Below are 288,358 nucleotides of genomic sequence, written 5' to 3'. Positions count from 1 at the left end.
ACTAGGTATTAGTCAAGATCATAGGCTGTTAGCAGAATCCTATTATCTTACGATATCTTGTATCCTGGTATTAGTGTATCATTTCTTATCATGGAATATTTCTTTGACAGAAATATCATAGCCTGTACTTCAGTCTGCCTTCTGCTATCATAAGCATTCATACGATCACATATTTAATCAAGCAGGAAAATAAAATTCATTCTAGAAAGTCATTCTGAAAGTTAGTCTGTTGAGACATATACCGGTTTAATTTTAATTTGAGTCTGTTGCGCCTTTGGTTTTCCACACAGACACATGAATGTATGAACACCATATTTTAGTTAGTGGCATTAGAGGCCTCAGATACATCTGATTTCATTTAGCCTACTGGAAATTATGTATTAGGTCTCCTGGCATGACCTTTTCTCCTGCATAATGACAGGATTAAAAGCACTTTAAGAAAAAAAGCTGTCTAAGTAGACTTCTCCAAAATATTTGGAAAAAAGAAAAAGGAAATGTGGATACCCAATGGCAACTGACTCAACTGTTAGTGGTTTTCTGGGGAGTCATCCCAGTTTTCAATAAAAGTACAATATGCATATCCTAAAAGGTACGGTTCTGAAGGATTAAGTTATTCTTCAACATGTTCATAAAACAGCATAATAATGTATATAGATTATTCATCCTTCAGTAATCAATAATATTAAATTTATTTTACTTTATTCATTTCATCCTTTCATATCTAAGAAATTGGAACATAGGAGAAATTCTAGGAATAACTAGTTACACTTTTATCTATCTTTGATTAATCATCTACAGAAAACAGAGGTAAATAATAGTCAGACTTTAATTATTTGTGCTAAAATTGTTGAGAAGTTTTAATAATATTTTCCTGCTCTACAGTATAATACAATATAATAACTTTTCAATATATATATCTTATTTAAAGATCTGGAACAAGGGGATTAATTATAACCCAACCACTCAGGCAATATCTCTTTCACAGTCCCTGTAACATATTCTTAACATACTGCATTCATCTTAACTACTAGACACATGGCAGAGCCTATGTTTACATTTGCTATTGCACATTATTTTGCCTGAAACATGATGTCACATTTTAGAAGCATCAGGTATCAGTTACAGTTGCCTGTAACTCCACTGACATGTATGCAGCAGGAACAACTCTCCTTCTTATTTCATTATATCACTGTGAGAAGTTGCTTAGGAAAAAAATGTCTATTGTGCTTATGCTAGAGACCTGATTTAAAAAAACAAAAAAAAACCCCAAAAACCCCCATAAAATCGTATGAAAAATATTTTTAAATATACTTTTATTTATTTATCCTTAAAGTATTTAATTTTTGAAACTTTTGAAATGTGTTGTGAGAGAAAAATTGTACTATCTACTTTTAAATAGCTTAGTCATTTCATAGGAAAAATAAAATGTCATGAACTGCTAGTCATTTTAGTTTACAGAACCAATATTTTTCAAGCAGCTTCCCAGTTCCATGTAATAATAATGTATTTCATTGTATCCTACCACCTGAAAGTCCCATCTCTATATCATCTGTGAAAAGATGAAAACGCCTCCAGTTAATACTGCAGTCACCATACTGTTGAATTATGAATTTTGCTTTCAAACACACAAACTGCTAACTTTGCTTATGTGAGTAATATCAACCAAAAACTACATAAGGATTCAAGTTTCAATGGGGTTCACTAATAAAAGAACAAATAGTAGGAAGGAATAAAGGAGACTAATGGGAGAACCCTGGGTCAGGAATGGGCACTGTTGAGAGATCTCAAATCACTTACTGGTAATTTATAAAATGGCACAACTTTGGGAATGTACAGAAAGTCCTTGTCAGATTTTTCAATTGCCAGTGTAACTGGGGGAATAATATTATACATAAACACTTCTGAATCAGCAATGCAGCCTAGAGATAGAGCTTCAAATTTTAGTTCAAAAATGTGGCTGCCACTGCTTAATCACGTGGAGCTATTCTTGAAATATCTGTAAGAAGCTATGAACTAAGTTCCTAAAAATAATCTGAAAAATATTTTGTGGTTTTGTTTTTTTTTTTAAAGATGCAAATCAGCAAGCAAAATTAAGTGATTCTTCAGTTACAGTATATTTTGTAGGTCACCGTGCAGGGGTTCCACTGAAATACATTTGTTTCTTACACTGATGGAGGTCTTTACATAAATTAAAACCACATCCATAATTATAATTATGGAGTATGTAGTACCACTTCTGGGTTTTATGCAATGTCTGTCTAAGGTAAATTATACAAATAAAGGATTAAGTTTTGAATCTAATACCTCCCATGTATTGGCCAGAAAAAAAAGATGCTGAATCTCATATTTTTTCTCTGTCTTGGTTAAAGGAACTTGCTTTCTTTCAGCAGAGCAAAGCTATGCTATTTAATCCCTTCCTGCTTTCTTCATCTCCATCCTTGGCTACAACTTGATGATTACAACACGCTTTTGGGAAGTGGAAGACGTGGGTTCAAATCCTGGCAGACTGAAGTGAGAATAAAATCAAGTCTTCCACCTCCTGGAAAAGTGCACTAACCACTATGTTATTATGAAAATAAGTTGGTGGTAGTAGCAGCATTTGAAAAGAAAGCAGTAGCTACTACAGTATTGAGTGAAGTGCCTGATCTTGTTACTATGTGTTAGGGATTCTCTGAAAAATACTGCGAAGTCAAGCCCCGAGGGGACTCGCACACAAAAGTGTTAGTTTCTGAATTCCAGTCAGGCACAGACATTTATATGGCAACACATATCTCAGCAATCTCAAGTTTGAGCGACCTATGAGCATATTCAGGACAAAAAGTTTTGAGTACTTAAGGAGTGCTTAAAATTAATATAAAAAATAGATGTAAATGAGTTATTATGAAAAATAGATGTCACCAAACTTAGGTGGATATTAGAGTTTTCAAGATCACAGCTTTTGACATAGAATACTGTCCTCTATTTAGCTAATTCAGGGTCTATATACATAGCAGGATGAGAAAGGGAGCAGGTGGGGTTAAATCTGTGGCATTGTTTTATTCTGGAAACAGATTTAGACTGTTTGCAAAAGCGTTTCCTGAATTTAGCTAAAGTCACAGATTTCATGACCCAGCTTACAACTTGATGGAATAAACCATTTCTGTGTATTTTATTAATTTGATTAAAGTGGCTAATCAAGCAAATATTCACCTAAACAAGCATATTAGTACAATTAATTAAAGTAATTATAGAGAGAAAAATTTTAATTGAGGTCACAGTAAAGATTGAGCCAATAAAGGACTATTTTCAAACATCTAAATCTTCAAATAGAACAGGTAATCACTGAATTACGGGTTTGACATGAGATGAGGTTATTTTATACTAAGCCTGCTTTAGGAAATAGAATTCAGGGTCTTTAAAACTGAGGAACAAGCAATTCCATTCACTGTGGTTACAATTTCCAACTACAGAAAAGGCAAAGAAATATGTAAGATATATGTGTTCTTCATTTAGTGTCTGTTTTGAGCTAAGCTACTTGACAAAGGTTTTAGATTCTTAATCAAAAGAATTGTCTACTCTTTCTAGCCATGCTAGTTAGTCATTAAAAAATATTATTTCCTTCTTAAAAAAAAATTATTTTAAGTAATACCATTTTTTAACTCCTGTGTCTATTGATTTATTTATCGGCAGATGCATTTATTTTAGAAAACTACAAATGGTGTTTTTCTCCTACATACCTGCATTTGTGCATAGCTATGCAAAAAAGAAAACCTGATTAATGTAAAGTTCAAGCTTCTTCGGCTTTGTTTCTATAAAAAACTTGAACTCAGCTTGCTGATGTTGAAAATCTGTGGATGGAGGTTTGATTGGAATTCCTAGAAAAGGTTTTCACTAACAGCTGGATTATTGATACCAAGAAGTTTTTTATCTGTTTCTGCTCTGGACCTTATGCCAAAAGAGGGAAGAGGTACACAGCCATTGTCACGGAGAGCCTGGGTGGGGTTGTTACCAGAAGAGGATCACACCACGCAGCAAAACGTCAGCTCAAGTTTACTGACTTGGCAGGACAGGGGAATAACCATTCCTGTTCCCTAATGCACAAGCACACATGCAAATCAGAACTCAAGCTTGTCTGGGGAAGTTTAGCCCAGCACAACTCAGCTCAGGGGAGCAGGACACTCTGCGGCCGACAGTTCAGCCCCTGTACATAGCAGTTTGTCCTCCGGCTTTGGCTTCCGCAGATATCCCTGAATTCTGCCTCCCTCTTTTGGACTATTTATTAGCTCTTTCTCACTATCTACTGATTTCTGTAGTAGTTTGTCAGCATAAGCTACCGATTACTTTGTAGTTCTACACCCCCAGGTCAATCTGCAGTTGCTACGGTGGTATTTATCACCCTCTGGCTTCCACCAAAAACATCATTAAAAAAAAAAAAAAAGTTACCTTTGTTATTCAGCTCATTTGAGATTAATCTGGTTGGTTTGAGCTCGGCAGCTGCAGTCCTTCATCTGTGTAGCAGCCCCAGGTAGGCTGCCCAGAGAGATCCCTTCTCCTGTTATTCTGATAAGAAATCCAGGTTTAACCTTTCAAGGTTTAGAAAGACCAGGCTGCAGCCTGTCTGTCTGTTGAAAGACAGTTTTATTTAACAGAACTTACATGTGATCTGGGCAAACAGTATCATATATAGCAAAATGATGACTTCTTTCACCAGCAGTCCCTTAAGCCAGATGGCAGACAATCCCTGAATGAACAGGGGGTGCATTAATTCTTTTCATGCAGGCTACTTCTTACTATGTGTTAGGACAATCCAAAATCATAGCTTATCCTTTCTACTTCACAGAAAAACTAATTATTCAACACTTGATAGCACCTACTCTGAGAGAAAAAAGATCCATTTTACATATGTATTATTTTTTCTTCAATTATTTTCATAATCAGACTCAGTAAATGCAGAAGACATTTATGTCAGTAACGGTCTGGACCTACTTTTTTTATCCTTGATCAGAGTTAGAAATCTATTTCAAAAAGAATTAAGAAATAAAATTATTCTGAAATATTTCAATTTAGACGTCACAAAGGTACTGGATCTATTTCTTACCATTGTATTAAAAATTCCCTTTAATCGTCTTCTATTTATTAAGAAGTTATTAAATATTTTCCAAATCATTTAATTAAATAATTTCTATTATTTTAAATTAATTATTATTAATATTTTGATGGTTTCTTACCTTAGAACTGATTAAACCATCAAAGGACCTTAGTATATTGGTGTACTAAGCATTTTTCTAGTCAATTATCAATGAAATAAAAGGCCTGCATGTAAATTTACTTCTTCTCAACTAAAGGATAGGCTTCTTTAACCATTTAAAGAACCAATCAGTTTTTCTTAGGGAAGTAGAAACATTATTTTAATCTCCAAATGACACCATGGAGGGGTAAAGTGATAACTGTTGTGAAATTTAATAAGACAATATCTGGAATAATAAGAAATTTTATCTTTCTATGCAAAACATCATTTAAATGTAGTCTATCCTCAAAAACGTTGGTTAAAAGACAGTCAACTAAAAACTATGCAGGCTTTGTAGTAATAGTAGTAGTGACAGCAGTTTGTATTAGTTCTCAACATTCATTTGAATGTGAGAAAGGAAGTACAGATTTTAGAGGCCTTTGACAAGTACAAAGCACAATTAAGAATACTAACAAACACATGGTGATATCGGGTTTTGTTTATAGAAATAAAAATAAGCAGTATGTCATTTTAGAGCTCTTGAAAAATATTTGTTTCCAATATCTTTAAAACATGGTAACAGAGGTCTCAGAAGGGTGACCATTAACTACCAGTAAGAATATGATTCAGTGATTCTGATCATCCTCATCTCCTAGGGTAAGATATTTCTTTTGTCATGGAGGAGGAACAGACAGAGAATCTGAAGGTGCCCACGAGATATTTCTGATGTCAAGAAAAACATTGTAGTGACTTAGTGGAGCCATTGAAAGCTGTTGCAAGGAGCAAAATGGGACCAAAGAAAGAAGGCTGAATATGTCTGCAGAAGGGGAAACCTGGCAAACACCAATGTACTTCATGCAATGTCCTTGTCTGTCTAACCTTTCCACTTGGAGAATTATGAATCTGCCACATGGAATAAGTTTTAATCATCAATTAGGCTCATTTTGGAAAGGCAATGCAGTTCTTTTTATTGAAAAATTTCCACTGACATACACACTTAATAGTAACTTACATAGTTCTGTATCTGTAATATAATGGATGTTGCCATCCATTGCCATATACAATAAATATCAAGAGCAGGCCCTGCCTCTGCGGAACCTCAGATAAAATTCTGACCTAAGCCTGAAGTATAACTGCCTGCATATTTATGTGTCCCAAAGGAACTTGGACTTCAGTGACATACTCTTATTTTCCTGTAAACATGCAGTGATTTTTCTATTTTTACTCCCCTATACAAAAAGTTTATTGCTCCTTACACTCACAATTTAATTTCAGAATAATGAACAAAAAAAGTTAGCAATTTCCTCATCATGACCAAAGTGAAAAATGTTAACTGATCTTTAACTTTTTTGCCATTTTTCTGTCCCTCCCCTGTAACATATATAAAGTGTCATAAGCCTGATTCTTGCCCTGAAGTAAAGCTGACACTTTTAGCTCTCTGCCCAGTAATAGAAAAGAATAGGGCAGCAGTAGTCTTTTCAATACAACTGTTTTAGTGATTTAAGTAATGACAAAGCTGTTTTGCAAGTGTGGGCAACCAAAGGGGTATGTTCAAACTCAGAGCACTGAATTCTTGGGGTGTGCCTTAACCAACAAGCCCCTGGTGAAGATGGGCTGGCATTTGTTCCCCTACCTCTAACAGAAAATATGCCATTGTGAAAAGAATACAAGATCTGAAAGACCACAGAGTGAATAAGTGATTTAGTAATCTAGTGAGGCTGCTGAGGGCATTGCTCACTTCCTCATTCTTTTTTCATCATCCTAACATGCACTTAAAAATACTGCCCCTACTCTCCTCTACCTGCTCCCAATTAAAAGAAAATGATGACTCTGATACAATGATGTTGTAAATGTCACAGTACTGTGGGATTTCAGCAGTTCTGAATTTTTTAGCAGCTTAGAAGCTCTGCAGAACAATTTCCGATTTGCATTTCATCACTACCTTAATGGAGTAACAGCAGTAAGCTTGCGAATTAAAGCTTGCTAGATTAGGGAGTTTGTGCACAAGATTTCAAATCTCTGGTGAATGGCTTGCTGCAGCTCTACAAATCATTCTGTCAAAGCAAATTGTGCTGTTAAAATACACATTTAAAACAATGCTCCCCAAATAGGTAATATGGAAGTAATTGAAAAACCCAAAGTGCATAAAAATAATTGGAAAAAGTGAGCAGTGAGGGAATAAGGAACTAAATAAAAAAAAAATCCAAAACCAAGAGAAATGTAAATAAACATTACTGTAGAAAGAAGAAATATCATTTACTTTATCACCAGCTGCAAATAAACCACATACTTTGGGGCTTAACTTCTCACCTATTCTGCACACAGTGCTATCTACTGAGTTGTGATGGGGAATCGTGGGGAAAAATAAAGAAAAAACTTTATGCCTCATAAGTCTCATATTGAAATGCGATGAGAAACGTGTAATCTTCTACAAATGCCCAGAAAACATCCAGCTAGGAACTCTTCATTTCATTAAACGGCATCATTGATTTCCATAGGAAGGTACAACTAAAAGAGAAAACAGAGGCCAATGACAAATGCTAATCCTGTAACATTTTTTTTTTTAATCAAGGAGTTAAATAATAAAAAAAACTTCAGCAGAAGTTAGAAACTTAAACCAAATGAGATTGTAACTTTTATGAACGTGCTATAGGCTTTGCAATATCAGTATTGTAAAAAGACTTATCTGTTCAAGTATTTATCAAAATGGGCTGCATAAGTTAGTATGTGTGCATACCTCTGGCACTCATCATAAATGTTAAGAAAAATAAACTTGAATTAGTTTTCTCTTTTCCCCATCCCCTCAGTATAAATCTATGTATTAATAAGCAGGGGACATAATTACTAAAATCAGCTTCAGAGGTTTATAGGTTCATATTTTTAAGATTACAAAATATATACTAAATATCCAGCTCAACTCTATACAATTGAGAGCACAAGATTTTAGGTGAGATAAAGATGCTAATTAAGGGTTCTGTTGAGTAGATCTGTTTCCATTAGACACCTGGGCCAACATATGCATGGAAAGTAAAAGAGAAAACCTTTATAGAACAGCATGAGCAGTGGGTTTTTATGGATTCAATTGAAATTGGGAAAAAAAAAAACAAAAAACCCAACAACCTAAAAAAAAAACCCACCCCAAACTCACCTTTCTTCATTGCAAGGAAAATCAGTTATATATACATACCAATTAACTTTTACTGAAATTCCCTTCTGTCCCACATGTATGTTTGACACCTCATTTAAAATTAAATAAATACATTGAATTAATTTAATCCTTTGTGACCTTTTATCCCCAGAGTTCTTAATCAAATGTCTCAATTGATTAATAGATCTTTATATGACCCTAAATTATATTGCTCAAATCTTGTCCTTTTCCTTGCCCTCTTTAAGTATCAATTAATTCTAAAGCAATAAGGAATATCTCCAAATGTTTGCCCATCCTCTAAGAAAAGCCTCATCCCTTAAAACAAGCTTTGTGGAATACAGACAACATATTTTCTGAAATTTTCATTACAGTCACTTCAGCAAAATTATAGGATGACTTTTGCTAAAAATAAAGCACCTGCATTGCTCTTGCTATCCTCAGTGGTACATATTTCATATATCATATTTTACATAATTTGGTCCTCAAGATTTAAAACCAAAGATGGGTTTGGTTGGTTGGTTTGGTTGGTTTTGTGTGTATTGACAGACTTGGCACACTAACATTTCTTTTTGAAGAAAATGATATGATTAGAAGATATAACAAGAATTCCAGCTTCTACATCTGGAAGTACTTCCACTTCAATCACTCTGTGGAAGTCCCAGTCCCACACTATAATTTAGAATTGATTGTCTTTTATGCACATAGAAAATAATGCCCTAAAATTTTTGGAACTTTTTCCATCTGTTTTCACACTGACAAATAAGGTGTAAAACATCAAAGAAACATGTCCTGTTTGCTTTTTCATATCAACCAGAGCTTCATATTTGTTAAAATCACAGAACAAAACTTGTATGAAATTATTTTTACAAAACCTATATGCAAACCTATGAATCTTATAATGACCCAAAATTTTAACACCTTTAATTGATCACTTCCAGATTAAGTTATAGACAGGAATATATTATTGACAGCTATGCTATTGCTTTTTTTCTTCAGTACAGTAACGCCATCTGTTTAACCATCATATATGCACAATATATGCACACTGCACAATATATGAATACTGCACAAGAAGGCAGAGCATTTGCATAACGCTTGTAGGCCCTCATACCATTCAGATATGACAGTTAAGCATATTTTAGTCATGGCAATATAATTTTAACTCACAGTTTTCTCTACTCCTCTTTCTTCCTTCTTCTACAGAGCATAACGATGATCATATTTTTTTATTTATTTGTTTATTCATGTAAATTCACATTCCCATTTACTGTAGAGGCAAAAAGTATTTTAAATGTAGCATGAGGAAGAATTCAAATGTGGAAAGAATTTGAATGGAAAGTGAGGGGAAAAAGAAGTACTTCTATGAATAGTTAATTAATTAATTGATGCATTTCCAGATAGGAAAGGAAGCATAATGAATATTAATGACTGTGGGCTATGAATTGAATCCATTTTTCTCTTTCCCAGAGGAGAAAAAGTATTTGAACCAATCTTGGCAATGTTTGCCGAGGGTTTTGGGTTTGTGTTTTGGGGTTTTTTTACCTGCCTTTCTATGCAATGTACATTTGCTTTATCCCTTCAGATCATTTGTTCTCCAAATTTTGTTCTAAATGAAGGAGAAAACAACACTAAAACACCGTGAACTGGCAAATAGAACAATCCAGTCATAAAGCAATGAAGGAAAGTAAATACTTTCTTTGAGAACCATAAATTGTGTCTCTTGATCATCATACAGAATCTTGGATCTCAAGATAGCAGCCTTAGAAGTGATATGTGGGTTTCAGTAATGATTTGGGGTATTGGGACACACTAGGAAGCTTAATGTAGTCCCTGCTGTAACAGGTAAGTGAGGAATTTAGATCATCAAAGATACTTTGTTTCATATAATACTGATTGGATTTAGGTAAACTATGGCATATTAGCAGTACTGGGGAAAACTGTCCCCATTCAGAGTGAAATCATATTTTAAGATTTGTTTTGGGGTATTTTTCTTATTCAATTTTGGTTTTGTTCTTGTTGTAATGATCAAATTATTTAATGGTTAATAAAACTGAATAGGAAAGGAATCTTTGACATAATTACAAGCTTTTTAATAGTTTCAAATGAAATTTATGAGTATTTTGAATGCAAAAACTTTTTTTAAAAAATTGCTGTAGTTTTAAATTGTCTATTTTTATTTTTTATTTTTCTTTAATTTGTACACCTTCTAGAAGCTAAAAAGTTAAATGAGTATATACTTGCCAAAAATATTTCATTGTGATTCTCACACTTTAAAGCAACATCCTTCAAAAATGAGCGGGAGGGGAAAATATTTCTTAAGACTAAGATTTTCTGAATGTCACGAAGAATCAATAGATAAATACCTACATCAGTTTGACTGATATGTGGGCTGTCTCACAGTGAGTAGTTTTGCTGTCAGCTTTAACATGTTTTGAGGGAAAAGTATCACCTACTTATATTGAAACACATTAAAATACACGTAGTCTTGTATGTCAGTTTATCTCAAGATAAAAGTTTTCTGAAGTTTTGCTTAATTAATTGTTATCTTTGCTGTCTCCAACTGTAAAACTGACATTTTCCTACATGCTAGGTGAACTTAACTTCTGGACAGTTGAAGCTGAATTGAACTTCTGGACTTTATTTCAGTTGAAGAACAGTGTGGAAAACTTCCATCCTCAGGACAGCTGATCACCAAGCTGGGCAACACTTGAAGTGAAGCTATTCTCTTCTTTCTCTATCAGAGAGCTTTTTTGACTGTAATATAGACATTTATGTAGTTATTCTTCATTCTTCCTTCAAAATGTTAATTGAGACAGATGATAGATAGTAATGATTTTCAATTTTATGGGTGCATCATCAAATATCAAAGTCCATAAAATAAAGACTACCATCAGACTCAAAATTTGAAAGGCACTTTGAAGATAAAAAGTCCTCCAGAAGTGTTTGGTGTTAAAAATACTTTGTTGGATGTAGAGCATATACAAATAATTGAATAAGCCATAGGACCAAGCTAGAAACTAGGCAAATAATTGTCATTTGATGTATACCTACTTTATCCCTGTTATCTGGAATATATTACAGCCATGTCTCTGAAATTTATTCAGTTTTTAGTAATTTCACAAGTTTCATAGGCACCAGAAAGTTCATCCCTGTTCATATTCTAATGTATCTGACAGGTGAACTGGCAGGCAGGTTAAGTCTAAGCATGTCTAAGCCCAAGTAAAGCCTACAAATTAAACTGTCTTTTGACCTCAGCCCAGTTACAGTGTGAATGGGGACACGCTGACAACAGTGAAGTTTTCCCCAATACACAGCTGCGTCCAAGGCTGACAGCAGGCTCATGCCTTCCTCCTGATTAGCCAGTAACTCTGGGAAAAGTACACAGGGAAACAGAGGGAGAACTGGACTGAGTGTTCTTCTCTGACCACACTTTCTGCAATTTTTTAGAATTGCCTGGTCTGAACATTTACATTTTAAAACTCCTGCTGTCTGTATAAAATCCTCAAAGTCTTGAAATAGAAAGAATTTTTTTTACTTCTAGGGAGGTGCATTAACACTGGGATATTGCCTGCTGTGAATTTAACATTACTTTGACAATGTCAACACCGATAAAACATCTAGTTTATTGTTTGGCTGTAACAAGTGCATGCTTAGTCATCTGGCTACAACAAAATCTCCCTCATTTTTCTGTCATGAGTAAGATGAGCCTGACCTGTGCATGTAAGTTCAGGACAAATGCTCACCAAATGGTCACTAAGATTTTGAGAAAAAGTAGATATTCAGCTGTCTGTTGTGACAGGGCAAAAGGCTTGGCCTTCTGTATGGGCAATCTTGAATAAACTGTGTAGACTGTTCTTTGGTAAAGTTTCCAATTTTGTAGCACCTAATAATCAACACTTTATTTACTGGGTGTCTTGTGTTCCCCAGGAGGGATAGTGTCTTCGGTAACATTGAAGTCCCAGTGTGGATTTAGCTTATTGCATTTTTATAATCATTAATTTCAAAATGACTAAATGGGATTATGGAAACTGTCAACCTCACTCTATTAACAGTGATAAGGATGTCCATAAAGAGACTATTCTGAAGATGGAATGTCTGTTAATAATGATTTTCAGTGAACTTTATGTTTTGAGAATATCCCACAAATATGTTTCATTCAGTACAGCTACCATGAACCTAAAATGCAGTTGTGTTCACCATTCTGTGATCAGAATTTGTTATTTTTCTATAACAGAAGACTAGAAATTTGAACTTTATACTTCAAGTTTCTCCTACTCAGGAAAGCTACATATTGCATCCTTCCTGGGATCACAGTGTCAAAGGAAGTGATCCTTAGAAATACTTTAGTGATTGGCATTAGCAAGGCTTTGATACATACTGTTTATACAAAAAACTATTATGCTTCACTTAGTTCCTTTGATGTCCTTGAAAGAGATGGCACATAATTTCCTGTGTAGAAAATGCGCACAGTGCCTTATAGTGAATAGGAACATTTTCCTTTACGCATTGTGGAGTGTTTCATGTGCAGTCACTAAGGTTTATGCTGGAGTTTGAGACACTGCAACATGATGGCAACCTTGCAGTTAGGAATGAGAGTAAACTCCTGGTGAGATTATGGGCTTGGACTTCAGATCTCCTGACTGTGCATACTCCTATTTATGGCAAGTATAGTAATGGATGATTAAATATTGGACAAGCATGATGATGAAGTATGGTATTTAATCTGTGTTGGATGGTGTTTAATCTGTATTGGTTAATGCACACTTGTTTCGTTGTCTGTTATAAAATACTTAACCAACATTTATAATTTCAAAAGTATCTCTCAAAATTCCCTTTGACCTTTGATCACAAATAGGTGCTAACTTCACGGAATGACCAGTTTTGCTTGTTTTCAGTATCTGTCATCTGTGCACATGCGACCAAAGAAGAACAAGTGGCACAGAAAGTTTTCTCTCTTGCCACTAGCAAATGTTAGCAGCTATCCCCCATATCCTTTTATTCTGTTGTCATTTATAAACATTTGCTAATGATTCACTGAACTGTATTCCATACAAAGTAATAGAGGTGACACATGTGACTTTAAATATTATGTTGTGTTATTAGCATTTGAAAAGCTGGTGACCAGTTAGCTGTGCAGAAAACAGCTGTCTTTTAGAGTAAAATTAGTGTTTCAAATTCCAGCAAATTCCCAACTGCCTTTTTTTTTCAAAGACTCTTGAGAACAGAGGATATCAATAGTTAAATGGAGAAACAATAGACTAGAGACTGGGGATTACTTAGGAGGCTTGCCTGGGAAGAAAAAAAAAAAAAAAAAAGCAGAAAAAAGAATTATGCTGCATGCGTGTGTGATGGAAGTACAGAGGAATGATGAAAAGCTGCAAAATATGTAAACTGAAAAACATGTCATAAAGAAGTTTCTCAGTAAGTACTAGAGAATTTCACCATAACTGGAAGTTAGTATTTGTTATCTTCCAGTCTATTTTGTGAAAGCTGTACAAAGCATTTTGCTTAGGTTCTATTTTGGTTTTGCTTTAATAACCCAAATGGTGCTGACTTCACAAGATATTTCCTCAAGAGATTTTCCACTGTATATGCTTGAGATATTACTATGATGAATTGTGATTTATGGTACACTAAGTGGGGCCTCCCAAGTGCTGCTGTATTCTCATAGAGGTTAAATGGTAATCAGTATGGAATACTGTAAAAATTAAGTATGGAATATTTGTCAAAAATAAAGGAGCACCCACCCATCAACACTCACTGTGGCCAGTCTGTTTTTGCTGTCAGGTTGGAGTAAGCCTCAAAGGATGGAGACAGCAGTTTGGGAGTGTGTTCTCTGATGCTGGATAACAATGTACTGGTGTGACTTCAAATTTTTAACACATTTCTTGATTCTGCTGCACAAAAATGACTGTTGAAGTTAAAAAAAAAAAAAATTCTGTGAAGCTATTAATTCTATCATTTCTTAACTCACTATATTTAGGCTGCTCCTAATTATCAGTAGAGCACTTCATTTTTAGCTTAATTTCAGAAGAATCCTGAAAAAAGAAACATTAATTCTCCTATATCTATTCCATATTTCAAGAGAATGCTTTAGAAGTTTACTTTAACTTATTTCATTTCCAAATAAATATTTATATATTCATATTATTTATTCATATTATTTATTTATATAATAGACTTATGTGGTGGGTTGACCCTGGCTGAGGTCCAGGTGCCCACCAAAGCCGCTCTATCACTCCCCTCTTTCATTAGACAGGGGAGAAAAGGTACAATGAAAGAAAACTTACGGGTCAAGATAAGGACAGGGAGAGATCATTCTCTAATCATCATCATGAGCAAAACAGACGGAACTTAGACAGGGAATTCATCTAATTTATTACTAAGCAAAACAGAGTAGAGGAATGAGAAATAAAACCAAATCTTAAAAACACCTCCCCCCACCCCTCCCATCTTCCCAGGCTCAACTTCACTCCCGGCTTCAACCTCCGCTCCCCCCAGCGGCACAGGGGGACGGGGAGTGGGGGTTACGGTCAGTTCATCACGCGGTGTTTCTGCCGCTTCTTCATCCTCAGGGGGGGGACTCCTCTCATCGTTCCCCTGCTCCAGCGTGGGGTCCCTCTCACGGGAGACAGTCCTTCACGAACTTCTCCAACGTGAGTCTCCTCCACGGGGTGCAGACCTTCAGGAGCAAACTGCTCCAGCGTGGGTCCCCCACGGGGTCACAAGTCCTGTCAGCAAACCTGCTCTGGCGTGGGCTCCTCTCTCCACGGATCCACAGGTCCTGCCAGGAGCTTGCTCCAGCGCGGGCTTCCCACGGGGCCACAGCCTCTTTCAGGTGCCTCCACCTGCTCCGGCGTGGGGTCCTCCACGGGCTGCAGGTGGAATCGCTACACCCCCTCATCCTTCCTCCATGGGCTGCAGGGGGACAGCCTGCTTCACCATGGTCTTCACCACGGGCTGCAGGGGCATCTCTGCTCTGGCGCCTGGAGCACCTCCTCCCCCTCCTTCTGCACTGACCTTGGTGTCTGCAGATGTTCTTACATCTTCTCACTCCTCTCTCTGGCTGCAAAAGCTCTCTCTAACTGTTTTTTTCTTTCTTAAATATGTTATCACAGAGGCGCTGGTTGGCTTGGCCTTGGCCAGCGGCGGGTCCGTCTTGGAGCCGGCTGGCATTGGCTCTGTCAGACACAGGGGAAGCTTCTAGCAGCTTCTCGCAGAAGCCACCCCTGTAGCCCCCCCGCTACCAAAACCTTGCCATGCAAAACCAACACAACTTATTTTCTTAAGAATAAATATTTATTTATTTTATTGTTGCAAGAGTCAAAAAATCAAATGCAGTACAAAACAAAGACAGATAGACTGAAAAATAAAAGTCATTCAAATTATTTTCCAAACAAAACTTTGACAGTATCTAGAGAAAAAAGTTACTAGCACAATTGTCACAACAACTTGAACCTGAGTGGCTTTTGCTTTACTCATGTCATCAAGTGATTCACTTGTGTATTATTTTTTTAAAATCCTGACTGACACTGTTGACATATCATGTCCTTTGAGTTTCTCCCTCTTATTCAGAAACAAGGCAAAAAGTTTTCTTCATAAAATATTAATAGGTGCAAGTATTGTCTCTGACCTTACTTGATCAAAGTGGTTAGTGTCAAAGTGTAATTGCATTTCATGTGTTTTGGTGACATCTCTAAATCTTTCATGGATTCAATAAATTATTAGCATCACAAGAAAATCTCACACAGCCATAATAAAAAGTGGGAAAATTCTGTAAACTAATACTTGCGACTTTAATGAAAATTTATTTAATCTTAGTCTTTTCCTCCAGCTTCTAGTAAAGAAGATCAAAGCCTGAATAGCTCTATGAGACATGGAATATTAGGAGTGTTTTTATAGTCCGACTTAGAAAAAGAGTCTACCTTAATTTGAATAGATACTGTGATAATCTTGAGATCTCAAAAATTGTTTACTCTTTTGGATTTTATTTTTTTTTTTTGCAAAACTGTTGCAGACATTGTCATTTACAGTCAGAAGTTGGTTTCTGTCCTTTGTACTCAGCAGACAAGCTGACATTCAGTGAAAAGAATTCAGTTATTTCCATATTTATGTAGTTGGTTTCCTTCTCCAATAATTTTATTAGCAATTTTACTAGTATTGTACTCTCCCTTCTAATACCCTTCTGGATCTTTGGTCAACCATGCTAGTCTTCCTCAGGCAGTGGTTTAAGTTGTTACAATGAGCCATCAATGTCCCAAGGTTTTTGTCAGGAAGAATATAACACATGTGACAGAGTCCTTTTCTCCTCAATCTTGGATATGTTTGAGTTTATTTTTATATGTTTCCTCAGCCCAATCTTCTGCTTTCTGGCTGCTCCCAGCTGAGCATGAGCATGTCCCCACAGCCTCCCCAGAAATATAATAATAATAATAATAATTCAGCCACCCAGGGTCTCTTGTTTGCGGAGCAGCGACCCCCTGGGTTTGCCAGACCCTTCCCACGGAGGCACTGGCAGAGCTCAAGCTCAGGCAGGGGAGGCAACAGGCACTTGGCCCCGAGGCAGGAGCTGAAACCAGCTCAGCCCAGCTCTGGCCAAGGTGAGCCCAGGCCAGCCCTGAGACCTGCGCTCTCAGCTCAGGGCAGAGCCCATGGCTCTGCTAGGATTGCAAAATGTCATATTCATTGCCCTACAGCGCTACAGGTGGAATTCATGAAATGCTTACCTTTTTATATTTCTAAGACAATTTTTTTCACTGGAGCTTTCAAGGATCAGCTTTACACTGTGGATACACAAATGATCATGCCAGTGCAACTGAGGGAGCAGTGAAACATGGTAGATGGGCAGGGATGAGAAGCCACAGCAAGAAGATCACCATAGTATGAAGCTTTGAACTTTGACTGGCCTTGTTTCTGGACAGGCTCTTTATGCCATTGTACACTATTGGGTTTTTGAGTGGGTTTCATGGAGCTGAAGCAACTACCATTAATGAATGTAACTCTTTCCCTGGCAGTTACATGAAAACCATATAATTCATGAAAGAGGCTGAGTTATCCTGCGTGCCACATAAATTGTGACATGTAGGAACAGGGAATGATCTAGAGTTTCTCCAGTCTATCAGAAAACAATGTCTAATGCAATCAGCAAGACATCTTAGGTCATCATTTGTGCCACACAAAACTATTATCTCCCTTGTACATGTACTGTGCTCCTCTCCCCTTTTGATGATTTAATCATTCATGCGTTATGGGCAACCTTAACCATACAAAAGGCTCACAATATTTCTAAGATACACGTATTTGGAAACTGCATCAGAGAGCACTCCTGCAAGAACAGTGCAATCAGTTACCCAGAGAAATAAATAGTCCAACAAAAGTAAACTTCAATTTATTTTCAATGGATGGGCCACACGGTGGATAAGGAATTGGCTGGATGGTCGCACTCAAAGAGTTGTGGTCAACGACTCAATGTCCAAGTGGAGAACAGTGACAAGTGGTGTTTCTCAGGGGTCGGTACTGGGACCGGCACTGTTCAACATCTTTGTTGGTGACATGGACAGTGGGATCGAATGCACCCTCAGCAAGTTTGCTGACAACACCAAGCTGTGTGGTGTGGTCGACATGCTGGGGGGAAGGGATGCCATCCAGAGGGACCTCAACAGGCTGGAGAGGTGGGCCCGTGCAAACTGCATGAAGTTCAACAAGGCCAAGGGCAAGGTCCTGCACGTGGGTCCGCGCAATCCCAAGCACGACTATAGGCTGGGAGAGGAAGGGATTGAGAGCAGCCCTGAGGAGAAGGACTTGGCGGTATTGATTGATGAGAAGCTCAACATGAGCCAGCAGTGTGCTCTTGGAGCCCAGAAAGCCAGCCGTGTCCTGGGCTGCATCAAAAGAGGCGTGACCAGCAGGTCGAGGGAGGTGATCCTGCCCCTCTACTCCGCTCTGGTGAGACCCCACCTGGAGTCCTGTGTCCAGCTCTGGGGGCCCCAGTACAGGAGAGACATGGAGCTGTTGGAGCGAGTCCAGAGGAGGCCACGAAGCTGATCAGAGGGATGGAGCACCTCTTCTATGAGGACAGGCTGAGAGAGTTGGGGTTGTTCAGCCTGGAGAAAAGGTGGCTCCGGGGAGATCTAATTGCAGCTTACCAGTACCTGAAGGGGGCCTACAGGAAAGATAGTGAGGGACTGTTTATGAGGGATGTAGTGACAGGACAAGGGGTGATGGCTTTAAACTGAAGGAGGGGAGATTTACATTAGATATTAGGAAGAAATTCTTCACTGTGAGGGTGGTGAGACACTGGAACAGGTTGCCCAGAGAAAATGTGGATGCCCTGTCCCTGGAAGCATTCAAGGCCAGGTTGGATGGGGCTTTGGGCAATGTGGTCTAGTGGAGGGTGTCCCTGCCTGCAGCAGGGGGGTTGGAACTAGATGATCTTTGAGGTCCCTTCCAACCCAAACCATTCTATGATTCTATGATTCTTGTTGAGAGCAGCTAATCAAAGCAGAAGGAAGAAAGATGCAGAATTCAGAGAGACACATGCACAGCCACACACCCAAACTTCCATGGGTATTGGCTACTCTGCAGGCTGAGCCAAAGGTCCATGGAGAATTGAGATTGCTGCAGCAGATGCATCCCACAGCTCCAATTCAGTGTGTGCAACAGGACGAATGTCCCCAGCACCTCCTGAATTCTGTCCTTTATTAAGCTTCTAGGCCACCAGATCATGTCCCCACTAACCTTCTGGGCCATCAGGAGGATTTCTCCTTAGGTCTGGCTGCACTTGCATACCCTAGCCAGGCTCAGCCAATACATTTCAGGATTAGGTCCTTATTGGGGCCAAGCTTGGTCTCACCAATTCTTCCTCATTCATGCTAGAGAGCCACAAATTTACCTCAAGCTATATGGGAAGATGTGGACATCTTTATACTGAATTCTCAGTATAAAGTAATAGACCAGTAATAGCAAGTGCCAGAAACACTGTATCTGCAGTCTTCCTCAGAGTAACACTTCTCTAAAAGGAGTAACTCTCAGCTTATTTGTATGATAGGACACAATTTACTCTGTAGAAGTCCGGACCTTCTTGAGACAGGACAAGTAACCCTGATAATTTCTAAAGGACATAATTTAGATCCAGCTTCAGGACATCTGGAAAATATAATACTTCCTGCTTAAAAAAATAGTAATGCACATATACATACATATAGATTCATGTATATGTACATGTGTGTGTGTGTGTGTATACATATATTAAAAAAACCCCCACCAAACACACACACTTATACACACAGCAAAACTGAGACAACTCAGTTTTGTCTTGAGATATCACGATATGAGAAGTGAGCAGGGCTGCCTCTAGTAATGGACAAGGAGGGACAGTGGTTTTTTTTCATCACCATCCGTACAGTTGATTATTTGCTTAGAGATTTTATGGCAGAAACTTGAATTAAGTTACTTCTTCTGAAGTCCTTCAACTAATCAGAGATGAAGGGTGTTCTATTACTGAATATGCCAGTATCTGCTGACATATGAGTTGTGAATGGATGGCAAAGTGCATAAAGTGTCACATTAGATATTTGTGATGAGAATGAATCATCCTGGGCCATTTTAAACAGAAATCTAGTGCAATCATAAGTTCTGGGAAGAGTCTTGAGAACAAGAGACTTGGAAAACAATACATTAATTTACCACTGTCTTCACAAATGTGTTGATTCATTAGCAATGCTTTCATGGGAACAAAGCTCTGATATGCTTCAGAAAGATTACTCATGGGTCTAGACTCCTCAATCAGGAAGAATAATACTATTTCCCCACAAGAAGAATCTTTTGTCACAGTCTGCTCATGCTGAAGAATGAAAAGATATCACTCCAGCAACCAGTTTCTCTTCTGGCCGTCTCTTCAGATTGAATTGTGTCTTTATTGGATCACTGACAATCATTTCTGACCTGAAAAGGCCAATCAGGGAATGATTCCTGTATCAGCTTTTCGGATGGAGGTGAAACTACTGTGACATTTACATCAGCAGCTAGCTCATCATGTCAATTTTTCTGGCTTGCAAACAGCTATGCAATCAAAAGGACCATCTCTGCAGTCATCGGGATGTGACTGGCAATGTCAGCTTGTCTTTCTCTGGAACATACTTGCGATCTGTGTGAACATCCACCTTATAACTATAGACATCATTTAGAATTTCAATAGCAGGCACTCGTCTCGTGCATAGCTTCATTCAGTTGGTGTCAAAGTTCTTGAATAGTAAATGATAAGCACTTCATTCCCATCTGGTTGTGGGCAACAGAGATTGACTCCAATGCCATAGACTGGAACATCACAAATGATAATCAATAGTGTCTGTTTGTCATAGTGGATGAGTGGAATTGGATGTCAGTCACTTGCTCATGTTTTTGAAATGCACTTTGTGCTCGAAAGTCCATTTCCATGGAACTGTCTTGTCAAAGAAGCAGAGAAGAGTTTTGGTGATCATTGCTTTTCGTGGCGGGGAGCTGTAGAAGTTCCAAGGAATATCTAGAGACCTTGTTTGTGTTTTGACTGAGATAAATTAAAAAATGTCTTCACTTTGTGCTGTGAAATATATGTGTATCTATTTAGCCTCTTTCTATAACTTCAGTACCTAAGAAGGTGATAATCCCTTAGTCTGTCCTCTGCTTTCACTGTTGGCGGGGCCCTCCATGGGCTGCAGAGGAACAAGCTGCATCACCACGGTCTTCTCCATGGGCTGCATGGGAATCTCTGCTCCAGTACCTGGACCACCTCCTCCCACTCCTTCTCCATTCTGGACTGTTTCACTTTTTCCTCACTCCTCTTCCTCACCACTCTAGTGCAGTGTGTTTTACCCTTTCTGAAATATGCTGTCACAGAGACACCACCAGCGTTGCTGATGGGCTCGGCTTTGGCTGGTGGTGGGTCCATTTGCAGCTGGCTGGAACTGACTCTGACATGGGGGCAGCCCCTGGTGTCTTCTCACAAAAGCCAACTCTGCATAGCCTCCACTACCAAAACCTTGCCACATAAACCCAATACACATATCTAGTTGTGTTTTTGTGAAACTTTTGTTCTAGTTCAGCAGCTGTTTTATTGGCATAAAAGTAATTCCAACACATTTTGCCACTTTCTCATTCAAACACCCTAAAGACTGCCCTTCCCAACCTTCCCTGATACCAAGGCCCACACCTGCAATGAGCAAAAGTGCTTGCAGCTATAATATTTTTATATAATTGAATCTATCATCTTTAAAGTAACCCAGATTTTATTTTTTTCTAAGCATTTGTTAGTTTTAAGTACACTTGAGATATATTTGTATAAGTTTGCGCTCATGCAACTTAAAGACAGTTAGGTAGATATAGGAAAGGGAAGTTAACACTAGAATGGTGTTTGTCAGCTGGCATAAAGTACAATGAGATCTAATACACAGTGCTTCATCTTAGACCTCATTGCTTAAAACATATTTGGGTAGACTTCAGTGTTCATCCTGAACCTAGATATATAGAATTTTAAGACTATATTATGCTACATGTTGATGGAGCAATACCTATTTTCAGTTTTATCTCCAACTGCATACAGTATTTCATCTTGTGAATGTAGAGATTGAACTTCTACTCTCACTTCCAATAGAGGGAGGGTATGCCAGCTATGGAAACAATTATTTTTCCTGAGTATACAGAAGTACCATAAGAACAGTGAAAGGAGTCAGCATAAGTACCAAAAAGATGCATTCAATGAAAACAAGACAAATTAAAAAGGGAGAGAGAGAGAAAGAGAGAGAGAGGAAGGAAGGAAGGAAGGAAGGAAGGAAGGAAGGAAGGAAGGAAGGAAGGAAGGAAGGAAGGAAGGAAGGAAGGAAGGAAGGAAGGAAGGAAGGAAGGAAGGAAGGAAGGAAGGAAGGAAGGAAAAACATGCAATGTGTTCGCATATTCAGTAGTGGTAAGAAAAACATGCAATAAAGACTGCTTGAAAAGGTTATTAGAAAAAACTGTCCAAGCACACACTCTTTTAAAAATTGAATCGATAATTAAGAATGCTTGGGTATACCTATGTTCTAAGATATGTGTTTTGTAAGTCTGGTGTGTAAGAAGGAAGAAAACACAGCAATGAAGGGAAAGTAGAACTGATTAAAATAACTTGTTAGTTCTGTTGGTTGACAACTGGCAATTTGGAGACAAAATAATTCCCATTTGAATAACAGACTAATGAATTTTAAAAGTATTTTAAGCTCTGCAAAACATTTTATTCGATATAACTATTTTGAAATGGGATAGAACTCTTTAAAGCAAATCAAATTGATTTTTTCTTTTGAAAATGTAATATATTGTGTTGGGTTTGTGTGGCAAGGTTTTGGTAGTGGGTGGGGGCATGGGCTATAGGGGTGGCTCCTGTGAGGAGCTTCTAGAAGCTTCCACAGTGTCTGACAGAGCCAATGCCAGCCAGCCCCAAGTTGGGCCCGCCCCTGGCCAAGGCCAAGCCAATCAGCGCCTCTGTGATAACATATTTAAGAAGGTGGGAAGTTTTTTTACATCCGGAGGGGGAAGTGTGGAGATGTAACATCAAGGTCAGTGCAGGAGGAGGAGGAGGGGGGAGGAGGAGGCGCTCCAGACACCGGAGCAGAGATCCCCCTGCAGCCCGTGGTGAAAACCATGGTGAAGCAGGCTGTTCCCCTGCAGCCCATGGAGGACCGATGAGGGGGTGTAGAGATTCCACCTGCAGCCCGTGGAGGACCCTACGCTGGAGCAGGTGGAGGTACCCGAGGGAGGCTGTGGCCTGTGGGAAGCCTGGGCTGAAGCAAGTCCCTGGCCGGACCGGTAGACCCGTGAAGAGGGGAGCCCACGCCAGGGCAGGTTTTGGTGGCAGGACTTGTGACCCCGTGGGAGACCCACGCTGGAGCAGTTTTCTCCTAAAGGTCTGCACCCCATGGAAGAGACCACGCCGGAGCAGTTCGGGAAGGACTGTAGCCCGTGGGAGAGACTCCATTTTGGAGCAGGGGAAGGATGAGAGGAGTCCTCCCCCCGAGGACAACGAAGCGGCAGAAACAACGTGCGCTGCACTGACCGCAACCCCCATCCCCCTCCCCCCATTCCCTCCCCCCCCCCCCCCCCCCGCCACTGAGGGGGGGGAGGAGGTTGAAGCCGGGAGTGAAGTTGAGCCCGGGAAGGGGGGAGGGGTGGGGGAGGTGTTTTAAGGCTTGATGTTACTTGTTTTTTTTCATTGCTCTATTCTGTTTAGTAATAAATTAGATGAATCCCTCTTTCTAAGTTCAGTTTTGTTTTGCTCGTGATGATAATGAGCTCTCCCTGTCCTTATCTCGACCCGAGCCTTTTGTTAACTTCTCCTCCCCATCATGCTGGGGAAGGAGTGAGTGAGCGGCCGCGTGGCGCTCAGCTGCTGGCTGGGCCTAAACCACGACATATATGTATGCTTTACTATATCATAATTACAAAATATATGAGAATCATATGAGAGGTTTCAATGTGGCCAAGTCTCTATACATAGTAACGACAATGCAGAAACATTCACCTATCATGTACAGTAAATTTGCACGCACACCCCCCCCCCGCCCCAACTAATAAGCATGTATGAAATAGGGAGGGGAAGAGAACTGCAGAGAAACTACTGATGACTGACACACAATGGTGTTTATTCAGTCAAAGACTAGCAAGTGTTCAGTGAAGGCATCTACATCAAATCAGGGTCAAAGGAAAGAGCCATGGTCTGGCTGAAGGAAACATTTTGGTGAAGCCAGAAGCTTCCTATTTTCAAGGACACGTATTCCTGAGCTCAAAACCATGTCTCCCACTGTCTTCATTTCTGTATAATGCAATGTTGTGAAGTCTTTCTATTCCAGACAAGTCTCTTTCAGCTGCACCCACTTAGAGGCAGACAGAAATGGAAGTCTGTTTAGCAACATCAGTTAGCTGAGCTGTTCTGCTCCCTAAACTCCTGCTCATGTCTCTTGACACTCTGGCAGATGCATTTTTAATTGGTATTCAGTAACAACAGACATTAAGTCACAGTTTTATATTTGTCAAAAGGCTTTTTTAAATTTTACAATACCTTGTCTCCCCAACTAGTTAAAACTGTGTCAATCAGTGAAATTAGAGAACAAGTTAATCTACATTTCAGCAAATGTATTAAGCCTTTTGCAAAAATATATTTGTAACTCAACCTTAATTTTGTCCAAACTGTTCCACAGTGGAATGTCATCAGTCAGCAGATGCTGTAAAACTAGTTGACACATTGTTGAAATGCAAAAAAGGAAATACATTCTCTGTGCCGTATGGGAGATGAAGTATGTACGTGTACAAAGAGAGACTGCAAAAATAATGTCAGGATTGAAGTCAGAACTAGACAAAAACAGGTGTTGTGAATGGGGGGGAGTACAGAACTCAAAGTAAAGAGGTGCCCAGAGAGGATACACATGCTAGAAATTATTTCTGCCACTGACTCCTAAATCACTTACAGCTGGATTGGGTGTCTGTGTTTCTGTCTGTCTCTATATATCCAGCAGCTGCCTAGATGGTAAAAAACTGTAAAATAGAATTGGAGGAAAAGGCAAGTACCCATACTTAAGCCAACAAGATAAAAGCATGTAAAAAGAGGCATGCAAATAAAGAGAAAATTGATATGAGAAAAAGTGAGTTATTAAAAATCAATGAAAAAATATAAAAGGACAGTTACATGGTTACGATGTCAAATATAAATTTTAAATTAGTGTTTAACAAGAAAAAATAAGGAAAGCATTTTGCAAGTCATGAAAAGCTCAGGAAAAAGAGGGGTTTTCAAAGCAGAGTCATGGAAATGATTAAAGGGATGAATGGACATACTTATTAGAAAAGATTAAAAGGATAAATACAAATAGTTTAGTGAAGTAATTAGGTTAGGGAAGAGAGGAGGACATAATAAAGAACTACAAACTTCTGAAGGCGGTTAACACCAAGGAAAAAGAGGAATAATTTAGCCTGATACAAGAGAGTATAATTAGAAGTAAAGGAATTAAAGTTAAAAAGGAAAAAAAAAATACACTGAGCAGCAGAAAATAATCCCTTGCCTATAAGATGAAAAAAGGTGGAAGTGGTGGGAGTCCATATCTAAGAGTAAATAGATAAAAGGACTGGAAAATATAACAAAACAACAAAAAGGTAAAAAATTAGTTCTAAAGCACTGCATGTAAATGACTACTAAATTTGCATTCCATAGATACTGTTTACCTTCTAAAAACAATATTTTTTAAAAAATAACCAGAAAGATTCTTTCAAAGATAATTTTCTCTACTTCTGTGTAAGTCTTTATCAGTCCCTGTCATCTCATTGAAGTTTTATGGACTGTTTGCTGTGGAAAGTCCTCTGGGAGAATGAAGAAATCTTCCTGTACAATCGCAGTGAAAATCACAGAGGAAGCAATAAGCAGCAGGAGGTATGAGAGGCTCAAAGCTTCATCTTCATCTTGCTTAGTAGTAAAAGTTAAGGCTTTATGGAGGGGCAGTGTCAGCCTTTCAGATTTAGATTCTGCTGTTCCCTGACCAGATGTACTCCACAGTTCTTTCTGTGACTCTTTCCTTTATACCTTATCCTCTCTCTGTGCATTTCTTATGAAGGTAAGTCTCTATCGTAATCCCTGTTGTTTTCTTTCCCAGTTCTCCTCCTGTTCCTGTCTTCTTGCTTCTCCTCACAAATAATTTCCTGCAAGTTTCCCTTTTCTTTTCTTTCAAACACACTAACCTCTCTGTCTCCTTTCCACCATTACCTCCCACTGTAGTGCTTGCTCCTGCCTTCGTTCTCTGCTCCATCTCCCTTAGCATCCTTACTGCTGTTCCAACAGCGACATGGATCTCAGTCCTGCACTCCCTCCCCGAGCCTCCTTCTCCTTATTCACCTTCCAAATTTCCTCATTCAAAGACAAACTCTTGTGGTAGGAGGAAAAGAGAGGCCAGTGTATTTTTTTCTATGTTATATGTAGGAAAACTGTACTAACCTATATAATTTCTAATACAATATAAAAAGTTTAAAAAAAAAAAGATTCAAAAGGCAAGCCACAGGTCCAATTTTAAACAGCAATTTTTTCAAGCTCCTTTTCTGATTTTCACAAGAATAAGGTGTGTCCTGAGACACTTTCTAGGACTTCATTTTTGGGGGGGCAAAGAGGAAGGCAGGATTATAAAGTGAATAACTTCATATTACCATGAAGAACAAATAGAGTAGCTCAGTTATTAGAGGACAATCATGCACTGGCATGGGGCTGAGCTCTAATATGTCTTTCTGACTTTAGCTTTTGTTCCCAAGACATTTGATCCAATGGTAAAGGCAGCCAAATACATTCCTACTGTGTGTTACGGTTCCCCAATGCCCTCCATCAATCGTGATGCTCCTTTTCTTAATTAATGGAGGTTGTTATACTGTCTGTCACTATTCAGACTTGCATTTATATTTTAAAAGCATCCTAGGTTGTAGTGCTTTTAAAAATTTAATGCACACATTTAATGTTTATCTTCCTATTGAAAGATTTAAGGTATAAAATACAAATAGATACACAAAAGGAAAATTAATCATCAACATAGACAATTTTTTCACCGCTCAGTACAGAAGGGTGTTTTTTTCAGGTGTACTGTAATACTTACAACAGATTTCAGAATTATGTACGGTAACTTTTTAGGAAATTATATACATTGTTAAGATTTATTTGTTAGTTTTCATAAGATCAATTTTTAAACAAACTTTAAAATAAGAACATCTTCAAGACTCCCCGACTAGCTTGACTGTCAAAGAGGCCACACTGGGCTTGATATGCCACATAAAAGAGCTAGAGTGCCTTATGAAAGGACCCTAAAAGATTCTGGCTCTTCCCTTAGTTTGAGCAGCTGGAAAATATCTGTAAGAATCCTCACACAATAATTAAGAACAAAGTCTCTCAAATTTGTTTCAAGTACCATAGCTATACAGTTCCTTCCTTGAAACTCTGCTTTGTGTACTGTAGCTTTAGAAGATCCTTACTCTACGCTTCACTGAAACCCCCAAGGAAAAAGACACTTTAAAAGTAGCCCCCGAAGTCACTTGCTTTTGAAAATGGTACTCAAAGTACATAATCCAGATGATCACATTATTTTTTCACTTTGTCTCCAATTGCAAATCCAAATTAAAACTGGTCTTGTGAATTTCCTGATTCAAGTGCTGTTACTCAGTTATTACTCTAAAGATCCTACACTTATAGCTCAGAAATGGCTAGCCTTAGCCTAAGAAAAGCAAAGTGTGCTCATGTGCTCTTTTGAGGGAGTGACTTTGTTTGTGGAATTATATCAATATATATATGCATAAGTGTATATGCAAGTGATTTTTCATATGATGGAAATAATTTAAAAAATAGTTTTACTTTGCATTTTCATTTTTTAATTAGCATTCTTGATTGGTGAGAAACTATGAACAGAAACAGCATTAAGAATCCCCCTAACCCTAAAATCCTCATATTCTGTTGAAGATTTTAATAAGTGTTTTCCTTTCAGTTTTCCAGTCTGTCATTTTCTGGTGGCTCAAGTAACCTTTTTTTTTCATCTTGCTTTTGATTAGATGACTAATAGATGACTCACAATGTGTGTTGGAATGAAAATGAATTTGCAAACTGTGGGCTATTTATACAATTTGAATTTCTCTTGACTTGATCAGTGCAGGTCCATTTGGGAACATTAAGTTGTTTTTAGTGGTATAAGGCACAGTTACAAGCCTCACATTTGTTAAAATTCTATTTACTAAGATGTGTCTTTATATTCTCTTCTGACTGGGCACATTAGCAGATCACAGGTCATGTGCTGAAGGAAATATTGCTATGAAGCGCCACACACCTGCTTGTTTTGATTTGACACTTTAAACGTAGTGAACTGTGCATAGAGTTATCACATCAGCCAGTCCAACTGGACTCGAATAACACTTGTAATCATCTAGGAATAAGCTGGATGTAGTACAATGAAGCATCAGACTGAATCTGCAAATAAAGCAAACAGAAAATTCCAGCAAAGTGGTATGAAGGAAGCAGAAGTTATAACAACAGATTTCTAGTTTTGTTTCTGGTGTGAATGCACTTAAACATTAGTCAGTTCCTTACAACTTCCTTCTCATTAAGAGTTATACATCCTTATGCTATCCAGAATATCAGTGAAATGTATGCTGTATAACTGAATCCATGCTCTACGTTATCAGGCAGTTCCATGTCATTCTTTCTCCAAAAGCCAAGTCACAAAAGGAGTGCTAATAAAAGTGTTTTTTCACTGAACCACAAGATTCATGTCTAGTACATTTTAGACATTTATGTTTCCGTCAGTATGACTCTGATTTGCTCAGGGTCACACCCACTTGTGTCATATGGATCAGAGCACATTCTGGGGACACAAATTATATCTTAAAAGCCTCTTCACCATCTCAAAGATTTTTTCCATCTTTGGTCTAAGCCTTCCACAAGTCTACTCTGGTTCAGGCAATACATGTAATTAGAAAAACAAAAACCTTTTCTCTGCCCTGATAGTTCTCAGCAGTTGCAACGACCCCCTTGAAAGACTTCTTAGAACAACAACTTTATGTCTGATAGACATAAGAGTAGTTGAAAAATCCAGAGAACAGAATGTCAGTTTAAAGCCGCTTTTAGTTAAATACCTCTCAGATCTCCTGCCAAGCACTTCTTTGTGGGACCAGCAGATATCAGGAGCTACATGTATATTTTTGAGGTAGTAGCAGAAAGGCTAGAACATGTCAGAATCTATTTATGAGTGGCTGCCACTACCTGACCTTTTTTATCCAGAGTGTTTTCTAATAAGTAAAGAATTAGCACCCAAAGAGTAACAGTTTGTAATTTCCTGTCTTAACTGTGATATGAGTATTACCCTTTTGAACTCTATCATTACCCTTTTAGTCATCTGAAAATGATACATAAAATTAAAATCAGTAGCTGAGAATATAATTTGCTCCATTCAAGTCACAGGGGGGAAAAAAAAAAAATCCAGCAAGAGAGCTTGCATTTTCAGACAGCAAATTTCAAGAGCATACTGCATTCAGGTAAATCTAGATCCACCTAAGTAATAGCTTTGGCTGTCCAAAATCAGTGGTAAAGATTTGTGTGTGTGTGTGTGTGTGTGTATGAGATACGTGTGTTCTCTCAGATACTAGATCCCATCCCAGTGGTAATTTTGAAGCAAACTAATATAAAAAAGTCCATTTTTTTTTTCACACCATTATTAAATATTTATCCTTCATGCTTGTATTAACCAGTATGATTTGCTAATTGGTGTTTCTTTTCACTAAAAATGTTTAATATTTGGCTTTAGCATTGTTTAAGCATTCACTTTGTTCAAAGTATAAATCTTCTTAACCTAAAAAAATCTAATATAATCTTTAAAAGACTTTTCCATTTCCTTCCACCCCCGCCAAAAAAAAAAAATCATTCACCACATTTTGGTCCTCTCCTGCTATGCAGAGTTGGACAAATGTACAGCTGAGACGCATCTGAAGAATTCTGGTTATTGAGACTTTGTCCAGGAGTCAGGAACAAATACAGTTATATTATGCTGAGGAATCTGTACTTTCTAAAAAGATTCCCATACATATTGACAATACTTGCAGCTCAGCTCTCAGGTATCTTTCTTAGTCAGGAATCTCCTGCAAGACAACAGAATCACAGTGGCTTTCATGGACTGACTGGTTTATCTTGAGACTTCTCTTATAACCCTCCAAAAATCATAACGCTTTTTATTATTATTATTATTATTATTATTATTATTATTATTATTATTACTGGAAGGAAAGCTTCTTATTCTTCTGTATTCTGGCATTCAAGAATCCTTGAAAATAAATATATGAATAAATAAATGGCAAGTGAGAAAATTAAACTATGTAGTCTTTTGTTGTGGGTTGACTTGACTAGCCTCCAGGTACCCATCAAGTCTTTCTTTTACTCCCCCTCCACAACAGGACCAGGAGAAAAAAATATGACAAAAAGATCATGGGTCAAGATAAGGACAGGGAGATCACTCTGCAATGACCATTATGGGCAAAACAGAATCAGCTTGGAGAAAATAATTGCATTTATTGCAATTAAACAGAGTAAGATAATGAGAAATAAGAACAAATCTAAAAACATCTTCTCCCCATCCCTCCCTTCTTCACTAAGCTTCTAACTCTTCTACTTTCTCTTCCCTGAGTGGTGCAGGGGGATGGGGAGGGAATGAGGGTTAAGTCAGTTTCATTTCTGCTGAATCTTCCTCCTCACACTCTTCCCCTGCTCCAGCGCGGGGTCTCTCCCACAGGATACTGTCCTTCATGAACTTCTCCAAGGTGACTCCTTCCCACTGACTGCATTTCTTTAAGAACTGCTCGAGCATGGGTCTTTTCCATGGGATACAGTCCTTCAACAATGAACTGCTCCACCATGGGTTTCCCATGGGGTAACAGTTCCTGCCTGAAAACTTGCTCCTGTGTGGCTTCCTCTCCATGGGCCACAGTTTCTGCCGGGAACCTGCTCCAATAGCTCTCCACTTCTTTCAGCACATCTCCACCTGCTGCAGCAGTGACGACACAGGACCATACCTCCACAGGCTGCAGTCTGGATTAATCTGCTCCAGAATGGTCCTCCATGAGCTGTAGAGGGGCACCTGGCATCACCATGATCTTCTCCATAGGCTGCAGGGTAAACGCTGCTCTGGCACCTGAAGCACCTGCTACCCTTCCTTCTTCACTGATCTAGGTGTCTACAGGGCTGTTTCTCTCACATATTCTCACTCCTCTCCCTCAGCTGGTGTTGCACAGGATTTTTTACCCTTTCTTAAATATGTTATCACAGAGTTGCTACCAACATCACCGATGGGCTCAGCTTTGGCCAGCAGTGAGACCGCCTTGGAGCTGGCTGGACCTGTCTCTGTCCGACATGGGGGCAGCTTCTGCCACCCACACCCCGCCCGCTGCCAAAACCTTGCCATATAAACCCAATACATCTTTTAAATTAAAACAAAAAGAAAAAAATCATCAAACCAGATTCATAGCTGGTGCAAATCAGCAGTTTCATTAGCAGAAGCAAGAAGATCTGGTATATGAATAGAGTGTAAGTGTATATGCATGTATATGTAATGAGCTTCATACAGATTAACTACTGATAGTTTGATACAATATCAAGCCCTATATCAAATATCCTCAGGAGGCTATATTGTATTGAGCCCCAGAAATCAACACTATAACTTACCCCTCTGACCAATCATCACAATCCAAACTACCCATCAAGAGGGCCAGAAATAACGTGAGAAATAGTTTAAACTCCTGGTCACTCTCTTGGGAGAAAACTGAACTTTGTCAGCTCGGTAAGAAAGCACCCACAGAGGTCAGTGCTACAAAGAGGTGATAAAAACACAGCTTTGGTAAGCAGCTGTTGTAAAATGAGAGACTTCTTGGCAGGGTGGTTTAGTTTCAAAATTAAAGTGTAGCAGTCAAAAATGAATGATTAAGACAAGATTTAAAAGCAGAAAGAAGCAATGAAGAGACAAATACCACTCACATAAGCATGCCTAACTGGACAGTTTGGGATTCTTAGAAGAGGATGGGATTGTTACTTTCTAATTCTGGGATATATTTTGAAATCCATTTACCTCAGGAGTACATGATATATACACACCATTGGCATCTTTTGCAATACTATAAATACTTAGGATGCTTATATTACATATTTAAGGTATAGGTACAACTTCCACAAAATTGTTTCATCATTTCTGTATAATGATTATATCTACAGTAGTGTCTTTCATACAAATATTTTTATATTAATTTAAGATTTTAATTATTAAACAATTGAATTATTATTAGTAGTAGTAGTAGTAGCAGCAATAGCAGCAGCATAAAATTAAAGAAAATTCCACTCATAATAGCTTTGATTATAGTTTTGACAGGCCATGCGATAAGATGGAAAGAACCTAGGCCCTTTGTGCTAGTGTTAATCAATGTTATTAGAAGAATACTATGAAGGAAGAAGAAAGAAAAAGGAAAAAGAAAGGGAAACGGAAAAGGAAAAGGAAAAGGAAAAAAGGAAAAGGAAAAAGGAAAAGGAAAAAGGAAAAGAAAAGGAAAAGGAAAAAGCTTTGCTATTCTTAGAACTTCTGCTTTAACCATTAACAGATTGACATGTAAAAAAGTACACACAAACACTGAGAAAGCTGGAGAGGGACTGTTTATGAGGGAATGTAGTGACAGGACAAGGGGTAATGGCTTTAAACTGAAGGAGGGGAGATTTACATTAGATATTAGGAAGAATTTCTTCACTGTGAGGGTGGTGAGACACTGGAACAGGTTGCCCAGAGAAAATGTGGATGCCAAAGTGTTGAAGGCCAGGTTGGATGGGGCTTTGGGCAATGTGGTCTAGTGGAGGGTGTCCCTGCCCGCAGCAGGGGGGTTGGAACTAGATGATCTTTAAGGTCCCTTCCAACCCAAACCATTCTATGATTCTATGATTCTATGATCTGAAAATAGAGTAGTTATTGGCCTTTTTTAATTTAATCCACCACATTCACCTACTCCTAGACTCTTTATTTAAGACAATTTCTGAAACCCTCATAAATGTAAATGGTTCTTATATAGGCAATCTCACCAACTTCTTGGGCAGCTTGAAATACTCAACATTACTCATGGCTTCTTCAGCAACTTGCAGAGTTGAGCCCTTGCTAATTTTAATGTGTTATATCAGTAGGTTAGCACTAACTTGCTCTCCTCAGACCTTCTGACTCTGATTCTTCCTTTGAGTTTTGTAGTGTATTAGGAGAAGCTGTTACAATATTGATTTGATATAATTTCAGATCGGGCATACTGCAAACTACAGTTCTTCACAGGGGCAGGTAACTTCTTTAGTTTCATTCTAGGGTTTCAGTTTTATCATTACAGGCAGATGTTGTTATTGTTTCCAGAGTTATGAAGTAATGGAATAACGTCTGGGGATAATTATTAGAATTTTTCATGATAAGATATTAAACTACAAGGCAAAAATAATTTAAATTACATTTACTCTACCTTGTATGTGGAAGTTGAGTGTTTTCTGTCTCCAGAGGTCTTCTGTGATGTTTTGTATAACATCTCTTAAATTATCTTTAGCCATGTTCTCCAATTCTCAGTTAAGCTTTCCTTCTACAAGGACTTTTAATTTTCAACTGTGTTCCTATTACTGAGTTTATTGCAGCTAGAAGAAGAGTCATAGAAAGGATAAGAAAACTAGGAACACATGATTAAAATTCTCTGTAACTTACAAAATGCTAAAATAGCTTTGTTGCTAAGAGCAGCTGTATCTAGATCTCACACAGTGGATGGGATCATATATGCTCCATGAGAGATGTACACCACTGGTTGAAAAATAAAAGTCATAAACAAGGAGAATGCAGTGCTGGACTCAATTTTATTTCTACCCTTGTGAGAACAATTTGTGCATCATCATATATTTTTCACACAAAAGGAATTGTAGTAGCTAATGGATGGAAAATAATTTTATATCTAATGGACCTATGGAATAATCCATATCAGAAGACAGTTGGCATGAAAGTTACTAATATTTGGCCTCAGTTTTGCAGCCCAATGCCTTGATTGAGAAAGATTTAATTTTTATTTTTTCTTTCTTCCCCCTCCCCCGTCATTTCTCTGGAAAAACTAAACTGTCTGGATTTACATTGCTGTAATTGATTTAAAAACAGTGGTTTTCCTGCAGGGGGTGAATTTGGCCACAAATGCCTAAATAGCAAACTTTATTGGTTGCCCACAAAATGCCATGCTAAAAAAAGACCAGCACATTAGTAGTCTGTATGTGTTTCAAGTTAAAACAACCAACAGGCAGGGCACCAAACCCCAATGACCTGGAAATCATATAGAATTTATATAATATAATTAATGTCCTCATTGACTTACTTTCCTCTTCTATTTTGTTTTAGTTTGGAGAATTTACCTGCAAATAATCAAGCATTTGTCAAATGTACCTAATGTAGCAAAGTAAACACCAAGTTTCATCATTTCTTAGCTTAACAGTAGTTTTCATACAGAACAAAAAGTTACAGATTTTTGGACTAAGATCAATAAAGAAATGGCTTTATAACAAAAAGCTAAAGGTGTGTGTACTCATTCTTGTTAATTAAATAGAGCTAAAGAGCGATATATAGCTAGAACTTGTGCATGTGTGTGTGTGTTTGCATATATCTGCCTATGTGTTAGTACAGCTTTGAAGACTGTGAACACTAATATAGTTTCTTTATGATGAGAAAGAGGAACTCTTGGGCACCAAAAGCTTCTTCAGACAACTAGAGGAAGGCCCTCCTACCTGTAGGAGAATTCATCTACCTCAACATCTGCCATAAAGACAACATGGGACACAATTCAGGTGGGTTCTGGAGAGTTGAAAACAATCTCTAGACACAGTGAATTCATGACCTAAGTGAGGCACTTTATTGGACTGGATGAGGTCACAGGTTTTAGACCAGATGAAGGTCTTTCCAAACTTACTTGAGAAGCCTCACAACTGACAATGTGGAGAACTGAGTATTTTATATTATCTAATTAAAATAATGTATATGCATATGTTTATGTATACACATATGTTTATGTATATATACATTCCATTTTGCAAATATACTGCTTACCCACTCTGCTTTTTTTTTTTTCCCTTCAGTTTTTAATAGTTTTCATCATCGGTTTTATTGGGTTTGGTTGAACTTTGACAGACATGTATCTCCGTTTTTCAGCTCTTCATTTTTTCACCTCTAAAGCATCACAGAATCATAGAATGGCTAAGGTTGGCAGGGACCTCTAGAGATTGCCTAATCCAACTTGTCTGCTCAAAGCAAGTTCAATTAAAGCAAGTTGCCCAGAGCTGTGTCCAGTTAGGTGTTGAATATCTCCGCAGATGGAGACAACATAACATCTCTCGCCAATCTGTTCCTGTGTTTGACCACCTTCACAATAAAAAAGTATTTTCTTATGTTTAAACAAAATTTGTTGCATTTCTATTTGTGCTTATTGCACCTTGTCCTGTCACTGAATATCACTGGAAGACTCTAGATCTGCCTTCTTTATACCACCCTGTCAGATATTTATATAGTCATTTACATATTAAAGAATACTTGAATAATTTATTGTAAAGATATATGTTCTTTCTATTTTGAAGTTTTATATTGCAAAATTAAAAAGAGAGGATGAAGGAATCCAGGGTTGTTTGAGTTTTTTGGGGTTTTTTGTGTTTTTTTTAAAAACTCAAACTTCTTACTTTTTAGTTTAAATAAATGATCCTCACAGGAAACTGGTTCAGAAATTTAAATTAAATTAATTCAAATTCTTTTGGTTAATTTTACAGACTAAAATGCTTTGGAGGTGAATGGGGGGAAGTATTCTGCATATATTCTGTATGTATTTGTGCAGAACTTCCTGCAGAATTAGATAAATACTGTTTGATTTCAAATAACATATTCTAGACATTTGAAGAGATATTAAAAGTTTGTGTGCTTTGATAATGTACTGTTAAGTCTTGAGTTAGTGTACCAATGCAAATGTATTTCAGGATCAATGTTACTATTTTTAATCCTTTGGAATAGATAGGTAACACTTCGGTATAATTTTATAATCAAAGACTGCTATATTTTCTCCAAATGCAAAATCCTGGCTCTTCATAGGAAGCAATCTTTCCTCAGAACTACTAGAGTAACGTGTAGATAAGAAATCTAGGGCTTGATAGTCATTTATGTGCTGCTGAGAGAGAGTGAGTTTTTCACATCTGGTATTTGGGTTCTTTGACAACTTTTTCACAGGATATTATGTAGAAATGAAGAGCATCAAAATAATACACAGTATAGACCCACCTATTTTGTTCCCTAGATCCACCTGAAAAGCTGTCTCATAGTTCCTACATGGAGAGTGATTGCAAAGCCTCACCATTTCTCCAAGCTGTGAAGTCTCCTGACATAGCTTATATTCAATTTGGCTCTCCTTAAGCACTGAGATTGGTCATTTACTGCATTCAAGCCCCCCAAGCTTTTGTTGGACTCTAAATCTGGCAGTCTAGGAAAACACTGGCACCTTTATTGATCATCTGTTACCAGCTAAGCCAGCTATTAGGCAGGAGTCTGATTCTCCTGTCCCCTTAGGAACCTAAGACAAAAGATCAAGCAGAAACAAATCCAAGAAACCAAAGCAATATTTTTAAAGTGATACGTTCACAATGATATCTTGTCATCTAAGTGGCTTCTGTTAGAGCGAGGCATGCAAAAACTCTCTTGATTTGCATGGAATTTGGGTCTTCTAGTGTGACCGAAAATCAGCCTTGTTCATCTACATTTTATTTAAACAACTTCATATCCTAACACATGGAAATAATGGCTTAAGTCTTTGTAAGGAGTGTGGTCATTCTTTAAAATTCAAACATTAGTCTTGCTCCCTTTCAAGCTTAACAGACAGAATATGTACATCCTACTGACACTGTTGTTTTTAGCGTTAAAAATAATTTTATTTAATTATAATAAATGTTGCATGTATCCTTATAATAACCACCAAATTGCCATCACACTAACCACTTTTGTTTTATGAGCAGATACGTTTTACAAGTAGATACTTTAATCAGAGGAAAAAATCTGTCACCTGATAATTGCTAAAAGGATGAAAATAAGGCATATTGTTTATCTAAATCTTATGTTACAGACTTGTGGCTTAATTTAATCTATTCTGAATGCATAGTAAATGCAACACAGTCATTTTTAAATCATAAACCTCTCAAAAAAGCCAGGCAGAGGTCTGCTAATGCGTTGGATGATGGATCTCCTATTTACTATTGATCTCTGAATTTAGAACCAATCCATTCTGAACTAGCAAACATTTTTCATATATTTTTAGAAAATATTGAATGGCTTTTAATCAGTGACAAGACTGTTTTGTATGTTACTACTCAAAGGAGATTAGCAGTAACTGACTGCATTTCACTAGAAAAATGAATCTTGTAGAGGCTGAATCTTGTGTGGTATATCTCAAATGAACTGACTTCACATTAAACTACCCTTGAATTAAAGGAAAGCTCAGAGTAAGCAATCCAGATGAAGGGAGAAAAGTGGTGTAGGGGTTACTATGTATGGAGATATACATAGTCCTCTGTTGTATGAACATATGCATTATAGTTTGAATCACTGCTGGAGGAGGATTTGATTCAAGCAAACTGTCTATTTGATCATTATAGCAGTTTCTGTATTATCTATCTCAAGCAGCTTCTGTAACGTCCCACTCTCTACTGATGTTATTTTCTTTTCCTCAAACCATCCCATTCCGATGACGAGTTTCCTGCATCTCATGTTTCTCTCCCCACTATACTAACCTAATCTCACGTTTGTGCTCCTTGGCCATTGCTCCTGATCTGGCTGATATTAAAAGAATATCACAAAACTAGTCTAACTAAATATGGAATGCAAGTGGGTATGCACTAAGCAGTATTTAATGAATAAATATTGTAGGTTTTAGACTCTTAAAAAAGCTTTCCTTTCGGAAGCTTTGTCCCCCGCTTGAAGCCTATTTCTTCCTCCTTTACATCTCTTTAACAGTCCTTTCCTATTAAGACTGTGTCATTATACTCCCACAAGACTCAGAAGAGACTAACTATATAGGGCATGAATATAAGAATGTGATTCAGTTCACTGATTAAGGACTAATTTTAGGTATCTACAAGCAGATATCTAATTGGTAGCTGTTTATGGTCCTATTACAGTCAAAAGAAGTGAGGGTACGACTGAGTTGTGTAAAAGTAGGTATGTAGCACCACACAATTTTTCCTAAGATGTCAAAGACATCCACACAGGACTGGCAGGTAAGATGCATGATGTACAGGAAACCTCAACCCTTCTGAAGCAGCAGCAGAAGACCACACAATATATTCTAGGGCATTTCACATGCCACTCCACTCTTGTTTTTATTTCTCTTGTTCTCAGCACAGCCAGTTTATCCTAGAAAATATTTGGAGGCATTATCCTCTAGATAATGTCTACCTTAGAATAAACTAAATCCCCTTAATGCATTTGCAAAACAAACAGACAAACAATTAAACATGTAAGGCCAAAAAGCTATAAGCAATAATGATGGGACACTAGCCTCTTCTCCAGACTTATATAAAAGACACAAATATTTCTGTTATCCTCTTTGCAAGGGAGGGTTTTGTATCTGTGCTTGAAGAACGACAGACTCCTACTGAAGAACAATGAAACTACAGATGCTATGTAACAAAAGGAAACTCAGTAAAATGTTTCTGAACTTCTCTACCACATCATGTTCAATTGCATGAGAGTCAGGCTGTGTCTCAGAAGGTGTTTCACTCACACTTCTTACAGTGATATTGACATTCAATAAAAGTACTTACTTCTAACCCTAGTTTAGTGGGGAAATCACTTCTACTGCCAGCTCATAGTCACTTCATTACAAGTTATGGTACTTTGAGATAATTCAGTTTTCATAATGGCCATGCAGAAGGCCTATACACATTAACATCAAGTGCTTGCAGGCAGGCAACTAAGCATAGTGAATAGTCTGAGAGTGTGAAATGTTCAAGAAAGATGTTCTTTATCTTATACATTATTTTTAATTCAAATTTGTTTCTAAAACAAACAAAAAAGAATAATTTTGAAAATCCTGTAACTGACAAAAAACTTTTAAATATCAGAACCTAATTGTTATTCTTTTTACAAATTACAGGTATGCCAAATTGAGTTGATTTTTTTTTTTTCTTATAAATGTCATGCATATAATAAGTCACATGAAAGAAATAGTACTGTTGCTGGATTGAATATTCCTCTATATCAGTCTACAGAGTAATTGTTCTCTCTACTGTTAAATAGCTGGGGAAGAAATTTCATCCTCATGTCCCAGCTGTGTAACTATAACAAAAATAATGCCAGGTAATATTAGCACTTTCTTTTTTGAATCTTCCAATCAGTAAGCACTGAAATAAAGGTTTCAGCTTTAAAGGATGTATGTATCATAATAATTTGAGTTTTCATTTCTTAAGAAATTTCATTGTCATTTTTTTCCTATCCTGACAACACATTTTTTAAAATTTCCTCTGAAATATAACATTTGTGAAATAGAATTCACTCAAGTAGTTTTGTGGTCACAGAATGAAAACATTCTGAGTGTTTAAAAGTAATTTGTCAAACTATAATTAGGAATTTCATTTCAAAAGTTGTGTAGAAAGAAAAAAATGAAATCTTTTTCCTAGAATGAGAGAACAGGATGTTTCGATGCTAAAACATTGGGAAATTTTTGCTGCTTTCCCTTTAACATGTGGATTATCTCCTAACAGAAGACATTTTACAGTGCCAAACCAATTTAATAAAAAAAAGTTGCACCTAGACTTATTCAAAGTAAATGTGAAATCCTTTGAAGATTGCAATCTAAGCAGGCTGAAAAAAATAGTTCAGATAGGGATGTCCTGGATAACAAAGGACAGTTATTTCCGCTGATATAGCTGGATGTGTCAGAAGCTGTCGTCACAATTTCTCAATTACTTGTATGCAAGATAACATCAGGCTGGACTTGGCTGTCCCTGCTCATTCCCACCAGACAGTTCTCAGTAGTCAGCCGGTCACTCGTACCCTTTCCCTAAGACTGCTGATCTTCAGTTTCCTACAGGACTCTGAAATGTCTCTTTTGTGAAGGGCTTTTTAAGAAGTAAATAATTCCATGGATTAAAGTGAGACCATCATATACCAATTACAGAAATGATACCAGGCAGTGCAAGGCTCCTGGCTCAAACATAATAATGACAGTACCAACAGAGAGAGGCAAGTATGTTAAGAAACTTGAAAGACATTAATTAAACATTTCTCCTCATTATAAAGATAATAGACATTTAAAGGGTTATTGAGCTCATTGCTGGACCATGACAAATAAACGCACAACCTTTTTCTCCATTATATGTCCTCTGTTGTAAACACTTTTTTTTCACCCTTAGTTTAGTTATTAAAATGTTTTCTGATGGAGATAATGCAAAAGATAATTGGAAAGTCCAACTATATACATGTACCAATTCATCTTTAAAATGAGATGTAGAAGAAAACACTGTACCAAAGTTCTACCACTTTCTCCTGATTTCCTAGTTTATCCAGGGTTTTTAATCTGGATCCCCAAAAAAGTACAAGCTGGAGTGAGATTATGCTTTTGAAGAACCTACAGAAAGACTCACTATCAAACTTTGAATCATAATTCTTTGTAGGGCACTGCAGCAATTGTATATCTATACAAATCTCCTCCACCCCAATGAGTAATGTCACACTTTGAATAAATATAAAATACTAAATTGTTTGTGGGGTTGGGGGACGGGGGAAGAGAGAAATATTTTGTCCCTCTCCAACAGTAACAGCAGCTGCAGAAGACTCAATTTGGAGTATTTTACTGTCTGCTGCATCTAAAATATTCATACAGGGTAAATTATAATGTCATGTTCTTCAAAGCTGCTGTACTTGCATTCACATTATGATTCTCCTAGAGATGTCATACACAAGAAAGTGGGAAATGAAAATATTATCAATGCTATGAAGCCTATAAAACCATGAGCACCATCTATTAATAATTTTCTTGTAAACTATTTATGCATATAAAGATGTTTCTCATTATATGTTCTAGGTTTCATTTGATCTTTATTTTACCTCTGCTCCTCCTGTTCTGGATAATTATTTCTAGGTCAGAAGTAGGTCATGAGCTATGGCTTCTAGAACAATGGACCTAATCGAAAGACATTTTATTTGAAAGAATGGGATACCAGGTTAATGGGAATTGCACTTGCACACTGTTGCAAGAATAAACTTCTCAATTTGCTACCTGATTGTCCCTAGATCATAGATTATCAAACCAATATGGGTTGACATGGTCAAATGGTTTACTGTCTTGTAGCCAGTAAACAGAGTGGTATTTGTTATCAGAACTTTTTTCCTACAAGGAATGAGTCATTAAAGATAAAATAGTATGAGCAGAATGGGAGGACAGAGATGTGAAAGGTGATGAAAGAGAAAACAGAATACAGAGTTTAATTTAACCTCTTTGCCATCATAAAATAAGATATTTAGGTCAGACAACACATCCTGATATTCTCCAATGACAGCATTATCAAATGACAAAAGTGTGTTCCCTTCAATAATGCATAAGGTGGATTTGATCTGTTTAAAAAGAAGTGTTACTGGGATATTATGTCAGAAGACAGTTTCAATGAATTAAGACAAAAATCAATATAAAAATAGCTTTGATTTTCTTTTGTAAATAATTTGCAAATTCAGTGTAAACCCTTTCGTAGATTAGCTGGACATTTTCAAAATTCAGTCTGTTGAAAAAGTGCAACAAATAGCCATTATACCTGGAATACACTGCAGGTTAATGTGTAACAGCTTACAGGTTCTGAACTTTGCTCTTTAAGAGACGCAATGTTTTGCAACATTCAGAGAATTCACATATGTCAAATCATGAAAAAAGTTATTCTTATGTCATCCAAGTGGAAGCTGGGACTTTTTGCAGATTTTGCAGTAGATAAGTTTCTTTCTACTAGATAAGTAGATAAGCTTCTCTCACAAATACTAAAAAATCCATAAAATAATCATAATAATAAAGAAAGAAATCTATTCCTTATAATTTAGTTTTCCAAATATTACTATTGTAATGCTTCTTATATAACTTGATTTGACCATATCAACCCATATTGGTTTGATAATCTATGATCTAGGCACAAACAGTTAGCAGACTAAAGGCTTTATTCTTGCAATAGCATGGAAGTGCAGTACCCATTAACCTTAACAAATCCCGTGTCAATTGCTGAAAAGTCCCCCTGAAATCTTAACAATAAACAAAACAAACAAACCAAGAAACAATATGATTGCAGTTACAGTTGTTATTCTATGAATAAAAATTGCTAGTGCAAAACTAAATAATTGGAAAGCATAGACACACACAATCAGACCTCACAATCAAGTTTTCTTTCATTTTAGCGTTAGTATTACTGTCTCTGCATTTCATAATATAATTTAATTTTTATGTACCAAATTTCCTGAAGGGTATAAATGCATTTCAGCTCTATGCAGTGGTAATTCAGTTTTAAACCATGCATAAAACCTCAATAAACAGAAAAATGCTAATAGGTTGTATATGGGCTGTGACCTTTCCTAGTTATTTTTCCAATATTTTTTATCAGTTAAGAAACATTCACTGAAATAAGTTGAGAGAATCTTAGCCTACTATTTACTTTAGAAAAATGAAAGTTTATCAAATGGACTTGAATTGATAATAATATGATAGTTCATGCTTGAGAAGCCTCACAATTGCCAATGTGAAGAACTGGATATTGTCGCACTGGTGTAATCATGTGGAGAGTGGACTGCATTTACACTTTGCATGACCTTGAAAACAGTTTCCCAGACCAATGTCAGAAACTTTTTTGTTTTTAATATTGCTTCTGCTGCCAAGTATATAGACTAGACAAATAAAAATAAAAATTAAAAATAAACATAGTGACAGTAAATGAAACAGTTGTGCTCTTTTTTCAGTGTTTTAGGATGAAAAAAGCCCCACAATTATGATCTATAATTCAAAATGCAGATTTTGTGAAACATTTCACAAAGAGGATTTAGCACTACTGATTTCTTATGTATTGTAAAACAGACTATGAATAGCTAATGTTTTTAAATGTACATTTAAATATTCATTGAGATTCCAGATTCCTTGATTCCATGATCCTAACATACAAAGATGCTAGGTTTGATTCACAAACTGTGGTTGCATATTTGATGTTTTCAGTAGCTTTAACTTCTTTGTTGAACTATGCATTCCTAAATTTAGCTGAATCTATTTTTTCTTTATTTCATGGCATTTTTCTCTTGAATGTATTATATATCTGCAGATTTTTGTCATTCTCTTGATATTTTTCTATTACGTTGGATAGATACTAATACAATTATTGTGAATTATTAAAATTTTCTTTGCTTCTTAAAATTAGTATTTGCTATGCTATATTTATTGATCTGTTACTCAGCAGTTCTAGCGTCCTTTGAAGAAGACCCATGGACGTCTTTATTTCCCCTCTGTTCATACCTCAACCTTATTGTAATACTATCTAGAATTTTAAAATATTTATTGCAACTATAGCTAGAAGAAGGTTATGTGCTTCATACAAATAGAAGAGAAATCTTGCTTCCTGATGGAGTGAACAAGAAAGCTACATAGGCTTTTACCACGGAAGAAAATAACCTGAGTTTACATGCAGCTATAAAATTGCAAAGCCCTACCTAGTTATCTATTTCGTCTTTGGATTCCACCAGTCTATTTTCCTACCAAATTTTGGATTTCACCTGTTTACATTGTAGCCACAATAGGTCCCTTTATCTATATGTAATTACATCCATATGTAATCCATGTTTTTCAGGTATTTTTTGTGATATTATTCTTGTGTTTATTCAAACTCTCAACACTGTTCAGCTGTAGAAAAGCTCCAGTGTATTTAAAAATTGAATGGATTACCATATGATTATGATTTGCCGGTTTTGGACAAGACCTTAAAGCAGGTCAATGTTTCCCAATTCTGTCACCATTTAGTGGGAAACAAACTCTTTGAGAAAGAACAATCTACTTTTTAATCATGTTACAGCACAGTCTGCTATGGTTACAGTTTATAATGATTTATTAATGCAATCTGGTTTGGGTTGCTCAAGCATTTTAATTTTGCTTCATGTGAATGCTGTCGATTACAACATTCTGCATGATCATTTATGAAATTATGTAGGATAAGCTGGCACTGCTTTGAGTTGGTGTCAATCTTATTTATCAAAGACATGTCCATGTGTGTCACTACATACTAACTTTTTTCTGTACTACCTTGGCACATTGTCAGGTCCTTCAGTTTTTACACAAACTCATTTTTACTTAGTACATGGTACAGTATTTCTTTTAGGTATCTAAATTCATCATTTAGGTATTTCTTCCTTCATGTAAGGTAATAAAGGACATGGGATATCGGCTTCATACAGCTGTATAGAAAACCACAAAACACTAAGAAAAATATATTTGTTCTTTGAATGTGTATACACACAGAGAGAAAAATGTATGCGTATTCTGGGGCAGTGGTAAAAATGTTTCTCTTCTTTAGATGAAGTTAATCAGGAGAATATTATGAATCTGGAATATGTCACATCTGCAAAAAAGACTTTATCAGGGAAAATTATGAGAGTTTTCACAATTCTAAACCTATATTTATATAACTCTTCCGGATATTTTTCATTAAAAATGCAATCATTATTGATAATTAAGATAAACTTAATTGCTGTAGAAATGCACATGAGTGTACACAGCAATCATCAGGTTTCACTTACAATATCACGTTGTTTATTTATTTATAGAAAATTCTGGATGCATCCATTTTGTTCGGTTTACATCATTTTCAATTCAAGATGCGTGTGTACTTTAATAGTAATATTAGCAGTTGATGCCTGGCATATATCCTAGAGGTAACACATAATCTCTCTCGCCGTTCCTCTTAAGAAAATGTTTAGGACACTCCAGACATTTATTTTCACATGGCAGGTTTTTTCCTCTGTGAAACTGATATATGTTAATGGGAAAAAAATGCTTTTGTACTCAAGATGCAAGCTGTCACCTAGGAAATGCTTTTGCCTGGTTCCAGTTTAAGCGTTCTTCATGTTTCCAAATTGCAGTCGAACACTCAAACAAAACACTACACTGAGCCCAAGCGTGTACAATAACCAAGATAACTCCAAGTTGCTTTGTCACCATGGTAACTATGCCTTGGGTCAACCCTAGAAACTTTGCCTGGCACAATGTTGTCAGCTATAGCTATTTGGGAATTTTTTAATGATATTGCTTAGACCACCAAAGGCCCTAATGCGGACACAGCAATTCTGAACAAAAAAAATGTCCTTTTCTCATATAGCTTATTTTGTGTAAGAAGTTGGTATATACTACATCCAAAGAAATATATTGTTATCAGTAAAAGCTGCATCTACATTTAGAGCTTTTGCTGAGATAGATGTGTAAAGCAATCTCTCTCTAGTTTAGACTAGCCCTTAGCAATATAAAGCAATTAAAGATAATCCTGAGCATGCCTTGAAAGGATAATGTTTTCTGCAGCTCTTTTGTTCATGATTTTCAGGTGTGTGCTTTTCTCTACCACCCCTGCAGATCATGTAATATAGATTGCATACTGATAATGCAGGCTGTTGTCTGTAGGTGTTCCTAAATAATGAATAGTCCACTGTAACAGATTTCCTTACAAATAACTAGCAAAAGCCAGCTTCAGTCTGTTTTTTTGAACAAAATAACTTATAACATTTCTAAAATAGAAGCCTACCTCGAGGCTTTTAATTCCATTCATGGGCACCTAAGGGTGCCTTTCAAGTCCCATTCATTTCAACTTCTAAATTATATTTAGTCCAAAAATGGCCATCTTTCTTTAGGCTAAACTGTGCCTGGACAAGCATAAACGCTTGTCCTGAAGCTACAGGGACCCTTACCCAACATTTCAGTCCCTATGGAACCAAATCTAGGCACAACAATTTCTAAATGTCCCTATCTTACATATCCATATGTGAGAAGCAGAAAAAGGCTAGATTATAGGACATAAGAAAGCACATTTTACTCTCTTAAGAGTGTGTCTCCATCACATTGTAATAATAGTTATGTCTGATCACATCTTCCTCTGGGAATTACTACGAGAAACCTTTGCAATGCGCTGGGTTGGAAAGGGTTCTGGGTTTCTTCTCAACTTTAGTTGGCTTTAGCTACTTTTTGAGCAGAAACTCTCTTTCCGTTACAGACACCACTATGTACACAGTAAGAGAAATCTCTAACCAAGGGGGGACACACTGTGTTTAGTAACCCATTTTTTTCCCTAATTGCAATCCATTTTTTTCCCTAATTGCAATTTTCTTTGTTCCATCGGTGTGGCTCATGCGGTCTCTCTCAGCAAAGACTAATTGCTGGAAAAGCTGTACTCGTTGTTCTGCTCTGTCCTTCATGTTAAACTAGGTTATAATTTCTTGTAGTCCTTGGTGTTTAATTGAGCCACATCTAACAGAATATTATCCTTACGAAAGTCATGCTTGCATTGACTCAGATACTGTGAAGAATTCTAGAAAAGTGAGAGGAGTGGACTCTGATAGTTTGCACAATTCGCAACTGAAGAGCAGAATTACCGCCAGCTCTAAATTATCATCAGAGATAAAGCCACTGAGTATACCAATGATTATGGCATCACTATTTTCACTTGTTTGTCTGTCTTTCTAGAACCGTGATTCTGGGAAGATATCAGTAGGAACATAAAGAAGGACATAAAGTCCTTTTTTTTTTTTTTTTTGTCACAGTCTTGCCTCTGTCTACCAAGGGAATTATTTGAACATATCATTAGTCATCTTGGAATTAATTTAAAAGTTCTTCCTCGGTGATCTTAAGGGATTTCAGCATACTTAATTTATTGGTCCTTTTCTCTCCTATTCTCAGCTGACTCATTTAAAAACACAAGCCATATGAACAGTCCTTTCCACCACCCTTGCTTTTAAAAGAAAGTGTTGCAAATTATGGTGTGTCCGTCCCCCCCCCCCGAAAGAAAGCTTTAACATAAGCACAGGTGGCTTGGTTAGAATCCACTTACAGTATATATGCTAAAAGGAAAGGAAATGAAAGGATAAAAAGAAATAGATATAAAAAAGCCACAAGCTCATAAAATAACAACAAAATGAAATATCAGAGAAAGAAATCAAAATGTCAGCATTTTCATTATATTTCCTTATTTTTAGAGGTTTTATTACATGTTAGAAACTCCATAAAGATTAAAACCTGGCATATGAAGTATGACATTTCAGTCTAGAAACTAATTTTATCTCATATATATATTGGGAAAAGTTAATTTGTGGCATTTTGTTAATATTATATGGTTGAATGAAAGGCAGTGTTACAAGTTGGAATCATTTCAGTCTATCATTTCAAGGAGAAGTTAGATAAATGTTAGCATAAAAAGTATATGTAAAAAGAAAACCACATCTTCAAGATTCAGGCTTTCTTAATAAGTTTTAAGTTATACATGTTGGGAACTCTGGTATCACTTTTTACATTTGGTATTGATATTGTATGTTAGCTTTAGACTACTCTTACTGTGCTTTACCATCACGATTGTCCTCACAGTTAAATGATGTATGCATGTGTACACATGTGTGTATGCATGTGTATGAGTGTGTGCCCACATGTGTGTATATATGTATACTATATGTGTATAATTTTAAAATGATACTTGACACTGTAGCCTCACTTTAAATCCTTTTTCTTTGCCAATAATCTTGTATTCAACTCTGTATGGTTGAAGCTAACCCAGCATATTAGAAAATGTTATGAACAGAGCTGTCACGTCTCACACAACGAGCACGAGACTCAGACACATGGCATTCGGTTTGCACCTTCTCACAGCATCACTTCTGTACCATATGTTTTTACAGTGCAAAACCAGATCATTTGTCATACTTTGTGATCCCACATGCCAATCACAACTGCATGCCTTAGCTGTGATTTGTCAAACAGTTATGCCTGTCACATAGGGGGTCAGAAGAAGGAGCAATACTGTGCTACTATGGTTTAGCTAGAGGAAAGAGGGAAGGAAGTTTAATGTAGCAGATCAGCCTCAAAGAAACTCCACCACCAGGTAACATCACCCATCTGCAGGCTAAAGTTATTACACTGGTTTACCACTTGAATGTGTTGAAGACAAATTCTAGTGGCTACTGAAACAGAATGTATTTCCAGACAATCTCTTAAAACAAAACTACCAAGCAAAAGACTTGTGCAGGTACACTACAGGACATGGAATGGAGGTTCAAACTTTTGTTGTGGGAATGCCACAGAAGTTTCAATCTATTGATGCTTTGGCTGAAGCAGAATTCAGCTTTCTGCAGAATATTGAGAGTGCAATTTGCTGTGCACACTAGCACATAATTGCTAGCATAACTACATATTCTTTGTTCCCATTCCTTGAAGCATGGCAATCAAATATTTCTGCTAAATATGGCAGCCAGAATTCACAGAGAAGCAGAATTCACATAGGGAATTTCCTTATGCCCACCAAAAGAAACGATATACATAATCCTGAGATGTCTGACTATATTCCTGGTCTTATGCTTCACCAGTAAACATCTCCTGCCTTCACCTTCCCTCTCCAGCTGTATATGTAAAATAACACTGTTTCCTTTGTGATGACTGATGCTTCCCTGGCTCCAAAGATTTCATTTGAAAGGCTTGAAATACTCTTAACCTACTCGGTGATCAAAGTAAACTACTGTTTCCCATATATGAAACTATCAATTACTTCACATTTATTCTTTTCTTCCTTAATGTATACATATAGAAAAAAAGAAGAAAAGAAAAAAAAAAAAAGGAGAATCATAGAATCGTAGAATGGTTAGGGTTGGAAGGGACCTTAAAGATCATCTAGTTCCAACCCCCATGCTGCAGGCAGGGACACCCTCCACTAGACCACGTTGACCAAAGCCTCATCCAACTTGGCCTTGAACACTTCCAGGGATGGGGCCTCCATAACCTCTCTGGGCAACCTGTTCCAGTGCCTCACCACCCTCATATAGAAAAGAATTTCTTTCTAACATCTAATCTAAATCAACCCTCCTTCAGCTTAAACCCATTACCCCTTGTCCTGTCACTACACTCCCTGATAAACAGTCCCTCACCATCTTTCCTGTAGGCCCCTTCAGGTACTGGTAAGCCGCAATTAGATCTCCCCGGAGCCTTCTCTTCTCCAGGCTGAACAACCCCAACTCTCTCAGCCTGTCCTCATAGGAGAGGTGCCCCAGCCCTCTGATCAGCTTCGTGGCCCTCTTCTGGCCTTGCTCCAACAGCTCAATGTCTCTCCTGTACTGGGGCTCCCAGAGCTGGACGCAGTACTCCAGGTGGAGTCTCATGAGAGCAGAGTAGAGGGGCAGGATCACCTCCCTCAACCTGCTGGTCACACCTCTTTTGATGCAGCTCAGGACACGGTTGGCTTTCTGGGTGGCTGCAAGCGCACACTGCCAGCTCATGTGGAGCTTCCCATCAATCAATACCCCCAAGTCCTTCTCCTCGGGGCTGCTTTCAATCCATTCCTCGCCCAGCCTATAGCTCTGCCTGGGATTGCGCCAACCCACGTGCAGGACCTTGCACTTGGCCTTGTTGAAATTCATGCATCTCACACGGGCCCACCTCTCCAGCCTGTCCAGGTCCCTCTGGATGGCATCCCTTCCCCCCAGCATGTCGACCACACCACACAGCTTGGTGTTGTTGGCAAACTTGCTGAGGGTGCACTCGCTCCCACTGTCCATGTCGCTGACAAAGATGTTGAACAGTGGCGGTCCCAGTACTGACCCCTGAGGAATGCCACTCGTCACCGTTCTCCACTTGGACATTGAGCCATTGACCACAACTCTTTGAGTGTGACCATCCAGCCAATTCCTTATCCACCGGGTGGTCCATCCATCGAATCTGTGTCTCTCCAATTAAGAGACAAGGATGTCGTGCAGGACAGTGTCAAATGCCTTGCACAAGTCCAGGTAGATGACGTCAGTTGCCCTTCCCTTATCCACGGACGCTGTAACCCCATCATAGAAGGCCACCAAGTTTGTCAGACACGATTTGCCCCTAGTAAAGCCGTAGACATGTAGAAAAGTAGATATGTTTAAAAAACATGTAAATAAAGGATATATGGAACACATTTCTCAATGAATGGCAAACCACTGCCATACATGCCTCATTATAAGACAGTATAGTAAGACACAAATTCTTTGCTGAATGAATAGTGTTGTGCTCCAGACCATTCAGAAGACTTAGGTGAATTCTAAAGAATTCAAAATCTTATTAATATAAAAGGAAATAAAATTGATGATGTGCGACATCTTCCACAACATAATCCTTTGCAAGTAAGAAATGTGAAATTTTCTTGCAAGTCTTAACTACACCATGATGTCCACGTACCTCGAGTGAGAGACACCAGACCTTCACAAAGAACTCTCTTCTGTCTCTTTCAGATAAGAAAAAACACAGCATGAATTAATGTCCTCCATAGCATCACTCAAAGGTAATTATAACTTTTGTGGCATCAACAAAATTTGAGACTGAAACACCTGCATACTTACAGTTTGTGATGTATTAGCTTTTTAGGAGACAAGTATGAGATAGGTCACAATTAAGGTTTTGACTATATTGTTTCTTCTAACCTGTCTTACCCTTTGATTTTAGGATATAAATTGATTAATATGACTAGATATAAACAATTAACTTCTAAATTGTTTTTATTTAAAAGCATTGACATCCTACCTAGGATTAGTTTCAAGGATCTGAGGAACCCACAGTCAAACTTTGATATCATAATTTAGAGACCCTTCTAAAACAGGGAGAGAAATAGCTAATTTCTGCCTTATTTCAACAAGACTCAGGGGCCTAGAAATTCAGGGCAAAAATCTGAAATTTCCAATTAGTTTCCACAATTGGTTATACCATTAGAAATGTACATAACTGACATCACATGTTTAACAATAGACTTCATTTTAATGTAAAAACATATATAATGTTCCTGGAGGACTTGAAGGAAATGGCTGTTGATCTAATTTGAGCTGTTAACAGTCTACCTGCTCAAAGTCTCTGTTACATAATCAATTCCCACTCAAATTCAGTACCATATACACTGAAACCATACATGTAAACAATCATGTCTTTCATGAACAAACACTCATTAACCTCATCTTTCTTTTTTTAATATTATTTTCTTGTCAATCCTACATCTTATCTCAGATTTTCCTGTATTTTCCTACTTGTCACACATAGTCCTAACCTATACTTTCCCTGAGTTTTTCAGAGCTTTCTTTTGCCAACTAGTTCCCATATCTGCCATTATTTGCATTCACCATTGCATAGCCACATTTCCATCCCTTGCCTCACATGAACTTTTTTCCCCAGTATCTCTTTTGACATTTACCAGCACCAAGCCTCATTGCTTCTCTTGCTCACGTTCCACCCTAATGTCTTAGCACTTTAGTTTTATCTTCTCTCATTCCCAAACTCCATAGTTCTTTGCATGATTTTACTTATTCATTTTTGTTTTGACTACTAGCTATGTTCTATTCAGAAGAAGAACATAGTATAATCATGTACATTGACAGATTATTGTTAGTCCTTCCAAGACACGTGGGGAATATGGACTATTTACATTAATTTTCTTCCACCTGCAAAGACTATGTTACTTATGTCGTCCATGGATGTAGTGAAAGATTCATAGCATCATAAAAAGTATGGTGGGAATATATCTCAAAATGTTAGATAGTAGGTTTCCTCCCTGATAGCATTCTTGATTGAGAAACTTAAATGATCCAAATTCAGTGATGGAGAACTCTCTGGGAAACCGCTTAACAGTAATTGTCTTTCAAGATAACTGGAGTTTTACCATTATTAGTTTCAAAAGGAATGGGATCAAGCTAAGGTAATCCTAAGACTGTTTTTTACTATAGTCCAGAAAAATGGGGAAGATTCTTAAGCAGAAAAATATTACATACCTTTTTATATATTAAGATTGATGTCTTACATGCAACAGTCAAAGTGAATTGAATCAAAGAGAGGGAGTCTACAGTTTAAAAAATCTTGCCTGTTTAAAATTCTAGGATAACTTTTTAAAAATACAAGTGTTGTTCTTAATAAAAATATGGGATTTATAGCTCTGTTTTTCATATAAATTAAGCATTTTGTAAATCAAGGCATTCTTTTTACAAGAAAGATTTGTCACTTTTTAGTGCCTTCCTTTATTTTGCAACTTATCCTTCCATAAATTTCCTTATATCTTATAAGCACTTCCTGCCTCAAGACAGTAGGGAAAAATTGGGCCTTTCAGTTAGCTGAGACCATTTCAGATGGAAATTTCCAGAAAGATATGATTTCCCTTTGGAGGTGTTTAAAATTAATCCCTTTCAAACTATGGCACTGGATTTTAATTAAGCTAGCATTAGCACTCATGTCAAGAGGAAAAAACACTGTTAAGCTCTCTCTCGACCTTTGAAAGAATAGTTAACCTCAGCATAAGCAGACACTTTAAATAAGACTGGAATTAGGGGATTCAAATTGTGCTAAAAACAAGGAGATTGTATCTGACTTAAGCTTATTTGCCATAAAATTTGCTTTGTTGCTTGTCAATCCATCTAAATGAAGCTGTGTGACTAAGCTGACTCTTTATCAGACTGCCTCTCTTTCCCAGGTTCCAAATGACTGAGTTTGTCAGCTACTGATTTGCAGTGGGACTGGAAACAGCATGGGCAATGTAGTGTCAATCTCCTTTATTCTCTTAAATGTATAACAAGAAAGTTTGAAAAATGTTGAACATGTCTTGGTTTTACCTATTAGCTTTCACACTCACATGCAGAATTTGATTTCATGATATGACTGTTTCTATCTTCTCACGCCTTTCAGTAGTTACCAGTAAGAAAACCTCAGCTAACTCGTGGTATGACATTTTGCACACCAATGGCCCAGCCAGCTGCTGCTTTCAGGAAAGCTGGTGGCTTGCCTAAAATTATTATGAATTTCTAGAAAGGAAGGATTTAATGTCTGGAAATCACTACTGATTTTTTTTTTTTTCATTCTTTTAATTTGTGTTTAAAATTAATTACTGTAGCAACTTAATATCTGTTTTATTTTATCAAAAACTCATACTGTGGTTTGAACATATTTTTTCTAGATGTCATATTCAGATGTGCTTTTCTCCCCGTAAGATTTACAATCAGTGACAGAGATGGTATTTTCAGTTCTTCATCTGGAATCTCCAAAATATTTTCACAAATATGTTAAGGTTAGCAGATGCATCTTTGGATACACACATGCTTCCTTATTTATTGTAAAAGATAATTTACACATGTGCTGTTGCTTTATTATGTTGATGGCAAGCACAGTTGAAAGACAACAGTGAAGGACACAGATCTAGGTTTAATTCCCAATATACCACTTACTTTGCATCTTTTCTCCTTTTTCCTTCCGCTGCCATGTAGTATCTTATCTATTTAGAATGTTTGTTTTTTGGTTTTTTTTTTGTTTTTTTTTTTTTTTTTAAAAAGGCATCTGTTTCCTATCATATGCTATTAAAAGCCACAACTAGGTGATCTTTGATCTTGTTACATCTCTAGATTCCACTATAAATAAGTATTAACAAGTAGCACAACAAAGATATAAATGTAAATGGAAGAAGAAAAGACTGTTTTAAATGTAAAAACAAATTCTGTGTGTGAAGAAAACAATATGCAAAAGCAAATAATGTTCAAATATTTTTAAACTTTCATGTTATAGTTGTAAGAAAAAAAAAGATCATTTTTTTCCCTAATGTTTTCCCCAGTCTGAAGAACATAGTACTTCCCTTTGATCTCCAGGCTGGTCACATCAGTTCCACTGGAAGTGGAAAATTCAGACATATCAGGTGACAGAAAATGTTTGATACAAGAAGCCTGATGAGGATTGGACTTGGGCAGTGAAAAATGAGCTCAAAGACAAGTTCTGGGCTAAAAAATCAAATCAAAGGGTATCATATCTAAAAGGCAAAATAAATAAATAAATACATAAATAAATACATAAATAAATAAATAAATAAATAAATAAATCCTTGTGCATTTCTAAAACCTAATAGCAGCTTGAGAAATGGACTGAATAATAGAAAAAAAATCAAAGATAAAATCTCACTGGTTCTGAAGACTTTCTGTACTAGAACACAAAAAGATAATAACTTTGACAAGCATTTATACCCTCTGTTACATATCTATGTATGCATGAATTGAAGAAGCAGCTGAAAACGTTCCCTGAGGAAATAAGTCAATGGAGAACTGACAAGCAGTAACATCTAGATTCAATCACCTCCTATAAGGTACATTCCTCATATTCAAAAAACTTATGGGAGAGCCAGTTCACTCCTTGAAAATGATGTAATTCAGGACTGCTGAAAGGATCATCCAAAACAAAAAACAAGACTCCAAATACGAATCACTGCATAATGAATAGAGAAACTTGGAACAAATAAAAAAACCTTCATATTGAGGAAGAACCATTATCACAATAATACAATGGTCTGAATGAATCCATAAAAACCACCATCATCTTGCAGAAGATGCTACCATGACTCCTTGATGTCAGCGTGTTACATAAAATCCTTTATAAGCAACAGCGAAGGCTAATGCTGCTAGTGAAAATAATTTTTAATGAGTTTTGAAATGTTGGTTTAAGTCAGTTTCTCATGTTATTCACTAACTACAGTAAAACAGTCTGAAATTTAATTTGAATTCAGGTTTCATTAATGTTTCCTGTCGATATCATTCCTTTAACAAGCTGGAGACTTGCAGGGTACAATGAGGTTTTAAAAAATGCTACTATTGTGGGATAGTTCCATAACTGTATTAAAACTTTCTGTTCCTTAGTTCATTTCTTAGGTTACTGAATGTGTATCTTGATAGGAAAAATTCTTTAAGACCAACCAAACACAAAATCATATACTGTTGTCTGGCAAATAAAGCATTTTTGTTGCTTATAATAATTAAACAAAATTAATATATTAACTATGAGGATAATCATCTAACTTCTCTTTCTTCTGACTAGGATTTAAATTCAGATGGTTGTTTTATTTGCTTTTTAAAGTGCATATTAAATTAAAGTGTCCAAAAAAAGGAAAATGGATCCTACTAAAAAAAAACCCCACAAAAAACCCCCAAAAAACCCCAACAAACCAGAACAAACAAAAAGTTATATATATCAGAATATCTTGTATTCTTACCATCAGGCAAAGAATAAACTAGTAAGAATAAACTAGTAAGACCAAATGGTAAATTTCAATGAGGTATTTAAATCCAAAAAATGTTTATCGGAAGTAACAACTCTGATCCTACTGAAGATAGCAATTAAGAGCATTTAGAAAAAAAACACAATTAAGAATATTAAAGGAAATACAGTGGATTTCAATGATCCACTAGGAGGAAAAAAAAAAAAAAAAAAAGAGAAGCTTTTTTCTTCTTTTTTCCCCTGCCTCAGTATATCAGATGCTGAAGGTCTGCAAAAGAGTTCAAGGTACTGATGAATTAAGAGGCATTAAAAGGACAGTTAGCTGGGAGATAAACACATTTTCATGGACCTAATGGATTCCTTTTCTTTATTTTTTCCTCTCCTTTCTTTCTTTTTAATTAATCTCAGCAACTGATAATGTGGGGGAAATGGAGTCAATTCAGTTGCCTAAACATCAGTATCTGGTGCCTGAGGTTGCCTGGGACAGTCACAGAAGTCTGAAAGGTAGAAAGTCACTGTGACAGGTTTTAGTGCAAAACTTCAGATGGGCCTGGGGTTTACTGATCGTCTGTCATGAATCCCAACTCTATTTTTCCACTGTTTTACTCTGAGAATGTCAGGAAGACAATTTTAGGAAATCTTGCTTTGGACACAAGTAGATCAATGATTTATCATCAAAACTGGAATATTTTCCTATCATATCAAAAGATCAGGTAAACCAGACAGTCTGAAACAAAATAACTTGAAAATGGGGAATTAGTTATTGATCATCTTTGTACAAAATTTAAATATTTTCTTTCTTTTCTGTTAAGCAATGCAAAATGTGATTAAAAGCTAGAGCACAAACAAAAGACCAGAGAAAGGATTCCAATGTTGAAGACTACCTTGACTGAAATGTCTTTTCTATTTTGCATATTTTGGAATAAAATTACATTTGTTTAAAGTAATCTGACTTTTTGTTCAAATGGACTGCAGCATTAAGTAGAAACCTATTTCTTTCATCCTTATACATCCTTGCTCACTCATTCACTACAATTCTTTCTGAATAGCAAAATCCATAAATAAACTGTGTAGATATATACATATTTAAACTAACAGACTTATGTTGAGCGAAACCTACAACACGTATTAAATTATATTTTTAAAAATTTGGCATCACTGGCAAGTTTCAGAGCTCCTAAAATACAACAGCAAAACAATAAAAAGGTAGATAAGTCTGCTTGTGAAACTAAAATAAACTCTGAAAAGTCCTAATGCCATGAAATAAATACAATGGCTAAGTTACTTTAAAAGAAAAAACAACAAAAACAACAACAACAAAAACAACAAAAAAACCCTGAAGAATGTCTATAAGTTAATCACATTTGGTTAAAATACACAGGTGGTTACAGAGAAAATGAGAAAGGACAAATACTGGCAATCCCATTACCTTTTTTAATGTATTATAATGAAGCTGAGATTATAGCTTAGCCTCAAAGATGCAGTTGTGAGTGTTTAAAATATTTCATTCAGCGTTCATTAGGATTAATGTTATTTTTATTTTTTTTTAAGACAAGTTTTTTTGTTTGTTCATTTTTTTAATGGAATATTTCACTGGAAGATTGGGGAAAATATACATTGGCAATATTTTGTTCCTCTTCCCTGGCAATGCTGCTTTCCATTACAGAAGCATGAGAAAATAAGATGAGAAGACATTTTTAATGAGCTTTTGTCCCACAGTCACTTCCTCAGTTATAATCACTAAGTATTTGTTGTCAATTTTATTTCCATTTCATATTATATCAGTTTCTAAATATAATATAGAAAAAAAATTCCTAGACACTAATTCTTAGGTTAGTGACCACTTTAAAATAACATGATGTGTTGCTATTAAAATGTAATTCAGCCTTTCGATAGACCACTTGTGCCTGACAACTAATTTTTTTGTTGCTCCCTTGGGTAGTCGCTAGAAACAGTCCCCAAAGTAGATCCATCCTCTAACTGAAGCACAGAAAGAAAAAGCTGAAAAATGAGCAATGGGAACAGCTTGCTGATGAAGTTGAATGAAGAGCTAGTAATGATATTGATGACATTACTAATTACTTAGCAGGCAGAATTCAAAATGAGAATTCATTTGTCATCATGATATCATCAATCAGCTTTCTATTGCCTTGGGTAGTAGGTTTGTGCTTGCCTGGTGCAGTATAAACTTCGCTATATAACTCACTTTATTTTGTACATCTGTACTTAATTTCTACCTTCTAAAGTTTTACTCTTCTACATATTGCATTGTGGTTTCATGAGTGTCCTATTTCAAAGGTTTGATATTTTATGCTGAAATCAGATAATAAGTTTAAAGACCAATAATCTCTGCCCCTCAAAACAAGCAAATGTTCAGCAGATTATTTAGAAGGATCATAGCCTAAAACCACACCCATCCCTGATACAAAAGGAAACATTCAAATTTGATACTGAAAAAGATTCAGATAGATTTCTAGACAAATATTTTAATGAAAAAATTTACAGTAAGTAAAGTTCCTCTAATTTGGGGATGCAGGATCAAAAGTCATAGTTCCTGAGTGCTTGAGTAGAAACAGTCTCTTTGGCACTGATACAAGAAAATCAGTCTTTTCCAACAATCCAGTATTCCTAATCCTTCAGCCTGTGAACCGGTATCGCTGTCCCAAGAGCCTGGAGGCTCTACTATCTCTTCCGAACAGCTGAGATTCCTGGCTGAGTCATCCTGTCAGAGAGGGAGCTGGCCAGACTTCACCAGCTGTGCACTCCAAGATTTTCCTCTTTCCTGTCCAACTTGGCATCTCTGTCTTTTTCATCTCCTTTCTGGATTCTTGAATTGCTGCCGTGGCTTTCACAGGACCACTTCCTGTTTTTGTGGGCACACACTCTGATTGTTAGTGCTTTGCTCTGAAGTAAGAAAAGAGAATATCTGCTCAGTCATGAGGGAACTGCTAACTCTCCCCTTGGAAGTCATCAGAGCTGTCAACGACTCACCCTACCAGCCCTGTCATGGCAGTGGGGATTAACCCGAGAGTCATCCAAGGTCCTAAACAAAAATGTTGCCACCACAGGGGTCTGCTAACCAACTGTGTCAGCCTAGAAACTACCAACCTGAATCAGCAAGTACCTTGTCTTTTAATATGCTTACAGTATATAGTCTAGTAATATATGCAGCTTAGAGGTACCCTAAACTCATTAAACAACCTAATGGATCATCTGACAGTTGGAAAGGTTTTCTGTGTGAGCGAATGTTAAAGCAAATGTGTTAATTTGAGGCTATATTATTATGTCATCTCATTTGCACTGTTTTCTATCATTTTGATTAATGCCTAGATTGCGACTAACACACAGAAAGAATGAGGGACAATATGCATAAAACTATAGTCTGTGGATGTTCTTACCCTCCTTCTAGTTCGTTCATCTATCTAAAGAAAACATGTAAAAATAGAGAAGGAAAAAAGTGTTAGCACCGTTTTCAGCCTTACAAAATGTATAAGTTTATTGATTTTCTTTATATAACACTTCTTCTATGAGATGGGAATGCAGTAGGTTTTATGTAGTTAAATATCATAATCAAGAAAAAGAAATTTATATACCTCTTAGTCAAAACCAAAGGAAAGCCTTAGAAACATTTTTAATATCTAGAAACATTTCCTTACTAAGCAGATTCAGAAGAATTCAGGTGTTCCACTTCAGTGAGTTTATAATTATGTCTTGGATTACATGAAGATCATTAATTTCTCCAGGAACCTTTGAAGTACATATGTAGCTTGTCGGAAAATCTCCACAGAACTTTCATTTGCTTTAGCTGTGTTGTTTCTCATTAAGTGACATGTCACAGAAGCTGAAGACTTGTTTATTTCTTCTGTTTATAAATGTTGGATAGATTAAATAAATTAAAAAAATGTAAATATTACAATAATTAAATATGTTTTAAAAATTAATAGTTACTAAGGAAGTAATCCCCAGGATAGTTTTGCATGTATTCAATTGTATTACAAAGAGAATTCTTAAAGCACATCACACTTACACGGTCTCCAATTCTTGTGAAAATGGAAGAGACTTAGGAGGAATTTCTCTCTTTCTTCAACAGTCTTATTCTTTACTATAATTGCGCTGAGTAGAGTTCAGAGTAGATTACTTTATATCTCCTCTGAAAATCTGAGTTCAGGAAGCTCCTGCAGAGAAAAACAGAAGATGGCATGCTAACTCTCATCAGAATCGTACATGGAAATGTCTTTCACTGAACTCTCCTGAAAGAAAGAGGTACTTCTTAAAATGGCAAATATATGGTTGTAAATCTGAACTGCAGTTCTAGACAATTGTATTTGAGGGTATTTGCATATTGCGTTATCTGCACATTGCATTATTTTGTGTAATGGCAACAGAATACACATAAAAGTTTGACACACTACATCTGACTCTCCTGTAAGCCCGTTTCCAGACACTGCCATGATGTGCTCTTTCAGAGGAAAGTAAAAAACCACCATAGAATCATAGAATCATAGAATGATTTGGGTTGGAAGGGACCTTAAAGATCATCCAGTTCCAACTCCCCTGCCATGGGCAAGGACACCCTCCACTAGACCACGTTGCCCAAAGCCTCATCCAACCTGGTCTTAAACACTTCCAGGGATGGGGCCTCCACAACTTCTCCGGGCAACCTGTTCCAGTGCCTCACCACCCTCATAGAAAAGAATTTCTTTCTAACATCTAATCTAAATCGACCCTCCTTCAGCTTAAACCCATTACCCCTTGTCCTGTCACTACACTCCCTCATAAACAGTCCCTCACCATGTTTCCTGTAGGCCCCTTCAGGTACTGGTAAGCCGCAATTAGATCTCCTCGGAGCCTTCTTTTCTCCAGGCTGAACAATCCCAACTCTCTCAGCCTGTCCTCATAGGAGAGGTGCTCCAGCCCTCTGATCAGCTTCGTGGCCTCCTCTGGACTCGCTCCAACAGCTCCATGTCTCTCCTGTACTGGGGCCCCCAGAGCTGGACACAGTACTCCAGGTGGGGTCTCACAAGAGTGGAGTAGAGGGGCAGGATCACCTCCCTCAACCTGCTGGTCACGCCTCTTTTGATGCAGCCCAGGACATGGTTGGCTTTCTGGGCTGCAAGTGAACATCACCAGGTCATGTTGAGCTTCTTGACCATGAACACCCCCAAGTCCTCCTCAGGGCTGCTTTCAATCGATTTTCCACCCAGCCTGTACCCTGTATTTGTACTTGAGATTGCCCCAAACCATGTGCAGGACCTTGTGCTTGGCCTTGTTGAACTTCATGTATTCCTCACAGGCCCACCTCTCAAGCCTGTCAAGGTCCTCTGGATGGCTTTCCTCTCCTCTAGCATGTTGACCGCACCACACAGCTTGGTGTCGTTGGCAAAATTGCTGAAGGTGCACTCAATCCCACTGTCCATGTCACCAGCAAAGATGTTAAACAGTGGCGGTCCCAGTACTGACCCCTGAGGAACACCACTCGTCACTGTTCTCCACTTGGACATTGAGCCATTGACCACAACTCTTTGAGTGCGACCATCCAGCCCATTCCTTATCCACCACGTGGTCCATCCATCGAATCCATGTCTCTCCAATTTAGAGACAAGGATGTCATGCAGGACAGTGTCAAATGCTTTGCATAAGTCCAGGTAGATGACGTCAGCTACCCTTCCCTTACCCATCCGTGGTGTAACCCCATCACAGAAGGCCACCAAATTCATCAGGCATGATTTGCCCTTAGTGAAGCCATAGTGGCTGTCACCAATCCCGTCCTTATTTTCCATGTGCCTGAGCATAGTCTCCAGAAGGATTTGGTCCATGATCTTGCCAGGCACGGAGGTGAGACTGACTGGCCTGTAATTCTCTGGGTCTTCCTTTTTTCCCTTGATCCAATGTAGCTCAGGCTGCCAGTCTTGTCAGAGGCCCCTGTTGACAGAAGTCTACTAGGTAACAAAAATGGAGCAGAAAGCAAGCAATTATATGACTCTTTTTTGATTTCTTTTCAGTCTATCAGCAATGTTCAGTCATGGTATTGTGCTGGGAGTAGCTTATTATTGCTAAATTTGTTCCTATTTTTTAAACAGAGGTGACTGACTTTGCTCTTTGAAAGTACTCATTTGCTTTTCTCCCTGTCCTTATTATCTCTTTGTTTTTTTGCTGAACACAAGAACTGGTACTCTAAAAGAGCTGTTGATTAATCTAATGACATTTAATGAAATAAATAGGTAGAATGAAAAACAGAAGAAGGAGAGGCCTTTGATCTTTTTAAGTTATTAGACTAAATGATAGTGGAAATTTCTTTCTCAATATATGTAGGAAGGATGCTTTGGCCTTTTAAGTCTCTAATATTGTCAGTTATTCAAAGACACCTCCCAAGCTTTTAACCTCAACTTAATTAAAATATATATTATACCAATCGACTTCCATTATTTCAGCATCATAGAGTCTTATCATACTGTCATTATCTTAAGTAAATGGGTTTGGTTTACGTAATGTGCAGTAATTACAGTAGTGTCCATTAAAAACATCTCTTCAATATATCTTCAAATTATTTTAGCCATAGATAAAGAGGAAGGGTTTTTTACATATATTCCAATCAACCATTCCATAACTGAGGATTTTTCCAGTTGGAAAGCTTATTCATTCTATGTACTTTTTTTTTTTTTTTTTAAAGGAAAATACATGATAGTTATTAATGAATGAAATACTGTAATTTATTTCAATAGTATTCTTTTCTGGAAAGTAGGAACATTTCAAAATGTAGGTCAGTATGAAAAAACCTCTGAAATAAGTGTTTTGTCCCAAGAAATTCTTAATAGGTCTTCTTAATAAATTTTTATGTCATCTAATGAGCTAATGGTAGTGGACTATTTTTTCTTTTCTACGTTACAGATATTTATTTGGGTGTAGCCTTCTTTGAAAATAATCTACTTTTTTTTTTTTTCACTTGTACAAAGGTAGTGTTTAATTTCTTGACAGATTCAAGGCTTTGATTTTTTATTTCCTCCCATACAGCCCTGAGGAGAAGGACTTGGGGGTGTTGATTGATGAGAAGCTCAACATGAGCCGGCAGTGTGCGCTTGCAGCCCAGAAAGCCAACTGTGTCCTGGGCTGCATCAAAAGAAGCATGACCAGCAGGTCGAGGGAAGGGATTCTCCCCCTCTAATCCGCTCTGGTGAGACCCCACCTGGAGTACTGCGTCCAGCTCTGGGGGCCCCAGTACGGGAGAGACATTGAGCTGTTGGAGCAAGGCCAGAAGAGGGCCACGAAGCTGATCAGAGGGCTGGGGCACCTCTCCTATGAGGACAGGCTGAGACAGTTGGGGTTGTTCAGCCTGGAGAAGAGAAGGCTCCGAGGAGATCTAATTGCGGCTTACCAGTACCTGAGGGGCCTACAGGAAAGCTGGTGAGGGACTGTTTATCAGGGAGTGTAGTGACAGGACAAGGGGTAATGGGTTTAAGCTGAAGGAGGGTCGATTTAGATTAGATGTTAGAAAGAAATTCTTTTCTATGAGGGTGGTGAGGCACTGGAACAGGTTGCCCGGAGAAGTTGTGGAGGCCCCATCCCTGGAAGTGTTCAAGGCCAGGTTGGATGAGGCTTTGGGCAACGTGGTCTAGTGGAGGGTGTCACAGTCCACAGCAGGGGAATTGGAACTGGATGATCTTTGAGGTCCCTTCCAACCAAAACCATTCTATGACTATATGAGTCTATGTCTTGATTATACCTCCTTTTTTTCCCCATTTCTTTTCTTCACATTCAGAGCCTTCTAGCCTACCAAACATTTCTTATTCACTAATAAAAGAACAACTTACATCTCCAACAGGATCATGAGTCCAGCTGTCTTTACCCATTGGTTTATTTTTCAAAAAGCATCTCTGAGCTTCTGTACTGCTTCTCAGATTTGGGATGATTCTTTTGCAAAAATACTTCTTTTAAATCTTCTTCAGTTCCAGCTTTGCAATTATTTCCTCTGATTCCTATGGAAAATTTGACAGCAAGTTGGCCGACAATCTGTTCTTGCCATTGTCTATTGATAGAACTGTTGATCATTACAATCTCATCATTTCTTCAGGGATATACAGATATACTGAGGAATACTTCTCTTGGCTTCACCTTTTGCCTGGTTGTAAATTATTAGCCTAAGGGGCCATCTTTTTGTTCAGTGCTTTTACACTGCCTGGCATAATGGAGTCCTTATTTTCTCTAAGTGTTATTCTGTTCCTGCAATGGTAATGCAGGGTAACAGAATCACTATATTAATAAAAAAAAGAAGAAAAACTTTATACAGCTGGGCAGTAATATTAAAGATAGTATGAAAAGAAGATTTTTGCTTCTGGAGTTTTGCTTTCTTTTATTGATAATCATTTTCACTGCAGATTCAGAGGCTGTATCACGGTGGTACATATTCACAAGTAAATTATATTCATAATACAAAATGTCTACTACACACTATATTCTCCTGTAAATTAGTCTTGTGTAGGTAGTGCTTTTTTGACTGCATTGAACTGAACTGCATTATATTGACCAGAAAATAAATATATCCACTTCAATGTTCAAATTAGTGAAATTATTAAAAATAAAAGTGACATACTGAATATTTTTCAAAAGGCTTGCCACTCAGCCTATGTGTTGTATTTTCTTGTATTTTTCCAGTGGTACACCTAAACGTATGACCTTTTGTGTTGACGATTGTGACCAATGGTGTTCTTTGAAAAAAGAAAAAGAAAACTTAGTTACTCTTATGAATTTCACAGAATATTCTCAGTTCCCTCACTGTCACAATGAGTAGGGGCCTTCAGGAGCTGTTTCCTACAAATTTGATGGAAATCCTTGAAGTTCTAGCACTTCCTCACTGTCCTGTTTCAAGCCAAGGGTAATCCAATTGATGTTCATCACAAGAAAATATTTTAAAGAAACTAACTAGCTTTCAAGACAGAGGAGCAGCACCTTGATAATTCTTGAATATCCTTCCTGTTGCATGGGCCAATGCAAAACTGGAGACAGTGCCTTTATTTAATGTTGCTCTTGCCTTGGAAATGAAATAATTGCAGTTTGCCAGATTTTCTGAAAATCATTTAACACTAGACAAACATCAAGATAAAATCATGCATAACAATAAAATGATTAATAAAACAGTTTCTACATTTTGAGAAAGCTTTATGGAAATAAAACAAAGCTGGGCTTAAAATGACCTGCACTTCATTACACTCCACAATTTTTTAATCCTGTTTAAAGTGGCAGAATGGTGATACAAGCATTTACACATCTGGAATCCAATCCACAGGTCAAACTGAGTACTTTTAGGCACAAACCAGTCCTAAATACTACTTATTAGCACAATATGTTATCAGTACCTTTCAGTCAGTCATCTCATTTCTGAAATAAATTATGTCATTGTGCAGCTCTAAACAAACTCATATCCTGTCATATTGTTCAGTAAAGCCAGACCAGACAATAAATAAAACTCACTAATTACTAAATTAGTCAGGACTTGCATAGTATGCCAATCAATTGATTTACCAATTCACTTCATTAACCAATCAAATGGTTAATGAAGATGCTCTCTGAAGACTCATGAAGCAGATTTTCAGTCCCTGTACATAATTTCTTACACTCTGAAAATTATTTTTCACATAATTAAATAAGTACGTAAGCAGCTATACAAACAAATGAGAACACTGACTGAGCTAAAACTGAGGACAGCACCCAGTCTTTGGAGTGAATTACCCCTAAGATGAATTACATATCTGTTTTGTTTGTTCACCGTGCACTATGTGTAATGATCCTTTAAAAAGCCTGTGACTGTGCAGCAGGGATATAAAGGCTGCCTGCTTGCCTTGTCCTGACAGGGAGCCTCTGGAGGCAGGGGCAGGTTACTCTTCCATTGGAAGTGACCAAGAAAGCCAGGAAGAGGGCAAGGAAAGGAGGGACAGAACCTTCTAGAGCACGGTTTGGGACAGGGAGATGGAGCCAGACACACAGTGGGGGAAAGGCTGTAACAGAGACAGAAGTTTAAGAGACTTCTGAGAGTAGGAAGTGGACAGTCAGGTCTGATATGTAATGTAAGAGGAAGAAAAACACATTTTTAGTCAGCATCTACTGGGGATTATGTGGAACATGCCGCACATGTTTTGCAATCCCAAGCACTGCACGCCAGGACTACTTCTCAAACACTGCTGCTTTTTTGGGAATGAAGTAGCTGAAGTTTGCCAGACATCCTGGAAATCATTTAACATTAACCAAACATTAAGGTAGACAAACGTCTGGATTGCTGCAGCTCAGAAGGATACAGAAAGTTTCTTGTCTGGGTATAAAAGTAGTGGGAACTGTTTATTCTGCAATAACAGAGCTGCCAGGGCGTTGCTTACAAACTGATCCCAGTCCACTACATTTTACATAGCAGAACTTAGTTGTCTGGTTTTGTTCTTATGATAAGTATAATTTTTTAGAGAATAAAAGCACCTTTCTGTTCTTAAAAAGCCTATTTTAAGGAAAAAATGCAGGAAGATCTATGTCAAAGTTCTAGCCAAGGTTTCACTGCGACCTGTAAGGCCCCTGTTCAGGGATAGAAGGACCTTGGGTAGCCCCCCTTAGAAACCAGCCTATATCAGAAAATTCCACTTGTAACAGCCTCTATGTTTGCCAATTACTGGCACTCACAGACAATATCCAGTAGTCACATATTTATTTTTTTTATTTATTTATTATCTATTATCTCAGGACTTATTCTAAATATTGACTTTCCTAATGTTGACAACACTGATATTTATAGAATATTAAGAGATCTAAATGAGTACAGGGATATTTTGAAGCAGAGTTGACAATGTTGCTGTATGATTCTTATCAGTTCCAGGGGAAAATATTTCATGATTAAATCCACTGCTCTGCTATGAAAAAAGTATGTTTTAAAACCTGCCTTCTAATATTCCACACTCATTTTGCTGGAACAGGATATGCCCAAAGAAGTTTTCTCCCAGAGCTCTTTGGTGGGAGCAATCCACTTCCCATTAGTCTTAATAGCGTGTCCCCGTGCCACAGGCCCACACTGGTTTATCTCTTTCATGCCTTTCTGTCTCTCTGTAGGCATTAAAGTCATTCTAGCTTCCTTACATAGCCCTTATGACTCTTTACCAGCCTCACCTATGACAAGTATGTGATCCTGTGGTGAAATATCGTCTTTGATATGTGAGATAGGGCAAAGAGGGCAATAAAGAGTGCAAAGTGACAGCTTTTCTTGTCCTTTTCTCAGCTTTTATTTCAAAGGGAATATAAATCACTCTCTCACAGAGAGATCACAAGAAACATTGATTATTTCAGTAGCTTAGCCTGTCATCAAGAAGACATAGCTGCAATAACTTGGATCCCAGAGAATCATAAGAGTTTTGTCCATTCTTGAATTTTAAAATATACCACACCACATAGACAGGTCCTGTAACCACTTATTTCTGGAAATTATTGTGCTTCAGTCATTGATAAAAAGGTGCTTAACTACACAGTCGATTTAAACTCAAGACACTAATTAAAGATTTTTAATTTAGTTCATTTAGCCAAAAATACACTTCTACCAAACTAGTCAATGTGTTCAGCCTGTGAGGAACTTATAACAACCTCAGAACAGCTCACAGGTATGTTTCTCAAAGCATGCTTGTTTCACCACTGGCTGAGTACAATGCTGCCCTCTCTCTGCATGTTCAGAAGAACCTGTTCCATCCTTGTCATTTTCAACCTTCTTCCGTTTATGGACCCAAAACTGTTTCCAATCTAGATTAAGACCCTTGATTAGCAAACGTAAGCCTGATGAGAAGCTTGTTTTTCATCATTATCTTTCAACACTTCTTAACAGCAGTCAGCTACTATGCTACTAGGAAATTAATGAGGCCAGTGAAGGTTCCTTGATATTGGACCTCAGTCATCAACATTAAATGTTTCATATTTGTGCCAGAGAGCAGTTTTCCAAACAAAGCCCAGGCAGGATTTAGGAACCAGAATATCCCAGGAACTATCCTCAACCAGCAGTTTGCATGTCCTCTCCTTGTTCTGGAGATTAAGAGAGTTTATTAGCATAGACACATACCATTCTGTGCCAGTTGGTCTCAGTGCTCAGAAATGTTTCCAGACATATTCAAGCTACTTGCATAGGTTAAAAATTTGAAGGCCTTATAGTGCAATAATTTATTGTAGTATAGCTAGCTTGTTGGCTTATTTTTCCTTTCTTTCTTTTTCCTTCTCTTGGTTGTATGAGAAAAAAAGTTTTAGCTGTGTAACTCTTTGATTTCTTATTGTGGTAATCTTGATTTCTGTTTTCATCTCATTGTCATTACAATGAATTCAAACATTGAAAATATTGATCTATTCAGATCAATACATAATTTGTAATTATTATAACCTAATATGAGGAAATATGAGGGCCCTCTAAGCATATAATAAATAATTTTATCTTGAATATATGAATTGATAACTGTCTTGGTTCTGGCAAGGATAGAGTTAATTTCACAAGGAGCCAGGACAGGTGAGCCAAGCTGGCCGGGGGCTATTCCATACCATGTGACGTCATGCTCACCATAAAAGGGGACAAGTCAGGCAGGGGTGGGCTCGGCGTGGCTCTGGGACTGGCTGAGTGTCTGGTCGGTGGGTCGGTCATTGGTTTGGTAAATTGTTCTGTTATCACCCATTGTTAATATTTGTTATCAGCACTGTTGTTGATTGTTTTCCCTCTCCCTTGCTGTCCCAGTAACCTGCCCTTATCCCAACCCTCGAGGCTTTGCCGTTGTTATTCCGTTCTCCTCCCCATCCCGCCGGGGGAGGGGTGAGCAAGCGGCGCGTGGCACTTAGCTACCGGCTGGGGCTAAACCATGTCAGTAACTTAAAATATTTATTAAGTATCCAGCTTAAGAAACAGTCACAAATTATTTGCACATATTTCACTTTCAAAAAGCAAGAGGCCTTTAGAGAGAGCTGCATTCATTTTCCTTGGACTGCTTGAAAAGAAGTTTTCCCTTGTTATACAGTAGCAGCTACTAGGAATGCTCTAAATTGTGTTGGTTTGATTAAAGTAGGCATTTCTGAGCCTTTCTACCGCACCAATCATACTCATGACAAGAGCAGAACAAATGCCCAATTTCAAATTCAGTAAATCTATTCCAACTCTTCTTTGAATAGTAAAAAGTGGAATATATATTTCTACTTAATATTTGCTAGCTTAAATGTTCCCTGCGTGTGAAGCACAACTCAATTCACCCATAAGGAAAATGAACAGTAGTTCAATGGACAGTTCACATACCTGATAAAAGAATAGGAAAGGTTCCATATCTTTCTTGGGATTTTATTTTTTTTAGTATGTATGGAGCAGATCTATACTACATAAAGCCTACTAAAGTAGTTAAGATATCTGGTAAAATATCAGAATTCTAATTTAAGAATCTGTGCTGATATAAGTGATATGTTTATTTTGTTCTTTCACTAAGAGAACGCCATGACTATATTCTCCCGAATTACTTAAAGTATTACTTGTACCCTTTCCAAAGGTGTTTCTGAACCTGTTTGTTGTCTAGTTAAATCTAGAGTGCGTCAAAAGCAATCATCTTAACTGGTAACGCTTGCATATACATGGGTCAAAAAGACACAGGGCAAGAACAAAGGTATGTGCAAGTCAGATGATACCTTCCATTTATCTGCTGGATGATGACTTCATTGTATTAAATTGCATTTCCATGCATTCCTAACACATACACAATACTAGGAGAGCTTTCTTTTTCTGTGGAATTACTGTTGACTTATAGTACTCGATAAAAAAAAAAAGGCTCGTTCTACTAAGAACCACTAATTTATACTATTCAGGATAAATAGTAATGTATTATAACTCTATCACCCAGGACAAACAATATTTTTACAATTAAAGACTCTCTTCATAATTGCTATCACATTTCTGGACATAAGAATAAATTAAACAAGAATTTTTCAACATAATAGAACATCTTGCCTTTAAAATATTAAAATTCTCTAATGTTACAGGATGAAGGAATAGTTTTGTCCCTTAAAATAAAAGATTTCTGAAATGTAATTTCTGGTAAAGAAGGTTAGATATTTCCACCTCGAATAGCCAACTTTACAATTAGATTTTTGTTTATATGAGCACTATCTATGTGTCCATATTTAATTTCCTGTTCTGTGGGAAAATGATCACAACTTTGAGGTTCAGATTATTCCAAAGCAGGACTCTCTCAGTAAGTGTTGTGGCTCCATTTCACTTCAGCATCTCTTAGCAGGGACTCTGATTTGGAAATCTGTACATAGTGCTGTAAATAGCTTCTACACTATGGACTATAAATTTATACAGAGTAATGCAATTTTTGTGTAATGCACATATTATGCCACTCCTGGAATATTCTATTGCTTCCTAGTTAAATCATTAATTTAGAATAAAAGAAAAACAGAATTACAAGAGCTATGCTTTGATCTTGCTCCCTCACATCTAGATTGATTGCATTGCTTACCTAACTGTTGGTCCCTTTCTTATATATTGTTACCGAGTATGTTTTAATTTTAAAGACAATTTCATTTTACATATCCTTATGAACAACATCTAGAATTTATAGTGTAATTCTCAAAGAAAGGAAGAGAAGAAAGAGACAAGGCAAATAGATGAACAACATTCTGTTTCACTGTGAAAATCACTATGAAATATAAGGATTTTATATGTCTTGCATAGGAATTTTTGTTATCATAACATGACATGTTATCATGTTACCATAAAATATTGAGAGTTTTAACTACTGCTCAAAAAAAACATTCCACAATGAAGGTTAAGTGCACCAACAGTTCCTCTGCTGGAGAGGCAAAAAAACCCAAACCAACCAACTGAACAATCCTATAATAAAGAGAGAAAAAGAAAACAAAGAAGACAAAGAAGGAAGAGGAAGAGGAAAAGAGGAAAAAAGGAAAAAGAAATAAGGAAAAGGAAAGGAAAAGATGGAAAAGAAGGAAAAGGAGGAAGAAAAAGAAGAAATGGGGAAAAAGGAGAAAAAAAAGGAAAGGCTACAGAGAAGCAAAATAAGAAAAGAGAATGAGAAAAGGTTTTGTTTATTTAAGCACTTCCTTTGGGGCAACCATAGACTCTGCCAGAGTAGGATATTTTCTGATTGATGATATCTGTAAAATAGCTGTTTGAACCACTCTTTTTACATTTATGTCCCATTATCTATAAGGTATTTCTGGTCTATGCAGCAATTCTGTTTTGAAAGCATTCTGCAAAACATAATTAAGGTATCCTATCTCATCTTTGGCCAGCTCTGGCATTTTTACTAAATGGAGAAATAAAACATCAAATGTATCTCCGCAACGATCTTAAACTGATTGCTGTGGCCTGCATTCTACCCAGCAGCTGCAAAGAGAGGTAGGAGAGGGAGTTTCCCCCATGCCTTCAACTAGTCTGGAAAATGAGAAAAAAATGACAAAAAATGTCTTATTAGTTGAGATCCTGCTTCCCTGAACTTTGCAGTATGGGGAACTTTCCAATACTGTCTCAGAGACACAACAATGAAAGAGAACCTCTCTGTATCCCTTTTTCCATCTCCACACTGAGCAGCAGGGCAAGTCATGCCATGAAACAGGCAGGAACTTACAATTTTCCTGGAAGGACTGAACTGCACAGCCCTCTTCAAGACTCCAAAAGAAATTTTCACAAGACTGCCGCTGGTCTCCAGGTACAAATCCCTTTCTGTACCTGACAGCAAAGAAGTCACGCTCTTACATTTACTAAAATTATATCTTTTTATTGCTTTTTTTCTCCTTTCCAAATACCTAAATAAAGTAGATATTGATCCTATCTGTTTATAGCCTTTTCTGGAATATGAGTATGAATACGAAGAACATGAATATGCAGGAAATAATCACGAATATGAATAGAGAAGCAGACAGATAGATAGACGCAGGCCCAGGGTAGATAAAGAATCAAAAATTGAGACAACCTAGAGGTCAGGAAGTTTCAAGGAATTTGGGGAAGAGTTGAAGAGATGAAGAAAAATAGATGTTTACAATGAAAAGGAAAAGAAGGTGTTAATTCTGAAGACTTCTACTAGAGATCATAGCCCTAAGGACACCAGTAACTTTATTAACTATTTTTTCTTATTTTTATAGAAAAATATTTCCACATTTTCTTCTAGGTATAGCTTAGGGAACAGAATCTAATTAAATTTGTGTAGTTTATATAATACTTTAAATTATATACATATATACACATATATATGATTCAAAGTACAGATTTATGAAACCAGTGGAAGAAAATTGGTAAGAATGGTACATTCAAGAAAGCAACACATGCACACACAAGTTAAAATTGTGCATGCTGAAGTAATTTTTTAGTCTGAATTTACTCATTTAATTGTCCTGAGTGAGTTGATCCGGCTTAATTAAATCAGTTCAGTCTCTACAGTATATGAAAAGGCCATATAGAGGAATATGATTGATCTAGCCTTCACACTATGCTGAAATATCCATCTTTTGTGTAGATCTCCAAAATAAATATTTATCAGGGAAACAAGTAAGCTGGAAAGAACTAGGTTCTTTCATTTTGTCTAACACATACATCTGACCCTAGTATTATTACTTTTTTTTTAACTTTTCTTTTTTTTTCTTTTCTTCTTCTTCCCCCCCTCCCCACCCCCCCAAATGACAGCATTTAGCTTCAAGGGAAAGCAAGCGTCCTCTTTTGCTATACACAAAAGCAATAGCTCTTGTCAGTACTAGGTCATCTCCAAAGCTCTCTTTTTCTCCTGCTGTTGGTGCTAAATAAGTGCAAGGGCTCTCAGATGGATTGGTGATATTGCCGCTAGCAATTGCAACCAAATCCTCCTGGGTGCAAACTTATGGCAGCATCCCCTGGCCTTCCCGAGCAGATGCATTTGCAAATGTTTTCACCTTGACCAAACATGTCAAACTCATAATCTCATCATGTTTCTTGCTGGTGGAGTGCAGTGTGTAGCTACCAGGAGCGGGAATTGTCTCCATTTTAACATTGCCTCCATTTACGAGCTTTCACATCTGACACTTCTCTTGTATCACGTCCCAGGTATGATGCAAGAACTAGGGCAAAATCCTAGGATCACTGCCTCTAAGGAAGTTTCTTTCACTTTCTGATGCAAAAGAAAGTAGGCAAAGTCAACTTGCAAATTATATGTATTTTTTTACTATATAGATTTTAATGAGCAAGGTAGAAAGGGAAAGAACAACTCACAAGATGGAAGTTCAAAGCAAGTGTGTGGTGAAGGATAAAATTGACACCAGTGACAAAATTTGTAATGAACTACTGTATTTGATTCCAGTACTAGTTGGTTTTTATGCATAAAATTAGTCTCTAGAGTACATCCAGACTTCTGTTAAATATTAAATCTGACAAGGTATCAATTGAAAACTAAAAGAAAAGGTCCCTGCTCACAAAATCTTCAGAAAATACCTCCAACCAGAGGCCCGTGATCACAAAATTTGGTACTCTGTAAGCAACGTCAACCTTCATTTTAAAGGATGTGTAAAACAAAAGTACAGAAGATAGAAGTGAAGGAAAAAATTCTCAAACAAGAGCTACCAAACCAAGCAGTTATTTATTAAATTTGTATTTTGGTTCCTCAGTTCAGTCAGGGATGATTTTCCTCTCATGTTTGACTAGGAAAAAAATGACGATTATGTCTTATCTCAGTTATGCCCCATTTTTTTTCTTCAAAATACATTTAAGAATAGTTAAGAAAAGAAAGTTTAAATATTAATGTTTTATTTAGTGTGTAACATTCAGGTTGAGAAGACTAAAGCGTTACAGGAACATTCTTATTACATTCTACAACACTGTCACTGAAAATAACAACAAAACTAATAAATTTGGCGTACTGTAGGGTTTTCCTGGTTATTATGTGAGAAGACACCCACACTCTTGGTCTTCCAAATGGTCTAAACTTGAAGAAAAACAGATCAATTAGGGTAACGCTGAATCACATTTCAAAGCTATGGTGTATGTTTCTCTTACCCAGTACAGGGATGACTTAAGAACTCAGCAGTTTGTAGAATGGAGGTCCCTGTCTTCTCCTTTTGTGTGAGGGAGCGTGTACCACAAAACACCAAATTCAATGTTTCGCTGGGGTTGTAGGAAGGTCAGAAGCCAACTCACACTGACTTTCAGTGGAATCTGGGTGTGTAACTCCCACCGGGGCTTATGAAGTGTCATCCTTAATTGACATTGAAAAAAAGCTTACATTATTCTGCATTAAAATTGTAGTGATTTCATAGGATTGTCATAGAAAATTATTTGAATTACACAGTGATGCATGTTAATTTTTCCATATCAGCACTCAATAAATTCTGCAATTAACGCATATAATTGGTCTAATATCAGTACTTTGGGGAAATCTTTTCAATTAGAAACTTAACAGTAGGAGTGGAGAATTGGATAGGGTGCCTAAAATTGGATTTACTTTGCTCGTTTTCCCTTAAGGTTAAAATAGGGTTTTGAAAAATAGTGTTTTTCTTTATGTCTTTTCTTATTAGCTTTTTCTCATCCTTCCAATGGAATTAATGAATGATATAAAGTCAGAAACATGGGAATAAAAGTCAACGAAGATTTGTGCATTTATTAAAAGGAGAGATGTCATTTGGAATAGTCATAAATAAGTGGTAGCTGTTTTAACCATCATCAAAAAATGAACACAGTTTTTTTTCTAGCCCATTTAATTCTTGGCAAGGACCTCAAAGTGAATAATGTTCACTGGAAATTAAAAAAAAAATCAACGAAGACAACAACAACCAAACAGTATTTAATCTCTAAAAAATGTATGTTATTTACCATTTGAAAATAAACACAATTAAATACAAGGTGCTTATCATAACTAGGCTGTCTACTGAATTGTCTCTATTAAGAGAGAAACAGGTTATATTTTCCTTTCTAAAGAGGTCAGCAAGTGACATATTCATGGAGTTTTGCCAGAGGGGACAGGTTAGGTGTTTATAACTTTTGTTTGCTTTGGCATTCTTTTGTTGTTTGGTGTTTGGTTGTTTTTTTTTTTCTTTGTTGTTGTTTCTTTACCTATGTTTTGCTTTTATAGCTGTTTTTACAGTGTTGTTGGCACTGACCCAGAAACTATTGCTTAGAGTCCACATTTTGCATTAGTGTGTTTCCTGACCCTAGCCTGGGGTTGGTTTTATACAAAATCAGAATTAAGATTCTCAATATGCTTTTGTAATCTCTGTACATATTTTCCTTTCACATTCTATTTTCATGTTTTCACACGGAAGGATACAAGGAGATGTCATTGATTGCAAAGACTAAAACACATGCCCTAGGTTTGGAAACATGGCTCTAGAAATTTCATAAGCTAGCTCTAGAGTGATTGTGACAGCTTCATTCAGACACACTGTTTGAATAACAATCATTGTGAGCCTTTACAATTGTGCATCAATGCAAAGGACCCGTGAAGAAATTTATAATATTCCTTTGCAATGTTCTCATACGGTGACTGTTCTTGATGCAGGTAATTCCCAGGACACAATTCACCAGCAGTACAATAATCTTCATTACTCTTCGATACATATATAATTATGGCTATTATAGGTTTAATTAGACTTTATAGGAAACTATTCTACCCATTAAAATAATAAATGAATGCTGGCATTAAACAAACTTGGACAATAATCATTACTGTTCTGAAACAGAAAGATATGTCCTTTGCAAATGATATGAGAATCTCTCTTTGACAAAAGCCTCAAGATCCATTTAATCTTGAATGCAGGGTTTCTCATTAGTCAGAAAAATATGTCAAGTTTTCAGGGAAAGCTCCCAATTCACAAAAGACTTAGGGCCAAGTCCAGTTTCCTTACTCATTTGAGTAACTCTAGTATGGCAAAGTGAACTCCTTATAGAATTAGAATATCAAACTGAGGGATTTGTCTCTGAATAAGCCAGCAATCAATTTACAGTCATGTCAATCACCACATTTTGTATATGTAGGGGGTACATGACTGCTGAATTCCTTCTAGAGCCTGCATAAAGTCCCTCCTAGAACCTCCATAAAGTCATTAGTTACTTTGGTCAGTAAAGACCCTGTTTACAGTGAAAAATAGAGAAATATACTAAGACATTATTTCCAAGGATCAAGCATTGCTTAAGCAAAGTCATTTTTTTATAGCACTTTTCTTTTTTCATTCATGTCACTTAGATTGCATATAATATCAATCTCACATGATACTAGTAATTAAAGATTTAGACCCACAAAAGGACATCTGAGAGGTACCCAAAACACTTAAACACTTAAGCATTAAATTTAAATTCTCCAGAATGTCAATCACTACCCCCTTCGTAAAGGTCTTGGAATCTCTTCCCTTAAGGTTGGCTGGATTTGCCATATTTGCCATTTTTCCACTCAGATCAACAAGTTAGGCATCCCTCAGTCCTATGCAAACAATTCTGGGACATGCTTTCACAGTACTTTTCCCAGACATCCACTGATGAAATACAAAACCAAAAGAGGAAATTTCCTTCACTCCTGCTCAAAAGCTTATTTGTTAATTCATTTTCCTAGTATGTGTGATGCAGGAGTTAGAATCTATGACCTTCCCCCCAGTGCCTGAATTTCTGCCTTTTTCTTTATCAATTAGATGTGCTAAGAACTAGTTTCTGATAATTCAAAATCTAGCCTAGAGGTTCAAGTCCCATCATCCTCTCATGCACTTTCTGTTGTCTCAGACAACAGTTTTGTTGACTGTTAGAGATTCTACAAGACAAATTAAAACCCCTGCACTCATTGTTTCCAGAGCAAGGTGTCTAATTCAGCGCTGAATACGCCTTGATGACAAGAGATGTAAGACTTTCAAGTTATGAGCCTTGGAATACCAATGGCACAGGTATCTATAATGCATGACTATTGAGCCAGAGTTTAATTTATAGAAAAAAGTATTATCTTTTCTATAGAGGTCATCTTTGTGCTTGCATGCTAACTTGAATCATATGGATTTTCATTTCTCTGGCTCCAGAGATACTTCACAGAGAAAAAAAGCCAAAGGAAGAATATGTGATATTAAGTCTAGATTGGGAAACATTCTAACAATAGGAAGTCAAAGTCTTTCATGTGAGATGATACTGTTAACAGTTTTCAGTAGATCCTGAAGAGGCAAACTGCTACACAACGTCACCTCCATGTTACCCGGAATGCTGGATAGTAATTTTTAACAAAATTGTCACAGATTAAGAACCTGTTTAAATGGTTAAAATCAGCTAGGGATAATTTCCAGTTGTTTAACAAATATAAGAATAGCAAATAAAAAAATCTAAACTCTAGAAAATATTTTAAAACAGGTTTTACATTTATTGAAAATGTTGCAAATAATTACCTCTTCACTAATCCAATCCATAATGCCATTATCATTTTTGCTTCCTGGTAAATGAAAAATAGATGTCAATACTTGATTTTTGTTCAGTTCAGACTTTAATTGCTTTGACTTCTTACTATTTGCATTGCTATGAAAAATCCAATGACCTTTATGTTACATTAGAACATCAGAAAAAAATGGAGATACATTTCTATCTTGAGATGAATAACATTATTTGTTTTTCATGTTCCAGTCTATTGTTGGGACTTAAATCCCCTATTTTAAACTTAGACCCCAAAAGGAAATATGCTTATTTCTTCTCTCTCTAAAGAGATGCAAATAAGAGTCAGAAAAATCGGTATTCATAATCATGCATAAAAAGATCCTTTAGTTTTCTAGTCCTCCTTTCTTGCCCCTTGAAATTTTAGACAATCACATCCTAAGTCATTTTATTAACACTTTCTTAGGAACACACAAATATTTCAGGTTTAAATGACATTCTGTATCTGTTTCTCATTATTATTTTTATTTTTTTTTTTTAATTAAAGTGATGATCTATTCATTGGTATGCTAGCAGTAAGAAATAGGGGTTTTTTTCTTAATTAAAAAAAAAAAAATAAATTGATTATGGAGAGGAGCCTCTCTATAGCCCAAACCTTCCTTATTAATAAAAACTAAGCTGTTGTCTAGCCCAGTGTTGAATTTTGCAATATGGGATGCAGCATAGAAACTGCAGTGAGAAATCATTGAGGAGTTTGATGTTAAAATGTGTTACACCGTAAAAATCCTGATTTCTGATAAACATCAGGTGCATAAAAAGCCCTTTCAAGCTGAAGTTATTATCAGTGAGTTTAGCCTACATATCTGTTTTTTCGAGCCTTTCCCAGTGCACAGCTAGATTCTCCCCTGCAGTATGTAGGAGGCTATCTGAATTAATGCTTCTGCACTTAACAAAACCTCTTGTGCTACATAATTTTGCTGGATGGAAAAAGATGGAATTAGATCTCTTTTGGCAGACTCAGTGCAACCACTCACATATGAGCTGTCCTGCTGTTCCCTCTCTGAAAAGCCATTGTCTCTCTATCATTGTAGACTTACATCTTGGCAAAATTGCATTGCCACAGTGTGATTTCCATGGGCTTTATTTTAAACAGAATTATTTATGCTATTCTTACAAAATCTAAATCATAATGAGAGCCTCTAGAGTGAAGGTTAATTCTGTTGCCAGCAGCTGTAGCTTCGCCCTCCAAAGCTGAAGCTTGTGGTGGTAGCAATTACTGGCCATCCCTGTTCCGATAAATTTGTAAGTGTTTTTCCTTTGATCAAATATGTCAAGCTTTTAATTCTGTATAATCATTGATCGCATGAAGTGCCAGACCATCTTGTTTTAGCATCATTCACATCTGCTGCTATTTTCTAGTCACACAGGTAAAATGCATTGACCTAGAACATGCTACTTTAACCTTAGCACCCTTATGGGGCAAAATGCCAGCTGCTTCTGAAATACTATTCACAACCACTTGAAATCCCAAGAGATGGCAAGCTAGCTGAAATTATTTAAAAAAAACCCTCAAAACAAAACAAAAAAACCCACAAAAAACTAAGCAAAACAAACAAAAAGAAATCAACCACTATCCTTTCTGGCATCACATACTTGCTAAATTTGCAATGCTAAGTACTGCAGCACCTTTTAGTTTTATCACAAAACACTCTCCATTAGAGAACTGCCATTTACCTCAAGCTCAATGAGTGACTGTGGTCAGGAGGAAATAGTAGTGAAAAATCAATAACTAACAAACTGCAGCCTTTATGTAACACCTTTTTTCCACCAGACATTGAGGAAACATGCCAGAAACTAACATGAGGTGGAGGAATGGTATTACAAGAGTGATCATAAGGCCTTTGACCTTTAAGAATCCTGTGGGTCATGCAGAATACATGTTAATTTTATGTTACACACTAGAGACCTTCCGGAATAACTGGAGCATGCTACTCTAATGATGGGTAAAAAGTGGTATGTCCAGATGGAAAAAAAAAAAAAAAAAAAATATTATTTTTTTAATTTTATACCAAGTTGGGGCAGAAAGTCAAAATTTTGAAAATAATATGTGATAATAATTACTGTGTATTTTTAAAACATACAGTATCTCATTTGTCAGTTTCAGCTTTTTATGCTGCTTTGATTTCTAAATTATGTATTTTCAGCTCAAATTTCTAAACAGAAGACCACTTGGTGAGCAAACTGAACTTTTCATTTTGAAAAATGCATAAATGGCACTCTCTGGCTATTTCAGAATGGTTTATTCTTGCTCTTCTCTTCATAGTGAATAAATTCATGTAACAAGAACATTTTCTCCAAATTTGCTGTTTCAATAGAACTGCACTTTCTGATATTTCAAGAAATTTTATATTGCAGTAAACACAGTAGCCAGGTGGCATCACATAATGCTCTGATAAACCCAGTGGAACCATTTACTATCTGTTATCTCCCTATGTACATGAGTTTTAAACATATGCTAATTCAGAAAATGGAAAACTCCTAGAACATGAACATCCTTCCACCACTTAGATAAAACCTGTACTCTTACAGCTGTGAACATTTTGTATTCTTAGTATGCCATCATCTTCTTTCAACTCTTCAAGCCAAAAGTGCTAAGATAAGGTAGGTTTCTATGGGGGTTTTATGTTTGTTCTGAATTGTATCAATTCACCCTCAGAAGTTTGCACTTTGAAACTGTAACTTAGAAGCATAATTTTTAGACTTGAAGCAGGAAACTATTATGTGCAAGATGGGAGGGTCTACGTGTCACATTTCCCTATAAGAAAGGAAAATTGCTAGGGTCTAGACCTAGCAGGATGGTACGTATCTTTTGACCACATCCAATAATGCTGTCCTGATTGTCGATGAGGATAGACTTAATTTTCACAAGAAGCTGGGAGGGACAGCCAGGACAGTTGACCCAAAGTACCCAAAGGTATATTCGATACCATGACGTCACGGTCTGGATACGGGGAGGTGGGGGGTGGGGGGGAGGGTGCCAAAGCTGGGTGGGGAGGAGGGGCCACTGCTCCTGAAGGAATGGGCTGGACATCAGGCTCCAGAGGTGAGCAAATTTCATTGTGCATCACCTGCATTGTATATTCTGTTTTAAGTACTGTTATTTTCCTCTTTCTTTGCTGTCCCAGTAAACTGTCCTTATCCCAACCCACAGTTTTACCTTTTTCTTCCGATTCTCCTCCCTATCCTACCAGAGGGGGGGAGGGGTGATCGTGTGGTGCTCAGCTGCTGACTGGGGCTGAACCACAACAAATGCACACTCCATTTATAGTGCTTTCTAAGACTGTTGTATGAATTTAGCTGTAGATCTGCTCTTTAACAAGGATTATTTACTGCACATGACAAGTTTAGAAGTTCAGCCATTTTTCAACAGTCTGAATGATAAAACATGGTGATATTTTTGAGATGAAAGTTCATCACTGCAAAAGCTCTAACATGAAAAGATCTTATTTAAAAAAAAAAAAAAAAAAGACAAAAAAGAAATAATAGTAAAATGCATTTACAACTAGGTAGATATTAACAAATACAATTTCCAAACAGTTGTTAAGCATCAGAAAGTTTTAATTCATTTGAAAGTATTTGAAATCATTTGGTCATTTGGTTTGGTTTTTTGTTTTGTTTGAGAGGCTTTTTGCTGCTTTGGCCAACTCTTATTCACACTAGTTTTTATACATTCCAGTAGAACAAGTGGATTTGAATTCCCTCCCTGTTACCACGCTGCATAGAAGGAGTAACTAATTAAAGCAGCAGTGCAAGGCAGAAAAGATTTAACAATGACAATACACATGTGGATTAAGATCACTTAGATAAACATTTTTCATCTTTTTTAATAATGATCCTTCTTTTGGTCTGAATGGCTTTTGGGTAACCCCTACTTTTGAGAGTTTAATTCCTTGATAATTGAAGGAATGAGACACATGATATTTAGCCATTCCAAATGTCATCCTAGTTGAGGATCACCTAATTATTTTAATTTCTGGCAGGAGCTATCTAGTTTTTCACTGGCTGCTGTAAATACTTTCCAACTCATTTTGAACCCTCCCGTATCTCCCAGAAGGAGTCATAACTGCACTTTGAAAATACAGATATGTGCCATACTGTGACTATGAACTATTCAAAATATACCATATGTGAATCAAGGCATGGAGGTTTAAACCACAATGTACATTTTTATGAAGGATTGCTAACATAAAGCTTTGGTTTCCTCTGTGTGGATTGGGACATGCATAGAGTAAACGGTCGTATCGCAGGTGTCAGACAGAAGTTCTTTTTACATACAATGGAGATGAACAGACATGCATAGGCATCATTCAGTTCATCTTAAGGTAGACATTAGAAAAATGCCAGTGGAATCATATCCTAAGAGTACTCCATCTGCTTAAAAATTAGAGAGTAGCTCGGCTATAGGTGTCTAAATTTTAGACACCAGTATTAGCCAAGACAATTTCCACGATAAATGTCTTTCTCATTTTGATACACAGATGGAGGCATCCTGAGGCAGGCCAATCTTTCAAAGGTATTTTACTCTTTGAAAACAGGGGGAGTTCCCTGTCATTCCAGGTAAACTTGAATTATCAAAGAGATTAGAAATTAAGCCTCTATAAAGCTTAATATCAGATATTAAAAATGGTATGTGTTTGTTTGAAAGTCTTTAGAAGTTTATAAACAGAGTGTTCAAGGGTTTGGGGTTTTTTTGTTTGCTTGCTTGGTTTTCTGTTGTAAATGCACAAATTAACAGATACTTAACTTTTTTATTTCAAATAAAATAAATTTTTATCTGCATTGCTCAGGTTTATCAAGTAACTTTCATCACATCTCTAATGGAAGGTTTTGAAATACTTAATATCTAATTAATGCTTTCTCTGTCAAATTTAATTAAAAAAAAAAAAAAAAAAGACAGCCATGATACGTATGATTTTAAATCTAACAAACACCAACATTTCTGCTGCCTATGAGTTCTAGAACTAAAGCTGTAGTTTTATTTAAAAATGAGAGGATGCTACTTATTATGAAAAATACTAAAATGTAGTTTTTATAAGCACCCATTTTCCTTTATAAACACCTCTCCTTTTATATAAACAAACTTTCAGTGAAATAACTGTTCAGCACATTTTAGCTATACTGTTATTTGGGGAATTTAAACTATTAGTAAATTATGAATGATAACATTTACTTCAATGCACTAGTTACAGAACCACATATAAAACTGCAATAAGCTTCATTAAGAAGATGCCTACAGTTATTTGTACAAGCTTTCATTAGCTTTAACAGTACATGACAGTACATGCATATAAACATCTTGTGTACTTAGTTATTTGTTCAGCAGTAAGCTAAATCAAGGAGAAATACTACAATTATAACAATATCTTCTCGATTCATATATTAAAAAAAAATACAAACAGACAAGCCTTTCCCTTTCATTCTTAATTTCAAAGATCTCTTTAAACATAGGATGAAACATCAGCTATGGAAAAATAAGAGAGTGAAGCAAATGCTAGAGCCAGAGATGATCTAAGGTGTTATCCTACTGCCATTTCACTTCTTCTGGGGAGAGATTGCCACTACAAAATGAAGAGAGTATGCTTTAAGTTTACAGGGTTTTCCCACTGAATTCTTTCAAGAAATGGATCTGCATATCAGGAGATCACATACACTCTCATGTGCAGCCTGAGGGTTCAGCTGTGCTGCAGAGCTTGTCTACACGAGGCACATAGTGCAAAGCAAAGTAGGCTATGAGCTTTACAGTTAATTCCTCATGTGTACACAAAGACGACTTTCCTGAGGGGTAACTTTCTCACCTTCAAAGAAGGAAATTATTGCACTTCAAATGGCTGCACACAGACATGCTATCAGCGAGTTAGGATACCATAAATTCAGATCTAATCTAACTGTGCCTTACAGTGCGCTGATTCACAAGGAGTGAAAATTTTGTTTTGTCGTTATTACTCAAAAGATTAAAGATCTTCAAAAGGAGAAGAAACTATTTTTACAGCTGCTTCCTAGAACAAGTAGGTTGTAAACAGGGCCCAAGAGCCAATGTGCAGACTACACTAATTTGTCACCAGCAGAGGCCAGCAGCAGCAAACTACTGTCCTATACAAGCGCAAGGGATAAGTAGGAAAAGACCTCTGACTCCTGTAGATATCCCTTGGAGGAAGTTACTATCAAAAGCAGAGTTGCAGGGCAGTGAGGTAACCGTGGAGGGAGATTAGCAGTTTCCAAGGCACCACACAAGCCAAGGGACAATGCATACATACAAGATGAAGAGAACCCTTTAAAGTAAGATAACAAAAGCTCATAAGCACTTGGCCAATGCTTCTTTGGAAGAAGTACTAATGATTTAAAGGGTATGTGTATAGCAAAGAGCAGAAAAGGTTTTGACTACTTCAGCTGAAACCATTGCAGCTTCCCTGTCAGAACATTTACCAGTAACCCACAATGTACAACAGCATGAAATGCAATGCAACACTTGCTGACGATATTACTATTCACAAGAACTGATATTTCAGTGGTAATGGACACATAAATAAACTGCCAGCTACTACCCTAGTGAAAACTACAACTCAGAACACAAGAAGCTGGGAGAGCACAGCCAGGACAGCTGACCCAGACTGGCCAAAGGGATATTCCCTACCATGTAACATCATGCTCTGGATAAAGCTGGGGAGGCAAATTCACTGCTCGGAAACACACTGGGCGTTGGGTTTTGGGTTTTCTTCTGCATATGGTGACCAATTGCATTTCTGCATAATTATTATTGTCGTTGCTGGGTTTATTGTTGTTACTATTATGATAATTATTATTTTCCTTTGTTATCCTATCTCAACCCATGAGGTTGTTTGTTTTTTTTCCATTTTCCTCTCCATCCCCTTTTGGGGGAAGACGTGAGTGAGCAGTTGTGTGGTGCTCAATTACCAGTCGGGGTTAAACCACAACACATGTTAACTAGGCTACTCTTCCTAGTTAAAAACTTAATGAATGATAAATAAAGTTAAGGTTACCAGTGGGATTTTTCTGCCATGTCAGAATATTAAATAACAGTGGAGTCAAATTTTTGAAAAATGAAACAGAGAGTGGACAGGCTTCTACAACAGAGCACTTCTTCCTCTTTGTCAGAACTCCATATACTCAGAAAAGACATATGCTTGTTCTACTTTTAAAGGTTATTGACTACAGGCTACCATATGTGTCTGACTCCAATACTTTATTTTGTTACAAGAGCATCATATTTTCTTAATATTATTGTTGTTGAACCTAACACTGAGAAATAGGTAGAGTGGGACTTAAAAATAGTGAGCTCAACTAAAAGAGTGTATGTGTTCTTTTATCTTTCAGGTGGTCATACCAATTATACTTCTCATATAGATCTTTTTGACATGCAAGTAAGGATGACATTACTATTTTAATTGTGGGGAAATATTCTACTGTAAGATAAAGACAGCAACAGAGAAGCATTTATTCTGATTCCCTTGACTAGATTCCATGAGATCCATTACCAAAAGTGAACTTTCTTCTTCTACTCAATTTAAATAGAAATAAGCTAGAAAGAATTCAAGTTCTTGGGGGTGGGGGAGGGAAGGGGAAGTTTTTAAAGTTATTGTTAATGTTATTGTTATTTTTTTTCCTCTAGTTGCAAATAGAATCTTTAAACTTACATGTGTTTTATCCTAGCTCTGATTTTACACTGATGGATAACTCTAAACATCCCAGTTATAAGTGGATATTTGATCTTTCAAGCATTTAAATGTGATACTAGAGACATTCTTTCCCATTTGTGAAATCTAGTTACACCCTTCTTGCTGTATAGGTTTAGCTATAGACAGTTCCTTACTTCTTTATCCATGTTCAGTCAAGATGAAAACAAAACAAAACAAACAGTTTACACAACAGCTGAAAAGTTCCTGTTGGATGAAGAAAGAAGTCTGAGGACCCATCTAGATTTCCTTAGGGGTGACAAAAATATATCAAGTATGTTAGCTTTAGAAAGTCAATTTATAGAAAAATACCAAAGATATTGCATGAAAACGCACCTTAAAGGCAGGATAACACCTTGTGTGACAGCTGTTCTTCTTTCAACATACATATTGGAACCTAGCTTGTAATTGTAAAATTTTCCGCACCACACAACATAGTTTTATGGTTATCAGATGAAAACTTAAATGGATAAGTCTATTGTTTGTGTATGTTATACCTTTTTAAATGTAATCAGAAAGCCTTTGTTCTGTCAAAGAAGATAAAATGATAAAACTAACATCCCAGCAGTGAAAATTGACTAGTAAAACCACTGAGAGCTTATCTGATTGAAGAAAATTTCTCATTTTCAGTTCAGTAGAGAACTGACTCTAAACTGATGAACCTCAAATGTTCTTATGCCTCTTATATGCTGAACAACAGAAGATAATCCCATCTTTGGAGAGGAAAATGTTTAAATGATACCCTTTTCAATGACCATGGAGGTAGAGTTAGCTGTTCCCTATCAGCCAGTCATCAGAACAGCTCAGGACTTTATTTCACCCATTTCCTTGACGGCAAAGAGAAGCATCAAATGCCTAGCTTCTACTGCAGCTTGTTCAGCACCTGTCAATGTGCTCCAGATGCAGAAGTGGGGTTAAGAATCAAGACCCCCTAGGCACGGTCAGTTTCCAATTTTTTGGATGCGAGCTGAAGAATCATTTCCCCACAGCTAGATAAAAGTATTCCAAGGATTGTCTCCATGTAATTACTGTGTGAAAGATAGTAACTTACTCTAGAAACCATAAGGAAAACAGGCACCTATTTTGACCCCAAATATTTTAATATATAGTCTCAATGCTAATCCACTATCCCACTTCTAACAGTGCCTAATCTATTAATTGTTGGGACTGGAAAGTTGTATTACAGAGGGTTGAAAATTTCATGGAAGCAATATATATAAAAATATGTATATATTTATTATTTGGTGGAGTCACCATCCCTGGAGGTGTTCAAAAGGCGTGTAGACATGGCACTTCGGGACATGGTCTAGTAAACATGGTGGTGTTCGGTTGACGGTTGGACTTGATGATCCTAGAAGTCTTTTCCAACCTTAAAGATTCTATGATTCTATATATACCACAAAAATACATAACATAATTTTAGTGGAGTAGTAACAACACTTTTCTGCACTTGAACTACTCTAGGACTTCAAGGGACAAAGAAGTAATTTACTTCAGTAAAATTTGAATTATAGACAATGCAATTAAACTATTATTTAAAGATGGATATTACTCTTAATTACAAGATATGTTCACTGGCATGTAAAATATTTTTTTCCAGATAATTAAAACTGCTTCTTAAAATGTTCTGTAACGAATAGTGACACACTAACAGTGCACAGTTAACATAGATTATTTGAAAATTGAATCTAAATGTACTGTAATTCACATTCATTAAAAGAATAGACATTTTTCAAGTGAATGATACTGTTCTATAAAAATCAATTCACTGTACAACAGTAATATATTACAAACCTGCAGTTAAAATGCAGTCATTTAAATGGGAGGAACACTAATCCAGCAGTAATAATTCTATTAACCCAACACTTATTCATATTTTTAAAAAATAAAATACCCACCCTGCATTTGTGAGACAGTGTAGGGTATCTTTAGACTCAGTAATTGTTGGTTAGTCATGAAGAGACAGATTATTATACATAACAAGTTTAAAACATACATTTAGAACTGGAAAATGGAAGTGACTTGCAGAAACACTTTTATCTTCCATCTATAGCTCCTGGTCCCAGTATTGGATAATTGATCTAAAATTATTGGGTTTGTTTCAGTTTATTATCTTAATCCAAACTATCAGATGATTTATAAGATATGATGGCATGTAAGTCTATAATTAATGTTATACTTTTACTGAAAACATAAGCTGACATGCTACTTAAAGATTTTCAGTTTGGGAGATTTCTTCAGGTCTTTTCGATTTACTGAAGGGAGTTACAGAATTGACTTTTGTTTTGCTTTTTAATATTAAACATTAAGCATCAAAAGACAGAATTTAGAAAATTGGCAATTAATTATCTTAGTAGCTGAATTCTACCTTTTATTAAGAATAACACAGGCTCCCATTGTGGAGCCTACATTCAGCTTCATATAACTAGGTGAAACTTCAGACATTTCTCTTTCCAGATGTGATGATTATGATCATGATTTTTTAGTTTAAATGTCTTCTCTCTTCCTTCTCAAAAAGTCAAAATAGACTGTTTGGACCATATTAAACATTTCTAAGCATTTTATTGCAACAGGCTAATATTCCCCTTTTCAGCTTTCATGTATACAATATAGAAATTTGGCAGGGGAGTGACAGTTGTACAAGAGATATGTCTACCTCCACCCATGAACAAACCTATCTCATTTCAGCCCAGTTACAGGGTATTTAAATGTTGCAGTTTTCACAAGTAAGAACACTTGCCCTTTAAATCCATGCTGAAACCTGACAGGCCACAATCATTATATTAGAATCAGGTCAGCTAGAGGGGTGACTGAAAGCCACACACAGAAGCAGTTGTAGAAACCCACAATGTCAAGATATTTTCTACTTTTGGTTTACAAGACTGTGCATCAACAAGTTGTGCTGCATAAGGCAGCAGCAATGTCCCAATATTTGCTACAAGTGATGGATTTTTCTATTTTAAGTGTGTGCTATATAAATGTGCTTCAGCATCAAGTGCTTTTTGGACAAATTATGTCCATAATTCTCAATAACCATCCTCAAGTCCAGTTTCATCTGGATGTTACTGCACTTCAAAAGATTCCTGATGCATAGTCCATTCTGCAGCGCCACAACACTGAAAGACTGAAATTGAACTTTGTCAAATGTTACTTCATGCAGACAGCTGACTTTCTCAGGAGAAACTGAAATTTGTTACCATGGCCACATCCCACAGCAGATAATAATCATTACATTGTCTTAAATTTCTAGTGAAGTTATTGCCAACCTATGTTTTAATATGTTTAGCTGTCAAGATAATTATTTCAGAAAACCTCAACCTGCCTTTGGGTAGATAAGACGCAAACAAGCTTCCGTGTGATTCAAGACTTCACTGTAAAGAGACAAGCACTTACAGTTTGATTCCATGTTACCTACAATTATGGTAATGGGTGACAAGACAACAGAGATGGCTTCACATCTACTCAAACCCATGAAGACAAACCAAGAAGAACATTTATGTCAAGAACACTTAAGGAGAAGCAGCTCATAAAATGTGTCCCCCTTGTGAAAAAGAATCACTATATTGTTTATGGGCTTTGGGAAATTGAAGAAACTATCTTTGGGTATGTAGATTCAAACTGCATACAGATCATAGCTCTTTGATGACACTGTTAGCAATAAAAGGATTCAGATGAGCAGGAATGCAAATTGCCTGATGATCAGTGAGAATACTTCCGTTTATGTATGACATGGAATATGGACCAGAAACTGAAAATGTGATGGCTGACTGCTTATCTCATCTGCCCTTATCTCTACCAGATGCTGAGATAAATGATGATATAGAGTACTTGCACAGATTACAAGCATACTTACTACAGTGCGGAGAGCAATTTAGAACTACAATTTAACATATATCTCATTCATCAGAAAATTATGTGATTTCCTGACATCAAGGTGGCCTAACAATCCCAAAAATCCTGATTCATTTCTACAACAGCATGCTACACTTTGTAGCATGTAAGAAATTAACTTTTCTTACAAGAGATCCATGATCACTGCTTTGGGTTATTTTTTTGTTTTCACTTTTTTTTGTTCTTTTTTCTTCTTTCTTCCCCCCCCCCCCCCCCAATGAATACAGTTGTTTCATGACAAGCATCAACAACTGTCAGAACAAAACAGCAACCATGAGAACTCTGTCAGCAGCCACAATTGTATGTTCAAGTTAAAATTGGTTTAAACTCAAAGCCAGTCTTATGCTAAAAATGCATTAATTTATATGCTAACGTCTCAAACTATTCCTATGCTTTAGGCATCAGAAAATTTTTGATTGATACTTAAGGCCCATTTGATCACATATTGACATGCTATTCTGTTGCCTTGGTAGATTATCTGAAAAAATGTTCATAAACTGAATCTGAGTCACATCTACTGTTGAAATCAGCTACCCACCTCTTATTTTCAGCATACAACAAACAATCTTATTTTTTTTCAGAATATCTTCAAAATCTTTTTTTCTCAGAAGGAAAGATTTTATATACAGGCAATGAGGAACATGACACCTTCAAGACAACAGAGAGATTGAATGTCTCAATAAAACTTTGAAAAACATTGCTTACCTGGAAGGAAAAGCTTGAAAATTATTCACTCCAGACTTCCTACAAAGTTACAAGGTTACATGTCATCCAGCAATTCAAAGAACACCTGCTGATTTACTGCATGGATGGAGAATGCATACAAAGCAAAATGTTAAATGTTAATGGATTACTATTGTCTTAACCTGAAAGATCACAATCAGATACAAGGCAGAGCCCAAAAGAAACAGCAAAAGTTTGAAATATACACAGATTGGCAGCAAATACCTTGAAATATACATTTGTGAAAGTATGACAATCCAGAAGGACTCTGGAAATAAGATCTCACAGAGTGAGAGTGTTTCTCTACTGTCAGGTTGATTGCTCCTTGTTTCATTCCACTGTCACAGGAAATAAGGATGACACAACACTAAATCTTGCTCCCTCCTCTTGGTTCAGATCTCCAAAAGTATTCTTGCCGGCTTTCCACTCCCAAACACATTCCTGTCACAGCCCTCGTCATGCTCTTCATGCTATTCTATGACAGCCTTTGAGGCGGTCTTCTCTTTTATTTTGTCTGTGTTGTAAAGAGATATTAATTCTTAACAGAATTAATTAACACGTGGGGGTTTTTGTGTGTTGACATAGAAATATCATGTGCAGCCAGAAAGACTAGACATGGTTCTTAGCTTATGCATTTGGAAACCTTTTAGCATGTTTGCATTGGACTACAGGTGCATCTTATCTGAGAGCTCCTATTGCAGGGTGCTCCTTAACTACCACCTAAAATCACTTCAGTGCACTGTCAGCAGATTTTAGCAGCCAAAATCTCCTCAGATTCCAATTACACTTAACATGTTCCTATTTCCTGAGAAACACAGGAAGCTGTTCCTGTCATTCTAGCTGTTTCTTTCTATGTACTGTGCATTGACTATGATCAGGCTTTAGAGGGGGTAGCAAAGGACCGACCCTTTGTCTAATTGCACTGAAATGCCACAGTCATCCACCTACAATCCTTCTCAGCCAGAGGTGAAAGGAAAAGGATCTTTGTAGTTTGAATTCAAAATTATTGAGAGGGAAAAGAGGTCAGGGAACAGAATTTGAAAAGAAATTAATTGGGAAGATGGTCCAGAGCTGAAGTGCAAGGTGGGTTCATAGATTGTTAAAAAAATTTCAATGGGGAAACATGGCTATAAGAATATTGGACTTCATGATTAAAGAGATTTTTAACACAAAAATGCTGAAAAGCTTTAATGCTACAAATTTATGCCAAATCAACTCATTTTGCCAGTACAAGATGTTAGAAGTTACAAGTTATATGATGGTCAAGACAAATTTTACATTGAAGAGGGGAACAGATCATCATAGAATCATAGAATCATAGAATACAAAGTCTATGTATTCTATGAAGGGACCTCAAGGATCATCTGGTCCAAACTTCCTTGGCAAAAGCACAGTCTAGACAAGATGGCCCAGCACCCGGACCAGCTGAATATTAAAAGTGTCCAATATTGAGCAACCAACCACTTCCCTGGGCAGATTGTTCCAATGGCTGTTTGTTCTCATTGTGAAAAATTTTCCTCTTGTATCCAACTGAATCTCCCCAGGAGTAACTTCTGCCTATTACCCCTCATATTTTCCATGTGACTCCTTGTAAAACAGAAATCTCAGTCTTCATTGTAGCCACCCTTTAAATACAGGAACATCATGATAAGGTCTCCCTTAAGTCTTCTCTTCTCAAGGCTGAACAAATCCAGTTCTCTCAGCCTTTCCTTTTATGGCAGGCTTCCCAGTCCTTTGATCATTTTTGTGGCCTTTCTCTGGGCTCTCTCCAGCCTGTCCATATCTTTTTTGTATACTGGGGACCAAAACTGAACACAGTATTCCAGGTGTGGCTTGACAGACACTGAGTAGAGTGGGATAATGACTTCTTTATCTCTGATGGTGATGCCCTTGTTGATACAACCCAGCATCCTGTTGGCTTTCTTTGCCTCAGCAGCACGCTGTTCACTCATATTGAGCTTGTTGTCCATCAAGACTCCCAGGTCCCTTTCCAAAGAGCTGCTCCCCAGCTGAGTAGATCCCAGCCTGTGCTGCACTGATGGATTATGTTTTCCCAGGTGCAAGACCTTAGACTTGTCCTTGCTGAACTTCATAAGGTTCCTGTTAGGCCACTCTTCCAGCCTATGTAGGTCTTCCTGCAGGGTGGCTCTCCCTTCCGAAATGTCCGCTTCCCCACTCATTTTTTTGTCATCGGCAAATTTCATCAGGGTACACTTGATCCCATCATCCAGATGACTTACAAAGATATCGAACAGTGTTGGGACCAGTATCAGTCCCTGGGGGACCCCAGTTGTGACAGGTTGCCAGTTTGAAATGGAGCTATTTACGACCACCATCTGGGTGTAGCCTGCCAGCCAGTTCCCCACTCACCACACAGACCACTTGTCTAGATGATAACGCATCAGTTTCTCTGGAGGAGGTGTGGGAAGCCATGTTGAAAGCCTTGGAGAAATCCAAGTAGACAATGTCCACTGCTCTTCCCAAATCAACCAAGCAAGTAACTTTGTCATAGAAGACGATCAGGTTTGTCAAGTACAATTTGCCCTTGGTGAATGTATGCTGGCTTTTCCCAATCACATGTTTTGTTTTATTTGTGATTGATAGCCTCCAGGAGGATTTGTTCCATAACTTTCCCAGAGACTGAAGTAAGACTGGTGGGCCTATAATTTCCTGGATCCTTTAAGCCCTTCTTCTAGATAGGGGTGACATTAGCCTTCTTAATGTCTTCTGGGACATCGCTCGATCTCCATGACATCTCAAAGGTTATGGAGGTTGTCCTCAGAGCAATGTCAGCCAACTCTCTTAACACTCTTAGGTGGATATCAGGGTCCGTCGATTTTCAGGGGTCAAGCTCCTGTAATAGTTCACATATCAACTCTACCTGCACTGATGTTCGGTCTGTTTGAATCATAGAATGTAGAATCATAGAAGGCACCTTAAAGTTCATCTAGTTCCAACCCTCCTGCCATGGGCAGGGACACCCACCACTAGACCAAGTTGCCCAAAGCCCCATCCAGCCTGGCCTTGAACGGTTCCAGGGAGGGGGCATCTACAACCTCTGTGGGCAGCCTGTTCCAGTGTCTCACCACCCTCACAGTGAAGAATTGTTTTCCTTATATCTAACCTAAATCTATGTTCTTTTACTTTAAGGTCATTACCCCTTGTCCTATCACTATGCTCCCTGATAAAGAGTCTCTCTCCATCTTTCTTGTAGACCCCTTCAAGTACTGGAAGGCTGCAATAAGGTTTTCCCACAGCCTTCTCTTTTCCAGGCTGAACAACCCCCAGTGTCTCAGCCTATCTTCATAGGAGAGGTGCTCCAGCCCTCTGATCATCTTTGTGGTCCTCCTCTGGACACGCTCCAACAGGTCCGTGACTTTCTTGTACTGGGGACCCCTTTCTTGTATTTGGAGATGACCCCTCTGATTTTGACTCATTAGATGGTAGAGATTGGAAGGGACGTCCAGAGATGATCTAGTCCAACCCCCCTGCTAAAGCAGGATCACCTAGAGCAGGTGGCACAGGATCTCATCTGGTCGGGTTTTGAATATTTCCAGAGAAAGAGACTCCACAACCTCTCTGGGCAGCCTGTCCCAGTGCTCGGTCACCCTCAGAGTAAAGATGTTTTTCCTCATATTCAGATGGAACTTCCTGTGTTCCAGTGCCCATTGCCCCTTGTCCTGTCACTGGGCACCACTGAAAAGAGTCAGACCCCATCCTCTAGACATCCACCCTTTAGATATTTATAAGCATTGATAAGATTCCCTCTCAGTCTTCTCTTCTCCAGGCTAAACATCAACTTTGTAGCCCTCTGCTGGACTCTCTCCAGTAGTTCCCTGTCTTTCTTGAACTGGGGAGCCCAGAACTGGACACAATATTCCAGATCAGGGCAGAGTAGAGGGGGAGGATAACCTCCCTTGACCTGCTGGACACGGTCTTCTTAATGCACCCCAGGATACCATTGGCCTTCTTGGCCACGAGGGCACATTGCTGGCTCATGGATAACTTCTTGTCCACCAGGACTCCCAGGTCCTTCTCCGCAGTGCTGCTTCCCAGCAGGTCAACCCCTAACCTCTACTGCTGCATGAGATTATTCCTCCTGAGGTGCAGGACCCTCCACTTGCCCTTATTGAATTTCATATGGTTCCTCTCTGCCCAACTCTCCAGCCTGTCCACATCCCACTGAATGGCAGCGCAGCCTTCTGGTGTATTGGCCACTCCTCCCAGTTTAGTATTGTCAGCAAACTTGCTGAGGGCACACTCTGTCCCCTCATCCAGGTCATTGATGAATATGTTGAACAAGACTGGACCCAGTACTGACCCCTGGGGAACACCGCTGGCTACAGGCCTCCAACTAGACTCTGCACTGCTTATCACAACCCTCTGAGCCCTGCCATTCAGCCAGTTCTCAATTCACCTCACTGTCCACTTAACCAGCCCACACTTCTGTAACCGTAGGATAGGGGGGGCCGTAGTTTGTAACCAAGGTAATAGGTAATGAAGCTAACTAACCATGGCAAGTGGCAAGGTGACCGTGGCAAGATACAATGCTGCTATGTTCCTTGTACAGTCCCTACCCAACCGGACAATAGGCCCGGGAATATTAATCTTATAAAGTAAGTTGCTATGGACAGGTGCAGGTGCACCTCTATGGAGAGGTGCAGGTGCACCTGCAACAAGGATACTGTGCATGCCTGCATGAAGGGGGTCACCCAGCGGACACGGGTGCAAGACCACTGACGACCACCAGAGACCCCTGAGGACCACCGACTCAAATCACTGAGCATGCGTGACGGGGAGGAGAATATGGAAATGAATTCTAAGAAATGATTATCATAGGACTGCCTTTTCTGAGAAAAATGATGAATATGTATGTTTTGATCCTACATAACCTGTGTGTTGGCGATCACCTGGCATGCACGTTGGGTGGAGCTATCCCCCGTGCATCCAGCGCTGCAATAAAGAATGCCTGCCTTTTAACACTACATTGGTGTTACGAGGTTTATTCCCGGATTTCGGTGACACTTCCTAAGCTTACTTGTGAGGATGTTATGTGAGACAGTGTCAAAAGCCTTGCTGAAGTCAAGGTAGACAGCATCCACTGCTCTCCTCTCATCTATCCAGCCAATCCAGCTGTCACAGAAAGCTATCAGATTGGTCAGGCATGATTTCCCCTTGGTGAATCCATATTGACCATTCCGGATAACCTTCTTTTCCTCCACATGCTTAGAGATGACATCATCTTTCCAGGGATGGAGGTGAGGCTGACTGGGCTGTAGTTTCCTGGGTCCTTCTTGCCCTTTTTGAAGACCAGAGTGACATTGGCTTTCCTCCAGTCCTCAGGCATCTGTCCTGTTATCCATGACCTTTCAAAGATGATTGAGAGTGGCTTAGCACCACCTGAGATCTTACCTTTCCATTTTTTACAAACAACATATAAAATAGAGAGAAAAGAGTAATGACTAAATGGAAGAAGGAAATGAGTAATGGCTAAATGGAAAAGAACTAGAAATGTGTAGCCTTCCTTTTAGTCAGTGAGATCAAAATCATAATATCAACAAGATCTATAGTACTTCTGGTAGAAAGAAATACTCTAGCTGTGGTAATATGATCTTTTTAGGCTATTAAAGAACATTTTGTGAAGTATAATCAGAGTAATTGCAACCTAAAGCTTATTAGTCTACAGTGGTTTTCATCTTCAAAGCATTACAGACACAACAAATTCTTAAGTATTTCCCAAAGCATGGAGTGTGCCCCATGAGAGGCCTGATGAAGTAGTTAGAGGCAGCAGGCACAGAATGACCCCCAAATTGCTCTCTAGAGTCTCAGATTTCATTATTACCAACAGAATGTAGGTAACATTTTCAAAAATATCTACGTGATTTAGGAGCTGCCAGCCTGGTAGATGAGATCTGACAAAATTGCTTCAGCACCTGAAGATGGTAATACCCCACAGTGATCTGTTTTCTACCTCAGCTCAGAGTTAATTCCTCTAAAACAATTTCAGCTGTTTGCTTCTATACACATTAATCAAAAATCTGTATTTTCTAAAAGTTTTCAGGCACAGGAATATATAGGCATGTGTCCTCAAAGCACCTGTATACATTGTGTGACTAAGTCTTGTTACCTCCCATTCAGTCCCAAGTTCTCAAAGGTGTTTTGGGGCTGAACTGCCTACCTTCAGAAAAAGGGGAAAAAAAAATAAATTAAAAAATGGGTGAAAAAAGCCAAGGAAACATCCTACAGGAACTAGGACTTAAGCACCTGGGGGAAATGGCTGAATTTTGGAATTTCCCATTCAGCATTTTGAAACAGCTTGTGAAATAGAATGTCAGAAAAATATTTCAAAGGTTTCCCAAAATAAATATGCTTTCTAGGATACTAGCAGCTGATAAATAAAACTTTTTAGGATGAACAGAGCTCTTGGAATCTGTACCACAGGAAAGTCCAAAATTCTGAATTGTCCTAAAGCCTGCAAAGAACACCAGGATTTGCAAAATCTCTGGCTGGCTGATTCTTAGACACTGAGAAGAATGTACAAGGTCTCGTGCCTCTGTGCCTCTGCCTCTCCCAAAGAACTGGAATACTTCAGTGGTCACTTGATTAAAACCAGAGCAATTTTAGGAACAGAAACTAAAGTAATGCTTCCTTTGTGCTCCTTTTGATCCCTGCATTACACTTTCTTCCAAAGTCAAGGTCAAACTTGGAAGGAGGGAGCTATCAGTTCAAACCTCCCAAGCCTGAAGAAGAGAACACTTCTTTCCTGACACAGCCCTGTCATTGCTGAGAGTTCAATGAGAGAAGTAAATCATTCCTGACATGCCAGGCATGTTTAGGTTCCTCTCATGACTTAGGTGATGTTTAAGATACGGATTAAATACAGTATACTCCTATATCTGTGCTGTCTTATTTTGCACAGTGTATAATTTTAGATGCCTCTGAAACTCTCATGATACCAGAAGATTTGTGGAGTGTTATGTAGTGTTAGACTTCTGTGCCTATGTTTGTCTTAAGTTCCAACGTAACCCATCAACCTTTCCTAAAGATTTTAACAATACGGTCATTAAGAAGGCATTAGAAAAAGTTATCAGGTTGTTTTTTCTGTCTATGTTTGCAAATGTGAAACAACAGCGATATATTAACTCACCCTCTCCATTTAGGAGATGACAGGCCCATGACAGGATGAGGGCCAGGAGGTTTTCTGAATCGAATTGAGGGGACACCATTTTCATGATAGAAATTTAGCTTTCAAAAGTCTTTATATTAAAGTTTGAGCTCCTGACAGAGTTCTGACATTGATAGTGTGGCATTTTTGCAAAAAAAATGTGGAACATGAGTGAGAAACCTCTAAGGATACACCACAAATATGAACCCAATGATGAAGTCATTACACAAAGCTTTTGGTTCAGCTCCCTGTGTTACAAAAACATCATGGCAAAAAAGGGGATTTGGGAAAGTGTGCATAAATGATAATCTCAGCTGCTCAGAAATCAAAACAAGATACTATAAAAAGACTTGACTGGATTAAAATACCTGTATATTTATTATTTTTTTAAGCCATACTTACTACATGCTTCTTATTTGTTTTCTGGGTTTTGAACATTTAGTATATGCACATGCTTTTCTCTAAAACACAAGGCCAATAAACCTTTTTTATTTTTAAATTAAAGCTGAGAGTCTCATGAAATGTAATAATGTTAGAATCTACAGCTTCAGGAAAAAGACCAAATATCATGAGCATAACAATAAAATTGTTAGCATAGGCAACACCGCTCTTGTACAATGACTTTTGCTACTCTTATAAAGTTCATTATATAAAAGTAAATCATGTAATGTATCTTAAATTACAAAAGCAGTTAAACATTTTATAAACACTTGCTCTGTTCAAGTGCTTCACTGCAAATTTATCCTTTAGTGTGTTTCTCAGGGGTTTTTTTCCTATTATCTGAGACTGCATTTTGGGTTTGTTAAGTTTTGTTTATCTACCTTAAAAAGTTGGGGTTTTTCCTTTGCTTTTCAAAACTTAACCATCTTCTGCTATTTAAACTGCTTAGTAGTAGGAATGGACAGAAAATACATATGTGTGCAGGGATTTTTAACCCTATTCTAAGGATGAATATACTAATTCATTCCCGAAGCAAGTCATGAACTAAGACATTTTGCCTCCCTCTTACATTTTATGAATTAAGAGACTTTCTGTACTTGACACTGGACATTAATTCATGTGAAGAATGACTAAACATCCTCAAAACACTGAAAATAGCTGTCCTATCAAACCACATATGAAGAACTGGGACTTATGTACATGTAAATCCATATAATACTCTGCAGGAAGGGAGAAACAACTCAGCCTTCATTCTCAGGGTACCTACCTGTGTTTAATGTGCAGCTTCTCAGCATGGCTTAGTAGCTCAAGACCATGTTAACCGTGGCCACACAGCTTCTGGTTTGGAAATGATCTCAGTTTTCAAACTTAGAATATATCCAGAGCACACTCATTTCCACCTGTAATGGACTGTGAAGGTATACCTTACATCTGAGATATAAGATAGTGGGGCAGAATGGAGATACTGTATTCCCTGGTTTGTCAGCAGTAACTGTTTGGCTTACAGCAATTGCAAGAAGTCTAAAAGTTACTGTCAGTTGTCTCTCTGATTCTGTGTATCCTATGGGGTTTTGACTGCTCAGAAAAATAGGACTCCCTTTTGCCTTACTGCTCTTTGGTTCTACTACATTTGTAGCTCAATTTGAAAGGCTCCTTTATTCCTGGGGCTGTTGTGGCCATGGTATAGCCTGTCTGCATGTCTCCGATGCTGATGTTAATCCCTGAAATCTTTTAGCCAGTGTCAAAGCACCAGCCTGATGTATCAGGCTTGACTGAGTCAGGGGTTTTCAATTTACAGTGAAAAGAAGTGGAAAAAATGAATGGATTATGAAGTGAATTATATTTATCCTAAACAACAACCATAACAAACTCACAATTTAAAAATAAAATAAAATAAAATAAAATAAAATAAAATAAAATAATAATGAAGCTACAGTATAAGGATAGGACAATCACAAATTAATTATGTCTAAAAAATCCAGAATGTAAACTCTATTCCATGAAAAGAAAGCACTTTAAAATCTTGGCTAAAACTCTAATAATGTCCACTTGAAGTGAGGAGTACATGCAGAAAATCTTTTAGAAGGATAGATAATGAATGTGTCAGTGTGTTGAGTGCAACAGTAAACCTTAATGACTCTGTGAGCCTTACCCAGGGCCTCCGCCTGCACCCATGGGCCCAGGAGCTCTATTTAAGCTCAGTCCTAGGCATGTCTGCCTTCCTATGCCTAGCTATGCTAGGGGATTGCTGGTCTCTTGCTTGGCTGTGCCTGGCTATGGAGACCCTGGGTCTGGAGTTTGACCTTGGTTCTGTCTGGCAGGTCCAATGCACATGATCCCAACTGTGACCTATGGACTGACTTCATGGCTTGACCTCAGACTTGTCTCATCACTGGCAAAATGCCTTATGATCTGGGCTCTTGGCTGGACATGGCCACCACCTCAGGGTTTGTCCTGTTTGTCTTGCTTGGTACTGTGGGAGGAGGCTCTGGCTTGTGAGGCCCTGCTGGCCATGATATCCCCTTGGCTCCCCAGCCCTTGCGGAGCAGCTAGCCCTTGCTGCTCCTTAAGAGGATAGATGTCCAGGTACTGAATGGTATGTCACAAACTTAATTTTTCTGACTTTCTCTCTTATATTGGTGTATTTGTTTTATACCAGAATTAACTGCTGTAAGTTAAGTCAATAACATGTTCTAGCAAACTGGAAGGCTGAGTCCCTGAGATTTTTATCTCCAGTAGTACGGGTGAAAATTATGTTTGTAATGCACCATAGAGCCATGTCAGGGATTAACTTGGTCATACTTCTACTGTTACTCTGCAGGAAGAATTTCTGGTATGTAATATAAATATTTCATGTTACACTGCAAAACTCACTGCACTCTCTACTTCAGCCAAGTTGAGATGTTAAATTCGAAACCACGCAGGGTTTGAACAACTTCTTAGTTATTTGTCAACATTCTTGAAAGTGAAATGAAAACTAAAATGCCTAAATATATATGTCATATCAGTGATCCCAAAGGAAGGTGTTAGAAATGTCTGTAGGTATCACGAAACATGAAAACCAGTTATTCGGTTGGGGAACGCTCCCCAGATTACTTCTGTATCCACTAGAAAAGTCAGCAGATGCTTGAATTCCTGCTTCAAAGCATATAATTGCACAAGAAAGTCTTGATAACTCTCAAAGGCTTTTAATAGCTTGTATTTTTTTCCCTTTTTTTTTTTTTTTCTTGCAAGATCCCAGAGTAATCATGTTGTGAAGTAGGAGAATGATACTACTAGACCTCTATATGCAACCTGGTATCAAAGAAGGTAAGAATATGAACTTGTAACTATTCGCTCTACCTCAAAGAACTGGATTTAAGTTTTCCACTACATTCAGGGATGTTCTCTAACTTTTGAACATGAAGAAATCCCCTTTTTGTTGTTTTAACTTTATTCCCTGTTCATTCATATTGCAAAAGAAGGTCAAACTGTTTCAGGTTGGGGAGGTGAAGAACATTTGTTATTTTTGAGACTGGCTATGAAACTAGAGAAGAGTGATATACACTCTTTCTTGAAACTGATGCCTAACTTCTACTGAGTGTAGGAACTTATCCTTTCATAAGTATTTCCTAAGAACTAGCTTACACATATTCAAGATTAATACAAAAGACTTCAGGAATTTATTCTTTTGTCGCATCTTTCCATCTTTTACATAGGAAGCCTGGCTGTCTCAACCAAGGAGAACTGTAGGAAAAAAAAGCTGGTTTTTGAGCTCTGCAATGACTGAGAACCTAAAGATCTTTAATGAAAGCTGAAAAACAAATGAGAACTGAAAGATGTTTTTCAGAATTTTCTACTGCATTTAGGATTTGTAAGACCTAGCCCATTGTCCTAGTGGCCTTGATCGTGATTTTTGAAATCTAAGGGCTAGCAAAATTGTTATGGGCAAAATTCTTTGTGCTTTGGATTCTGTTGTTTGAAAATATGGATTTGAATATATATATAAAAAAATCAATGGCAAATGTACAAAGAAACTATTTCCCTAGGGCCATGTATAAGGGTCCTGCCACTTTAAAATGTAAAGGTAGAGGGATTAAACTCCCTTTGGAAGTTGATAACCACTTATAGATAATCACCAAAAGTTTAATCAATTTTTTGCTAAATATTTATACTTACAGCTTTGCAATATCTATAACTAATATAAAGCAATGGGAAAAAAGCTACTGAAATGATAGTTACATATGTTAATTTTAAGGCATGTTGTAAAGGAAAGAGCAGGGTCAGAGCGAAATGCTTCATGTTTTGCTAGTTACTACTTTCTTGTGTGATGTTTACCAGTTGTTTCCTCAAATTTAAGGTTCACAAACATAAACATATTTCACCCAATCAGTCTAATTAGAAATAAAGAGACTACTATTTTAATTCCTCTAACTGAAAAGTGAACTGTCCAAAATGATAGTGGCCTCTCTGAGGGAGAGAAAACATTAGATGACTAACTTTCATATACAGATGTGAGTTCAATTATTGCACATTTTGATAAACACTATATTTTGGAGGTTATGCAGGAAGCAGTGTGAAACAGCTCTTTGACTTGCAGAATTGACCAGGGAATAGTGCAGTCTGTTTACTCTTCTTGCTAGGTCTTACTAATTAGCTATTTCACTCATGATGTTACTAAGTTTGGACTGTAGCTGCTGTACATGGAACATACTAGGGGAACAAACCAATTTAGCTGCTTTTATTCTGTTGTTGACATGCTTTAGAATTTGCTGGGTTTATTGCACTGGACTCCAAAGTTGAGTTTTCATTCATTTGTTGTTTTTTTCATATGCTGGCTGCATCTGTACATTATTTTTACCCTATGGAAAATAGCTCATAAAAGCTCTAGCACAATACGGATCTCTACAGCTCAGTTATAAACCTACAAAGCCAGAGGTGTCATATTTCAAGAAAATACTGCCAGACCTGTAACTGAAGAGATGCAAGAAACAACTCCTCTAATATTCTGTTTGTTATTATGTTCCAGAAAATAAAGAATTTGTATTGACAAGAAAGAATGAACTTGAAGGCCAGTCAAGTGTATTAAATTGGGATTTTTTTCTTAAGGTATTTCATGTTTCCAATTACCCTGGCCTCATGAACCAGTACTGAATCAGTAACTGTAGCGTTGACAGGCATTTCTATGATTGCATGACAAGTCATGGTCTTTACTCAACACTCATTGTAATATCCATTGCCTCAATGGCTTATTTTAATGCAGTCCAGTGCAAGACATGCTAAGGCATAGTGATGTAATTTGTGAAATACTAAATCAAGAATGTAAACCAGGAGTAATTTAGCTATCACCTCAGATATTGTCATGGTTTAACCCAGCCAGCAGCTGAAACAACCACACAGCTGTTTGCTCACTCCCCATTCCCTTTCTCCACAGTGCGATTGGGGAGAGAATAAAAAAACAAAACAAAACCCCCACACATGTGGGTTGAGATAAAGACAGTTTAATAGAACAGAAAAGGAAGATAATAACAATAATAGAATACACAAAACAAGTGATGAACAGCACAATTTCTCACCACCTGAAGCCAATGCTCAGCTAGTTCCCGAGCTGGCCCACCTCCCAGTCAACCTCCACTTATGTATGGAGCGTGAAGTCATATGGTATGGAATATCCCTTTGGCCAGTTTGGGTCAGCTGCCCTGGCTGTGTCCCCTTCCAGCTTCTTGGGTGCCCGCCACCTTCTTGTTGGCAGGGCAGTATGAGAAGCTGAAAAGTCTTTGACTGCTTGACAACAACTAAAACATCAGTGTGTTATCAATGTTATTCTCATCCCAAATCCAAAACACAGCACTATACCAGCTGCTAGGAAGAAAATTAACACCATGTCTGTCAAAATCAGGACAGATATACACTGAAATCTCAATAGTTTCAGTGAATGACCTATCGGTGGATGATTAAGACTTTTCTTCTAAAAGTAAAATATCATTGCTATGCATCAGACTGCTATTTATTTTAATGTCCTTTTGCAGAAATTCGTAAACAATTTCTTTAAGAAAAGGATTTTTCCTCTCATCAGGAGTTTTACTTTTTTTTTTAATCTTTAATACCTACCAATACTGTAACATTAGTTGGAAATACATTCTCTCCTACTGCCAGAAAAAGGAAATCTCAAAATATGGTTTTAGTTCCAAATAGGGTATGAGGCAAAATATCAATTTCAAATAGTAGCCTGCAAAATATCTGTGGACATCTATACCACGATTTGATTCCCAGAAATGCTACCCTTCCTCTGCTGTGCTCACACTCTCTCCCCAAATGTTGATGGGGCCAGACTTCCTCCAACAGAAGTGAGGGGTGTCACAGCAAGCCCTAACTGTCCTGGGACCTGCACTGGGAGGAGTTCACCACTGGTGGGTGGATTCTCTTCCTCCTTACTCTTGGCATTGGCTTGAGATTATTTTTGTTTTCTTGCTCCAGGCTGCTGCTTTCTGTTTACTCCCAGATGAGGTGTGAGTGTGGCCCCACAGCCTTCCCCAGGGGCTCTTGTTTGCTGGGCAGCGACCCCCTGGGTTTGCCAGACCCTTCCCACGGAGGCACTGGCAGAGCTCAAGCTCAGGCAGGGGAGGCAACAGGCACTTGGCCCTGAGGCAGGAGCTGAAACCAGCTCAGCCCAGCTCCGGCCAAGGTGAGCCCAGGCCAGCCCTGAGACCTGCGCTCTCAGCTCAGGGCACAGCCTGAGGACTTTGTGCGGTGGGCTTACCCTGGCCAGCAGCTGGGCATCCACACAGCTGCTTGCTAAGTCTTTCCCACTGCCAGGAGGAAGGGGCAATAGGAAGAAGAAAATAAAAAGGGAGGGGGGGACAACAAACAAACAAACCCCAAACAATAAAAAAAGTTGTGGGTTGAAATAAAGACAGTTTAATAGGTGAAAGGTTGGGGGACAAGGGATTCAAAGGCTATCACAACCTTTCACAACTGGACTGATGACTGAGCAGTAGCCATTTGGAAAAACACACATACACACTTCTTCCTCTACCACAGTTTTTGTTGCTGATCACAACATTATATGATATGGAATATCTCTTTGGCCAATATGGTTCAGCTGTTGTGCCTGGGCTCCTCTCAATCTTTTGCCCACCCCTCGACTAATTCTGGGATGTCATGTTTAGGGGAAAATGAAAGCCTTGATGCTGTGCAAGCACTATTCAGTAACAGCCAAAGTATTGTTGGGTTATCAACACCATTTTAGCCACAAATCCAAAACACAACACCAGATGGGCTGCTATGAAGAAAGCTAGCTCCATCCCGCCAGACACAGTATGACTCGTAATGGTGAAAACCCCATTAACTGGGCTATAATTGTGATTGGCAGTTGAGGGAAAGACAGAAAAAATGTTTTATATTTGTTACACTACATTTTCACACAGTGCTACTCAGCTTTGTTAGAACTATTGAAATACATTCATTTTCATGTGTTTTTGGTTCCTACATTATTTCTGATTTCTCAGGAAGGTTTTATTTTTGGGATCATTTCATGAACATTGGGAAGCATTTGTTTTTATTATGTTATGTCTTTCCTATCTTTCAAAAAATTTGACTGAGAAACACTTTAGGAAGGAAAAAAATTAGTGAATCTCATAAAATGTTATTTTCATGTACTCAAACAAAACAAAGTATTTGGAGAATCAATTATATTGTAATACTTTGGCAGAGTTCCAGCACTAAAAATATGTATTATTTGCATCTCTATTTTCTGCAAGGGAAATTACTCTCAAGAACCTTTAACTAGGTTAGAATCAAAGAAATTAAAAATATGGATCTCAAGCTGCAGTACTAGCTAGTTCTTGAAAAAATGATGAAAAATGATTGCCAAGAGTTAAATACAAGAATGAGTTAATGCTGTACTTGACCTAAAAGCAGAGAAAGAAAAAGTAGCATTATAATGATCAGTTATTGTAAAGGGTCAGAAGGTCTGAAAATCACCTCACTTGAAATAAGATGGTTTTACTATTATAGGTTTTATGCATTCTCTAGGTCAGTACTTCAAAAAAAAAAAAAAAATGCATTAGTGTCTTTGACCTTTCATAGAATAAAAACATTCAATCTTCTAAATTGTTTTTCATAAAACACACGTGAGGTTTTAAGCAACACTTTCAAGAGCTAGATGTTTAAATAGGAATTCCTTAGCATCAATGCATGCAAAAAATTACTTTGTCAGAAGGTAAAAGAAAAATAAAAAGATTTTACAGAGTGTATTGTGACAATGATCACAATTATGACAGGTAAATCGTGTGATAGAGCTCAACTTGTGTCATATTTGGTAATTACAATGATATCAGGTAAGATTTTTATGTGTTTATATTGTAAAATGGGTTTTAACTGTGGCTTAAATTTAGATACACTAAGTTACAGAAAAGTAGAGAAAAGTCTTCGAGTCAATTAGTCCATAGATAAATAGACACACATTCATTTCTCATTCAAATTTATAATCTGTCATATTAGGCCACACATATAATAAATTCTTATTATTTTTACTGTATTGCTTTAAATTCATATTAACTTTCTGATCTGCAAAGCACTGGTAAGATGAAGAATCTGAGTTCAGCTTCCCAGCTGGAATTGTTAAGCTATAAGTTTTATTTCCTTGGTTTTCTGTCTGGCTTTTTGTTTCAAAACCCACAAGCTTAAAGGTTAGGCCTCCTCTGGCCTCAGTAGAGTTATATTATGTCATGCCAACCACTCAGAATTATTATTAAATAAGATTTTTTTTTTTTAAATATACAATTTATTTTTTTGTGTGGATATTTTCCAAGTTTTTCAAGATGTCCATGAAACTGACACCTGCTATCATTTCCAGTGGACAGATCTATTTATTGACAAGTGATGACACTTTTAGAACCATTATATAGCTCCCTAGCCCCTGAGGCATTTTCTTATGTATTTTGCTTGTCACTGATTCTCATTTCACCATTTTTTTCCCATTCCCCCTTTGTTATAAATAGTAAAATGACAAAGGTAAGTCAAACAAGAAGATAGAGAAGGTAAAAATCATTATAAATGTTTGCATTTCATTTAAATTATGGTTCTATACCTTTGAAAACAGTTTGTTTAAAGACATCAAAAAAGTCTTTTAACATAAATACATCACGGTTCTAACTAAACCACTTGGATTCTAAAAAGGCATTTGTGATCCAAATTGAAATTTTAGTGAGCAATTAGTTTGTGTTTTGAAGTAAATGTAAATCGCAATGACACAACTGAAGGTTCTTGCATTTGCTGGCATGTCTGAGATGCATACGATTATTTTTTCGTCTCACCAGATGCACACTGGCGTGTTCGCCTTTTGAACAAAGTGACATTGGTATTAATGAACAGCACCAAAATGCCCTTAAACAGAACAACGTCCCAATCCAATGATGTGGAGAAAAGGTCATTCACATAGCTCGATCTTTCCAACACTGCCATCTATAGTTTCAGTATTTTAATACGTTGGTGTGTTAATAATACATGTAATCCTAGTGACTGAGAAGTACTTAGGCAGTGGACTTGTTCTGAATGACACTGCAGAAGTTTTTTTGGGAAAAAAGATAATAAACTGCACAGCTGTCAACAGAGTGCTGTATAAGAAAACCATTGACAAATTTCATTCCTTTGGAGGCAAGGCCTTTAAGACACTGTTCCATTTCACCTATAATATTGTGGTTATTTTCTGGTGGCTTACATGCATTGACAACCATTGTGATTTACATGCCCCTACATGCACCATTGCGTGTATATATGTTGGGTTTGCATGGCAAGATTTTTGTAGCGGGGGGGCTACGGGGTTGGCTTCTATGAGAAGCTGCTAGAAGCTTCCCCTGTGTCTGATAGAGCCAATGCCAGCCGGCTCCAAGACGGACCCACTGCTGGCCAAGGCCAAGCCAATCAGCGCCTCTGTGATAACGTATTTAAGAAGGGACAAAAACAGTTAGAGAGAGCTTTTGCAGCTGGAGAGAGGAGTGAGAAGATGTAAGAAACTCTGCAGACACCAAGGTCAATGCAGAAGGAGGGGGAGGAGGTGCTCCAGGCGCCAGAGCAGAGATCCCCCTGCAGCCCGTGGTGAAGACCATGGTGAAGCAGGCTGTCCCCCTGCAGCCCATGGAGGGAGGATGAGGGGGTGTAGCGATTCCACCTGCAGCCCATGGAGGACCCCACGCCAGAGCAGGTGGAGGCACCTGAAGGAGGCTGTGACCCCGTGGGAAGCCCATGCTGGAGCAAGCTCCTGGCAGGACCTGTGGATCCGTGGAGAGAGGAGCCCACACCAGAGCAGGTTTGCTGACAGGACTTGTGACCCCATGGGGGACCCACGCTGGAGCAGTTTGCTCCTGAAGGTCTGCACCCCATGGGAGAGACTCACATTGGAGAAGTTCGTGAAGGACTGTCTCCCATGAGAGGGACTCCATGCTGGAGCAGGGGAACGATGAGAGGAGTCCTCCCCCTGAGGATGAAGAAGCGGCAGAAACACCGTGTGATGAACTGACCGTAACCCCCACTCCCCGTCCCCCTGTGCTGCTGAGGGGGGGTGGAGGTTGAAGCCGGGAGTGAAGTTGAGCCTGGGAAGATGGGAGGGGTGGGGGGAGGTGTTTTAAGATTTGATTTTATTTCTCATTCCTCTACTCTGTTTTGCTTAGTAATAAATTAGATGAATTCCCTCTCTAAGTTCAGTCTGTTTTGCTCATGACGATAATTAGTGAGTGATCTCTCCCTGTCGTTGTCTCGACCCATAAGCTTTTCGTTGTACTTTTTCTCCCCTTTCTGGTGAACGAGGGGAGTGACAGAGCAGCTCTGGTGGGCACGTGGCCCCCAGCCGGGGTCAACCAACCACAGTATACAACACTGGGAAAAATATAACTTTGCAGTGGATACAAGGATATATTAAAGTTATCATAATAATAGATTTACAAATTTGTCATTACCTTTCAACCAAACAAGTGACAGAATATCTTGCTACACTATTACTCATGTTGTACTTCCCCCCTCTTTTTTTTTTCTTTTACATGTCAGATTTCCTTGACATTTTCTGACACTGAATGTTTTTTCTGACTTTACCCTGAAGATATGAGTCTTTATCAAATATGTTTCTTTGTTTAATCCTTATCATTGAAATATTTTTCAATGTCCATGGTAAGTTTAACTGGCTAGTACAGAAGTTAGTGTATATTCCCCATTGTACTTATAATACTAATTTAGACCAGTGAAAGTATACCTAGTAAATTTGCTTTGTTCTTAAAACAGCAAAAATTAATTAAATTTTTTAGAGAGGAGTAGAATTATAGAATTGTTCAGGTTGGAAAAGACCTTTAAGATCATCAAGTCCAGCCACTAACCTAGCACTGCCAAGTCCACCACTAAACCATGTCCCTAAGCACCACACCTACACCTCTCTTGAATACCTCCAGGGATGGTGACTCCACCACTTCCCTGGGCAGCATGTTCCAGTGCTTGACAACCCTGTCGATGAAGAAATTTTTCCTAATATCCAATCTAAACCTCTCCTGGCACCACTTGAGGCCATTTCCTCTTGTCCTATCACTTGTTACTTGGGAGAAGAGACCAACTGCCACCTGGCTACAACCTCCTTTCAGGTAGTTGTAGAGAGCGATAAGGTCTCCCCTCAGCCTCCTTTTCTCCAGGATAAACAACCGCAGAGTAAATGCTGCTTTGGCATGGATTTCATTCCAATGTATCTAAGTCACATCTACTGCTGTTATATGTACTTAGAAGAAAAAAAAGTTATTATTTCCTATGTATATAAAATTTAAAGGATCATACTGAGTATAATGTAATCCTAGCCAAAACACATACATAAGAATTTCTTCTACATTTAAGTAATATGTATCTCCTTTTTCTAAAAAACCCCCCCTAATTCTGCTTTTAAAACTAGACATTCTTACAGACTGAAACCCTTATTTGCCAGTAAATCATTTATTTATGTTGCCAAAATGAACAGACAAGGCAAAAAATTATAGATTTTTTTACTGAATTCAAAGTGTGCTCTGAAAAGTAAATAATTCTATCAAAAAATTTGGGGGTTTTTACTTAATATATAGCCTAAAAACCATGAAGAAAACAATTTTATTTCTTTTTCCTTTTCATTGTGTATTGTAAGGCATTTCTTTGCTTTTATTGAAAAAAGCATCTAATTTCTCACAGAAGTGAAAGTAAAAAATACTGGAGCCTTAGGGTGCTTAACTGAAAAAAGATGAAACAGCTGTGGTATCTCCTTTTCCTTTTACATCCACCCATGGTCCACATACAATAGGCAGGAAAACAATGCTGAAAATAGTTACACTCACAGTGAATTAAGCTGCATTACTGAGAAAAAACTAAGGAGAGAAGATTCGGAGATGTTTTTAACATTAAGTAGATCACAGGTACTGTAAATCATACACATATGGAAAATTTTCCAAGTTCTTAAAAGTTCTTGCCTTGGTTAGTAACATTGTGCATATATGCATGTATATGTCTCTATACATATTTATATATAAATACATTTCCAAAAAAAGATGAAATTACAGTTTACGTAAAAATATAAATTTAAACTCTTAGAATAAAAATTCTTTCAGTGGGAATAAGGATTAAGTACTTAGAGATAGGCATTTTTCTAAAGTTGTAACAATCTTGTTAAATACTCAAAAAGAACACACCACTGGGAGAAGTGGGTGAAACGTTGTGCTGGTTTTGGTTGGGATAGAGTTAATTTTCTTCATTAGCTAGTATGGGGGTGTGTTTTGGATTTGTGCTGAAAACAGTGCTGATGACACAGGGATGGTTTCGTCACTGCTGAGCAGTGCTTACACAGAGCCAAGGCCTCTTCTGCCTCTCACACCTCCCCACCAGCGAGTAGGCGAAGATAGAAGATGTACCAAATTTTATCTGCAGTCTAATTTATAGACAAGTACTAGGCACCAGATAGAGAACAATTACATGGCCAGTTGGATGTGCTACTTTTTTCCTGTGTTACTGCTGCAGGAATTTCCATGTACATCAGCAAAACAGCTTGTATATTTGTGAAGGAATACCTTCCCGAGGGATGTTTAAAGTATACAGCACTGTACCAGGAACTGTTCTCTATTAGGTGAGAACCAGCAATATTGCTGTGACATGAATGGATGGGGTAGACTCTTTAGAAGATGAGAAAAAGATTAAATTTTGACATAAAGACCTAACTTTAAAGCTGAATATACCCTGGATCAGCCTTTGCTACTGTCTCTCTATGGACTTGATCTAAAATGTAGAAGGACTTGTTCTGTAAGACCATTCCACTGTGCCACATTAATATATCCATCATCTTTTAAACTTACATACATTCTTTATTTCTTGCAGGTTTCTTTTTTGGACAGTAGTGTTTCATAGGCTATTTCTTTTTACTTCATTGTCATTTTTCCCAAGTTAACATACGCATTGCAAAAAAGAAAAAAAAAAAAAAAAGACATCATGATAAGAAGGCATATATGTAGAAAGTATAACTTATAGATCTAGTTTGCTGTATTCTCCCTCATCAGTTTAGTGGCTTTACTAAGGGGATGTTAGGTCCTGGTTTTAGTTTTAACTAGCATTCTATGCCAGCTTGCTAAAACACCAAAACCTGGATACTGCAATGAACAGACAACTACCTGCTCAGCTATGCTTGTCTCTATGTAGCATAAAAAGGAGGGCAGGGCCACAGGCAATTTCATTATTGCATAGCTGGGGTTACAGCTGGCTCCATACTATTGCTCTTCCTACATTCATTTTGACTACTCTAGCTGTACATCATACTTCCTATTATTATCTTTTCTAGCACTGTGTTTTTGGAGAGGGTTTTTGCCTGTTACAGATATTTTCTTTCCTTTCTCTTTACAAGGCAAGAAAATGGCAATACTTTCTTTAAAGGAGAAACTAGGCACTGCACCATTGGGAAAAGACTTCCAGGTCAATGGCAAAGAACTATGACCCTCTGATGGTGGCTGCATGTACTTGAAACCTTTTGCTCAATCATAACTTTTTCACTGTGTAATGATTTTTCAGCTCCATGTAGCCGTGCAGATAGGCTGTAGTGAGTTCTCAGTCAGCTTTGAGAACAGTAGGCTAAATCTCACTACAGATGGAGTCTGGTGGAGAGCTATTAATCAAATAGCCAATTAGCCATCTCTCATGATAGCAGCCTTCAACACTGTGTGATGCAGCACATACCAGCTGTAATTATACAGGACTGATCATTTGGGAAAAGTTACACATAGCCACAGAAGTCTTATCACCCAGCCTTCCTCTTCACATGACGTCTTACCATCCATCCTTCTGATGCAATGAATTTAATAGAATCATTGTGTCTTAGAAAGAAGTAGCCATTTGAAATTAAAACCATAGTTAGCATAATATGCAGCAGATCTTGTTAAAGATCAAATAAAAAAGAAAGTTTTGATACTTTTAAAAAAAAAAACAAAACATAAACTGGAGCAAAAATTTCCATCAGTTTTAACAAAGTCTACTCAATAAGTTTTCTTAAAAACATTTGTTATTTTTGTTATCAATCAGTTGCCTAGTTAAAGGCACAAGGATAAAAAGAAACAAGAGCATCATATGGGCAGCAGTACAATGATATAAGAAGGAAAAAAGCAATAGAAGCCTTGGAGATATGCAGATTAAAAGAGGAGGGGAATGTGGGGAGAGTAAAGTAATAAGGATTTATCCCTACAAGTAAAGTAAGAAAATCTGAACTCACCTGCAGCCGAGGAAAGAACTGTACTTGCCTGTTTCACCTTTGGAGAATCAGCAGTAACAAGACCACGGAAGCAAACTATAAGGATTCTACTCAAGGGAAGCAGCTCTAAGTTTTGCCTTGGGCTTCATGAGATCTGGCTGCCAAAGGCAGCACAAGAGATGCTGTGAATCAGCAACCCTTCTCTGTGCACTGCCTTTGCCCAAATGTTATGTTTAGCTTCCTCCTTGTGTTTTCACCATGTGCATCCCACAGCTTGTTGGAAGACAGATACAAAGATGAAGAATCTCATTAACAAATTGTATCATACTATGTTAGGAAACAAAAAATCTGCTGCTCAAATCTGCTGCTCCTTCCTCCTCACACTCTTCCCCTTCTCCAGCATGAAGTGCCTCCCACAGGATACAGTCCTTCACAAACTTCTCCATCATGGATTCTTCTTCTCTTCAAGAACTGCTCCAGCATGCGTCCTTTCCACAGGATACAGTCCTTCAGGAACAGACTGCTCCAGCATGGGTCCCCCGCAGGGTCACATTTCCTGCCAGAAAACCCACCCCTGAGTGGGATCCTCTCCATGGGCTGCAGCTCCTGCCAGGAGCCACCTCTTATGTGGGATCTCCATAGTCTGCAGCTTCCTACAGAGCATATCAATCTGCTGCAGGGCATATTCTCCACGGGCTGCAGTGTGGATATGTGTTCCAGTATGGTCCTCCATGGGCTACAGGTTAACAACCTGCATCACCATGATCTTCTCCATGGGCTGTAGGGGAATCTCTGCTAAAGTGCCTGGAGCACCTCCTCTCCCTTCTTCTTCACTAACATGGGTGTCTGCATGGTTGTTTCTCTCACTTTTTTTACTCCTTTCTCTCACAGCTGCTGTGCAGTGTTTACTCTTTCTTAAATGTTATCACAGAGACACCACCACCCTAGCTGGTGAGCCCAGCTTTGACTAGCAAGCTTTGGAGCTGACTGAAACTGTCTCTATCTGACATGGGGGAGCTTCTCGTGTCTTCTCACAGAAACCACCCCTGCAGCTCCCCTGCTACCAAAACCTTGCCACGTAAACCCAATACTTTAACAAATTAAGACATAGTGTCAATTTAAGTGTAAAATTTTACAAGCTCTTCCAAAGAAAAGAGAGTAGTACAGAAGTCATGGATTCTATCACAATATGTGCTTGGTTTCAGTTTGGCCATGAGGACCCTGTAAGTAAATGTCCTGGTTTCAGCTGAGAGGGTTCATTTTCTTCACAGTAGCTAGTATGGGGCTGTGTTTTGGATTTGTGCTGGAAACAGCGTTGATAATATAGAGATGTTTTTGTTATGTGGACCTGTTGTTGAGCAGTGCTTACACAGCCAAGGCCTTTTCTGCTTCTCGCACCGCCTTGCCAGTGGGATGGCTGGGGGTGCACAAGGAGTTGGGAGGGGACATAGACAGTACAGGTGACCCAAACTAGCCAAAGGGGGTATTCCATACCATGTGACATCATGCTCATAAAAGGGGGGCTAACCAGGGAGGGGCAGTAGCAGCTCCAGGATGTGCGGCTCGGGGACAGTCCGGTTTTGGGACAGGTCTGAGCGTGCGGTCTGACTTGTACAGTCCTCAGGTGAGAAACTGCATTGTGTATCACCAGTTTTGTATACTCTGTTAAGTACTGTTTTGTTTTGTCTTTTCCTCTCTCTTTGCTATCCTAGTAAACTGTCCTTATACCAGCCCACCAGGTTTTGCCTTTTCCTTCCCATTCTCCTCCCCATCCCATGACAGTAAGAAACACAGGCCTGATCCAAAGCCAGATGAACCCATTAACTGTGCTTCTGGTGAATGCTAAAAACACTAATAGAAATCAGTTCATTAATTTTTCACTGCCTCAGGTAATATAAATTGTTTTTAACTTCAAAGACATGCACAAAGTTCCTGAAAAAATTCTGTTAGTAGGCACTACTGAAACTGTAAGCATGTAAAATAACTTAAAAACAGTACAAAGGATAATATACAAGTAAATTATTAGCTGTCACTTTCCCGGAGGGAACAATTGTTAGCCTTGAAACAACAGTCACCTAGTTATCAAAAGGATAATAGGAATCCCTAAACCATCCTAAAAGTAAAGTACTAACAGCAGTTTTCTCTTTTTACAATTAATATTAATTGCTCATTTGGCCCTAAAGTCTTGATTTCTTAAGCCTGTAATCCACTTACTTTCTATTCCCTCTGTTATAAAGAAAGAAGAAAAGTAATTTTTGTCAGAAATAGTAAACTCATATTAATCACAATTACAAGCAGTAATGTCTGATTACAATTTTTAATCAATCATGTTATTCCATGTTTAACTCACTAATGTTGGGACCACTAGAGTGGACAGCCATCTGTGCCTCTGCAAAATTAGAAATATGATGAATTATAGCTACTGGTAGTTTGAAGCTATATCATGAATATAAATCATTACAGCTTTGATAATTGTAACATACTGCCAAAAAAAAAATAAAAAAAAAATGTTATCATCAGCTGTGTTTCCTGTTCTTCTTCTTGTCATGGAAAAAAAAAGTACCTAGAGAAATATCTGCACTTCATTCAACCGCTTTTCAATATGATTTACAATGAATGAGAAGACAAAGTTCTCCTGACCCTGTTTACATAGCACAAGTCCTTTTTGTCAGTCAGTGCTACAGTCTAAAGATCACATTCTGCTCTTATCTCAGGTGATCACTATCTAGAGTAAGTCTATTAACTCTAAGATTCTCAAACAACATATCTCTCAAGTGTTTATTCGTATTCATTTTCATATTCATCACCAGTATAACTGAGAGCAGAATCAGATCACAGAATCACAGAATGGCAGGGATTGGAATGGACCTCTAGAGATCATCTAGTCCAACCCCCCTGGCTAGAGCAGGATCACTTAGAGCATGTTGCACAGGAGATCCTTTGGGAATAGCTGTATTCCCTGATTTGTCAAAATGATAAACGTTGGACAGTAAGAGAATAAAATGGCAACTCCTTTGAAACTACAATAAAATACAAATAATTCCTTATAGAAGTTGGTAACAACATAAAGTCATAACATGCCTTTTCTGAATATACTTAATTTATGGGCAGAACCAGTAATGCAGACTTTTAATTTTCATGCCAAATATCTTTTGTGACACAAAAAAAATCCACAAAAAAAACTCCAAAACCCACCAACAAGCAAACTGACTTTTTTCATGATTAAAATTAAAATGTTCATCATTATTTTTAGGACTAATTTAAGTGTCTGACATGTCTATGCTATTCCAGAGGATAAAAGAATAATTCAGGTTGGAAGGGACCTTAAGAGATCCCCAGTCCAAACTCCTACTGAAAGCATGATCGGGTATGTGGTCAGACATGGTTGATCAAGGCCTTATCCACTCCCAAGCATGGAGAGAGACTGCACAATCACTCTGGGCAGCCTGTGTGATGGCCTAAGTGTGCTCACAGGGAAAAGGTTTATCCTCACATCCAGTGAGAACTTCTCTTGGTCCAATGTATGCCCTTCGTCTCTATTCTACCATTTTGTGCCACTGTGCAGGGCCTGGGTCGATCTGCTCCACTACCTACATGTAGGTGTAGGGGAGCTGCTGTTTTGTGCCCCTAAAGCTGTCCTTGCTCCAGGATGAACAAAACCAGCTCCTTCAGCATCTCTTCACAGGAAAACTGCTCCAGACCCCCACCAATGCAGTGGCCCTATACTGCACTCGATCCAGTTTTTCCATGCCTCTCGTATTGGAAAATGAAAACTGGATGCAGTACGTGAGATGTATAGCACTAATAAACACTGAATGAAAGGAGATAAACAGTTTCCTCAAATTACCTCCCATAATAATACAGCTGAGGATGTAATTAGCATTCTTTATTACTAAATCAAATACCTATTTGCAATGTGTATAAATACCTGTCCAGTGGTTACAGTTTTCAAATCCATGCAGTCACGCAGAAACATATTGTAAAAAAGCAGCTGTTTTTATTTGTCAGTCTTAGTCTCAAAACCAAGATATTACCTTATTTCCTTCTAAACCACTGTAGCTTTTTTCTTTCTTTACATTTTCTAATCATGTGAATTGCTTAAGTAATTGCCCCACTTTAAATATGAATTTAAAACAGATATGGAAGGCAAAGACGCAATGAAGAGACTTTCTCCAGCTGTATTGTTTCAAATCATCCCCTTGAAAAAGATAGGCAATAATCACCTTGAACCATTTAGGATTTAACATTCTTTCTCCTTGGTGTACATTGATCATAACTCAAGATGATGTTTTACCTGAAATGTTAACTGTTTCTGTTATTATTAAAGGGTACCACAGCTAGTATTGCTTTTTTAGAACAAGATCCCTAAGTGTCTCAGCTCCTGATACAGCTGAAAGTTGTCTTTGAGGCTTTTAGAATGGCAGAGCTGGGAACAAGGGTAAATGTGTGACTTTGTGCCTTATGAGAAGAGATTGGGTTGGGACAAAAGTTAATAATCAAATAAGAAACTGGACTCCAATCTGAATTCTGTGAATAAACTTACTCTGCTAATAGTCATTTTTCATCTAAACATACCTGATGTTTGAAGCATTACAATCTAAATCCACATTTAGCTCCAAACTTTGTGGGATCAGCTCTATTTTTTCATTTAAAAAGAGCTTTGGATAGTTGGATAGTTCGACGTAAAGGTAAAGAAAAAGAGATAAAGGTGTTTACTTTGAAATAATTCTTTAGACATTCTTTTTCTTTCAAAATTTTAAGAAAGAAAACAATGGACACAAAATCTTAGTTCTTGGAATGACATGCATGTTATCTTGGCTTCATTTTCCTGAGGCATCTTGAGCAACTTCATGGTAAGTATAGTCACAATATACGAATTTTGCAAGAATACATGAAAGGAGCAATGAAACAATAAAAGAGAAATTCCAAACCTTTGTCATCAGTGTTTTCAGTGCTTGCCTGCTGTTATAAAGAAAGACGTTTTATTTTCAGGCTGTGTCATGTTCCACCATAATGAGCACTAAAAAAAAATGCAAATATGTATCGATTTTATACAGAGGTCAGTACAAGTGACAAGCAATCTGTGAAAAAGTTAGGAGTCCTAAGTAAGAAAAGTAATTAGAAAGATGACTATAACCTTTCTTTAATGAATAGCAATAATAAATTACTTCCTTGGTGTTCTTGTGACCCTGTCAAGTTAGCAAGGTGGTCCTTCCTGAGTCAATTCTGTGTTTCGATCCCTTTTGTAATCACAGTCTCACAGCTGTGGAAAATAGCACTGTTCATTAATTGATCACTGATTATTTGCATGTGTAGTGGACAAGAAGCACTCAGGTTCATCTTCTTCTATTCTGAATGGTTCTTGGGAGTAGTGAGGGGCATTTGTCATCCCTAGGTCTTGAATGTTGTTTTTATTTCTTCTTGGTATTGTTGCTTGAGTCATTCACTTGTCAGTGTCACAGTAGGCTAGTGAACAAAAAGAAATTATAGCTTTAGCAGCTACCTCTGATGCATGAAGCACATGAAAAATGTCCTCCGAAAGCTAGCACTGTTGCTTTGAGTTTCATTAGAGCTATTATCCAGTAAAAGATATACTTAAAAAAATCTACTTGTGTACACGAATTTGAGGTTTTGCCTGCTATCATGAACATCTTTTATAAAAGGCAGCCATTGGTTAGTAAACACTGTAATTAGCATCCAATATTTTGAGACTTTTTGATCTTAAAGAATCCCTGACAATACAGTGACTGGAACCTCTTTGCTGGGTATGGGACAGGAAGGTTCTTACTCCTGTGAGATAAGATGCAAGAGCTGTGTTAACATTTCATTGATAAGGAGGGGGAAAGGAGGAAAAAAGCCACTTTCAATTCTTTTTTAAGCAGGACAACCAATGAGGCAGTATCTGAGAGCAGCCTGTGTGTTAGCACATCTGATGAATTTAGCTGTCATGATTTTCAAAGCAATTCTGCCTATAGGCTAATATTTAGGAATTTTTATAAATAGACTTCTTGACTGTGTCTCCCAGGCATGATTAAAGTCAACCTCCCTCACAAGGTTTTAAGGCAGCCTCTTTTCTTGGTATTAGTATCTCTCCGTATGCCTATAACAGTATTACAGGAGCTACCAAACTAGAGATAAGATAATCATCCCCAGGACAAAAATAATAATTAAAAAAAAAAAAAAAAAACCAACAAAACCCCCCCAACAAACCTATCAGAGAAACTATAGACTGACAAAGGGGATTTTTGCTGCTGCAACTTTTTTTTTCAGAAATCTGAAACTGCATTTTTTACACAGAAAAAGCACTGAATAAGCATACTTATTCTGAGCTATGATATATGCAGCAAGAATATACAATTGCAAAAATGTGTCCGTTGGAGGAGAAAAGTGACACTACAGCTTCCAAATGGGGTTATATCTCTGTTTATATCTGAAGTTAATAAGTTCTGTGTTTTATATCTTCACACAACTTCTGAAACTACAATAATGATTGGACTATTTCCTCTGATAACTCAAATAATTATTAATGCATACTAGAAAAATCATCAGTTCTTCTATTCCTGCAATTACCATCAATGTATAGATTTAAAAAAAAAAAAAAAAAAAGAGAAAAAATCTTTACTTTCCTTTAAATAAAACTTAATCTTGATCACTAGGTACTGCAAATGAGGAGTTTGAATGCAAATACGCTTTCTGATATTATTCTGATATAGTTTGTAGCTGAAGCCAAAACTTACAGTATCTATTTTTCAGGTTTGATCTAGTCAGGTGAAGTCACACACAAAGGTTTTCTACTATTCGGAGACAAAAGTTCACGTGAACAACATCTGAGGTTTAATTTAATTTGGATCTGCACTCAAGTGCCATTCCTTTAGAGAAATTAATCCAGAAATTAATCTCCCTTCAGTGCATCTCAATTTTCAGGATGGGGCAGAAAAATCTAAATAAAATTCTAGCTTTCTGTAAGGAAGAAACTATGTAGACTTTAACTGTAAGACCTTCCCACCCTCAAAATTTTTTTTAAAAATATATATTGGAAGATGAACCAGAAGATTCATGGAGAACTTTCTCCCAAAACCACATCCTCAGTCATATATCTGACTTTAAAAATGCTAAGATACAAGCTAAATTTCTTCATATTTTATTGTAGGCTGTGAGAATGACCTGCAATAATGGCTTTTTGAAATGCAACTATTAAATCCTGTAAACATCAGGGGACTGAGAATCCTTCTAGTCTGCCACTCTTGTCATATGGGCAGAGTCCAAAAGCCCATCGAGGATGTAGTGTTTATGTTCGATGAGCTGCCAAAATGTAATTAAAATTTTTTGGAATACTCACATGTTACTACATTTGAAAGAAAAAAGCATCATAAAGGAAAAGGGAATGCAATTTATCACACTAAAATAAGTACGATGAAGAAATGTGGGCTGCATTTTAGAGACATTGCCAACAACCAGTCAGGCATGTCTATTCTTCTGCCAGGGTTAATCTTGTGCTTTGTACTTTCCTTTCTTTTGCTTTTTTAAAATTCTTTGTTCTATTTGAAAAATATGAGAGAACACAGGAGGTGTGGGTGGAAACAGGCAGAGAAGAAGTAGAAGAAAAAATGTAATGATATCACCTCATTTTTTACCACATATTCTGATACTGGGAATTTGGGAACATACCCAGTGATATTCCATCATCCAGACCATTTTGAAAATCTTAAACATATTACACTTTTCATTATCCACTGAGGGATACAACCATATAGCTGCAGTATGTCCCTATCTAAATAAAAAATATTTTCATTGTCTTAACTGTTGCATTTTTAAGGTGAAAATTAGCAAGTATTCATCTTATATTACATATCTCTGGTTTCAGTGAAAGAAGATTCAAGGAAATACTGACATGGTATTTTATACAGAGGTTTGTACAGAAGAGTAGGACTACTGACAGAAATCTGACCCTAATCTTGATGGAGGAATTATCACTTAGTGCCATTTCATTATGTTATTCATGCCATTTATCTTGGACTCAAGAAACAGAAGCCTAATTTAAGTCTAATATCCAGTGTCCTTTCATAATAGGGGGTAAGCACCTCTGCATACCACTTCATCTAAGCCACAGATAGGAAGGATATATATCTCTTGTAACGTATCTCTGCAGAGTGACTACAGGTCTTTGCAGAGGACGTTTGGAATCTCTGAAATAGGGAAAAAAAAAAAAAGTCGAAAAGGCCCAGCTTAAGTATTTAGGCCCAGAAAAAGTAAATGAGACAAGCATGAGAAATCCAGGCTTTTAAAATACAGTGCTTATCTGATTTCATAGAACTGAAAAATCTACCTCCTTGCACTTTGTTTTTTTCCAACTTTTTGTATAATGGAATATGTCTACACCCGCATCCTGGTACGTATACCAAGTATGGAGCTCACCAGATCTGATTTCATTATTTTCTTCCTGTGGGTTGAAAAAAAAAAAAAAAAAAAAGGCAACAGCCTTCCCTTCCCTTCTCTTATCAGGATTATTTTATGTGGATCAGTCTAGAGTTTGCGCTTTTTTTACTCCTAGAATCAGGGTCAAGACCATTGCTGTCCTTTATACAGAATAATGACCAAACTTAAAAAAATAAAAAATAGAAACTTCCCCAGAATCAGCCACAAAGACCAAGCTATTAGTTACATCTGTGGAACTTTCTCAACCAAGCTCAGTTAGCTAGTGTGGTGGGTTGACCCTGGCTGGGGGCCAGGTGACCACCAGAGCCGCTCTATCACTCCCCTCCTTCTCTAGACAGGGGAGAAAAGGTACAACGAAAAGCTTGTGGGTCGAGATAAGGACAGGGAGAGATCACTCACTAATTATTGTCACGAGCAAAACAGACCAAACTTAGAGAGGGAATTCATCTAATTTATTACTAAGCAAAACAGAGTAGAGGAATGAGAAATAAAATCAAATCTTAAAACACCTCCCCCCACCCCTCCCATCTTCCCAGGCTCAAATTCACTCCCAGCTTCAACCTCCTCCCCCCACAGCGGCACAGGGGGACGGGGAATGGGGGTTACAGTCAGTTCATCACACGGTGTTTCTGCCGCTTCTTCATCCTCAGGGGGAGGACTCCTCTCATCGTTCCCCTGCTCCAGCGTGGGGTCCCTCTCACGGGAGACAGTCCTTCACGAACTTCTCCAATGTGAGTCTTTCCCATGGGCTACAGTCCTTCAGGAACTGCTCCAGCGTGGGCCTCTCCCACAGGGTATGGACCTTCAGGAGCAAACTGCTCCAGCGTGGGTCCCCCACGGGGTCACAAGTCCTGCCAGCAAACCTGCTCTGGCGTGGGCTCCTCTCTCCACGGGTCCACAGGTCCTGCCAGGAGCTTGCTCCAGCGCGGGCTTCCCACGGGGCCACAGCCTCCTTCAGGTGCCTCCACCTGCTCTGGCGTGGGGTCCTCCACGGGCTGCAGGTGGAATCGCTACACCCCCTCATCCTCCCTCCATGGGCTGCAGGGGGACAGCCTGCTTCACCATGGTCTTCACCACGGGCTGCAGGGGGATCTCTGCTCCGGCGCCTGGAGCACCTCCTCCCCCCCTTCTGCACTGACCTTGGTGTCTGCAGAGTTTCTTACATCTTCTCACTCCTCTCTCCAGCTGCAAAAGCTCTCTCTAACTGTTTTTTTCTCTTTCTTAAATATGTTATCACAGAGGCGCTGATTGGCTTGGCCTTGGCCAGCGGCGGGTCCGTCTTGGAGCCGGCTGGCATTGGCTCTGTCAGACACAGGGGAAGCTTCTAGCAGCTTGTCACAGAAGCCACCCCCGTAACCCCCCCGCTACAAAAACCTTGCCACACAAACCCAACACAGCTAGCATTCCTATGTAAAGGCAAAACTTTGGAGTGCTGGATTGCTTTCTTTAGATTCTTCTCTTTCTTTTTTGCTTCTTTTTTTCCCTCCAAATTGCTTACATGAGTTCCTACTCTGATCTAGATATAGATCATTCAGCTCTTCTTCAGTAACCGAAATGATCAAATACCAAATATTTCCTACAGTGTATGCTCAGTTTACCCCCAAAAGAAAAAGAAATGTAAAAGTCTTTTGGTTGTATATAGCTTACTATTCAGGAGCCCAAGCTGACCTTTGCTGTGTTGGGTTTGCATGGCAACGTTTTGATAGCTGGGGGGGGGCTACAGGCCGAGCCCATCAGCAACGGTGGTAGCACCGCTAGGATAACATAGTTAAGAAGGGGAAAAAAAATGGCTGGGGAAGAGCAGCTACAGAAGAGAAGTGAGAATATGTGAGAGGAACACTCTGCAGACACCAAGGCCACTGAAGAAGGAGGGGCAAGAGGTGCTCCACGCACCAGAGCAGAGATTCCCCTGCAGGCTCTGGAGAAGACCATGGTGAGGCAGGCTGTCCCCCTACAGCCCATGGAGGTTGATGGTGGAGCAGATATCCACCAGCAGCCCATGGAGGACCCCACCCACCTTTCGTTATGTTTTCTCTCCCCTTTCCAGCTGAGGAGAGGAGTGATAGAGTGGCTTTGGTGGGCAGCTGGTGTCCAGCCAGGGTCAACCCACCACACTTGCAAAAGATCAAACATGAATCAATTGCTTTATATTTATATTGCTGAAGCGATAAAAAATGTCTAGGCATGCTCTTGTTCTGGCAATGGTTCCTCTCACAGTAACAATCCCTCTGTGATTAGCAACAGTGATTAAAAAATGGATGATGTGATAAAGCTATTGGATTTTATCAGAGGACCTATCATTATACTTTGACAATGTCAGTCCTTTTACCAGTGACAAGGATGATGATTTTTGAAGTTCCTGTCTTTAGCCAGCATATTTGCAGGTTATCCAATATGTTTAAGGAAAAGTCTCTTTTGAGGGCCAAGTTAGAAAGGCTTATTCATGGTTCTTCTTGGTAGCACTGTAGAGAGCAGAATAAGAGAGAAGAAAGACAGTAGAAGCTGATTATAGCAGCAGCAACAGTAATGACATTGTAAGCAATTATTCCACTAAGTTGTCAAAAGACAGGATGCATGACAGAATCTCTGCTAATCTTGGTACACTGAACGACAGCCACAACGTTCTGTCTCAGAAGATGGGAATTTGAGAGTTATCTAAGAAATGGAAAAGAGCAGTGATGATCTAGCACATGCAGCTTTCCAAGAAACATAAACATTTATGTACATAAATATGCATAAAATAAAGCTAAATCAGTCAATTGCCTAATGGGTTTTTCCTTTGTTAATGAAAAAATGATCACAATAAAATCTAACTTCTCATTTATAATCTCTTCTGTTTATAATCTCTAATCTGTTCTGGAGTGCTTTGATGCAAGAGAACTTAGATCATTAAAAAATTGAGACCAAATAGAAAATTAAAGATGTTGTTTCTTTTATGGCTGTTATGGGAAGCTTATTCTCTTTCTGTCAGTGAAAATTTCATACAGAAGGGATTTGCATAAAATCATACAGAAAATTTTAAAATCCACAATTATATCAGATTTAAATCTAATGTTCAGTGTCATTGTTTGGTTTTTTTTTGAGTGCCATATTAGGTCATAGGTGAAGCCGAGACCTTTAGTCCTACCTGAGAATGTGCAGAGTTATTGAACAGCTGTTGTTCAGCTGTAGCTGGACCCCGTATCACAGGGTCAAGTAGCTACAACAAGTCCTCCTAGAAACTATCACAAATCAAATAAAGCAGGTAATTGGGAAAAGCAAACACAGATTCACCAAAGGTAAATCATGACTGACTAACTTAATCACTTTCTATGACAAAACAGCATCATCTGTCAATATGGGGAGAGCACTGGATGCGGACAGAGGTCCAAAGGAGGGCCATTTTAACTGAATGCATAATCATGGTGATGGGAAGGGAACATGCTGAGCAGAACAGTATGGTGAAGGTTGGGTGATTGTGTTTCGTTTGATGTTGCTAACCAATTTGTGGCTGCTAATTATGTCCATTGTATAGTCCTAACCTGACGTGAACGATAGAATAAAGCGCGTAGTTGGCAATGGATGCAAGTGATATTTTATTTTCTGTCAAACTTATGTATGTCCTTTGACTGAACTTTGTTCATTATAATCTAATTATAATGCCAAAACACACCTCCATTCTAAAAGCTACCCACCTTCGAGGTATGACCACCACTCACTGGGCATGCTCTTTGAATTTCTCTAAGTATATAGCTTTAAATCAAAGTGAGAAAACATTTTACCTATCATCACAATAAGGTAACTATGTGATGTAAATGTAATTTTGTAGTGATATAAGTGTGATTTTGTAGCCTAAGGGTATAAATGTATAAGGGATTAAAGGCTAGGTGTGCATGTTAGGAGGAGAGATCCCCCATGCACCCCAGTGCTGAATAAACCAATGTTGGCTTTCTAAACTGCATTTCTGTTTGGAAAGTTTTTATTGCCGTTTGAGCGCTAAAACATGAAGATGATCAAAGGGTTAGAGAACCTGCCCTGGGAGGAAAGACTGAAGGAGTTAAGTCTTTTCTCCCCAGAAAAGTCGGGGAAACTTCACAGTATTCTAGAACTTAAAGGGCAGCTACTAAGAGGATAGAGGCTCTCTCTTCGCAAAAGTCACAGTGAGAAGACAAGGGGTAACATGCACAAGTTGCAGAGGGAGCAGGTTTCATCTTGATAAAATAAAGTTTTTACAGTGAGAACAGTAAATCATGGAACAACTTCCTCAGGGATGAGAGTCCCCATCACTGGAGGTTTTCAGGATGTGATTGGACAGAGTACTAGATAATCTCATCTAGGCTTCCTTTCCCACAAAAGGTTGGACCAGATGATCTTCCGAGATCTCTTCCAGCCTGGGTTGTTGTATGATGCTATGATTCTAACTTACTGTACACATTTTGTATGGTAGATCTGCACATACACAGAAAGTCACAGTCAGATCTGTTGCACATGAAAAGGTCCTATTAATTTTGTAGTTAAATCACTTCATGTTTATCCTGTCACTCAATGGAGGATATTTCTTCCATATACTTGATTTACCAAGCTACTAATAATTTTCTTTCATTTTGTAACTCCTACATATCTCATGTATAGCAGATAGATAGTCTTTAAATATTGCTCTGAATCCATGCTGAATACTCCTCAATCTATCCTGAGGGAAGAACTTTTCCAAAAGTTGTAAATACATTGCTTTTAATTTCACTGAATATCCTTGGGTTTTGTACTGTCAGAAGGAAAATGAGAATGCAATTCACTTTCCCTGTGGCTTTCAGTATTTGTTGTGGGTTTTTTCCAGCATATTCAGTCTTGTTTCATGTAAAGCAAACAGCCTCAATCTTTGCTTATACAGTGTCTTCAGCTTCCAGGAATGTATATATTTTATATATATTTATACAATATATAAGATATAATTTTATATATACATTTATTTATTTATAAATTAAACCATTCTATTTCATCAGAAAGTAATAGGCACTTGTAGGGCATAGCACATTTAGCTATAAGGTAGGCAGATGAAGTACATCATACGAAATGCTTTTTTCTCTCTGTTGACTAAGAAGGAGAATAAGTTGACTAGCTCAGAAATAGAGGCTCAGAAATTGAGTGGATTCATTCTGCCATTTCAGCAAAATAGAAGACAGTTCTACTTGTCTTTGGAAAGATTTTGTATTCCCAGTCAGTACTTCATGACTGTGTCATATAATACCTTGTGTATTGACATGTTAAAGGACACTAGTGCATTGGATGCCATTGCTTGTGTAGTGCCTGCTGGTTTTGTGCTACTTTTTGCCTCTTTAATGGGTCATCCAAGAATGACAGTGAGACATTGAAATAATATAGAAGAAACAATATAGAATTTGATCCGTATATGTAATAATTTATGTATGACAGCATGTAGATCTGATAGTATGTCTATAACTGAGATGGTTGGTTGAACGGTAAGAAGTAAATATGGAAATATGTGGTAATGACTGGTCAGGAGTCCATTTCAGAGAGATGGGATTTTTTTTTTTTCCCCTAAACAGCTCCACACATCATGAAATGACAGGAGAAGTGATTCTTCACTAAGATAAAGTGCACAGAAAAATCATACTCAATTACTGCAAGAATAAGTTCTCATGAGTGTGTAAGTTTTCTTTTCCTCTTTCTGGTAAGAATATACCAGAAAGGCTGCACCAATCCAATAGTGCTGTTCTTACCCTACTAAAGGCAGCAGATTAGACTAATTGAAGGATTTCAGTTCATAGAAAATGTCATCAGATATGTTGTAATTCCCATAATATGCATATTTTTAAGCAGGAAGTTCTTGATTTCAGGTTTTTGTGTTGTGGGGTTTTTTTTTTTTTTTTCTGTTTAGATATTTTTTAATAAAAGCATAAATCTAGATATATACTGCTTTCACCAAAGTACATATTCATCATCAGAAATTAATAAAAAGTATTTCAATAAGAGATATCCAAGATCATAGAATCTCTTCCCACATAATGCACAGGAGCAAGGGATAAAACAAATAAGACAATCATAGAATCATAAAATCCTTTAGGTTAGAAAAGATGTTTAAGATATTTTATTATAATGTCTAGAACAATATGTAAAATATGAAAAACCCAACACTGTGAGGTAGCAGAAAGGCAGAAGAAAACCTTCAATGTAAGCAATATAAGCAGACTGTAGCTTTTAAAAAATTATTCAGATATCAGACACATGAGCTCTCTAGATTGTAGTAACTTAATTGGAGACACACCACTAAATTTCCTACTCTCAGCCATGTCAGGTAAACACTACAAAAGGGAGAAAGCTATATGTCTCACTCTTTCCATCTTTTTTAGTTATTTAAAGTGTTAAGGATACACCCCTAAATTGATGGTTTTTCCTACCTCTTCTGAAGACATGTAATGTCAATATGAATTTTTGTATATTTTCCCCTCATTCCCGCATCTCTGTGCACTGCAGGTCCAGATACATTCCTGGTATCAGGTCCAAGACTGAATTTAATCAGACCTGGTAAAGTATGGAAAATGTGTGTGAAACAGAGAGAGAGACCTCTAAGGATCAACAACTGACAAGAAATGAGGTGATTTATTTACTTTCCTGCTGAGGAGGCAGCTATGGTGTTTTGATTAGCCTGAAAACTCATAATATATTTTTGTCATTTTTTAAAGTTTGAGGATGCTGATAAAGCAGCAATAAAGTAGTAGGAGAGTATAGCACTAAAACTGTAGTACTAGGGGTAGAGTAGAAAATACAACTGGGATTATTAAATATTCAACCTCCTCAGATCTCCCTGCAGCAAACTTGAAATCTCTCAAAGAGCACAAGGTACTGGAAGTGGAGTCCCATTCCATATTGATAAGCCCTTAATTTCATTTTTGCTTCGAAGAAAAAGCATGAGTCAACAAGAGAACTTTGAGCTACATAAAACTGTTATCTGTATTAATGGGGCAAGTCCAGCAAAATGATGACTGGAAGTGCTGATAAATAGAAGGTAGTTTAAATTATGCTGATGTGTCTATTCCATTTTCTCAGCAGACTATGAGCAGAATAATTAGATTGGTTTTTTGCTCTGCATCCAAAAGGCATTCATTCCTTGTGATCCTCTCCTTTTTACAGCAAGTATCTGGGAGTGATATCCTGTGATATTAACATTGTCACCAGAAAATGAACTCTTAGCATGCTTTCAGCTGGAGTACAACTTTCACCTAAAACCATGAAAGATACCTACATAGTCATGGTGATCTGAACTATGCAATCTGAGAAATAAAGGTACAGGTCTCAGTATACCTTCAACAGGTATAGGGACATACCTTAAATTTTAATTTCATTTCCTCTGCCTTACCAGTGTATTATAAGGTATAATTTAGAGGTTACCTAATTTTCACCTGTCATTGAACAGGAGAACATACAGAGCCCATTTAAAGCAAGTCTATGTGCTCTACCACTGTCAGTTGTGAAACTTCTATAGAAACAAAGAAAGGACTTAATCTTGGAAAATGACAGGATTCATTAAGATGTTTGAGGTCTACATTGAGGATAATTTAAGGTTTGTGTGTTCCATGTAGTCCCCAGCTGACACTCCAGAAGGGTGCAAGTTTCCCCCAGGTCCCAAGCTGAGCTCCAAGGATAGATTCAACTTGAGGTAAGGACATCTAAACTTCAGTGTGTTCTTGCAGGTTTCTGTACAAGAGCTAGTTAATAAACTCAAGCTAACCATAGGAGTCTGAAAAGCTCTATTTGACTACATCTAGTGCTGCTTGAAAGGTCCTAGACTACCTGAGATATGTACATGGCAGTTATAATATCGGACAATAGGGAGACTCACTCCCACCTTGAACAACACTGGGCAGCCAGGCAAGGCATGTTCTGACATCATGACTAATTTAGGTGGTACTGTTTACCCAATGAATGGTCTTCTGGAAGTCTGCTTTAGTGGCAGCTGATATGCTCCACTCACTGTATTAACTAGATGTCTAGAAACATGCCTGTAACCACCTACATGAAGACATGATAATACAGGTTTCTTAAGCTTGAACTGAATGAATTCTACTGAGATGTGCAACCACTTTGTAATTATGACACAAAATTTGAAAGGTACATGGCACTCCTGTACTATAAGCTTGATCACTATAAAATAGACTTAAGAACATAGAGAAATCTACTTAGCTTGTGAAACTTTACTTAAAAAATACTCAAGTTCATCTGTATTTCCCACTGAATAGGCAGATTAGAAGATGAGCAGGAAAAAATGTGGAATTAATTTTTCCATAACCAAGTCATTGGAATGCAAGTTGGATGTAAAATCTAAGGAATAATGGACTAAGATATTAATATTCCTTTCACATTTTACCACAACCAGTATGATCAGGTATGATCTATACTGATTAGGTCATTTGCCATTTCTCTTCAACAAGTCAGTTTCAGGAAATGAAATAATTATCATACTGGGGAATGATAATGTACAGTTGCTGAGGACTTGAATTTTGAATTCAAGGGCAATCCCATTTTATGATGATGTGGGTAAAAATGCTTGACTGGTACTCCTTTACAAATGTCATGTGCTGAGAACAGTGTTGTTTTCTGCACTCAAAGATAGAACTCAGCATATGAGAAGACTGTCAATTTTCAGAGACCTTATACATAAACAAAAGTTAAAAGTCATGTATGATATGCTACATGTGATCTATTATTTCCAGCCACCACTTTCTAACAACCCACATATTGCTTGCAAAACACCTGAAAAGATACACAGCATATTACTATTTTGACTACATTGCTAAGCAGCTCAGTCTGAGTATCAACATAAAGAAAAAGGAGTTGCGTTCTAGCCATGATCTGAAGGAAAATCTGTCAAGACCAGTATCAAATTTTGTCAGTAATGCACTAGTCTCTGCAGATAAATTCTGTTACTATGGCCACCTCTGTCTCAAAACTCTGTGACAGATCAGAAAGTCACACAGCATAAACACCAATGAAGCTTTTGAGGAGATTAAATTGTCTTATCCAAAAGAGGATCCAAATCAAAACAAAACTAATGTGTGTTATACAGTAGTGACTTCCATTTCTTTGTACAGCTAAGAAACTTGAACTATTTGTTGCTATGTTAAGCATCTCAATTAATTCCAAACGCTTTTTTTTTTCATGCACCTCTTGGCATAAAATGACAGGGTCTGATCCTAGACACTGAGACCTTAAACACTATTCCACACCATATAGTACTCCTGTAGGTCAGCTAACACAGCTTTGGCCATCTGCTATGTATTTTGATAAAAGATGGCCCAGAACTATTATTATGGCAAGTTGAAATATGGTGAAAGACTGAAAGGCAAGACGATGAAATGTTACAAACACCCACAGGACATATCTTTAGCTGTAGCCTTAGTTCTGCAACAGGGGAACTTGCAGCTAGAGATGATCTGCTGTAGCAAAGATGCATCAAAGCCTGGGATTAAAAGCTGTGAAGCTCAAAAGGCACTAGAGGAATACATGTGTGCCACCAAGACCCAAGACACCTGTGTCCACAGCAAAAAGCTAATTTCCCAGAGAAGCTATGAAAGTTGAGTGCTTTTAAACCAAGCTGATGAGAAGCTATCATGGTTTAAGAAGCATTCGCATCATCAACACAAAATTTAGAATTTAGGCCCCTGGCTTAATTTGCAAACTGATCTCCAGTCTGTCATAGAAGATTTATAGCACTGTGATATCATATTAAGGAAGAAATATGCAAGTGATGTGAGGTTTTGTTAAAGTTCATATAAAGACAGTGTAGCTTAATGTGCTTCAATTGAAGTAAATTTTTAATGGGAATGAAGCTATGAAGGGCAAAATCTGCTATAGAACTTGTAATTTGTATTGCAGATGTTATATGGAATATTCCTAATTAAATATTTTTTAAATGTTCTGTATTAACTTACAAATTTAAGATTTATACAGCTTTGTAAGATGTGTAATATGATGTAATTTTATAACATTGTCTATTGGTTTCTTTGTATGCAATATAGCACCGGTCTTCTGCTTCATGCCGACCACATCATAAGACTTTCTGAAAAATATCAGCATGTACATGTGAATTTTGGAAGTTTCAGGATAATAAGAGTAAAGCTGTATTCACTTTTGCTGAATCAGGTAGACCCCATTCCTTTAGAGCTACAGCATCTCAACACCTCATATTCAGACAAATAGAGATAGAATATTTTATGCCAACAGGTATTTTGAGAAAGATAAAAATATACTTTGAGAAACAAATCAGTTTCTGAATACTGGAGATATTAACTGCAAGTACTGAGTGAAGCAAGAGCTTTTTCGAAACGGTAGTGTATGTTCATGTAATTGAGGCATGTTAAGTAACACATAGAACATAAATTGATATAGCTAAGTTACAGTTGCCCAGGCAGACTTTTTTTTTTTGTTCTAGCTTCTAAGTGTTTGATTTCATAGTGTTAACATTTTTTATAAAGTATCTTCTGTGTGCAAATTTATGTAAATCAATTACATCTGATACTAGTGTTTTCTGTCTCTGTTCCAGTGCAGATGTTAACCATACAATATGCCAAAGTTCAGATGAAGGTGAGTTCCTGTCTGCTTCTATGCAAGACTTTCATAAGACTTCTCAAGAATCCAGTCCCATAAAAGAACTTAGCAACTCCCTGTACCAGTTATTTTATCTTTTTGCAATTAAAATTGATTACCATCTTCCTAGGAAGAGGAAATCCTTGATTCCACCTCTTATTTCCCAGGAGTCTGCAGTGCCTCCAACAGCAAAGAGTGTGTATACAGCTGGTTATAAGTGACAATGCTGAGAGACTAAGCGTAAGGAAATATGCTGAAGTAGCTTTTGTGCCTTATACAGAGAAATAAAAATGATGCTATTTATGCTGTAGTCTAATAGCTGAAAATGTCACCATGTCCAGTTAAAATATCTTGGAACTTTCTACAGCTGATGTGTTGGTTGTTCATAGATATCTATAATTTTTTCTACCTCAGGTACCTCAGCGCTTTCCCTAGAAATATAGCTCTGATTTTTGTCCTAGTGTTACAATGGATAAGCAGGGGGGAGATATGCTATGCCAGTTTGCTGAGAGCTACTTTGTTGAACTGTTTACATCAGTTACGCTTAATACAGAGTTGGAGCTGCAAGTAGACTTGGCTATGGCATCACTGAACACTGCAGCACCTGAGCACTGTTGCTTAGGGGATTCCCAGAGCCTGGAGTTACGTATCCAGGTTCTCTAGACAATGCCTGAGGAGAGACAGACGGCCTAAAGATAAATCTACGCTGCAGTTATTTGTATGACTGCAACTTATGTAAACAGACAGAAGATATCTTTAGAGTGGCTTTGGTACATATAAGAGCGTAACCATTGCTGCATTGGAGTCAGGGGTTGCTTCTGCATTTTGCATTAAAAAACTATTGGATAAAATGAATAAATAATATTATGACAACATATCACAGCCAAAACTTTCCTTTCCAAGAAGTGACCTTATTTCTGGGCCATGGAGCCATGATCTCTTTTGCTTATTCACTAACTCTCTGCCCCTTGAAATTTGCTTTCTGCTATACTAGCATATATGGTGAACAGAAGGGTAGTCACCTTTCCTCTATAGCTTGCCACCAGGCACTCTGCTGAGGGGCAAGAGAGCTGTAGGTCAGTTCCCTTCATGCAGAGACTTTTCACCTCCGTGACAAGCACTGTAACAACTAAGCAATTGAATCAATTACATATAAAAGGTGAATGCCCACTGGACTCTTCTAGCTGTTTTTTAGAAGAAAAAGATGAGCCTGATTTTGGATAACTTGCACAACAAAATGTCTGAAGTTGACAGTAAAGCACCAAGGTCCACATGAGAGCTAGTACTTTATTTCTGATATTTTTAAAGGTATAGTTATATTGTTGATTATATTATGATTTAAACCATTAAAGGAAAGTCCTGATATAAAATTGCAAAAAAATTGAGTTATTTCCTAATGTGAATGCTTTAGGAAAGTTAAAGTCTTCATTATAACAATCTCCTCATAATCTGTTATGAGTTAGCTTAATCTAACTCTGTTGAGTGTTCTGGATGTTATGAATTCCTCTCTCACATTGCCAAATTAAAATTATGAACTGCAATTATGAGAAAATGTTATAGACATAAAATTACTAAAAAGTAGGAATGGCAGATATCAATCTATATGCTTGCGTGGACAGGATCTGGTCCTATCTTCCTTCTCTGAATCTAGGCCTCTGGAAAGGAGTGCCTCAGGGCACTGCTTATGTTCTTTGTGCAAGGGTTCATGCCAGTGTGTGCAGGTTGTTGTAGAAGCATAATCTTGCAAAGGATGAAGTGGTTAGCCGGCTCGTCACAGGGTAACTTGCCCACAGAACAAATGGGAGCAGACAATGACAATTTACATCTTGCATTACGGAGCAATCTGCTGCCCCATGTCCAGGGCAAAGCTACAGTCAAGCCCAAGACAAACAGCAATTCCAAGTGAGGGATGTTCTTTACAGTTCTGACAGGCAAGATAGAAGAGGGTTGAGGTCATTGACAGATAGTCCAGTTAAGAAAGTAACTAATTTACAAGGTCTGTAAGAAACAGAAGGTCTTTCTTAAGGTCAGTTTGTAAAATCTGGCCAAGATATTCATCATTTATTCACTCAAGGGTACAAAAGTGATCATGAAGCAATGCTGTGGCTGTATTACCTGAACTACCTCCAACTACCTGCTGTATATCTGGACCTGCATTGGAAGAAAATATCAAACAGTATGATTTATAACAAAACCCATTTTGTTCCATTTTCTAATCTAAAAGATTATACTTCAGAATCACATGTGAAGTCATCATTTAATTATATGTCATATTTCATTTACTATCAGACAGACACATTGTCCTGGTTTTCAGCTAGGATAGAGTTAATTTCCTCAAAATGCTGGGAAGGGACATAGCCAAAACAGCTGACCCAAACTAGCCAAAGGGGTATTCCATACCATATGACATAATGCTCAGCATATATAGGGGGCTGGCCACAGAGGAGCAGTGGCTCAGGGTTAGGCTGGATGTCTGGTCAGGTGAGTAAATTGCATTGTGTATCACCTGCTTTGTACATTCTAAGTACTGTTGTTGTTATTTTCCTCTTCCTTTGCTGTCCCAGTAAACTGACGTTACCCCAACCCACAAGTTTTACCTTTCTCTTCCCATTCTCCTCCCCATGCCACTGGAGGAGGGGAGGAGTGAGCGAGCGGCTGTGTGGTGCTCAGCTGCTGGCTGGGGCTGAACCATGACACACATACAAGCTAACACAGTGTTTTGTCCATCTACTAGAGACATAGGTAGTTTCTGCAGCAATATCCATTGATTTTTCTCCTTCACAAAATTCCTTGGCAGTTTGTTTGACCTTCTTTCCAGGGATGATCAAGCAATCTTGTTTTTACTTTTATTCTAGTGTGTTGTAGTGAGAGAAAAAAATGTAACATAAAAGTTAACACCATTTAAAAAAAAAGAAAAAAGGTATGCAGTTTTCTCTGATAGTTGCAGGAAAGAGAAAGCAGCATTTTTGTTTCCATCTGACCAATTAGGTGTCTAGAAGAATAGAAACTGAAGAAATAATCTTTTAGCAAAATTGTCAGTAAAAATTTGCAAATATCATGTTACTGATTCAAGGAAAACATGTGTCCCTGATGGTATTAAGTAAAAGTTAAATAACATCCTTTGTTTACTACTAAAAAAAAAAAAAAGAATTGTGAATTTATTCAAGCAAATTGATATATTGACTAATGCAATGAATTAGTGTGCACTGAAGAGGCAATTATCAGCTGAAGAAGAAATAAAGGAAAGACATGCCCAATTAGTCAGTTATTCAGTGCAGGTGGCTATCATTGTTTAGATTAAGTAAGCAGTCTCCAGAGGTGATGACATTTCATGAACTGTGAAAGAAACCTTAACAAGGTGGTTTTTTTATAAAGCATAAATCCCTCATATAATTTGAAGTCTGAGATTCAATCTATGACTTGACAAAAAAAGTGGTTCAAGCTACAACTTTAAAATGGCAAACCAGACAGCTCCTTTTAAAAAATAATATTAAAAGAATAAACTCATGTTACTGTAATTTTGGGAGTTTTTGCCAAGATGGATTTTTCATACTGTCTGCAGTTTTAGTTGCTTCCTATTTCTCTTTCCTAAGAGTAGAAGTCATATGAGAACACGTGTAGGAATCTGCATGGGGGAATCTTTTGTGTTTGGTTTTTAATTAATTTGAATACATCTGGCTAGCAGTTTTATGCAGAGCAGGTAGAAGAAAGAATCATTCATTTAGAACTTTCTCTCTAAGTTCAAGCTGTTGAATAGTTTGCCACACCATGCTGACAATATTGAGTTTTCATTAGGTTTTACAGGAGACAACTCAGACAGAATTAAGTAAAGTAAAGATAGGTTGACCTCCTACTGCTCACACTGGCCTTCACTTTTGTTTCTGAACAGTAGGAGAAAATCCATTGTGAGCATCTGCTTTTGCAATGGTCGGTTATATTATTTCGGCTGTGCAACTGCTATAAGAACAGAGAACTCCTTTGCCAAAACTAGGATGAAAGCACTTAAAATTGTCTGTGGGAAGCCTTATGAAAATTTACAACAACCACAAGTTGGTCACATAGATTTGCATGTTTACACAACACAAAAGGTGCACTGAGCTCAAGCTTCTAAGTTTGTCAGACCAGGATGTATTCCCCGAAAAGACTTCTACATCTCCTGTGCAGTTAGGCAAACAAAAGGTTGTGTGCAAAAGTCTAAAGAAAAGAATGATGATAGCAGTCACACTAGTTCTTCATAGTTTATAATGCTATTCATCCAAGGGTCTTTACTTTGTTCTAGACATCTGTTACCCTTTAAAAGCTATCTTTTGGAAGAAAACTGAAGCTTCCTTTTGTTTAATTCCTTTATTAAAAAAGGCAAAAGTCTGAACTGATCTCCATAATTTAGACATTCAGATGTGATTTATTTTATTAAATCCTGTATCTCAGCTCACCTCACCTTTTCTGTCATGTCCACTTTGGAAACTCACTATGCATTTAAATTTAATAACCGTACAGAATTAGACCTGTAAAGGTCCTAGGCAATTTACCTTGTCTTCTCTCACAAAGGCTTAGAGATTGGTCCCCTGCCAATTGTTTCCCTATAGTCTCCCTAATCTTTTCAACCCTTGACTAGCCCTTATAAAGCCATAATATACCAAGCTAGAGTTATATTGCCCCAAGAAAACCCCTTGATGAGACAAGTATATAATGAAAGTTAAAAATAATTATTTATTTTTCTGGTAGTTCAATAGATTATATCAGACTACATATTATGAAGTATTAAATAAGGAAATGTTGACACATAAAGATTGAGTCCAGTGAGATCCTAGGTCAATAAGCAGACACAATCCATTCCTTTCCCCATGCTGTCCATACTGTAAACAACATGGGACTATTGAACTCAAATACTTTATGGTCAGAGTCCCCATCTACTTATTTTGGAAGTGCAGAGAATTTTATATGATCTACATGAAAGATCATGTAGATGTAGGGTCCTTAGTCCCTAGGTTGTTTCATTGAGCTTTGCCTACATAAAGTGGAGAACTCGCTACATAGTTGCAGCTCTTTTCTTCCACTTTACTTTCCATTTCTCCTTCGTCATTCCATCTTCCTTCATGCCAGAGAATTGTTTCAACAAATGCTGGCATAGCTCCTTTATTCCTCTAGCAGCGTCACTAAACTGAAGTGTCAGTGCTGTACTGGCAAGCGCTGAGACATATGTCTCCTTCAGTGTTGAACAGGACGGATAATGAGTTGCAGTGTATTAGATACCATTGCCTTGCTCTAGCCTTTCAGGAGATACTGAGTTCTTCTTTTACACACTCACGGGAGCTACTTCTTGTACATTCCCAGTAATCCTGTTGGTTTATGGCCCTTGTTCTCTTCTTGAGTTAGAGTCAGCAAAGTCAGCAAAACTAGGGTGAATACTGGTGCCTCCAAAGCCTTTTTTGGGGGTTTCTGACAAAAGGAGATCCAAGGTTCCTAAACCTTTTTGCATTGGAAATGCAAAGATTCTGACCATAGGACTTTAATGGAGTGGCATCACACTTAAAATGATGTGCATGTATCCAAGGCAGAGATACTAAAATTCTCTTAATAGATTTTAAATAGAAATGGAAAAAAACTACAGAGATTAACAGTGGATGATGGGAAAGGATTATGATGAGACATGTTCCAATAAGTCTTCTCCTGGGGCTGGCTGCAGGTACCAAGACTCTGGTACATATAACAGCATGTGTCTTTCCTTGAGATAGTTCATGGCCAAGATATACACAATATTAATAACTAAAGTTAACATCAAAGAGTACTTGTGTCCACGTGTGGATTTTGACTGAGGTAAAGTTAATTGTCTTCACAGTAGCTAGTATGAGGCTATGTTTTGGATTTGTGCTGAAAACAGTGTTGATGATAGTACAGGGATGTTTTTGTCACTGCTGAGCAGGGCTTACACAGAGCCAAGGCCTTTTCTGCCTCTCACACCACCCCACCAGTGAGGAGGCTGGGGGTGCACAAGGAGTTGGGAGGGGACACAGCCAGGACGGCTGACCCCAACTGACCAAAGGGATGTTCCATACCAAATGATGTCATGCTCAGCATATAAAGCTGGGGGAAGAAGATGGAAGGGCGGGGGGGGGGACGACACGGACATTTGGAGGGATGGCATTTGTCTTCCCAAGTCACCGTTGCATGTGATGGAGCCCTGCTTTCCTGGGGATGGCTGAACACCTGCCTGCCCATGGGAAGTGGTGAATGAATTCCTTGTTTTGCTTTGCTTGCGTGTGTGTGGCTTTTGCTTTACTTATTAAACTGTCTTTATCTCAACCCACGAGTTTTCTCACTTTTACTCTTCCAATTCACTCCCCCATCACACCGTGACGGGAGCAGCTGTGTGGTGCTTAGCTGCCGATTGGGGTTGAACACGACAGCCCATCAAGTAAACAACCAAAATGCTACACATGTTTTCCAGAATTTTATTTTTTTTATAACACCTCCTTTTTAAAAGACAAATTGTTGTAAATCTCTTTATAGCCCAGTTTCTTAATTTTTACCTCTTAATGTACATTTCAGGAAAGTTTATCTCTCTTTCTTTCCAAAATCTATCTTGGAAGTTATGAAGAACAAAGACATATGTCTATTCATAAAAATAGACATATTACATTAAACCAAATGTCCATCTAGCCTAACATTGTCTTTCCAACAGTGTCCATTAACTGCTGCATGTGAGAGAGTAAGAACAGAGGAATTATGCATGACCTAAGTCTCTTCTAACCTCCAACTGTTTGCAGCAAAGGTACTTCCTGCATTAGCTGTTCAATTTCCTCTTGAATCCACATACACAGCATCCTATAGATAGGAGTTCTACAGGACTGATACTGGGGACATTTTTGTTTTTAGCCTAACTCCTACTAGCTTTTCACATCACAAGACTACTAAATGTCAGCAGAAGAATATTAATAGCAAGATTCATGTCATAAAAAGGAATTCATAGTGAACATTTCAAATTTTTGTTTCTATAAAATGTCACCTATAATTCAGGAATTTATAATTTATGTAACTATAATACCAATAGATATTATTCAGTAACTAGTATTACTTTCTAAAAGTTTTATTAGTATAGACAAAATCAGATGTGGATTTTTTTTCTTGAAAATCTTTTTAACATTCCTCTTTCTAAGAAGAATAAAAGAAGGAGATCTTACATGTACTACCAGAGATCTGTAAGAATCTCATAGAACTAAACTATTGTATTACAGAAATCAAATGGATTAAAAGTTTCTTGTGATGGGCAATATAAGTCTGTTTTAACTCAACATATGAAGTTAAATATAAAAGTCATTCACATGCACAAGCACACAGCAATTGGTACTAATTGCTCAAGCACTGATCCTAATTTGTTCTTGGAATGATAATGAAGGAAACATGGTATGTTAAATACTGTGAGTGACATCTCTGAAATTACGTTTCTGTCAAAAGATTTACAAAGAAGTAGACATATGCTCCAGATCATCATGAACATGGAATAGAGCTGAATGCTTTTCAGATTTGATTACAAAGTCAGTGAGTACCGCAAATGCAGTAGATATTGTGTCAGTATAGAACTCCCACACAGAGATTACAAACACAAATTCCTGTTTTCAGTCTAAACTCCTGTTTTCAACCTAACCCTTTCTCATGCAATTACCTCTTATAATCTTGAGCAAAGAGACTATTTGCACAAATTTTCTTGTAAGAAAGGCATAGCTTAAGATACTGCTTAACATCTGCACGCACATCCCTCTCAAAACCCAAAAAGACCAAGGTAAATTTTTAAATTAAAAGATAACAGTGTTTCAAATTGGGAAAAATAGTTCAGTTACAGTCAAAAAGCACTGACTGTTGCTGTGTCTGCTTTTACTAAGTTCATTTCTTCATGATTTTGGAACAGAAGTAATCTGCACCATAACATATTAGCAGGTAGAACTAACCATTGAAATAGGCAGAAATAATAAAGGAATAGAAACAAGAATAAAAACTCTCTACAGTACATAAGATGTTTTAGTCTAACATATTCTGGAGGAAAGTATTCACAGAATGTGCTTACAAAGGAACAATCAAAAAAGATAAGGATAACTCCTAGCAAACCAGACATAAGTTTTAATGCAATAAGGTAGCAAAACAGTTCTTGCAGAGACTTGCATAATCACACATGCTATACTGAGATGATTCTATTGCTTTACAGACCACTGACTCTTTCTGGAAATAGCCCACAAAAAGTACAACATATATATATATATACACACACACACACACACATATACATATATAAACTAAGGGTCACATAAAAAGGAATTTGGATATGTAAAGCTGATATAAACTTTTCATACCTAGTATCCTTAGCATATCATGTCATCCTCAGAAGTATTCCAAAGGTCCTCACTCTTAGTCATACAACATACCCCATGCCTTCTGTCCCAGAAGACTTTACATTTTTACAGTGTTTCTAAGTCCTTCCTAGGCCTTGCCTACCTCACAGGAACCATAAATGCATCAATACCCAATAAAGCTATGGAAGGATTTCTGCCCTGCTCTCACCAACATCTATCATCACTTCTTAATCCACCTAAGGGACCAATCCTTGCTTTGCCCCTCAGCAATGATTTCACTGCTTCTATGTGCTGTAATATGCTGTCATAGGCTGAAGCTCCCGAGAGCTCTTAAGCAGTAGGAAAGCTGTCTCCAGCAACAGTGAGGTGCTGGATAATTTATCACAAGGACACACTAGTTACAGCACTTCACAAGCTTTTTCAAGAGCACATCTGAGTAACAGAAGCCACCAGCCTCAGGCAAGATAAAATGAGTACGTTACAAGTGCTTTTGTTGGGACCACATCTCACTCTAGATTCCAGCTAGCATGGGTCACTCATTTCTAGATGTGAAATAGCCTTCATAGCCCTTTATAATGACAGATTATTAGTTCTGGGCATGTCATTTCTGAGTTCCTGTCTTGATCATTTCAAGTCACAGGAAGCTTCCTGTTTTGCCTTCTAGATATCTGACACACAACTATCTGTGCATCAGCTACTTGTCAATCTGCCCTCACAGCTGTCTTTTTGTAAGGCCATATTACCATCATCTTGTCTACCTATCAGAAATTACCACCTGTGGCATACCTATATTCATTGCAAAACTCTGGTAAAGCAGCATGTTCAACTTTGCTGTGACCATCAGTGGCAGATATGTCCCCAACCAGTATGTCCCCAGTGGATCCCAGCAGACCATTAATGGCAGGCATATTTCTGCCCCAGAGGAGGCCAGTACTTACCAGTATTTTAGTATTTTAGGACTTACTTATCAGTTCAGAAGATTTAGACATGCCAGAAATCACCTACATTAAAATTATTCTTCATGCCTGAACATTTGACAGCTCCTGGTACAAATTAACATCTTATTTCAGCCTACAAAATCAATTTCTATGGCATGAAAACATCAGTCTGAATCTTAGCAATGGCAATTACCCCCACTGTCATGTTGGCACACAACTCTGTCTTTGGTGGTCAGGTAGTAAAGGAACTACCCTCAGCTCTGTCTCAATGACCTTCATATATGCCATTAAGTGATTCATTAGCTAAAGGAGATGTCTGTGATACCAAGTAGCTGTCAAAAATGAGAATATAATCAGAATCACTATGCACATACCAAAATCTGAGCAAGAAAATTCAGAAAGTCCTTCAAACTTGCTTGCAGGAAAACCCTGAATGCAGCCTCAATCTCCAGGCTTAGCAAAATATAACAGAATTTGACTTTACATCAGTAGAAATTCTACAAAGTGCAATGGTCATGAACCATTCTGCTTGACCCAGAGATATCCAGCTCCTTTTTTTTCCTCTTCCTTTCCCTCCTTTCCTTTTCAAACAATTTCTCCAATTTTCCTTACTGTTTCCAAACTTTCTGTGAAAAGCAGACTTTCACTTTTGTTGTTCTGATAACAGCAGAAGCCTGGCTATATTTACTATCCCATTCCACACTTCTCTGTACCTCTCATGGAAAACATTTTCAGATATATTAAAAAAAATAATTCCCTCTAATCTTATCATAGAAATGTAGAATCATAGAATGGTTTGGGTTGGAAGGGACCTTAAAGATCGTCTAGTTCCAACCCCCCTGCCATGGGCAGGGACCCCTCCACTAGATCAGGTTACCCAAAGCCCCATCCAATCTGGCCTTGTTTTGATTTGTCTTATTTTGGCTGCCTATCATCTGTCAATGAGTGGAAAATATTCTTTACATGGAATACCAGTAGTCCTACACACAAGATTTCTCCTAATCTTTAAACCCCACAAGACAGCTTTGCCAGAATGGACACATTTGAGCCTCTGTCTGTACTGGGTTGGCTAGGATGAAATTAAATTTCATTATAGCAGCCTGGAAGGTGTTCTGCTATGCATTTGTTGGGTAAAACAATGTTGGTACACACCAGTGTTTTGACCATATCGGAACAGTGCTTGCACAGTGTCAAGGCTTTCTCTTTTTCTCACTCTGCCTCTGCCTCCATACCCCCAAAAAGTAGGCTGGAAGTGAGCAAGAAAATGGGAGGGGTACAGTTGGGACAGCTGACTGGAATCAAAGAAAGAGATATTCCATAATATATGAATGATATCATTCTCAGCAATAAAAGCACAAGGGAAGGAGCTGGAAATGGGAATACTGGTGGTTATGATGTTTGTCTTTGCAAGTAACTGTTACCTGTGCTGAGGGCCTGCTTTCTAGGAAGTGGCTAAACATCTGCCTGTGGATAGGAAATTGTCAATAAATTCCTTATTTTGCTTTGTTTGTACACATAGCTTTGCTTCACTTATTAAACTGTTCTTATCTCAACCTACAAGTTTTCTCACTTTTGCTTTTCTGATTCTCTCCCCAATGCCAATGCGGGGGGACAGTCAGTGAGCAACTGTGTGGGTGCTTAGTTGCTAGCCAGGGTGAGCCCATGACATGATGATCAGAGGGCTGGAGCACCTCTCCTATAAGGACAGACTGAGAGAGTTTGGCTTGTTCAGCCTGGAGAAAAGAAGGGAGAGACCCGGGAGACCTTACAGCAGCCTTCCAGTACCTGAAGGGGGCCCAGAGGAAAGCTGGAGAGGGACTGTTTGCAAGGGCATGTAGTGATAGGACAAGGGGTAATGGCCTTAAGTTGAAGGAGGGTCGATTTAGATTACATATAAGGAAGAAATTATTCACTGTGCGGGTGGTGAGGCACTGGAACAGGTTACCCAGAGAGGTTGTGGATGCCCCATCCCTGGAAGCGTTCAAGGCCAGGTTGGATGGGGCTTTGGGCAACGTGGTCTAGTGGAGGGTGTCCCTGCCCATGGCAGGGGGGTTGGAACTAGATCTTTAAGGTCCCTTCCAATCCAAACCATTCTACAATTCTATGATTCTCTGATTGTCACATTCATATACCCACAGAGATATACACAAAAATATTCTCATTCTGCCTTGGTCTTTATTCATTCCTACTTAGCTTTCTTCCAGCTTTCATGTTTAAGCCATGACTTGTTGAAAGAACCATGTAGGTCCCACCCAATATCTACAGTAAAGCAAAGAGAGTAGTACTCTCCACGTTCCTGCTGAAGAGAAAAAAAGTAACACAGCTACCATCCATGCTTTCATCAGCCTCTTCTATAATGACATCTCCCTGCTTGACTCTATAGTCTGCTTTCAACCTGCTGTAGGCGTGTAACTTTGGATCAGGCAGACCTTGCATTTTATTGTGAGAGGATGATAAGAAGGTGGACTTCCTAGAGGGGAAACACTTAAGAGAACAGGACTCTATGACAAGAAAAAAAAAAAAAAATTATTGCTACCAAGTTGCCTTTTTCCTCTTCAAAAGTATAGCAAACTGCTGGTATCATACAAGGCTAGTAAAAAGAAATGAAATCTGAAAGCTGCAGCCACAATAATTCTCTATAAGGCCAGCGCACGGTACTCAAACTTTGGTACCAAAGTGCTCTCAGGTAACCTTGAAAAGTGTACCAAAGGCTAGGTGAGGAAGCTGGCTTTGGAAACTACAGAGCTTGTTTTCTTTTCACAGAAAGACCATGGGACTGGGACAGGTTAGAGAAGGAACTGTACCAACCCTATTATTAAATCACCTTGTTAGGGAACAGAAAAGGAATCTGCTGCAAGTCTATACCATTCAGGATCCATGATAGTATTTAATTTATGTTTAGATATGTGGGTCACCTGAACTTGACAAGAAATATAGCAGCTCACTTCTAAATCCCCACACTGGCCAGATTCAGGCATATGATTCCTGTCAGTCTAATCATTTTGCCTCATGGTACAAGGCAATCATCTTTTTACATCTTCTTCTAAAGCTGAATATTATTAAAGAATGAGTATGAAGCTAACTAACTCACAGACCTGTTTCAGAATAAGCATTTCATGTGTAAGTGCAATATGACTATTTTTAACTATTTGCAAGCAAGAAAAAAAAAAAAAAGGTATTTAGCACTCAAAGTCATTAGGATTAATAATAAAAAATAACTATTAAAAGAAAAGGAAAGCTGAATGTCATGGGGATAGTGTTGGTATAACCATATACATCAGACTGTGTATGTGAAGAGCTGGTGAAGTCCAATAATTTCCATCAGTTTAAAACCAACTAAAATAAGTACACAGGGATATGCTGTAGAGAACAATCCTATATCAGCTGAAGGAAATAGACAAATAAGTAAGTTTGAACTGTGATTTATATGATTTTCTTCAACAATCTAGCAAAATAAACAGCATATCTACTTCATGGCACTATAAATGCTTTGTCTTGGGGCTTAGAGTTAGAACTAGAAATTTCCACATTAAACAGTAAGAAAAAATTATTCACTGTGAGAGTGGGGAGGAACTGGAACAGGTTTGCTCAGAGAAGTTGTGGATGCCCCATCCCTGGACATGTTAAAGGCCAGGCTTTGGGCAACATGGTCTAGTGAAGGGTGTCCCTGCCCATGGCAGGGGGATTGGAACTAGATGATCTTTAAGGTCCCTTCCAACCCAAACCTTTCTATGATTCTATGAATCTATGAAATCTTACATATTCTATACTAAAAAAAAAAAAAGGAGGGGGAGAACATTTCTCAAAACAGTAAAAAAGTAATCCAGGTGGAGATTATTAGTAAGAGTTTCAGTCTCATGCCAGAATATGTTTCCAGCAATGAATAAATGAACAGGCTAGTCACATACTGGGTGAAATACTAAAAGCTGTGCAAGTTATTTTATGTAACCTTCTTCAAAGTATTGTTGATTGAGTTAAAATTGGATTTCTGTTCAGACTGATTATCTAATATGATAGAAAAATACACAGTCCAAGAACAAATTTAGATTTCTGTGGAAAATTAAACTTTAATGTGGGGCTATCCACTGAGGCATTAAATATAGCTATATAATTGTATCTACAGATGACAACTGTGATATGACTGAATTTCAACTGGTTTCCAGTAAGGACTTATAACAAACATGTACACAAAGGACAGATATTTCCTTTGAAATATTTGGAGGGGAATCAATTTCCACAGTACACTTTTAATAAAAAATCACTGTACTTGAAACTTCTGAAGAAGTAGTTCAAGTGTGAAAGTGTCTGCTACTGAATGACAAAGGTAAAGAGAGTTCTGTATATAGTCATTTTTACAACAGAGAGACACTGAAAATCTACAAGCAATTTAGGTAGTCATCATTCAACATCAGTCAGAATATTATTTTATTTTTCTTAAATGAAAGATTTAAAAAATATATTACTTTAAAACTATAAGCTTTGCTTTCAGTCCAGGTCAAGATACCTGTAAAAATGATATAGCTTTTTGAAATTAAAATATTCATAAGAAATAGGTACAAAAAATGTAGGATGATTTTTGATCAGCTCAATAATGTAGTTAAGAAATTAAACAAAAAGGTCTGACTAACAACATAGAATCATAGAATCATAGAATGGTTTGGATTGGAAGGAACCTTAAAGATCATCTAGTTCCAACACCCCTGCCATGGGCAGGGACACCCTCCACCAGACCACATTGCCCAAAGCCCCATCCAAGCTGGCCTTGAACACTTCCAGGGATGGGGCATCCACAACTTCTCTGAGAAAACCTGTTCCAGTGCCTCACCACCCTCACAGTGAATAATTTCTTCCTTATATCTAATCTAAATCTACCCTCTTTTAGTTTAAACCCATTACCCCTTGTCCTGTCACTACACTCCCTGATAAACAGTCCCTCTCCAGCTTTCCTGGAGGCCCCTTCAGGTACTGGTAAGCCGCAATTAGATCTCCCCGGAGCCTTCTCTTCTTCAGGCTGAACAACCCCAACACTCTCAGCCTGTCAACATCTACATATTTATTTAATTACTACTTATGAACAATTAAAAATCAATATTCTATTTATGATTAACAGATGTTTCCAAGAATGATTCTGACTATGGTTATGATTGAACAGAGGCATAAATCCACATGGACACTTCACTAGCTGTCTTTATTTGAATTATTATTCTTCTGTTTTTCTATTTTTACAATAGTCTCTTCCCTGTGTGTGATGATGGGCAGGAGTGAGCAGAAGTTTGGCCTTTTAAGTCATGACAAAAAATGCATGTAAAAAAGTGTAGCAGTCAAAAAGCAATAGCAGGTGAAAATCATGACCTTTCTTGCTCTCCTGAAATAGCCTTAACACGCAATGCAAAAAAGATGGCCAGAGCAGTAGGATGTTCCTTCTACCACCCAAAAGTTGCAAGGTCCCAGGGGATTTCTAAATATGAGGTCCAGCTGCCAAACAAGATCCTATGAAAATATACATGTTGTCCATACCAGGCAGGGATATAATACCTTTTAAAAGGTTTATAATTGTTACGCTTTTTCCAATGGCTAAAAAGGGAAATATTGGTCTTGTTCCACAGAGAGTGTCCCAAACATGTTTTAATGCTGTTAGAAGTTATAATGAGTCCCTACAGATACACGTGCAGAGGCTATCATAAACAAAGTTGCATTGCTCCTATACTCTTAGGAAGCCTGTCTGAAGAAAAAAATGATCAGGGTGCAATGCAGCATTATACAAATTAGAACTGTTTTAATTTGCAGCAATAACAAAATTGTCTCAAATGAGCTACACAGTGGCAAGAAAATAGGTGGTGGAAAAGGAATCATGTTCCAGATGCTTCCCAATTTTGCAGAACAATGTTTTGTTGCAGCTCAAGAACTAGAATTTAATGTCTAACATTAACATTTTGTATAGCTCTGAGTGATTACGTGAGGCAAGTACGTGACCCTTTCTTCTTGTCATCCAAAAGTCTGTATGTACTGCAAAAATAATGACTATGTTTTACAATATGTTGATGGTCATATTCACATTAAATATTTGTATGAACCTAAACTAATTTTTATGCCATCTTTATGCAGAAAAAAATTCTTTAAACTTCTCACAAGAAAAGATAAATAAATATGAACCTCAGATAAAGGTAGTAGTTTAGTACAGCAGCAAGTTTTCATGATTAGATACAGAAAAAGATAACATGTTTTCACCATTAATACCATAAACATATCTGATAAATCACATAAGTAAATGTTCTGGATGATGAAAATGGCAGGGAAGAATAAAGGTATGATCATGACCCCTATCAGGGGATCACACAAGGTGTACAGTAGGGCTACTATAAGATAGTGGTCAAAGGAGAACTATTGAATCTGTTAACATCAAAGGGTAGTGCTGTGAAAGTTAGATGCCTGGAGGAAGAAAGAAATCTCTAACTTGTAAGACACTTCAGCTGTATTTTGCTGTACCTGGAACATTCCTCTCAGAATTGCTACCAGGGTATAGAAAAGCCTTGACAAATAGAATACATAAAGCTAGTCATTTCAGGCTAAAATTTAATAGCCAGTGTAAATCATAGCTTATTCTCCTGCTATAAATAAGGCAAAGTAGATATGAAAAGGAACATAATGAACTACAATAGAGGCTGATGTAGTTTGAGGTAGCTCCTTTGGAATCGAACTGGATTTACATCTTATGTGGATTCTTTCTTACAAGCTGCTTTACAGACTTAAATAAAACAATAGACAAGGCAAGCCAGTGGTATAAAACATGTCAGGGGAGTGCATAACAGTAGATTGATATAAATAATGAAGTTATATATTAAGGCTTAAAAGGATGTGATTTGTTACAATTCAGTTTTGCTGACTCTCCTTTGTGTATGACTATGAAAGGATCTTAACTCCCATAGTTAAGAAACCAGAAATGGTTGAGTAAGCCTAGAGAGGGGGATCAAAAGAAGGACACTGAGTGAAGGAAGCACCTATGGCCAAATAAATCCACTTTTCAGTCATAAATAATTTTATTATGAAAGAAAAATTAATTAAGATTGGTGAGAAGGCAAGACATATGAAGATATGTACATACTAGTGTCAGTTTGTTGTGGTTTAACCCCAGCCAGTAAGTAAACACCATGCAGCTCTCAAGAGGACGGGGACAAGAATGGAAAAAAACCCTCATAGGTTGAGTTTCACCTCTCCTGTGAAGACAGGCTGAGAGCACTGGGGTTGTTCAACCTGGAGAAGGCTCCAGGGTGACCTCATCTGAAGGTGGCCTACAGAAAATCTGGAGAGGGACTGTTTACAAGGGCATGTAGTGACAGGACAAGGGGTAACAGCCTTAAACTGAAGGAGGGTAGATTTAGATTAGATACTAGGAAAAAAATCTTTACTGTGAGGGTGGTGAGGCACTGGAACAGGCTGGCCAGAGAAGATGTGGATGCCCCATCCCTGGACATGTTCAAGGCCAGGTTGGATGGATCTTTGGGCAACCTGGTCTAGTGGAGGCTGTCCCTGCCCATGGCAGGGGTGTTGGAACTAGATGATCTTTGAGGTTCCTTCCAACTCAAACCATTCTATGATTCTATGATTCTATATGACTTACATATTCTTTTTCGAGGGCTGGGGGAGAGGATGAAATAAGATTAACTCAGAAACTATTATTTTATTTCTGATGGAATAAATGGACATGGAGAATCAAGGGATGTCTTTAAAAAAAAAAATCGGTTAATTGAGGTTTGATACTTCTACTTTAGAGAGTTCAGTTTGTGGGGTGACCATTCCAAGCTTGGAAAGAAAGTCATGCTGTATTTTAGAAACATGTGACTGACACATGAAAGCATGTCAAAACAGGACACAGTATACTTCAAAAAATATAATAACATTAGTACAATAATTTAGAAAAAATCTTTTTCTTTGAAAAAGAAATTAAACAATTCCTCAAAATAAATTCAATGATAAATTTAAAGATTTGGGTTTTTTTCAGATAAGAAATATTTTTAAAAAAATTACGAGGCAGAGGAATTATTTCAGGGAGATAGTCTGTTCAGTTCAGAATGGAAGATAATGCTCACTGATAAAGCAGAAGGAGAAAGGGGTGTGGGGAAAGAGTCATAAAGAGGAGTGGAATAAGAATTTTTATTAATGTTTTCAGGATCCAAGGTGTCTCTCTGATCAAGTGAAGACCATAACTACTGATACAGTCATGTTCATATGTTTGCCAGCCTTTCTCAGATTAACCAGAGGTCCAGAAATTAGCAGTGAAGGTACTAACCCTTTGCTGATTTTCCTCCTAATGTTGAATCTTCTTCTGTGGGAGAGGCAGCTCATATCAGATGCTGGCTGAGGATGTCACTCCCAGGCCAAGAACTGTTGATGCATCAGCATACTCTTCTGCCTTCTGCCGTGTCACTTGGAACACGCTCTTAGTCCTTCCTGAAGTACTTAATATGCAGCTTCTAGGTACTGTCTACCTGAAGATTGACACAAATACCTCTTCTGCCTAGAGTTAGATCTCATGTGTTGCACACCAATTTTGCTCCAAAAATGTCTATCCTCACAACGTTCCTGAATATCAGACATGATCCCCATTTCAGCTCAAGACCTCTGTTTGTTTGTGACTCTCTGTAACCCTGTCCTCACTCTTCTTCCCACTCACCTGCCCCATCCCACCCCTAGTTCAGCTGTGCATGGTCCAGGTGCCAAGCTCTGACATGACTCAGCTGCACAACCTGTGAGGCAATTTTAAGTCATGCAAGAAAAGAAAGATAAGGTACAGACAAAACTATGACTACAGAGGCACTGATCGGTAGTTGTCCAAAGTTTCAAAAGGAAAAACATCAGTGTGGAAGACCATAAAATCATTATTTAAAAAAAAAATTAAAAATTGAAAGGCGACAACTAAGCAACATTCAAGATCTTTCCTGCAGGCAGCCAAAGCTCACACTTTCCCTGCTGACTGATGCCTGGCCAGCAAGCAAGGACTCTTCAGGTATCTTACAGAGGGTGGGAAGCACACTAATGTTTAACCTAGTAGCTCAGTAAATACTTGTTGTCTTTACTGTGTATTTGTAAGTAACTAGTTCATATGTATGTGTGTGTGTGTATATGTATGTACATGTCTCTCTCTCTCTGGAGAGTGTTTTTGCATACAGCTAAGAGTGGCTGAACAAAGTCACTCAGACTGAGTCAGGCAGTGTTATGTTTAGAGAGAGCTGAAGGTGATTCTAATTTTTGTGTGCCTTCTGCATGTATATATAAATATTCACTGCAAGAGATGAGAAGAAATTATGAATAAGCTTATTTTACTTTCATAACACTGAATTCCAGATGGATGGCTGTCTACTGGGACTCTGCTATTACAACTGATCAAGACATGGAAAAGAAGGAATGGCATTTAGGTAATCTCTTACACATATGAGAGAAAAAAACACAACAACAAAACAATTTAAATACAAATACCATGTTTTCTGCAAACAGTGTGAATGCTATAAAGTTCAAGAAGGAAGGAAAGAGAAACTCTCTTCTCAATTTCACTTCAAAATGGGATCTAAACCAGATATACATGAAAGCAAAATCTTCTCCATGAGCGTGAGCACATAGAAAAGTTACAGTAATAATATATTGAACTTCTATCTAAAATCATACTAAGCATTATGTGCAGTAATGCTACAAAGTCCTCACATAATTTCTCTGAGGCATACCGTATTTATTATCCCCTGCTTCCTTTTTGGTTCCCAAAACAGTATTTTGAGTACAAAACCATCCAGGTTTTCAAGATCTGTATTATTCTTTTTTTATTAATATTCTAAATTAAATTTAGGGAGGTTTTATGTGCAATTTGGGGCTATGGGTGATGGTATGGAAATTTATTCCTAATACATGAATTTTCAAGAAGAGATTTGAATTTAAAGACTGATGTTTAGGTAAATAAAGGTACTTCACATTTTGCAACATATTTTACTGTGTTATTTAATCTAAAAGTCATTTATCCATGTGATTGCATTTAACACTAAAATGCTTCACGTTTTGCTTCACACAGTAAATGTGCTTGCAGAGACAGATTTCAAGACACATATATTGGAAATTCATGTAAATCAAGGAATGTAATGTGAGCACAAATGAACAGAACGGCAACACAAAATTTCTTGCTAAGCATTCAGGCATGCTCAGTGAGAACTACACAATTATCTGCAGAAACAGGTTAGATTCTAGCTGAATGAAATAGTGCAGCTATTACAAAATGTTGTGATTCTTCCCATTGCCAAATATGATTTTATGCTAAAAGCTAAGTTCAGAGAAAGTGAAGTTGGTGAAGTTTAACTTTTACAGGTAATGCTCAGATGACTTTTCTTTCTTGCCATCTCACTGTGGAAAGTCTAAAGTTTTGTATCTACTTCAATTTTCAATACTAAAATTTCCTAGGTACCTGAGAATTAATTTTTTTATGTTCACACTACTTATTCTTGTGGGAATAAGTGGCTGTTTGTGCCTAAACTTTAGCTGATTCTGGTAATTAGGGATTTCTTAAAATAGGTATGTCGATTTAAATTTTTTTTCAGCCTAACAAATCAGGCCCCAAATAAACTACATGACCCACTACTTCTGCCAGTTAGTGAGACCATGCTGAGTTAATGCATTCAAGATAGGTGTTTGCTTCCTTCTCTGAGAAGACTTTTCCGAACTTTCTACAAAGAATGTCCTAACTACTACGGATTAAAGTCTCAAAGGAGATGGGATTTTAAACACTTCCTGTTGAAGCTAGATGAAATTTTAAATTTGTGAGTCAGAAAGAAGAACCTAGATGAAACTCTAAGATTTATGATTAGAGTATATGTGGTTTGCTGGGCAACAAAATTTCTAGTCCTTGCTTTAAAGACTATAGGTGTGTGGGGCTTTGTGTTGGGTGGGGGCTGGGGGTGTTGTTAAAAAATTAATATATAGTACCAAGACATGGGATCAGAACTTACATCTAATTGCATGTTCTCAGGTAAATGGATACTGCAGGTTTATGAAGCTAATGAGTTACAAGCTTTTTTGTTTTATCCTTAGCACATCATCTTCAACAGAAAGCATCAAAAATAATCCAACTTTAAGAGTATATTCTGATTATTAAGACATTCTTTTGGAGGTAAAAGGGAAGTGTGAATTAACATCACCTACCAAATCATTACATAAAAGGTAGAGGGAGTGAAATCTCTTTTAGAAGCTATTTTCTGAAAGAAAGCACTGACTTCAGTTTTCTGGGGTGAAGAAAAAGGTATGGACACATAACTTTCATTAGAAGGCTTCAGACTGAGACTCTTCATTAAAACAGGGAAACAGGATTTATGATGCACCTCTGTCATAAGCAGTGTTTGTTCGCTTGTTTGTTTCTTCCCCCGTTAGCCAGTTTAGACAAGGATGTGTTGGGGTTTTTTTTTCACATGGCTTTAGATTACTCCTTACTACTCAATGCGCAGGGCAAGTAGAATATATTCTGCAATTCTTGCCTTTCCTTGTGTACCGTACAGAAAGTCTGTCCTGAGACTGAGAAGTTCAAAGCTCTTCCTGGATTTTGGCATAACTGCTTGTGGTCTGGACCTTGAAAGCTATAACACAGAAAACTTTGAATGAATTCCCATAACATCTTGTAAGCTGCCTGATACCAAGAATAATTTTAAGAGGAACTTAGAATTAAACTAAATACTTTTCAGTATTTGGACCATAATGATTAATAAACTTACAGTTTTCCTTCCCCCCCCCCCCCCCATTGGTTTCCCTTTTCCTTAATGTTTTTATATGAATTAAGATAAAACCAATTATTTTAACTTAATTTTTCAGATCAGTCATAAATATGTGATCGTCTTTTACTTGTTTCTTTTTCTGAAAGATACCAATTTGTGTTCCTGAGGTAATAATTATTTATATTGAAAACTGTTCATAATCCATTTTTTCCATGAGACAGATTTTTAAGTAGACTGTAGCACAAAGGTTTCTAGAGCAAAATATGGTCTTATTAACAAAAATTCTGTTGCTCCACCACAATACTGTATAAATGGCAGTCCAGCTTCATCTTCTCTGACGTAAGGTGTCATCTTGAAAATTCTGCTTTTTAACTACAAGTACATTATATATATATATATTTTTATTTAAGTCTTGTGTCATTTTTGTAAGTGTCAGATAAGGGGGTTATTTTTGCCCCTTGAGATTTGTTGTAGGTTGCCCAAACATTATACTTCTTCATTCTCTGAAAGCCTTCAAGATTCTGGACACCCAACTAATATCGGATGACATGATTTCTTATTCTCTCATAAATACTGTGCAGTCCATGGAAGAAAAGTCAATTTAATGGTTTATTTCTTTTACTATTCTCTTTTATTCTGTATCTTATTCCATCTTGAAATTTTCAACTTCATCCTTCACTGATCTCTTATTTTGCAGTGTTCAAAATCTTTTTAGAAATGTGGTTAGCATCTCTTAATACACATATCTATTTCAATTTTCTCTTTCCTTTCTAATATCCCCTTTATCAGTTTTACTGTTTTTCATCATTCTTCTCAGATTTCTATTTCATATCTCTCTGCATTTTTAATATCCTTTTTGTCTTTTTTAGCATTCTTCTCAAGGTCTGCAGTTCACAATTTTCCTTTTCATTTGATAGCTCTTGAAGGAAGATTTATCTAGTAATTTTAGAGAATGTTTATTTCTGTTGACTTTATAATTATATGACATTAAGTTATTCAACAAAACCGTCTACTGTAAACTTTTTAAACCACTAAACATTTCTTGTTAATCGATTCCTTCCTAAATATTGTTACATTTATTTGTAAATCATCCCTTCAGATATGGCCTGCTTGAAATTAAACATTCATTCTGGTACTTACTTATGCCTGACTGAAAAAGGTTTGGACAAACACAAATCCAGTGACCACAGTACAATTTAGCATTTCAACTATTTTTGGTTTATATACTGCATTGACTATGAAAATGGCAACCTTTACTTGGGTCACTTTTTCTGGTTTCTAGGGCACAATGCTTCAGCCTCTCCTCTCCCTTCCAAAACTCCCAATTTTAATATATCCATCTTTCATGTTTTCATTTTATACTATGTCTATTCCAATAAATGTCTATGCTCCTAAAGTGAGTCATAACCTAAACTGTATTATCTCTATAAACCATCAGTACTTATCTGAAGATATCATAGTCTTTATATTTTATAGCATTCAATTCATAACTCATCTCCATTTGTGATTCATAAGTGTATTTGTTCTTTCTATGACACATTTCTTATAATTCTGCCCTGTCATTCAGTCCATGTAACAGTTCTACCTTTAATTCCTTAATGGACTATAGTATAACTCTTGAAATTCCTATTTCTATATGTTAGGAGTACCTTTTCTTGGATTTCCATAAGTAAAACAAGGCTCCTTTCACACTATAGCTGGCAGTGTCACCTACAATCTTGCTGCAAATCCTTGTGCCAGTTCATACCCTGAATGGTTATGCGGTTATGTTCATAAGTACTTTTATTTATAAAACTAGTGGAGTTTCCAGTTTTCCCTACTAAAGTATCCTTGAGGACTTGGATTTGACCTGTATCTTTCCAGTCCTGAAAAGACTTACACATGCATAATCGTACAGATATGCATACTCTCACTGAAACACGTGTATAAATTATGCATAAGGCTTTGCAGGATCAACAACATAATTCTTACATCTCCTGAAGGACCTTCATGTATACTCATATGCTATGTAAAACCTTGTTTACCTTTTTCTAGTGAGCTTATCTAAACACAAGCAAGCTTCCTAGCACAATTATTTTAACACATTCATAATTGTAAGCCCCAGGGAGGCAACCTAGAGACCTGGAAGTGTGAAGGCCAGTTTAATTTGCATGACCATCACTCATAGTTCCTTCTACTGAGTTGCATTGCTTTTTTTGAATATGTTCATTATCTGATGATATATATTAAACCAGACTATTCATGAACTGACATAAGCATTGTGGAGAATATGTGTCCTACAGTGTGTGAGTCAGTCTGCATTCCTGAAGGATAAGTTTTGAGTTTTAGCATAACAATTTCTATTAACATCTTGTTTCCTCATATTTGCTTATAAAGGGACAGGGAAGTGGGAAAAAAAATTGAAAGGAATACTTACAGCTAAAAGACAGCAGACATTGTAGAATCAACACTGGCCAGATAACAAATCATACGCAGGATTAGATATTTTGCAGTTACCTTCAAAAAATATAGATCCAAAATGCACTTCAAAGTAACTGAACTTCATGCAAAAATTTTGAGTACTGAAAATTCCATACAAAAGACTAATGTTACTATCACAACAGAGTATTCCACTTCTATTACCCAGCTATTATTATAGTAGCATCATTTGTATTTTAATGTGTCCACTTAATATTTGAAATCTGTAATTTTTAGAGTCTTTAACATTTGCCTTATAGATCCGAATGAAAATGATTGACTCTAACATAACATGCCTAATCTAACCATTATCTCAAGAAAGTTTGTTCAACTACATCCTAGTTCTGCTGTGTTTCCATTCCTTACACTCAAGACCCCAAGGCTTCTCAAATTGTTCTTCTTATTCTTATTCTAAGATTTTTGATGTAATTTACTAAATAACTTTAACATAAAATGTGTCAAGAACCTCAAAGCAGACCCTGGAATTCTGGGTACCCTCTTGTAAGGGCCTTAGTCACCAAGAATACATCTCTGAACTTACTTTAGTCAGTAGGATGTGTGTTGTGCTAAAAGTAACGATCTTACTCCATTACTGTAAACATTATCCACATGATCAGCTCAGACATAGGTATCTAGACCTGATCATAGGATCTTACGATAATTTGAAGGTCTTCAAGAAGTCTCCAGTTCAACTCCTCCTCGAAACTGGATCAGCTCTGCATAAGATTGATTTGCTTAGAGCTTTTACCAGTTGAATCTTGAAAGCGTCCAAGAACTGAGACTGCACAACCTCCCTTGTCACTCTGTTCCAATGCTAGCTTTGTTACATTAAGAACAGAACAGTGTCCTCTCAGTATTGAATAAGTCTGGATGCAAACGTTCTAGAAGCAATCCTAAGGGAACAGTAGCATACATCTGCCCCTCAGCGTGGGATTTTTAATTTATGTTGTTAACATGCCCTGGCTACTCTAGGTAAAAACCTGTTCCCTTGGGGAAGTTGTGTCCAAATTTGAGGTAATTTACTGTCTTCATTAATGTGTACGGAGAGCAGTAACTAATAACATGGCTTTGAATTCCACTTAGGGGGCAATTCCATAATTAACCATCAAAACACACTTTCTTTGTGACTGAGGTTATGTCTGCACTTTGTTATTAAACAGTGGTTATGAAACCCAGAACAAGTAAAATTGCAAAACCTCTAAGGTGGTGGTTTTTTTTGAGGTGGTTGTTGATGTGGAGTTTTGGGTGGCGGTTTTTCCTCCCCTGGGACAGGCATATGTGTTGGCGGTACAGTGCTATTCTGACTACATCAGGATAATTTCTGTTCAGAGACTGTTTATGCCCAGCAAGCTCACCTCCATGGGAAAACAGCTATATATACAACCTCCTTTATGTATCAGCTTTTACTCTGTTGAAAACTATCCAAACACATACAGTGAAACTATGAAAAGGCAAAGAGTGGCAGGAATACTTTTCAGCTAGTGGTAAATGTATAATTTTTTTTCCACTGAAAGACCACATAAAAAGTAAAAGCATCTGCAAAGACTGATATGTTGGGGTTTTTTCTCTTCCTATTTACTGTATCTCTGAGACTGCAGTAATCAGACTGTCTGGTCTGTTTATGTATTTATTTTTAAGTCTGCAGTTATGGATTTGCCTGTTATCACATAAAACACAAATAACAATATTGATACTTTCTTGATGTTTGAACTCTATTAGGGATGTGGCTTCAGTTTTTATATTTACAAGCAACCCTTAATTTATGTTCACACTGTGCATTTTAGTTTATGAAACAGTCAGAGAAAAAAATAGATATTCCAGAATCCATAATTAGAGCCTGGACCATTTAAATCACCTGAGTCCATGGCTGGTGATAGTTGTTTCATCCAGAAGGTATGTAGCACAAGAAGACACCCTACAGGAAAGTAAAAGTAGAGGAAAGTAAGAGATTCTAAGGAATACGCTACATATTGTAGTAGTGGGTGTTTACAATAGCTTCAAATCTGCTTTTAGCCAAATATCAATGCATCAATGAGTCAATTAAGTGACAACAGCATTTTGATTTCTCTAATAATGCTATAAATACTAGGAGACTGTGTTAAAAAGAGACATCTTAATTTTCTATTTATATCTCATCTCCTTTCAAAGAAACAAACCCACTATGTTTATTATTAACAAATATTTTTTTTCTAAGATGACAGTAAATGTTGAAAGAGGGTGTCTCATATGCCAAAAAAAAAAAAAAAAAAAAAAACAAACCCAAACCTAAACCCCAAAAGCAATGCAGAATGACATATCCAGTTATTGCTAGCTGGAAATATGCTTTTAAATCTTAACCAATGACTTAACTAATTAGCCTCATTAGCACGATCCTAATGCCTTTTGGCTTCTGAAGGCCAAGAACAAAGTTTGTACTTGGAACCAAATGTATTTTAATTATAAAGAATATTACATCAAGTGCCCTCTAGAAATGAAGCCTGTTCGATTAGAGTTAGCAAGCCCCAAGAGCACTTTATGAAAAATCTGCTTGCAAATCCTAATCCTTTTTTTGTGCAAATAGTTATTGAGGAATTCGGCATGGTCTAAAATCCTAAGGGGTTCTTGTTGTTCCTTCAAAAGCAAATACACTTGATGACTCAAGATGTCAGCCTTTCCAAAATTAAGCATTAAACATTTCAGGAAGACAGACTAATCATATGTTTATTAACCTCTGCTCTGAAACCATCAAGGCCAGGTACCTTTGTTGACTTAAAAGACTAGGTTTATTAACCTATTTTATAAAAAAAGATTAATTGCTGTTTTGTGCTGAATCCTTTTGGAAGGCAGTAATAAATGACTTAATTGGAAATATATCAATATTTTGTGAATGGTGTGTCCTTTCTATAGTAAGTCTACGTCAGGACAAGAAAAAGTGTCAGCAGTTCCTACCTGCATACACATGTATTTAACTAAATATTGTTTTAAATGGTGCAAAGCCATAAAAAACCTTAATAGGGTGTGGACTACTTGGTAGATATGGTTTTCCAAAATTAATTGAATTTGCCCCTGTGTTCTAAACTTTAAAAAGTACCATTATATGACTTAGATTAATTGAAATCATGGATTATGCACAATCTTATAGTGATCAGTAAAAGTATTTGAATATGCAATGTGTATGGCAACTGAAACTGAGTGTAACTAAAAAGGGAAGGTGATTACAGATTGGAAAAAAAAAAAAGTGGATACTGAAGGCATTTTGGGAGAGTGATGTCCTCAGTTGTAACAAGAAAAGAAAAAACATCTTCTCTATCAAAAACGTTTTCTGAGTATAATGCAGTTGTAAAAACAAAGCCAAAATAAACCAACAGCTTCCCCTCAGGGAAAAAAAAAAAACAAAACAAAAAAACAATTAAGAAAGAACTCAAATGAATAGTTTGGTGCAAAAGATACAAAATATAAAATAGTGATGGACATTACTATTACAGTATTGAAATCAGTTTATATACTAAACAGAAAGGTTACATTCATTTATAGACATACTATCACAAAAGAGATGATAGGCACAAGAAAAAGTTGATTGAAACGATTTTGTTTAAGAAAAGAGCTTTACATGATAATGACACTTAAAAGCTCTGAAGATGTGCCCCTTTCTTATTTACCATTTCCCTGAATAGTAGCAAATGAGCATGCAGCAAAAATGCAAAGCAAAATATTTAATACTGATCAAAGGACTGTATTTACATAGAAAGCATAAGTAGCCTACTATTATAGTAAGTTATCACTCAGATGAAAAAAATTATCAGGATTCAGGGGCAGTAAACTATAAAATGCGTGCCCCTTGAAGTGCATGATAAAACTACTTTCGGCTTCAGCAGTCCTAGAGTTTTACCTAGTGTTGGTAACTAGAATGTGTTATCAACAATCTTCCAAAGAAATTTCAAAACTATTGTAATACTTATTTGTATTCAAGTTTAAGTTAACTTCTGACCAACAGTGTTATACTGCGGGTAAAAGGGAACACACCATATATATGGACACAACAATTTATTTTTTTGTGTAATTAACATCTTAAAAATCTAATTAAAATACAATGAATAGTCACCATTTGTCCACTTAAGCACTAGCACTCTGAGTATAAATTAATATAGAAAAGCCTCATTAATACTCTTTAAATTGTTATACAGAAACTTACATAATATCTACCCCTTCTTCTGATGCTGTTCTCACCCTTGCAATGTCCCTCCAATGTCTATGGAGACACTCTCCAGCAGAAAAGTAAGGGATAACACAAAGAGCCTTCAGTATCCCAAGGCCTTCACTGGGAGGAGTATGATGTTCATGTAGAGGGTCTCCTCCTCCTCATTACTGGGGTCTACTTGGGCTTATTTTTGTGTTTCCTTGCCCTGGGCTGCTGCCTTCTGGCTGCTCCCAGCTGAGTGTGAGCGTGTCCCACAGCCTCCCCAGGCGCAGCCCCCCCAGGGGCTCTTGTTTGCTGGGCAGCGACCCCCTGGGTTTGCCAGACCCTTCCCACAGAGGCACTGGCAGAGCTCAAGCTCAGGCAGGGGAGGCAACAGGCACTTGGCCCCGAGGCAGGAGCTGAAACCAGCTCAGCCCAGCTCCGGCCAACATGAGTTCTGATCCCTGAGCTTGAAGTCTATAGTTGGCTTTTGATTAATACTGGCCAAAACAAAACAAAACATAACAAAACAAAAAAAGTATTTACTTGGCTACAGTGCAGTTAGAAACAAACTGATCCATCTCACTCATCGTATTTGTCCAGCAAAGTACCTGACTCAAACCTACGTACCTGAATCAAGCCACTGGTCTGACTCAGTGGCATATAACATTTAGTCCACATATAGAATCCCAATGACATTTATCATTAGTTCCAGGCACAGAGCACTTGATTCACCTCACCTTAGGCACTTGTCTGAGGATTGTAAGGCAGGAGCAGTTGCTGATGTGATTTTCTCTTTACTTTTTATTAAACATTTATACAATTCCTACCTGATGTAATTTCTCCTGATGTTAGCTTAAATAAACTTCAGACTGTAAGACTTATGAACTGCTGCGCTGATAGCAAAATACTCAACAATATTTGACACACAAATGAATGCTGTTAGACTTTCTGTAAAATGAAATAATCATAGATTATATATATCAATATCTTAATGAGATTTAGACAGCTCATACATGCAGCACAGAAAGAAAAAAAAAAGAAAGGTAGAAATTCAAAGTGCCAGAATGCACCGAAGAATTATGGAATATCAAAATAATCTTCCTTTTCCTTTTGCTACTTATGCTACGAGGCTATCTGGTATATCATGAGCAGCATATGACTCAACATATCAAGAAAAAGGGGGAAAAAAAAGAAAAAGAAAAAAACAAAAAGACTGAAAAGTGACAAATCAACTCATGAGCTTACTTTTTCTGGACTTGGTTTACCTAACTTCTCAGCTTCTAGTTCCTTAATTTCATTAGGGTCTGAACTGTATAATTAAAAATAAAGACATTCCTTGCAAAGCTTACCTATTCACCCAAACCTCCCTCTACTGCCAATGGAGACAGATAGCTTACATCTGTACTGTTAAATAAAACAGTGCCAGGAGGCAAAGTCAGCACTGGACTGCTGATCATCCATACTGCTTAACTGTTTGCATGCTCCCTGGCATATTTTGAGCCATTCCAATTAGCGCTTTCCAAGACATTGCCTGGACATGATTTAGGTGTTAACATATGCTAGGGTTCATTTGCCATAGACAGTAGGGAGAATAATGCACCATCTGTCTTTCTCTGCCCTACAAGGTCCTCCAACATTAGCCCAGTTGGCTTTGTATCTTCAAATACTCATTGCATCATTTCACCCCACACACCAGGGCTGGTTGTACAAGCCATCAGTTTATTACAGTGAAAACATCCTCGTAATGAACTGTAGCACATCTCTTCAATTTCTTGACTTACTTTGAACTGAACTTCCTCCTTCATGCACAGACACACAAGCGTACACACACAGAATTAGAATTATTTGTTTGGCTGTAGAGATACCATATGGGCCCAGAAGAAGCCTTGGGCCAAACACTGTACAGAGTGAATTTAGCAAGCCTGTGCCAGCTGGCCTCAGGGTCAGACAGTGGTCTCTGCTTGATTTTATTTAGCAATATGACATAATGCCCCCAAGGGTGATTTGGCCAATCTAAGTTCTGACTCACCATCTGATGATGTATATCATTCTGTTTTCATAGTGGATATGTTGTGACTGTACACAGACATACATATCTAGACATATAAACAGATCAAGAAACATTTAGGTATATATAATATAGAGTTAGGGAATTACAGCTCATTGTAATGGAAGTGTTTAGAAGACTGATAAATCAAGCCAGTTTAAAACTTTTTTTTAAAAAAAAAACACAACTTGCTAGACTGACATTCATTTACAATGCATTTTTACCCACTATTAACCATCACCACCAAATATTAGCTCTTGCACACCATCGGTGCCTGTTCAAAGCAGCCAGTTCTTAAGTATTGTATCATACATTGGCTGTGAGTATGCAATACCATGGATCTGCTGCTGTACAGGTTGCTTGGTGGATGTAGTCCTTCATGATCTCTGTCACCAGAACTGAAAATTTTTGAGTATGGAGCAGTAGTACAGAGACAGACATCTTTATCCTACCCTCTCTAATTTTCATATCTAATCCCTTTATAAGATGACTGAGTTTCTAGGCAATTCCCAGCCCCTGGCACTCATATCCAGACTGCATGCCTCAGAGATGCTACTTCCCCAGGCAGCTGCTTTATCCTGTTGCTCAGCTGTTTGTTTTGGTGAATTTTTGTTGGGGGTGAGCAGAGTCCCTTCACTTCTTTTCTTAAAGCAAAAGCAGACTTTTCCCTGCTCTCAAAGTTGTATTTTTTCAATGACCATAAATTGTCCATCAGTGAATTTTCATGGTTTTGATGTTCTTCTTTCAGCTTGTGCCCATGTTTTTGAGGCATTTGAAGTTACTCTTTGTTTAAACTGTACATGATAAGACACCTCTGGCACCAAGTTCTGGTTTACAGAACTAGTTCTCATAACAAATTGATAACAAACTTAACAGCTCAGACCTAGGTCCTTGCACAAATATCATAGAGCACAATTAGTGTGAGGTCCATTTCTAGCAACAGCAGTACTATTTTTTTATTGGGCCACTGGGTGCAAAACTGCAGCTTAAATAGTTATGCTACTTTAGTGTGCTTGAGTTTGGGTTCAAAACAAACTAATATTAATACCTGCTGAATGCACTTCTACTTTTCTGTGTACAACAGACATTCTCTTTTGTTACAGAAAAAATACCCTCCCTGTGGTATATTTTTTTTTCAGGCACATTAGTTACATGGGATATTAAGGTGGCTCCTTCAAGTCCAAAAACAACGAAAATGCATCAGTTAAAAATATGGAAATCAACCTGAAAGTTGTTCCATTTGAACAACCACATGTCCTTTTTTGTCCTGCAAACTTTCTTGATCCACCACTTACACTAAGCCTCCAAAAATCTAGCACCTGTATGTCTTGCCCTGTCTTTTCACTTGGTGTTTTGTATGACAAAGCAAATAATCTTTTTATTTATAATATTTTAATCAACATGGGAAAATATATAAAAACCTTCATTAACACAATATTTTGAAACCTTTCAATTTTACTTCCTTGCAGCATTGTTTTCTCATTATTCTACTTCACATATGGCACTGGAGAAAGTGAACAAAAAAACCTGACTGACAATTCTTCCTACATTTTTGAATACCTATTTTTGTTCCAAATTCAAGAATGGTCAAATGTGATGGAATATTATTTGTTTCTTTTAATATTTTTTTAGAATACTCCACTTGAAAGAATATAAATGATTCAGAGTTCTGAATTAATTAACTACCTCTCAGCTTCACCATTAATCATCACTTTATTTTAGAAGGAAAGAAGTAACAAGGACCTGTTAAGAAACAATAGAATCTTCTGTAGGTGTGGTGGGTTGACTGGCTGCCGAATGCCCACCCAGCTGCTGTTTCACTCCCCCTCCTGAACAAGACGGGGGGAAATAATGAGCTGGAAAAGCTCATGGGTTGAGATAAAGACAGGGAGATCACTTACCACTTACTGTCACTGTCAAAACAGACTTGATTTGGGGAAAATTAATTCAATTTATTGCAAGATAAAATAGATTTGGATAGTGAGATGCAAAGACAAAATTAAAACACCTCCCTATTGCCCTTTTTTCCAGGGTCAACTTCTTTCCTTCATTCCCAACTCTTTTACCACCCCTATTAAGTGCCACAGATGGTACGTGGAATGGAGGGTTGTGGTCAGTTCATAACGGTTCCTCTCTGCTGCTCCTTCCTCCTCGCATTTTTCCTGTGCTCCAACATGGGTCCTCCATGGGCTGCAGTTCCTTCAGGGCGTATCCACCTGCTCCATCATAGAATCCTCCATGGGATGCAGTCAGCTCCACTGTGATGTCCTCCACAGACTGCAGGGGAATCTTTGCTCTGGCACCTGGAGTGCCTCCTCACCCTCCTTCTTCTCTGACCTTGGTGTTCATGGGCATATATATAACATGTTTTTTTCCTCATTCCTCACTGACCGTGCAGTATTTTGACCTTTCTTAAATATGTTATCACAGAGACACCACCAGCTTGGCTGATGGACTCGGCTTTGCCCTGTTGTGGGTCCCTGAGAACCAGCTATGTCCAGCATAGGGCAGCCCCTGACGACTTCACAGACGCCACCCCTTGAGCACCCCCACTACCAACACCTGGCTATGGACACCCAGTACAGTATGAATAACAAAAGTCAAAAATTGCTTGCTTTCGTACTATCTAAATAATTATAGCAAAGAAATCACCTGTGTGATGGATGTCTGTAGAAAATGAGACATACATTGGTGTTTGTAACCTGATGTATATGGTGCCATATTTCTAGATCTATTAACTAGTGATTTCCCAAGGTAACACAGTCATTTCCTGGCACAGTTTCTACAAGCTTAAGATCCAGTCCTCTGCCTTCTAGGGTATGTAACTGCTATGAAAAGAAGCAAAAGAAAACCTTGTCGTGGCTTTGCCCCAGTTGGCAGCTAAGCAGTACACGGTCGCTCACTCACTCTCCCCTGGCAGGGTGGGGGAAGGAATCAGAAGAGTGAAAGTAAGAAAATGCGTGGGTTGAGATAAAGACAGTTTAATAGGTAAAGTAAAAGCCATGCACATGCAAAGCAAGAGAATGAATTCATTCCCCACTTCCCATGGGCAGGCAGGTGTTCAGCCATCTCCAGGAAAGCAGGGCTCCATCACATGCAACGGTTACCTGGGAAGACAAACATCATCACTCCAAATGCCTCCCCATCTTCATCTTCCCCCAGCCTCTTATATGCTGAGCAGACATCATATGGTATGGGATATCCCTGTGGTCAGTTGGGGTCAGCTGTCCCGGCTGTGTCCCCTCCCAACTCCTTGTGCACCTCCAGCCTCCTCGCTGGTGAGGCAGTGTGTCCGGCAGAAAAGGCCTTGGCTCTGTGTAAGCACTGCTCGGCAGTAACTAAAACATCCTTGTACTATATCAACACTGTTTTCAGCACAAATCCAAAACACAGCCCCATACTAACTGCTGTGAAGAAAATCAACTCTATTCCAGCCAAGACCGGCACAAACCTGGTTTGTACAGTAAGAAAAATTCCATATAACTCCACTAACTTTTATGGGAACATAATTTGCAAGAAAAATGGCAGTCAGCTCCTCTCACGTTTTAAGGAACATTACTTTTCGTTACTAAGTTGTGCAATACATATATATTTGTATTTTTTTTACATATATATTTGTATTTATTACTTTATTTCTATCTCACTGATATTAAAGACTGCACAGATTAAACTGTTATGAGATGTAGTTAGTAGCATTGAACCTGATCTGATGTACTAACTGGGTCAATTGCTGTTTCGTATCCCTTTGCTCCTTCTTTCCCCTTTAGTAATCTTCCTGTGTTTTCAGCATATTCCCATATGCTAAAGATTATTGTTTCACACATCTCTAAATAAATAGAACAGTCTACAAATGATAAGAATTCAATTTTGCTTGTACAATTAAATTTTAGTAAATATTCTAAAATGGTAACTTGTTTTCCCACCAAATTACTTCATAAAATATTTTGAGTCGAAATCAACCCAACAGAGCCTCAGAACGCAAATGTAAATATAACAAATATGTTTACTGTCTACCAAAAGCAAAACCTTCCTGCAGTGATTTATATCAAGAAGGGGTACAAAACTTTTTCCTACTTTCCACCCCCACCGCCCACCCCCCCACACACACTGGTTTGGAGGATTCAATAGAAATGTATTTGAGGATACTTTGTTGTCCTTGTAGTAGTGGCTTTTGTCTATTCATGATGACTGAAGAGTGTCATAGGGCTCAGTGATAACAATGATGTTTTCATTTCTACATTCTGTGACCATGTCCGTATGGATTCCTGGAGACAAATTGGCTCTCTCTGCTCATGCTTTGGACTGTCTGGATAAAATCCAGTCTTATAAATCCTGTCTTACATCCACAAAGCAGTATTAGCATGTCTTAGCCCACTAAGAATCAAGACTTTTTTTCGTAGACATCAATTTCATTGTCTCATTGTCCTGGCTGCCCTCAGAGAAGCAAATTCCTTTGAACAAATTATATTTAATGAAGATAAAGGCCATTGTATCCAGCACTACCTTGGCAAGACAGCTTTGGCAGAGATAGAAGGAGTTGGTGCTCATGGAAGCTGGCATGACTAGACAGCTTTTGTCAGACAAAGATGCAGAAAGGAAGAGGAAAGGGTGAGAAGCTAGCAATATTCCAGGAACCTTGGTCTTAGACAAAGAAGTTGAGTCTGTCTGAACCTAACAGACAGTTGATTCTTGGGGTTCATTGAAACTTTCTGAGTTTTTTTGAAGCATATTTTCTTCAATGCATAAAGACATTCCAATGTACCAAACCACAATATGAGAGGTAAATGAACTTACGCGAGATTTCTCCAAAGCTTGTACAGGTAGAAATCTGACAATACTAATACTTAAATTAATGAAAAGTGGTATTTTAGTGGTAGAAAAGAAGTACAAGAATGGAACATACTCAAAGAACATCACATATCACATTTTGAAAAGGAAAGTTAATTGCTATCTATTGACTGTAAATCCATTTAGATCACCTTATGTCATTAAGGATCACATGACATATTACTTGTGATTATGCTAAATTAAATGAGACAGCACTGCAATTTATAGCTTTATTCCCTGGTTGAGAACAAGGTACGCAAAATAATGTGTTTTCTCCCTCATGTACATATTGCAAGAATTAGAAAAAGTCGTAAGGGGTCTGTGGCTTAATATTTTATTTAGCTACTGAGTTGCCTACTGTAACTTGTTCATTGTTCTAGTCAGGACAGTTTAATCACCTATCGGTTAAGAATTTATTTTGTTTTGGAAACATCTTTCTTATTTTTTTCACTGAGATGGACGACAATGAAAAGCCAAGGCCCATTGGTAATCACTGAAAGGTTTGACAGTTGTGAGATCAATGCTTTGACTTAGTTGTCTATGAAACTGAATGCATCCTTTTACTAGGTCAGCGATTAGAAAAATAAAAAATGTCTCTGCTCCTAAGACTGCATTTATTTATGAACTGCCTTTTACCAGAATCATTTCTTCAACTTGAAAGTCCATCACATAGAGAAGTGATATTCCATATATTTCTTTGACCGTACTGGATTTGTAATTCTTCATATCTCAAATTCTTCATTAAGAATTCCTGCCATATAGAAATCCAACCATACCATGCTTCACAACAAATATTCAAAAACCTTGCATAACTTATTCTGCCTAATAAGGGACAGTCATCATAATTATTTTTGTAGGGTGAGCAGAGCAGCCTCAGAATGGGTTCAGTTCCACCCACACTAAAATATACTTTTAAAGTTTCTAAAGGAAAGTGTTTAGATCAGCATTTGGTAATGATGAGCCTTGTCACACAGAAACAGGTTCCTAAGACATGTGTCTACGTTCTTAAGTACTTTTACAGCCTTTATTTAGTCAGATTATATACAGGTGTCTGTCAGGAAGAAGACATTGTATTTTTAATAGTCAAGTAAAAAGATATATTGAAGTTTCTATTTCTGTATCTTCATCTTCCAAGGTCAATTTTGTTTTAATCAGTTACTGAAAGCTGGCAATTTCTTTCAGTTGTCAGCACCCAACTGATATTCATAATCCAAACAATCCTTTTCCTGTCAAGAAAATAAAAGAAACAACTCACCTTTGATTCCATGGTAAAAATGAGACTTGTCACTCAATACTGGAAAAGAAATTAAGCACTGCAAACTTCAACATCTAGTGATTTCTATTTATTTATTTATTTATTAAATAAGAGCAAAAGTACATTTCTTGCCTAATGAAATAAGCACTGGTTTTGATTCAAGATCATGTTACCATAATAATAATAAAAAAAATTGTTTTCACTGGAAAGAACATTTAAACTTGAGTTTGACAAAGATTGATCCATGTGCTGTATATTTCTTTCTGGGGTCAGTAGAGTTTTGTTCTTGTCTCTAGCTAGGCCATTCATAATTAATAAGACAGTGATCATCATCTCATAGTAGAATGTGCTATAATCGTTCTATGATCACTACTGTAAATATTTTACTCCCACTGTGAGCAGAACTAAATGTCTACCCAAATGTGCAGATCATAGAGATATCAAAATCTATAATATGAGATACAATGAGACTAATTCTTTTCTCTGATCTCCAGAAATCTGAACAAAATCAATGTAAATGGAGCTACTCTGCTTTGCCCAGGTATCAGAGAAAGCAAAATTTGACTTGATTAATCCAAATCACTTTTCGACTTGTGAAAGATGTTTTAAAGAAAAGCTCCATTTAACATTTAAAGACAGGATGCTGTAATCTGATACATCACGATTAAATCTCCCACTTACCAGAATATAAATGGAGGTTTTAGTAAATTTACTTCTAGAACTTTTCAAGTGGAGATAAACAGTTTGTTGTTAGGGTCAGTGATTTGAACAGAAGACTGAGAAGAGATAAGAATGATAATTTAGAGGTCTGTGAGTGATTTGGAAGTTGAATTCAATCAAAAGCTTTATGTGCCTGAGTGTCAATTTTCAAATTTTTTAAATAGGGTTAATGATATCAGAAGAATATTGGGAGGTGTAATAATTGGTTGTAATGCTTTTTTTTTTTTTTTTTTTTTTTTTTTTTAGAGTATCAGAACAACACATTATCTTTACTGTAATAATTTTCTGGAGTTCCAAGAGGACATTAAATATGACCCACATTCTCAAAAACAACTACTTTGACCTTGGAAATAGAGTATAGGACTGCAAGGTGGGAAATGCAATTCTCTTCCTTGTCCTTTATTGATCTGTTGAATAATATGAGGTTTTATTATTATCATTTTGCTTCTGCTCCTCCTGTAAAATGGAAGAAATTTCCCTAGTAAAATGTTCAGTCTACTGACACAGACAGGCAGTATACTTTAATATTTGTCAGTTGTTCATGGAAACACTTCTTAAATCGGATTTTTAAAAGTTAATTTCTACTGCTAGCTGTTGCATTTCCATGGTTTGTCCTACTCCCTCCAGTACTAACACTTGTGATAAAGCTCATCATCTGCTTTGTCTATGTGCATTTATGTGCATATGGTGGTATGTTTATTGGTTCTTGTAATATGTAATTTCTGACGTTTTTTTTAGTAGCAATGTATGGATTCTTTAGTAACAATTTATGGGTTAGACAACTGGTCATTGAGATAGATAGATTGAAAACTGGCTGAATGGATGGTCCCCAGAGGGTTGTGATCAGTGCCTCCACATCCAGTCAGAGGCAAACCATTAGCGTGTGCTCCAAGGGTCGATACTGGACCAATACTCTTTAACATCTTCATTAATGACCTGAATTACAGGTCAGAGGGCACCTTCTGCAAGTTTACAGATGTTACAAAACTGGGAGAGAAGTCTGATAGAGTAGAAGGTTGTGCTGCCATCCAGAAGGAACTGTTCAGCCTGAGGAAGGGAAGGCTCAGGAAGATATTCTTAGTGTGCATAAATACCTGATGGGAGGGAATTAAGATGAGGCAGGCTCTTCTCTGTAATGCCCAGTGACAGAACAAGAGGCAATGGACACAAACAAAAAAGTGTAAAATTCCATCTGAACAACATAAAGCGCTTTTTTTACTGTGAGGGTGGTCGAACACTAGTGCTGGTTGTCTAGAGAGATTGCGGAATCTCCATCGGCCAATCTACTCTAGCTGACCCTGCTTGAGTAAAAAGGTTAGACTAGTTGATCTCAAGAAGCCATTTCCAATCAAAATGGTTCTGTGACTCTGAATTTAGTACTGTAACTACTCTAAAGCATCTACACTACTGGAAAATACTAGACTGAAGTGCTGCAATGTAAAAGTACCATCTTCCACATATTCTGCTACCCTTGCAGATGATTTCTGCCCAATGCTGCTTCCAGAAAAGTAGATTAAAAATATTACTGACAATTTGGGTAGATTGCTTCTCACCACATGCACTTCATTCAGCCTATTTTAATAACCAAAGTGCATGAATTATCCCTTTATGAAGCTAAGATCTAAATATGTCCACTGAGATGATTCTGTTCTATGACAGAAAATAATCTTCCTAGCTGTGACCATGGTGCCAGTCAATTTTAAGGATGCTACAGTACGGCCTTTCATAAAAAGGAATCAGAGAAGACTTTAGTATATAGCAGGAAATTACCTGCAGCATCAAACTAATATAATTATGTAAATGGTTTTTAGATGTTTGGAATTCAACAGAGAAAAATGAAAAAGGATAGATGTCACTTATATTACACAGAATTTTCAGCTTTTCTCTATATGAAAATGAAGTCCATGTCCTGCTACTGGTTTTTGGTCTTTTTTCTCCATTTTTACACATTGTTCATGAGTTTCATTTTTATATATTTACACTATGAATTTACCAATGCATCCTTCCATACTTTCTCAGGTAGAAGATACATGCATTAAAAGATAAAGTAATTCACAGATTGAGCAATTATCAGTTAAAAAGGACTCTGTTAAAAAAAAAAAAAAAAAAAAAAAAAAGAAAAGAAAAAGAGAGATATACAATTCACTAAAATCCTACTCGAAAACATACCCTCAATCTTAGCTTCAGATCTATAGGCACAAGTTTGTACCACATAGTCAGTCTTGTTTGCAAAACAATTCTGAGTACGTTTTGAAAAAAAGCTTTACATATCTCCATTGCTCAGTCCCATGAGGATTCATCTGGAACCCATATGATTTATAAATTTTACTAATGGTCTGGATGATAAGTATAATCTAGAGATTATGTTCATTACATTTACTTATGAACCAATCTACTTGGTACTGTCAAAAAATTGGAAACAAGTTCAGAATTTTGATACAAAGATACTCTCTCTGGAGCAGAAGAAAAATATATTTAACAGTAACATGTACAAACTACAAAAAGTAGGCAGCAATAATTAACTACACAGATACATGACTGAAAATAGTTGGCTACAAAACAGTTTAGCAGAAAGCAGTCAGGTATTTGCCATGCAGATGTGCATTGTGCCATGCTGGACCTTATTCTCACCAGTGAGGGGGGCCTGGTAGGGGATGTCAAGCTCAAGGGCAGCCTTGGCTGCAGTGACTACGAAATGGTGGAATTCAAGATCCTCAAGGCAGTGAGGAGGGCGTGAGAGCACACAGCAAGCTCACTACCCTGGACTTCAGGAGAGCAGACTTTGGTCTCTTCAGAGATCTGCTTGGCAGAATACCATGGGACAAAGCCCTGGAAGGAAGAGGGGCCCAAGACAGCTGGCTAATATTCAAGGGTCACCTCCTCCAAGCTCAGGAGCGATGCATCCCAACAAAGAGGAAGTCAAGCAAAAACACTGAGAGGCCCCCATGGATGAACAACGAGCTCCTGGGCAAAGTCAAACAAAAAAAGGAAGCCTACAGAAGGTGGAAGCAAGGGCAGGTAGCCTGGGAAGAATACAGAGAAACTGTCCGAGCAGCCAGGGATCAGGTTAGGAAAGCCAAAGCCCTGATAGAAATTAGTCTGGCCAGGGATGTCAAAGACAACAAGAAAAGCTTCTATAGGTATGTTAGTGAGAAAAGGAGGACGAGGGAAAATGTGGGTCCCCTCCGGAATGAAACGGGTGACCTGATTACCCAGGATACCGAGAAGGCTGAGGTACTCAACGACTTCTTTGCCTCAGTCTTCACCATCAAGTGCTCTAGCCACACTGCCCAGGTCACAGAAGGCAGGGACTGGAAGATTGCAGAACTGCCCACTCTAGGGGACGATCAGGTTTGAGAATATCTAAGGAACCTGAAGGTGCACAAGTCCATGGGACCTGATGAGATGCATCCACGGGTATTGAGGGAACTGGCGGATGAAGTGGCCAGGCCACTCGCCATCATATTTGAGAAGTCCTGGCAGTCTGGCGAAGTTCCCGCCAACTGGAAAAGGGGAAACATAACCCCCATTTTTAAGAAGGGTAAAAAGGAAGACCCAGGGAACTACAGGACAGTCAGTCTCCCCTCTGTGCCTGTCAAAATCATGGAGCACACCATCCTGGAGACTATGCTCAGGCACATGGAAAATAAGGAGGTGATTGGTGACAGCCAACATGGCTTTACTAGGGGCAAATCGTGCCTGAAAAACTTGGTGGCCTTCTATGATGGGGTTATAGCATTGATGGATAAGGGAAGGGCAACTGACGTCACCTACCTGGACTTGTGCAAGGCATTTGACACTGTCCCGCACAACATCCTTGTCTCTCAATTAGAGAGACATGGATTCAATGGATGGACCATGCGGTAGATAAGGAATTGGCTGGATGGTCACACTCAAAGAGTTGTGGTCAACGACTCAATGTCCAAGTGGAGAACGGTGACGAGTGGCGTTCCTCAGGGGTTGGTAGTGGGACCGGCACTGTTCAACATCTTTGTCAGCGACATGGGCAGTGGGATCGAGTGCACCCTCAGCAAGTTTGCCAACAACACCAAGCTGTGTGGTGTGGTCGACACGCTGGAGGGAAGGATGCCGTCCAGAGGGACCTTGGCAGGCTGGAGACGTGGGCCCGTGCGAACCGCATGAAGTTCAACAAGGCCAAGTGCAAGGTCCTGCACGTGGGTCGGTGCAATCCCAAGCACGACTATAGGCTGGGCAAGGAATGGATTGAAAGCAGCCCCAAGGAGAAGGACTTGGGGGTATTGATTGATGAGAAGCTCAACATGAGCCAGCAGTGTGCGCTTGCAGCCCAGAAAGCCAACCGTGTCCTGAGCTGCATCAAAAGAAGCATGACCAGCAGGTCGAGGGAGGTGATCCTGCCCCTCTACTCCGCTCTTGTGAGACCCCACCTGGAGTACTGCGTCCAGCTTTGGAGCCCCCAACATAAGGACATGGAGCTGTTGCAGAAAGTCCACAGGAGGGCCACGAAGCTGATCAGAGGGCTGGAGCACCTCTCCTGTGAGGACAAGCTGAGAGAGTTGGGACTGTTCAGCCTGGAGAAGAGAAGGCTCCAGGGAGACCTCATAGTAGCCTTCCAGTACCTAAAAGGGGCCTACAAGAGAGCTGGAGAGGGACTTGGCATGGAGTGACAGGATGAGAGGCAAATGCATTTAAAAAGTGGATACGATAACGAATAATATGAAGAAAGAGATCTGAAATATTTTCTTTTATGATTTTGGAAAGCAAAAGCAACAAAATAGTTAATAAGAGATGGATATTATTGGGCTATCTACTTAGAGTCTGGCTGGATTATGGAATCCTAACAACAAGAATAATTGTAACATAGGCTTACTGCTTTCAAGATTGTAGTTAGACTGAAAAGGAGTCTCACAAATAGCAGCCTTTTAAAAAGACCTTGGCAACTGTTCTTTGGCATATGTTATTTGTTCAGGTTCCTTAAAGTGGCACTGAAGAATGCATTGATCTGAGAATTAAGGTAAAATAAATAGTAATTTTTAATATCTTTGGTGGTGAGCAGCCCTTGCAGCTCCTTTTCTCATTTCAGCATTCATACAAGGATCATGGAAAACAGCCTCACTAGACTGCTGAGTTATAAGTGGTTGTTGTACACAGGTCTATAGTGCAAGGATAATCATGATGGATGTAAGGCAATGCCACTGAAGATTGCTGTAATACAAGATGATTGTATTCTATTTTATTCAAGGGAACACTAAACCAATGTGCTTTTCTCTTGAACACATATTAGAAGCAGAAGAGTAATCGGCAACTTTTGTCAGTCAATTCATTTTGAAATATCATGACCACATTTTCTTCCTTCACTCCCACCTCCTCAGCTGCACCTCTCTGCTCCCTGAAATTCTTAGTGAGAAAAAAGCATAGACAGAAAGGTCTGTGAATGCAATCTATAGTAGGAGCATATCTCTTGTGGTGTCTTGGTGTGCCATCTGCCATCTACCACAGCTTTGAATCTGCATGGCCAGATCTATTCCTGTGGACCAGGCACCTCGTGCAGGAGAATTTGTGAGACTTCCCATGGGCCTCTCACAGACGTGTACTTTACCTCTCATATGAGCATCTCCGTATCTTGGCCCCCCGTTCCCACTGGGGAAGAAATTAGCCTCACTGCTCTGCCTGTATTGCAAATTCATTCACTCAGTGTATCTTTGAGCTGCCTGTGGCTGATTTAACATATGTTCCTCTTCCCCTTCTGCGTTGCCAGTGCACTTGCAGAAAAAGATGGCACATTGCTAACAGCGGGGCGGCAACCTCTGCCTGGATCCCACTGATGATCAGTGCTGTGCACATAACCTCATGCCAACTTTTTGCCAGTACAATGTTTTGGGATTCAAATATATTGTATTGCTAGGTACTTAGTAAAATGTATACCTTTCTAGTCTTGTAAGCAGCATACTGTAATCATAGAATCATAGAATGGTTTGGGTGGAAGGGTCCTCAAAGATCATCTAATTCCAATCCCCCTGCTGTAGGCAGGGGCACCCTCCTCTAGACCAGGTTGGAAAGGTTGTCTAATTGGGGGGGAGAAAATTACGATTATTTTGTCTCTGTAGACATATGCATATAATATTCCCCTCCTCTCTATTATGATAGACTTCCTTTCTTTTACTTACCACTTTGCATTAATAGAATGAATGCATATTTCATGCTAAACAGTATTGTTATCTTTATACATAGCATCACGTGTAGGGCTTTCTGCCTCAAGACTTGCTTAAACAAGAAGTAATTTCTTTATAATATTATGAAGAAACTTTTTTTAATGCAAATAATGTAAATATATTTTTCAGCTACTGGCTTCCCTCAGTAAGTAATAGAAAACATCTAACAATGTCATCTGGGAAATTAGTACATCTGGAAAACTGTAGAGTGAACTGATATATGCTCTTACGTTAACATGCATAGAGGATTTGGAATCAAATGCATTATGGAATCAAAATGGATTGTTTCCATTGCAATTTTTGTTCCTATCATAAAGCACAGCAGAAACCTCTCTTGGTTTGAAGTTTTGATATGTAGGGGAAAAAAACCACCTTTTTTTCTTTTTTTTTTTTTTTTTTTTAAAAAAGAAGCTGAATAGTATTCCTTTTACTACCTTCCCTGACTTAAGGAAAATTATTTGCAATCATGCTGAATTTACTTCAATGTCAACTAGATCAGATTTGATTTGCTATAGCTAGCACAATGCCATACACAAGGCCAACAGTTCAGTAACCTATTTCTATAATTTTACATCTGGATACTCTTATATACTAAAGAAAAGAAATTCTACCACTATAGGCCCAATTCTCTAAATACTGAGATAAATTTTTCAGACATTAACCTAGAAATTTTCAAGTATTCTCAGCATTCTATGTAATAAAATGATGGGCTACTCATCTTATCTGGATCAATGTTGTTAAGCTATTTACACTGAGCCATCCTTAACCACTCCTTGATAGAGTGAGAAAAAATCAACATTGATGTAAATGGGTGCAATTCCAATGACTTAACTTGATTTATGTCCACTTACAGCTGAGATGAATTTGGTCAACTCACTTATGCATGGGCTGAATGAATGACTTCATCACATCAAATAAAAGCATTTTACTAACGTAAGCGTTATTCTGTGAACACTTGCAGTTCTGTGTACGGCTCACTAAAGCTGGTTTTGTGGACAGACTTGCACAGGCATAAGTAATTCAAAATAAATAAAAATAAATAAATAAATAAGCACCAAAAGCCAAGAAGCCAAAATGATACTGTATCTCACATCTTTAAAAGCTATCTCTGTAGTTTTGCAAATGTAAAACTCACCATGCTTTCTGATGAACACTTACCATGGTCTGGTAAGCATGATCCACATCAGCAACATAACAATTCTCCCCCCATGAACATTTATGTTTTGTTTTGGTGGAATTCTCAGAGAATTCCCTATTAGCTGCTTAGCCTCTATAGAAATTTATGGGTTCCTTCATGTTAATTAGAACCTAAGTGAGAAAACTATGTCAATGAAAATAACTGTAGAACCTCAACATGAGCAATGTCTTTTTTCTTTCTTTTCTGTAAGATCCTTGACTTAATGAAATGTACACAAAAGCTTTAAATAGAACAGAAAGCAGAAGGGTGCTGTCCTATTGCTTTTTCACTTTAATATTTCATAATACCTTGTATAGTATTGTTCAAACAGAAAATTGAAGTGAACAAAAACAACCTGCTATCACAGGTCTCACACAGATGTGGAGAAGATGCAGGCTTTAATTGTTTCTATGCCATGGTGTGAAAGCACTATTAATATTAATGAAGAGACCAGGAATAAGTTATCTGTAAGTCTTATAGAAGAGTCATTTAGGACTTGGTCAGGCTCGATGGGAAATAGGGATCATCACGAGTCATTTTATATTCCTCAGGGCCCTTTGAAATCTATATTGAATGAGCAGTTCCAAATACACAGTTGATGGGAAAATGTATGTTTATTTCACTTTTCCCTATTAAGAAAAAAAAAAAAAAAGGCTGTGTAAACCTTTCTGTTTCACCTTTCAATGACTAGTTACATTGTCTGATTGCCTAATCACCATGAAAAATTACCCATTTTTCTGTCAGTAACAGTACACAAGTTGTACATTAATCTAGAAACAAAACCTTTGCCTACTATTGCATGTCTCTCAGTAACTGCTCAATTAATTCACAACATTGATGTACAGTATAGGTCTCATCAGAACATCTCCAGAGTCATCTCTCCAAAGACTTGAAGTTCAGCTGCTTGTAAAGAATGAAAGGACTTCATTGTCATTGAAATCACAATGATATAAGGAGTATTAGTTTATTTGATGAAGATGCTTGTTTACAGTTTTACATTTTTGGGGTCCTTTTTTATTTGCTTGTTAATTATTTGCACAACAAATTTCTACTGGAAATTGAGATGGATCAGACCTATTCAGTGAATTATTGATTAATATTATCAACCTAATACATTTTTCCCTAACTCTCCACTGGTACTGAGAGTCCATCTTTTATCTGTGACTAGCCCTTGCAGTAAGATCATCATCTGTCTCCAATATTTTCAGTGTGCTTTATTTCATCATTTTACCTCTGACCAAATTTTCCTCTCAATTGATAATCCTGCTCCTAGTATTTTGGAGGCACATTCACAGATCCACAAATTACTCTGGAGAACAAATGAGTATGTAATACTCTCTCATTTGAAAGCAGTGATAAAAAGCCTGCAAGGCTAGTGTTCATGTAGTATTTAACTCGAGAACTCCAGGGTTAGAGTAGCCTGGAGAGCTCAGTGATTTAAGCAGTGTCCCCAATCCCACAGTATGTTACCAGCAGAAAGGGCAGACACTCTTGAAGAATGTAGGACTTGGCAAACTGTTTGCTTAGAGAATATAGAGATACATGTGAAAAAAACAATAAAGATGTCAGACAAACTCAAAAGCTAAGTTGTGTAAGCTGATTTCAATGTAGAGTTTATTCAACCTAAGAAGTTCTAGCTCATTAAGAACTTGACAAACGTTTGAGAAAACAGCCTAGAAACTGATGCCATCCATGGCTTTCACAATTGCAAATAGATTCCTGCAGTTAGTAATTTAAGTCTTCAACATATTTAGCTCTTTTTTTTTCACCTCGAATTTCCATGCAGTAATCCTAAATATGTACACTATCCATGCAGACAGCAATACTTTAGTGCATGACCAGTGAATCAGGCATCAGGATGAGGCTTTGGGCAATGCGGTCTAGTGGATGGTGTCCCTGCCCACAGCAGGGGGTTGGAACTAGGTGATCTTTGAGGTCCCTTCCAACCCAAACCATTCTATGATTCTATCTTTATCGATGATCTGCATATGCAAAATATATAATGAACTTTGGATAAGTTATGCTTTCCAACAATATCATGTTTGCTATTTGTGTGCTGTGTAGGACCTATAAGCAGACTTTTTCTTGAAACTACCTAAGGTTCATAGGCCATCCTACTGAAAAATTCCTGACTGTGCTTTTAAAAGCATGTCTCCAAGCACTTTCAAATGATCAAATCTTACACTCTTCACAGCTTTTTTTATGATACTGGGCTTGACTGTCATGAAAATATGAAGCCTGGAGAATGGAAATTGTGGTCCTGGATATTGAGGCTGAAAGAAATTCACTTTTTCAGTTGACTCTGGCACAGAAAAACTTAACCTTGTGGTAGAAAAAATAAAGTATGTGAGAAAGGAGATTAGATGTGTGAAGGAAACCAGAACAGACATTTAATATGGGGTAAGAAGAAAGAGGATCAGACAAGAAAACAAATAATTTTACTTCAGATTGAAAAATAAGCCCAAATATTTATATAAAGCCCAAAACATATCACTTTTCAGACAATGGATTTAAGTATTCTCTTCAGCAGTTCCAAAACAGATACTTTTTTCAAGTACTAAAGGAGAGCAGCAAAAATTATTTCAGCTCCTGAGGCACTGTCTCCTTTACTTTATCATGAGTAAAGAAAATGTTTCTAGTATAAAGGTAAAGAAGTTGGCCTGATTAAAATCAGCAACTGCTGTATAATGTCATGTTAGAACTCACTTGAATTTGAGGTTCTAAATACGAGAGAAGTGATAAAAATGTAAGCTTCTTTCGTTTACTTTGGCTGTATTTGTCTATTTACACAAGACCTTTTTATAAATGTTACATGTGCAACCTATTCTTATAGTTTACCTGTCAAATGGAAAAATATTTTAAATATAGTAAGCTTTGGTTGGGTTTTTGGTTTGGTGGTTTTTGGTTTTGTTTTTGGTGGTTTTTTTAAATAAATAAATAAATAAATAAATAAATAAAATTTTCTTGTGTTTTCAGAAAGGAATGCCTGAGACAGAACACAAAAAATTAATTGCTGAGTACCCAGAAAAATGAAGAATATTTGGGTGGGCGAGGGGGAATCATTGTGCCTAATTGCTAGCAAATACTTTTTTTAAAAAAAAATTATTATGTAATTTCATTGATTTCAAGAATAGTTCCAATGAAGGTGCAACACACAGAATTCCATAAGAAAACCAATCTTGTCTTCTTCACCTTTTCTAAGACTAAGAAGGCTTAAGCTTATTTCCAGATCTGCAACTGCCAGATAACCTTGGGCAAACTATTTGTCTTTTTCTGATTCTGTTTTTTCCCTTAATAAAATGGAGCAAATCACAATAACCATTTAGAACCTTATGTAGAATATTCACAGTTACAACAGCTGCTTCTTCTTTGTAATCAAATGTCAGATATACTCTCATTTAATCAAGTAGTATCTCTGAGTACCTCTAAATTGAGAAGGGCAAAATTATCTTAGTGCAAGGCAGATATTCTTTGCTGCTGACTCAAGCAAATCAGGCATTACATATTAATTTACACCTAAATAAAAATTTGAGTTTCAGATCTCTCATAGTACTGTTTGGTTATATGCTAAGACAGTGCTTGATACCATTTCACCTACACCTTTCAAAATCCTGACCAGTTAAATTGGGCATCTAAATGTTCAGAAATGTTTGGTGTTTCATGAATCTTTGGTGCTTTGTTTTGGGGTTTTTGTTGTTGGGTTTGTTTTTGTTTTGTTTTGTTTTTCCTTTTTTCTTTTTTCCATAGAGGATTGGAAAAAGAAAGGAGTACTTGAATGCTTAAACACCTAGTCAAGCTTCACTAAAGGAGACTATTGCAGTGTATCATGAATTCTCCTCTCTTATGTGGACAATATGCTTTTGTTCACAATAGCTTTACAAATCTTGAAGGTGGCTGGTAAAGAGAAGTGTTTATGAAGAGAGGTGTCAGGGACCAGCAAGTCAGCCAACGCTCATGTTATTGCCAGCCATGTCCATAGTGACAATGCAGGTCTGAGATCAGGCCAGAAAGCCAAGTCAGTGATGCCAAATCAGGGACAGCAAGGTGCAATGCTGAGTAGAGGCACATCTGCAAGAAAACTTACACAAGGACATAGGGCAAGATTCTGAGCTAAAATGCAGCAACCAAGCAAGGGGACAGAGACCCCACATGAATCTCCTACAACACTTTCTTACAGCTTATGTTTTCACAGCAGACTCATCCCAGGTAACAGATATTTAAGAATACTTAAGCAAACTGAACATACTGAAGTCCATGGACCCTGATGCAATGCACCCATGAATGCTAATGGAGCTTGCAGATGTCATTGCAAGGCCATCCTCAATAATCTTTGATCAACCATGGCAGTTGGGAGAAGTGGCCAAAGACTGGAGGAAGGCAAAAGTCACTCAAATCTTCCAGAAGGGCAAGAAGGACGACCCAGGAAACTACAAGTCAATCAGCATCACTCAAAGATGATGGAGCAGATAACCTTGGGAACCATTTCCAGGCACATGAAGGACAATAAGGTCATGAGGGGCAGTCAGCATGGCTTCACCAAACAGAAGTCACACTTGCCCAACTCAAGAAACTTCTGTGATGGAATGAATCACTTGGTAAATAAAGGGAGAGCAGTGGATATTGTCTACCTTGACTTTAGTAAGGCTTTTGACACTGTTTACCATATCATCATAGATAAGCTGTTGAAGTATGGGCTGGATGAACAGACAATGAGGTAGATCGAAAATTGAATGAACAGTTGGGCCCAGAAGGACCGGATGATCATTGGCATCATGTCTAGTCAGAGACTGGTAACTAGTGGTGTACCTCAGGGGTCAATACTTACCCAGGAGTCAACACAAAACACAGAAGTTTCCATCTGAACATCAGGAAACATTTTTTTTTACTGTGAGGGTGACTGTCAGAGGTTGCACAGAGAGACTGTGGAGTGTCCATCCTTGAAGATATTCAAATGCTGTTTGGACATGTTCATGGTCAACCTGCTCTGGGTGAGTGTACATGAGCAGAGGTGTTGGACCAGATGACCTCCTGAGGTCCCTTCCAACCTCAAACCCTCTGTGACTTCATGAGGTGTAGCATATCAGAGCTGACCTGTGGAGAAGAGGAAGACCTTCTGAAGCTTATTGGTGTACTCAGAGTCCTGACAAAAGAGGTGAAGGTCAGGAATAGTATTTTCAGGTGAAGTCTGAATATCCTTCAGCATGGTGAAATTATGTTCATAGGAAAGAAAAATACTAAATGTAGTATTATATAGGATAAAATAAGCATTTTTCAAATGAACATTTTTAAAATACTCTCTTTCAGTTGCTTTTCTGCCTGTCAATGTTGCCTGGTGTCTTGAGGCAGCAAAGTCTATTGCCTTGTTTTTGTCTGCAAACAAGCTGTGAACTCCCATGTTTGGTCTAAGGCAAAAGTCATGCTAGTCAAAACAGTCAAAAACAACAAAGAAATTTTTTTTTTCTCTTTTCATTCATCTCATTTCATTCTTCTCTTTTTATATTAATTTTGCATAAACAAAAACTAGGGTAGAATTTAATCGGACTGCTCCTTCTGGGTGAAACATAGAAAACCTGGAAAATCTAAGCACAGACTGTTCTTAAAGTAGATGATCTAGACAGAAGACAGCAGCTTTCATTGACATTTTTGCTTTCCAGACCTTGCAGCATTATCTTGCAGAAATTCCACATTTCCCTTGAGCGAAGTTTTGTACTGAGACATGGGAGTTCAGCCAGTGAATTCATAGTCAGTGAGTTCAGAGGAGTCATTGCCTTGGGTGTTTGAAAGCTTAGACAGCAACATTGATGTGCTGTTGTTTATCAGAATATGTGATCCATGCTGAGGGTCCCCTAAGCATTTTGGAGCATTCACAAGAGACAATGACCATGTATAAAACCTAAGCATAAGGGATCAAAACATATACAGAGCGGAATGGTGCCATTTAAATTCCATGCACTGAAATTCCTTATGTTTCATGGCTGTTAGAGGGTCTTTTGGTAGCTTAATATGACATAGTGATAGTAGTAAGGGCCAGTGGTACGTGATGAAATAAATGGAACTGCATCACTTCAATTTCTTTCTCTCATCTGACTTATGGCTTGAACTGTAACATAAGAGACACAAATTCAGGAGTGGGGTTTTTTTTGTGCAATTCTAGTTCCTTGTATTATATGTATAGATTTTATTTTTTAAATGTTTTAGTGAAGATTTTTTTTAAAGTCAGTTCCAACATCTGTTTAAAGATGTTTTAAATAAGGTTTCCCACTTAATTTGGTGCAGCGAGGTTGCAGATAAAAATGAACTGCAAGTGAATATGATGCTTTCCTACAAATATTCCCTTACATAAGCACTTGCAGTGAGGGTGAACTGGAACTAATATTGTGCATAGGTGAATTGGAATTAATACTGTGAATGCTGTTGGACCCTGCTTCTACAGGGGCAGAATTTGGCAAACAGAAGGTCACTCACTGAGACAGCAGCTCAAAAGAGCCCCTTTAGTGGATATTCTCCCTAAGTACTGAAGCAAGCAAATATTCATGAACTTTACAATTATTCTTGCATCAGATTTTTTTTTTTTTTAACCTCATATAGTATTTTCACAGCTTAATAAAGACTGAATTATGTCTTCCCTATACTGTATGTTGATACCTTTGCTGATGGTTATTCCACTCTCAATCACACTATCTTTGTTTTCACAAGAGTGTTCAGAGAATGTAATTAATATTCATATTTACTAAGAATGAGTTATTATAAGCCTGATAGTATCTAGTATGCAGAAGTACTTCCCCTGAAATCAACGTTAAGTGTAATGGTGGGATATTTCTTAACATAGATGCTAGTAAGCCAGTTATTACAGCATAACAATTTACATCTAAGTCAACCGAGGCATATAACTGAGCAAAAGCTGTTAACCTACAATGTAAAAATGTAAATGTTTTACTTCATAAATCAGGCTGCTCATCTAACGTAATATAACTTGCTGCTACTTGGTAACTTGATTAACTACAGTCAGCTGTCCACAGAAAAGCATAATATCTGTAGAAATAAAAATGTATTGATTGCATTGCAGTCACATTGTATTCTGACATCTTTGCTGAACTAATTTTCAAATGGGAAAAACTTTCAGAGCTATGGAAAGAGAGAAAACACAAATATGGACCTACAACATCTATGATCTACATTTTGCTTTGTTACCTATCTGTAATTTCATAGTACCTCTGCTGTAGTTATAAGGGTTTACTTCTAGAGTTAGTAAAAACCTAGTTTGGATCTCTAAATGAAATGAAGCCATGTGTGACCATTTTTATTAAAAGTGTTCTTCCAAGTGTGGTGAACTTCAGAATATTTCATTAACATTAGGATGCTTCTAATACTTAGAAAACTGTCTGTAAATCATTGGCAAGAGAATACTATAACAAAGGGAAGAGATATGGACATCTGTAGACACCTGAAAGATTAAATAAAAAACCTGTTTCTTGGTCTGAAGACATATTAAAATTGTATATATTTTCAGCAGATATAATGTAAAACTAGTAATAACTTCATAAACTTGCACTTCAGGTCTTTGAAGCCAAAATAAGTTCAGTGGAATAATTAAAACGTTAAGACCCACTCTACAAAATCTTACATATTTAAAAACTGTTCTTCATTATGTATTCTATGACATGAAAATATCACAACTTGTTTCAGTCCAAGTATTATAATCTCATTGAACTGGAATGTTTATGTTAATAGTTCATATAATGATTTTTTAAAAGGGTTTGATAGCTCACATACTTTAAAAAAAGAAAAAAAATGAAGATTTTATGTTTTATTTTTAAAAACTACATTGAGCACAAAACCCACTGGCTGACAGAACCCACAATAATAATAAAAAACCAGTGAATTTGCACAGATCTGCTGTTCAAACTGAATTTATGCATTATAAATTGTAAATAAGCACACAATATTAAAGTTGAAGTATGATTATATCAGAAGGAATGTTGTCAGCAGGGCAAGAGAGGTGATTCTTCCCCTTAGCAGTGGTGAAATATACCACATTGCTGGATCCAATTCTGTCGTCTCCAGTACAACAGAGACACAAGCATACTGGAATGAATCCATCCAAGGTCCATAAAGACGATGAAGGAACTGGAGAATCCCTCTGTGAGGAGAGCTGAGAGTGTGCAGCCTGGAGAGGAGAAGGCTTGAGGGGATTTTACCAATGAGTATAAATACCTCATGACAGGTGTAAAGTTGACAAAACTAGACTCTTCTCAGTGGTGCCCAGTGACAGACCAGAGGCAGTGGGCACAAACTGAAGGATGGGAAGTTCTGTCTGAACATCAGGAAACACTTTTTTCCTGTGAGAGTGACGAAACACTGGAACAGGTAGCCCGGAGAAGTTGTGGAGTTTCCACCCTTAGAGATTTTCAAAACCTAATTGGACACAGTCCTAAACAACCTTCTCTAGGTGATCCTGCTCTGAGGGAAGGTGTTGGAATATGCAATCTCCAGATGCTGAATCATTATGTGATTTTCCACCTGTTCTTAATTAAATTTCTCAATATTGACTCACATTTATGGTTCTATAAAGCCATGATCAAAATATTTAGATATAAGGTAATACAGGTTTAGACTTACAAATTTTTATATTTTCTAAAGCTAGTGAGTTTGGTCAGCTTTTACTTTTATGTTTGTGTGCTTTTCTGTGCTAATGTATTGATCAATGAAACAAAGGAAGAATAAGACAAGAAACTTGGATGTCCCTGCTTTGGCCACAAGGATACTATTTAAAATTAATTAGGCTAGAAATATCAGTTATATCTCTTTAAAATAGATATTATTTAAAAACTGAAATGAAATCTTATTTTAAATATGTGAAATATATAACTATCATCTTGCTAATTTATTTAACCTTTTTAGGCTTTATTATAACCATTCTAGTTTTCTGTATTGTTGCTAGTTATATATGTGGTAAATAGCTACTATTCTATTCTTTAGGACTCCTAGTTTAAAAAAAATATATTTTTACATACATAAATGACCGCAACTTTGCTAGAATAAGATGGTAGTTACTGACCTTGGGACCACAATTTGTTTGTTTTATAAAAGTAAGCAAATGGTTCATGTCACAGGTTTCAGCCACTCTTTTTTAATATAATTATTTTGAGCAGATTCCAATGAGGTATGGTTCTTAGGAGTACAATTCCATCATTAATGAATAGCAGGAAGTTGTTATTAAATATATTAGTAATTTAAATTTCTTTCCTTCCTTCCTTCCTTCCTTCCTTCCTTGAAATATCAAAGAAAGCATGATTTCCCAAAGCACACTACTTGGCAGTCACAAGTTCAACTAAAACAAGAAAATATTTAATTTGTTTTCCATTTCTTCCTTTCAGGTTTAACCACTCCAGGGGCTCTATTTTTGCCCTGCAGGGAGGAGTTCTTTTCAACTTTTACGTTCAGCTTTCTGTCATCCTGCAGGAGAGAATAGGGTCCCAGCAAAATAAGCAAAGAGGTAGTGGCATTTGAGTAAGATTTAATCACATGGTTTGACCTTGCATTCCATTAAAAAAAATAAATAAATGGTAGAACGAACAAAGAACAATCCCAGAGGCTCGTCTCAAACAGCCAAAAGCACTTTGTCTTGTGTTACAAAAGTTTCAGTGCAGAAAAAACTCAGTTGAATATAATCAGCTGATGGAAAATTCTTCTTTGGCAACACAGGAGCTCCCACAATAACTCATATGACTCACCTCCAGGTGTTTCTTTTCACTTAAGCAGCTTGAATTTAGACTTCCCTTCTGAGGTGGATCCTTACAGTGTCTGGAAAAATTTCATCAGGTAAACTGAAAGAAATGTGTTAGCTTGCATGTCACCTTCCATCAAGAAATGGCAAGGACTTTAATTTCACCATGATGTCAACTTTTCTTAGCACATTTCTGATCAATGTTCAGAGCTATGACAAGTGCCTTCTCCAAGTCCAGAAATAAATACAGAACCAAAATGGAACCTTTTATCTGACCCTTTCAGAGCTTTGTGGGAGTTATTAGAAAGTGAAATAAAAACTTTGTGTTTTCTTTTTCACTTCCTCCAAAAGATGTAGAAGGTTTGGCACTCTAAAGACACCATCACAACAGCCAAACTCTAAATCTGTCACTGGGTCTGAGTTTACATACATGGTTAACTTTCTGAACACGCTGGAAAACAAGAACATAGAGAGATCAGGAGGACCTCATTTTTTTCTCTATTCTTACTCATTTGACCTAACTGCATTTTAAATTCCAAAACTTAGGTTAACACATATTTTGCACTATCTAAGAAACTGTAACACACCAGGATGTGCTACCATAAACATGTGTAGCTGTTGGGTGGTATTAGTACCATAACAGATTACAATATTCTAACATTGGCATGTTTTCCCTTCACAAACAAAGAAATCTTGGCCAGGTAGAACTGGAAGACTTTTGAGCTTTGACTGGTATCTATAAATTTCTCCTACTAATTACACTATTGATATGATGACTATACAGCAGGTTTAACTATCTATCTAGGATATCTAGGATGTATCAGATGAAGCTGCAAAATATCAGTGGCCTATGCAGGGATACTGAGCTTAGCTCATACATTGCAGAGGTGATCAAAGAAGGTAAAACAAATGTGATATGTTCAGAATATGTCAGATTCCCTGTATATGCACTACAGAGTATATATGGACCAATTTGTGTCTGTGAAATCCATGTCTTTACATTAAATGAACACATACAGTCTCAAGTTTACTCTCTGATAGAAGCCAACTGTTTCATCTTCAGCATAGGGATACATGCAGAGGAAAGGGTGGTTTTCTATTAATTTAATTTCCTTCTTCACATCCTGAAGCCAGTAGGTCGAAACCACAAGTGCCTGAGCTGCCCTTATAGAAGAGTGTTGTTGAGGCAGAAATAAGTGAAATCAAATAAAGACTACTTTAACAGTGTAGAGAACATTTAAGCCAGTAAAGCAAAGATCCAGCACCAAGTGCGATCTTCTCAAACATTTCTTTGAATGTTTAGATGCATTCATTCTTGTTTGTCTGTGAGTTTATAAGAAATATGTATGATAAAAATTTGCTGAATGTTCATAGTGAGCAGAGACAAACACACTGATACTGAACTCAAAACACACTGATACTGAATTCACACCTGCAACCTGAAAGATAATTCAGCAAAAGTCCTTTTCAGGGCAAAACCTGTTTTCTTTAAAGTGAAATGTGCTTTTGGGGTGAAAGACTAAGGCAGGACAAAAATCATACATATTTATCTCCACTGGCTATAAATAGAGGAATAGGAATGTTTCCTAGTAGCACTACAGTATAAAAACTGCTGTGGTCATACAAACCAGGAGGAGTTTAATCCTACCCACACCTCACTATGAAACTGAAAAATATTTGTGATTTCAGCAGACAAGAGGATTTTCTAAGAAGGGAAATCCACTCTGTGCTACTGTCTCTTCCAAAAGTCTCTGACTATAGTTTTCCAGATGGACCTGCTCTGCTGCTGAATCTGGCAAACACCAGGTGGCCACAATTTATTTAGGTGGTAAAGAAAAAGGTGTACAGTGGTTTTGAATCGGGCGACTATCTTCTTTTAGTTCAGAATTGGAAATTTCCCAAGTTCCTGTGTGGGAGCAGATCAGAAAATGATTTGGGGTCCCATTGTCCTTGAGAAACAAATGAAAATTAAATGTTAAATATACTCTCTGTGATCCCTAATGAGGCACTAACTAATGAGTGATTATTTGACAGTGTAGTTGAGTGATCATTCTGAGATATTGAAAGAAACATACCGGAGTTCTTGTGGCAAGCAACACAAAACCAGGTTTGTCTCTTTCAGAACTTATTTATTCATTTTACCAAAAGCTTCTGTAAAAGTTGAAAAAGGAAAAGGAAGCCATTACAAGGCCAACCTGATGAATAAAGAAATTGGAAAGTTTCATTGCATTTACAGCAGTTATGGAGTAATTTGTGACCAACTTAAGCATTTTAGCAAAAAAGATGCAATACTAAAGTAAATGCATAAAGACTTTCCATAACTACATCATCAGAGAGGAAAAATATGTTTTCTCTTCCTGTCTCATGCTAAATTTCACTGCTAAATGTTACATCCTTTCATATGCCAGAATGTATTTTGTTTGTTTTGCCACTTGCTTTTTGCTAATTCAGAAACATTTTTGTTTCATTTTTTGGGGAAAGAGTAAGGATACCATGGTGACAAGAATCCTTACTAAACCCAAGATAGACAGACAGGAACAAAGGGGCCAAATTGTTTCTTCAATAGCAATGTGCTGGTGAGAGAACAGAGTAGCTCTGCTCAAAATCTAATTAGCTCCCTGATAAGTGATGTTTAGAGATAATGTTAATTAGATACTTAGCTACTATACTATAGCTTATATACCTAGCTTATACTTGGGGACTGGAAAAAATATGGCAGAGGCTCTTGAACTATCTTGCTATCATCAGCCCTTCAGTAAAACTAAGCCTCTAATTGCGTTCTGAAAGTAGTAGATCTACATGGGCAAAAGAGCTCTTCCATTTGGCATTCTGTATTATAAGCATGATGTAAAAAAATTTAAGACCCTGAAGTAGACTGTTTTGCCTGCCCAAATCTCAGATCTGCACTGAATGCGCTAAAGAGGGTGCATCAGGATTCTGTTATTTGTTAGCTTCATATCACAGCAGTGAATACAGAGTTGCTTTCTATAAATACCTAGTTTATGCTTTCTATTGATGTACGTTTGCATGCAAATCTAACATCATGTAATTTAATTATAAGAAGCAGGGTAATAAGTGTGAAGATAAATATTTCACAGACCTAATCAGGAATTATCCTTTTAAATCACTATTATGTGTTGAGAACTATGCTCAGCAATCAATACCAGGCAAAGCCATCTAAAAGATAATTAGAACTGCGCAGACTATAGCATGCCCTTTTTGGATGCTGACATTGTGTCAAAGATGTCCAAAACCAGCTAGAAAATTATATTGGGTTTTTTGCACAGATTACTGTATTTCCTTTTATGCTGAGTAAAATATAGCCTTCTTTATAATACTTCATTGTTTTTGTAAGAGCTTTTGAACTTTTATCCATACAGAGATTTTGATGATTTTTTTTTCCTGTTATTAACAGTTATATATTCATCATAAAGTGAAATGTCTCATGCTAGTAACATAAGGAAATAATAGACATAAAAATTGATTCACTACAATACTGTGCTTTTTATTCAGTGTTGCACAATAAGTATAATCACATTTGTAACAGATTTTTGCCAAGCTGTCCAAGCTTTATTTTCAGAATTATGTAATAAATCAATTAAAATGAAATAATAAATCCAATCCAAATGTAATATTGGGCAGTTATGAAATGGATTTTCTGATTTGAAAAAGTAACAGAAATGGAGGAAGAAATCATATGGTAGTTTAGAAGTATCATATATTCCAAGTACTTTACATATGTGATTTTTTTTTTCGTGTAATATAATTTGATGGTATGCATTAGTTTACCTCGAGGACTTCCTCCTATTCTCTTTCTCTTAGACACACACACTTTTCCCTGATCACCTCTCACGGTCACTATCCTTCTCATGCAGCTGAGAAGGAATAGTTGAAGCTCTCTGGGGAGACCATCAGTTTCACCCTTTCATCTGCCAAGAGAGCACAAGTGAATGAAAGCACATCTTCTCCCTAGGGCTAAGCACTCTTTCTTGGACTGAGCAGTCCTCTTCTCACTTGGACTGGTGTAGATTGAGCCTTTAATTACGCTTTTACGTTTGAGATCGGGGTTTTTTGTGGGCTTTGTTTGTTGCTGTTTTTTTTGTTTGTTTATTCCCCCCCCCCCCCCAAGAAATAAAAGTCAAAGACATCTAGAAAGCTTAGTCATTGACAGGACTCTATTTGGTACAATTTACAGTACGTGGCATTTTCTCAGCCGTTCTTAAATGATACTTACATGTAACATGAACTTGCAATGACATGCTTACCTAATATTTAAAAGGAAAGGAAAGGAAGAAAGATTTTATTTTCAAATAGCTTTTGGATAAGAAATCTTGCAAGTTCAGAAGAAAAACAGTAATTACAAAGAACTATTAATAGACAAAAAATTACTGAATAAATAAATTGCTTCTCTGATGAATCTATAAATAAATGAGCCTTTCAGCCAATAAATTAATCATAATTCTAGCTATTATACTCCATGATACAGTATTTTCCCTCATATATTGATCCCAACTCAAGAAACTTGAAGGCAAATACACTGATTTGACTCTCTGAAAATAATGGATTGAAAGTCTTCCCCGATCTTGGGCCTCAAAAGACTGCTCAGAAAATTCTATATATGTCTTTTAATTTAGAAAAATATTTCTGTTTCAGTAAGAATAATGCTCCAGTAAAAAAGATGTGGAAATATTATGGACCCAGGCAAATTAAATACAGATTTTTAAAGGAAATTGCTAATCTCAAGAAGGTCTTACTTTTAGCTGGTCAGAGAGTGAACATCTCATATGTTACAGTATTCACTAACGCAATGTTTACACAATGGTAAAGACCTGTATAATGCATGCCTTGGCAATAATTAGATGCCTAGTAAACTAATTATTTTGTGAATAAAATCAAAGAAAATCAAGTAATTAAACAACAGGCAGAGAATATTTTAAGACTTGCACTAAAAATTGTTGAAGTTCTGATTTAGCAGGGCACTTTATGCATTAATAATGTAATGTTGTATGCTAGTAAATAGAGGAATATATTAAAAAATATTTATGTATCTAAGGGTTACTACACTAAAACATTTGCTTTCCTGATAGTATAGGATGGTCTATTTTTTAAATGTTCTTATCTTATGTAAATGCACAGGAGGCAGAAGTTAAAAGCAAGAAATTTGAGTTAGGTACATTCAAAAAGATTCTCACAGAAATTGCCATGAAACTCCACTTCATATGATGCTGCTCTTTGTAGAATGACACAGAAAAAAATCTTCAAGGTTATTAGTATCTAACATATTTATTACTTTCTAAAAAAAAAAAAATATTAGTACACTTTATAGTTGATTTGTGCAGTCTTGGATACTGACAACACATATTCTACTGGTGAAACTACTTTGGTGTTCATACAGAATGTATATTTTTCAAGACAATTTGCCAACCTACAAAGAATTGCTTATCTGGCATAAGGAAGTATGTTGAGTAAGACTAAGGGAAATAGGAGGAGAAAGAAAAGTGAAACCTTAGAAAGTAGAGAAGATAGAAGAGAAAGGCACCCAAACCACTGAAAAAACCCAAGAATTTCTAAAAATGAATCCTGTAGTCTGAAAGGCTCCTGCTAAATCCAACTAGACTACTTACAGGTTTAGAATTAGTTAAAAGTTTATGAGCTTCTCTAGGTCAAAATAAAAACTTCAAGTTGTAGTACTGAGCCACAATGAGACTACATATACCCATTTTTCTGTGACTATATATACCCATTTATTCATATCCACATGCTAACACAACATGTAAAGATAACTCTTCTATTTCTCTTACATAGATCTTATTTGTTGAAAAACAGGAAAGAGAACAAGGAAGAAAAAAGGAAAGGAGGCACAGTGAAATTCTGTCGAATCATATTTGGACTCTCAGCAGGAAGATCTCAAACACCAATCCTACAGGATGGGTTTCTATATCAGATTAAACCACCTCAAATTTAGGAGTTTTATTCTCAGTTTAAGTCCAAATTAAACAGACTTTGAAAAGTTAATTTGCCTTTCAAAAATCCCTGGTTTGAGAGACACAATTTTTAAAAGATAGATAAAGCAACAGAGATAAACCATTGTCCTGCATAGTTCAGAAAATATTCTGTAGTATTTCGTTTGCAAGTTAATGATGAGGCACTGGAACAGGTTGCCCAGAGAAGCTGTGGATGCCCCCTCCCTGGAAGTGTTCAAGGCCAGGTTGGATGGGGCTTTGGGCAACCTGGTCTAGTGGAGGGTGTCCCTGTCCATGGCAGGGGAGTTGGAGCTAGATGATCTTTGAGGTCCCTTCCAACACAAACCTTTCTATGATTCTGTGATTCTATGATTCTTTGATCTAATCTGTAATATATCTCTAAATATTTCAAAAAATATCAGTCTTTCAATGGTTTGGATAGTAAGGTATAAGAATATAAATCAGGCAGACAATGTCCAACTAAAGACCAATTTTAGTTTATATTCTGTGCCTAACATTAAACACAAATTGCTGGTGAGGAAGCAATATTTAGGTATTCTGAAGTCTTTGATATCTCCTCTGGTATATCCTCTCAACTGTCAACTGTATGAGTCTTAGGGATGTCCACATTGTTGAGTTTAAAAAAGTTTACTGCCATTAATTAGAGTAATTAACTTATCTACCTCTTGAGAGCTATGACATAATCAATGAGTACAACAGCTGAACTGTGTACTAGGAATAATAAATAAATAAATAGATAAATAAGAATTTCTTACTGTTTTACACCAGCTGTCTGTCAGCTTCATAGAAAAGCCCCCAATTTTCAATCTGTGAGAAACAGAAAATGATCATTGTCTATTCACATTCCTCAAACAATTTGTGATTTTATAGTCCTCTGTTACACTTATGTTTTTGTGAGGGACAGTCTCAGTATTTTTAGCAAGTGCAAGTGTACCTCATCTGCTAAATACAAGTGCCCATCAACAACATCAAAGAAATCGAAAGGATGAGGGGCATGTTTTTCCTTTTGCCTTATTGAATTCTCTCTGTATACTTTATTTATCCAAGTTTCCACTGATGTTTTTTACTTTATTACAGTTTTAATCCCCTTTTTTCTAAGTAAATTATAATTACCAGTCTGTAGTTTAACAGATCACTTCCTGAGCCCTTGAATTAGATATCCCAATCCTGAAAAGTTTCCTGATTAACTGTGAGGAATTTGTATGACCTTTCCCCCATGTTCACACCAGCTACAGTCTGAGCCTCATGTTCCTGCTGTTACACTACTTTAGATACTGGAGTATCAATTTTTTTTATCCGTTAGCATTTAACTTTGGTTTGAACTGATCTCTGATCTTGAGACATTGCTATGCCTAGCAACAACAAACACTAGTCTAGTGATTTATGCTTAATTTTCCAAATTTATCTTGGATCCAGATAGTCTGCATCCAAATGATTTAACTGTCCCGCTTTCGAAGATATTCAGCTATTTAATTCCTTGATTTTAATGTGCATTAGGAACCTCCCAATATGCTTTAAAATGTTGTCAGGTTTTTATTAAGTCTCTAATAATATGAAGTAGTACCTGGAAAAAAGACAGCACAGGTAGAAACCAGGAGAAAGATCTATGGGAATAGAGGTAGTCATTCAGATGGACCCTGAGATAATGGAAATAAGATTTTAACTTGCAGGGAAGTTTTGTTGCAACCCAAAACACCAGGAAATTTACTTGACTGAGAGCACAGGAGAAGGAAATATTTTTAAAAGACATAGTAGAAAAGGGGGAATTTTGATTTAAAATTTTCTATTTTAATCTCTCACCCAATGATTCTGATTTTTTTATTTATTTATTTTAAAAAGCTACATAGCATTTTAAGAAAACCTAGTTTCTATTACTTTTCACTTGATCACTTTACAGAAAAGATGGGTAAATTCTACCTCAGGACAAGTGGAGTTCTGTAACATTTGTCACACTCATTAAGAAATTTAATCATAGGATATTTTTGAAAGAGCAACTAATAGTTTGCCATATGATATTGAATCAAGTGTTTACAACAGGTTTACTAAGTGTGGTATCACACGTCAGACACAGTCATTCCATTCAGTGACAGCTGGAAAACTAGGTACAATATCATATGATATTGGGTTAATTCAGTAAAAATAATAGTTATTACAATCCATTGTTTTTAAAATTCTATGCATTATTATAAAGCTTTCAAAGTGGCTTTGATCTTTGCATAATATATATGATGCAGCAATTTTAATTACTGTGAAAAAAATCTACTATTTTTGAAACTGATGGTGTATTTGATTTAAGGATACTTTATTTCTATAAAGAACTGACTGAATATTGTCAGGAGTGTACTGTTGTTTGCAGCTTTGCTGTTATTCATGGTCCAAAGCTACTTTAATATGGTTTGCTATTTGATTGGCTTGCTGGAAAAGTTCATGTTTTGAAATTTGTGCTCAATTTGGCACTGTTCTTTTGCAAAACGTGAAATAAAGCAAGTTCAAAAGTGACAATAAATTGTCAAAAGCCAATATAAAACAGATCTTCCAGTCATGTTTGCAAATGTTCACAGTTGTGGCAACATTCTACTGAATGACAGAGTGAAAGAAAAATGTAGATATTGAACCTAGGGAAAAACCCATAAACACTGACAAATCTGATGTGATGCTAAGAAAATAATTTAGAAGAGCTAAGTTGCTCATAATAACCTTCTAGTCTTCCAGTAGAAATCTGGTAATATAGGAGGTACATCTCCACTACAGTCAAAGTAAAACAGTAGCAGACACAAAGTTCTGTGCTTGCAGTTAGAATGCAGCTAACAAGCTAGCTACACCACATAAAAACATTTTCTGTAGATATACACTCACAGGGTTATCTTTAAGTGAAGAAGCATCTACTGTTGCTGAGGTACAAATTCCCCTGTGACACATAGCAGTGTGAATTTGGAGCCTTTCTATTTTATTCTGGGTTATTCTAGATCTGTATGGATGCAGAAATTGCCCTTGGTTTATGGAATGCTTTGAGAGCAAATCAGAAAAATCAGTTTTGTATAGCTAGTGCCAGTTAGGTAGGATGGAGAAAATTTAGCATATGGCAAGTGGGATGATAAATGGGAAGGACAATTGACAGGGACAGAAATTTAGCATTGCTTAGTTCAGAGAAGATGACACTGAGAAATGACAGAAATATATTATGTTCACTGTTTAAGGTGTGTCTAGACAGAATAAAGGGTACTTTATGCTGAAATACTAGCAATTCTCAGGTGGCAGTAGTGAGATTTAGACTTAAACTCTTCTCCTACCACTAACTCCAGATGGTATCTCAGCTCAGTTCATGCCCAATCATCATTTGTTGTTTAATTCAGTGGTCAGTTGTAGGATGAGATGTGCGCAAGGATTATTTCAGACTGCAGCCAAATAGTCTTTTAAAAAAAAAACCAAACACACTATAGCTATAACCTACTCAAGTGTAAATAGACAGCTTAAGTTTAAGCAAAACTACAAAAGTAAGTTTGAAGTAATGCTCAGTTGAAAGAACTCAGAAACAAGTACCTCCAACAAAGAGAATCTGGGAGAGGAGAGGAAAGTTGAGAACATAGCCCAGAAGTAGAGGGATAAGCATTAGGATCCACACATGTGAAGACACTTTACCTGAACATGAAGTGAGATGCACAGGGAAAGGTGTCAGACAGGTTTATGAGAAGGAATATGAAAGGCAAATGACAGGTCCCAATAGTCAAAATATTTAATAACTAGTATATTCTGACACTCTAGACAGAGAAGTGAGTCGAAGGTAAGAAATTCAAGAAAATTATGCACAATTTATAAATTGCAGATTATGGAGATTAATAACAGATAAGGGAATACTGAAGATCTATCTTTTTTCCCTTTCAAATTTGAGGAAAATGCTATTTAAAGATCAAGCTAAGAATAACAGATATATAAATATGCATAGAAATTGCAGGGGAAAGAAAAAGGGAAGAAGGAGTAAGCAAAGAAGTGACAGATAAAGAAGTGACTCCTCAAGAGAATTTCTACAGACACAGTGATGAAGATGAGAAATGTTATATTTCCATTATTATTCTTAATAAGTATAATTTGTTTATGAAAATAAATGTGTGGGTGAGAAACTAGAAGTGAATACAACAGAGGAGGCAAAAGCAATATGGATGGGTTATGGTGAGTAGGAGTTTGTACGCAGATCAGAGGAGGAAAAGTGAAGTTAAAGGATTTTGAGTTGTAAAAGTTGCCTGAAGTTTCTGTCTTAATAATTGAACAAAACTCCAGACTGGAAGACCTAGACAAAGACGACAACAATTGTGTCAACAAACAGAGCAAGAAAATCTAAGAACTGTGTAAGCAACCAGAATTTTATGTTAGATGACAGACAATGACAACTATGGCCTATGGCTCAGTAGCTACTGAGCTAGCAACGAATTCAATGCATGAATCAAAACCTGACATAACGCATATTAAATGAAGACATCATAAGCACATCTGACGATTAGGAATGAGGACTGATGATAGTTACATTGCAATAACCCAGTTTAACAAATTAACATAACAAAGTCACTTTAAGTGAGCACTGAATTACACACAGAGCAGAAGGGAGCAATAAAGACTCAGATAAGGAAAGGGATTTTTTTTTTTTTTATAGTTAAGTTTGAAACTATATTTACATATCAAGACATAAGGAATAAAGCTATTCTTACAGCTGAGACTGTCTTTAGATTGTTTTGCCTGTTATCACATTCAACCATATAGGCATTCAGCTACGAAATCAAAAACACAGTTGATGTGGGGGCGAAAATTATGTGGAACTAGCAAGCATTGCTTCCCTCAGACACAGTATTAGTACAGGTAATGATGGAAAAACTTAATCAGAAATTAAAAATGTCTCAGCTGTCACTGAAGTAACACCCTCAATCCACGTACCTCCTCTTCTTAAGCGACACAGAGAATCTGCTTCTGTAACCAGACATCATTCTCAGACCATTTGCTAATGGTAGAGATTATTTTCTTCCTCTCACAATCAGTGTAGGAAATAGTGAGGATGACAAGAAAGACAAAAGCAACTCTTACTTGTGGGTGGAATGAGACATGTTGTCATATGGAGTTATAATAACAGTAGGTTGTGGGGTTTTTATTTTTTTCATTTGAGGTAGGCTTTGAAGTATAAATTAAATTATTACCTGTGAAAAAAAAAAACACCAAACCAAAACCCCAAACCCTCCAGTAGATGAAATCTTTTACAGTTTTGAGTTATGTTAGAATTTGTTGACTCAGTGAGTGCCAGGAGTTTTAAGCAGCTATTTTATCTCTCTTTCTCTGCAATACCATAATATAAAAGTTTCCCATTCCTGTTATATCTTAAAAGTCCAAGGGGTTTTTTTGCAAGTCAATATTGATTTTTGCTTTATATACCTTCTTCTCCAGAAGGCTTACAGACAATAAAACTATATATTAAAGACATTTCCCTGAATCAGGATAAGTGCAGATTAAGTAGCTGCTTTTTGTGTTTTATTTAGCCAGATATGTTTGTCAATGATTAAATTAAATCAGGGATTCTCAAAAAGGGGTATCTGAAAATAGAGCATTGCTATATCTCACCTATTGACTTTGAAAGTGAACGAACAGAGAAACAATGAAATAGGGAAAATAATTGAGCTTATTTTTCTCTGTTGAGTATGGAGAGGTCACTTTTTCATTTCTTTCTATGGACACAACGTTAGCCATAATAGGAAAACTTTTCAATCTTTGAATGATAAAAAGTATTGCAGGTGCTCACTCAAAAATAGTATATGTACTCAAGACACCTTAATTAAAATCTTGAGAAATCTAGAGGGGCAGCTAGATTAATTTAGATTATTCACATACACAAGGATAGATAATTAAATAGATAGAACTGTAGCATGTCTCCCTGTTCAAAGGTCTGGATACATTTTATCATCTGACATCTCTAGGATGCCAGGCACCTAGGAACAAGGATTGGTGCTGTCTTTCAAAGTGCCAGCACTAAAGAGAATGACTGTGGCAGAGTGCAGAAGCAGGATCCATTTACAATTCATTGACAGATCACCATCCGCACCGCTCCCACCTTTTTTTTTTTTTTTTTTTTTTCCTCCAGATAAAGAGAGGAAGGAATAATAGATGCAAAAATGTTTCAGAGATGTAAAATGTTATGGTACTTTTTCTTCTTTTTTCCTCCTCTTATTAAATTAGCAACTGCTAATATCTAAAACCAATTTACAGATCCATCTGCTTAACAAATGCAGCATTTACATCCCTGCAACTGCCTTTCAGGCAGGGGAATAACTTATGCATAATAAAGTCAATTGGTTCCTCCGTGTTTCCTGTCAATGCCAAGGGAAACCACAGGAGAGTAGGAGGAGTTGGGGGGTGGGGGGAACAAAAAAAAAAAAACCCGCAAAACCCAACCAACCAAACAAAAAAAACCAAAACACAAAAACCAAACAAAAAAAATGTCCCCCAAACCCCTCAGAACTTAAAGCATAAAACTCTCGCCTGTATTGGCCACTCTGTCATTAAGGCCCCACAATCAAAAACCAGCTTCCTTCAAGTTCTGCTGAACACAGTCAGAAAGATTTTGTGTCATTCGACCTACTAATTTCAGCAAAACAACTTTTACTAAGTTCCTGAGCTTCTACATTGCAAAACTTCTATTGTCTTTAGGTTCATGGATTATAAATAAAAAAATTAATTAATTAATTTTAAAAAGAGACCTTTCTGCTCATCTAATCTATAAGACAGATGGCAATACTTCCCATCAATGTTGATGTTGAGATGATTTTAACATTGCTAGTGATAGAGAATGCACTTGGTCTTCCATGATTTATAGTCATTAAGCCCCTTTATTAAGTCAAAAATTAAGTCTGTGGAAGAGCTGGAAAATACAGATATTCTGGCTGTAATAGTAACACTCCTGTGCCATGTTCTCAGCTGTGCTCCCTTGACATCCCAAATCTGCTTAAAGATGACCAATACAGAATCTTTTGCATAGAGTTCAAAATGTTAAGGCCTGCCCTGACTATGAACACATTGCAGAACAGACACATGAGCAGGAAGTGTACCTTAAACCCACGGTTACAGTGTCTTCACCTAACATAAGAGTTCAGTTTAAGGAAATGCAAAAACATACACCCCAAAATTGCCTTAGAGCCTAATAACTGACAGCTTACAGATAAACAAAGATTATTATGTCTATCTGGCTGGAAACAAAAGGATTCATCCAGGCTATAACTTTGGATTAGGAAAACATATGAAACTTACTGTTTCATTTAATTACACTGAATTTACAGGATAATTCATAATTACTAGATAGATAAAAGTTATCCACCTCTTCCCAAAAGATTTATTTATAAATTTGGGTATTACCCTTCTCCTGATGATTAATTACAATCTGGTTTCTAGACTTGCTAAAAACATCCACGAAAAGGAAGGGGAGAAAGGACTTTAAATGTTGTGTGCTAAAAAAGCTGTTCTTCAAAATTTAAGTGCTTTTAGTCTCAGTAATTATAATCAATCACTGTTTCCACAAGCTTCCCTAGTTTTCATCAGAAAAATATGTTCCCAATAAAATTAAACAATATTTCCAGGACGTTTTCTCCAGCTGGGTCAAAGCTCTTTTTAGAAGAGTCCAAATCAAGTAAATTCAAGCTCAGGCAATGTTGTTAATGGACAGCATATATCCAGAGTGAGAGCCGCTTAAGTGGTTTAAAACGCAGTTCCAGTGTGAATCCCAATTAGGTGTTACAGCTCTGTGTGTTCACACAGGAATACATGAAAGATTTAGGCTTCATCTTGTACTTAGAACCATGCAAGGAGAGCATTGCTTCATGGCAGAAATCAATAGAATGTTGAATGGAAGCCTGCTTACAGGAGTGGCAAGATTTGTGTCATACATCCAAACTGATTTGCCTAAATTTACACAGACAAAAAGCCTCACTGGTTTCAATGATTTGATTGAATTACTAAAAGAACAACCACTTCCAAAACTGTAATTTAGGTATTAGTAGCATGGATTTTAAACACATATTAATATGAGGTGTATAAAGCATGTTTTTCTCTAAATATCTGGCAAATGTGTATGTCATGCCAGCTGTTAATCACTGGTTTCTCTCACCTGACTAACTACAGGCAGGCAGCACTGTTTCATTTCTCAGACAGAGGATCAAGAAAGGGAATATCACTGTCACTTTTATTCCAGCTATGAGAAGATGGAATGTTGTGGCATTTCTCCTGACTGACAGATGAGTGAAGAAGTCGACCAACTGTGTCCTATGGTTCAGGTTTTTTCCTTCAGAGAATATCAGAATAAAATTGAAAAATAAGTTCTTGCTATAGTACTGGCATAAAATAATTCAAAAATCCTATATAACTGCTATCATTCTTTCTTAAAATTGGAAAGCCAAGCATCCTTCTATGACACAAGCTGGTTCTCAGACTACCTGAAATTCCTATTTGTTCCTGCTGCCACTCTTCTTCTTAATTCAAATATGTTTGTACTTGTTCTTCCTCTCAGAAACCTCCCCCATCTTGAAAGAACAGCCTTCCTCTATGTTACTTTCAGTTCCTATTGGAATTTCTTCTGTATGAAGCTGAAAGGTAATAACAATGAAATGAGAGATAGAAAATATTAAGAACAGTGAGTTAAAATGCAAAACCAAATATCTGTGTTATCTCTTGAAAAGACAATATTTTTATAAACTTAATTGCTTGTTGTCATTTTTTCCCCCTGGGGATTAAACTTGCTGAAAGCTGAAGCTTTTTAATGTTTAAAAAAATATTTTCTTTCAGATGGAAAGAAAGAAAAGTCAACACTCCACAGCCAAAAGAAAAAAAAAAAAAAAGTGATTACCTGCATCTGAGAAAGAAAAGGAACATTCTGTCTGAGTGTGCCTGATCAATTTCTGAATGAAACTTGATCTTTGGGAGGGAAAAAAAAAAAAAAAAAAAAAAGAAAATAATTCAGTTAATTGGGAACACATAAATGCTGCTGAGTCTTTTGGAACTACCTGGTATTCATTAATGCATCCTGCCCTCACACAATGTAAGAAACAGAATAGGGATGTGACAGTCACTCACAGCTGTAACACAGCTGCCCTGCAGTACACACTCCTCGGAAGGAAGCAGTAGGCACTGTTAAGATTTTGTGAGGTATGTGGAAGATGTTCAAGTAATCCTTTTCTATCCTGGAGTAGTTGCAATTAATGTTTCTCTTCCTGATACTGGGGTGTGTACCATAAAATAAAATACCCACCTCCCAAAATGTATCATTTCCAATTCAGGCAATAATCTTGTATCCATTTCAAACCTTTGCTTACTCCAAATTAAGGCAAATATGAAAAATCTTTTTTGAGCTAATATTTTGTCAAAAGGACCTAGATGAACAGCAGAGGAGAGGCTGGCTGGTAGTTCTGTTCTGGCCATTGTGCTCTGGGTCAGGTGCAACTATTTGGGCAGAGGTGGGGAGGTGATGCCTTCCTGAAAAAAACAGAATTTCATAGTGGGAAAAACTTCTGGTGTTCAGTGTAGGGGTGGTAAAGATGGTGTTTCACATTGAAATCCAGCTGTTGGTTGCTGCTGAAAAGATTAGTCTCTTTGCCTCCAGCTGCATGTTCCCAACCCTTCTGTGTCTGCTTTAGTAATCATGAGCTCAATTGAAGTGGGTGACAAGCACTAAAGCCATTGCAAAGGAAAAAAGAGTATACTGTATCAGAATAGGAAGAAAGTACTGAAACAAAAGAACCCTTCCTAGTGAGAACTGACAGCTAAACCAGATTAAGTATAATGACAAAAAGCAGTCTGAGATTCACAGCAAGAAGGTAGCCTATGGGAGAAATGCTGGTTGAGGTATTTCTGAGCCAAGTAGAGGGAGGAAAAAAGGAGCACATCAAAGATAACAGAGAGACCTATTTTTATGGGCGATTGGAAGACACAGTAGTGTTCCAGCAACCTGGGAAGCCATTCAAAGCAGCAGGAGCAAAAAACAGTGTGGGGGGGAAGGATCACCCCCAGTAAAGAGATGTATATGGGGTTTTTTTTAAGTCATTAATTTTACTGTCATTCACCCATTTTCCTCAAAGTTAGTTTGTTCTAGTCTCCATTATAATAAAAACTTAGATTAAAAAATTGAATGCCCTTTTACTGTTTCCAGACTACTGATTATAAGTGAAAACAGACCCATTTCTCAGATATGGTATATACAGAATCCTGATACGATGCCTTAGCATGGATGCATAAATATGCATGACTTAAGTTTAACAATTCCTCAAAATTAGGTAGAGACTTTTACCATATAAAGGTATCACATTGACATTTTTAAAAGCAGCTAGAGGGTTTGAATGTCCAGTGTAGTCACACTGAATTTAATCTTCAGGGAAAAAAAGGCTCTATCTTTTCTAAAAAATGGGTCCTTTACAGCTAGACATGTCTGAAATCAAAACACCAAAATTAAAACTATTTGGCAGCCAGTAATAATCTCTGATAACTTCTTCTTAAAAGATGGTCTGCTAAAAACTACATCTCTAATATAAACATTCAGCTGACAATTTTTAGAAATCTACTTTGTGTTTTTGTAAACAACAAAGTGTGTCTGATAATAACTCAAGGTCTAATACAATAAGAATGAAAATAATTTTCCCTTGTAATTTGCATTAAGTTCCTTCTATGATTGCTCCTAAGTACACTTAGTAATCAACTCATGTATTTATCGGAAATCAAAGTATCCAAATTCAATATCTGTATAAATGGAAATCCAGATGTAAGTCTAACAACTGTGCATGACGTACTATTATTAGCTGGCCTTCATATGCTTAATCACCACATTCATGATGTACCATAATCGCCTTTTTCTAAGTCTTCTACAAGTTCAAACAGTAAGTATTTAAAGTTGAATAAATTTGAAATTTGTATGTAGATTATACATTTACTTTTAATATTGTTTATGAGAATCTGTAGTTTACTTCTGTGTTGCTTTTAAATGACCACATAAGGAAAGCTCTTAGGAAGAGAAGCAGGGCACCATGGTCCATCCTGCAAAGTTACCTGGAGCTACCTCATGACAAAAGACAACCTTCTTTTTCTTAGGGGACACATCAGATGCATTTATTTTGCCTATTAGAAAGTTCCAAAAGTGCAGGAGTTCCTGTGGCTCACTCCAAAATGGGAAAATGCTGTATGGCCTCAATATACTTGCTCTGATTATAGACACACCTTTCTCCTCTGCAATCTCTACAAATTCATTTGTCTGCCCCAAAAGAATAATGAAGGTGCATGAATATTTTTCCACCCCATGCACGTCTAACACTTCTAACACTAATTTACCAGAGGTTTTTTTGTTGCTTTAAGAGGTTCACAGCCAAATTACAAAAGTAGAATCTGTACCAAACTAATAAATAATTAGAAAATCTAATGGATGCTGAACAAACTTGGCTTTCTAAAAGAAAAAAAAAAAGATATTAAGTTATAGATTTTTATTGGGTTTGTGTGGCAAGGGGGGGCGACAGGGGTGGTGTCTACAAGAAGCTGCTAGAAACTTCCCTTAGGTTCAGTAGAGCCAATGCCAGCCGGCTCCAAGATGGACCCACCACTGTCCAAGGCTGAGCCCATCAGCAATGGTGGTAGTGCCTCTGGGATAACAGAGTTAAGAAGGGGGGAAAAACCCTAGCAGCAGCTTTTGCAGCCACAGAGAGGAGTGAGAATATGTGAGATAAACAACTCTGCAGACACCAAGGTCAGAGAACAAGGAGGGGGAGGAGGTGCTCCAGGCACCGGAGCAGAGATTCCTCTGCAGCCTGTGGAGAAGGCCAGGGTGAGGCAGGCTGTCCCCTTGCAGCCCATGGAGGATGATGGGCAGCAGAGATTCCACCTGCAGCCCATGGAGCACCCCACACTGGAGCAGGCGGAGGCACCTGAAGGAGGCTGTGACCTCATGAGAAGCCTGAGCTGGAGAAAGTTCCTGGTAGGACCTGTGGACCCATGGGGGGACCCACGCTGGAGCAGGTTTGCTGACAGGACTTGTGACCCTGTGGGGACCCCACGCTGGAGCAGTTTGTTCCTGAAGGTCTGCACCCCATGGAAGGGACTCAACGCTGGAGCAGTTAGTGAAGAACTGCAGCCCGTGGGAAGGACTCACATTGGAGAAGTTGGTGAAGGACTGTCTCCTGTGAGAGGGACCCCATGCTGGAGTGGGGGAAGAGTGGGAGGAGTCCTCCCCCTGAGGAGGAAGGAGCAGCAGAGACAAGGTGTGATGAACTGACCATAACCCCCATCCTCCATCCCCCTGTGCCGCTGCAGGGGGGATAGGTAGAGAAATAGAGAGTAAAGTTGAGCCTGAGAAGAAGGGGGGGGTGGGAGGGGAGGTGTTTTACGATTTGGGTTTATTTCTCATTGCTCTGCTCTGTTTTGCTTGGTAATAAATTGGATAAATTTTTTTCTAAGTCAAATCTGTTTTGCCTGTGATGGTAATTGGTGAGTGATGTCTCCCTGTCCTTATCTAGACCCATGAGCCTTTCGTTATATTTTCCGTCCCCTGTTTGGTTGAGGAGGGGAGTGAAAGAGCATCTTTGGTTGTCACCTGGCCTCCAGCCAGGGTCAACCCATTACAGGATTTTGTGTAATACCATATTTCAACATGGAGAGAATATATGAGAGAAGAGGCACAGCAGACCTTCAAAGCTTTAAAGAAAACATTTCAAAATAGAACAAAAACAAGGCAAAAACATGAAGATGAAACTATACAACTATCATGATGATGTTGTTAAAACATTTATTTAGCAGACATATAATAAACAAGATATGAAAGCCCTTAAATTGAGTCAGATCAGTTCTGGATCTGACAAAATAGTACAAAGGAAACTTGAAAGTCTGTTTCAAATTCATCTTCAAACTATTTCTGAGATATTGTTTGTTTGCTTCTGGCTCTGGTTTTGCCATCCCTGCTTACAAAGGCTCTTAAAATCATCCGGCACTTTATATGGTATGTCACATGAGAATGGCAAACTTGATTCTGTTGTATGTAGGATATGGTTTTAGTACCTCTTGTATCTCTCTTTTCTTAAAAAAGAAGTGTGTTTTCCTTTTCAGTGAGGCATTCACAAACCCCTACTTAACAAAAATAGAGAACAGTAGCTTAAGAAATAAAATTAAATCTAGTCCAACCTCCTGCTCAGAGGTCAGCTTAGAGGTTATACCAGGAAGCTCAGGGCTTTATCCAGATGGGTTTTGAAAACCTCTCAAGATGGACAGAGGCTTCACAGTCTCTTTGGGCAGCCTTTTCCACTGTCCTCACAGGGAAAGAATTTCTCCTTATCTTCAGTGAGACAGGTCTTCAGCTCAGCCATGCCCATGTATGGACCCCTATGGACCCTGCTGATTCAGATCTCAACCTGTGGACTAAATTCCTGGCTCGACTCTGGACCTTTCTAGTTGTCATGGACCTGCCCAACCATCACTGGGTGATTTTTAACCCTGGTAACCCTCACCACAATGATACTGATCCTTAATCACTGACTTGCATTCCTGACCCTGAGGAAGCCTCCAGCTCCTATGGTACTCTGACACTTTCTTTGTGTTCCTGCTTATATAGTCCATCCTCAGTTTTCTGTTTGCCAAAACCTCCAGAGCCTTTCCTGCAGAGCTGTTCCCAACCATCAGTCCCCAGACTGTATCATTGCAAGGAGTCCTTCCTTCCTGGGTGCAGGAATTTGCATTTGTCCTTGCCAAATTTCACAACGTTCCTGTTCCTCATTCATCCAGCTTCTCTACGTCCCTCTGCCTGAAGTAAACTAGGTCACCTCAGTTTGGTGTCAGCTGCAAACTTCACCAAGAGTATATATCATTACCTCCTCCAAGTCATTAATAAAAAGGTTAACCAAGACAGACTCCAAAATAAGACCCCTGTGGTACTCCACTTATCAGCCTGTAGGTTGAGTAAACCTCAATAACCATAGAGTTTAATCATTCGACCCATTTTTTTACCCATCTATTTATCTACCCATACAGACTCTAATATCTCACTTTGGATACAAGAATATTATGGCAGAGCATGTCCAAAACTTTACCTTATAAATGATATCTGTAAGTTTCCCCTTGTCCACAAATCCAGTCATTTGATCTTCAGGATCAATCAGGTTTGTCAGACATGATTTACCTTTTGGTAAGTTATGCTGACTGTTCCCAAACACATTCTTCTTCATGTGCCCAGAAATGTGTTCCCAGAGGACTTACGCTATAATTTTCCTAAGGACTAAGGTGAGGCTGGCTGGCCTTTAGCTACCCTGGTTTACTCTTGGCCTTTTTGAAGATGGATTGTTGAACATTTCTCTTTCTCCATTTGTTGGAGTCCTTCCCCAGTCTGCATGACTTTTCAGATATGATATAGAGTGGCCTTGGAAGGACATCAGCCAATTCTCTGATCACATTTGCATGCAGGCTGTCAGGTCCCATGGACCTGCATGGTTCAGGTCATCTCAAGCAATCCTGGACCTGACTCTCATCTACTGCTAGTCATTCTCTTGGAACCATTTCTCTAAAGGCCTGGGCAATAAGGTCTTATTGGCAAAGACTGAGGCAAAGAATATTTTGAATACTTCAGCCTTGTCTGTGTTCATTGTCACTAAATCGCCCACCCCATTCAGCAAAGAGCTCACATTTTCCTTGTTCAGCTTTTCACTACTAGTGTAGCATCCGAAGCTCTTTTTGTGCCTTTGATGTCCCTGCCAAGCTTCATCTCTCATTGAGTTTGGCCTTTCCTAACACCATTCTTACATAACATGGCAATGTTTCTAAGTTCTCCTTTGTAACCCATCACTCCCTTCTACCTCATGTATATAATAATTTATAATTTGAAAAGTGTGTAATTTGCTTGATGTAAAATATCAAGAGAACTAAGTTGTCTCTGTACTCTTCCATAGAATTTTGTACTGTAAAAAGAACAGCAGTTTCATCACCTTCCATCTCTATACATTGCTGAAGGTGAGTGTATCTTATACAACATTGTGCATCCTTTTGTTAACAAATTGGACACTATGTGAACAAGCTGTACAATCTGTAGTGCTTCCCATTGTAATAGATGAGTATCTTTACTAGCTAAAAATCTCTCAACTTTTTTCCTTAAAAGTATATTTTATTATTCCAACATAAAAATATGTTTCAGTCAGATCCTTCCAATCTCATATTTTAGGAGAAGCTGATTTTCCACAAAACTGAAAGTTGAATAATTTAATACATAGCTTTTTATTTATTTTTTTTTACCTTTAATAACAGTGGAACCCAATGCTGTAATGCTATAATGCTAAGTGTTTAGCAGGATTAAAAAATTGACTGATTGAATCTAAACATGAACTTCTATAATAATATAATTAGGATTATATGTTATGATGCATTGTAGCTAGTGGTGTGCCCCAGGGGTCAGTACTGGGTCCAGTCTTATTCAATATATTCATCAATGACCTGGACGAGGGGACAGAGAGTGCCCTCAGCAAGTTTGCTGACAATACTAAACTGGGAGGAGTGGCCAATACAGCAGAAGACTGCGCTGCCATTCTGTGAGACCTGGACAGGCTGGAGAGTTGGGTGGAGAGGAAACATATGAAGTTCAACAAGGGCAAGTGTAGGGTCCTGCACTTCAGGAGGAATAACCCCATGCAGCAGTACAGGTTGGGGGTTGACCTGCTGGGAAGCAGCTCTGCAGAGAAGGACCTGGGAGTCCTGGTGGACAACAAGTTAACCGTAAGCCAGCAATGTGCCCTCGTGGCCAAGAAGGCCAATGGTATCCTGGGGTGCATTAAGAAAACTGTGGCCAGCAGGTCGAGGGAGGTTATCCTCCCCCTCTACTCTGCCCTGGTGAGGTCACATCTGGAGTTCTGTGTCCAGTTCTGAGCTCCCCAGTTCAAGAAAGACAGGGAACTACTGGAGAGAGTCCAGCGGAGGGCTACAAGGATGATGAGGGGACTGGAGCATCTCTCTGATGAGGAAAGGCTGAGGGAGCTGGGTCTGTTTAGCCTGGAGAAGAGAAGGCTGGGAGGAGATCTCGTCAATGCTTATAAATATCTAAGGGGTGGAGGATGGGGCCAGACTCTTTTCAGTGGTGGCCAGTGACAGGACAAGGGGCAACGGGCAAACTGGAACACAGGAAGTTCCAGCTCAACATGAGGAAAAACTTCTTCACTTTGAGGGTGACTGAGCACTGGGACAGGCTGCCCAGAGAGGTTGTGGAGTCTCCTTCTCTGGAGATATTCAAAACCCTCCTGGACGTGATCCTGTGCAACCTGCTCTAGGTGATCCTGCTTTAGCAGAGGGCTTGGACTACCATTTTGTGATTCTGTAATATAAATCTGTCCACTTTAGAATCCATTCTTAAACATTCACAGTTGAAAAACTGTTTTATAAACAGATTATAATGTAATTATGGTATCTGACACTGGTTGATTGTCAAAGAGAAAGTAGCAAATTGATAGAATAGATCATTGGTCAAATTTAGTATGCAGCTTTGTTGTTTTCCTTGAAACATGGATAATTTTTATTTAATACTTACATTTGCTTTACACAGGCATTAAGTAGCTCTGGCACAACAGCAATCAAATCCCAGTTTTGATGGCAATTTGCGAGATAGAACATTGCTTTAATGAATATGGAATGATTTATAATCCCTGCAACTATACCAGAACAAATCCATGCTCACACACAACAGTACATTTGCACTGCAAAACATTTTTTATCAGGAAAGGTAATCGCTTCTTATTGGAGGAAACAGATTTGTCATCAAATGCAAACAGAGAAAGTTTAGGTAGAAAACCTAATTTCTGTCAGAACAGAAATTTTAAAGGTTTTTGAACTGTTACACCCACATAATTAATTTAACTGATGAAAAAAAATCCCTAATATAATAGCTGTGATGATCTATCAAAATTTTAATGAGAACAAGCATACCTCACTGCATACTTTTCCTTTCTTCAATGAAAATAAAAAAATGTATTTTCTTCTTTAAAGAAATGATGGTTTCAGAGCACCTGGAGTAGTTTTCTGTCATGGAGACAGGAAAATATTGATATGTAAAATCCAAATCCTGAATTGAACTAATTGGGAATCTACAATGTAAATCTGGGAAAGAAACCACTTTTAAAGAAGTGAAACTTCTTGAAAAATCTGAAAGATTTCCCATCCAGCTTCATGATGAACCGAAGATTTTTCAATAGAAAACAAAGAGAGCCCCACATCCCCTCAAATAGTCCCAGAGGCTAGAGAACTTACTTGACATGCAGACTTGCACTCAAACACTCCCGGCAAAAATAGGTTAACAGTACTGACTTTCTGTTGGATTCTTTCAGTTTAATTGAAATATCTAAGTAGTCAGTGGAACTGAGACTTGAACTTTGATCTCCCTGATTCTAAATTAATTTCTTACCTACTAGGATATTTTTTTATTCTTCCAACCCTACACCTGGGAAAATGAGGGATTTTAGACTTAAAATTCTGTAGGGCTGTGTTATGTTCCAAGACCACTATAACATTAATAAATGAATCTGTTATAGCTTGGCTTCCAAAGTCTCATGGGAAATGAGCAGTTGAAATGATCACTGTTATTTATTTCCTTTGGAAATGAGAATGTTAATAAATACATTTCAAAGTTAGTTTTCATGTGTACTGTAACAGTTCTGAAAAAAAAAAATGCTGGTAAGATATATTTCTTGGTGATTAATCTTCTTAAAATGCAGAACCAAAATAATCAAACAGCATGCAAATGTGAAACACATTTTACAACTCTCAGGCACTACTTCTCATTTGTAGCACATTGCATATAAACAGGATCTTAAAAGACTGAATTAGTGCCATAGTATACCAGTCACAACCATTTCGAAAGAATGGCTCTTCTCCAAATAGTATTGTCTAGTGCCTGCACAATATCTACAGCTGCACCTGTTAAGTGTTTCTTCTCTTCCTGAAAGCAGATGTCAGATTTATACCTGTAGCATGACCAAGACTGCAAATATTAATTAATCTTTTACGGCTAGTGACTGAATGAGCCTGACTGGCATGTACAACATTGGCAAACACAAGCTTAGCGGTAAGTAGCTTCACATGATCTGATTGGCAAAAGCTGGTCAGGGATACATAGCACTTGAACATGACCTCAGTAGAGACTGAAAGGCATGTTTTTCACCAAGACTTTGGTACTTGCTACACTGGATAGTCAAAGCACAAATTTTAAAAAGATGAATGTATTGCAATGTTTATGCATGTTTATAGATTTATAGTGGGCTGCATGGAAAATATTAGTCTTCCAGAAAACAAAAGCTATTGGTAGCTTTCATGAAAAATGGGAGACATCATATTGTATATACTTATCATATTGTATATACTTATCAGTGTCATGGACACTTCTATTACATTTTTCAGCTGGTTAAGCCTGACTACAGAGGTAACTGTTAGAGAAAGCAAAAAAGAAGAGAAAATAATTGAAATAATGGATTCAAATCTGCCTAACCTAGGCAACTATCTTGTCCCAAATTTTTAAGGTTCTAGGGGTGTATTCATCCTAAATGCATGCCTGTGGGCCAGGTAAAGAAGAAAATACCTTTGAAGGAGTAGAGAAGATGATCATCTCTACCTAACTTAGGGCCTTGAAATTAATTCCACCTTGAAAACACATCACTGTGTAATGGGAGTGAAGTTTGGACATGATAAAAAGACACTACATCCACATGCAAGAAAAAATTACAAAATCCAAAATGTACCAAAACTTTCATAGCTTTTTCTTAGATAGGGACAATGACTCTATCATCAGAAACAGTTTGAGGGTATGCAGTTGCTGATGTTATATCTATGACAAAACTGCAGCATAGGGGATAAAATAGTCTGGGTCCCAGCCTGCGCAGAGTCAAGAGGTGACAGAAGCTTCTCCCAAACAACAAATGGCTGGGTGGACAGTGAAGAAAAATCCAGGAACAGCTTGTTCCTAGCCACACCTGTCCTATAAACCATAGCTCAGTAGTTGCAGTGACATTTTCTGTAGCAGATATCTCTTGTATTGGAAGCACAGCTATCCTTCAACTACTTCAGCTCATCATGTTGCCCTGGAAATAATGATAACAAACATGGCAAAGATTAGTGGTTTTCAAACCCCTGTTCATTAGGACTTAACAACCTTCCCGTGCGCAGAATGGAGATATGCCAATTTTGTTGTCATTTGGATCATACTTCCCTGAAAAATAGATACAAAAATTAGGTCAATTTGCACAATTTTGTGGGGGAGAACCATTTGGCCATGCTTTGTATCACTGGTTTCCAGATCAGGCACAACAGTTGATGCATATCTACCCTGGAAAGGGTTATTGCTTGGAAAATTAACAGCTATATATATTCAATGGGTCATTAAATGTAAAACTGTTTGAATTTTGAATGATTATTACAGTGTATTGTGTCATAAAGTTATATGGGAATTCATCTAGCTCTTTAAACCAAACAACAACCATAGGAAAAACTCTAGGTAGTATAGGTCCAGATTTAAATTTCTTTTGCTCAAATTTTCCCCTGTCCAGAATCAAATTTCACTTTGAACACATCTATAGAATTTATCTGCAATACTAGTTTAGTGAATGCTCTGAGTGTATTGGCTGTTAGATAACACTACTGAAATAAAATAAGTGGTGAGTGCACTGCAGCTGGAGTGTAAAGCATGGACTAGGAGCTATTTGTCACCTCTGAGACTTGAATGAATTCATTCAGTGTCCACCAACACTCTGGGAAGCTGTCCATGTTATGTTTTCTTGAAACTCAACAATCAAATCTGTAGGCATTGACTATAATAAGAAGGTCTCTGTTAAGTTGCAAGCTCATTAAATCCTGCTCTAAAGCAGAATTAAACCCTCTGTGGTCCTAATCTCCCAAACTGCTGATTGCACTCACTAAATTATTGAGCTGTTGAAAGTAGCAAAATGGAGAAACATATCATTCAGACCTTAAGAGTACTTTGGAGACAGATAAAGGACTCATGCCACCTTGGAGAAAAAAAAAAGAAATCAACTTTTGCTAAGAAGCCACTTCTCCTTCCATTTAAATCATTAGTTAGCCCCAAAGTCAAGAATGGGTATATAATTGCTCCATGTCTTCCTTAAGCTCACCATCAGAGAGTAGAGATGGCCTCAAAACTACAGAAGCCTTAGTTCTATGTCCAAAGGGCATAGCAGAGGCCATGCTTCCAATGCTCTTTTGTTAGCTTTTACTGTTCACTCCTCTATTCATCATTTCTCTGTCTTGTTTAATACTCTGCTTTGCTAACTCTTGTCAATACCTCTTTTATATATCCTCTACCCTTGATTGACCTTGATTCATCTAAGAGGATGACATGATGAAAATATAACTGCTCACAAAGAGGCAACAAGGATGCTCACAGAAAAATTTGTAACAGATATAGTCTCATAAATGAAGAAGGTGCTCTCCATTCTGAAAAAAAAAAAAAAAAAAAAAAAAAAAAAATACCAGCCTCTGAGAAAACATTTAACAAACCTGATGGTCCTGCTTGTGCCTCTCCACCCTCCATACCATATACCCAGTACCTATGCATTTAAATAATGCATATCTCCTAAGTCTTTGCATGCATTCCCCTCATTACAATAATTCTTACCATCAAAAATTGCTTTGCTATCTATCAAATCTCTAGCCTCTACTTTTCTGGAGCACAACCTCAACAGGTAGTAGGATATGGCTACACTTGTTCAATTCCGTAGAACAACATTAATAAGACTAAGTAAAATTCATTCAGACTGTGTTTTCAGAACTAGCCGATTTTCGGTATATCATTTAGTCTACAGTAAAAACAGTTTTATATCCGGGCAGATGGTTGCTCAGTTGTGATGAATGTCATAGTTGACTCAGCTGCGTGGGAACTACTGCTTCAGTATTGCAGGCCAATCCAGGAGAGTGGGCCCTTATCCCTTTGATGTGAATACCAGTGAACGTATATATGAATATAAATGGTTGAGTAGTTGCATTGAAAAATCAGTGCCTTTGCTTTTGAAGAGAATGAGAAGCAGCTATAGTATATAGAAAATTATCTTGTCAGGAAACTGTAAATACATTAGTCAGGAGCCAAGACTGCATCATTTCAGATAAGATGCACTACCAAAAATAAGGTAGCCTATTGTTGCGTATGCTTTGAAGGCTTTCAACTTGTCTAAAGCCTCATTAACTATATATTGGTCTTTATCATAATGATATTGGCAATTTTTAAGTTACGTCAAGGTACATGTTTTCCATGATATATCCAAAGATAAAGACAAATTATGCCCTTTATTACATGAAGTATCCAAATCCTTATCATGCATATTAGATACTTTCCTTTAAAATATTGTTTGTTCCTTTAAAATATTGTTTGTTCCTTTAAAATGCTGTTTGAAGTGTGGCTTTAATAAAAAATATAATCTTTGGTTATATAAAAAATAGCAAAAAAATGATACAAGTTCTTTTATCCTTAATGAAACTTAAAAAAATTATTTTATACTAAATTGTTGAAAGACAGACTCATGTGCCAGCAGTGAAAAGTTCTTTTAAGTTGTAAGAAGCCATTGAACCAAATGATATGAAATGTACATGCTGGCAAACTCTTAACTATAGCATTGCAAATGATGACACTCTAATATGACACTAATCATCCTATCATTCTTCAAAAAATAATGTTCCGCAAATGAAATATAATAACTGAGAAGCCCACTTCAACATAAGTCAATAAACTAATAAGCTTGTTAAAAGAAAATAATTACTTGGCTGCAGTCTTTGAAGAGCATCTATTTACTTTGAAATCCTCTAAAATACAAGAACAGAAAAAGGAATAAATCTTAACACAGGAATAAACCTTCCCTCTTGGATTTCATGATAAATTAATGATTAGCAGACTGCTTGTATATGAAGCTAGACATCTAAATGCTTAGAAATCAAGAAAAGAAAGTCATACAGACTTATCTCTTTCCTCTGAATTTCTGTAATAGATATAGATTTTCTTGACATATTCATATGCTACAAAAGCATATACAAAAGAAACTTCTTATCAAATTTGAATTTCCACCTTTCTTGATCACTATACTTCCAGTTTCATTAGCAAATTTGGCTTTCGTATTTGGGTTTTAGGGCTAGTGGGTCTAAACCAGAGGCTAGCTGCTTGTACTTGGTTTAATGGGGAGAAAAAAGTACTTTGGGAAAATATTCTTCATTCGTTCAAAATTTCTACTAGCAAGCCTGTTATACCAGGAACAATCAGATGATTGCTCATTCCATGGAGGGTTAATAGATTTATTTGTAGATGCTTCTGTTTCTGAATAAATGTGGCAATAACATGGGCAGAAATTTCAGTATCAATTTTAATTTTAATGCCCAAAGACACAAAAATTTGGTCATATTTAAAAAAAAAGTTCCAGAGGAACAGCAAAAGTTTTACTGAACAAAAATATTGAATCCAGTTTTCCAATGAATTTGTGCTTGTTGATTGTTAGGACTGCGTCATAAATTACTCTCTTTCAGACATCAGAGAATCCAGGAGGAGAGGAGGAGGAGTGAGAGAGAGAACTTTGAGGAGTGGATTCTCTGAGAGTTCCCTCAGGAAGTGTGATGGTGACACCAAGCTGTGTGGTGTGGTCAACACGCTGGAGGGAAGGGATGCCATCCAGAAGGACCTGGACAGGCTGGAGAGGTGGGCCCGTGCGAACCGCATGAAGTTCAACAAGGCCAAGTGCAAGGTCCTACACATGGCTAAGGGGAATCCCAAGCACAGCTACAGGCTAAGTAGAGAATGGATTGAGAGCAGCCCTGAGGAGAAGCAATTGAGTGTTTTGGTGTATGAGAATCTCAACATGACCCAGTAATGTGTGCGTGCAGCCCGGAAAGCCAACCGTGTCCTGGGCTGCATCAAAAGAAGCATGACCAGAGGTCGAGGGAGGTGATCCTGCCCCTCTACTCCGTTCTTGTGAGACCCCACCTGGAGTACTGCGTCCAGCTCTGGGGTCCCCATTGCAAGAAACACATGGAGCTGTTAGAGCAAGTCCAGAGAAGGGCCACGAAGCTGATTGGAGGGCTGGAGCATGTCTTCTATGAGGACAGGCTGAGAGAGTTGGGGTTGTTCAGCCTGGAGAAGAGAAGGCTCTGGGGACAACTTATAGCAGCCTTCCAGTACCTAAAGGGGGCCTACAAGAGATCTGGAGAGGGTATTCCAAGGGCATGTAGTGATAGGGCAAGGGGTAATGGCCTTAAGCTGAAGGAGGGTAGATTTAGATTAGATATTAGGAAGAAATTCTTCCCTGTGAAGGTGGTGAGACAGTGGAACAGGTTGCCCAGAGAAGTTGTGGATGCCCCCTCCCTGGAAGTGTTTAATGCCAGTTTGGAGAACCTGGTCTAGCAGAAGGTGTCCCTGCCCATCTCAGCAAGGGTTGGAACTAGATGATCTTTCAGGTCTCTTCCAACTCAAGTCATTCTATGATTCTATGATTCTATCATTCTATCATTCTCTGGTATCTGTTTGATAAGCACAAACTGCTGTTCAAGCTTATTTCCAGAGTTCTCTTAGCAATCCTCATCTTTGTGTATTATTGGGGTATTAAGGAACGAACTCATGCTCCATTCTTTTCCTGAGAGGGAACCAAAGCAGACTCTTTTTCTTATCTTTCTTCTATTTCTGTCTGGAGAAACTCTGTATTTGTGATGTCCTGTCTCATGTGTGTCACAATATCACTTCTATTTGTTTCACATTATTTTACATCAACTCATTCTGTATATCACACTTATAACAAAGATGTAATCAAATTTGCATTGTACTGTTATAATGGTTAAAAAAGGAGAGAAAAAGGATACAGCTCATGACCTCATTTAAGCAAAGTGGAATCTATCTAAACAAAATGTGTTGCTTGTGCTGGTTTTAGACTCAAAGACAATGCTGTTTCCTTAAAGAATTTCTCAGGTCATCTTAACAGATAATGCCATTCTCTAGTGAGTAATTACTTCACAACTTAAAGTAAAGAGATAAAAAGGTGAGGTCTGTGAATTTTCAAATTATTTTTTTGGTGAAATGTTAGCAATACCAGAATGTATGATTAATATTATAATATATCTACATATTTGATTCTCAGGAATCCTAACTAGAAACCATTAGAAAAATATATTCATGAACACGTAGTCTAAGTATTGCAAATGGCAATTAATGAGTGACATTAAGTAAGTCACTTTGATTAGTAAGTTATTAGTAAATTACTTAGTCTTGCCTGGGACTGTCAGTAACACAGGTAGATCTGGGTTTTGACTGTGTGTCAGAACAATGAAACCTGTAGTTCTCCAATCAGTACAGCCAGAGATCATAATCCCCAATAACCTCTCTTGCTTGCAAATTGGAGGTAATATTCAAGTAGGGTCTTCTACCCACTTTGCACAATTAACAACATTTTAGGACGACCTTTCATGAAGATCCAGAAGGATAAAAAACTAAGACAGAATGATAGCTTCTCACTAGATCAGCTGAAGAACTTTTCTTATTAGTTATTCAATAAGAATGGAAGTATGAGAAGCTAATAACTGTCAAAGGCAAATTATAGTAAAGAAATGGGAACCTTATGGGCATTCATGTCACCTGAGACACCAAATTCAGAAGCCTACTCACCCTTGTTTAGCTCTAGTCAATAGGGATTAACAATACTTCCAGCAGTTGTTTAACATAGCTGAAATATGAATTATTGTCAAGAGACAGAGCTTTCTGTATCACTTGACTGTATAAGGAAGATATGTACACACCAATTTTACCATCTCAGTTAAGCTCTTACACCAAATGAGATTAATACAGATAGAAATAGTTTTATAACTAATGATAACATGGTAGTGTACCTAAACCTTAAACTGTCTAGCATACAAGGCACTATTGCTAGACAGATTATTTCAGAGTGGATGGATTATTGTCTACCCATGGAGTAGTAACTTCTGTGCCATTACAGTATATACTTACAGAACACCAGACTTTTACATAATACTAGGCTAGACACTAGAAAAAAAATTGGAAAAGCTCTGCAGCACTAGACTGACTGCTTTCTTTAGAATAAATGAAATGTTGGTATAGAAATTTAGGTCATTATTCTTAAGTGCTGTGAGCTTTTTTCAAGCTATAGGCAACATATTAGTGCAAAACTCTATAGAAAGCCTGGAGCAGGCAGTCCATTAGATTTAGTTTATATTAATCTTAATTTTAATTTTTAAGATGTTTGAGGTGTAGAGCAGTGACAGCTCATGCTCAGATCACTGGGGGATTTGATTATATCTAGACCAGAAAAAAGAAGCTACTGATCATACCCTATACAGGAAAAGAAATCAATGCAACAAACCTGTAAAAGATGCGTCTTCTACTTGTGGGAAGGCTGAAAGAGCAACTGAGTACCCCATTTCTAAATTAAAATTCCTCTCTCCATCAGCACTAAGCCCACTTATTCTTTTGAAAGAAATATCACTCTTTCTCCATTCACAGCCACAGTCCTCTGTGGAAAATATTTCCAAAATGCGATAGCAAAGAGGCAGTGGAAATTGGACTTCTTTTACAGACTTGCCTATTCCTCTGGAAAAGGAAGCAAGGAAAAAATATTCCTCTCCTAAGTAGAAAACTTCAGACTAAAGAGGCAGAAAAGATTATGCTCTTCTGGAAGAGGGTGAAAGCTATAGAAAATGATTCTGATTTTTTCTTGTATCATCTCAAAAGCTGGAGTCTGCTGATAGAAACTGTTTCAGATCATGTCACCCAGTCAATATGGAAGATAAGCAAAGTCTAGTCTTTTAAATTAATTGAAAAAAAGTTTAATTTAGAGCTTCAGAACGCTGATTTCTTTCATGTAGCTTGTTTCTTCTCCATTTATCATACCTCAATATTTTTCATTTGTCATTTTTACTTTCCTGTGGGATGAAAAGTGAAGTGATCATGATCAGAGTCCTCCCTTAAACCAAAGTAGCAGGAAAAGCAGTAGCCTATTAAATCTTTCAGGACTAAATAGTTCATACCATTGAGTCTAGGTGCTCAGTGGTTGTCAGAGTCAGTGAATATGAAGAAAAATTTTCCATGAAAGTTAAGTAATGTAACCAAATATATACCACTTTGTCTTCTGGAGACTGTAAGTTAACTAAAGCAGCTATTGTGCTGTGTCAAGAAAGACAGCAGTTTCATATTTATAGGCTGAGTAAATAGCAGAGTGCACTTAGGGCTCTCAAGTATAACAAATTGGGTCCTAATGCCCATATCCCAGTTTGTGATTGAAAACTCTATGCCACTTCTTTATGCCAACCATTTTAGCCTGACAGTGAAGGATGACAATCTACCACCTGGCTGGTTATAAAAAAGATGCATCAGGTACAATGTGGTTAAGCAGAGCAGCTCTGTACTAAGGCTCAGAATTTTACAGGGTTTTAAGAATGTAAATAGGCAGTAAGACATCAGCCCTCTGTGAACATCTCAAAAATTGCAGCTAATGTAACATCCATATTATTTGGCTTCAAAAAATATCAAAATTCTGTCTATTGATATCATTAAAGCAGGTTAAGCACTGACATTACTCTGAGCCTTAGATTAACTTAGAGATCCTGAAGCCAAACTATTAAGCAGAGAAGCCTGTGTGGCAGGTGGGGCCAGGTTCTGAAACGAGGATATTTTTCAGATCCCACAGGAGAAAGGTTAAAAGCAGGCACTATTATGCAGCCAGGCAACATGATGAACAAGATATGTAGGATAAGAGTGAGAAAGAAACTAAGCTTGCACAGGAGAAGATGGGAAATAATTATGGTCTGAAAACACTAGCTATATGTGGAATTCTAGTCTTCCTAAAAGACATATTTAAACCTATTGTTATTGTTATTAGTGATTAATTACTATCAAGGCTGGTATCAATCATGCATTTATCTTAAACATGTATTGTGCTAGTTATGTTTCTTTATATATAGTATGATGAAAGTTAGAGGTGTAGTACACAGAGACATTTCTCACTGAGAAATAAATGAAAGAATGAGGAGTTTAAGAAGTCACTTAACATGTAAAACACTACATGTGACACATCCTCAAAAAAAAGTAATGCTTTCACAAACAAAGAATTGTGGTAGTGTTTAGTTAGAAGACTAAATTAGCAGTAAAAAGTTTACTACGTTGACATTATAATGACAAGAGATACCTTATACAAATTTTTTTGGCATACCTCTAGATCAGGGTAACAGCACACCTTGTTTAGTCCCAAGTGCATTCTCCAGACTATCAAAGAGTAACAACATGTGTCAATGTAAGATTCCAGACCTATCTGAGTGCTGTTATCACAGGATTCCTGACAGGAAGAGATGTCTTTCAGGCAGTAGCAATGATCAGGATAGGTAAGTAAAAGGTAGTAGGGAGCAAACCAAAATTCTGAAGATTTCTAGGAAATTTGATGACAAGGGTTGTTTGGCTTATGTGTTTCAAGGAAAGAAAAGGCAGAACAATCTTCAAGAGAAAATTAAGATACATGAATTGTTAGGCAAGTAGCATCATCCAGAAGTGGATTTAGGTGCCTGTATTCATCTGCCCTAATTTAGTGTTTAAACTTCTAAATTAAAACTCCATCAGCTGGCAGTAGAACTAGTAGGCAATTCAAAAGGCAAATCCTCCAAAGTATCTATTTTCCCACATAAAGGATGGTGCTATCATCTTTAATAGATGTAAAAGAATCAGATGTAAATAATTTCCTGATAAAATTCCCTGTAGAGAAAGAAAAATCTTAATATAAAATGAGTAAGATGTAGAGAGAGCTGGCAACATTATGAACAGAAGACATGAGGTTTTAAAAGTGAGTAAGACTGCATACGTGTACTGTGCCTATTGAGTTTACCTTACCAAGAATAAAGACATTAGTCACAATTCTGTCACACTAACAAAAAAGTTCTGTTGAGAACTCTAAGTGTGTACAGTGAAGTACCAGCAAACCTGTAAAATGAACTTATTGAGAACAAGCATATATGGAGTAACAATTTTTGTGCATAAAGTTTTACATTTGAAGGAAAATAGTATTATATAAAATTAACATTGTTTGGTAATAGCTTTACAAAAACCATGGAATATTTTAATAAGACTACTTTGCTGTTGGGTTATGACAATGTCACAAATAACTCAGGCTTCCTCTGTTATCTAGATGTGATCCAATACTATTGTGTGTTTATCTTTGCAGATCTCAGTCATCTTTCTGGTATTTTTTCCTTATAAAGATACATAAATAACTATCATAAGAGCTATTCAATAAATATCTCTCTGCTTCCAATTGCAACATACATCCCTATCTAAGTAACATTATCTTTCATGTTCTAAGGAGTTTCCTTTTTTCATGTAAGTAATGTTTAAAAGTAAAACGGTAGTATTAAATTTGCCCAGAGGAAAATTAAAATATTATCCATCAGAGGTATCACCTACAATTCTTGCATATCCCTAATACTTTTTTATCTTATTAATGCTAATTTCTTTCATGAAAAGACTGGTGGGTTTGCTTCTCACTTGTTTCCATGGTACTGCAAAAACGTCTTCCATATTGTAATCCAGCAATATATTTTTTTAAAAAAATCAGCTTATTTCTATCTCTGCTGCTAGTTACAGAATTCCTTATTCAGAGTATGGATTTTTTCTTTCATTGCCTCTCTATATTGTGATAGAAACTCCTATTTAAAAGGAAGATCCAAAAGAGACTTTCTAAGAGATAATTAGACACAAGGGGCCATGCTTACTAAGCCGTTACTCCAATTTTGTGCTGGTGTAATTCTATTGAAATTAATGCAACTACTCTAGTGTAAGAAAATAGTGGTGTTGTAGTTATTCATAATCAAGTTTTTAGTGTTTTGTCTATTGTGGTATATGCAGATTAGAGGCTTTTGAATGTCAGTTGAAACTGATTAAAACGTTTGATGTTTTGACCTTTGCAGAGTAACAGTATATAACATGTATGAACATTCTTAATGAAGTGATTTAAAACATTCTAAATCACATTTTCTCTAAAAAACACTGTGCCATAAAATTCACCACTTCCTAAAACACTGACCAGAGCAATGTCCACTCAGAAATGTTAGTATCAGTTTTAGGGTTTTAAACGTACTTGCTTTTCCATATGGGAATGAAGACAGAATTTACCAAATATGCTTAGCAAAAGTCAGTACATCTCATACCAATAAATCCTGCTCAGAAAGGTCAGACCTGCAGTTCTTCTCATGCTTTCTCTCCTATTACACACACCCACATACACACATACACTTTAGAAGTGACTAGAGAACTTTGGACCTCCGCAATCTGGCTGAAAATTTAATTCAAAGTTTACCACTTCATCACAGAACCACAGAATGGTAGAGATTGGAAGGGACATCCGGAGATCATCTAGTCCAACTCCCCTGCTAAAGCAGGATCACCTATAGCAGGTTGCACAGGATCACGTCCAGGCAGGTTTTGAATATCTCCAGAGAAGGAGACTCCACAACCTCTCTGGGCAGCCTGTTCCAGTGCTCAGTCGTCCTCAAAGTGAAGAAATTTTCCTCATGTTGAGCTGGAATTTCCTGTGTTCCAGTTTGTGCCCGTTGCCCCTTGTCCTGTCACTGGGCACCTCTGCAAAGAGTCTGGCCCCATCCTCTTGACATCCACCCCTTAGATATTTATAAGCATTGATGAGATCACCTAATAGTCTTCTCCAGGCTGAACAGACCCAGGTCTCTCCTCCTTTCCTCATATGAGAGATGCTCCAGTCCCCTCATCATCCTTGTAGCCCTCCGCTGGACTCTCTCCAGTAGTTCCCTGTCTTTCTTGAACTGGGGAGCTCAGAACTGGACACAGAACTCCAGATGTGACCTCACCAGGGCAGAGTAGAGGTGGAGGATAACCTCCCTCGACCTGCTGGCCACACTCTTCTTAATGCACCCCAGGATACCATTGGCCTTCTTGGCCACGAGGGCACATTGCTGGCTTACGGTTAATTTCTTGTCCACCAGGACTCAAGTTTTCATGAAAATTTTGACTTCATTGAAACAATAAATTTCAGCAAGAATGCATTTTCCGAGAAATATTTCAGCCAGCTTCTGGACAGTAACAGTGTTTATTTTTTCTTACAAATTATTGGGAGCAATAACTTTCTTTTGTTATTGTTGTTGGTTTTATTATTATTGTTTGAAATCTGTTCTTCTGCAAAAGGTACATCAGGTTAAATGATGAAAGAGACATTTTAATTCTGATCATTCATCAAATCTATGATACCTCTTCACAAAAACAGTTTGTCTTTGGCCTGGAACACTGACTGGCAAACTCCCAGCTTACAGCACCTGTTTCATAGCTCACAGTGAAGATTTTATAAATACCTTACAGTCATCTTGTGAAATCATTCATTTCATGATATGACTGAAAGTCGTTCCTGGAATTATAGGCATTCTATTACACTATTTAACTGTTCCACTGAGTCATTATATGAAATGCCTAAAAGTGTCAGGCATTTCATGAAATGGCTGGTGTCAGTGCTTTAGTCGTTTTATGAAACAGCATTATGACATTCTATTCACTACTGCTGTGAAAAAATCAATTTTTTCCATGGGAAACAATGTCCCATCAAAGTCCCACTGATATAAATAAGCAGATGTATTTGTCATGTACTCCTCACAACACCTCAGCTGTTGCAGGCCTTGGGCAGAGTGCCTTTCCTGACTTTCCTGACAGACAGCCCTCCTCCACTTTTGCACTTGTATTCCTGGGTGGTTATTTCTTAGCATTTTGTCACTTAGAAAATGAAAAAAAAAACCATGGGGAATTTCTTTTCTTTTCTTTTCTTTTCTTTTCTTTTCTTTTCTTTTCTTTTCTTTTCTTTTCTTTTCTTTTCTTTTCTTTTCTTTTCTTTTCTTTTCTTTTCTTTTCTTTTCTTTTCTTTTCTTTTCTTTTCTTTTCTTTTCTTTTCTTTTCTTTTCTTTTCTTTTCTTTTCTTTTCTTTTCTTTTCTCTTCTTTTCTCTTCTTTTCTCTTCTTTTCTCTTCTTTTCTCTTCTTTTCTCTTCTTTTCTCTTCTTTTCTCTTCTTTTCTCTTTTCTTTTCTTTTCTTTTCTTTTCTTTTCTTTTCTTTTCTTTTCTTTTCTTTTCTTTTCTTTTCTTTTCTTTTCTTTTCTTTTCTTTTCTTTTCTTTTCTTTTCTTTTCTTTTCTTTTCTTTTCTTTTCTTTTCTTTTCTTTTCTTTTCTTTTCTTTTCTTTTCTTTTCTTTTCTTTTCTTTTCTTTTCTTTTCTTTTCTTTTCTTTTCTTTTCTTTTCTTGCTAACCAACACCCAAGTCTGCATTCAGACTTGCTTTGTAAGGTGCAGGACTAATGAGATAGAGATAGTAGAAAGTAGAGATAATAAAAACACCTACTCTCCTATAATTGACTGAGGTAGAATGGATCCACGGAACAGTTTAGTGTCACAAGACATAGATGAAAAAGGTCTGAAAGGGATTGGTTTGAAAAGTAAAATCTGTCATGGGAAATACTGTAGGAATTAATTGGGTTTGTGTCCCAAGCAGCTTCTTCAGGGGCGGAAATTATTAATGATAATCTTGTTTCACTGTTTTGGAGCTCTACTTCTGGAGACTAGGGTTTTGTAAATGCTGTGGAGGCTGAAGGAAATGTAAAATAAATAAAAGCAAACGTTACAAAACCAAACTGAATAACTGATGTCCTGCTTCTGAAAAAAAGTAGTTATTCAGTGTTACCATATGGCTGTCGAGTGAAATATGAAAGACTAGGTGATTTTAGAAATAAAATTATTATGGAAATACTTTAAAATATTCTTTTAGGTTAATATTTATAATTAATCAAGACTTGAGCATACTCTCTAATTGCATACAATGCCTAATACTGTTATTCATTGCACAAACCACTCCACAAGCCAACCAATAGCAAGAAAGCAACAGTCATAATCTTGAAGAGGAATTGAACATTTTTAAAATTTTTTATGATGTACTTTGTCATATTGAAAATCCTTGAATACTTGTGACTTTCTTCTTTTTTACATGCAGCTGGATTTGGGAGCTTTCCAGTTATTCCATGTGTGAGAAATAGAAAACAAGAGAGCAGGCATGAAAAAAATTAACCAAAAAATGAGGACTAATAAAAATGGAAAAAAAAAAAAAAAAATACATACAGATGGATCTTAAATTCTGCTAAGTGATGGGAATTAACAGACTCCTTATCAACAGGTAATGGAATAATCTACATGCACAATTATTATATTTGTGAATTACTCTTAAAAAAAAAAAAAAGTTCTAGCTCTCATGAGGTATTTCAGAATTTTCATGTGTGTACAATGAATAAGGGCACTCCCACTGAAGCCAGCTTAGTTGTTTATGAAAATCTCTTCCCATAATCATGCTGCTAATAGTTGCTTTTGCTCATTCACAGTAGAAGGAAATTAACATGAGGTGAACAGATTTGCACAGTAGGAAATGTATGTAAGCAGACACCATTTTATAGTTGTTTGACTAATTTGGGGACATTTGCAGAAAACACCAGGCATGACTTTTAATACTGTTATTTGACGTGCATTGTACTGAATTTCTCTGCTGTGAGCAAGTTAGCTGAAAACCCAGGTCTGCAATTTTTGCAATAGAAACATTCCATTACATCCAATAATTTTTCCTGCATGAGGATGGTAGGATGAGATCCTTAAAAAATCTTAGAATTTTCCAGAATTCCAGTTTTATTTGCCTTTCTGTCTGTATTTATCACACTGTGCAAAAATTTGTTACCAAAGACAAGCTTCCTATGGCTCAACTTCCACAGTCTTTGCTCAGTTGGATTACATAAGAAATCTCACTGGTTTTATTAAAAGAACTGGAACAGTGGAAAGCACAGGAGTTGCCTATACAGCACTTAGATTTCGTCAAGTTCTTATATCACATGCATCACCATATATTTGAATATCTTCCAAAAAGGTATGGAAAGGACAATGTCCTATCATTTAAATTCAGCTATTTAAAAGCATCTATTTATATAAGTTTTGATGTTTCTTGTTTGTTTTGGGAAGTTATCTTGGACCCTTGAGCAAGTCCTTGAGGAAGTTTCTTGTCTTGGCCTGACTCTGTCAGGGTCTAAAGGTTGTTTGATGGTTCTGTATTAGCTATGTATTCAAGAAGTTTCCTATATTTCATTCACTTTCTCCAAAAGTAATACAGAATCTAGGAAAATCCATGAACAAAGTTCTCTTCTGCTGTATCACATGTCAAAGAGGAAATAATTGTTCCAGAGGACATACAAGGAATAGTGCCACCAGCACTCAGCAGCCCAAGGAGATTGTAGAGGTGAAGTATAGTAATGGTCATATTCTTGCAACTGCTTTTTCTTCTACCCTTGTGTTTTAGCAAATGGCTGCAAGGCTGCAGTGAAAGGCAAGTACTGCAAACAGATTGCGTTGTAAATAGTAAGCACATTTGATCTCGCCAACAACCTTGTGTGCATTCAGCTTACAAATGTCAGGAGCAGGCATGATGCCTCCAGCTCAGCCACATTTCCTTCTCCCTTCTCAGAACAGAATGTGGTCTAAGAGTATTGGTTAAGCATTCAGATTACCATGTTTGAGTGATTAAAATAACTCTATGTTGTCATTGGGACTGCCAAGAGTATTTTTGATCATATCCATGTTCATAACATCCTGACAAACCTTATTAAATTATATACATTTTTAAAATGTCGTGCTAACATATTTTACTACCTTTTTCTGCATATATTCATGTAGTCAAATAATGCTGACCTTGAGGAAGACAAATAGAACCTGCATTTTCAACACTGTCCAAATAGGATAATAAAACTAAGTCTAGTACTTTCTTATGGTACTACTAGCACAAATACCTTTTTATGTAAAAATTTCAAAGGCATAACGCTATTCATTGAGTGCAGTGCTCAAAAGTTAAGTGAAATTGAAATTTTTCTGTTAAGACTTGGTAATGGGTGCCTGGATAGAAATTATTTTGAAAGCGATAGTTAAAAAGAGAGAAATCTGTTCTCTCTTATTTTATGCAATATGTACACAATTGCTCCTACAATGAAAGCAAGTTAGATCTCTAAAGCATATAAGATTAAATTCTGTTCCTGAATGTTCCTACACAAATGGAATTAGGCAGATTTCTCTAGAGGAAGAAATCAGGCACCATTGTGCTGCATAGATAAATTAAGCAGAAGAACAGTATGTCTGAGGAGAAAAAAAAAAAAAAAAAATACCTTAAAATTTCCATGGTAGAGTTCTTAACATTTCCTAGTATTGCATTTATGCTCAGTAGCAAAGCTTCAGCATTGCTCAGTTGTTGTAACAAAGAGCAGAATTGTGCTCTGCTTGGTTTTCTCAGAGAATGGACCACTTAACAAAATAAAGCTGTAAGTGAACAGATAAAAGTGGGCTACTAATTTTACAAATGATCCTCTGCTACTGCCAAGTACTTCAGAAAGTTGGCATGAACCTACTAGCAGGAAATATCCCTGTGTGCAATAGTTCCTGAAGAATGCCAGCTAGTGTAGAACAAAGAGTCTGAATGTGTCACGAGGTGGTTTCAAGCACAGAGGGCCAGATATAAGGCTATGGAGTTACACTAGGGATACATTTGGCTCAGACTTTTTGAACTATGAGTTAGCAATTTCTGCTAGGAGAGCTGGGCACAAAAAGCATCTGGTTGTTTTGGAAAGAGGAAATAAGAAGTGTCCCAGAACACACTAGTGAGAAAAGCTTTTGCTCTTAGCAACTTTGTGTTAGCTGAACAAATTTGTGTTCAGGTTCCAGCCGCAAAAACTGTACACTGGTAAATGGAAGCAGTTGAAATAAAACATGTTAATCCTGCATCTGCTGCCCATCCATTTTCTCTCTTCTTTGAAACAACCAACTTTCCCAGGACACTCTACAATGTGTATTTGATGTCATGACAATTTCATTAGATACATAGTAAAAGCAAAGTTTACAAACTGAGTAATCAAAAGGCTAGCTAGGAGAAAACCAAAGTGAATAAATGACCAGAATATCTGAAGGGAGTGCAGCAGACATAGAAACAATCAAACTGAAGCTTTGGGAAGCCAGAAAAAGATAAAAGCCCAGCAGGCGCATGAAGGTGAGAGAGAAAGATCAGAGACAACAAACAATAGGAACAAGTGGAGTAATTTGACAAAGTTCTGTAGAAGTGCTTTGATACTGTCTCTCCAAAAATTCTTCTTGTTAACTATCCTTACTGTGTCCTACATTTACAATCATGCAGAGAGCTCTGCATTTCTTGCCCAGCCCACTACTTCGACTCGCACTTGCTGAGTCATTTCTTCCAAGAATCTGTTTTTTCTATAAAATATTTTCTGCCTTGTTTGTCTTCTACAGAAGACTGTGCATCTTCTCCACCTTTTATGTCCTCTTTTTCCAGGAGGAAGGCAGAAATCACAAATAGGGAGGGGTGGTTTTCATTCATCCCAAATGTCTCAGGCCATTGGGAAATGTTTCTTTCCCACCACAGCAGCACAGCTGAAGGGCATCAGGAGTCAGTCCTCTGAATGTCACTTGGTGTTACTTTGCCTCTCCTTCAGTTGCTCAAGGGAATTGGTGATTCTGCCCATCAGCTGCCAATCAGCTATACACCGGAAAAAGGAAGCATATTTGCAGATATATTTTGTGAGCTAAGAATGATTTGTTTCTGTTTGTCTTCTCACCAAAAAAGTTAGTGTCAGAAGAGAAGATAAATCCTTTTCCTCATTCCTTAGCAATAACACCTATATTTTGAAACAAATGTGGGGATTGAATGAAAACAGGACCACTATAAGTCTTCCCAAGGTTTCTCAGGTATCTGCCATGCATGCACAGAGAAAAGAGCCTGAAAAAAACCTTAAGATTGGAAGAAAACAATGTATCCAGAGAAGAAAAAAAGCTGTTTTGATGTATTCTCAACATCTAATTAGATCTTCACCAAGGCCTTTTCATCCTGCATTCATTCTAGCTGGCAAAGGAAAACTGTGAGGGAGATGCAGTGGGAAGAATCCAAAGACCTGGAATAAATTCTGCTGAGTTTGGAAAAATGTCTTAGCTTTGTAGGACTTGTCTGGCATGTATTCTGAAGGAAAATCATGAATAATTGAACAAATAAAATTAATAGAAAGAAAATACATAGATATGGCACAATTTAGGTCACAGGGCTCTTCTGACTTACCTCCACAATTTAATCCCCACTCTAGCCCCATTTTGAAGACTGTCATGATTTAACTCTAGCTCGTAACTAAGCACAACGCAGCACAACACTCACCCCTCCCCTGCCAAGGGTATGGGGAGGAGAATGGAAAAAACATCATGGGTTGAGATAAAGACAGTTTAATAGGATAACAAAGGAAGAGAATAATAATAGTAATAATGGTAATAACAATAACAACAATAATAACAGTAACAACAGCAATAATAATAATAATAATAACAATAATACTTGTGATGCACAAATGCAAATGCTCACCACACACAGAAGGGAAAATAAAACAATCCGATGCCCAATCTGTTTTCCAAGAAGCAATCCTGCCTCCCCGCTAGCTTCCCCAGTTATATCCAGACCATGATGCTATATGGTAGGGAATATTCCTTTGGCCAGTCTAGGTCAGCTGTCCTGGCTATGCTCCCAGCTTCTTGTGCCCCTGGCAGGGTGTGGGAAGCTGAAAAGTCTTTGACTTAGTGTACACACTAAGCTAGCAAACTACCGAGCAACAACTAAAACCATCAGCGTGTTATCAGCATTATTCTTCCAATAAGTCCAAAACACAGCACTATACCAGCAACTAGAAAGCAATTAATTCTATCCCAGACAAAAACAGGACAAAGACTTAGATGGCTCTGATTGACCCTCTCTATCAGGCAGAATTTCACCCCTTTACTAATGCCTTCCTCATGAGACTTTTTAAATTGATACTTAGAAATCAGTCAGCAAGAGAATATAAGAGAGAGTTTTGATCAGCAGTCTTTGACATTAATCAAGGCAGAGTCAGTAAAACATTGCTCATTAACAAAGCAGATCTTTCAGTGCTTCTGCAGTACTCTCCTCTTTATGCTCATTCAAGGAGCATGCAGCAGGTCCAGGTACTAACATGGCTTAGAAATGTCAAATGCTACTTATGCAAGCATCAAAATCAAGAAATATTTTTACTATGATTTCAGTCAGAAAAGTTGATTTTCAGAAAGCATAGTAGTTATGGCTGCCTCAAGTGATGAAGGCATAAATAGCATTATGTAAAAGAGTGAGAAGGCATAAGGACAACAGAAACAATATATCAAACTGTGTTCCAACCCTGAATTTAAGTCTAGGTCTTCTAAGGAATTAGAATGAAATTAATGCTTTTAATACCCTTCAACTGGTCACCAGGAGAGAGCAATCCCTATTCTTCTGCAGATTGGAAGGGCAGAAAGGACTAATAGATAATAATATATGGAGCTTTCTATAACCAAAATGCAAAATTTCACCACAATATTTCTGTATGAAGCCTGTTTGTGTACCACTAAAGCACATCTTCTGGAAAAGCTCACTCATATCAAGAAGTGTTTCATCCTATATTTTCAGGCTTGAGCTAATTAGAGGAGTAAGAGAAAATTCAGTCACACACATGCTATATGGATTTATGTCCTACAGTTTTTAGTTGTATTTGATATCTTACTCTTCTTGGTCCAATAAAGTTACACTGCACTGCCAAAGAAATGTAAATTGATCTTAAATTTACACTGTTGGCAACAAGGGATTTATTTCAATAACCTCTTTGTCTAGTTTTTTTCCCCAACTTTAGGTGTACTTAGTCTAGAATTTAAATGCAATTTTGATCCCCTGTTAGCTGCATACTTGCTTGAGGACCAATCACACTGCAAATTAGGACAGCATTGCAGTGGCTATAGCTGATACTGGAGGCCAGTTTGGCCAATCTGACAATCTCGGGATCGAGGAAAGAGGTTCTGAGCAATCTTTGTCTCCAGTCACAGTTGTGCCAAGGCTGTGAGGGTCTAGACATTTTGTGTTCCTAAATTGCAGGGATTAATATGTTTTAAAGAATGAACTATGCAATTGAGGCAAATCATATAACACTTCTAAATTAATAGTTAGAAAGACCATAGTGCTTTATTTCAGATACGGATGGCATTAAACAGCAAAAACAAACCATGGAAGCTAACAATACAGCTAACTATTTTGGCAGAATCCAGGTGTCTAGAGAGCTGCTTAGGTACCAAGTTTAGACACCAACTTTAAGCTTATGTTTGCCATCTGTCAGCAAAGTTCATCACTCAACTGTTAAGGTATGATTAAGATAGGTATTTCAGATCCCTCCATAACTAACTACAATATGGGACATGTATCTCATCCACCTTACATAAATGCCTCATCATCAGCATTACAAAGTAAAATGAGAAAAGTCCTTCCAAAAATGGCCACAACACTGAAAGACTCGAGCAAATGGAAATCACAGGTAGCCACGTTACAAATATCCTAAATTCTGTCATTGAGACCTGCATCAGGGAATATGACCTTGACTTCTTTCTGGATTCTGCCAATGAAAATTCTGGACACATTATTTGGGAATTCAGTTGTTAACACTCACAGACAGCGGATGATGGACACCTTATAGGCAGAGGTACATACTATTTTTCTCCAAATAGCTGGTGGTCACCATTAGCAATCATCTTCACCATTCTGCTAATAATTCACATGTTCCTAGGACAGCAACAAGGTTTCTGTCTGAAATTTCAACTCACAGATCAAGTACAAGAACACGGAGAGATTCTGCAGCACTGCATAGCAGTGTGTCTGCCACCTTGGCTGAAGTCTTGTAGAGCTGTCTGACTTCCACTATGAAACTCAGTGCAAGGACTAGTGGCATATGATTGCACTGCATCTGATGGAACAGCAGCCATTCCATGTTACAGCAATTAGTTGCTTTTCACCCAGGAGAATGGATGCTTTGGCCTACAGTCCAAGCTCCAACTGACACTCTAAGTGCAGCTTTAAGTCAATTCACAGGATCAGAGAGAGAGTGAACAGAATTTAGTATCATCCTGAGCAGGGTTAAAGGCACTCTGCAGGAAAACCTGAGTCCTAATATTTGTTCCTCTTATTGAATCACTTTTTATCTAAGAATTTGTTAGTATATAATATACATGCAGACCCCAGTGCAGAGACCAGACAAACTTAATCTTTCTTCCTTACTCATTACACTTTCCTACTGTACATCAACTGACAAGATGTGAGGATCAATATTCTCAAAACTGTGAGGAGCTCTGATACTGCAGTGACAAGGCACCATAAATACTGTGAATAACCTCCCATTTCCTGCCATAGCACTGCATTCTGAAAGAGTAAAATTAGTAACATTTAACTAATATATATAACTTGTATCACATTGTTTGGCTAATTATTAGAAGAATAATATTATCAGAGATTACTTGAGGAGCATTATCAATATTGTTATAGATGGTAATAAAAACCTCCTGATCAGAACAATCAGCTCACTGCTGTATGCATTCCCAGTTCTCCCAGATGTCCCAGGGTGTTTGATTTAGCTTTTGAATCTCTGGTTGAGCTGAAAGATGTGTGAGAACTCATGTACCCAGACAGCTTTCTATTAGCTCTACATCTGAGGAGACTCAAGAGTATAAATTAATCCTTTCAAAGTCAATTGTAACTTATCCTCATTAAATTGGCTCAAGACCATTCTGCTTGAGATAATAGCATATGACCAACTTAAACATTTTGCTAAACACTGCTTCTTTCCCTACCTCCTCCCTTTCTTTTCAAAAATCTGTTTGCTTTTGACATGAGCTGTCAGCACTGCTAGAATAGACACATCTTAAGACTTTTGATTTTTGAGAGAGGGACAGAGCCCTGATGCATCCAAACGTGTGATGTATTACTATATAAACACTACCTGATCCTGAAGTGTCTCTTATCTGACTGGGAGGTGGGGAAGGAATATGGATGAAAAGGCAAGGTGGAAGTGGTTGTGCAGCCTCTGGTGGATATCCAGTTTCTATCCATTCAAGAAAGTTGTTGCTAGTATTTAGTATGCACTGAGAGCTCTTAGCTTCCTCAGACAGTGGCAGAATACAAACACTGGCACTTGTGTGAGGGCCAATGCCAGCAGAATTTCTGTCACGGAGGCAGGTGAAAGCAAGCAGTGCTGCAGAATTCTTTTCATTTTTCCTTGAAAACTTCTGATGTCTTGAAGATCTTCTTTACTCAGTGATCTTTCTCTCCAAGCAGGTTCATTTAGAGGAACATTTTTGAAGGGCAGTGAATTCTGGGGGGCTGTCCTGAGAGCTACTACTTCGTCTGGAAGGATTGCCATGCAGTATAAAGGTAACACCAGGCTTTGGAAGCTTGAAGAATTGGAGAGGCACATTTACTTATATTAGTGAATATAGACAGATACATTTGAATTAATCACTTAATTTAACTCAGTGAAACAAACTGTCAGTTGCCTCTCAGTCTGGTCAATATAGACTGAATATACTTATATCATTTAAAATGCCAATAATACACAAATGAAAATGAGGTTGGATTTAGCACTTTATCTTTCCTAATGCCTCACATGGATTATTCTTCCTTGCGTTATCCTGTACTTACATTATTATTGTCTAGTTTCAAGTCTTTCTGGCTTACTGTAGGAAAAAAAAAAAAAAAAGGAAGTGAAGCAAGTCAAGAATAATGACAGGTCTCTAGGAAAAATTGGAAAATTTAAACAATCACTTCAACTGGCATATCTTTCTCGTTTTGACAGCTGATCTCAAAAGCAAACAAGTTTCAGAAGAAAAAGCCTGAGTATTTTAGCTAAATGTTTAAATTAGTCATATGCAATCATATCAAGCAAAAAAAACTTGAGCCAAGTTATTGAATGTAAGATGCAATTGATTTTTTTAAAACCTTCATTTATATCCTCCCATCTAAGATGGAGGGGTAATAGAAAGATGTATGGGTATTAAAGTTCTCACACTCTGGCTTTTCTACACTGGAGGAAATAAAATTGCAATGGATTATGAGTCTTTATCTACTACCAGAGTACGGTGTCCAGCAGTCATGTAAAGTGCCTACCAGTCATGGAATCTTGACCTGAAAAAGGTGTAGCACCAAGTAAAATCTTCTGATCATTAGGCTGATACCAAATAAGTATCTGTGAAAAAAAGGCATCCTGAGAACTTAACATCTGGGTTAGATTCCTTATTTTTGCCTTTTCTTTGTTGCATTTCTGACTCCATTTCCTGCTGCTCAGCTGTGCACTTGTATTTATCTTTAATACTGATTCATTTGACTGTCTCTTCCCTATTCCTGCTTCCCAACTTCAGTACGTTCTGCCCTGACACTGGCTTTCTTAGCTCAGCCTTCTCCAAAGCATGACTTCGATATCCTGTAACCCTGGTCATGGCTGTGATACTGACTTAACTACTCAAAACTTCAGAGGGTGGAGCGCCTCAGATATGTTTAATCCCCCTCTGGTTCTGTTGGAAGAACAGGGGACCAGTCATCACACACGCGCGCGCGCGCACACACACTCTCTCTCTTTCTGGGTTTTTTTTTTTTGTATTTAAATTACCCAATTACAGGACATAGATATAGCATTTTATTTTAAAAGAAGAGGTCCATTTCTAAATGTAAATCCTTAATTAATTTAGCAGCTTAGGTGTGTTGAGATCTGCCTTTTGGCTATCTTGCATTGTTAGAAGATATATGGAGACTATGGAATCTAAGCTGATGCTGGAATTTAGAGAGACTTTGAAGGGAGTTCTGTATATAAGAGTTCAAGTAATCTTCAATTTTCTTTACACTTTTGAAACAGATAGGAAAAATTATTGATGAAATACATCTCCCTCTATTAAAAGCTTACAGAAGACAAACATTTCAAGAAACCAATAATTTAAAAAAAAAAAAAAAAATAGATTCCTCCTCCAGTAATGCCAAATCCCTTTCTTTGTTGAATCTTCTAAAGGATTTACTGCTCATGAGATAAAAACACAAGAATTTTTCCAATTAACTCTCCACAATATGCTTTAATTAGATAAAATAATGTAAGGTATTGATGTTGGCATAATCTATATAAGCTGTACAAAGTTCCTTTATTTCTTCCTCGGTCTCTCCAAATTTACATATCTCCTCATGGTGCAATAAATATTTTAAATGGAGCAGAAAGACATAAACATAATTAAAAGTACTGTTGCACCATCTCCTTATAAATATTTTATAAGTTTTTACATTAAAATAATATGAGTCTGAACACAGTGAATTTGATGGGTATTATAAGCATCTGTTGAATACTTGATAAAGAATAAATTCAATTTCATTGAATGATAATTTACAAAGCACAATGCAAATCTTTGGATAATAGGGCATATTTCAGTATACTACATTGGTTTTTATACCCCAAGGAGATAAGACTGACTGTTTTATTTCATTCTGTGAATTATTTCAAAATTCATATTGTAGGAGGATGGCACTTGGAATTTTCTAGGCAAAAAGCTTTCATCAATAAGAAGTTATTAGTGTATAATTTAGGAGGGTATGATTACATACAAACACCCAAATTACTATGTATTAGGCATCTCATTGGGTAATTCAGTCAGATACATTCTAGTTATATTATAATGAGAGAGACATAGTGAAATTTACAATGTACTGAACAAAAACTCTTGACTGTTATAAAATCTAAAACCAGAACAGATACAAAACACCTATCAAGCCTGATTTCCACATATTCTGAATCCCTGACTCCCACAAAATAGTGTCAGCATAGTTACAGATCTAACTTGTGCAAACGTAACTGTGTGAGCATATTAAATATGAAGAGATTCAAATAACCAGTCTGATGTCAACCTAATTATCCAACTGTATAAACTAATACATGGTTGAAACCACAACTAAATAGACATAAAGAATGTATCAGTTCAAGTCAAGAAATTCATTCAAAAGAATCAACAAAGGCATACTTTCTAGTGCCAAGTCTGCACTGTCATTTGTTTCAAACAAACAGTAGGAAGAGGTGATCACTAGTTCATGGATATTATTTGTTTCATTTCACTTCCATAGGTAGCAGGAGGGCACCTGGTATGCTGGAGAGAATTATATTCTTTTAGGGAATTTGTCTCTGGTGTGCAAATGGAGATGGATCTGTTGGAAGCATGATTCTGGAAAATTTTCTTTCAAGATAAATTCTTCCAGTATAGGTTATAAAATGTATCTGTGTCTAAGGCTGTATAGAGCACACTTCAGTGTGTTTCATATGGCTCTTGGCTTGATGCAGGTATGGATGTTGTTCTGCAAGCTTATGGGTATACTGTAGTTTATAGGTTATCATTTTTATATGCTGACCATTGTCCCTAGGAAAATGATGTTGTAATATATATTAGAATTCCATAGAGATATAACAGTTGTTAATTTTTGACTGCAATAATAGGCTTACAATCCAAATGATTTTATGCAAAAGATGAGGCTGTTTTGTAGCCTTTATCTTTTAGAGCTGTAATAATTTTCTCAAAATACTACCAAAATCCTCCAAATGAAAACAAAGTAATCTTAGAAATGTCTTATTAAAACTTCCTTATTTTTCAAAACTAGAACATCCTCATGAGCTTTTCAATACATTCTAGTGCACTCATATAGCCTTCCTGCATTCTTCATTGACTTTTATCCTCTTAATAAAGTAAATATAAGTATTTTTTTATATATATGAAAACTTATAGGAATTTTAACCAGCCTGTCTTCTCAGAATTTATTTCTGCTTAAGATACTAAGGTGACAAGGATCTTTAAATGGTTCATGTAATTGTGTGGATGCTTGTGTGTGAATATGCAATGACACAAAGCCACTATTTTTATAGTTAAAATGAAGGTCATAATAAATTTTACCAAGCGTGATAAACTATATAAAACTACAAGATTTAGTGGTTTGTGCTCTAAAACCTGAGATCAGACACGTCTACACACCACTAGAGATCTGATAGCTAAATAAAGGAGAGAAGGATGGAAATAATTTCATTTTAGGTAATAGAGTTGAACTGAAGGAATACCTCATCTCATTTCTTCATCACTTCTGCCATCCCATACCTGCTAATTAGCTGGCATCAGACTTTTCTAATTGCTCAGTTACAGCATTATTTGGAAAGAAAAGCTCTTAAGCCCAGTCCAGGTGCAGCACCAGGTTGCCTTGCATGTACAACACAAAGAAGGATCAAAAGAAAGGGGACACTAGCCTTGCTTTTATAATTAATGAAACGGCCAAAATCACTTTTATGTAAGAATATGTCTTAATAATTTGTTATTCAACTAGCTATCTTCCCCCCCCCCCCCGCCCAATGGCATAATGTCTCTGCTGTTTTTGTTTCACATTTCTACTTTTCTAGCTTCTCTATATTCAGCGTTGTTTGCCTCCTCTTCCATTTCAGAACTGTATGTGAATAAGCAAGGTTTCTATTTAAAAATGTAAACAGGGCCTTGTGCTGCAAATGGTCTGTAGCTTAAACTTTATGTGTCAGAATTTCATTCCTGAGGGAGGTCACTTGATACTACTGCTTGAAACCCTTCAAGTGATAAATCTCTCATTAAATTAGACACCTCCACAGTTGGGAGAATTGCCTTTTATGAGCCTACTGTGCGTTTTTAAGTATAAGTGCAAGGAGCAACAAGCTGTTAAAAACGATTCTGTAAAACATTACTAAACTCTGGAACCAGGATAATAATTTCAGACAGTATCGGAAAAATCTAACTAACTGCTTTATCTGAAGGAGATTTTGTTTAGTAACTGCTTGCTGCATAATAATATCTTGTAAGAAATTTGATAAATATTTTATTGAGTGGTCAGTTCCTAGAGTACATGAAGTCCAGCTAAAAACATCAACACAAATAAATGTGTTTTCTCTAATAGCGTGTAATATTGAATATTGGATTATCGTGTTCATACTAATGTCATCAAAATCAACTATAAGGTGAAATAAAGTGAAACAATATTACTGCCTATTAGTTGTAGTATTGGTAGAACAGCAAATGTGTTCCACCTGTCACCTCTCGAAGACAGCCAAATATTCTGCTACCAAATCATATCAAATTTTGGAAGCAAATTTTATGTACAAGCCAAAAGAATCCCGGAAAATTCCTGTATGGAAACAAAAGCAATGATTCACTAACTCATTATTTAATCTAAAATCAAGAAGGAACTTGCATTTAATTAAGCGAAATCAACACTGTCTTACTGAGTACAAAAGAATAAATATCAATGTATCATTCTTTACATGTATATGCTCTTACAAAATCTTAATTAAAGAAAGACAGCTATGGCCTATATCATTTGGACAGATCTGTAAAATATGTATCAAGTCTGATGATAAATATCCAGCATTTCATGCCACCTGAGAATCCTGTAATGGGTTGTCTGCCACCTATAACATCCCTTAACATTTTCAATAGCCTGTTGCAATCTTCCACAAGGACAACATTTGTGTCTCCAAAGATACCCTATCTTGTTACAGGACAACCATGTCTCATTTAATCATCTAGTGCATTAAAAAACCCATAGCAGCACAAAGAAAATATGGAAAATCTGTGGAGCATGTGGTTCAGTGAGATCATGTTAAAGTTTTAAATATAAACAATCATGGCTAGTGATGTCCTCCTGACTTAATGAAACTGTTCCTCTTCTAGACCAGATAACTGAAGGTAAATATTTTCCTCTGTATCTGAAGTCTCTGGTACAGTTTCTCTTGGACTCACTGACTACCAATGATGCAGTATAGTTGTATTTCTTACAATTCTGAACATTAAGAAGGATTATATAAATAATTTAATAAATAAGATGTCAAGATGCATATTATGCAAATAAAATTACATGCTTGAATATCAGAACATGTAGACAATCACTACTAAAATTCACTAATAGACCATTTTTGAGGACACTTAGTACCTCCCAAAAGTTTAAGATATTATTTAATTTGTATTGAAGTTACAGTTTCAATCCTTTGAGGGATTTGAGCAACCTTGAACATTGCACGGTGCTGTCAGCTTACCATGATTAATATGGGAATTGTGGAATTTTATCAAGGTTGTCCTGGATCCTAAGTTGTCCAAAGTGAATGAAAAAAGCAAAAGAGCAATTAACCTTGCTGTACAGAACTGTTTGTTAAAAAAAAAAAAAAAAAAAAAAGCCCAAACAGACAAAAGCAGTCTGACAGGAAACAGGATTACATCACTATATTCATTTCAGTTACCTGAGCACTGAGTAGCACTTTGCCTGTAGATATAAAGTTCTTGCTAGTAATCTTTTCTTAATATATTTTTTTCCTCACCATATCTTTTTATTAATCTTATTGTTTATCTTTTGATTTTTTACCTTCTCTCTATAAAACATCTGACTTAGCCGAAGTAAAAGGGTTCATCTTCTGTAACAGTATTGCTAACCTATGGCTAGGAAAAATCAATCATTTCAAAAATTCCATGCCAGAAAATTCAATTCTTTGAGTGGCAGACAAGACTATGTGATATGCTAATCTTTTTCCACCAGCAAGGACGCATGGGAGAGTAGGATTCAAGACCAAAATTGTATGCTCTATCTTTTCTAATCCCTTTTTACTTCATGTGGATTTAGAGATGTTTTCTGTTGGAGAAAGTAACATCAGTCTTCAGAATTTTATTTTTTTTTCACCTTGAGGATAGTTAATGCCATCTAAAGTAAAAGTGAAAACAGGACCTGCTCACATTAAATCCTTAATTAATTTTTTAATGCTTTAACTAGGTTTTCAGTCTGAATTCTGTGTCTTGACAATAGCTAAAAACATTTTTTTGTTAATAGCAATGTTTGATACAACAAAAGGAATCTATGGATAGCTTGGTCTTAAAAGAAAAAATAAAAAATATTTTTGTAGGAGGGGGGGCTTTTTCTTTTTCTTATCCCCATTTCCTTCTTGTTTACACCAATTGCTAACTCTTTCAGTTGAAGTACAGAAACTTCCTCTCTGAATAAAATGTCTCAGGTAATTTCAAGAAAAATATTTATTTCACAGCATCATCTGTAAATGATATGTGTTAGAAGCAAAATAAATTAGCTGGACCATTGATGTAGACTAGCACAAGAGTTCTTAATGTTATGAATGTAATGATCAGTTTAGAAACCCTTAAACACTACTTCAAAATGAGTAAAATATTTAAAATAAATAGACTATCTGAAAAAAAATACATTTCCACCTTTCAAAAGATAATTCTACATATGCTCTGACTCAAAGAGATTTAAAAATGAAATCTAATTCAGACATTTAGTAGGTCCATCCCTGAACCTAGTATACTTGGGAGAAGGCAAAAAAGATTAGAATTTAGCTGAAAAATTAAGTAAGCTTGGAAATTCCTTTTTTTACTTCCTATTCAATCTGTTCTTCCTGTAGTGCCCACAGATATATTTTCTTTTTTCTTATGTTAAAAAGGATTACAATTTTGAAATCAAAGGAACTAAGGTATGCCAAACAATCAGTTCTATCCACTTCATATAGGACACAAGATGATTTTTTAAGCCAGCAGGCAATCCACAACTCATATAGAGAAATACAGGCTGTGGTTGGATAGGACTGAATTGTTTCTATGGAAGAAAAAAAAATTTGCAGTGGGAATTTTATTTTGTTTTTCTAGTAGGTGTACAAAAATTGCCACAAGCTACTGGGATTATCCACCCTGTAATAATATACACTTGGAGGTGGAATTAAGGATACATTTACAGTCTTACTGAGTATGTTTCCTCATTTTGCATACTTAATTGCAGAAATTAAGTCTTAGGACTTAAACACTGGTTTGCATGAACTATATATCTGATAATATAAAAACAGATAAATCCCCCCCCAAAATCACTAGAGCAACAAATTTCCATTGCTTTAAGTGTTTACTGGTCATTCTATTTGTCTAAAATTTTGAAATCAGTGCCTCACTTCTTTTTTTTTTTTTTTTTTTTTTTTGCATTCACTAGCAATTGTTTCTGTTGAAAACATTTTGAAACATTTCCCAGTTTCATGTCATGCTTGTCTTGGTCTCTTCCAAAAATTATAATGTCATCATAAATATTCAAAGACTCTACACCCTGTTGCATGACTTGTTAATTAAACCTTGATATTTCTCAGGTGCTGATGAAATTTCAAACATCAATCTTCTATAACACTGTGGTTTTGCATGTGTTGCAAATAGCGTGCTCATTTTATATTTAGACTTGAGCTCAACTAAAATGTTCACAAAGAATGTGAAGGCTCTACAGAGTGCTTACTTGGATGAGTTAAAAAACCTGAAGGCCCTGTAATAAGCAAAACTTAAAAATAAAAAAACATGGTTGTAGGAGATAGGGAGGAATTTACTGCCATGATACCACTCCCTTCCTGCAAACTGTGGAAGTCTACACATCAATTTTCTCCCCATTTTTCTTAGCATATTTTAGTCTGGAATTATCAGAATAATGCCTTTGTGCAGTCAAGAGTGCAGTCAAGACCCTGTTAGCCATGTTCTTCTCTGTGTTCATGTTTTAAGTTTCTTGGGGACAAGAAATTCCTCTCAGCAAATCATCTTTTATACAACTGCAAACAAATAGTTCTGCTTCAACGATTCATTTAGTAGGCAGATGAAAAATTACACTAATTCATGCACACTGATTGTTATACATACATACATACATATATATATATATACACACACATATTTGACCACCTAGGTGAGGTGATGAATCAGTGAATATGAGTAACAGAAAAGGATTTGCTCTAGGATTCAGTGCTCATCAGTTTTCAGTAAACAGTTCCGAGAAGAGCAGGCTGAGTTTCTTGATGCCTACATGACAGATAGATTCTGTCTTGGTCCTCATTCTGAAGCCATGTCTAACCTACTAAAATATCGCAAGCTAAGAGATTCACTAGTAAACATATCCCAAAACGGAAGTACACAGGTTATAGCACCTTTACAATATGCTATCTTGTAATGATCAACTTATTTTCTTGTCTAGACAGGGCTTGCAACCTCTGAAACCTTTCCTATGAAAGGAGAATTTAACACAGATTCTGTAGATATCTTTCTGAAGTTCTAAAGAATAGCTTTTCTGTCCTCACAGGGGAAAGAGAAAAGTAGCTCTCAGTTTGGAAATCTGATCAGTTTATTCTCTGAGTGGTAGCAAAAGTGATGCTTTCTCATAATTACATTCATTCATTAAAATTTGTGTATATGCACACACATGTATACCATAGCCACTATTTCACATATAGATATATAGCTACAGTAATAATTTACTGCTTTAATTTGCCTAATTTGACTTTCACCAGTTTTTAATTTTAAAGCACTAAAGGGTACCTGAGTATCTAATATTTACACATACATCCAATGCTAGATAAAGACTGATGATAAATCAAAAATCCGGAGAGTTCTGACAACCTGGAATATTTTTAAAGATCATACCAAACCTTTCTGTAACTCAATATTATGAGATCATCACTTTATTGCATAGGATCTTTTAGAAAACTACTTCCAAAAGGCTTCCATTCTTTCATAGATACACATCTGCAGCTCCCACATCTGTAATACAATAGAGCTTAATTTTCTGTAACACTGTTCATCCAAACTGCATCTCAAAGCACTTTATGGGGGTGCAATAGCAGACGGAGTAAGAAATTAAAATGTAGTTTTACAGTGAAGTGACTACAGAATGGTTCTGTGGGGTTTTGTGTTTATTGTGTCTCACTGATCCCACAACAAATTTGCTTACGTTAGCTTAGTTTATGAATAACATATTGATCTATTTATTAACTACAGCGCTTTGGACTCCATCTAGGCCCTGCAAATCAAATCAAACTGAGTTATTTCCTCCATATGCATTTTCAAGACTAATAAAAGGTTGTAAAAGGAGAAAAAAAAACATGTTCAAAATGCAACCTAACCACTCAAGAGCTAGTCTTTAATTAACGGAGATGGGAAGCAATGTCTGCATCATTTCACTAGTGTCTTTTCTCTCTATGTGTATTTCCATCTTGATTTAGCCTTTGAAATATCCGGAGAGAAGAGTTTTCACTTGCTACTGGTTCTTCTAAACATCCAGGAATGTATTTTCCGTGAACAATGGTTGTTATATATCTTGCTTTTTAAAGATTACTAAGATTTTTTAAACAGGAATTACAATCCCCTTGAATTTCAGTTTAGCAGAAACTGTTTTCACTGAGAAATAGTAATAATTCAATTATTTTACCAAATCTATAAGTCTAGCAGGTGCTTTGTAAGCAATATATAAAGACAATATATAAAGATCTTGTTTTAAAAAGCTGACAAAATAGTTGATAAGGTAGGCAATGAGGATAGAGGTGATATAAGAAATAGCTAGAAAAGGCCCCTGCTCTAAAAGGAAAAATAATCACAGCATCTAGACGCACACTGGTTCGTCAGTTCTACATATTTTTAACCTAGCAGTGTAGGCGTCATCCTGCTGGCAGACAGCATGGCAGATGTGATTGCTCTGCAGTGATCTGAAACACGTGAAGGCACACATATAACTCAGAAGGAGATTCTGGCAAGACATGGACAACCTGGAAGAACTATAGGTATGGTAGTGTGAGAAACATGAAGAAGATCCCAAAGCTGGTGTCATCAACAGTAAATTCAAACATGACAGCAACTTATCTGATCATTGACAGAACTAGAGGATGCATGACTGTTTCAAAAGCAAGACCAGGATGGCCGCATTAGATCAATATAAAGTCCAGCAAATTCCCAACACTAACTACCTGCTTTGGTACTAAAACACAACGTGAAATATTCAGCTGATAATTTGATGCCTAACATAGATTAGAAATGCAATCTCAGGAAATTGGAATCTCCTTTCAAGAGTATTAAATAATAAATAGAGGCTATATCTTTATTCTGTCTCCAACAGAAAAAACCCAAAATAACTCATGCCAAAGGGATACAACTTGTAATAAAGTTCTCAGGTGTTTTTTTGTTGTCATTGTTTGGTTTGGGTTTGGGTTTCTTTTCTTGTTGTCCATAGAGTGTATATAAATAATAATTAAGGTACTCAGTTTGATTTCATTAATTACAATTATAACTATACTTTCATTTGCTGCTATAAAAACAAACTACTTTAAAAGCATTGCAGTGACTTAAAAATATGCATCCTCTGATTAATTAGTAGAAATACTACAGAATTCACTCCCATTCAAAAAGTCTGCATTCAAGACCTCAGTCTTGACAGCCCCTCAGTCCTCATCTAGAACATTTATCAATGGACCACACATATCATCAAGCAGATGGTATCCAGGAAACTGTTAGAAGGGCTTAATTCTTTTCTCTGTGAGAAAGTGTGAGCTGAGATGGAATTTCATTAAAGTCCAAAGACTTTCATTGTTATGAAAGCACTCTGAATAGAATCAGGCCTGAAATGCAGAAGTGTGTAGGATTCACCTGAATCAACCCTGGCAAGAAAAAACATGTCTGTCTGCAAGATAATTTGCTATTCTCAGCCTGCCCTGACAAAAAGCAAATGTGTTATAAAATATGTACCATGTGCACATTTTTTTGGGGAAGAAGTACTAGAGTAAATAACATTCTGTAGCAATTCACATTATCAGCATAGGACACTGCAGTGCAAGGAGAGACTGTAATTTAGTTTCCTGTATCAGATGTCACTCTCATAAAATTGCTTTCATTGCTCCACAGGAAAATGTCGGAACTGCCATAGAAGAACAGACCAACACTCCACCAGACAATGCCAATATCAGGGAAAATTATGTATGAACACATCTGTGAAACTTTACTCAAGATTCAGTTCAGGTACCTGGGTTTTTTGTTCTCCCTCTTTTTTTTTTTCTTTTTTCTTTTTTTTTCTTCTCAAAATATTTCCATTTTCCTGTGGGCTTCTGCAGGAGAGAATATGACACTGTACCACACAACATCCTTGTCTCTAATTGGAGACATATGGATTTGATGGATAGACCACTCGCTGGATGGTTGCACTCAAAGAGTTGTAGTCAATGGCTCAATGTCCAAGTGGAGCTGAATGATGAGTGGCGTTCCTCAGGGGCTGGTATTGGGACCAGCACAGTTTTAACATCTTTGTCAGCAACATGGACAGTGGGATCGAGTGCACCCTCAGCAAGTTCGACAACAACACCAAGCTGTTGGCTGGAGGGAAGGGATGCCATCCAGAAGGACCTGGACAGGCTGGAGAGGTGGGCCCGTGCAAACCGCATGAAGTTCAACAAGGCCAAGTGCAAGGTCCTACACATGGCTAAGGGGAATCCCAAGCACAGCTACAGGCTGAGTAGAGAATGGATTGAGAGCAGCCCTGAGGAGAAGCAATTGAGTGTTTTGGTGTGTGAGAATCTCAACATGACCCAGTAATGTGTGCGTGCAGCCCAGAAAGCCAACCGTGTCCTGGGCTGCATCAAAAGAAGCATGACCAGCAGGTCGAGGGAGGTGATCCTGCCCCTCTACTCCGTTCTTGTGAGACCCCACCTGGAGTACTGCGTCCAGCTCTGGGGGTCCCCATTGCAAGAAACACATGGAGCTGTTAGAGCAAGTCCAGAGAAGGGCCACGAAGCTGATTGGAGGGCTGGAGCATGTCTTCTATGAGGACAGGCTGAGAGAGTTGGGGTTGTTCAGCCTGGAGAAGAGAAGGCTCTGGGGACAACTTATAGCAGCCTTCCAGTACCTAAAAGGGGCCTACAAGAGATCTGGAGAGGGTATTCCAAGGGCATGTAGTGATAGGGCAAGGAGTAATGGCCTTAAGCTGAAGGAGGGTAGATTTAGATTAGATATTAGGAAGAAATTCTTCCCTGTGAAGGTGGTGAGACAGTGGAACAGGTTGCCCAGAGAAGTTGTGGATGCCCCCTCCCTGGAAGTGTTTAATGCTAGTATGGATGGGGCTTTGGGCAACCTGGTTTAGTGGAGGGTTTTCCTACCCATGGCAGAGGTTTGGAACTAGATGATCTTTAAGGTTCCTTCCAATGCAAACCATTCTATGATTCTATGACAGGGTCTTCTCTCTGAATGCAACTAGAAGGAATGGTCTGGTATCCATATCAAATGATTTCATGTTGTACACACTAACAAATCTTGTCTATTTTCTCTAAGCAGATTATGGAATATTAAAGCGTTTATCATGTTACTATATAGATTTTTGAGTTTTAAGATAGTTTTATTCTGTTTGTGGGTTTGGTGTTTGAGGTTTTTTAGAGTTTATGGGTTTTTTATTATTTAGTTGCTTGAGTAATGCATGATTATCGTAGAGGTTTAAGCATTCTGTTTGCTTTACTAGTCTGCATCGTTAACACAAAAATAGTTCTAATTAAAGATCATTGAATGTAAAATATGAATAAATCTTTATCACTTAGGGATTATGTTATAGAATAAATTATTTTATTTGGTGTGTTTGACAGCATTTGGTCATGCTGAATGGCAATGTTGTCATGACTTTCTGAAGTAGTCACATAGCTTGTTGCTATGTTAGTTACTTCAGAAAGGGACTTCTATTGTTATGATTGGAGGCCTGGGATTCACACGCAGCTTTCCCTAGATAATGCCTACCATGAAACATTTCAAAGAAGCCAACATTGTTTTTCTATTTTATTTTTCCCTGCCTCTTGCCTTTGTAACTAGTCTCTTTAGGAAGCAGAATGTATCATCATGATTTGTCATCATGTTCGATTTTATAAATAAATAAATATAACAAAATATCACAAATTGAGGAAAAATTTCAAACCGTATTCATTTCACTGCAGACATTTATTCAGTATGTGGCAGAACTCTAAAAAGCAAGTTGATATAGCATTTAGCTGAGAAAGCTTAATCTTGGCTTTCAGCTGTGTCCTCAGCATTATTTCTGATTACTTTATTGGTCTAGAATAAAGAGCTTTGAGAAATTAAGCTAGGACACAAGAGCTTCCTCCACTGGATTTAGTCACGTGGCTCCTTGTTTTCTCTTCCTCTAACTTCAATAATCTTCCAAACTTTGTTATATTGTTGTTCAACTTCAGAAAACTTCATATATGGCATATATTACATTTTTCTTAACATTTGATATCTTTGGGAAGTGGAAGATCTGATTTCATATCTCTCCAGCTTGAGGAGGGAAATAAATGAGTTCTCCAAGAAGCCGACTATCTGTATGAAGTGGACAGCACAGCCCCTGGTGAACTATCTGAATGCAACGGTGTTGGCCTTTTTTTTAGAGCGGAGGGCAGAGGGGAGAATGCTTTTACCAGCTGGGCTCCAGAGATCTCTTCCAAATTCAATCCAACCTCAATTATCGCATGATTCCATAGTTAAGCATCTCAAAATAAATGCACAAGTCCTTCGCAAGATATGGACACAGCTCTACCAGAAGCCAAACTAGAGTTAAGACATTGTCTTGAGGTAAGCAAGAGCAAAAACTCTAAGTAGGAATCTTATGCATTTTCTGTTGGTGGAATGGAGTCACCTGCATCAGAATTATCATTGAAATGGATGATTTTTGAGTAGCATCAGGTAACATCAATTCTTATGTTCTTCCTGCTAATCAAATGCTGGAGTGTGTGGGTACTGAAGACATATAGTTTTTACTTGATATTAGGTACAGACAGTGGTCATGCTAGACCTCATGCAAAACCTATATTGTACTGTTACCTGTAATATAACTAGACTTCTTTCGAGGTTTTTCCAGTAAGGGAAGAAAGGTAGAAATGAAAATACTGTCCAAAAATATTAGATAGAGGCACTATCAGGACTGAGATATGTAAGAATTTATAATGACCACCAGTGTCCTACACTAGCAATTACTACCTCACTCTCTGTTTATAATATTTGAAGAATGACACAGCTTTTGTCATCTATCCAGCTAAACTTTACAACAATAGACTTTTAGTAATGCTTATATATTTAACAACCCACATAGGTGTATTACATGTATGCTTCTCAAATTATATGTTTTTTTCTGAAGAGGTTATGAAGAAACTACCATTGCATCAGTGCTCCCAGTGCAGGGAAACCAAGGATGAAAAACACATTACCTCTGAGCTATTTTTAAAACCATGGCATTAGCAAAGGTCCCATCTATGAGGTTGGTTGTTACACACTGAAAGTGTCCTACAAACACCAAAGCAGTAATGTGCCTTAAACAGCAATCTGAAAAGTAGTGATACAGTGTATCATTTGATCAGATCATTGGCAAAATCAATGTATAAGAAAAATGTGACAGAGAGCTTAAAGGTCTCTGTGGATACACAGGAACTTCTCTGAGACCAGATGCCAGGTCAGATTTACAGCCCAGGCAGTTTGCTTGCCTATAGGAATATCCCTGAAATTATTTCTGGGCCAATCCAAAATTTTCCTGGGGAAAATAAAACCATGGAGGTTACCTAGATCTAGAAAACAATCAAGAACACATTCGTTAATCATAAATCACAACATTCTGAATTCGGATATTAGATAACAACTATTAGATACAGAAAATGGTTTGAGTTTCTTCCCAAAAGATCCTGCCAGATCACCTGCAAAATGAGAAGCTGAATACAGTGACATTTCAATGTGCTACCAGAACAACATGGACTACCTAGATCAGACAGGAACAAGGTAATTGTAGCTCAAGAAATGTGCTAAGAAATGCATTCCAGTAATCAGAAAAGGCTGATACTACTGATAGTAGGTAGCAACAGTAGATGTAGATGTATCTTGTGTTTCTATAGCCAGAATTTTATCAAGGCATTGTGATTGGAAAACTAAAGGCAGATTTTCAACAGTGGCAAAACCCAAAAAGACGAGAACGCAGTTTGATTGAGACAAGATTTCCAACACTGTAATATTAAGTTTAAAATGAGGGTAAAATACATATTGAAATGGCAAAAAGAAGATAAGATAGAGATCTGAAATTTCTGATAGGAAAAGATAAAAATATGAGATTTTCCATTTGGTTTGGGTTTGGTTTTGGGGGTTTGTTTTGGTTTGGTTTGTTTTTATGCTTTAGTTTTGTCTATAAATACTACTTCCATTGTGTTTTCCTTAAGAAACTAGATATCTGTGTTCATTATTTTTTTCTAGAAAAATGCATGAAAATGCTTGTGCTAAATTAGTTGGAAAATGTCATCATAATTAGTTGGAAAGGTCATACAATGCTTCATGAAATAAAATGAAGCCAGAATAAATACTAACAAAGATATTGTAAAGAACATAACTTGAAATAAAATCCTGATTTGGGGGTCAAATATTGCCAGGTTTACTGAATGAAGTCACACCTAAAACTAATTGGTGTCTCAGCAAAGAAAAACAGCTGAATCACACACTTTAAAACAAACAAACAAACAAAACCGCCACAAAACCACAAAAAACCAAACCACCAAAGTGGGAAGTTAACACTCCTGCCATATATCTCAGCATGATGGATTGTTTTAAGCTGATGTTGTTTGAAATAGTACATTAGTTTCTTTCAGTAACGCACATTCCTATCACATTTCTGATAGGAATAGCATTCACAGCAGGCTTGGGACTTCATCTCAGTCAGGGTTTGTAGATGCTCAAAATATCTTTTCAGCATGGCCATAGAAGAAATGGGTACCCTCTATATGTCAATATTTTCAAATATTTTGTTTTTTTTAATCTGGAGTAAATACATAAATATATTCTAACTGCCCTAGTCAGGTCCATGAACGATCTGTAATTTACTTCAGAATGAGCAAGACAGCATCCAAAATGTGTGATCAGTCCTCAGGATTTGCTATGGTGTGTCAGACCAGCATTACTTTTGTCTCAAACAATGACCAGTGACAGACATCAGAGGGTTGAATTATGCAACCCAGTATGTCATCCCTATAGCATAACCTCCCACCTGCCAACAGCCAGAGGCATAGGGATTTTCTGCACCAGAGGTTGCATTTATGAAAGGCAGGTCTTGCCTGAACTAGCCTGTCCTCCTTCTGGTGGTGACCTGCAAGGTCCCACTAAGCAAGGTGACCTGCTTAGTGAATGAGAGAAAGGCTGTGGACATTGTGTACCTTGACTTTAGTAAAGCCTTTGACACCATTTCCCACAGCATTCTCCTGGAGAAACTGGCTGCTCATGGCTTGGAGGGGAGTACGCTTCCCTGGGTAAAAAAATGGCTGGACGGCCAGGCCCAAAAGGGTTGTGGTGAATGGACTTGAATCTGGTTGGTGGCCAGTCACAAGTGGTGTTCCCCAGGGTTCAGCACTGGGGCCAGTTCTCTTTACTTTCTTTATCAATGGCCTGGATGAGGGGATCGAGTGCACCCTTGGTAATTTTGCAGACAACAGCAAGCTGGGCGGCAGTGTTGATCTGCTGGAGGGTAGGAAGGCTCTACAGAGGGATCTGGACAGGCTGGATCCATGGGCCAAGGCCAACTGTATGAGGTTCAACAAGGCCAAGTGCCGCGTCCTGCACTTGGGTCACAACAACCCCAGGCAACACTACAGGCTTGGGCAAGAGTGGCTGGAAAGCTGCCTAGATAAAAAGGACCTGAGGGTGTTGGTCAACAGCCAGCTGAATATGAGCCAGCAGTGTGCCCAGGTGGCCAAGAATGCCAACAGCATCCTGGCTTGTATAAGACATAGTGTGGCCAGCAGGACTGGGGCAGTGATCGTCCCCCTGTACTCGGCTCTGGTGAGTCCGCACCTTGAGTACTGTGTGCAGTTTTGGGCCCCTCATTACAAGAAAGACATTGAGGTGCTGGAGCATGTCCAGAGAAGGGCAACAAAGCTGGTGAAGGGTCTAGAGCACAAGTCTGATGAGGAGCAGCTGAGGGAACTGGGGTTGTTTAGCCTGGAGAAAAGGAGGCCGAGGGGACACCTTATCGCTCTCTACAACTACCTGAAAGGAGGTGGTAGCCAGGTGGATGTTGGTCTCTTCTCCCAAGTAACAAGCAATAGGACAAGAGGAAATGGTCTCAAGCTGTGCCAGGGGAGGTTTCGATTGGATATTAGGAAAAATTTCTTCACTGAAAGAGTGGTCAGGCATTGGAACAGGCTGACCAGAGAGGTCGTGGAGTCACCATCCCTGGAGGTATTTAAAATACGTGTAGGTGTGGTGCTTAGGGACATGGTTTAGTGGTGGACTTGGCAGTGCTGGGCTGATGGTTGGACTTGATGATCTTAAAGGTCTTTCCCAACCTAAATGATTCTATGATTCTATGATTTCAAGCCCCTGACACCAACGTCTTGTCTCACAAGTGCTGTTGTTCCTATTTAGTCATGGTTACTTGTTAAGATTATAGGTATCAGAAATTTTAAAGTATGTTTTGATGCACTGGTTTATTTCATGGGTTTGAATCCTCTGAAATACACAGTGAAATACTGTGAGATCCCTTTCTGTCTTACTGCTATTGAAAGAGAAAAGGCTAAATAAAAACAAGATACGTTATTTCAGTGTGATTCAACTTAGGAGAGAGGTCTTTCTTTGCTTCTTACATACATATGATTGCTTGAAAAATATCACAACAAAATGCAACTATGATCTTGATCTCTGATTCAGTGTTGGTGATAAATAGGGAGAGGGGAACAAATGCTCTTGAGGAAACAGAGTATGCACAGAAATGAAGGAGAGCCAGCATAAAAAATAGGGAAAGATTTCCCTTTTAGGCAGAGAAAATCACAGAATGCTTCGCAAGTGCAATAAATAATGTAGCATAAGGCACATAGACACCAAAACCTTTTCATTCAGCAAGAAAGCTAAATCATAGACTGAGAGTAGACTTGAAAACATGTGAAGTGCAATAGTAAAAAAAAAAAAGTTACTTTCTAATGTAAAACTGAGGCTCTGGAGGATACTTTCAGATTCCACAAATTCATTCAGCTTTCCCTTTAGGACCAAAATCATGGGGATGTTAAGGCATTTTGTTTCTCTCTTTATCAGCCTGTTTGACTTCCCTAAAGAAAGATAGCTTTATTTTTTAAGGACTTCTGAAATATTTAGAGTTCTGTGACATGTCCTAGAAGAAACCTAAACAGCTAAGTATATAAAATGCTGCAGTTTTATTTTATTCAATCAATTGACTTAGGTATTACTAAATACAAGCCTGAATTTGAGTAAGGAAATAAACAGACTATGGCTAACAGCAGTCATGATCCTGTCATCATTGTTGATGTATGCCCCACACTAAGCCCTCCTACATGATTCAGACCTACAATTGATTCTGTACCTCTTCACAACAAATAGAAACATCAGTAGTTTGAAGCTGAAAATACATACCTCTATAACAGATTCTTAGGATGCAATTCCTGATCAAAACAGTGAATTAAAAAGAAGGACCTCCTTTAGGAAAGACAGGCAGAGGAGACCAGGGGAGGTCATGAGGGGGTGTCACCTTCTATGTTAATGACCAGCTGGAGTGCAGGGAGCTCTGCCTGGGGATAGATGACTAGTTGACTGACAGCTTAAAGGTCAGGATTAAAGGGAGGGCAGGGACAGGGGACATTATAGTGGGGGTCTGCTACAGGCCACCCAACCAGGAAGACCAAGTGGATGAGGCCCTCATAGACAGATAGGAGCAGCCTCATGTTCACAAGCCCTGGTCCTCATGGGGGACTTCAATCACAGGAGACCTGGTTACCTAGAACATGGAGAAGGCTGAGGTACTCAACGACTTCTTTGCCTCAGTCTTCACCATCAAGTGCTCTAGCCACACTGCCCAGGTCACAGAAGACAGGGACTGGGAGAGTGCAGAATCGCCCACTGTAGGAGAAGATGAGGTTCAAGAATATCTGCGGAACCTGAAGGTGCACAAGTCCATGGGACCTGATGAGATGCATCCACGGGTATTGAGGGAACTGGTGGATGAAGTGGCCAGGCCACTCGCCATCATATTTGAGAAGTCCTGGCAGTCTGGCGAAGTTCCCGCCAACTGGAAAAGGGGAAACATAACCCCCATTTTTAAGAAGGGTAAAAAGGAAGACCCAGGGAACTACAGACCAGTCAGTCTCACCTCTTTGCCCAGTAAGATCATGGAGCAGGTCCTCCTGGAAACTATGCTCAGGCACATGGAAAATAAGGAGGTGATTGGTGACAGCCAACATGGCTTCACTAAGGGCAAATCATGCCTGACAAACTTGGTGGCCTTCTGTGATGGGGTTATAGCATTGATGGATAAGGGAAGGGCAACTGACATCATTTACCTGGACTTGTGCAAGGCATTTCACACTGTCCCGCGTGACATCCTTGTCTCTAAATTGGAGAGACATGGATTCGATGGATGGACCACTCGATGGATAAGGAATTGGCTGGATGGTCGCACTCAAAGAGTTGTGGTCAACGGCTCAATGTCCAAGTAGAGAACGGTGACGAGTGGTGTTCCTCAGGGGTCGGTAGTGGGACCACCACTGTTCAACATCTTTGTCAGCAACATGGACAGTGGGATCAAGTGCACCCTCAGCAACTTTGACAACAACACCAAGCTGTGTGGTGTGGTCGACACGCTGGAGGGAAGGGATGCCATCCAGAGGGACCTGGACAGGCTGGAGAGGTGGGCCCGTGCAAACCGCATGAAGTTCAACAAGGCCAAGTGCAAGGTCCTACACATGGCTAAGGGGAATCCCAAGCACAACTGCAGGCTGAGTAGAGAATGGATTGAGAGCAGCCCTGAGGAGAAGGACTTGGGGGTATTGATTGATGAGAAGCTCAACATGAGCCAGCAGTGTGCGCTTGCAGCCCAGAAAGCCAACCGTGTCCTGAGCTGCATGAAAAGAAGCATGACCAGCAGGTCGAGGGAGGTGATCCTGCCCCTCTACTCCGCTCTTGTGAGACCCCACCTGGAGTACTGCATCCAGCTTTGGGGCCCCCAACATAAGGACATGGAGCTGTTGGAGAAAGTCCAGAGGAGGGCCACAAAGATGATGATAGGGCTGGAGCACGTCTCCTATGAGGACAGGCTGAGAGAGTTGGGGTTGTTCAGCCTGGAGAAGAGAAGGCTCTGGGGAGACCTCATAGTAGCCTTCTAGTACCTGAAGGGGCCTACAGGAAAGATGGAGAGGGACTGTTTATCAGGGAGTGTAGTGACAGGACAAGGGGTAATGGGTTTAAGCTGAAGGAGGGTCGATTTAGATGAGATGTTAGAAAGAAATTCTTTACTGTTAGAGTGGCGAGGCACTGGAACAGGTTGCCCAGAGAGGTAGTGGAGGCCCCATCCCTTAGAAGTGTTCAAGGCCAGGTTGGGTGAGGCTTTGGGCAACGTGGTCTAGCGGAGGGTGTCCCTGCCCGCAGCAGGGGGGTTGGAACTAGATGATCTTTAAGGTCCCTTCCAACCCAAACCATTCTATGATTCTGTGATTCTAATATTTAACTACCTATTCAGATTGGAATGGCTGGAATCCTTTCAAGACTTATAGGATCTACTTGGAAGCCTGTTCCAATGACCCTGAGACATGTGCCAGCAGAGACTTTGCTGCTAATCAAGCAGAAATTTCAATGCACTAAAAGTAAAATAAGATTCAAACCTTTGTTGTGAAGATTTTCAGGATGGCAGAAATCCAAGATCTTCTCTTGGAGAGAGTATAATTTATATAAACTCTGAAATAAGCCTTGGGAAAACAGAAATAACAGTACTAGTACTAGGAAAAAACCAAACAACACAAACCCAAAACCCAAAACCAAAACTGAAATCAAATCAAAACAAAAAAAAAAAAATCCCAAACCAAACCAAACAAAACATAACAACACCCACACCCACCCCACCCCCAAACAAAGCAAGCAAGCTGTGAAATGGGAATACATCATGTTTTGAGATCTCAAATTTATAGGCCAGGAGTGAGTACCCATTACTTCCTTTTCATTATTTAGATGATGAGAAAATAGGTTCCTCAAAATTAAAAGGTCCATGTTTTTTAATGTAGAAAGACAAGATATACAACAAGAATTAAGTTTATGTCAAGCAGTTCTAAATTATCAATCGTGATTGGCTTTGAAGCCATCAGGAAATGACTCCTAAGACAAGAAGCCTAATGTCTCAGTATCAGCTTTGGGTTTTTATCTAATTGATGCTATTGCAGTTGTATAATAAAATATTCTATATCTTTTGCAGAACAATATCAAAACTCTATAGGAGAGAAAGAAGAAATATGGAAACTGTCTAAAAAGCATCAAAATGGTATTAAAATGGATTCAAAATGGACTAATTTCAGCATCCCTAAAAAATAGTGTGTGACTTAACATGGAACATTTTAACAATAGCTGGATTATGATTCAAGTGTCTGCCTAGTGGATTATTATTCTATAACTTCATAAACACTTTTGTTAAAAATTGTCTTGTAATTTCCAGCCTTATTTCATTCATGGACATTATGTAGTTACAGTATAATCCATAGGAAACATTTAAAAAATATTCTGACATAGTCAAGAGAAATGCTTATTCAGTTCAGGATTAGGAAAAAATTTCTCAAAACAGGATGAGGAGCACAAATATGTTTCTTCTCCTCAGTATAATCTCTTAGTAAAAGTAATACAATTCTGCCTTGTGCAGTCAGTGCACTGATATAACCAATGCATTCTGAGGAGTTAAAAGAGAGGAATTGTACCTGGGGCACTGGAAAATAGTCTTTTATGATTTTTAACCAGCTGACTGTGTCAATAATAATGATTTAACAAACAATTTGTAAATTTGATTCAAATAGGATTAGAATTATTATTGAGTAATCTCAAGCTATAATACTTAACATAAATGTAACTTCAAGATTTTGTTGTATGGTTTCCTAAAGGCATGGAAGGTCTCAAGGCCTCTATAGTTCTTAATTATATATTCTGAATATCTGTATATACACAAAATCTCAAAAAAAAAAAAAAAAAAAAAGATCACTTCCTTGATTCCCTGTAAATGGGAAGGGTTCTTTTTCTACAGCTAGGTGATATTCATTGGGAAGGTACACATGTTTGTAATAACTGACTATTATAGATTATATTAATTGTACATTTATTTCAGTAGTCCTTCTGCACAATGAGATAGTACTGTTGTCTGAAAAGCATGCTTGTTGCCAAGTGTGCAATAAGCCAATTCTCACACACACGGGAGACATATTGCTTTTTATTCAGGCCTGGGTGCTCTGTGGATTTCCACAAATCAAGCACACCTAACGCTGGTTCTTGTGTCATATTTATACACAAATGTCACAAATTAGTACACTCCCAGTTAGAATGATTGATTCATATTTCTTCGCCTAGTACGCAAACTAGAATGCATGCTTAGTTCTTTTCTCTGCCTTTATCTTTTGAGTAGGTGGTATAATTTGGGTAGGGGGCTCATGGGTCAGTGGTCACAGAGACCCTGGCCTAAATTACCTTTCCCCTAGTTTCTCAATACTTCTGGCAGTTCCAAATGGTTCTTCAGGGTCTGTTGATCAGACTAACAATTTATCAGTTATGCTTCTATTTCTGGACAATGTCTTAATTAATACATTGTTTTGGGAAAATACTAACTAACATAATAGTAGGACTGTACAATAGCCATTATTAGTAGTACCTAGTAACTATTTACAAAACTATCATCTGTGACATACTTAACTGTAGAACTATGAAAAACTATCTGTAACTTCTCAGCTACAGAATCATGATTAACTTTTAAATTCGATGCAAGATATCAGTACTAGGTTTCATAATTTCCCTGTGAGATTATCTCTAGTTAGGACCTCAATAAATAGCACATATTTAAAGCTATTTAATGTAAATAGTCTCCAAAATACAAGCTTAAAAATTTACATTCATTTAGTAAGCTATTTTTGTTCTTATATTTCTGTGTAGCTGCTCTCATTACTGACACAAATGTTTAAATCTATCAGGTGATCATACGTTCCAGTAAAAATTCTGTATTAAACTCTATAGAAAAGTATTGTCTTTCAATCTCATGTAAAGATTTTGTTGTAACTTGGATAAGATCAGAATATTTGCTTTTCCCTACAATTAATGATTTGCTTCTTCACATTACTTGTTCTCTGTACCATTTTCTTATATTATGTACAGCTATATATCTACCAAGTCCCATAAATCTTCTCTCTAAACATAACCCAAAAACTTGACTTTGCCAAACTTCTTTTTTCTTTATTTTTTATGTTGTTTGTCTGTTGAAATGATAATTTTATATTGCTTTTAATTGCTCCTCAGAAGAGCTATATTTTATGAATTATTCATTCAGTAATCTCTTGAAGCCTTGATTAGTATTTAAAGAAGTTACTGGGCACAGCCAAGGCAGAATAGACCCCAAACTCTCTAAATATGTCTATTTGTCCACTTCATATATGCTGTGTGGCTAAATTTTTGTTTATGCATTAAAGTTCAAAAATTGCTGAAAGATACAGATTTACTTTTGCTGGTGAGCATCTCTGGCATTGTAATGTCTCCAAAATTATTTTTAAAGTCTGGAAAGTGTGTTTGAAATATGATTTCTCAATAGATGTGTAAAACTTCTGGCTATATATTTCCAGGTGCACTTATGCAAAATGGATAAAGCAGCAATATCATTGGATGATTCTTGGGTTTGGAATTGTTCGGGTAATCTTCACTGCTTATCGGCTGCTGCAGAGCATGCCTGGAAGCAACAACATTTGCGTTCTGAGGACTAAAAAATATTCCTTGCATTGACGATTTCACAATTAGGCTTCACAAAACAAGTGTCACAGTTGTCACCCTTTGATTGCTTTTACTATTTGCTGAAAGCACCTGAAAGTCTCCTGCTCAGGTTGCTGTAAGATTGACAATATTTCCTGAAACACTCTCTTTTGTGACTTATTTGCATCATTCTTAGAAAGGCATTCCGGAGACTCATGTTCAAACTGAATCTTTCATACTAAAATAAGAGTTTTCAGTAGCCATACACAGTGGTGGTTGTTTTTCATGCTGCCTTGAGGGAATTATCTGTGGTCCTTTAAGGTTGCAAACAATTTAACAAAGATTGAAAACCTGAGCTCCTATTTAACTCCTGGAAGCAAGATTAAACTACTGCCTCTCCTTTTTTTCTTGTGGTTTACCTTGGTGATGTCCTTATTTTAGATATGTTTAAGTACTGTACTTTCTCAAGTACTAGTCATGCAGTTCTCCAGAATAATGTGACCTTAGTCTTTTCTTGTGAAATACTAATAAACAGCAAAAGAAAATAAATGTGCATAGTCATGTCTTGGGTTATCCTTGCTGTTGCTGACTTAAATGAGAAAAAATGTAAAGAGACAGGAAAAATTGAGAGGGAAAGAGAAGGGAGGGAAGGGTGTATAATCTCTTTCTCACTAACAAGCAACGAGATTTTTTTTTTTACCAGTGAATCAGTAATCAGGAAAAGCACAGATAGACTGTGATTTATATATATAGTGCTTTCTGAGCTACTGTGTATCGAGTCTCAGGAAGATTTCAGCCAACAGTTTGTACTGGAGAAGAGTTTGGCAAGGGAGTGGGACAACCTAGGGGCAATCAGGAGCAATCTGGGAAGGCAGTTTATCACCTACTGGTAGATGCTTTGATAGAATGTTCATCCAGTACTTCACTATCCATGCTCAGTAGGCATGGAAATAACTGCAGCCTGGAGCAATGACCACAGAGAAGATCTGATACCCTCACTCGACCCCTGCCAATATACAGCTATTTCATGCACTTTCAGAGGGCACTTGATGTAGTTTTAAAGCTTTGCTTAAAATAAATCTAAGCTTCTATGTCTTTATAATTAGTTTAACACAAGTCTGTGGGATAACAAAATGCCACCAAAATACACATCCTGTTAGTGGAACATGGGAGAACATCAGGGTTTCACTGAGAAATCAGAACACTTCCTAATAAAACTCAATGGGAAGCCAATTCTAATCACACAATTTAATTTTAGTCCTGAGATTAAAAACAGGGAGAAAACTCACAATTCATTAATTCCTGCAGGAAACCAACTCCAGATTGAGGATTTGAAAGAAAAAAAGAAGGGGGAAAAAAGAAAAGTAAGACAAAAATATATCTGGAGTTAAATAGAAGTTACGCATTTTTAATAAAAATACTACTTTTAAAAATAAATGTTGCTTCCTGCGGAATGTTGTACGGGGTCATCATTTACATTGTTTCAAATATTCTTACCCTTATAGACTAAGAAATCAAATACAAGGAACTTTGTTCAGTAGCTTTAAAATCATCTACTGTCTTAATGGTTGAAATTGACACACATTTATGAAAGATATGTACAGAAACTCAAATATTAATGGAATATAAATGTAAATGATACACCTCACATTTTGAAAGGTTAAGTTAAAAACATATTCAGCTTTTGCTCAGTTTGGGGCATTTCTCTTAGTTTTCACTTGTTTCCTTGTGGTTCTTCTTGTAGTGTGGGGTTCAAGCGAAGCATAAATCAATGTTCAGATCAGAGATTTTACTATGTCTGGGAGGTTTATCCAACCAAAATACAATGACAAATATTATTTAGCAGCTCTGTAGATTTATGTTTAAGGCCTGGGGTGTGGGGTTTTTTTTAGATGTATATAAACATAAACACAAATTAAAATATCATAGAACTCTCTCAAAGATTAATCCTGCATGGTATGCAAGCAATGGAATCCCCTTAAACTATTTGACAAAGATCACAAATTTATTGCTAAATTCCATCCCTGTTTTTATATACACAAATGTAAAATTCTAAGTACTTTGCCATTGTTAAACTTTTGTTTCCCTCTTTGATTTGCAGGATGAAAAAAAAAAAAATTAAATTGGGAAGCCTGGGTCCAAAAAAGATTTAAACTTCCAAAGAGGGACTTAAAATTATGCAGGTCAATGTGAGACTGAGATTATGAAAAAGCCCTTGCACAACTCAGAAGTACTTAAATTCCAAACCCCTTTTTAATGGACTACAGAGTTTTAAACTGTCTACATACAACTTCTAGACATTTACTTTCACGGGACTAGGAATACCCATGTGAGATTCAGTGTACCTGAATTACACACCTAACAGGAGAAATGCACCATTAGATACCTATTTGGTAGAGTGTCAGACAGCAGAGGGTTTGATTTTATATTCTCCAACATAAGTGTATACTTCCTCTACAAATGTAGTGTGAGTCACATCACAGATCTTGGGAAATTGCTTGGTCCTCCAAAATTAAGATACACAGCTCTATCCATTGATCCAAGAGGGTTCCGGAGGAAAATACAAAATCTTTAACTCCACTTGGAATCCTATTTCTTTATCCTCATTCCAAGTCTAGTAATCTAAACAGGTCTTGTGAAGGAAGACAACAATGGTAATATTGAGCAATCAAGAGTATTCTACAGAGAGACAACCTACAAGACAATCTTCTTATGGAAGAGTTGGAGGGGGTTGCAATCTTTGCGTCTGTATCTGCTTCTGTTTTTTAATATCCAATACAAAATGTATAAACCTGTCAGGGATCAGGATCTCAAATGCCTCTCCCACTCCCTCTCAGTTGAGAAATCCCCTCTGACAGCAATTCAGACAGCAAATTGTCAAGGTGGCAAAACAGTACAAAAGAGGGACAGCGATCAGTTGTTCTAGCCAGACCTCAGTCCAGAAATTTCTGCTGCTAGTAATGCTGAGAGCATAAAAACAGACTTTCTTGTCTCCTCTTTCTACAATTCCCTCCCTGCCAGTCCATCAATTGTGCTTTGGGTTGTGAAAGTCCTGTTTTAGATGGAGCCCTAAATCTCTGTAGTTTGAGGTTTTTGACTATGACCTTGAAAGCTCTTGCATAAGCTGTTATCCAGAAGGAAGCTAGGATTTCCAAAATAACGTAAGCCACCTCTGCCTTCTGACAACTGTGCCTTTTTTGGAAATTACAGGTCTGAGGCTTGTCCATGTATGGGGTTACTGACTTATCCCACGTATCACATAAATTTGCCAGCTTGTTAACACCTGATCTCACAAAACACAGCATTCACAATTTAACTAAAAAATGTAAAAAAATCAAATGACCAAAAATAGCCCAAACACCTAAAAGGCCTAACAATGAAACCCAAGCCCCAGCTTTTACTATACTTCTCTATTGAAAGCCTGAATCATCTTTAGCCAATCTTCTGTAGCGAGAAAAATCCTTTTCAGATATTCAGGGAAGATATTCAGTGTAAATCACAGAATGATAGGACAACTCAGATTGGAGGGGACCTTAGGATGTGTCTAGTCAAAACTTCTTAGAATAGAGGTAAGCTGTGAGATCAAACCAGATTGCTCAGAGCTTTATACTGTTGAATAAGCCTCTAAGGATGGAGACTTTGAAAAAAAAACAACCCTTTCTTTCGACAACCTGTTCCAATGCTTGATGATCCCCATGGTGAAAAGATTTGTCCTTATATCCACTTGGGTAGGCACTCCTATTGCTGTTTGTGATTTTTCCCATTTCATTGAATATCCATTGTCTCCTGTTCTCCTGCCTTCCACTACTGTGAAGAGCCTGGCTCTGTTTTCTTGATGACTTTCTTCCTGGTATTATTAGAGTGTTGTTCAGTTCCACCAAAGCTGCCTCTTTTCCAGCTAAGCAAGTCCAGTGCCCTCAGTCTCTCCTCATGACATGTAACAGCACCCCAGGCAGTCTTTGAAATGGAAATATATCACATGGCTCAGAAGATGGGATGTCATGTAGCAGAAATAGCTAAAGGAAAAAACAACTTACAGTAACAGCCTGAATTCTGTGTTTCCTGCTGAATGTAGTTTGTTAGCATTGTAATGTTTAGTTGCAGTAGGTCAAATTTTATCCTGTTAAACTGATAAACAAACTGCTGTCTTTAATTCTTCCGTTGAAGTGTTTTATGGCATCCATTTTGCATGCCACAGCTGTCTTTAAGAGAATATGAAAGTTAGAGTGCTAAGAAAACTAGAAATGAGGGAAAATAAACATACTTGTTCAAGTACTCTGTTATTTGATCAAAATAAGAGAAATTGAGTGATTGGCCAGAGTGGAATTAGCAGCCATAGAACTTTTCATGCTGCAATTTTGTGAATTGTCCATATTTCTGAGTTAAGTTAATTAGAAGTGAATTATGTAAAGCTTTGCATGATACTCTACCAACCTAGGAGAGCCATAAAAGAATCATAATCTCATCTTTTCTCAGCTTTGTGGCCATTAGCATTTTCTAGTGCTCTTAGTACTAGTTCTAGAGCTCTTCAGTTTTGGGAAAGGAAGGGAAGATGCTTCATACAACTGTTTTGAACTTATTTAAAAAAACCCCACACTTATGAGGTTGCAAGAATCTGTAAAAAAGTATCACAGTAGGATGAGACAGACCCTTAGGTTTCACCCTGAGTATCATATATCTGTATGTTTTGTATTGAGAAATGGATATGAAACCATATTCATCTTAGGAAAAATACATCCTTTATAAAAGCCTGGCTGCATGTACATTTAGTAACTATTTTGTGAAATCTCTGATAGTTAAAAGAAGTTCCCACAGACAGCTGAGAATGAATCACAAGAGAAAGCCTGTAACATTCTCCTGTCTTTGAAGTCTTTATAGTCTGCACTGGGAATGCTTTCAGCCAACACAAACTGACAATTTCTGATTTTAAATACAGCCATCCAGCTGAAAATGCATTCAAAAGGTTGTTTAAAAAGAAAAAAAAAATAATACTCCTGTTTGCTTTGTATTTCCAGTTTAGAAGGTGTGGATATCAAAGGATAAAGAGCCTACAAACAGAATGGAGGGTCAAGGTCCTGTAAACTGTGTTACGTAGGAAGAACCTCAGACTTGGAGTCAGGCTGAGTCTTATAGGTGATCTTGATCTTCAGTGTTAGTGGAGGGTCACACTGGAAGTGCTTGTAGTTTATAGACTCTACGGCTAGAGCCGTACTGCTGTTGGGGAGTGCTGAGCCAAGTAGCCTGACAGATGCAAGGCTGACTCATCTCCATGCCTAGGTCCTACTAGTAGTAAGACTGGGCACATTGTCTCAGTATGCACACAGAAAAATATATGTATTTAATACATATACATATCCACCTGGCCAGCCACACAGATCAGCACAGACAGAAAACACAACATTCATGCAAGCACAAACAGCATCAACAGCCTTACCCTGTTCCCCTCACTGGCTGAGCAGGCTGAAGGTCCATTAATGAGAAACATATCTATGTACATCTATATAGATATTGCATCTGTATATGTATAATACAGATTTCCCCAGGAGATGGACTTACACACTCAGTCTATGTACTAACTAACCCCTATATCCTCATTCTCCCAGCTGCTGGCACCTGGGCACTCAAAGCCCCAAGGCATCTAACCCCACATCTAGCTGCTGGTGCAGACCTGTCTAACACCAACACACATACACACACACAGATGATCCCTCCTGTTACTGTGCTTAGTCATCCAGTCTACCGAGTAGCTGGCCTTTGAATCCTCCTGTTTCCAGTTGCTTCCTGAAGAGAGACATGCTCACATGTAAATGAGTCTTTCAGTCAAACTCCAGACCTCAGAGTTTCTCCAGCTGGCCATGGTTTACAGGCAACTAGCCCTTTCATGCTCTATGCCTCTATTTACCCTTGTTTCTTCCTCACCACGTCATCTTGATCCCTCCCCTTCCCTGCCTTTGATTCCTCCCCGTATTGGGCTTGTGTGGCAAGATTTTGGTAATGGGGGAGCTACAGGAGTAGTTTCTGTGAGAAGCTGCTAGAAGCTTCCCCCATGTCCAATAGGGCTGAGTCTATAAGTGATGGTGGTAGCACATTCTGTGATAACATAGTTAAGAAGGGGGGTGGGGGAGGGGGGTGGGAAATGCACAACACCAGCAGCAGTCAGAAGAGAGGAGTGAGAATATGTGAGAAAAACAACTCTGCAGACACCAAGGTCAGTGAAGAAGAAGGAGGAGGAGGTGCTCCAGGCATCGAAGCAGAGATTTCCCTGTAGCTTGTGGTGAAGACCACAGTAAGGCAGACTGTCCCCCTGCAGCCCATGAAGGTTGATGGTGGAGCTGCACCATCCATCTGCTGCCCGTGGAGGACCCCATGCTGGAGCAGGTGGATACCTGAATGAGGCTGTGATCCTGTGAAAAGCCTGGACTGAAGCAGGCTCCTGGTAGGTCCTGTGGACCTGTGGAGAGAGGAGGCCATGCTGGAGCAGGGTTGCTGGCAGGACTTGTGACCCCGTGGGGGACCCACACTGGAGCAGTTTGTTCCTGAAGGTCTGCACCCCGTGGAAGGGACCCACACTGGAGCAGCTGGTGAAGAACTGTAGCCTGTAGGAAGAACTCATGTTGGAGAAGTTCATGGAGGACTGTCTCCTGTGAGAGTGACCCCAAGCTGGAGCAGGGGAACGATGAGAGGAGTCCTCCCCCTGAGGAGGAAGAAGCAGCAGAGACAACGTATGATGAACTGACTGCAACCCCCATTCCCTGTCCCCTTGTGCTGTTGCAGGTGGAGCAGGTAGAGAATTCAGTAGTGCAGTTGAGCCTGGGAAGAAGGAACAGGTGAGGGGAAGGTGTTCTAAGATTTAATTTTTGTTTTCTCATTACCCTACTCTGATTTGATTGGCAATAAATTAAATTAATTTTTTCTAAGTCGAGCCTGTTTTGCCCATGATGGTAACTGGTGAGTGATCTCTCCCTGTCTTTATTTCAACCCATGAGCCTTTTGTTATATTTTCTCTCCCCTGTCCAGCTCAGGAGGGGAGTGATGGAGTGGATTTGGTGGACACCTGGCATCCAGCCAGGGTCCACCCACCACAGTCCTCCAAACATCCCATAAAAGTCTTATAACATCCCATATTCTTCCCCTGCATCCCATAGTTTGTCCAATACCCCTAGACAGTCAGGATACTCAGTGTGAAAGGTGACCTGGAGAGAAGTTCCTACTGCCTCTGATTGGTGTAACCCAGGCCATGGGGCTGAGGCTCTCCTGGGACAGACCTGGAGGAGCCAGGAAGGGACATTTTCTCTGACTGGGTTGTTGGGGTTTCTCCACCCACCCTTGTGCCTCTGTGTTTCTCTGTGCATGTATAGTGGAGCCTTTTTTTCACATAACTTAGCTCTTGTCCATTCAGGAACCTCATTCCAAAATTGACATCCCCTAAAAGACATTTTGCAGCTGTCCTCCCCTTCAAAAATACCTGAGCATCTATGTGGTATTTCAATACCATATCTGGTATTTCAAAAAGAGCTTACATCTTTTTGTGTTCATAGACATGCTATAACCAGCTGCATATTGACATTGTGGAATGACTGGCTATATAGTTATCAGCTATGTTCCATCAGGTTCACAAGTCAGGCATCATCAGCCAAATCACCTTCACAATGGAGAAAGGAAAAGGTACTCCTCCTCTATTTTTCCTTAATGGTTAACACAGGAAATCTAAATTCATTTTCCTCTTCATAATAAGATTGGAACCTAAAGAGGTCTTAAACTCACAGGCTAAAACCCCCAAATAAAAATTAAATATTATTCTTAATAATAAAATGCATGCTAAATATACATACCCAAGAACATGTCCAACTAAAACATCATATTTACAAAATAATTGAAAGGGGTTTTGCCCTATAAAATGCAAACATTTCAAGGTGAGGTGAGGCAGGGTGGGGCAAGGCAAGGTGAAGAGAGGAGAGGAGAGGAGAGGAGAGGAGAGGAGAGGAGAGGAGAGGAGAGGAGAGGAGAGGAGAGGAGAGGAGAGGAGAGGAGAGGAGAGGAGAGGAGAGGAGAGGAGAGGAGAGGAGAGGAGAGGAGAGGAGAGGAGAGGAGAGGAGAGGAGAGGAGAGGGAAAAAAAGAAAAAACAGGAAAAAAAAGGAAAAAGGGGGAAGGAAAAAAGAAAAAAGAAAAAGAGAAAGAGACGAAGAGAGACAGAGAGAGGAAGGAAGGGAGGAAGGAAGGAAGGAAGGAAGGAAGGAAGGAAGGAAGGAAGGAAGGAAGGAAGGAAGGAAGGAAGGAAGGAAGGAAGGAAGGAGGAAGAAAAGGGAAGAAAGAAAAAGGAAAATGAAGGAAGAAGGAAGAAAGAAAATGAAAAAAGGGAAAAAGAAAAAAGCAAAAAGAAAACTTTGAAAAAGCAGAAAAAAAGAAGAGTGACTTCTGCAATAATAGAACTAGAAGAGACTTGAGAAAGGAATGAAGTAAGATAAAAACATTTATCTTAAACTAAATGCAGGTCTCAGTACAGGCAGCAACAAAGTCATGCCAATGGATTCATATAACCTTAACCATACCTTCCTCTTCTTCAAACATGACACATTCTCATCAGTGACTAGAAAAATCAAGGGGTAATGTCTGCTGTTAGAATTACTTCAATTCTCTTGCCAAAATCCTATAGCATATCAAATAGAGCATATTACTTTGCAACAGCCCACTTTTCCCTCCTTTAAGACTATGTACTATCAACTTGGAAAGGTAAGTGTTAACATATTATATCTGAAGTTTCCTCATTCTGAACAGCTGAATTCCTAATAAAACATTACTTCCATTTTGCTCAGTAGTATGCCTAGAATTACTTTAAAGTGGACTTTAAATTCTGGACTGGAAATTAAACTTCTCATATGTCAAGGACAGAAACTCTTCATGAGCTGATGAATTTTATTATTATTATTATTATTATTATTATTATTATTATTATTATTATTATTATTATTTTTGTCTTCAGTCTCACAAAACAGAATGGCAAAGATCTGTGACAAATACATTTCACTTAAACATGGACAAGCCAGCTCAGGACTTTTTTCCCCATTTTTGTTTTTAGTTCTATATTTTTGTTTTTCAGAATGTCTTCTGTGCAGAGATCAACCCTATGTATGTTTCTAGATTCCACCTAACAATTCTTATCAAAATCTCCTTTGAAATATCATTCTTTCAACAAAATAAGACAGTTGTAAAATTCTAGCTGAACAGTAGCATAGCTGAAATGACTTGGGGTGCCTTGGAAACAGAGTGCAGTAGAATAGAGAAAGAATTAAGAAAACATTTTAGTCCAAGCAACAGGAAGTGATTTTTTCTTAGCACAGATAAAGTTGCAAGGACAGAGATGTAGGTCTTACAGGGGGCCTAAAAAAAGCTGGAGATGGACATTTGCAAAGACATGTAGTGATAGGACAAGGGTTAATGGCCTTAAGCTGAAAGAGGGTAGATTTAGATTGGATATTAAGGAAGAAATTGTTTTCTATGAGGGTGGCGAGGCACTGGAACAGGTTGCCCAGAGAAGCTGTGGATGCCCCATCCCTGGAAGTGTGCAAGGCCCAGTTGGATGGGGCTTTGGGCAACCTGGTCTAGTGGAGGGTGTCCCTCCCCATGTAACTAGATAATCTTTGAGGTCCCTTCCAACCCAGGCCATCCTATGATTCTATGATATTTCCTCTGAAAAAGTTGACCAAACCTGAGATTTGCCCTATAGGAACCAACAGGGAATCAGAGGGCCTCAGGCATTCCACAAAACCAGGTTCTTGTTACGGAGGTTGATTAACTTAGCAGAAATCTGAACAGATTGCAAATGTGCTACTGGGCAAACTCCCATTTAATGAGTTTGTCAGTCATTGGACCAAATTTTTCTTGTACAATTTTGCTGAAGTCGCACCAATATCAATGAAGAAAGATTATGCCTCCTGCTCTGTGTTTTATTTCAAATGAAAATACTAAATACAGGAAAATGGAGAGTGTGGGAGAAGGAAGTAAAGCATATGAAAATAAGTCTCATAGAACAGGAAAGAATTAGTGCAGCTTTCTTCTCAAATCAAAATCTGCTGAGTTTATTTACACTATCATTTTCTTCATATCTATTTCAGCATAAGAGAGCAGAGCTCATTCTGTGCAGAGATCTCCTAGAGATGTCCTAGAGATATGATGTTACAAATTCTTAACCACTGTCTTGTGCAGTAAATTATTGTAAGAATGTATTTAACCCACGAATTACTCCAACACAATGCTGTCAAACCACCCAAAAGTCACTCCAACTTTCTCCCTTCAGCAAGAGTCACTACCTTTCATTTGTCTGAGTCTTGTGAGCAATGGAGTGAAAACTCACAGCATCTCTACAAACAGAAAATCTGAGTTTGATGCATATGTGCAACAGCATGTGCTTTCATCTGCTGTACGAATAGTCCTCCATCCTCCAGCAGGAGGAGAATTGGCAGCAAGCTATGAAGAGAATTTCATCTGTCTAGTGAACCAGGCCTCCAAGGAAGCAAAGAAGCTAGGCTGTCTCCTGTTTGCCTATTCCCTCCACCAAGAACAACTAAGCAGGTTGATGTTTTCAACCAAAAAGTGGAGTTGGGGCCCCAAAAATGTTATTACTTATCTATTTGAGAGTACATCAAAAAGAGCTATCTTGAAAAGATATTATTTAAACTGCAAAAACAAGTGCTCAAGTGCTAAGAACAAGCAGATTCCTGTTCCCTGTAGAAGCTAAATTCAAGCTTCTAGCACATTTCTGCTATACAGTGAGAAAAAGAAACCCTTTGTAGAAGTAGTATCCTCCCGTGTAATTAAGAACTTCCTTGAGAGAAAGTTATGGCTCCAGAACTGCCACTCTTGTGCACACATTAACAAACGCACACACTCATCCCTCCTTTCCCAGGCTGCTTGCACGCAGCAGGCATTCTCTCATACAAACCCCTTTCCCAATACACTGAAGTTGAGCCAGCAGTCAGTGTGTCTTAGCTCTGACAACTCCTTGTAGTCTGGGTAAGAAAACAGCTTTACTAGTGACTTGGCCAATTAGCAAGGGAAAAATCATGAATAATTTTTGTGATTTTTTAAAAATCTTACTCTGAAACTCTGTATTAGAGATGTTAGATGCTTCCCAGTTTCACAAATCATGTTTAGGTAACTAGATAGATAGTGGTTTCAGAAAAAAAGTGTTGCCCTTTTGTTGATTACAGCCCTGGGCAGGAAATGATTCTCTGTCTATTGCCATGCTAAGCTTAACGATTCAGTGTTCAAATGTATTTTCTAACCCTTTTCTTTCTTCTGTACCAATGCAGTAGCTTAACCTTTTCACACATTATCAAGTATGAAGATCTCTTAAAAGACTGACTCTCCATTTCATATGAAAGGTAATTATAGTTTGGAACAGATAAGAAAAAAAATGAAAATTGGATTGCTTGTGACAACATTGTGACAGGCTTTTTGCATATGATGATATAACAATAGACTTTGAGTTCTGGGTGGAGCCAAATGACTGTCATATCAAAAATATCTTGAATATGCAAATGTGCATATCTGTGACAAAACTTTTTATTTACTTTGTGCCACAGGTGCAAACAGTAAAGATGACACCATTCCCTGGAGTTTTCATATCTCTGATGATGATCCCAGACATAAGAATTTCTGAACGAATACTTCTGCAATATTTCTAGGGTAGCTTTTGTATGCATTCGCAATAACTTTGAAAAAAACACATCCCACTATTAAAAGACAGGCAGAAATATTGCTTTTTCTTATATGTTGCTTTAGAATAAACAGGACATAACAAATATGAGATCATTGCACATCGGAAATGGATATGAACAGTTTTAAGCGAATAATTTTCTATAAAATGGAAGTTGGTTTTAGTTTTTTTACCTATGTGAATTTTATGTTTTTGCTAAATTAAAATAATTTTTAAATATCTTAAATGGAATGAAGTTGCATTAATTTTCTTGTCAATGTGTGTTGGGTTTGTGTGGCAAGGTTTTGGTAGTGGGGGGGGGCTACAGGGGTGGCTTCTGTGAGAAGCTGCTAGAAGCTTCCCCTGTGTCTGATAGAGCCAATGCCAGCCGGCTCCAAGACGGACCCGCCGCTGGCCAAGGCCAAGCCAATCAGCGCCTCTGTGATAACATATTTAAGAAAGAGAAAAACAGTTAGAGAGCGCTTTTTGCACCCGGAGAGAGGAGTGAGAAGATGTAAGAAACTCTGCAGACACCAAGGTCAGTGCAGAAGGAGGGGGAGGAGGTGCTCCAGACGCCAGAGCAGAGATCCCCCTGCAGCCCGTGGTGAAGACCATGGTGAAGCAGGCTGTCCCCCTGCAGCCCATGGAGGAAGGATGAGGGGGTGTAGAGATTCCACCTGCAGCCTGTGGAGGACCCCACGCCAGAGCAGGTGGAGACACCTGAAGGAGGCTGTGACCCCGTGGGTAGCCCGCGCTGGAGCAAGCTCCTGGCAGAACCTGTGGATCCATGGAGAGAGGAGCCCACGCCAGAGCAGGTTTGCTGACAGGACTTGTGACCCCGTGGGGGACCCCACGCTGGAGCAGTTTGCTCCTGAAGGTCTGCACCCCATGGAGGAGACTCACGTTGGAGAAGGTCGTGAAGGACTGTCTCCCGTGTGAGAGACTCACGTTGGAGCAGGGGAACGATGAGAGGAGTCCTCCCCCTGAGGATGAAGAAGCGGCAGAGACACCGTGTGATGAACTGACCATAACCCCCATTCCCCGTCCCCCTGTGCCGCTGAGGGGGGAGGAGGTTGAAGCCGGGAGTGAAGTTGAGCCTGGGAAGATGGGAGGGGTGGGGGGAGGTGTTTTAAGATTTGGTTTTATTTCTCATTCCTCTACTCTGTTTTGCTTAGTAATAAATAAGATGAATTCCCTCTCTAAGTTCGGTCCGTTTTACTCGTGATGATAATTAGTGAGTGATCTCTCCCTGTCCTTATCTTGACCCATAAGCTTTTTTTTTTCCCTTGTACTTTTTCTCCCCTGTCTGGTGAACGAGGGGAGTGATAGAGCGGCTCTGGTGGTCACCTGGTCCCCAGCCAGGGTCAACCCACGTCAGTCCTTTTTGGCGCCCAACGTGGGGCGCCAAAAAGGACTGACGTGGTTTAGCCCCAGCCGGTAGCTAAATGCCACGCGCCACTCGCTCACCTCTCCCCCGCCGGGATGGGGAGGAGAACGTAAAAGAATGGGAAAGCCTCGAGGTTTGGGATGAGGGCAGTTTACTGGGACAACAAGGGAGAGGGAAAACAATCAACAACAATCAACAATAATAATATGAAACACACAAACTTCCAGTTAATAGTCAACTTAGTGAACATTTTTGTTAAGAATATATCAGGGAAAGGTCAAATTTTACACATGAATAGCTTGAATTTGTATTTCAGATTCATATGGTTTAGTCCCTGCAGCAAAAGTTTCAACTGAGCAGAAAATATTTTTCCAATGAGCCATTTACTAAAACAATCACATAAATGTAGTTCTATCACTGCATGAACTACCACTGTGACAATTTGCCATGATTTAACTTTCAAATTTGAAATTGCTGACATGATGACAAAAATGACAAATAACAAAAGCAAATACGTTACAGGAAAGGGCAACATTCTTTTTGTAATTGTCACAGAATTGTGTCAAATGGACATATAGCTCCTGTTGTGGATAATTATCTCATACCTTTGTTCAATTCCAGTTTCATACTGTGTATAATAATTTACAGCTCCTGGAGAACAAGTGTCATCTCCCCAAAACAGTGCATTTCCAGTCCTACATACTCCTTAACGTTATTGCTTAAAGTCTTCATTCCCAACATTTTGTTTTGTACATGAGTTACTTTTTCCATTTTCCGTTTCCTATGTACTTACAATGTCTTTCTAAATGAAACAGCCTTTAGTAACCTCAAAGTATTAGCAATTTCTCACCTCCTTTAAAAATTCTTTTGAAAATGAAGAAATAAAGAATTTTATAATATCTTCTTATTTATTATAATTTAATATAAAGATTTCTTAGTATTGAGTCATTCTTTTTTCGTCATTAAAAGAAACTATTGACTCAAGACATTTTTCCACCTGTCTAAAGAGAATTAAAGAATGTGTATAACTTGCTCCAGAAACAGGTATTCTTACTGTTGTGGCATATAATTGTTCCTTTATAAAGAACATATCTGATTTAATAGAACTGCAGATAGGTCAACAGAGGATCGAAAGACATGACATGATTTACAAACTATTGAAGAGTTTGCCTCTTATTAACTCCTATTCTAAATAGACTTAAAAGCTGTACTGAAAACAAGTTTATTGGTAGGTGTAGATTTTTTCCTTTGTGAAAGACTGTTCTTCCTGAAAAGAATTTACATGACAGTTTTCTCCATTTTCCAAGCCATGAGATAGTGAACCCATTTTTTTTTAAATAGGAAGGTAAAAAGAAAATCCATCAAAACTTCAGTGTGAGGGAAGTTAGGCTTATGAAAACTAACAAAAAACCCAACAAGACCCCCCACCCCAAGTTTTTATCCTGAAATGTGACTTTTGAATGCACTCAAGCCGTGCATAGAAGCTTAAAGTATTGAAAATGCACTCCTCTTCAGAATGTGAACATGTATTCGAATATGAAGATTTTGAATTATAGAATTTCTAAAATTTTCCATTTCACTGATATTTTGCACAAGACATGAAAAAGGAAAGTTGTTTTCTGATAAACTCATATACATACATAAACTATCTTTGATGGAAAGGAACATAACTGTTCTCAATTTAATAAACAACATACATGTGAAAATTTGAATTAAATATTTGAAAATATTAATTGCTGGAGGAATTTTTTTTAATTTTCTCATGTGTTTACTTATATATATTCAAAGTTATTATCAGCATTTCTTTTTTCATGCAGCTTATTAAACATTAGATGCACAAGAACCTGGTTTTGTTATGAACCAAACTAGCAAGAAATAAACTTTTAAAGAAACGAATCTTACTGTGATATTCACCTTTTTGCAGTTTATGACAATATAATGATGAATTGTCTTGCAGTAACACTCACTGAAGTCAGGAAAGGTTAATAACTCATTTAAACATTCATTACATGTCCCTATCAAAGTCATCTTAATTTCACAAAGACATCTAAGTTTCTCTTTAGGGAAACACTCTCTCAGGATTCAAGTGTGATTCTTTATTAACAAAATGGCAAGTGCAAAGTTACATGTCAAAACCCTGACTGATGATGCTGCAAATTGGTTCTTCCACCAAAGCAGAAGACTTTAAATTACTGCTTTTTAAAGGTGTGCTCCCTCAAAGGCAATTAATGTGTCAGTTGTCAGTCAGGATTATTTAATTTCCCAGTGAGGTCTAAGAAAATGGGCATAGCAGCTTGATGAACAGAACATGGTGATGCCCACAAGAGAATTCTAATAATGCTGCTGGTTTTCTACCTTTATTGTGTCTAAAATTTAAGAATTGAAAGTTCAGTGTCTATAGTATTTGGAAAGTTCTTTAAAAAAAAAAACCCAAACAAAAAAAACCCAACAACAAAAACCAACAACCTCCAAAAAACCCAAACCCTGAGCTTCCTGGGAACATATTTTTCCTAGGCACTGACAACTTTCCCTGTGCAAGTCAGAGAGAAGCACGATAAAATTGCTATTTGCAGTATATCTGTTTTGTTATTTATCTTTTTGACAAGCTATGTCCCAGACAGCCCTATCTCAGAGTGAACAATGGTTCATCTAAAAGTTGTAGGTAACCAGGTTTATAATATTCTTTATACTGTGATTCAGGGAAGTGATTTTTAATTGCTGTCCTATGCCTTAGTAATGTCGTAATGTTTTGAAATCAGGACTCTTTGCATCTACATTATTAATTTTTCCTAGTTCAAATCAGAAGTGCACTTCAGAAGTGAATCTTCAAGTTGAATCCACTTAATTACTGATTGGTTCACATTGTGCAGCATTCTCAGCTGGCTTCAGCTGGCTTCCTTCTGGATGAAATAAAACTGGAAAATGCAATCCAGGTTGCCTAATACACTCTGACTGTTATCAGTCATTCAACCTATAAGACGGTACTAAAGCCAGCCTGAAGTATACTCTTAGAAATGATAACAGTGTGGACATCAGGCTCTCAGCACCAACTATTACAGTGTATAAATCCATTCCAGCTGAACCACGTCATTTGCTTATGTACACATAGCTCAGATCTCTCCCACTGGTGCTGTTCCATTTGTCATCATATAGACAGTTTTCCAAAATATAAATACTTCTGCTCACATGCAAGGAACACTGTAACTGAAGTAAATTCAGAGAAGTTGAGAAACAGAGGCTATGCAGAAGAACTTCAGTGTGGAAACAGTCATCCCTGTTACGGTTTCCTCCTTGCAAGTCCTGATGCCTTAAAAAATGAACCAACATAAAAACATAACCCTGCCTTTCAATAGGATAAATGTTTGCTGTGTACACAGATGGGATTTGATAAACCCAGAGGGGTAACTTACAGATAAGAACATGTGTAAGATTTCTAGAAAAATTAGGCCATATGTAGCAGCATTCCATTCTCCTAATAAACATGATCATCAAAATTGCTGTCCTGACATTTTTCAGATTAAAATTTGCAGTATGTGATATTACTTACATCTATTGTTTTTCATTTTATTGATTCATATTTCAATTTTTCAGCCTTCCAGTATCAAAATGCAGTTTTTCCAATGATAGCAAAACAGAATTAAGTAATTTCACTTTAAACATCTTAAACATGCTGAGTTGTTTGAGAAATTATTCTGAGAAGAACATAGTGTTCCCTTGAAAATGAGGCTGTTGTATAATGGAGTGTAAAAAAATAAGGTCACTTCATGTATTCTCCTCAACCAGAAATTTTATATCATAACAGGGACAAAAACACCCTACATATTCAGAAAATACAGAGGGCTGTAAACAGAAAAGTACAAAAATAGATAAGGCAACATGAGATTAATTTTTCACACTAGAGGACTTGTGTTCTGCTTGACCAACAAGTAAAAGAAACTACCATTTCATTTTCTACTTTCTCCCTTCAAAGACCTCTGAGAAAGACTGGTATTTGAAATGTAATGTAGATGACACAGATTTTGGTAATCCTTACAGAAGTTCATACTGACATGAATAAATCATAGGATCACAGAATCATAGAATAGTTTGGGTTGGAAGGGACCTCAAAGATCATCTAGTTCCAACCCCCATGCTGCAGGCAGGGACACCCTCCACTAGACCACGTTGCCTAAAGCCTCATCCAACCTGGTCCTGAACACTTCCAGGGATGGGGCATCCACAACCTCTCTGGGCAACCTGTTCCAGTGCCTCACCACCCTCATAGAGAAGAATTTCTTTCTAACATCTAATCTAAATTGACCCTCCTTCAGGTTAAACCCATTACCCCTTGTCCTGTCACTACACTCCCTGATAAACAGTCCCTCTCCATCTTTCCTGTAGGCCCCTTCAGGTATTGGTAAGCCACAATTAGATCTCCCCGGAGCCTTCTCTTCTCCAGGCTGAACAACCCCAACTCTCTCAGCCTGTCCTCATAGGAGAGGTGCTCCAGCCCTCTGATCAGCTTCGTGGCCCTCCTCTGGACTTACTCCAACAGCTCCATGTCTGTCCTGTACTGGGGCCCCCAGAGCTGGACGCAGTACTCCAGGTGGGGTCTCACCAGAGCTGAGTAGAGGGGGAGAATCCCTTCCCTCGACCTGCTGGTCATGCTTCTTTTGATGCAGCCCAGGACACGGTTGGCTTTCTGGGCTGCAAGTGCACACTGCCAGCTCATGTTGAGCTTCTCATCAATCAATACCCCCAAGTCCTTCTCCTTGGGGCTACTTTCAATCCATTCCTCACCCAGCCTATAGTTTGTGCTTGGGATTGTGCCGACCCACGTACAGGACCTTACACTTGGCCTTGTTGAACTTCATGCGGTTTGCACGGGCCCACCTCTCCAGCCTGTCAAGGTCCCTCTGGATGGCATCCCTTTCCTCCAGCGTGTCGACCACAGCACACAGCTTGATGTCATCAGCAAACTTGCTGAGGGTGCATTCAATCCCACTGTCCATGTCACTGACAAAGATATTGAACAGTGGCGGTCCCACTACTGACCCCTGAGGAACACCACTCGTCACCGTTCTCTACTTGGACATTGAGCCGTTGACCACAACTCTTTGAGTGCAACCATCCAGCCAATTCCTAATCCACTGAGTGGTCCATCCATCTCCAATTTAGAGACAAGGATGTCACGCGGGACAGTGTGAAATGCCTTGCACAAGTCCAGGTAAATGATGTCAGTTGCCCTTCCCGTATCCATCAATGCTATAACCCCATCACAGAAGGCCACCAAGTTTGTCAGGCATGATTTGCCCTTAGTGAAGCCATGTTGGCTGTCACCAGTCACCTCCTTATTTTCCATGTGCCTGAGCATGGTCTCCAGGAGGGTCTGCTCCATAATCTTGCCAGGCACAGAAGGGAGACTGACCAGCCTGTAGTTCCCTCGGTCTTTCTTTTTACCCTTTTTAAAAATGAGGGTTATGTTCCCCCTTTTCCAATTGGCAGGAACTTTGCCGGACTGCCAGGACTTCTCAAATATGATGGCGAGTGGCCTGGCCACTTCATCCGCCAGTTCCCTCAAGACCTGTGGATGCATCTCATCAGGTCCCATGGACTTGTGCACCTTCAGGTTCCGCAGATCTTCTCGAACCTCATCTTCTCCTACAGTGGGCGATTCTGCACTCTCCCAGTCCCTGCCTTCTGTGACCTGGGCAGTGTGGCTAGAGCACTTGATGGTGAAGACTGAGGCAAAGAAGTCGTTGAGTACCTCAGCCTTCTCGGTATCCTGGGTAATCAGGTCACCCGTTTCATTCCGGAGGGGACCCACATTTTCCCTCATCCTCCTTTTCTCACTATCACACCTATAGAAGCTTTTCTTGTTGTCCTTGACATCCCTGGCCAGACTAATTTTTATGAGGGCTTTGGCTTTCCTAACCTGATCCCTGGCTGCTCGGACAGTTTCTCTGTATTCCTCCCAGGCTACCTGCCCTTGCTTCCACCCTCTGTAGGCTTCCTTTTTGTGTTTGACTTTGTCCAGGAGCTCGTTGTTCATCCATGGGGGCCTCTTGGTGTTTTTGCTTGACTTTCTCTTTGTTGGGATGCATCGCTCCTGAGCTTGGAGGAGGTGATGCTTGAATATTAGCCAGCTGTCTTGGGTCCCTCTTCCTTCCAGGGCTTTGTCCCATGGTATTCTGCCAAGCAGATCCCTGAAGAGGCCAAAGTCTCTGCGTTGCCTTTCAAGAATCTAGTGTAAAAGGCATGTAGACACTAACATGCTGCTTTTACAGTGCAGGTCACAAGACCCTTTTACTTGTTCAAAGTTGTAGCTGTCACAAGGATGCCTAAATAAAGTCCATGTGGCCAGGGAAGTGTGTAAATCGGATGCTGTCAAAGCATCTATCCATTAAGGATAGAATCATAGTATAATTTATAGAATATATTAATATAGAATATACTAATTTCATATAATAAAGCATTTAAAATTATTTTTAAGTATGAGCAACAGAATTGTATAGAAGCACACAATTCTTTAGAAAAATACTTAACTGAATAGGGATACTATTCATGTTGCACTAATGCCAAGAGCTTTTTGTTTTCTGCAAATTTATTTCCAATTTGATTAAATGGTCCTTTTTAAACATAAAAATGTACCAAATTAAATTTAATCACATGTCCTTACATCTCATTAATATTCATATTCAAAAGATCTGTTATTATGTGCATGTAAGCATATTTTGACAGTCTTTGTATTTATTTTCTAGAACATGGCACATGGCTAACAAGGACTGAAAGCTATCCTCAATACACTTGGCCGTGTGTAGTAAAATATTTAATAACATTTTGCTTATTGGAAGGCTTGTCTGAGGAAGTACTATTTTCTGTATCATCTCTATTGTTGCATGTAACTCACTTTTTAAAATTCATTTTTGTCTGAGTTATTTTATTCTTTTTGCAACATGACAGAATAGCTTGAGCTATTGTTAAAGATACAAAACTTGTTTTTAATTACTCAGTATGAGAAGAGTTCCTTGCCCAATAACAAGGTTTTTCTTCATTTATTTCCTCCAATATTAAAATTGGTCATGTTTTCACTGCACTAATCTCCACACATTTACTTGGTTTCTCATAAAAAAAAAATCATCCAGATCTAAAACTGTTAGAAAAGAAAAAAAATCCCTCACTTCTGCACCTGTTATGTTTCTTTCTTGTGGGTTGGCCTTAGTGGTGTTCATTTTCTGAAATGCAAAATTTACTTCATGGATCAACAAGAGAAGAAAAAATTCTTTGCATAAAGATGGAGCTGAAGCAGACAGCAGTTGCAGTCTGAAATCAAATGGATGGAAGGATCCTTCCTCTGTTTCATGACTATGTAAAAGACTTGCATAACTTTAGAATAGAAATCATCACCAGTCAGCCAAACAGTTTTGGAAAAACAAGTTTTTTCTGAATAGGGTTATGCAACACTCTTGGACTGCAGTGATATTCTGCCAGACAGTGATTCTCCAGAGTGACACGACTGCTGTCAATTTTTATCCTATTCCAGGGAAGAAACTTGCAGGCCTGACACAGTTTTGCATTTAACAGCATTCCTGAAATTCCACCTTTTAGTTCAACTTATTCCAAAGATCGTGTCACTCATGGCCAAACTGTTCTTTATCTTCAAATAAATATTTAACTGGAAAGCTGGCAGCAGCAATAGAGGAAGAACCAGGCAGTAGAGGGGTTTTTTGGTGGTTTGGGTTTTTTTGTTTTGTTTTTGTTTGTTTGTTTGTTTTTAAAAAGTGTTTTTCATATATTTTTATAAAGTGACTCTCACAAATATACTTTTTAATACATGTAGTTTTCCTTCAGAAAAAATGGATTTTCCCCCCATTACAACAGCAAGCAAACCACTGAGGTTTGCATACAGCTCAGGGACCAGAATATAAACATCTGCTATGGTCTGGTTTCTAGACCATCTCTGGGTCTTGTTTCTGGATGCTGGGACTAAGGATGCTGTAACATTCTGAACCTTTTCCAGCAATTGAAGCTCAGACAAAGATAATCTCTATGGCATCCTTTCAACTGCCATGACATCTCTGACTTTGTATCTGTCCTCCTTTTCATGACTAAAATAATTCTACATTATTTCTGGAACTGACAGAGCAACCATTCATGGAAATGTAAAACAGGGGTATTTGGAGCACCAAGTCAATTTTCTTCCAGCACCGTAAATGTTTTCTGTATTTCCAAATTCTGTTTAAATGTAGGAAACAAGTTCTGATCCCACTGAAGCCAGGAAGCTATTTGTCATTAGGTTAAAATGAGAGAAGAAATGACAGGAGACAAGGCAGGGCAAGGAGAGGAGAAGGGAAATGATCTTGTCACTGATCAGACACAAATATTAAATTAAAACTATGAACATTCCAAAGGGAAGCTCCTGCTGGGAAATCACACACTATGGAGATTAAAATACATTTGTTTAAATTGCCTAACTTCCCTGGCACTTTTAAAAGAGAGCTTTTTCTTATGAAAACACAAAAAGCAACTGGAAAGCTTTTGAGGATTTAATATTGAAGCACACTTTTCCCTCCAATGCTTTGTTTCACACATTAAAAATGTACTGTAATGTGAAATGTATATTTGGATAAGTTTTAACAAATTGCAAATAGGAATGACAGAAAGGTCAAAATCTGCAAACACAAGGGGCTGTTCCTTTACTGGAGAGATTTCTCTGTAAGCCAAAGATGAAGGAGATAATGAGTTTGGAAACAAGGCTTGCCCCTTTCCATTAGTGTCAGCAAGGTCAAGGAAAGTGAATATGCATAAGAAAACACACAATTTGTTTCTGTTATCTTCCCTTGACTGTGAAGTGGTAGGTCCTTACAAACATTTTCAAAAGGAATCATCACACAAACTTTATCTATCAGAGCTACGGTCCCTAGTCCGATTATTGCCTTGTCATGGAAATGTTTGTTGCTTAATTTTGTGCCTTTACTTAGCCCAATATAAAATCATTGACAGTGCAGACACAAATATTTTAAAGAATATGTCAAGAGAAATATACAAATTGAATCACTATACAAGGAACAAGTTTGTTTCCTTAAAAAGGTGTATCAGGAACAACTTGGTAATAATTCAGTGATCCCAGCAACATCACACATCTCTCAGGTATAGCATCGCTAAAGCTACTAGCCATGCAGATTGGTTCTTCACACTCATTATGCACAGTGCCTTAAAGTTACATTCTATGTCTTTTAAGTTGTAGAATACAAGTAGGTTGGAGGTTAATATCAGGTTTCCTGTGTGCGCTCACTCTGGAAACTGATGTGCCACATCCTTTTAGGATTCAAGCAGATTGAAAAAAGTACAAATGTGCTTTACATATATTAACTCAGCAACTCTACAACAAAATTAACGTGTAACTTAACAGGAGACAAATATCAGCATAACGTTTCAAGAGAAAGCTGATGTGGGCTTTAAATCTGAAAGCAGGAAGGATGGTTTGAGGAGAGGAGCCTAAAGAAGAAAGGATTTAAGGAGGATAAAGTGTGCTCAGCAAATGAAAAGTAATTCAAGTGAGACTGAAAGCAGAATGTGCTACAGAGATTGTCAGGCAAAAGGCAGAGTGAAGCGAAGTAGCCAGTAGGAAAGATGGAGTATTAAATACATGCATACATGAATACATGTTTCTAAATATAGGTAGGCAATTACAGGTAGGAATTATCTGCCCCAAAATACCCATATGCTGCATTTGCTCTATATCTAGCCCTGGCTTTCATGAGAAGGGACCACTGTTCCTCCTCCCAGACATGGCACAGGTGCCTTTAAAAGCTCCATGTCCTGAATTTCCATCTCCTTCAAAGTCCACGCAGAATGCAACCGCAGGATGTTCCAGTCTCTGTTCTGTCATCCCGGGTACAGGCATGCCAAGGAGCTTCACAAGGACAGAAAAAGGTGAAAGAAGCCTTGATAGAAGAGGAGTGTCTGAGGCCAGAGATATTTTGTACAAAATCCAGTACACTTTAGGTAGTACTGTATTGACCTTCAGATGGACTATTAGATGAAGATCTATATATCTGGAGCTTAGCAGTACTTTTCAAAAAAAACATATTCTTTATTAGACAGAATATTAGACATACACTCTTGTAGCATATGTGGCTAAAAATATTCTGAATTTTCATTTGAGAACATCCTACTTTGAAATTCAGATTAAATATTTTAAAATTATTTTAAAAAATGCTTTCACTGATGCAGAATAATATATTTCAGAATTTTTTATGATATATAATTTAATTTTGACTTATCATTTTGTTTGAGGATTGACACAGTTCAGTCTTTGATTCCTTTTCATTTTAATTAGCTGTAACAGTTTCCTATGGCAAATTTGAATGCTATGTACTTGCAGTAATTTAAATTGTGATGCAGTGCAATCCCAGTTCAGCTGATCCTTAACTTCAGTTGCATGTGCATTCCTGTACAAATCATTTAGACAACTCACAGCCTGTGACAGTTTAAAAATCACTAGATAGAAAAGTATCTCTAGATTTCTGAGGTACAGAAAATTTCCTGATTATTATCCTCTGTTTTTACAGGCAAGATTTTCTAGGGGTTTTGCTATTTGCAATTGTTAATATATTCCCCAGAATTCTATTGTTTCAGATGCAGAAACTTAATTAAACTGGAATGCAGTGTGGACAAACTGAACTATTTTCCCTCTGTATGATTACTTATTTCCTCAGCCTAAATAAAGAAATTGAGCTGACACCAATTGTACAAACTTGATATATGTCATTTATATGAAACCACATCAAAGTCCCCTAACACATTTTTCAGTAAGCTGGAGACGAGATTATCCCAAGAAGATACACAAGGGAAGCATAATACATGGAAGAAAACATATCATTAATGTTAAAGAAATTATCTTGAAGCAGCAAGCAGAATACTATAAAATGAAGTTGAAATGTATTTTTTTATGATTATTAAAATGGATACATATCTTACGATGCTTTAGCAGAACATATGAAAATTCAGGGTAATAAAAAAGGAAATGAGACACTTCATAACATATCTAAAGAATGGATTAGACATGAATTTAAATGATTCATTCACATTTGTTTGTTATGAATGTAAAATAAAACCAGTAGAACGTGAATGCAAAGCAGATTTTATTTAGACTGACTAATTGACTCATATGAAGTGGAGCAATAGTATAGTCTATAATGATCATTGCATGTATGAGTACCCTGACAGAAAGTTGGACATTACTTTCCTTGAATAACAATGCACATTTTTTTCCTATTTACTTTCTCTGTGTTAAATCATTTAAGTGCCATTTAAAACTAAATCAGCACTATACGGACAATATGAGAGGCTATTTATGCTTTCATCTTTGAAAAGTCAATGCTTGTATGAACAAAATCAAAACTTATATTAAAACCAAATGCAGCAGACATAGATACTATTGCTGTCTTTCCTTATGAAATTATTCAATTTCTTCTATATAAAATATTTCAACAGAAAATATACTAGTGTCATTTCAGAATGGCAACTTTCTAATGCTAATTCTAAATTCCACTACATATTCAACATAGTTATCAGCAAAGTCATTTAACCCCTGCTGTCAGGAGGCTGCGTTTATTAGTAATAACAACAACAACAACAACAACAACAACATGTGATACAAACCTGAGCAACAGGACAATAGCAGTGGCTTCCTTGTCAAAAAGAGAAGGAAGAAAAGTGGCATGCAAAATGTTATTAGCTTTGAACAAGGATTATACTACAGCTTCAGGATAGAAGGACGAAAGGATGAAGTTTTTAGAACAGACGCTATGCCAAATTTACTGGACATAAAAAAGCCATTGATTAGGAAGGATAAATCTCTAGTGCATGTTACAGAGAGCTTAGGAAGGATAAATCTCTAGTGCATGTTACAGAGAGCTTAATATGCGAGTGTAAAAGAGAAAGGATGCATAGTCTTCACAATCAGGCATATTCAATCACTATAAAAAGCTTTCCTTGCATAATATTTTCACAGATTTCACTGGAAATTTCGTATTCAGAGAGAGTTTAGGTTTAGGCTGTATTGCATTTACATCTACATTTCACAGACTGTGAAAGAAGAACTAAATCAAGCAAAATGATATACCTGATCCTGCACTGAAATCAGACTAAGGATTAAATCAGGCTTTTCTTCATTAGCCAACTTCTTAAAAAGAAAGAAAATTATCATCTCTTTGGTAATTCTAATAGTTCAGTTCTAGGTAGGTCTTGACAACAGCAGCATCACTTTCCACCTCATAAAACATCAGTATTAATATTATGAGGGTAGTAAGATAGCAGAAGTTGGTTGATTTTTTAAAAATAGATAGATAATGACTTTCCTGTTGAAACTCGTTTTGTTCTTAGTGTCCACTCCCCACCTTTCACTAAAAGCAGTAAGAGAACTGGAAAGAGATGGAAGACAGGACTGTGCTTCAGCAGTGACTACTTCTCCTCAATTCTATTTAAAGAGTGTATTCTCTGTTTTATTTATCTAACGACTCAAGGGAATTTGGATCAACTCTACTTCTGTCTTCCATTATGCTATAATAAATACATAACTTGCTCTCTGAATTATAGATTGAGAAGTGAATGAAGCAGATATTAAACAATTTCAGGACAGCATAGATTCTCTATTACAATTAGGGCCTGCAAACATGACAGTAATTCCAAACAAAACAAAACAAACAAAAACCCCACAATGTCAGTGAATGGAATTCTTTAAACATATAGAAAAATTTTGAAAATAAAATCTGAGTAGATTTTAGATCAATTTTTCCAAATTTTTTTAATTGAAAATAAAAGAAAGGAAAAAGTTGGAAAACACAAAAAATAAAATTTTGAAATACTTTTAATTAAATATTACATTTAAGAAATACTGAAGCCTTACATTTTCCAAAATTGTCATTCAGGTTTTCTTGCAGAATAAATTTCTACTTCTGTAACTGCTATAATTAAAACAAACAAACAAACAAACAAACAAAACAAAAACCTACCAAACAAACAAAAAACCTACCAACCAAAAATAAGGTTCTAAAGAGGAAAGCTCAAATGACACTAAATATTTCTGGGGAGCTGAATATTTTCTGCACCAGCTGCAATGTTTTTTGAATAATCACATTATTTCTTTTCCATTACTAAAATATTTGCTTGTTTATGTATCTGTTTACTGAAAATTATATTATCCCCTATATTCAGCTAACCACTAACAGATTTGTTCCTCCAGCTCTATTGCAAAGTATTTCAAAAGTGGCAGAATATTAAGGAATAAATAAGATAATTCTGAGAATGAATAAAAAGCTAGTTGAAAATTAATACTGTTTTAAAATTTTCATTATTATAGTGAACAATCCCATCATCTGTTGCTGCCTTAATCCTCCCAACACGCAAATGGCCAAAGGCTCTTTAATATACAGTAAGCAACAAACAATAGGAACTCAGAGAATAGTGGCTTTGTCTTTCCAGTATTTCTTATTCCTGTGACCTGCTGCTGCTCAGAAATCTACCTGTGACCTGTTGTTCATGCAAAACAACTGGAAGAATGTTTCTGGAATTATCTGCAGTTTTTGAGAAATTGTGATTCTCATTAGAGAAAAGTAATTTCAAATATGCTTTCAAAATCTCTGTCTCAAAAAATACTTCCTCAAATCACAGAGCTGTGAGAAACTACCACTTACCAATTTAGTTCAAAGCAAAAGAAGAGCTGATGAAACGTACTGTGAATTTTACATGATTTTATCTATGCATCATTATCAGAACACGCGAAGAAAACAAAGCAATCTGCATTCCTAAATCAGTTGTTTCAATATCATGTGTTCCCTTATCTATTTGCTAACTTTTGAATTATTTTTTGTTTCTTCATGAAAAATAATGACAAATCCAAAATGTAATGTGATAGCAAGGTACTACATTCAGCAGTGCCAAAATTAGCATGAAATTCATGCTGACTTGTAAGTAAAAGTAGACATATGTAGTCTTTTTTGAGTTTACTTGGTAACAAAGCTTACCTCAAATTTTTAGTCCTAAAGCCAAAAGGTCCAGAGAGGCTTTTATTACTACTTTTTGAAAAATGAAAAGTGCTGCCCCACAGAATTTAATTTGCATAATTTCTCCAGGGAGATTTTAACTATGGAATGTAAAGGGGTGAAAGAGACCCCCAGAGTGCTGTTAGCCTGGGAAAGAGCTCTGTTCTTGTGCCAAAGGGTTTATTTCCAAGCAGTAACATTTTTCTCAGAGGCCCTAAGCACTCTTGTCTCCAAAGGTATGCAGTGCCAGAACCTTTCATAAAGGTTTCTCATGTGAGGTATTTGCTGTAAGAGCTGTCATAAAGATCATGCGAGAAATAACACAGTGGGCAGTAGCAGAGCTAAAGGACTCCCTTGAGATCCCCTTTTAATGCTGATCTTTTTAAAAAGCCGACCAGTAAGTATAATTGAACAGAGCTTTTCTCAATGGCATTTGGCAAGTGATTTCCTGAGGTCTAGATACTGACCTGCAACTGACTTGACTTGATAATGCTTGATTCAAACTGGGAGTGAAGGCTAGTTATGTGACATGGAATATATAACTGTTTTCTCTCATGTTTATGATGGTGTTATCTCACCTTTTTATCAATTTCCTTCTTTATATTCGGTCTTAGAGGACTTTATGACTGGGAAAGTTGTACCTATTAAAAAAACTAATGAATTCACACTCAAGATTTTCAACTTTATCAATGCACATTCAAAACAGTTTTGCTATTTGTAAAGAGGACACTAGCTATATTGACCTCTTTTGCTGAAAATAAACAAATGGTAACAGCCTGGTATCATTTTCTCCTATGTTTAGATTGTCATTTACTTCTTAACCTAAACATCCTCTTTACTATAATATCCCTTACCAAAAAAAAATGTATCATTTGTCCTCTTCTTTAGTCTCATCAGCCATGATCTTTGTTAAACCTTGCTTACAGTGATATTTTCTCAAGTTTTTATATTTGTGCTCATTGTCTGAGCTTGCCCTTGTAAAAAAAGAATAAAATAAAATGTTCAGGTCAAGAAGCTTGTCTAATCGCATATTTTATGACATGCCAACATGTATCTGTGACAGTGCAATAGGTATTGCCTACAAATTAGACATTCAAACACGATTTTTTTCACAATATTTCCACCAATACCCAATCTGTGCTCAGGGAAGAGTACTGAAAATTCCATAGTAAAGGTAATGGTTAGTGGCGTCAATTTTTAATGACCAAGTTTCTCTGATACCAATATTCTGACCAGCATTTATAATACTATAAACTTCTTGACAGCATAGAAAACAATAAAGCTTAAAGCTTTGTATTATTTTTCAGCATTAAGCTTAAAAAGACATCCTACCTTCTCCCACAGAAAGTGCTTCTTTGGGATACCTTGGCATGTAATCAAATCTGGCCTATATATATCAAATAGGCTTTACCATGATACACCTCAGATGAGAGTGGTAAATTTGACGGCATTCCTCTCAGTCACCTTAGGCATGCATATTTGCTAACCAGTGGAGATCAAAAGGCTTCTTAGGGTGACGCTCCTTAGACCTAATTTAAATGTTTACTCTGGGATGATATGAATCATGTCCTGGTCTCTAAAGGGAGTCTGGACAGCTCTCTCTGATGTATAATAAAGACATTAGATGAAACTAATTCAGAATTAAGTACAACATGTTGAACTCACTGCTAAGAAATACATGCAGATATGATAGCTCTTTAATCAAAAAAGTCTCTTAGGAATTTGCATCCAATTTTCTTTCTAAATTTTTTTTTTTTAATGTCAATATCCTAATAAAGCTATGTAAATTTATCATCATTTAGCTTTAACAGCCATCTATCCCAGCAGTTCAACAGATATGGAAATTCATGTTTCCAGCTTTCTACTCATTTGTTGGTTCAGGTTTGTTGGGTTTTTTTTAACTGTAACACAAGAACATTAGCAGATAAATCTTGGATGTAGTTTAAAGTTTACTGAACACTACAAACAGAGAGTTTCTCCTCCTTAACAAGGTTCTCCTTATACAGCCATCAGTAGTTATTCACAACAGGAGAAGAAAAGAGAAGACATTATATGAATAAAAAGAACCTCGTGTTTGGGGTGTTGGGTTTTGGTTTTCTTTTCTTTTACTTTTAAGGCAGCAGTCCCAACAATCATTTACTTAGCTGACTCAGAATTGGTTTGGTTGGGTTTTTTTAGTCTGTATTGAATCCAGGTTTTCTCAGAAATATGGGATCAGTTGATTTCAAAGCATGGTGTATCTAGGAAATAATATTGTACACACAGAATTAAAAACTTACATTATTTTTAATGTATATGTACATTTAAATTTAAAACTTTTTTCTAGTTGTACAGGCCAAACTTTCCTCGGCCAGTTGGCACTTCTTTTTGTTTCTCTCATCGCCCAGAAGAATATTCCTTTTTAAGACAAATCGTTTGCCAATGGCTTTTTACATTTTCCAGATAATTTCTTTACCATCTCATCTGTAATCATTAGCAAGTAAATTATGTTATCGCAAAGTCTGTTTGGAATAAAACTCCAAAGTGTACCTGCCAACTTTATATGCACAAACAAAACTGGTATGGAAAGAGGAGCTGTGCTGGGTGAATCATGTCTCATGCTTTTCAATTCCTGATAGGATCTTAACTCTATTCTTTAGTTTCTATAGCAGAGTAATGAACAAGCCAACTTCACAAGATACTAAATGGAAAACAAAGCAGCTATAAGAAAACTATATTCAAACTCTTTGTTATTAGCTAATTCAATTGCATTTTCTAACATTTTAAGAAGGATCCTTGCAACATATCTAAAAAAATATGTTAATATCAAGCATAAGCTAAGTGTGGAATAGGGACATATTTATGACTTACCACCATTAACACACGCTGTGTTATCCACAAAACATACAGAATTGTAGGCAAACCACATTCCTATAATTTCCAATCTGGATTCTCACTCTGGAACAGAACTTGGATATATTAACTATGATCATATAATACCACAACTTGGTATATCCAGAGTTTTACATTGGAGTACTGAATTTCAAGGCAAGGAACTACATCTATTAAATGAGTCTGTAGAAATGCTTCACACCATAACCATTAGTGTTAAATTCATAGCAGAATCCAGACACATCTAACTGCCATTGCTCATTCAAATACTCATTCAGCTGCCTCCTAGCACCTCATGCTTCAAGTAGACACTTCAAGCGGAGAACAAAATTCGTGTGTATATGCAGACATTTTATTTCCACCACTTGCAACTATTCACGATACAGAAACCTCTTGAGTTAAAAGGAATTTCTTTCTATTTAGTACCCCTCAGAGGATTTTCCTTCCAAGAACTTCCCCAAATGCAATGATAATAAAGCAAAATCAGAGAAATTTGGTATTTGCCCCTTTGCCTACTCTGTATATAACAATATTTATTAATTTTAGAAGTAATTCTACACACTAGACTTGTACCAGAAGCCAGAGAAGTCAGAAACATTCTTAGAAGTCACTGTAAAGAGTGGTGGCACAATCTTTTCTTTTAGCTAGTTTCAGTATAAAGGGATTTTAGTAAAGCTGGAAATACTTTAACAAATGAGCCAGATGAAGATCAAAAATTTCATCTGTGAGGCATGCCAGTCCCCATTTAAAGAAGATCTTCAGGATATTATATTTCACAGATTTCATTAAAATAAACACAAAATTATGTTTCTCACGTAGGAATCTGGATTTCACTGAAGTATAGGGAACTCAGTCGATTTCCTTAATAACATCTTAATGCTTCCTTGTAGTCTGAGATTACAAAATTCCACTGATTTCAGCAAAATTAGGACAGTGATTGCATTGAAAAGGGTAACTAATCTGAGGCTCAGTATGACTGACCAATCTTTCTAGTCTCCTTCTGTGGTTGACAGAGAGACAAACTCCTCCAGAAGGCAAAAAAGAGTGGGAGTTTCTCTGTGGTGGAGAGAGGAGGCTCCTCACCCTGCAGAGGAGCCAGTTTCTGAATATTGGAAAACTTGGAAAAGACCATCACAACATAGACACCTAAATTAGATGTATCATTTTAGGAATCCTCATAGAACCTGATATGTTGTCTGAATGCATTTTTTAAAACAGGTAATGTGTGGAAGGAGGACAGCAAAGGAAAATGTGCTATTACCAGTTTAAAGTGATCAACCTAACAACTTTACACTAAAAAAATAAGATGCATAATAAAATATTGACACAGATGATAGAGCAATGAGATAGTCTTCTTTGTTCTAGAAGATTTGTGTAGGTACATGCATGTCTGATTACAGTGAGGGCAACAGAAAATAAACACAGAAGGATTATTTGTAGCATGTAGAAAGTAAGCTAAATATCTCCACAGCAAGCTGCTACTGCAAAGGACAGGGATTACCAGAATGCAGGTTTTAATCGGGTTTGACAGACTTTTGAGAATGGGAAGCATCAGCACAATAGCTGCCACCATGTTCAGGGACCACAGCCAGACAGCATAGTCTCTGAAATGCATTAGCATTGTCTGAGGCTCTCTAGCATTGTGACTGCAGTTAGAGCTGAGCATCTCTCGTGATTCTGAGGAGAGGAATAGCATACACTCTGCTACACAATCATGAAAAAGGTGCCTAGAATGCAGGCCAAGGATGTGCTTGATTATTTGTATACTATGATGGAGGCTGTTGTTTTTACTAAGTACTACAGTGCTGCAAATTCACTAATCTCAGTGTAATGAAGGACTGGGAATGCAATCACAAAACACAGCTGCTATAAGAAATTCCTGTTAAAAGGTCTGCCTCAGTGGAGGGCATGGCATCTGGTTTTGCCTAGTGTAGCTCTACTTTGATACTGAATTTTTATGAATATCTTAAGCTGGTGGTCTATTTTTATGAAATGGTAAGTAGAGAATCACATAAGAAATTAAGTGAAAGCTCTGGAGAGAAACTATTTTTTCCTGTCATTCTGAACATGACACTTGCAAGAGCTGTTACCTGGGTATCATATCAAGAAGGGGAGAAGATTGTGTGCCGTGCCATTTCCAATTATTCAAAGAAACATGATCAAATGTAAGACTAGACAGTCTGTGACAAAAATGCTTATTCCATTGAAAACTGACTACTTAACACTTCATCATCGCTGGTCAAATTTGGAGGTCTTTACTCACTTTCTACTTGACCTTGTAAACATTAAGATCTCAAGGCTTAGCTGCAAATCTTCAGAATTGTTCAACACAGTACGTAGGACACAAGCAGTATAACCAGGTACAGAATCTGAGAGAAAAGCAAAGGTTCTCTGTGTTATTTACACATCTCAGATGGAGTTTGAGAGGCCTTGCCAATGAGACTAAAACTCTGCAACTATCAATCATGACTGTTTTTTACTTTTCTCAGTATGTGAAATTTTTCATAGCATCTACCAGACTAGGAAAATGCCAGGTAACTACCTATACAGACTTTTCAAAACAATTTCTCTCAATAATTCTGATTTTGCACAGCAAGTCCATATGGCCAATCCTTCTGATACTTAGGAAATCCAAATCTATAAGAACAATGTAGCAACCTTTGTAATCCACAACTGTCCCGAAAGTAAATGCTAGCTGTGATAAACCATCTACTTATTCTGACATAGGTTCAGTCTCCAGAAACTCTCTTGGTTGTGATTGGTTTAAAAACAAACACTTCCATGGTCAAAATGTGGATAACACAGTCCATTCACTAAAAACCAGAGAGGAAAATGTAAAAAAATCAAGAAATATGTATTTAAATGTAATTTTCCCTTTTTATTTTGCTTTGAATGCATAAAAATATGTAAAAAACGCAGAGAACTTATTTTCTCTATGTCCTGGTTTCAGCTGGGATAGAGTTAATTTTCTTTCTAGTAACTGGTATAGCACTGTGTTTTGGATTTACTATGAGAATAATACTGATAACACACTGATGGTTTTACTTGTTGCTGGGTAGTTGTAGTGTCTACACAAAGTCAAGTGCTTTTCAGCTTCCCACACCCTGCCAGGTGCACAAGGAGCTGGGAGAGCACAGCCAGGAGAGCTGACCCAGCCTGGCCAAAGGGATATTCCCTGTCATATAACCTCATCCTCTGGATATAACTAGGGAAGCTAGCAGGAGGTGGGGTCTCTGCTCAGACACAGACTGGGCATCAGATTGTTTTATTTTCCTTTTGCATGTGGTGAGCAATTGAATTTGTGCATCACTTGTATTATTGTTATTATTGTTATCGTTATTGTTGTTGTTGTTGATGATGTTGTTGTTGTTATTGTTAATTATTCTCGTTCTTTGTTATCCTATTAAATTGTCTTTATTTCAACCCATGAGGGGTTTTTTTCCATTCTCTTCCCTCCTTGGGGTAGGAGGGGTGAGCAAGCAGCTGCATGATGCTTAGTTACTGGCTGGGGTTAAACCACAGCAGTCCTTTTGGCACCCAATGTGGGGCATGAAGGGTTGAGATAATGACAAATCTGACCGGAGCATGTTAAAAAAAAAAATGTTATAAGCATTTAGTTGTCACTGGTCACAATTTTGTTTTATTTGTTCACAGAGTTGTTCTCAGAGATATGCTGTGTAACACCTTATTTGCAATATACACTGGTTATGAGAGTTTATGTGTGGTTTGTCACCTCTGGGCATTGCATTAAAGTTATCACTCTGGTGTTCGGTCCACTACTGGCTTATGATATGATAAAATCATTGATAGTCAGACCAGTTTTGTATTTATACTCGTTGTCTGAATACGTATTCAGCGTCAGTGGAGCAACAGCAATGGCTTCATCTCCGTACTTTGGGAGCCATCTGTTGGAAACTTAATAATTATACTTTTTAGTTTTTCTCCCTGGAGATCCAACATGTGGGGTGTGGGGACACACCTTGCTTCACCTTCCTCTCCTTCTCCAGGCTAATTACAATAGCTCTTGAGAACATTGAATGTCCTTGGGATGTTCAGACCAGTGTGTTTCTATTGCTAGATCTCCTGAATGTGGCTCAGGTCTTCTTTAAGGTTAAACAACTATTTAGGAATATCACCCAGAGATCAACCCCCGTGACAGGCAACGCAGTTACTCCAACCCCTGCGACAGGCATTGTAGCTACTTAAATTCTGGCGATAGTCACTGAGGTTATTCAGACCCTGGTGACATGCACTGTGGTTACTCAAACCCTGGCAATAAGCACTGCAGCTGAAACAGAGAACCAACCCATACTGGTATCAGTCACCCCTATGCATAAGAAGAAATGGACACGAAAGCCAACCTGTTTAGTAAAGGTCGAGGAAATGGGGCCATCACAAGAACAGAAGGAGGAGACAGAACCAGAGATAACCACCTGATCCCTGTCCCTGGGTGAGCTGCAAGATATGCAAAAATATTTCAGTCATTGATTAAGAGTGAGCAAGCAGAGCCTGGTGCTTAGTTACTGGCTGGGGTTAAACCATGACACTCTAGTTGAATATATATACTTTACATTTTTTTAT

The sequence above is a fragment of the Balearica regulorum genome, chromosome 1, assembly GCF_011004875.1.
Source record: "Balearica regulorum gibbericeps isolate bBalReg1 chromosome 1, bBalReg1.pri, whole genome shotgun sequence".
NCBI classification, from domain to species: domain Eukaryota; kingdom Metazoa; phylum Chordata; class Aves; order Gruiformes; family Gruidae; genus Balearica; species Balearica regulorum.
This window is presented reverse-complemented; position numbering follows the sequence as displayed.